The 288,358-nt window shown below is 36.8% G+C and overlaps 1 protein-coding gene across 7 annotated transcripts; it reads left to right on the plus strand.

Moving 5' to 3' along the window:
• Positions 1-22,535: 22,535 nt before the first annotated feature.
• KIF21A (kinesin family member 21A) lies at positions 22,536-172,834 on the plus strand. 7 transcript variants are annotated; one of them, XM_045873629.3, is made up of 38 exons: positions 22,536-22,978; positions 96,717-96,939; positions 97,075-97,257; positions 98,642-98,791; positions 99,504-99,638; positions 100,445-100,612; positions 102,639-102,754; positions 107,278-107,473; positions 107,874-108,063; positions 108,421-108,484; positions 113,339-113,542; positions 118,963-119,001; positions 123,056-123,146; positions 123,586-123,703; positions 124,094-124,282; positions 124,719-124,918; positions 125,995-126,102; positions 129,616-129,684; positions 129,780-129,991; positions 130,148-130,301; positions 130,811-131,005; positions 131,449-131,550; positions 132,611-132,776; positions 133,242-133,262; positions 137,775-137,835; positions 138,208-138,262; positions 140,913-141,127; positions 143,507-143,614; positions 145,061-145,189; positions 147,272-147,310; positions 147,989-148,003; positions 152,177-152,313; positions 154,476-154,656; positions 163,221-163,385; positions 165,317-165,434; positions 166,865-167,035; positions 167,867-168,066; positions 171,565-172,834. In XM_045873629.3, exons 1-38 carry the CDS (start codon positions 22,935-22,937, stop codon positions 171,656-171,658), a joined length of 5,025 nt encoding a protein of 1,674 aa, XP_045729585.1. In that variant the 5' UTR covers positions 22,536-22,934; the 3' UTR covers positions 171,659-172,834. The 7 variants fall into 7 exon arrangements, with proteins under 7 accessions (XP_045729585.1, XP_054363078.1, XP_064447466.1 ...); XM_054507103.2 differs by lacking the exon at positions 118,963-119,001 and having other exon boundaries at positions 147,992-148,003; XM_054507102.2 differs by lacking the exon at positions 118,963-119,001 and having other exon boundaries at positions 22,537-22,978.
• The last annotated feature ends 115,524 nt before the right edge of the window (positions 172,835-288,358 follow it).

A 288,358-nucleotide genomic window follows, 5' to 3' on the forward strand; every position in this document is an offset into this window, starting at 1 on the left:
GGCAGACACCCCTATTCTCAATAAATACATTTCTTGATGCATTTCTTATTTGGCTTGCTACAAGAGAGAAGTATACACAGTAATAATGCTCTTAAAAGAAATCCTCACTTTCCAATTTCTCTAGACTTCTCATATATAGGCTGGAGATAGGAGATGGCTATGGAATGACCTAAGCATTATCTACATAGCACATCTCTTTTGAACACATAATTCTCACCTGTGATATTCAGCTTTCAGGCCTTAGTAGGAACCAGGAAAAGACCTTTTTAAAGGTAAAATATATATGAAATTACATAGTAGTATGAGTATATATGCATAGCACATTTCTGAAAGGCTAAACACAAAACAATAATTGTGGCTATCTCTGGGAAATGGGAATAATGAGTTCGTAAAGAAGGGCTATTGTTTTCCATTATATCATTTTACAATGTTTAATTTTTTTCTTTTTTACCATAAGCATCTTTTAAGTTTATTATTTAAAATGTCTAGAAAAATACTTGATTTTTTGGGAGGCACCTGGGTGGCTCAGTCGGTTGTGTCCGATTCTTGTTTCGGCTCAGGTCATGATCTTACGGTCATGAGATTGAGCCCCGTGTTGGGCTCTGCACTCAGCACACAGTCTGCTTCAGATTCTCTCTCCCTTTCCCTCCAGCTCTCTCTCTCTTTCTCAAACGAATAAATAAAAATCTAAAAAAAAAAGAAAAAGAAAAATATTTCATTTATTAAAAAATAATATTTATAAAGAAATGAGTCAGTTTTATTGAGAACTGAGAAGTGAAAGGAGACTTTTTTACATATGTTTTGTTTATAAAGTTCATTTGCTAGATAGCGATTGTCCATTTACTTACATGTTAAACACGGGGAGATGTAAAGATAAATAAATCCCACAAAGACAAGCAATAATCTAGTGGGGGAAATAGACTCTACATACATAATTTAAGAGTGTCAACCAATGCATTGAAAATGGGAAAACTTGTGTGTGTCTGAGATTTCAAATTAGAAAATATGTCTATTCTGCACTGAAAATTCTATTCCACTGGTAAACCTCCTGTATCATAAAGATGTTGAAGGTCCTTTTCTACAACAAAAGGAAAATCTCCATTAATGGCATAGATTTTCTGTAACAAAATAAAATTGTCAAGCCCTTCTCCCTCACACATGTGCCACACAGATGTCAATATTTGGTTTGTATTCTGCACATAATTTCATTCAATGATCTCCACATCAATGATTTCATTCAGCCATGTATTACTTCTCCTTGTGATTCTCCTTGTGACCTCTACCTTTGTTCTTTTTTTTTTTTTTAAGATTTAATTTATTTATTTGAGAGAGAGAGCATGAGGTGGGGAGGGTTAGAGGGAGACCAGACTCTCCACTGAGCAGGGAGACTGATGCGGGACTCGATTCTGGAACTCTAGGATCATGACCTGAGCTGAAGGCCGTCGCTTAACCAACTGATCCACCCAGGTGCCCCTATCTTTGTTCTTTATAAAATGATTTCCCAAGAGTTCAGTGCTTCTTGTAGCTGATTTTATAGGTTTCTTAGCCAAGATGTGACTTATAAATATTTGCTTTAAAAAAGGCAACTTTTTGGGGGGTGCCTGGGTGGCACAGTTGGTTAAGCTTCTGACTCTTGGTTTTGGCTCAGGTTGTGTTCTCAGAGTCATGAGATTAAGCCCTGTGCCAGGTTCCACACTCAGTGCACACAGTCTGCTTGAGATTCTCTCTTCTTCTCCCTCTGCCCCTCCTGCTCATGCTCTCTCTCTTTCTCAAATAAATAAGTAAATCTTAAAAATAAAAGCAACTTTATGGAAAAGGCAAAACTATGGAGACAGTTTTAAAAGATCAGTAGTTGCCAGGGGTCAGGGGGAAGAAAAGAGGGATAAATAAGTAAAGAGGGGGATTTTTAAGCCAGTTAAACTATTCTGAATGATACTGTCATGTGGATTCATGTCATTATACATTTATCAGAACCAAGAATGTACAATACAAAGAGTAAGCCCTAACTCTGGACTTTAGTTAGTAATAATGTATCAATATTGGCTCATTGATTGTAACAAATGTACCACACTAATGCAAGATATTAACAATAAGGGAAACTGAGGAGGGTGGAGGAGGTATATGGGAACTCTATACTTTCCACTCAATTTTTCTGTAACATAAAACTGTTCAAAAAATAAAATCAATTAATTAAAAAAAGTAAAAGGCAACTTTGAATTTAAGTTGCCCTTGAGGTGTTGCTTACTGCTTCACCTTTAGATACAAATGCTTCAATTTAATAATAGAAAGCATCAATGTTGCCTTTTTCTGTGCAAAACCTGATTTTTTTTTAAAGAGAAAGCCTGCCAATCTCTTTTGAAAGTGTGACAACGTTTATAACAACTTTTGCATTGGTATCTAGATGTAAATGAAAAACTAGAGCAGTACAATTTAGTTTTCATACATTCAGCCTCAAAAGTCCTATTCTCACATTTAAATTTTGACTGCTAGTGCAATCACCACACTCAGATTCATTTGTTCCAGTATGTAGAAATTCCCATTCTAAAAGAGTATTTTGGAAGATGTCATTTCTACTTTTTCTCTCATAAAGCCTGTTTAAAACACATTTCTTCTAAAAAATCTTTTCTGACGCTACACTTTACTGAATCACTACCTGACTTTCTGAATAGAGCTCACTCTTCTCTTATTTCTGACTTCCCTTTGCAGCCAGAAATAATAGCTCAAAGCACTTATAGGAATACTTGCTCTATTGTGCTTCACAGATTTTTTACAAATTGAAGCTTTGTGGCAATCCTGCATCAACCAAGACTAATAGTGCCATTTTCCCAACAGCATTTGCTCACTTCATATCTCTGTGTCACATTTTGGTAATTCTAACCATATTTCAAAGTTTTATATTATTACACTTGTTATGGTGATCTATGATTAGTGATCTCTGATGTTACGATTGTAATTGTTTTTGGATGCCAAAAAACTGCACCCATATAAGACAGCAAACTTAATAAATGTGTGTGTTCTGACTGTTCCATATTGCCTGAGACACAACAATTGAAATTAGGACAATTAATAATCCTACAATGGCCTTTCCATGTTCAAGTGAAAGAAAGAGTCCCACATTTCTCACTTTAAATCAACAGCTAGAAATGATTAAGCTCAGTGAAGAAGGCATGTTGAAAACCAAGACAGGCTGAAAGCCAGGCCTCTTGTGCTGAAGAGTTATCCAAGTTGTGAACGCAACGGAAAAGTTCTTGAAGAAAATTAAAAGTGCTACTCCAGTGAACATGAGAATGATAAGAAGTGAAACAGCCTTATTGCTGATATGGAGAAAGTTTGAGTGGTCTGGACAAAAGATCAAGCCAGCCACAACATTTCCTTCAGCCAAAGCCTAATCCACAGCAAGACCCTGACTGTTCAATTCTATGAAGGCTGAGAGAGTTAAGAAGCTGCAGAAGAGGGGTGCCTGGGTGGCTCAGTTGCTTAAGTGACCTACTCTTGGTTTCGGCTCAGGTAACGATCTCAGGGTCATGGGATTGAGCCCCATGTTGGGCTCCACGCTCAGTACATAGTCTGCTTCTCCCTTTGCTCCTGCCCCTGCTGTCTCTCGTTCTCTCTAAAATGAATAAAGAAATAAAATCTTAAAAAAAAGCTGCAGAAGAAAAGTTGGAAGCTAGCAGAGGTTGATTCATGAAGCTTAAGGAAAGAAGCCATGTCTAACATAAAAATGCAAGGTAAAGCAGCAAATGCTGATGCAGACGTGGCAGCAACATTGAGACAAGACTCCACCAGCAAAAGGATTATGTGTGACTCAATGAAAGCTGAGATGGTGGTTGGCATTTTTTAGCAATAAAGTATTTTAAAATTAAGGTATGTACATTTTTTTAGGCATACTGCTATTGCATGGTTAACAAAGTACGGCATAGAGTAAACACAACTTTTATAAGTCCTGGGAAACAAAAAAATTCATTTCACTTGCTCTATTGCAATATTTGCTTTATTGCAGTGGTCTGGAATGCGTAATAACTCCAAGGTATGCCTCTGTACTTTGTGCCAGACACTCTCTGTGTAAAGCATTTTACTTATATTAATCTTTAAGATAACCCTTCCTGGTAGATAGAATGATTTCTATTTTACTAAAACTGAAGGAAGCCAGGATTATGAATTAGGTGTTGTCTGACACCATCAGCTTTATGCTTTTAAGGACTTTACCATAATTTTTTGTTTGGTTTGTACTGTTTCAATGTAAACCCTTTTATATGTTGCTGCACTACTTAATAAATTTAAATTCTTGCCTACATGCATGTTGTGAAGTCCAAGGAAATGGTAAACTCTGAAGGGAAAGCACTGTGAATCCTTTTTCTCTCGTAGCTGAAGGTTCCTTTCTCCAGTGAGTCCTTAGTCTTTTTTTTTTTTTTAAGATTTTATTTATTTATTTGAGAGAGAGAGAATGAGAGAGAGAGAACACCTGAGAGGGGATAGGGTCAGAGGACGAAGCAGACTCCCTGCCAAGCAGGAAGCCCGATGCGGGACTCGATCCAGGGACTCCAGGATCATGACCTGAGCCGAAGGCAGACGCTCAACCAACTGAGCCACCCAGGCGCCCGTGAGTCCTTAGTCTTGTATTTAGTCCTCAACAAATATTGATGACTAGCTCTAAAACCAGTTTTTTTTTAAACTGCAGGGCTCACCAAATTCAGAAAGAATACTAATTTTCCACTGAAACATTTTTATTCAGTAAATGCAAAAACTCAAGCACCAGGAAGAGGTGCTGCCTTAAAATACAAAAATTCAGTAAAATGATGAGAATATATTGTTTTCTGTTGGCAAAGTGTTTTTAATATATATTATCTCTTTTAATTTGCACAACACGACTACATAGGAAAAGTTATACAGACATTTTAAAGATGAAAATTCTAGGACTCAGAAAAATGAAGAGACTTGTTTATACTTAGATAGTAGTAATTAGTGGATTCAGACTCCAACCTAAGTGTTCTTACATTCCAGATCCCAGATTACCCAAGACTCGACAGTTTTGTTTGTCTGTGTGTTCATTTAAAAATTTTCATTACAGCCAAACTGCCATCCAGAAAGGTTGCTACCAATTTTTAGCTAGTCTAATGTAATTGTTAAAAGTGTTAACTTGGCTGGGGCGCTTGGGTGGCTTAGGTGGTTGAGTATCTGCCTTCAGCTCAGGTCATGATCCCAGGGTCCTGGGATCAAGCTCCACATTGGGCTCCCTGCTCAGAGGGGGAGCCTGCTTCTCCCTCTCCCCCTGCTTGTGCTCACTCTCTCTCTCTGTCAAATAAATAAATAAATAAAACCTTTAAAAAAAGTGTTAACTTGAGAGTTACTAACTGTGGGACCTTGGTATAAATCACTAGACTATCCCTCAGTTCAACTGTAAAATGTGAATGACAATATAGCAGCTGCCCACACAGTTATTGTGAGGATTAAGTGAGTTAATACACATAAAGGACTGAAAAGAGTACCTGGCACATTGCAAGACCTATATAAGAGCACCAAACTGTTGTTGGCACTTGAGATTCTATCAGAATGTCATTATTATTATTAACAACCTGATGGGTATAAAATGCTGTTGATTTACTGTTTTTGAAATTATTATTCAATTTATTTCAACAAAAAATCTAGTATTGTTTATTTTGCATTTTCCTAATTACCAGTAAGGTTGAGCATCTTTTTGTGTTTTTTTGTTTTTGTTTCTTTGTATTATCTGTTCAGTGAATGATCAGTTCATACCCTTTGCTCATTTTTAAAAATGTGTTTTATATTTTCATATTGATTTGTGTTTTATAATACATCCTGTATATTAATCCTTTGTAATACATATAGCAGTATTTTTTTTTAGTTGTTACTTATCTTTTAACTTTGTTCATGGTGTCTTTTTGGTTGCAGTTTTAAAATTTTATGTACTTAAGTTTATTAAGCTTTTCCTTCATGGTTTTCGATTCATATCATACATTTTACATTTTCTTCAATATTTATACAGTTTTGGTTTTTATATGTGGGTATTTAATGCCCTAGGAATTAATTTCTGTGATTGGGAGAGGGAGTGTTCCCGTCCCATCCCTCCAAATGGGTAGGCATCTCCACATGAATGAGCTGGAATTTGATCATTTATCTAGGCTTGAGCCCTTGCACTCCCCATCCCTCCAAATCTAAGCTCTTGCTTCTATAGTGACTTCTTTAAAAAATTAGGGTAGATAATCTGATCAACTCTCTTGGCTTTAGTTTTCCACCATATATATGGAAGCTGATCTTGAAGAGGGTTGTAGACATCCACTCAGTACCACTGAAAGGCAGTTGGAGATGAGAATTTGGTGATTAAGTAGGCAAGCAGGTCTTAAAAGTCATTGTCTTGGCTTTGTTGCCATAACAAAATACCATGGACTAGGAGGTTTAAACAACAGAAGTTCACAGTTCTAGAGGCTGCAAAGTCCAAGATCAAGGTGCTGGCCAGTTTGAGTGAGTGCCTGATGAGAATTCTCTTTCTGGCTTGTAGTTGGCTACCTTCTTGCTGTAAGCTCATATGACTTCTTTGTGCACAGACAGCAAGCTTGCTGGTGTCCTTTTCTTTTTTTTTTTTTCTTTCTTTTCTTTTCTCTTCTTTTCTTTTTTTAAGTAGGCTCCACGTGTGGAACTTAGAGTGGGGCTTGAACTCATGACCCTGAGATCAAGACCTGAGTTGAGATCAAGAGTCAGACGCTTAACTGACTGAGCCACCCAGGCGCCCCTGGTCTCTTTTCTTATAAGGACACTAATACCATCATGAGGGGCCCACCCTCATGACATCATCTAAGCCTAATTATCTTCCAAAGTCCCCATCTCTAAATGCTATCACACTGGGGGGCTAGGACTTCAACATATGAATTTGGTGGGGAGGGTGGAGGTTATAAACTTTCAGCCCATAACAGTCATTCTTACAGGGCAGTAGGTCACCTGTTGGTCATGGCTTTCTATCTCAGACAGCCTTCAGGGCTGGGTTGATTTCAAAGGGGGGGATTGAATGGCCTCTTGACACTTCAGAGCAACTTCATGCAGGCTGGAGATGCTGCTATCATCAGCACCCTGAGGTTAGCCCATAAGAAAGTAGAAGCTGGGGCGCCTGGGTGGCTCAGTTGGTTAAGCGACTGCCTTCGGCTCAGGTCATGATCCTGGAGTCCCGGGATCGAGTCTCGCATCGGGCTCCCTGCTCGGCAGGGAATCTGCTTCTCCCTCTGACCCTCCTCCCTCTCATGCTCTCTGTCTCTCATTCTCTCTCTCTCTCAAATAAATAAATAAAATCTTAAAAAAAAAAAAAAAAGAAAGTAGAAGCTGTGCTATTTCAGTGTGTCTAGAGTAGTTGGCCCAGTGTAGACAGCATCACCGTAGTGATTGCCTTAGTGATTTGGGACTGCCACTTGGCTCCACTTTCCAGCAGCAATGGCATAGAGCATAGTGCCCATTATGGCTGGGACATTAAGGAGCATCAAAGCCATGTCATTCCAAGTCACCAACTGGATTCCCTTCTCAGTGTCAATCTCCTCTAGCATCTGATTCATGCTGAATACTGCACTCTGGTGACACAGTAGGGTCCTCATGCACGTGGTCTGGGTACTGCCATCCTGGCCTTGCCTCCACCTCAGGCATGGAGGCCCACAGGGAGGTGAGGGGCCCTAGCCCGTAAAGATATTACATTTTAAAATTATTCCACCCACCAGTAAACACAAAACAAACTAATTTGGTATTTAGATTCATTAAGAAATTAAAATAATTAGAAAATACTATTACTGATGTATGATGTTGCCAAATGAATGCATTAATGAGGCATACAGGGAGCTGTAAGGAGCAACAAAAAATAGTAACACAATATGGTTCACATGTTAGCATTCTTTTTGCATAAACTCATAAAATTTTATTTATATTTAGCATTTGCCTCTAAATCTAAACTCTCAGGTCAGAATATGATAGGTATTTGATGTGGTGAAACTTTCCAACTCTTTTTTGTATGTTATGCTGAGTTGTTTCCCAAATTTAAACATAGCAGGATCAAAATAAAACCCATGGGCACATCTACATATCCTGCACATGCAGTAAAAGCTAGTGCAACTTAACTGATAAGGCTATGTTCCATGAAGAGCAGCTAGTGTTTCCTTAACTGAAGTTCATGTTCGTTAACATTTGAAAGTACCATTCATTGATCCTTTTGCTCATTGAATATTTACTGAGCATCTACTTTGTGCCATTGCACATAATAGGCATTGGGCACAAAGTAATGTACACAATACATGATCCATGACTTGCTGGAGGATACAGTCGAATATTGGAATTTTCAGCCAAATAAAAAAGAAAGAACAGAATACGTTAAGAAGACATGAATTTTTACTATATGATTTCACTCATATGTTGAATTTAAGAAACAAAACAAATGAACAAATTAAAAAAGAAGACAAACCAAAAAAGAGACTCCTAACTATAGAGAACAAACTGATGGCTACCAGAAGGGAGGTGGGTGGGAGGATGGGTGAAATAGGGAAATAGGGGATGGGGATTAAGAATTTGCTTATCATGATGAGCACTGAGTAATGTAAAGAATTGTTGAATCACTATATTGTACACCTGAAACTGATATCATGCTCAATTGATTATGCTGGAATTAAAATTAAAAATTTTTGTTTTAATAAAAAATGACATGGATTTGATAAAAAACTAGGATTATGAATGTGATCTAGGTGAAAGTAAATTTGTACAGAAGGTTTAAACTGTTATGAGGGTAAAGAAATTCTGAAAAGGACACAGAACTTTCAGGTATGGAGATGGCAAATAGGGTGTCTTAGAAACACAGATATCAAACTATTCTTTGATTTTAACTCAGAAACCATACTATCCTGTGGAATTCTTTTCAGGTTAATAAAGTAATAAAAAACAGATAGTTATGGAAGTATTTTTTTAGAAAAATGCATCTGTATAGAGCTCATGACACTATTAATATTTTGATTTTATACACTCACTAAATAGTTTTTTTAACTAAACATTCAGATAAATGTTTCCAAAATCTTAATGATATAAAAAGAATTTGTAGATAATTTGGTAGGTGTTCTGGTGCTTAGACACTGATGCTGGGATGAATTTAAGAAAGGCAGACTGGAGTCAGAGATACCATTTGGGAAGAAAATACAATTGTTTTGACAATTGTTTGATGTTTGAGTTAATAGTTTTCTTTGATGTATGTCTTATATAGTTTATATCATTATATTTTAATATTTAGTGACTAGAATATGTGGGCACTTCAAAAATTTTACTGAAGCTTTCTGTTCTTTCAAAAATCATAACTTATTTTTAGGGGTACCTGGCTGGCTGAGTCAGTAGAGCATACGACTCTTGATCTTGGAGTTGTGAATTTGAGCCCCAGGTTGGGTATAAAGCTTATTTAAAAACTTTTTAAAACCATAACTTATGGGCACCTGGGTGGCTCAGTTGGTTAAGCGACTGCCTTCGGCTCAGGTCATGATCCTGGAGTCCCGGGATCGAGTCCCACATCAGGCTACCTGCTCAGCAGGGAGTCTGCTTCTCCCTCTCCCGCTCCCCCCTCTTGTGCTCTCTCTCTCAAATAAATAAATAAAATCTTAAAAAAAATAAATAAAACCATAACTTATTATTTTATGTATTTTTTTAAAGCTTTTATTTATTTATTTGACAGAGAGAGAGACACAGCGAGAGAGGGAACACAAGCAGGGGGAGTGGGAGAGGGACAAACAGGGGGAGTAGGAGAGGGAGAAGCAGGCTTCCCACCGAGCAGGGAGGCCCACACAGGACTCGATCCCAGGACCCTAGGATTATGACCTGAGCTGAAGGCAGACGCTTAATACTGAGTCACCCAGGTGCTCCTATTTTATTTTATTTTTTTAGAGAGAGAGAGAGACCAGGGGGTGGGGAGGGGCAGAGGGAAGGGAAGAGAGACTCTTAAGCAGGCTCCACACCCAGCATGGAGCCTAACGTGGGGCTGGATCTCAGGACTCTGAGATCATGACCTGAGCCTAAATCAAGAGTGAGACGCCTAACCACGTGAGTCACCCTGGTGCCCCACAACTTATTTCGAACAGAATACTCCTAATATGTAATTTTCAATGGTTTACAATACATCAGATATTAGTAACACAGTAATTTTTGCCCTGTCAAGAATATACTGAGGAAAGAGAAGCATTGCCTTTCTTCCCTCCTTTTTCTTTTTTCTCTTCTAATGGTTTACAATCCATAGAATCCATGAATCCATGGATATTTATTATAAATAATGGAAGAAATAAATAAATAGGGGAAAGAGGACAGCTGTCCCTCCTAGTTGAATTCCAATTAATAAAAACAGAAGGAAAGATGGAAATAGAAAATCACTATTAGGCAAATTTCCTAGTACTAGGATAAGAATCATTGACAGATGCTAAAATTAGTGGATGGAAGTATAAGAAAAAAGATGATCATGTTGTCAACACAACTTCCCATGTTTATTAATTACAAAGACAAAATAATAATTTTACAGTGAAGAAATTCAGCAGACACCACCTCAACCACATGATCAAAGTTAACAGTCACTGGTGCTGTGGACTGAACTGTGTCCTCCACAAATTCATATCTTGAACTCTAAACCACAGTGTGACTATATTTGGAGGTAGAATCTTTCCTGAAGTAATTAAGATTAAATGAAGTTCTAAGATACGGCCTTGATCTGATAGAATTAGTGTCCTTATAAGAAGAGACACCAGAGAACTTACTCTCTACACAGCACAAAGGCAGCTGTTTATGAGCCAGAGAGTCCTAACCAGAAACTGAACCTGCCAGATCTTGATCTGGGTCTTCTAGCCTCCAGAACCATTAAAATAAATAAATAAATAAATAAAGTCTGCTGATTAAGCTACCAGGTCTATGATATTTTGTTAGGGCAACTGATGAATTCAACCTGGTGATAAGACATATTGGCATCATGTGACTCTTGATAAGATGCACTGCAAAGGCCACAACATTACTTCTCTTGGTATTATTAAAGAAAAATGCATAAAATCCAACAAATCTTAAGAAAACATCACACATACCCAAAATGAGGAACATTCTACAAAAGAAATGGCCAGTACTCCTCAATGGTGTCAAGGTCTTGAAAGACAAAGATATAATCACAGGTTGAAGAAGACTAAGAGGACATGACAGCTAAATGCAATGTGAATCCTGGATTGGACCCCCTGAAACAAAACAACGACTTTATGAGAACTAATGGTAATGTTATGGTTTGATAATTCTAGTATATTTATATAGGTTGTTATATTAGGAGAGTTGAGCACATGGGAGCTCTTTATCCTATTTTTGCTACTTTTTGGAAGTCTAAAATTATTTCAAAATAAAAAATAATTAGATATAAATTGTGTGTGTGTGTGCGTTTTCAGAACTTGACCACTTCTCACTACCTTTATTGCTGAGCCTGGTCCAAGTCAGATCATCTCCTGCCTAGATTATGGCAATAGCCATCTAACCATCTCTCTCATTCCATCTCTAGCTTCCCTAAGTTTATTTCCAACCCAGTGGTCAGAGTGATCCCATTAAAACATAGTTAGCTGTCACTACTTAGCTCAATAGGACCCAATGGCATCATATCCCACTCCCCAATTTTATAGTTTAGAAGGTCTACCCTGTATGATAATCTGATAATCTTCTGGCCTTTTCTTTGTACTACCCACCCCTCCCTTTGACCTCTCTAACATCATCTCTCACTGTTTTCTTCCTGGTTTATTTTGCTCCAGTCATATTACCCACTTTGTTGTTCCTTAAACAGGGTCAAGCATATTTGGATCTGAAGGTTTTTGCATTTGCTCTTCCCTCTGCTAGGGATGCTTTTCTTCCAGTTTCCCCATGGCTCATTCCTTCACTTCTTTCAGGTCCTTCTCAGGGATGCCTATTCACTAAGACTTTTTCTGATTGTTTTCTTTAAAATACGAAACATTCCTACCTTCCAAGCATTGTGTATATTCCTTTTTTTTTCTATAGCATTAATCATCATCAAGCATGCATTACATTTTACTTATATTGTTTATCTTTCTCTCTCCTAAAAAATGTAAGCTCTAGGAGGGCAAAAGTTTTTGCCTATTTTGTTTTCTGCTATATTCCAATGCCTAAAATAGTGTTTGCACATAGTTGTTGAATAAATGGTTGCATGAATGAGTAGTAAGTGCCATCTAGATTGAATTTAAGCCAGGGAGAAAGTATAAAAAGGCAAGGAAAGGGGACCTGGCACCATTACTTAGGAGTTTCAAGATTTAGAGATGAGGAAGTGAAGGCCTGTAAAGAAATCTAAAATACAGCCATCTGAATTAGTGGCCTAGAAATAGAGAGTATCTCAGGAAAAAAACAGCACAGTTAACTCTTAATTGCTATTTGGAATTCAAGGCCAATGTTGCCAGCAGAGAGATTTTTGGTTATCAGACTATCAAATGATATGCATTGTTTGGCGATGCAAAAATATTATAAGATACAGTAACTACTTTTTTAAAAAAAGATTTTATTTATTTGAGAGAGGGGGAGAGAGACGAGAGAGGGAGAGAACAGGAGCTGGGGGCAGGGGCAGAGGGAGAGGGAGAAGCAGACTCCCTGCTGAGCAGGGAGCCTGACATAGGGCTTGATCCCAGGACCCTGGGATCATGACCTGAGCCGATGGCAGATGCTTAAGTGACTGAGCCACCCAGGCGCCCCGGTATCTACTTTATAAAAGCTTACAATCTAGTGGGAAAGACATCTTTAAAAACATAAATTCAAAGTAAATTAATAACCTTAATAATGCCTATGTATAATGCGAATGTATCAAAGGGGCCGTGGTCTAATCTAAGTGTGAGGGCATAAAGAAGAGTGTAGGGGCACCTGGCTGGCTCAATCGGTAGAGCATGTGACTCTTGATCTCGGGATTGTGAGTTCGAGCCCCACATTGGGTGTAGAGATTATTTAGAAATAAAATGTTAAAAAAGAAAAAAAAGTCTAAGAACACTTTCAAGATTGGGTAGAATTTTTTTCAAATAAACAAGGGGTAGAATGGAGATAAGGTGATGAAAGTACCTTAAGAAATTCTACCCAAAATCTTTCACTTGCTGGATTTAGAGATATTTTTGAAAACCACTTTATAAATTCATAATTTCTGATTGGAGGGACCCTTCAGGACCTTTTATTTTATTTTTATTTTTTAAACACCTTATTCATTTATTTGTCAGAGAGAGAGAGAGGGCACAAGCAGGGGGAGCAGCAGGCAGAGGGAGAGGCAGGCTCCCCACTGATCAAGGAGCCTGATGCAGGACTTGACCCCAGGACCCTGGGATCATGACCTGAGCTGAAGGCAGACCTTAACTGACTGAGCCACCCAAGAGTCCCTTTTTAAAAATTTTTAAAAAAGGTTTTATTTATTTGTCAGAGAGAGAGAAAGAGAGAGAGCCTCCAAGACCTTTTAGATCATATTTCCCTGTGCTCTCTCCAGTTGATGCCTGCATCTTTTTGATGGTATCATCAAGTGGTTTTTTAGCTATGCCTGAATGTTTTCAATGACAGGAAGTTTAATATCTTAATCCCCTATCATTCTTATCCCATAATGCTAAATCCTGTTAATTCTCCTTAAGAATGTCTTTCATTTATAAGTCCTACTTCTTCATTTTCACCATGATCTATCAAGATGTGTTGTTTAGGCCCTTACCATGTTATAACTAAATTAGTATGACATGTGTGCCCCACTGAGTCTCTCAAGTTCATCTCAGAGATCTGAACCAGACTCAGTTCTTTTTTTTATATATATATTTTATTTATTTATTTTGACAGAGAGAGAGAGAGACAGTGAGAGAGGGAACAGGAGCAGGGGGAGTGGGAGAGGGAGAAGCAGGCTCCCCGCGGAGCAGGGAGCCGGATGCGGGGCTCAATCCCAGGACCCTGGGACCATGACCTGAGCCAAAGGCAGACGCTTAACGACTGAGCCACCCAGGTACCCTGGACTCAATTCTTTTTAAAATGTTATTTTACTTTACATATTTTTAAATATTGCCTTTGTCTTATCACTCTCTTACTCACAAAGTTTAAATGGTTTCCTATATTTTATTTTTTCAATCTAAAAACCTCTGCTTTCAAGATTCTAAAAAGTGAGTTTAAAAACTATTTTCCTATCAGAAATAGTTCCTAATAACTATTTTACTATTTCCCGTTGGACTTCTACAAAAACTGGAAGAGTAGCTTGGGGTCATAAAACAAATACAAATGTAACCAATTCCTTTTGTCTGGGGGGCCTTTCTTGGTGGTCTACTGTGAAATCACTGTTCTAGATCAGATCAAGGAAATGAGAGCCAAGTTATATACTGATCTAGGTAAAGCATCTTACAAAAACAACCTGTATGTTTTCATTTAAAAAGCACTGATTCTACCAAATGGATATCTGTATAAGGAAAATCGAGAGATCTAGAATATAAAGGCTTTGTATTCTCCTCTTTAATGTGGTTATTGTGCTGTTGTTTTGAGGGAAGATAAATCTAAGCACATGCTCATTGCAGAAGTTGGTGAAATATTTATCATATAGTTATAGACTATAATTAACTTCAACTTCATATTTTGCTATAGGTTTTCTAAAATAGAATAAGAATGAAAAATCTAGAGCTTCATTAATCTTTTGGTTTCAGGGTATACAGAGCCATGAGAATTTGAAAAATATCCATGTGGAAGTAAGAAGAAAAGAAAATGGTGAGAAGAGAGAATATGAAGGCAGGAAATTCAGTTAACAGGGCACTTGGGTGGCTCAGTTGGTTAAGCATCTGCCTTCAGCTCAGGTCATGATCCCAGGGTGCTGGGATCCAGGCCTGAGTCGGGCTCTCTGCTCCATGGGGAGTCTGCTTCTCCCTCTCCCTCTGCCACCTCCCCCAAACCCCTGCTCATGTTCTCTCTCTCAAATAAATAAATAAAATAAAATAAAATAAAATAAAATAAAATAAAATAAAATAAAAATGAAATTCAGTTAAGAGATATGAAAAAAAGAGTGGTATTATTGATGAATAAATAAGAGGAGGGGCAGTAAATGGTGAAATGTTCTCAATTAAAAATAACTAATAAAATTATCTTTCAGTGATTCAGTTCTATAATATTCCAAAATAAAAAAACACAAAGAATGAATGACTATCCCAAAAGGCTTATCAAGTTCAGTCCTGCACAGTTAAGAAAAAAAATGCACTCCTCTTAACAAACTTGGCTCAAAACTTTGGCTCAAGACCAGCATGACTTAATAGCTGTAATTTGCATTTGAATGCAATTAACTGGGCCAGTACTTTGGGGTAATCAAGCTGTGTGCAATATGCATAAGTTGCAAACTCAACAAAAGTCCAAAGCACTGGAGAGAAATTTTTAATCTGTGAATTCCCCTTAGATTTGGAATCCAAGTCCAAGCCCTTAAATTCAATTTTAGATTTCAAAAGTATAATTTTAAGTGTGACACTGAAATTTAACCTAAAAAAAAAAAAAAGATTTTATTTATTTATTTATCAGAGAGAGAGACAGACAGATACAGAGCACAAGCAGGGGGAGAGGCAGGCAGAGGAAGAGGGAGAAGCAGGCTCGTGGGACTCCAGGACCCTGAGACCACGACCCGAGCCGGAGGCAGATGCCCAACTAACATGAGCCACCCAGGCATCCCTGAAATTTAACTTTTATCTAATTGTTTATTTTTAATGAAGAAGTTTAGATACTTGCCATTATTTTTCCTTAGAAGAATAATTTCATTATTTTTATAAAAGCGATTGATGTCATTTAAGAATTTCAAGCAATATAAAAAGATACAAAAGAAGGAAATGAAAAAAATCCCTCAAACCCTACTTTCCACCCAGAAATGACTCACACCAATATTCAAAATAAACATAAATGAGAAAAATGTGAAGAAAATGGGTATTTAGTTAAAAGTTTGATTTTTCTAGTAATGTTACGAGTCATTAAAAAATAAATTTACAAAATGTTAACAAACTGCTTTTATCATAAGGTAAACTACTACTCTAAGTATTTAAGCTCACCTTGTGTTAGTTTACAGTATATATTCTTCATATGCAAATACTTTTAATGTAGGCTGAGATTTTCTAAGCCTAAAGAATAAAATGTATAGTGAAATTAACAGAAAAGAACAAAGAACCCAGAACAGGAGGTGGAAATACATAGATTTTAACTGAGCTCTGCCAACTGGGTAGTATGCCTGTGTATTGGGGCAGGGTGGGTGGGTGGAGGTGGGGAGAAAGAGAGTAGAGGCAGGGGGCAGGAGCTGGTGGTGGTGATCAATTCTCTCATGAACTATTTACCTGTCTGTAAAATGAAAGGGGTGGACTAGAATTGTAAAATATTCTCCATCTCCAAAATTATAGGAGCCTAGCTTACCTTTGTTGGTTTACAGAATCTCAGGTGCTCTGGTTTCCTTCCTGATAGTTTGAATGCCACCTTCAATAGATACTAAGGTGTGGAAATAGTCTCTTTGAGAAATATAACTGGTAGGCAGCAGACTATCTACAATGAAAACTTGTTCTGTGTTGAAATCAAAGCATAGCATGACCTTCTTCTGGGAATCACTTATTTGTTCAACAAATAAGTGCTGGCTGCACTCTTGAATTTTCCACAGAATCTACCCTTCAATAATTTACAGTCTAGTTGAGGAGTTAAAAAGTGATCACTATAATAATAACAAAGACATTAATGAAATGTGATGAAGATTTGAAAGAAGAAAAAAATTCATACATCTGGTCCAGAGGCAGAGCGAATCAGGAATAGGTTGAAGAAAGGGTGATTTCTGAGTGAGACCTGAAATAAAGATAAAATTTTGACAGACAGATATTGTTGGGAAGGCTTCTGTTTCCTCATATGTTATATGGAAGTAGTAATTGCACCCAGCTTCTAGAGATGAGAGAATTATGTGAAATAATGCATGATAGTCATTTCACACATTACACTGGCATGGTAGAAGAGTCCTATAAATGCTTTCCATTGTTATTAATGAGGAAAATGTATAAAACAAAAAGAATCACGGAAAGAAAATTGATATTTCTGATGGTGGTATTAAGGGTTAGTTTCCTAGAGACTTTTTTTTAAAAAAACAGGATTTCTGAGGAGGTGGCTGTCTAGGCACGCTTTTCCAAAGCTGGTTGTTTGCACATGAAGTTGTAATCAGAACTTTTTCTTTTAATCTCTTCTGCTAGCAGCAAAAAGGAAGAGGCAAATAACTTTTAATGACTGATTAGAATGTGGAAGCCAGAAAAACACTGGGTAGAGGGCCTCGAGGGGAAAAAAACTGGTGAGATAGTTGTCCTAATGCATGTTGTAGCTTCTTTTTGGCTGCCTGTTTAGGGTGTGCTAGAATCGATCTTTCTTCCAAGTATACCTTAGACAGGTGCAGCTGTAGCACCCGTATCTGCTTTTTATTTATTTATTTATTTTTAATTTTTTAATATATATATATTTTAATTTTTTTTAAATTATGTTATGTTAATCACCATACATTACATCATTAGTTTTTGATGTAGTGTTCCATGATTCATTGTTTGTGTATAACACCCAGTGCTCCATGCAGAACGTGCCCTCCTTAATACCCATCACCGGGCTAACCCATCCCCCCACCCCCTTCCCTCTAGAACCTTCAGTTTGTTTCTCAGAGTCCATAGTCTCTCATGGTTCGTCTCCCCCTCTGATTCCCCTCCTTCATTTTTCCCTTCCTGCTATCTTCTTCTTCTTCTTCTTTTTTTTTTTTTAACATATAACGTATTATTTGTTTCAGAGGTACAGTGTGTATCTGCTTTTTAAAACACTTTGTATTATGGAGATATTTACAAAAAAATTAGCTAGCTTTATGGGGTACTTATTGAATTAGTGCTGGCATTAACAAATGATAAGCAGAGTCTTTTCAGTTTCCAAAACAACTCTATAAGGTGAAAAATACTTATATATAAGAAGCTGAGACTTAGGGCGCCTGGGTGGCTCAGTTGGTTAAGCGACTGCCTTCGGCTCAGGTCATGATCCTGGAGTCCTGGGATCGAGTCCCGCATCGGACTCCCTGCTCAGCAGGGAGTCTGCTTCTCCCTCTGACCCTCCCCCCTCTCATGTGCTCTCTCTCATTCTCTCTCTCTCTCAAATAAATAAATAAAATATTAAAAAAAAAAAAAAGCTGAGACTTAGAAAGGTCCCATATCTTGCCCAAAGTCACTTAGTCTTTTGACTTATCTTTAATGATCTATATTATGTGTCAGACACTGTACTAGGAGCTACAAATACATTAATGAAAAAAAAAAAGATCTCTGCTCATATTTGAAGCTCACATTCAAATGGAGGGAGGCAGACAATAATAACAAAATATTAACAAGAAAATATCACTTAGTGAAAAGGGCTATGAAGAAATAAAATAGTGCTGTGATAGTGAATAAGTGGGGGTTCACGGTGCTGGCCATGGGTGAAAGGTTAGTGCAGTCACACAGGGTCCTGGACTTAGAGGGGCCCTGCTCTTAGTTAATGCTCTACACTCACTGTCTTGAAATGCTTAATAATTTTATCTTTGGATTTGTGTTTTGTGAGGGAGGTCTGATAAAACACTGGTACATGTGGGTAAGTAGAGGACATAGGGCAATCTCCATGTCCTCCATTCTTTGTCACACCATTGTCATATAGCTTTTGTGATGCCCTGTGAACATGGACTTCTCTGGTTGACCCACAATGTGTGGGAGGTCCGTGAGATTCAAAGCCAGTGGGAGTATGATGTAAATGTGTTGTGTGTGACCAAGCAGGGGTGCTGACACCGGAGAGGCTATGCTTCCCTCAAACCAGAACTTGCTTCAAATAAAAAAAGAAAGCAATGGCATTCTAAGAAAACACTACCAAAGAACTCTATCTTACCCTTTCTTAGTCATCACTTCCCTGTAGCTAACCACTAATGATGATGTAAAAGGAAAGGCAAAGACAGGCAAAGGTCGTTCCTCTTCCTTTCGGTTCTTCCTTACTCATCTGTAAGCCAAAGGTAGAAAGTGTTAGTAGTATGTAGATGAATCAAGAAGTGAAATAAAAAAAAAGTTGAGTTAGTTTTGTGCAGTTTTTTTACAGTTAAGAATGAAATCACATGCATATATGTACTACATAGTAGGAATTGTATCATTTTGATAATTCCACAAACGAGTTAATTGCTCTTCTATTCATACTTAAAACCGGCATTGCACAATTTAAAGATGAATGGTAAAATTAATGCTAATAATTAAAAATTTTAATTTTTCTTTATGGAAAATAACATTAAATAGCAAATTAAAAACACCATGACAGGTTGAGTGAGAGAGTTCAGAATCTGAAAAGCTTATATTTTAGCATCTTTAACAGGATTTTTATATAGCTTTTCTTTTTCTTTTTTATATTGCTTTCCTAACAAGACACCCTCCTTGCATTTTCATTTTGCACAGGACATGCAAATCATGTAGCTGGCCCCTGCGGGAGTCCTACCTCAGACTGAATGATAAGGAGAGGTCTCTCTGAGGAGAGGAGAGGAATTTAAGTTGACACCTTAAAGCCCACAAGGAGCCTACCATGGTAAAATCTGGGGAAAGAGCATTCCAGGTAGAGGGAACAGCTAGTACAAAGTCCCTAAGGTAGGAAAGAACTTTTATGTGTTGAAGAAATAGAATGAAGACCAGTATCACCAAAAAGTAGTGGTTAAGACTGTGAGTAGCAAAAGATAAGGTTAGGAGTGCCTGTCTAGCAGGCTCAGTCAGTAGAGCATGAAACTCTTGATCTCAGGGTTTGTGAGTTCAGAGCCCCATGTTGGGCATAGAGATTACTTAAAAAACAAAACAAACAAAAAACAACAACCACTGAATTAAAAAAAAAAGATAAGGTTAGAATCTGGAGAAGCAAGAATGTGAAGTGTCCTAATATCTAGGAGAATTTACTCTATATCTGTTAGGTAGTTATTGGAAGGTTTCAGTCAGGGTAATGATATAAATGACTTAGGTTTTAAAAGATCACTTTCTGCAGTGTGGAGGCAAGCATGGACTCAAGGAGATCATCTTGAGTGGTCTGGTCTATACCTGAAGAATTCCTCACTCTTCCAGATAGAATTCATCATACTCTTGTTACAATTTCTATTATTGCACTAATGGATTTCCAAATTTGTCATCTTGAACTATACTGTAAGCTCCTTGTAGACACTGACAGTCTTAATTCTCTCCGTATCACTAGTGTCCAGCATTGCTGGCATATAGCAGTCATTTATTAAATATTTGTTGAATGAATAATTGGAGTAGGATTTAAACTACTCTTGTGGTAAAAAGCTCTTCCCTTGGAGTTTTCCTCAACTTAATTAATTAGGTGAGCTACAAGGAAAGGGGTTATAGCAGCTAAAAAGAATCTGAAGTAAATGCAAAATAGATTAATTAATTTACAAATTTTGAAACTTGGCAGAAAATTACTTAGTCATCAAAGGAAATCTGAATTTTTTTTTTTTTAAAGATTTTATTTATTTATATGACAGAGAGAGACAGCGAGAACAGGAACACAAGCAGGGGGAGTGGGAGAGCGAGAAGCAGGCTTCCCGCGGAGTGGGGAGCCCGACGCGGGGCTTGATCCCAGGACCCTGGGATCATGACCTGAGCCGAAGGCGGACGCTTAACGACTGAGCCACCCAGGCACCCGGAAATCTGAATTTTTATACTACTTTCCCCTGAAACCATGTACAAAGCCACAGCTATTATTGGTGCTAATATTTTGGTCAGAACTTCCAACCTAAAGGCTTGGAACTGAAGCTGGGTGTATATACACTTTGATTGGTTTGCATGCTATGTAAATGTGGTGTTGAATTAGTTGTTGATGCTGTGAACTAAGGAGTTTTTCACATAAAGATCTGATTTTTCTCTATCTCTTGAGAAATAACAAACATACAAACAAAAAGCTTGGCAGCAATGGGTCTGCATTCCAGCGAGCCAAGGCTGAGGATGGCCACTGCCTTTGTAAGGGGCTCCGTGTTCTCTATTTTACCTTTCCGCACTCTGCCTGCTCAGACTCACTTAAGTTACCTGCCTGGCTGTTGCCCAGTAGCATCTGTGTTTGTGACATCTCTTACTGAGACATATATGTACTGGTGCTATTTTAAATAAGATTTTTGTTTAAAAATGGTCTTAAGTTATATATATTTCTCTTTAGTTTTCTTGATAAATTTGCTTGGCTTTACTTGCCTTCCTTGCAGCTTTTATCAATCCAAGAAGGAAGGAGGCCCATTCCAGAGCCACCCAGATAGGGACTGCCAAGGCTGGAGGAAATGGTGCTGATTTGTTACTAGATAAATACTGAGGGGAGGGCAGGCTCTCTAGAGGGCAGCCAGAGGACAGATTTTTCACTAATTTGGTCTACAGGAGGATACTCACCCTCTCAGCTCTCCTTATCTCCTAGCCACATGTCTGTTAAGACTCAGGGGTATGGGGTTCAGGGACAAAATATCTTTAAAACTAATGTAATTATATATCACACCAGGCCTTCATTTAAGATCATTGAACACTTCTTGTTCGTCCCAGAGTGTGCCACCTCCTCCGACCCACGCTGCTGGATCTCTGCTATTTAGAATGCTTAGGTGTGCAAATTCAGGATGTCAGTACTTGGGGCTGTGTCTTTATTTGCATGGTGCCATTTAATCTATTATACTGTTTTGTATGAACCCACATGTTTATTTAGAGGAATGTATGGGGCAATCCACAAAAGATACTCTGTGGCGAAGCTAATAAAGGCTGTTGCCACAGAGCTATCTAGAGGCATGTGGAAGCACAATAGTCACAAGCAAAACCCACAATGGTTCAATGTTGATAGAATCCCGGGATTGGGAGGTGTCTTTTGAAGGCCAGGCAGGAAAAAAAATCAGTTTGGGAGGATTTACTACAGAGCAGGTCTTGGTGGATACTCAGTTCTGGGAACACTTGGCAGTACCAGGGTGCTGTTCATTTACCAGTGTACAAATGACTTAACAGAAACGCATTCAGGAGTCTCGGAGTAAATCGTTTCCATATTCAACGTGGGCTGGTAAACGGGCGATGGACTGCAGAACAGCCCAGCTGCCCAGACAGTGGCCAAACCAGGGAGCCGGTTTAGCACGACTGACTGACTCCTGGGAGGGAGCGCGATCAGCAGGGGGCTGGGGAAGGGGGTCAAAGTCCAAGCAGGAGAGAGGACAATAAGCCCAAGGGCGGAAACAAAGCCGAACCAGAGCGGCAGCTGACTGAGTCCTGGCGCTGCGCTCGCGAACCAAGCTCCGATTTTAGAAAGGACGCAGGCAGCTGGGCGAGCACCCGCCGCTGCGTTCTCACAGAAGAACCTGGAAGGGCGCACGGGCTCGCCGCCCTCGGGCGTGGGCAGCCCGCGGCCGGCATCCCTCCCCCTCGCGCCTCTCTGCCCAGCAGCGCCAGGCAGTGCCCGCCGAGGGCAGGGCGGGGCGCAGGCCGGGGGAGGGCGAGCTGGGGCCGGGCTGTGCGGCCGCTGCTGACGCAGTGCGGGGCCGGCAGCCCTGAGCGCCCGGGCGGGCGTGCAGTTTTCAGCCCGGCCGCCGGCAGGCCGCGTCCCCAGCGGAGGGGGCAGGGCGCACTTACCGGCCGTCAGGAAGCCGCGGGCGGCCTGCTGGCTCCGCCGCCGCCGCGCTTGCCATTCAAGCGCGCCTCGTCCCCGCCCCCGATCCTGGGGGGTGAGCGGGGGAGAAGGGGCGGGCGTCCGCCAGTCGGGAATACCTCCTCCTCCTGCCTCAGCGCCGCCGCCACCTTTCCATTCAGTCGCCCAACATGGCTGGAGCGCGGCGGAGGTGAGCCGGCCGCCCCCTGCCGCTCCAGTCTGCTGCGCCCGAACGCCGCGCCTCCGGCGGTGCCTCAGCTCTGCAGTGCAGAGGCCCAGGGGCCCTGCTGTCGCCAGCCGCCAGCATGTTGGGTGCCCCGGACGAGAGCTCGGTGCGGGTGGCTGTCAGGTGAGGACAGACTCGGCGGCGGCGGCGGCGACGGCGACGGCGGCCGGGCTGCGGGCTGGCGGCGGGCTGAGGGCGCGGAGAGGACGCGCTCCGGGCGGGAGCAGCGGCTGCTGTAGTGCTGAGCTCTGAGGGGGCGGTCGGGCGGGAGGCTGGCGGCTGGGTAAACTGAGGCTGCGGATCCCCGCCGGCTGGCGCGCGCGGCCGGATGCTGCCGGGGAGACCCTGCCGCCCGCAGCCGGGTGGCGTTTGCAGGTAGCGGGCGGCTGCGCGACGCCGGGTCTCCGGGGCGCCCAGACTCCTCGGCGGGTGGAAGCCGTCGGCGCCCGCCCCCGCCTGGTCTCGCCAGCGAGGAGCAATCGCCTCAGGTGGGGCCGCCTTGGGCGATGGCCTGGCTGGCTTTGCCCGGAGGAGCTGACTCCGTGCTGGGCTGTGGTGGTCTTTTTATTATTGAGAGGGTGTCTGTCATATGTGTCCGTGCGACTCAGGCCTTCTGAGGCAGGAGACAAAGCATCAGACTGACAGCGCTTCCAAACGCAGGCTTCTAGATGCCTGTGCCCGTGCAAGTCTCGTGAAGCATCACAGAGACAAACGGAGCACAAGCGTCTGGGTGTAGGAGACACATCTGCCTCTTAGGCATTGGAATGGGAATTCTCCTTGAGAATTATATTCCCGGGTGATGAGTCTGCAGAAGGAAGAAACTCTGCAGCAAGTGGAAGGGTTGAATGGGTGACTGGGTGAAACATTCTGTGGTTAGGCAGGGTGGATACAATATAAAATTTTACATGCCTGGGTGTGAATTTTGAAATACCGGATACATCGAAATTGTATTTTGGTCAACGTCAGGTACACGAGTATTGAATGTAACTTAGACTGTTTTGATACATATCAAGAAGCAAAGCTCTGACAGTTGCTTATGGAAAATTGCAACATCATCACTGAAATATTAATGAAGCATTCATGATAGAATAAGTGCGTTGCTTTCACAGCTCTCTGATGGTCTACTGTGAATCCGCTTCTCTTTATACTTTAAGGATTATGAAAACAGTGTCTTTGGAGAAATGTGAAATTATTGGAAAAAAAATCCTCCACTCATGTAGCCTTTCTGGAAAGGCATTTTAAAAATCCTGTCGTGTCAGCATTATTATTTTAGTGGGGAATCTTGATTAGGCATAGAAATGGCAGTTTTATACACTTTGTATCTTTAATCAATTTAAAGAATAACATGAATTTTATTTTATTTTTTTTTAAAGTTTATTTATTTAAGTGATGTCTACAACCAACACTGGGCTCCAACTCGCGACCTCCCCGCCCCCCCCATGCTCTTCTGACTGAGCCAGCCAGGAGCCCCAGAATAACATGAATTTTAAATTTTTTTTTTTTTAACGGATCAGGAAATGATCACCTGTGGAGGTGACAGTTTTATGACTTTAGAATCACCTGTTATAAAGCTTTTGAAGTTTTAATTTGGTTAAATTTTTGGTTTTGGGGGGCTACTTGTCCAATTGTTGGGTTAGTTTGTTTCTCCTAAATACTGCTACTACCTCTCTTTTGACCTTTGAATACTCTTTAATGACTGTACCATGGCAGAAACCCAGTAAGAGGTAGTTTTGTTAGCAGATCCAGTCAAAGAAGGTGAAGAAGGAGCATAAAATAGTAATGAAAACTGAAAATTAGGCTGTGAGAGAAATCATTTTTAAAGATTTAAGGTTTTTATCTGTGAATTCTCTAGAATATCATAGGGCAGTTTATTTCCTGTTATTAAGTCTGATAACTGCTTGCACTGAAGGTGAGCAGAGTCATGGATGACCCTAAAGTGATATTGACAGATAAATAATTTCTATTTGATTTATTAATAAAATATATTTATAAATGATTTGTATTTGATTATGTTTACACTTTTTAAGTCATAAGTGTGGGTCTGTTTGTTTGGGAAAGGTTTATAAAAACATTAACAGAATTTGGTAAGCTGCACTGTAAAGGTCCCTTTTTCTTTTTTCCATTAAATACACTGAATAGATCCACTCTCTAAACTTATTTTACATAGGCTAATAATAGCTTCTGTTTTTGTGGCACTTTGGTATTTATAAAGTGCTTGGAGACATATATTTTCATTTACGATAAATATTTGTTGAACGTATATCCTCATCTCTGATTATTCTGATTCTGAGCAGTCATCGTTGGATACATGTCATGTTCTAGGGTCAGTGCTGTTAAGATGTTTTATATCATGTAAAATCTCATTTATCCCTCATAACACTCTTTGATTTAGGTTCTGTTATTATGACCATTTTACAGATGAGACACTGAAAGATTAAATAATCTGCTTAAAGTTAAACTAGTAGATAGTGATGGAACCAGTGTTCCAACCCAGACAAATTCTTAGCCATTAAACCTACACAGGTGAAAGGCAAGAACATACTTCACAAAGCTTTATTTAGCTTAAGGTCATTGCTTTTTCCTGGTTCCTACACTAGTTCAGTTACAAATGAGTGGCTTTGACAAGTTATGTATACCTTGATATCGCTAGAAAAGATAAAACTCAGAAAGAGGACCTGAACTTAGTTAAGTATTTCCTCAGATTCTCTTTAATCATTACAGTGTCCTCCAATCCTACTCTAGTTTGTGACAGGCTTCATCAGCAGGATAAGTAAATCAACACATTGAAACAAATCAACAGAGTCATTTGACCTGCTTTTCCTCTTCAGTGAATAATGTAATAATAGGCATAGGGGATTGACTTTACTGTGAAATGCAGAAAGTGTCCTAAAGGTTCTTGTGTTTTGTTAGATGCAGAGACTGTTAAGACTGATGAGTCTATTTTAAGATTTCTCAAAATAAGTGCATGGGTCATATACAACTTTGGGGAAAAGAAGTTCAAAAGAAAGTTTCTTATTTAGGAAGAATATTTTTTATTCAATTTCTGAAAATGCCTTTTGGCAGGGTATATTTTAGGTATTTTGCAGGGTATCTTTCCTTGGGTTGGATATGGATTCAGAAAACAGCCCTACTATTCAACCCATGTGGCTGTGGGGCATTTGAATTATAATTAATGCTACTGAGGAACTAAATTTATCATTTTATTTAATTTTTATTAAATTAATTTTCAACTTAAAAACTGGTCCTTGATTTAGTTTTTGGATAATTTTTTTTTTAAAAAAGATTTATTCATTTATTAGAGAGAGAGAGAAGTGGGGAGGCAGAGGGAGAGGAAGAGAGAGAATCTCCAGCAGACTTCCCGGCTGAGGGAGGAGCCTGATGAGGGGCTCGATCCCATGATGCTGAGATCATGACCCTAGCCAAAATCAAGAGTCTGATGCCTAACTGACTGAGCCATCCGGGCACCCCATTTTTGGATAACTTTTGAATATTTTTGAAACAACTTGGTTGTATGGATCTACTTTTCAACTGGAAAGTTTAATCTAAATACTGATAGGGTATTTCTGAAAAAAATTTGGTGTCATAATTGACATATGCTGTAAGTGTAATATATACATTGGATTTCAAAGATTTAGTAAGAAAAATGAATGCAAATATATCAATAATCTTTGTATTGATTACACATTAAAGTGATATTTTGATACATTGAATTAAATAAAATATTAAAATTAATTTCATCTATTTTTCCTTTTTAAAAATGTGGCTATTAGAAAATTTAAAATCAGATATAATATTGCTCACATTAAGTTTCTATTCGTTAAGACTGCTCTATAATTTAAATATAGAATAAAACTACAGTATTTATCAGCAGGATAAGTCAATACATAGAAACAAATCATCATAGATGAACCACACCCTTAGATCAAGAAAGTGCCAAAATACTAGGTGTCTTTTTTTTGACTGGTTATACACACACACACACACACACACACAGAGGCAAGACTGGATTTAAAAGCAACATTCCCCCCCGCCCCCTCAGGGTACATAGGTGTAGAAAGATAGTGATTTTGGATTCAATATGGTAGCTGAATTCTTAGAAAATGTGGTAAGTTAAATGGATGGCTTAGATAGATGTCATCAACAAAACTGAACAATGAAGTATATATATTCTATTCTTAATATCTAAGTATACTAGATTGAACTCTTCAGTTAACTCAAAATGATAAGATCAATTAAACATTTTGAATTCTAATTTAAGACATTGTGAGATGATGTGCCTTTTTCCCTTCCCTGTCTGTGAATGCTGACTTAGCAAATTTGAAACTTTTTTCCTTTTTAAAAAATTTATTTATTTATTTATTTTTAAAATATTTTATTTACTTGAGAGAGAGAGAGAACAAGCTGGGGAGAGGGGCAGAGGGAGAGGAACAAGCAGACTCCCTGTCGAGCGGGGCTCAATCCTGGGACCCTGGGATCATTACCTGGGCCAAAGGCAGACGCTTAATTGACTGAGCCACCCAGGGGCCCCAAAACTTTTTTCCTTTTCAAGAATTTTAGCTTGCAGAATATGTCAAGAGCTGGACAAAAACGCAGATACAGAGAGGATCACTGTGTTTTTGTGTCATTGTCTGTGGTTGTGAGCTAAAATGTCTTTGCTTGGCTTTGACAGAGAGTGGTACATATCCTTGACAATCAATCTGGATTAGTGTGTAATGTAGTCTAATTGGGTTTCAATTTGCTGTTTTTACCTTACTAAGGCAATTTTAAAAAGTGGCATGGCTCAGCAGGCTTATGACTGGTTGGACAGTCAAAAGCTCAGTTTTAGGTCTGTCACTGGCACTGATTTCCAATATGACCTTTCTGGACATTTCTTTCTCCTCATCTGATGTGGCAATGTAAAGGTACTACGAGTTGTAAGAATTTTGCATATGCAGTCTATTAAGCATGCGATTTCATTGTTAAACTATTGGCTCTATATTGACAGGAAGGAAGTATTTTAACATTTCAAGCTTGACTTTTCCAATAATGTGTTTACTTTGGGTACTGTTGTTACTGAATAGGAAACATTTAGTCTTTTGTGGTCACTTTTTCCCATTCTGATTATAATACACACGTACAATATTTTAGTTAATCTACGGTAAAACCCTATGAGGTAGGCTGGACAGATATTATTCTTATTTATATTTTCGAGATGAAAAAATGAGTGACAAAGGCACTAGGTGACCTGTTCAAGGTTTCTCAGCTACTAAGTACCAGAATTGGACCTCAAAATGAGGCTTATCATACCTATTTCTGTGTATTTTCTTTTTGTTTTTTGTTCATTTTAGTTGAGGTATAGTTGACATGTAACTTTATATTAGCTTCAGGTGTGCAGCATAATGAGTTGATATTTGTATACATTGGAAAATGATCAGCACTACAAGTTTAGTTAACATTTCTTATTTCTGTTCTTAAACATATTTCCAAATGTTTTCAAAACATTTCATGTGCTAATTTCAATGTAAAAAGGATCTTTCAAGCTGAAATGCTTATATACATGTGAGATGTATTATTTGAAACAATTTAATGTTTAGAAAATATAGAGAAGGTAAGTGAGGCTTTTAGAAATATTTATTTTATGGAAATAGAGGGTTTCCTGGTGTTTGGTCATTTGTTTATTGCTTTTTTCATGCAACAAATATCTATTAAGTGTCTACTATGTGCTGGACACTTTTTTTCCTTAAAGATTTTATTTATTTATTTAAGATTTTATTTATTTGAGAGAGAGGAGTGCACAAGTGGGGGAGGGGCAGAAGGAGTGGGAGACAGAGAAGCAGACTCCCTGCTGAGCGTGAACTGGAGCTTGATGTGGGGCTCTATCCCGGGACCCGGAGATCACACCGACTGAGCCACCCAGGTTCCCCTTAAAGATTTTATTTTTAAGTGATCTCTACACCCAAAATGGGCCTTGAACTTACAACCCCGAGGGAGATCAAGAGTCACATGCTCTACAGACTGAGCCAGCCAGGCGCCTCATGCATGTATGACATACATGGTCCCTACTTTTACATCCCTAGCAATACGAGTCTCTTATAATGAACAAAATATGTTGGGGAACTAACACAAAATATAATCAGTGGCATGAACTAGAAATGAAAGATAGTTGTTGCAGTTTAGTTTTTATTTCTCCTTTATTTTTTTAATAGCGTTTTTTAGTTACTACATTCATTAAGAACAGTGATTTAAAAAACAAAAAGTGTACCCTGACTCCAAAGGTATTTCATATAAAAAGTGAACTTCCAAGCTTATGCATTAGGGGGATATTATTTATATCATGTCCTACTTGATAAAATATACATGCCCCACTTTTATGTCTTTGTAGTTGGATTAGGAAGTAAGGGAAATGGAAGAAGAGCTAGTAGCTGATGTGAGTTGAAAGTCAGTGAAATTATTTTATTTACAAAATATGAGTTGATGAATTTTCCTCAGATATGGTTTATTATATGTGCTGCCGAAGCAAGCACTCCTCAGATATGGTTTATTGAATTTATGAAGTGTAGTAGACCTGTTTGTTGTTTGGAACTCCATGAAAGTTCAAGTTTCATGTTTAATTATTACTACCCTTTGGGCTCTTACCATCTTACCTGCTAATTGGTTAATATTTTGATGCATAATTATGGGGTAGAGAATGATGCACTAGAAATTCCAGTTTTGTGAAGCCATAAAAGCAGAAATTATTTTGGCAGTTAATACCATAATCTGCCCAATCTTCCAATTCTCTCAATTTATCTTCAAAGACATGAATTTGGAATATGCATTATTATGGATGTTTTCCCCCAAGATATGTTACAACCCACCTGAGTGTCTCTGACTTACAAATGGTTGTTTTCTGCCAATGTTAGACATGACCTTCATCTCAGCTTCAGATTAAGAAGTAAAACACAAGAATGAAAATGGATAATAGAAAGTATTTGTATACAGTGTATCATTAGAATAATTTTATTCAAAATAAAACAAATTTGTTTGTTATTTTCAATGCTTCTCTCTGGGAAGCGGATTTGTGAATTCTGTCTTTCAGCTTGGTTTCCCAGTGGATTAACTATTTAATCTTCTCAGAGTGTTAAAATAGTTTTCCTGTGGCTCAGGCTTTATTTGAAGCAAATGACAACCAAACCAAAGGGACTATTTTCATGACACCCTACAGTTATTATGAGATCTTCCTGAATTTCAGTTTAAGAATTATATATGAGGTTCCTTTGTCCTTTGTTTTTTGAAATTATCAGATATTTATATATTGAAGATGATTTTTAGTACCTCTGTAATTATTGAAAAAACAGATTTTAAAATTGGAAGAACCTGAAGGGACTAGCTGGTTAAGGCCCCTTTACGACAGTTTAGACAATAGAGGCCCAGAGAAGTTGAGGAAATTGCTTGAGGTCTCACAGCTAGCAGCTCAAGTTTTGTGTTGATTAGTATTGTGGGTTTTCTAGGTCTTCATGTTCTTCTGGCAGACATCCTAGAAATAGAATAAATTTACATTTTAAAAACTGTAGTTTTAATCCCTAAGTACTCCTTATAAAAGTTAACTTGATATTTAGATGAGTTCCCCCACTCTTAAGTGCCCATTATTTTTGCTTTATGATGGCCTCAGTCTAGAAACCAGGACAGTGATTTTAAAAAGGACCTCTCAGAGACACAGAGTGAAGGACACTGGAATAGAATATAGGTCTATATTTTAGAGTTCCTGGTATATTCAAATGTGAAGAAATGCCAGAACTGGGTGATAAAAATAATATGGACTGCTTTCAACATTCACAGGTAGCACAGTAATGCTTTAATGACAACCACTAAAGTATCATGTGTGTATAGTTTAATTTGGAAATAATGTTCAATATGGAAATGGGAGGATTTTCTGAATGCTAGGCATATAGCTTTTTCCCCCATCCCTTCCCTTGGTTCTTAAAACTTATTTTTTCTTTTTTTTTTTTTTAAAGATTTTATTTATTTATTTGAGAGAGAGAGAATGAGAGACAGAGAGCAGGAGAGGGAGGAGGGTCAGAGGGAGAAGCAGACTCCCCGCTGAGCAGGGAGCCCGATGCGGGACTCAGGATCATGACCTGAGCCAAAGGCAGTCGCTCAACCAACTGAGCCACCCAGGCACCCTTATTTTTTCTTTTTACTCCAACATACTTAGGGATTATAGCACATTTCAGTAATAATGGCAGACTTGCTATGAGCGAGATGGCTGAAGGGTGGGGTAGGGTAGAGGTAGGGTGCAGTCACGTGGGGGGTGAGATGTATTTATTGGGACCTGGAATTGGTGATAGAAGTAGAAATCTGAGTGGTTTAAAAAGACCCTCTTTTGAGTAATACTTCACTTGATAGGTGGTTCTTAAGCTTTTAAATATCTTAGCCCTTCCCCTCCTTATTTTAGAAGTAAATAAAGAGTACAACACATTTTGACCGTAATGGAGGCCTATCATCCAACAAATGTCCTAAATCTCACCTCTACATGAAACCTTTCTAAACTACTCCCATGCAGAGAAAGTTCTGCCTTTGGGGGCCATTGATCTTCCTTATATGAGTTTTCTCTCTCTCCCTCTAAAATTGCGATGAGAGAGATATATACACTGTGATTTTTTACTGTTCAGCTTGAAATGTTCCCCAAACTCAGAGAATATTTAATGCTTTTTAGAAGAAGATTCTGGGGTGCCTGGATGGCCTAGTCGGTTAAGCATCCCACTCTTGGTTTGGCTCCGGTCATGATTTCAGGGCTGGAGCTGAGTGCAGTCTGCTTGAGATTCTTTCACCCTCCCTCTTCCCCCTCCTTTCCTCCTCTTTTGCAGGTACACACACACACCCTCTCTCTCTCAAATAAATAATATCTTTAAAAAAGTAGAAGAAGGTGCTAATGTATTGATAGCATTATTATAATAGAACATTTGAAGGACATCGTGGTTTTGGTATTGAAACAAGCAGATATCTACCTGTCTAGACTGGAGTGAAGGTCTTTCAGGATTTAGCCCCACAGTCATTCTACTTGGGTGAATAGTCAGCATCTTCAGTAAGAGCAAGGAACTAAGAAAATTGTTCAGACTTGGTTGTGCCCCATCATGAGCCCAAGCAGGGGCTAAATCAAGGATGGCTCTTTGGGTCTCTTAGAGTGTAGTAAAATATTAGTTTTTGAAATTGGATTTGACATTCTCAACTTTGGAGAGCTGTGTCTTTCACTTAGGCATGATAATACTGTAGTTCTCTGAATATGATGAAGGACTTATTTTTTTCAGAGTAGATATTCATATTCTTTGACACAGTTACAGTCATTTTGGAGTTGTTCTAAATGAGAGCCTTTTTCTTTTTAAAGATTTTATTCATTTGAGAGAGAGAGACAGAGAGCATGAGAAGGGCAGAGGGAGAGGGACAAGCAGACTCCTGGTGGAGCAGGGAGCCTGACGCGGGGCTCGATCCCAGGATCCTGGGATCATGACCTGAGCTGAAGGCAGATGTGTAACTGACAGAGCCACCCAGGTACCCCGAGAGAGCCTTCTTCTATCAGCAAGAAAGAACATGAAACTTTGGAGAGGGTCAATCTGTAGTTAATTATTATGATGTGGTATGTTGATCACATGGTATAATGAGACATAGGCCATCTCTACCCTCATTTGTATTCTTTCTAATCTTATTTATTTTTTAGATCAAAATTCATTCATTTATTATATAAATATAAATATCCATCCACTGTGTACTAGAATCACATAAATTGGAGGCAATGTGATATAACAGAATGAACATGGGGTGGTTAGAAAATTGTTTTGGTTTGGATTCTTACCACTGATAAACTTGGCTTTCAATAAGTAGTTATCTACCTACCTCGGTGGACTTGAAAAAGGATCAACAGAGCCAGCCATGTGAAAGCATTTGAAAAATGGTTTTTACACAACACAGGCAGTAATATTATTAGACATGAGTTTGTTATAACCAACAATGGACATGTTGGTTATATTTCAAATGCTAGCAATTGGATTAGTCATTCTCTAATGTGTAACCCAAATTTGAGTTAGTAAAGTGCTTTATAGGGGTTTGTGTCTGTTCTTTTGCTTTTTGAGTGTGTCTATTACTTGCACCGCTATGAATGATACAAAAATGTATATAAATACTTCTAAAAACCTTACCTTACCTAATCTTCTAGTTTTTATTTTGTTTTCAATATGTTCCTTGCATACCATTCTGCTCTATCTTACCAAATTCCTTCTTTTATAGTTTAGTAAAATCTACCATTTTAATTTTTTCCTTTCTCTTCCCACACAGACTTTCAGTTGGTATGGTTTTTAGTGTTTTGTAAAGTTACTATCTTATACTTTGTGAGATTAACAATAGTAATGAGTTACATTTTCCACTAGTTGTTTAACCTAATATAAGAGGATGGTGACTAGGGCACCTGGGTGGCTCAGTTGGTTAGGCGACTGCCTTCGGCTCAGGTCATGATCCTGGAGTCCCGGGATCGAGTCCCACGTCGGGCTCCTTGCTCAGCAGGGAGTCTGCTTCTCCCTCTGACCCTCCCCCCTCTCATGCTCTCTATCTCATTCTCTCTCTCAAATAAATAAATAAAATCTTTAAAAAAAAAAAAGAGGATGGTGACTAAATTGGTTAATAAAAATGTGAATATTTGAATTGGCTTGTACTAGATTTTTGAAAATGTTATTAATGCTTTCCTTGCTTGCTTTTGCCAGTCTTGGCAACAACGCACTAAACCAGGCTATGGATTAAAGAGTGCTATACAGAGAAAACTGAGGAAAGAGATCAGAAGTACTATTAAGACAGAATTTTAAAAATTTACATTTTCTATAGAATTTTTTCTAGCACCTAGAGCTGATGGGACAATGTGCTTGCAGTATTCAAATGACAGAGCTATGTCAAGACTTAGCTGAAAGCACTTTTTTTTTTTTAAAGATTTTATTTATTTGACAGAGAGAGCACAAGCAGACGGAGAGAGAGGGAGAAGAAGCAGGTTCCCTGCTGAGCAAGGAGCCTGATGTGGGACTCGATCCCAGGACCCTGGGATCATGACCTGGGCCGAAGACAGCTGCTTAACCGACTGAGCCACCCAGGCGTCCCAGCTGAAAGCATTTTAAAGAAGACTGATAATTAGAAGCAGGAAATAGACCTTGAAAGCCTGGTCTAATAATCTCAAAATCAGCTTTTCATTTCATAAGTAACTTTTATTTGACTTATTATTATTATTATTTTCTTTCTTTTTAAAGTTTATTTATTTATTTATTTTTTGGTACTCTCTACACACAACGTGGGGCTCAAACTCACAACCGAGAGATCAAGAGTCTAATGTTCCTCTGACTGAGCCAGCCAGGCGCCTGATTTTTTTCTATTATTGAAATAATATAATCACATTAGAAAAAGTATCCAGGAGAAGATGAGAAAAACAATCAATCACAGTTCATCATCCTGATCTAGTTACTATTAGCATTTTGGTATATTTTTTTTAGTCTATTTCATAAATTTTAAAACATTTTTGTAATGTGGATATACTTTTATAGCCTGATGTTTACCATTTTAGAGTATAGCATAAGAATTTTTTCATGTCTTTATATCAAAGAAGGGCATTTTGAGTAACTTGCTACATATTATGCATCATCCGCTTTATTTCATTATTCTATACAATATATATTAAATTCCATGTATCAAACAGTAATTTAATTGACAGACTTTTATTGTCTAGTAAGGATCTTAATTTCATTTTTTCTGAGAGTTTGCTGTGCTTTATGATTCCTGTAATGTTTTCATTTCCACTGATAAGTAGACTCTACAAATGACCATTTCCTGGAATTGAAGGGCGAGGATAGTGCTGCCTACCCACAATATATGGTTAAATGTTATGACATTGAGGATGCTTTTTAGAAAAAGATATATTGATTTATAATTTTAAATTTTCAGCTATATCTACAACAAGATATAATGTATTAGGATAATACAGTTATTTGTTCAACACATTGGTCTAAGCCACTGATGGTTAACCAAACACAGGTCCATAACCATTCCATGTTTCTTGAAAATTAGTGCATTTCTAAAGTGCTTAATTTGCTTTTGTTCACCTCAGTTCAACACAAAACACTTGTTTGAGCAGCCTGTTGGCCAACTAGTCTGCATCTGTCCTGCCCTAAAATGGAAGTTGTCAACTGCTGATTAAGCATGAGGTTACAGATTTCATTCCTGGTTATTTGGCCTGCCATTTAAGGTTCCTTAATCCAAATGTGACATCTGTGACATTGTCCAGTCTCAATTTAGGCAATACAATATTATACTTTTGAATTTTAGTTTGCCAACTTGGCCTTAGATTGGCAACAAATTCCATCTGTTCTTGATTATATTCTTATCTATTTTGTTACATAAGTGTAATTGGACCTTCTGTTACCTTTGTAGCAGATGCAATTCTTGTCTCTGAGTATAGGGTTTCTTTAGTTATCCTTGGTTCTTAATTTTGTATTAACTTGGTATAGCCAGTGATAATTTTATTTATCTTGTGTACATGTTCTATGACTGCAGCTTTCAACATAGAGTAACTCAAAGACTTCTGATGATTTCAGACTTTAAAATTTGTGCATGTTTTGACATCAATTTTGTTGCCTTGTTTTATATGTTTCAATAGTAGGATTCTACCTCATTCTATTTAAAAATAGGAATAAAGAAATCCTGTGTTACTGAGTGCTGTGGGTATTGGTAGTCTGTAAGTTCAGTTGATTTCAGTGTGATGCTTATAAGGTGAAGATTATGAGTTTTTTTTTTTTTTTTTTTAAGATTATGAGTTTTATCCCTGGATGGGCTTATTAGCTTTGCTGCTTTTTAAAATTTTACAATTACAGGGACGCCTGGGTGGCTCAGTCAGTTAAGCATCTGACTTTGGCTCAAGTCATGATCCCAGAGTCCTGGGATTGAGTCCTGCATTGGGCTCCCTGCTCGGTGGGGAGTCTGCTTCTCTCTCTGCCTGCCACTCTCTCTCTCTCTGACAAATACATAAGTAAAATCTTTAAAAAAAAATAAATAAATTTTACAATTACAACAAATACAGAAGCAACAAGTAGATATTAGTGAGGATGAGTCAGTACATACCAGTTAACACTGATGAAAATGATCTCTAACCATGTTCCAGAATTTTCTTTTTTCTTTTTTTTAAAGATTTTATTTATTTGACAGAGAGAGAGAGATAGTGAGAGAGAGAGCACAAGCAGGGGGAGCGCAGGCAGAGGGAGAGGGAGAAGCAGGCTTCCCGCTGAGCAAGGAGCCCGACGCAGGGCCAACGCAGGCCTCTATCCCAGGACCCTGGGATCGTGACCTGAATTTAAGGCAGACGCTTAACCTACTGAGCCACCCAGGCGCCCCAGTTCCAGAATTTTCATCCCCTTTTTTAGACCATTGTGAATGAAAATATTTTTATATTCAATATCTGTAAGAGCTCAATAAATATTGTTACATTCAAAGTCTACAGGGGCTCAGTAAGAGAAAATAACATCTCGCTTATATGTTTGTTATAAAAATTAAATAAGAAAATGTATATAAAGCCCTTATACTATTGGCACTTAGTAAATGTTTTGTGAAGAGTAGACACTACTGTCATTTTTATTATCATTATTTTCTCTGCTTAGTACCTCTGAGTTTCTGGGTCAGTCCTAAATAAAGCCACAAGTAAATCAAAACTGTGTTCTTTGCCCCACCACCTGATTAGTCTGAACTTCGTTTTACTGCTCCAATCTTATGTGTCTGTGCTTTTGGCATCAAAGCTTTCCCTGTAATCTCCTATTTTGTTTGTCCAGACCTGATTTATGTCTCAGTTTCCTGATTTGTATCCCTTTCTCCATATCTTGAGTCCAAATTTACTTAAGTGAAATTACTGAAAGCTTTCTGTAGAGGAGGAGACTCGTCCCCTTTTTTATTCAAGTGAGGTTTCCTTCCACTCGTGTGGCCTACTTGAATCCACTTCTGTACACATGCTGGCACTGATCAAGCCTGTGTTCCTTCTGGACCTCACTTCATTTTCATGTCATCTAGTCCTTTGGCCAGGCTAGTTGTCCAATTTCCGCCCCACCCTATGCTGGCCTGGTGACCCCAGTGTATTTTAAGACAGATTTCACTTGAGATCAAGAAGTTGTGATTTTATTATGGAATTGACATGAAACACACACACACACACACACACACTCATTAAAACATAAAATCCGCTAAGGAGTTGATGAATCTGGCTAATATGGTATAAAACACATTAATGTTAATAGACAAATTGATACTTGTTTTTTTAATATCAGTTGATGAAAAGATTGTCAACTTGTCTCACATTTTGGTTAAAAAAGATATATGAGTTTGTCAAGAAACTTTGAAGTTTTGAGTCTTCATCTGTGGCTCTTTTGATTGTCATTTTGAAATGGAAAATTTGGTCATTCCTGAACTATGTCTACCTATGCATTAATATGAAAATGGTTTCCGGGCACTTGGGTGGCTCAGTTGGTTAAGCGTCTGCCTTTGGCTCGGGTCGTGGTCCCAGGGTCCTGGGATCAAGCCCCTCATCGGGCTCCCTGCTCAGTGGGAAGCCTGCTTCTCCCTCTCCCTCTACCTGCTACTCCCCCTGCTTGTGCTCTCTCTGTCAAATAAATAAATAAAAAATCTTAAAAAAAATATGAAAATGTTCTCTTCTGTTGGCTTCTGCTGTGGTCTTATAATGTATGCACAATGATAGCTTAGCATCTCAGTTTTGATGAAGCAGCCCGTAGACTGTGTGTTGGGCTAGGCCAAATCATTGGTGTAAGCTGTAATCACTCAGTATGGGACTGGCATGTCTAGGTGAGTTGGCAAGTGCTGTTTCTCACGGCAGCTTCACTGACAATGAGATGGGATGGGAAGAAGAAGAATGTGAGAGGGGAGCAATGTCAATCAAGTAGCCATTGTGGTTCCCAGCAGCCCTGCCCTCTCAGTTAAAAACATCATGGTTCTATGGCCATAGTGCCCAATCTTATCCCAGTATCCACCCAGGAACTTCTAAACACTAGTTGATCTCTCTTTTTCTAGGTTCACATTCCTTATTAATTTTGTCTTTTCCCGTCCCCCCAAACCTGCCTTAATTTTATTTTTCTTTGCAGCATGGCTTGTTGAAAAGAGCATGGACTTTAGCATCACAAAGTTTTGAGTTCAAAATTTTAGGACAGACACTTAAACTTTATGAACCTTGGTTTTGTCATCTGTAAAATGGAGTTAATACCCATCTTATAGGGTTGTTATATGAATGTTGTAAATGCTTTGCCTTTAGAATTGTTTGGGAGATGTTAGATTCTTTTTTTTTTTTTTTTACTTTTCCCTTTCTCCCTCCTCTTCCTCTTCCTACTACCTATTTTTTTCTCTCTCTTCATCTATATCTATTTCTGTTTTTCCTCTTCTAGGTAAAACTTACAGTGACTAACCACAATTTCTTTTATTTTTTTTTAAAGGTTTTATTTATTTACTTGACAGAGAGAGTGAGAGAGCACAAACAGGGTTAACGGCAGAGGGAGAGGGAGAGAAGCAGGCTCCCTGCTGAGGGATCATGACCTGAGCCATTAACTGACTAAGTCACTCAGGTGCTCCCACAATTTCTTTTCAAGACAGGAATACTTTCCTTCGTGAGCTCTTGTTTATAAAACTCTACCTTGGGGCACCTGGGTGGCCCAGTGGGTTAAGTGTGTGACTCTTGGTTTTGGCTCAGGTCATGATCTCAGGGTTGTGGGATTGAGCCCCGCATCAAGTTGCGCACCAGGCTCTGTGCTCAGTGGGGAGTCTGCTTGAGATTCTCTCTCTCCCTCTGCCCCATCCTCACCCCCCCACTCTTCTTGAGCGCGTGTGTTCTCTCTCATAAATAATTAAATAAATCTTTAAAAAACAAAAGCCAAAAAAACCCTCCACCATCATCTTGGTTTCTTTATGAAATAGAGATAATAAGAGTACTAATCTCATAGGATTGTTACGGGATTTAATTGGCATATTTATAAAGTACTCAAAATAATGCTTGGCATATAGCAGGCCTCAAGAAATGTTAGTTGTATTCATTAACTTGCAAAAATTTATTTCTTGAACAGAGAGATATAGGGAGAGGTTGGTAACTTTCAGTTATAAGATGAATAAGGTTTGGGGATCTAATTTATTACATGGTGACTATAGTTGATAACACTATATTGTGTAATTGAATTTGCTAAGAGAGTAAAACTTGAAAGTTCTTATCGCGGCAAAGAAGGGCAAACGTGTGGTGATGAATGTCTCAATTAACTTGGGGGAATCCTTTGAAAGTGTGCACATAGGGGGTGCTTGGGTGGCTCAGTCAGTTAAGTGTCTGCTTTCGGCTTAGGTCCTGATCTCAGGGTCCTGGGATCGAGCCCCACATCAGGCTCCCTGCTCAGGAAGCAGGGAGTCTGCTTCTCCCTCTCCCTCTGCCTGTCTCCCCAGCTTGTGCTCTCTTTTTCTGAAATAAATAAGTAAAAATCTGAAAAAAAAAAAAGTGTGCACATAGATCATCACAATGTACACTTTACATATCTTATGATTTTGTCAATTGTATCTCAGTAAAGATGAATAAAAAAATAATAGCACATTTATTTATTTTTAAAAATTTTATTTATTCATTTGACAGAGAGAGAGAGAACACAAGCAGGGGGAGCTGGAGAGGGAGAAGCAGGCTTCCCGCCGAGCAGGGAGCCCGATGAAGGGCTCAATCCCAGGACCCTGTGACCATGACCTGAGCCGAAGGCAGACGCTTAATGACTGAGCCACCCCGGCGCCCCTAGTAGTGCAATTATATTAGATGATATTGACCTTGATATTACCAGTTGAAGTTATCAGCATTGTATTTATGATAGAATGGATATCTTAATTTGTCTAAATGAATACAATGAGTTATGAAAGTCAAGGTTGAGATAATTGTGCTTTCTTGACTAGGTTGAATAAAATTTTTTTAAAAATCTTTGTCCTCTGTTGGTATGTATACTAATGGAATGACATTCCTTTCCTGTTTATCTTTAAGGACATGGGAATACTTATTGATTTCCAACTGCTTACCTGGCAAGGTGAGCTGACTGACTTGTTAATCCTTAAACCCCTTAAATATATTTCTTGGTACATCATTAACCCAAGCACAATTCTACTAGTACTAACAGAGTATTTACTAAGACCCCAAAAGTGATTGAACACACATACACACACATTTATATATATGAGCTCTAAGAAAACATCTCACTATTTCCATGTCTAACATGAAGGAATTAATAGATTTGATTGAGGTGACAGAGTTCTTTTGCTAACTTAAATTTTTTTTTTAAATTAATTTGTCCTTCCTTCTTAGAGTTCATATTATGAAACAAGTCATTTGGCATAGTTTTTACTTTAATTACCATAATTAAATATAAAAACTAATTTTTGACTCTTTTTTAAGACCTTACTTATTAGGTTTTTCTTATTTTTACAATATTAGCTGCTGAAACCTTTGTAGTTTTGTTAGCATTGAAAAACCAGTTTCTGAGTGTTAATGGTATCAACAGAGTCTGAAACTTAAACAATCCTGAAAACAAGCTTCACTTTTTAAAAAAATCCTGTTTAGAAAACAAACTTGATTGAACTGGTAAAATAAACACCTTTTTGTGTTTTTCACAAGTTGGTTTACTGTGAAATGGAGCAGTGTGGTGACAGATGAACTTAGAAAATATGTGGTAGAAAGTTAAATGGGGTATTGAAGATGACTAAGACAGCCCTAGTTACTGTCTTTGACAAGCAGAATCCTTCAAATATTAGCTATTAAAATAACAATCACAGAGGTAGAAATAGAGTAATATAACAGGATGAATATCCTTCAAAATCATCAGATTCCCTCATACTGCAAAAACAGAGACTTATATATTTGAGTTAATTTCTGTACATTCTGATGAGAACCATGCTATTTACCTGAAAAAAGAATGCAGTAAAAGGAATTTGTTTCCAAAAGCAGTCATCTTTGTCGTCTTTTTTTTTTTTTTGTACTACCAAGTAAGTTTATTTGCACATTACGTAATTTCCCTTTTATAATTGAATCTTTTAAAATGAACTTTGGTGATGAAAGTAATACTTTTGGACTTTGAGTTCAGCTCTCTTCTATTCCATTGACTCACTGTGAGGTGGCAGTGGTGTAAAGGAACCCTGTGGAAAACTAACACGGCACCTCTCCATGACTCAGTCCCTTTACTGTAAAGTGAATTATACTTCTGCTGAGTACATTACATCTTCTTTGTAAAGTGCCACTAAAGGTGTAAAATGAAAGCTGTTGCTCCAAGCTTGTTGTAAATACAGCAGAAGTTACGTAAGTATCTTTTGATATCTAAAGTGGAGGAATGAAAATGAATTTGTGAAGACAGTAAGTAGCTGCCATCGCTGATCATTCCAGTTCAGTTTGGCTCAGATCAGTTCAATATATTTCAATTTAGTTCAGTCCCAATTATTAGTTAGTGAATCCCACTAAAATCAAGTGCAATGCAAATACTTTGTTAGGCACTGGGAAATCCAAAATGAATCAGATACGGGTTTTGCCCTTGAGAAATTCAGTCCAGTTGAGAGTCTTGCAGATCTGATGGCTCTCTGAAACATGCCCAAAATGAAGGATGAACACATTATGTGCAAGTTATTGGAGTGATCTATCTCTATAGCCATTGTAATCACAATAGCTCACTTTCTAAGACAGAAAAATGACTCCTTATTTTCCAAAATAGTAATGTAAGCTCTTCCTAATAATTTAAGTCCCATGACATCTGATATTTTCCATTTCCTAATCTTTAACATAGCCCTATTGGTTTATTTGCTTTTTTTCCTTATCCTCTGTACTTATTCTCTCTAATCTTTTCTAATTTTCATACTCATTCCATTAAAAAAAATCCCTCCCATAGTTTTCATCCAATTTTCATCACATATTAATTGCAAAGATTTATTGACATCTGCTCCACACATCTAAGGACATGAGTATGCACACATGCCTGCATGTTCACACATAAACACATATCTTTTCCTATAGTTAGTTAATAACTTAAGTCATTCAGAGAGGCCAACTTGGATCTAAGTGAGGCAGGAGGCTTCTGTGGAAAGTGCCCTAGAATATTTCATTTCTGAGAATATAGTTTGGATACAATTTTAAATCCCTTAGTTAACTGTATCTTTTCCTTCTGTATCCACTGCATGGATCCTGATGTTCTGTGGGTAATAGGCTGTGTTTTTTCTTAGGAGACTGATGATATGTTTTATCTTTCAAGTCCAAAACCCAAGGCACTTTGAGCATTTAATATTAGTGTAAGTATAGACTTCTGTGTGTCCTTGACTTCTCCATTTGTTATTATCCAATCATACTTCTGTTAGATCTACTCATAGTAAGTAGCTCTTTTTATAAAGAAGTGGCAGACACAATGTCCTCAGAGAATGGGCTGTGACATTAAGAGACTTGATTAAACCTGACTCCTTTCCTAGTTTTTAACCTCGAGTGAATTGTTTAAGCTGGCTATGCCTCAATTTCCTCATCTGTAAAAGATATTGATAATATGTACCTCATAGAATTCTTCTCTCCTAAGGGTGCCTTTACTGACTAATGCTACCATATACACATATGTAAGTATAATTTATAGTGTATGATAGATTGCTTTGTAAATAGTGGTCTTTAGTGTCTTGGGTTTATGTTGGTTTTTCCTTCCTCCTCAAATGGATTTTGAATTATTTAAGAACACAGATAGACTATCTCTTTTTTGTACTCTGTGGAGTGCTTAGTATATCAGTAGGTATGTCAAATGTGGTTCTTAACACCAGAGGAGCAAACATAGTATACTCTTGATTATTGTTATAAAAACTTTAGTCTGTCAAAAAATATTTGATTGCCATTGATGTTGCTGGAAGGGTGTTCTGGGTGTGGAGGATATATATAGATCTTCCTTGAGTTACGATGGGGTTACCTCCTGATAAACCCATCATAAGTTGAAAATATCATTAAGTTGAAAATGCATTTAATATACCTAAATTACTGAACATCATGGCTTAGCCTAGACTGCCTTAAACATGGGCAGAAGACATATTAGCCTATAGTTTGGCAAAATCATCTAACGCAAAGACTATTTTGTAATAAAGTGTTGAATATCTCCTATTGAAAGTGAAAAACAGAATGGTTTTAAGTGTATCAGTTATTTACCTTTGTTGTGGTCACGTGGCTGACTGGGAATTGTGGGTTTTTACAGCTGCCCAGCATCGTAAGGGAGTATCATGCTGCGTAATACTAACCTGGGAAAAGATCCAAATTCAAAGTACAGTTTCTACTGAATGTGTATGGCTTTTGAAGTATCGAAAGGTTGAAAAATTGTGTCAAACCATGGTAAGTTGGGTACCCTTTGTAGATGTAAGCAAGATAAGGGTTTCTACTTTGAAGGAGCTAACGCTGGGTGAGGATAGAGACAATAAACATAAAAAAAGTAATTTCAGATATTGGTTAGTACTATGCAGAATATGCAACGGTATGCTTGATAATAATTGGCCTTGGCTGGGAGGAGACATTTGAGTTGAGAGCTGAATACTGAGAAGCGAGCTATGAGAAGATCTGAGAGAAGAGAATTCTAAGCAAAACAAGTGCAAAGGCCTCGAAAAATAAGCTGGCATGTTAGTGGAATGGTAGGAAGAACAGTATAGCCAGATACAGCAAATAAAAAAGAGGATGGAGATAATGCCTGGAGATAGGCAAGAGCCAGATCATTTAGGGCCTTGTAATCTAGAATGGAAATTTTGAGCTTTCATTTTAGTGGGAAGGCTTTAGAGAACTTTAAGTGGAGATATGATGTGATCTGACTTACATTGTAGAAAGATAAGTGGTTGCTATGTAGAGGGTGAACTGTTACAAGAGTTAATAGAAGTGGGACACCAATGAGAAAGCTGTTAATGTGTTCCAGAAAAGAGATGGAGATGGCTTGGACTAAACAGTAGCAGGACAGATGGTGAACAGTAGATTTAGGGTATGTTTTGGAGATAGATCTGTTAGGACTTGCGGATAAAGGGTGTGATGAAAAGAGAATTAAGTAGATTCTCAGGTTTGAAAGTTTGAGGAAAAATGGATTTTTTGGGACGGCAGATCAATAGTTCTACTTTGGCTCTGTTGCAATTGCTATACATTGGATATCCTAATAAAGATGACAAGTTGGTTGTTAAATATATGAGTTTGGATCACAGGCTAGATGTCTGTGTTGAAGATAAAATTTTGAGAGGCAACAGCGTTTAGATGGTTGAAGCATGGACTGGATGAGGTCACTGATGAAGAGAAAAAAATTAGAGACTTGTGGGGAAAAAGCTCTGGGACACTCTAAAATTTAGAGGTCAGTAAGAGAAAAAGATCTAGCCAAGGACATTGGAGAAGAGTAGTCAGTGAGGTTAGAAAAAGTAGGGAGGTTATGTTGTCCTAGAAGTTGGTCAGCTGTTTCAAATGTTGCTTGCTGGGAAGTCAAGTAAGTGGTGAGCAAAAATTGACTTGGCTTCGGTAAGAGATAAGTTATTGGTAACTCATAGGACGTGTTTCAGGAGTGCTTCATTGGAGCGGATTAAGGAAAGAATGCAAGATGAGGAAACAGACACAGTGGAATCAGTAATGCTTTTGGAAGATGTTGCTGTGAAGGGGAGCAGAGAAATGAGGTGGAGAGACAAGGTTAAGGGAGGATTGTTTTAAAGGGGGATAACGAGCAATGTTTATGCCTGATGGGAATCATCCAGGAGAGGGAGAAATTGGTGGTAAAAGAAAGAGAGGAGATATTTGTAGGAGTGAAGCCCTTGAGAAGGAGACTAGGAATGAGATTGAAACGAGAAAGTGGAAAGAGTGGCTTTAGATAGAAGCAGAGACACTTTTACCTTTGTCCTTTAGGAGGAGAAAAAAACAGAATTTGTGGGTATAGATACATGTAGTTTGGATCTGGGAATATGAAGATGCATTTTTTTTTTTCTTTTCACAAAAATGAGCATGGTTTTAAGGAGGTCAAAGAATTGTGAGCTAATGGTGTTAGGTGTATCACATAAGGGATTTGAAGTTGCCAAGAATGCTGGTAGAAGTAGTGGTAAAGGGGATCCTGTAGACTAAGTGAGATCAATGGATGGGACAGTGTGACGAGGACAGCAATAAAGGATGTTGAGGGGTGGTAGGGTCTGATGACATCTGCTTCAAAGAAGATGGGAATCTTTGGAAGAGGAATGAGGAGAGACAGGTTGGAAACTGCACTAGGGAGCAAGAAGAAAACTCACTTGCAGGCAATGACTTATTTGTGTGGATGGAAAAAATAGCCTTACTTGAGGGCATTTCAGTAAAAGCCATGTCCTCAGGGGATGGGCAGGTGAGGTTTTAGGTCGAGGGTGTAGGTGAGTTTTCAAGTCAAAATAAATTAACTAATAAGCACTCACTATGTGGCAGAAGCAAATGTTCTGACTTCAAAACACATATTAACTCACATGATACAATAATACTATAGTTTAGGCACTATTATTAGTTGTTCTTTATGAATAAGGGAATTGAAAAGTTAAGCAGTTTGCTTAGGGTCACACAGCTGTAAGTGACAGGGTTGGATTTGAATTCCGGCAAACTTGGTTCTAGCTGGTGTTCCAGATATAAACCCTTCGCTGTACTGCTGCTGGTGGACGGTGATTTCCAGCACACAGTTGAGGTGTTTAGGAAGGAAGTGAGAGACACTGTGGGGCCAAATTAGAGGCTCTACAGAGTACTGAATTAAAATTTTTATATTGAAGGATAATCTGGAAAATTTGGACTTCTGATGGTGACTTTAGAGTTTGGTGAGCTTTTTCTATATTTTAGAGCAAAGAGCAGCTTGAAGATTTTAGATGGCTGATTTTGCTGTGGTTTGATGTTTTGCTGAGAGACAGTGGGAAAGGAAAATTTTGTATCTGGTAACCCCACTGAGAGGAGATGTTGAGCTATATTCTGGTAGCGTTGGCCTGCCATGTTAATGTCTTGTGGAGAGCTTGTTTGAGGTTCTTGAGTGAACATTGTATCAACCAGTTTGTTTCCGGCCCTGAGATTCAAGCATTTTTGTAGTTCTCATCATTTGATATTGTTAAGGCAACTGCTTTTGGCTACAAAATTTGGAATAATACTAATGACACTAAAAAAATGATAGAAGTTGATTTTGTTTGTAATAGTAAAAAATTTCATATTTTTTTCATTAATGACACTAAAAAATGATAGAAGTTGATTTTGATTGTAATAGTAAAAATTTCATATTTTTTTCACAAGGGTACTTGCAAAATTTTGAGCAGTATATTTTTTCTGATGATAAAAGTATTATTTATTTTTGAAAATTTATAAGAATTTCACCACCCTGAGAAATAAAAACATTTTATATCTATTTCTTATTTCTATATTTTAATATCTCATTTTTATGTGATATAACAAAAATTGAATCCTATTGCATATACAGTTTTCCATCATGTTTTTTTTCACTTCACATTTTCCATTTCATAAATGTTTCCCTACGTCATTAAGTCTTCCTCTTAAAGCTGATGCCTAAGGTTTGTTTGTTAAGTGGACTGAATTTGGTAGTGCCCAGTGAGGAAACTTTTGCTTTATGCTTCAATCAAAATTTGTTAAATTTTTCTTTCCAACCTCTTGGGTAGGTCCCGTTACTTTCAGGTTATTTTCATCTGTAGGAATGGTCTCATTTTCAAAAATTAAAGTACTGCCCAGTCTAAACCAAAAACATCCAATTCCCTGTTCTCTTTCCATCTAGGTCAGTCCTGACCACAGACTTAATAACCTACAGTGGGAAAGGGGAACTCCCCTTTGCTCACCTTATTCTGCGTCAATTTGCTCTTCCATTTCTCCTTTCATGCTTACTCTGCATCTTCTGGGTCTTCCAAAGAGGGAGTGGGAGACATTTAAAGAAGAAAAGCAAAATTTATTTTTACTTAGTGTTCTGTGTACTTCCTTGCTTGATGTTTTTGTAGTGCTCTCTTGGCTTTCACTAGCTGGCTATTATGTCCTCAAGTTCATTGTAGAGCCTCCTGAGAGCACTCTTCTTGCCACATCTGTAATGGGAGCTGTATTCTATGCATAACCTTTTGGGAATGCTCTAACTGTTTTCCCTCCTTACTCTCATATCTCGTATCTATAGCCTGTGACAGTGAATGTCCATTTACCCTGGTGGTAGTCAACATCCTTGGCAAAATTCCTATGAAATGGCTGATAGTCTGGCTACTCTCTTTTTTGTCTACTTGGTCAATGAGAAATATCACGTATCTGTGACAACAAAAGTGCCACTTGCTCAGTAAATGTACTCTTTTTTTTTTCTTTTGACTTCCTCTCTTCAGACTTTATATATTTGGAATCCAGAGGACATGCATCAGATTTTCCCAGAGACTCTCATTTCTCCTCTCTGGGTGGACACTCTGAATGGGACTGTCCTCTGTAACATAGACATTTTCAGATGGGACAGTCTGCATTCTGCAGAAATGCAATGCCACAGTCCCCTTCTTATAACTCTTCAGTCTCAATAAGTAAAGAAAACCTTGGGCCACCCCCTCTTGATGGAGGAGAGACATTTACTTCCCTATACTTTGGAGATGAAATGAGAAAACGGTGTTCTCTATACTTATGAATTCTTTTTAGAAGTATTTTGATCATGAATCTCTAGCCTTATCACATATAGCCTAAAGATGAGGGGTAAGGACTGCTAGTTGAAGGACCAGTTTGGCCACCTCTTGGGATGTGTCTAGAAATTTTTTGAGTTTTATAGTTGAAATTATGAGATAACAAGAAAAGTCACCTTCCTTATCTTGTTATAATTGCTAGTATTTTATTATATCAATTAGTAGTTTGAGCAACTTCATAGTAAATATTGCTGGAGCTCCAATTAATCTCCAAGGGAGTGGCAAAAAGGAGGAACTGTTTATCCTATAGGAATGGAATTTGAAGACCTGGGGCTCAGCCCTGCTTCCATTAGTAACTAGATGAGTTATGTCAGGCAAATCACATATTTTCTCATGGCCTTATCTTTAAAATGAGAGAGTTAGACCAAAGGATCTCCAAAATTCCTTCTCGCTCTAAAATTGATGAATCAGTTTCCAAGGTGTTCTTTCTTTCTAAAGATTTTATTTATTTGAGAGAGACAGAGAGAGTGAGTGAGAGAGAGCACAAGCAGGGGGAGGGGCAGAGGAAGAGGGAGAAGTAGACTCCTTGCTGAACAGGGAGCCCGATGCGGGGCTTGATCCCAGGACCCTGGGATCATGACCTGGGCCGAAGGCAGACGCTTAACTGACTGAGCCATGCAGGTACCCCTAAGGTGTTCCTTCTGTTAGAACTACACCACTCTAGAACTACACCACTCTAGGACTTGTTAACAGATTACCCATGGAAGTGGAACTTTTGAATAGAGCCAGTACCATATCATCCCATCCCATCCCATCCCATCCCATCCCATCCCATCCCATCCCATTCATTTATTTTTTTCATCAGCTCATTATTTTAACAAATACTACTTTATATACATAAATCCGGTCATTGTACCAATTTCACATACAAGGTAGATAATGTACCTTTTTCATTAAAGAGGGGAAAACAATCACATTTTGAGAAACTAGTTAGCAAATAGCAAATAAAATTATAGATGTAGATTCTAAATATAGTTCCTGGTACATAGTAGTTGCTCAACAAATATTAAGGGCAATTAAACCAGTTGAACATGTCCTGGGGGCTCACTAATTGTGTCATATTATTGCTAAATTCCTGGTGATTTGTGGGTACTCTTAGTGCTTTATTAATATAACTTAATTATGTAATATCATCATCATCATCCATTTAGCTACTTGCTCTTGTTGCAAAACTAGATCTTTTACTTATTAATGGATAATTCTCACTGATTCTACTATAGATTCACTTAATCACTGAAGAACATTCTGAATTAAATGGCTTTCGTTAATAATTTCTGTTGCTTTTGTAGTTTTCTAGTATATCCCAAACACCCAATGTTTATATGTTCAGGTGAAGAATCATAGGAAAATATTAGGATCAATAGACAATGAATTCATAGAAAACTCCAGGAAACTCTATATTGTTTTCATATATCAAATATCCAGGTTAAAAGAAGAAGCATTTGCATTATTGGAGGAGACTGATCAACAATGTTTTTCATTACTCAACATGTCACTTCATGTATGTGGGTCATTCCTACTGAATTACTAACTAGGCAGGCCTCAAAAGTTATGAATCCTCTTTGTCCAGATATAGATTAGATAGATCTTACCAAATTCATGTTTTATGGTTGCTATTCTGTCTACAGCTAATCCTTTGTTCATTTAAATGATAGAATTAGATGTTGCTCAGAAGAGGGGTCAAATTGGATTCCCACTGGGAAGTGGGAAAGCCCTTACCATTTCATATTTATGTATAGATGTGTTGTTGTTACTGTCTTTTATATCTACCCAATCTTTTCCCATTTCCTTTGCCACCACCTTAGTTCAGGTTTTAAGTTATTTAGTGCCAGAATGATTATAATTGTTTTTTAATTAATGATCTAGACCAGTATCACCATTCCAGAGAAAAGACCTTCCTTCCAAGATGTTCTGACCATCAAATCTATAGTGATTAAAGATTGTTTTGTTGGCTGTGGCCTTTATGGAACTCAACAGGTGACAAGATGAAGGAAGCAATATCTTTTACTTGTCTACTACATTTGCAAGGTAATACAAAGGAGCTTCACAGCTTTTTCTCCCTTACAAGTTAAAAAAATAGCTAGCTGGTACATTTTTCATTCTTTGTTTCAAAATATAAATAGAGGAAAATTTATTAAAATCTGTAAAGCTGTGGTTGCTGATATTAACAAGTATAATCATGCCTGAACAAAATTGTATCCACTTGAGAATTTTATGCCATCTTTACCTGGTTTTGGTATTTTTTTTGAATTGCTTTTTTATTAGTTTCAGAGGTAGAATTCAGTAATTCATTAGTTGCATATAACAGCCAGTGCTCATTACATCAAGTGCCCTTCTTAATACTCATCACCCAATTATCCCTTTCCCTTACCTACCTCCCCTCCAGCAATCCTCAGTTTGTTTCCTAGAGTTCAGCATCTCTTATGGTTTGTCTCCCTCTCAATTTTCATCTTATTTTATTTTTCCTTCCCTTCTCCTATGTTCATCTGTTTTGTTTCTTAAATTCCACATATGAGTGGAGTCATATGGTATTTGTCTTTCTCCGACTGACTTATTTTGATTAGCAATCTAGTTCCTTCTTCTTCTTCTTCTTCTTTTTTTTTTTTTAAGTAGGCAGTGTGCAGCTTGAATTCACAACCTTGAGATCAAGACCTGAGGTCAGGGGTGCCTGGGTGGCTAGGTCAGTTAAGTGGCTGCCTTTGGCTTAGGTCATGATCCCAGGACATCGAGCCCCACGTTGGGCTCCCTGCTGCCGCTCCCCTGCTTGTGCTCTCTCACGCTCTCTTGTGCTCTGTCAAATAAATAAATAAAATCTTAAAAAAGAAAAGTTAAAAAAAAAAAAAAAGACCTGAGCTGAGATCAAGAGTTGGATGCTTAACCTACAGAGCCATCCCAGGTGTCCCTATATGGTTTTAATATTGTTAAATATTCATGCTTAATTTTTTTTCACAATTTAATTCTTTAATAATTTTTCATCACTCTCCCTCTTAACAGTGTATCTTCTGGTACTTAGGTTTTTAAAATTCTCTCCTTTTCATTTATCCTTACTTGTTGCCAAATCCTACTGTATCTTTCTCATTAATGCCTCATATTGCACTTTTCTCCTCACCCTGCCCCTAGCAATTCACATTGCCTTCACTCTAGTTTTTGTCTTTACTGCTTAATTTACTTTGCTGAAGTCTCTTCATTAATGATGGTAATAAGTAACATTTGTATGATTCCTTGCAGATTAGGGAGTGAGTGAATCCTCATGTTTTCTTACTTGAGCCTTCTAATCAGTTTGTTGTTATTTCTGTTTTAAAGATGACAAGACACACACTCTGAAAGTATCAGAGAATAATAAGTAAAAGAGCAGGGACTGGAACCAGGTCTTCTGGTTTCCAATCACACGCTCTTTTTATTTTATTTTATTTTAGATTTATTTTATTTATTTGACAGAGAGAGAGAGAGTGAGAGAGGGAACACAAGCCGGGGGAGTGGGGGAGGGAGAAGCAGGCTTCCGGCCGAGCAGGGAGCCCGACGCGGGGCTCGATCCTAGGACCCTGGGATCATGACCTGAACTGAAGGCAGCCGCTTAACCAACTGAGCCACCCAGGTGCCCCCACATGCTCTTTTTATTATGCTCTCTGCCTTATCTTATATCCCTCTCCAATCTATTTCATTGCTGTTAGATTGTTCTTTCCTAAACCATTGCTTTGAACACATCCGTACAGGTCTCTTTGTCTTCTTGCCCTTATGTATCTTTATCTTTTTTTTTTTTTAAGATTTTATTTATTTGACAGAGAGAGACACAGTGAGAGAGGGAACACAAGCCGGGGGGAGTGGGAGAGGAAGAAGCAGACTCCCCGCTGAGTAGGGAGCCCGATGTGGGGCTCAATCCCCAGACCCTGGGATCATGACCTGAGCTGAAGGCAGATGCTTAACGCCTGAGCCACCCAGGTGCCCTGTATCTTTATCTTAATTGTCTTCTTGCCCCCATGTATCTTTATCGTTAAGTTTGGCTACTTAACACTTGCAGATTTATCATTTTCCCAGATGCTAGGACAGATCCTATTCTTAAATTCTGGGTCATTCTGAAGCTCCAGAGGCTTAGAAGTTCAATTTGGCTTGTTTTTTTTTTTATGTTTTCATTTCTCATACGCAGTCCAGGTATAAACTTTTTTTTTTTTTGCTGAATGAATTAAACCCTTTATTACTAGAACTTCCATAGCTTGCTTCCAGGAATTAAACTTTTGGCCATGCCTTGTATCACTATTCCAATAATTTGTCTTGTTACTCCATGTGTCTTGGTTACCGCCTTTGTTTACTGCTGAGTTCATCATTGAACTTCCCCTTTAACTAACATCAGCAACAGAAACAACACTTGTATTCACAGATGTTTAGCACAGACCCTTGTATATAGTAAGTAGTCTTTTTTATTTTATTCATAACTGGATCACCAGTGTCTGAAACAGTGATTAATTCAGAAGAGACCTTCAACAAGTATTTGTTGATTGACTTTATTTTGTTTATAAAATAAATCTTTGTCATTGAGTCTCTGATACCTGCCAACATATTTTTCCTGATGCGGAGTGTATCTGTTTAGATTTCTGTTTGTGCTTGACCGCATACTCCTAATGTTGTTTTCTGCCTACTTCGAGGCCTACTTAAGCTCACCTGCCTTTTTCATGGATTTCTTCCTATTTCATGGTGCTGTTGACACTCCCTGATTGTCAAAACCCTGTGGATCTATTTGGTCTCTAGGTCCTATGTTGAACTGGATCAGATGTTTATCAAGCCTGTGTAAAATTCTTTAATAGATATTTAAAATTGATTTTTTAAAAATAATTTTCTGTTTGCAGTACCTAGTTGTCAAACAAATATCAGCTAGATCTTTTAACAATAAAGTACTAGAGATAGTGATGTAATAGCAGTTAATAGTCTCATAGTGATCATTTTCTGTCTGCTTTTTGCACAACTGTACTTTTGTAATCGAATAAACTGTGGGGGAAGAGAGAATAAAGAGGACAGTTTGGTGAAGCATAATTTTTATATTACTGTCCCTAGCAACTGGAAGAATAGTTATGTTTAAATCTTCAAAGTGAAACGTTTTAAGTGTATAGAACGATTTAGAATGTTTCTGTTAAGATGTAAAGAAAAAGAAAATGTCAAGTCATATATCCATGCTTTTTTTAAAAGAGGTTGAGCTATCCAAACCAGGCCCCAAAAGCAATGCCAAGTTTTTATTTAAGATGGTACAAAATGATAATCTTATACATTTTAGTCAATTTGTTATGTATGTTAGTTTTCTTTTAAGGTTCTTATAGAGTAGAGGTTTCATTAAACCCTTTGTGAAATCAAAACATATAGTATGTTTATGCCCATTTTGTGGGTGTTGGTGTAACACTTTTTTTTTTAAAGGTATTATGCTTTTTTTTTTTTTTAAGGTTTTATTTATTTATTTGAGACAGAGAGAATGAGAGAGAGAGAGCACATGAGAGGGGGGAGGGTCAGAGGGAGAAGCAGGCTCCCTGCCGAGCAGGGAGCCCAATGCGGGACTCGATCCAGGGACTCCAGGATCATGACCTGAGCCGAAGGCAGTCGCTTAACCAACTGAGGCATCGAGGCGCCCGGTGTAACACTTTTATTAGCTTCAACAAATAGGTTTATTATGTTTGTTTTATGGCATTTTGTTAATCTTATTCACCAGGACTGTCAAATATTACATCTTCCTATGGGAAAATACTTTTATGAGACATTTATATTTTAATATAGCTTTAATTGCATATATCACATTTAGTGGTCTTATTTATCATTATGGAAAAAAAGACATGGCTTAGATATATTTTTTATTTTTATTTTATTTATTTAAAGGTTTTATTTATTTTTTTTATTTGACAGAGAAAGAGACAGCTAGAGAGGGAACACAGCACAGGGAGTGGAAGCGGAAGAGAGAAGCAGGCTCCCCGCTGAGCAAGGAGCCTGCCATGGGGCTCGGTCCCAGGACACTGGGATCATGACCTGAGCCAAAGGCAGGTGCTAAGCGATTGAGCCATCCAGGCACCCTGGCTTGGATATATTTTTATATCCTATGTTATGTATGTGATTTTGTTAGTTTCTATTTCACAGTTAGTTTTGAAGTAATTTGAATTAGTGATTCTTTTTTGTAGGACTTCAAAATTATTATCTGTCAGAACTGATTTTATTCTCTTAGAACAAGAAGTGAGGTATGATAGTAGGCATCTGTCTGGACTGCACTTTCTTCTTGTCCCTGAAGAACCTCTTTTAGCATTCTGTGTGGTCAAAAGGACCCAAGGATTAGATGTTGATGTTTTGTTTATATGAAAATACTGAATAGGTAGGAGTAGGAGGGAAGAATTGACTAATTATTTCCAAAATGGGACTAAGAAACTGGGCTTGCAGTTTATCTGTTTAAACTAGAAACAAAAATTTTTAGATATTATGTGGTCAAGATAATAAAATTTTGCTTATTCTTTTTGGCACCTTCCCAGATGTCATATTAATTTTTTAAAAGAAGTTTAGGTAGGTCAAGATTGATGTTTGGCCTGAAAAATTGGAGAGGCATTCTTAAAAGATTTGCCATGTTAATGGTCTCAAAAGAAACAAAGGAATACATTTTATAAATACTTTCAAATTCAAATTTCAAAACCATTATATAGGTCTTCCAAAATGATAGAAGGATGAATTCATGTCTATTTTAAATGTATTGATTTTCCTCATTTTGTAAATTTATGGGCATTTTTCAGCACTCTGGTAAACTATGTAACACTTATTAAAATCCACAAGTAGTTTTAAGGTAGCATTTTATTTTATTAAAGATTTTATTTTTAAGTAATCTCTATGCCCAATGTGGGGCTTGAATCCACAACCCCATGATCAAGAGTTGCATGCTCCAGCAACTGATCCAGTCAGGTGCCCCAAAGTAGCATTTTATTTTTGAAGATTTATTTATTACCTGAGAGAGAGAGAGAGAACAGGAATACAGAGTGTAAGGAGGGACAGAGGGAGAGGGAGAATTCCAAGCAGACTCCCCGCTGAGCACAGAGCCTAACATGTGGCTCAGTCTCACTAGACTGAGATCATGACCTGAGCCAAAATCAAGAATTGGACACTTAACTGACTGAGCCACCCAGCAGCCCCCTAAAATAGCATTTATAGCAAAATTAAACCTCATGTCCTTGAGGGCTTTAAGTGGGACTGAGGCAGTTTAGAAGTATTTGTAAAGTGGTATCTGGGTTATTGCTCTAATTATGGCAGATGCAGTAGTTATAAAAATATATCTTCAATTAATTTTCAACAAATTTTTTTCATCCAATTGATGGTTGAATAAATTTTCTCTTTTCATCATGGGTTCTTTTTTTTTTTTTTAAGATTTTATTTATTGAGTGGGAGAGAGAGCACAAGTGGGGGCGAGGGGCAGAGGGAGAGGGAGAAGCAGGCTCCCTGCTGAACAAGGAGTCCGATGTGGGACTTGATCCCAGGACCCTGGGAACATGACCTGAGCCAAAGGCAGATGCTTAACTGACTGAGCCATCCAGGCATCCCATGGGTTATTATTCTTAGTGACTTGTCAAATATTTAAAAATCTTCTGCAGAATGTCTAGGAAATAGGAGAAACATTAACCTTGATTTTTATGGGCATTTTATGTTGCAGTATGCCTAGATTTTATATGTATCTGCCAACATACCATTAATCATTTTCCTCCCTGAAATATTTCCCCCCCGTCCTTAAATTTATTGTGTACTTTTTGGATATTAAAAACATAACAGCATGCATATATTTTTAGATCAGTTTGAATGGTATTTGTTGAATTGCTTTTATGTACAACTATTGTGGTAGATTAAAAAGAGCTGTAAGACTGTAAGAGCATTTCAAACTTTAGTATGCATTCTAGTCATTTGAAGATCATGTTAAAATATAGATTTTAATTTAATGGGTTTGAGGTGAGGCCTGAAACTCTGCATTTCTATGAGCTCCCCAGTTGATGGTCATGTTGCTGGTCTGTGAGCAGCAAGTCGTAAGGTATATAATATTTTTTTTTTTAAGATTTTTATTTATTTATTTGAGAGAGAGAATGAGATAGAGAGATCATGAGGGTCAGAGGGAGAAGCAGACTCCCTGCTGAGCAGGGAGCCCGATGTGGGACTCGATCCCGGGACTCCAGGATCATGACCTGAGCCGAAGGCAGTCGCTTAACCAACTGAGCCACCCAGGCGCCCCAAGTCGTAAGGTATAGATGAAATAGTTGACATTCTTATTGAAGAATTAGTATTTATACACTTAAAAATATTTAAACAATACTTCAAGATAAGATGTGATTGAGAGCTAAAATAGACATGGAAAATATATGGTCTAAAAGTGGAGGGGAAGTTGAGATCTTTAAGGATTCGTTCATGGCAAAGGCAAGGTTTAAGCTGCACCTTGAAAGGAGGCAGGAATTGGTGGAAAGACAAAAGGAAAGGCTTTACAGAGAAGGGGAGCAATGTCAAAAACAAAGATGAGTATGAATGAGGGCAGTAGCATTTCAAAGCAAGGAGAAACATTCTCTCTTTCACCCTCCTCCACCAAATGTCTAAGGTATGAGAATTTTGTGGGGAGGGTAGAGAGGGAGCTCTGTAATTTGCTTAATTTTACCATATTTAGTAGTTTTAAGTTATTTGTGTTATTCCTAGTTTAATTCCACTGTGGTCAGAGAATATAGTATGACTTCAGTTTTCTGAAATTTGTGGAGACTTGCTTTATGCACCAGCATATGGTCTGTTTCAGGAAATATTCATGTGCATGTAAAGAAAATGTATTCTGCAATGGTTGCATTTAGTGTTTTATAAGTATCAACTAGGTCCAGATAGCTAGTAGTATTGCATAAATCTTCCATCTCTCTACTGATTTTTAAAAAAATCTGGTAGTTACTGAGAGATATGAATTAACATCCTCTAACTCTGATAATTAATTTCTTGATTTTCCTTTTGTTGTATCAATTTTTGCTTTTTATAGGCATTAGAATTGTTATATTTCTTGTTTTATTGATCCTTGTGTCAGTTTTCTAATACAAGGTATTAGAAACAATACTGATTGCAGTTGCCATGAACTTAGTAGCTTAAAACAACACAAATTTATCAACTTACTCTTCTGGAGGCCAGAAGTCCAAAATGGGTCTCACTCGGCCCAAAACAAGGTGCTCTGGAGGTTCTAGAGGAGTATCCCTTTTCTTGCCTTTTCTAACTTCTACTGCTGTGGTCCTTGTATTCCTGGGTTCATGACCCTTCCTTCATCTTCAAAGCCAGCAGGGTAGCATCTTCAATCTCTGTTTTCATCTTCACATTATCTTTTCTCTTACAAGGATTCTTGTGATTAGATCATAATGCAGGATACCTGATACCAAGATTTGTAATTTAGTCACATCTGCAAAGTCCCTTTTGCTGTATAAGGTCACATTTTCACAGGTTCCAGGGATTCCAGGGGTTGGGACATGGACATTTTGGGGTTGGCATTATTCTGTCTATCATAATCCTGTAATCATTATTAAATATTCCTTTCTATCTTTAGTAATATTTCTTGCCATAAACACTACTCTATTTGCTTAGGATCCATTGAGTTTCTTTAATCTCTAAGCTTGTATCTTCCAAAAGTTTTGGAAATTTCTTGGCCATTATGTTTTCCAGTATTAACTTCTGTCTCATTTTCTTGCCCTACTCCTTCTGGGACTCCGATTACATGTATGTTATATGTTGAGAATGTCCCACATCTCCCTCGTGTTCTGTTCTCTTTTCATTCTTTTTTCTTTCTGTCCTGCAGATTGGATATTTTCAAATGCCAAACATGTCTTCTTTGTACAAGCTATTATGAAACATATTTAATTAGTTCTTGATTTCAGATACTATATTTTTCAGTGCCAGAATATCCATCCATTTTTCTTTTTTAAAAAAAATTTTTAAAGATTTTATGTACTTATTTGAGAGAGAGAGAGAACGATCAGAGGGAAGAGGCAGAGGGAGAGGGAGAAGCAGGCTCCTCACTAAGCAGGGAGCCTCATGTGGGGCTCAATCCCAGGGTCCCTGGGATCATGACCTGAGCCGAAGGCAGATGCTTAACTGACTGAACCACCCAGGCGCCCCCATCCATTTTTCTAGATTCAAATTCTCTCTTGAAATTCTTTGTTTTCATCCATTTTGCTCATCTTTTCTTTAATATAGTTGCAATAGTTATTTTAAAATAATTATTAGCTAACTGTAATCTCTTGATCATCTGTGGATTTGTCTCCATTATCTGTTTTATTCTCTTGATTATTGGTCACATTCATATGTTTTGACATTATTGATTTTATGCCATATGTAATATGTAAAAGACCAGTAAAAGAAGATGTTTGTTTTTTGGACTGGAACGTGGCTTAGGAAAGATTGAGAATCATGGTGAAAAGTATAGTAGGCACCTGAGAACACCACCTTGTTGCTTGTAAAGGAATTGGGTGGGAAATGTTTTTTGAAATAATTGGTAGAATAGAGCTAAATTGTGTAGTTTTCTCTAGAACTTGCTGAGAGATTAAGTTGTGTGACCTAGAGTAAGTTACTCAACTACTTGGTGTCTCAGTTTTCTCTTTAAAATGAGATAATTACAGTATCTATCCCACAGAGTTATTGTGAGGATTAAATGAGTATGTCTAACAGCATAGTAAGTGTTCAGTATGTGTTGACTATTATTTGAGGACTGAGAATACATTACTGGATTTGGTTACATGGTAGTCATTAGTGCATTTGTCAAGTGGGTTTTTAGGGATTGGTGATGACAAACACCTGAGTGGGGGAGGCTCAGGAGAGAATAAGGAATTAGAGACAGCAAGAATGGCCACTGTTTTGAGATTGCTGTTAAGGGGAATTAAAAAATATGATAGCCAGAGGGGGACAGGAGATTAAGTGATAGATTTATGACATGATAATAATAATTATAATTATAGTAATCTTCACAGCAATCCTATAAAGTAGATACTATTTTTACTCGCATTATAAAAATGAGGAATCTGAGGCATAAAGAGAGGAATGCAATTGTAAAATGTTTGTGCACTGAGAATAATCTAGGAGGGAGAGAAGAATTTAGGAGCTGAAGGGATAATTCCAGGAATAAAGTTGTTAAGTACAGTAGTCCCCCCCTTATCCATGGTGTTACTTTCTACGGTTTCAGTTACCTGTGGTCAACTGTCATCCAGAAGCAGAGATGATCCTTCTGTTGTGTTGTCAGAAGGTCAGTAGTAGCCTAACACTGTGTCACAATGCCTACACCATTCACCGCACTTCATCTTATCACGTTGGCATTTTATCATCTCACAACGCAAGAAGGGTGAGACAATAGGGTATTTTGAGAGAGACACTACATTCACATATCTTTTATTTAAAGTATATTGTTTTTGTTTTAAGATTTTATTTTAAGTAATCTCCACACCCAATGTGGCGCTTGAACCCACAACCCCAAGATTAAGAGTTGCATGCTCCACCAACCCAGCCACCCAGGCACCTCTAAAGTGTATTGTTATAAATGTTCTATTTCATTATCCTTATTAATCACTTACTGTGCCTAATTGATAAATTAAACTTTATTATAGGTAGGTATGTACAGGAAAAAATATAGTCCACATAGGGTTCGGTACTATCCATTGTTTCAGGTACACACTGGGCATCTTGGGACTCATCCCCATAGAGAAGGAAGTCTCCTGTAGGTGAGAAATGATGGAATGCAACCTTCAAGTGGAGAGATTGACCTTTGATACGAACAGGAATGTGTATTCACTTTAACAGTATTGAAAGCAAAGTATGAATAGATTTGGGAGTGGAAAGAGACTTTAGTTTTATTTCCATAGCTTGTATTTTCTCATTGAGGTAAGAAACAAAGGGATTTGCTGAGAGTGGGGCTGGAAATGAAGGAGAAGCAGTGAAATTGTTATTTTGGAGAGTGGATGAATGAACTAATAAGGGATATGGGTGAGCCTTTTGGTAGTGCTTAGGGCTCATTTGAAGATTGTGATCATAAATTTGAAGTGTGAATAGTGGAGGCAAGAGAGAAAAGGGAGGTGTAGGGAATTCAGTATGTTTGAGAAGGAATAAAAGGTGAATTAACATGGTTATGCCAGAAAGGAATAAAGCAGTCTTTTCCCTTGAAAAGTTCAAACTGTACCTGCTTAGTTAAGTGATAAACACCTAAAAACATATACAAATAAGCAAATGATAAATGTCGGATGGATCACTTAGACAACAGGCCTTGTTCTTCAAAGGAGGGAGCAAACACTTGGGGACAAGATGGGTGGCTTTAGTGGGAGGTGAGCATAACTGGACATTAAAGTGTGTAGATGCCAAAAAGATAATCATGTAGCATCTCTTTGGTTTCAGTACTGTGCTTTTTAAAAATCTAGAGTCTTTGAATTCCTTGCCTGTGGGTTCTACTTCCTGTATACTTGAGTGGAGATATGAGTTTGTCCACTTTCTTCTAATGATACTACAGCTTTACAGTCATCCTTAAATGAAGTATGGTCACATTGTAATGACCTTGAATTATCTTCATTTTCATTTTATGTACCAAATATATTGCTTGGAAATTGTTGAAACTTAGAAATATTAATTTGTAGGTTTTTTTGAGGGGGGAGTTGCTGTTATGGAGTGAACTAATAGTATTACTATTTTTTTATAGACTATTTTCTGTAACTCCAAATTTCTGTTAGAATTTACAGAAGGGGGGGCGCCTGGGTGGCTCAGTCAGTTTGGCATCTGCCTTCAACTCGGGTCATGAGCCTGGGGTCCTGGGATCAAGCCCTACATCCCGCTCTTTGCTCAGCTGGGGAGACTGCTTCTCCCCTTTCCCTCTGATCCCTGCCCCCACTCATGTTCTCTCTCTCTCTAATAAATAAATAAAATCTTTAACAAAATGAAAAAAAAAAGAATTTACAGAAGAGGTTTTGAGTATTAAGGTTTCTTTGACTTGAACATGAAGGGTGGCCAGGAAGGACCTAGGTAAAAACATGCTTTACATATGAACTAAAGGGGAGACTTTTTATATACAAAATGAAATGTTAATTAGTGACATATTTGGTATAATGATGGGTTTGCAACTGTCCTGTTACTATTTTGTCCACTATTGAGTGAATTTATTATTTTTCTGATTGCATATTTTTTTCATAGGGCCTAGTTAAGAATGACCAACTCCGTGTTTTCAGTCATTTCAGTGAACAGGCGGCCTTCTGTTTCAAACAGAGAAACGTCTGTTAGTAGGAAACATGTGACAATAATGTGGGGCTTTTCTTAGTAGTTTGTTTTGGAACTTTATATACACTTTTATTAAGCCACTGCAAGGAAAAGTGTGTGTAGGTTTTTGTTTCTTAAATGTTAATGTAAGGAATATTTAAAGAACTGTGTGAAGCTTTTCAACAGTGCTTTATCTGACTATTACTATTTAAATTTTTTCTGCATTTCAGTTTTATTATTTGGCAACAATTTTACATAAGATCCTCCATTTTTTTTACATAAGCAAATTTTTTTTTTTTTTACATAGACATTAAAAATGTTGCAGTTATTTTGGTAAAGATATTATTTTTTGGTAAAGATATTTTTTGGACAAATCTGTATACTTTTCTAATTAATCTTTTATTTTTTAGAATAGCATTTAATATTAAAGACAATTTAAAAAGTAAATTCTCAACTATAATTTTATCACAAATAGCTTTAAATTCTCCATTATATGTTTTAATGGCATCCACTAAATACCTCTTTAATTAAAAAAAAAAAGCCTCATGAAAATTTAATTTACATAGGCAGAATTTGTTTAACACTGCATTTGAAATTTGTGTCTTCTCAGTAGGGAATGTATAATATTTGGAATAGTAATAGGTATTGTTGAAATAGTATGTGGGTATTTCTAATTTTATATTTAATTTGCCAAGAAGAACTCTTAAAATTCCACTATTTTCTTTATATTAGATTTATATAAAATTCAGTGTAGGAACATGTAAGGCATCTCGTTTGTTATTGAAATTATAGAAAGAATACTTGTATACTGTTGACCCCATAATTTCATATTGTTACTTATATCATGAAACATGATGGTAGTATTACATCACAAGGGGTTGGGAGGATTCATGCTAAATTGTGTTATCTCAAGGGAAAGGAGAATTTTTATGTTAATGGCCCCAAGTGCTTATTGCATATTTCCCAACTGCTTTTGGACTATTTTTTAGTTATGAAAAAGAATATCAACTCAGATTATTTTTAGCATTATGCAGGGTAGTGAAACTAATACCTAGAGTATGTTATCCTTTCTTAATAAAAAAATATTTTTAAAGGAGCTGGAAGTGCAATATTCTGTGTGATGTTTTATTTTCTAATTAAGACACCATTTTTTTCTTATTTGCTAATAAGGTCAGAAGGATAAGGTGATCTTTCACTATAGTTAAATGGCCCTTACATTTTAATGTAGTAATCTCCTGGGTGCTTGATAAATTTGTGGGTTCCCAGACTCAGCCCCCTAGAAATTCAGATTTATAAATCAGCATGTTTAACAGGCCCCTAGAAGATTAGGGTGTATCTGATCCTTTCAGAAACTTTGGCCAGCTGTCTGTTCTTCAACATTAACTCAATTGCCATTAATGTTAATTCAACATTAACTTGTTTTTCATTAAATCTTCAACTCTGGTCTTAAAAGAGACTTTGCTATAAAGCTGAGATTGTTTTAAAAACTTACATGAAAGTATTTTAGCTACTTTAATAGCTTTGGAAATTAAAATAATAAGTTCTCATGTTTTAGGTTATAACATTGTACATTTGTAGAGAGTTCTATAATTTAATAAGCACTCTTACATCTTTTGCCATTTTATCTGTGTAACAAGCCTGTGAAGTAGGTAAAACAGGTATTATTATCTTCATTTTATGTATTGGGAAACAGGCTAATGGAAGTTAGGTGACCTGTCCTAGATCACGTAGCTAATAAGCAGCTGAGCTTGACTAGAATGTAAATCAACTCCTAGACCAGTCCTCTTTCCATATCACACCATATAAGCTATCTAAAATTGAAAATTTAAAAAAAGTGTGTGTGTACACTTATTATGTATACACATCATTAGACATTGTTAAAGTTCTCTAATTAAAAAAGTTAGCATACTGGGGCGCCTGTGTGGCTCAGTCGGTTAAGTGGCTGCCTTCGGCTCAGGTCATGATCCTGGGGTCCAGAGATCGAGCCCCACATCCGGCTCCCTGCTCAGTGGAGAGCCTGCTTCTCCCTCTCCCTCTGCCTACTTGTGCTGTCAAATAAATAAATAAAATCTTTAAAAAAAGAAAAGAAAAGTTAGCATACTGCTTCAATTTTAGCATATTCTTAGACAGTAAATGTGTTTTATCTTATAAACTCTACGCTGTGGGGTGGGTAGGGGCATGGATTGTGTGTTATGAATCTTTGTATGCTAATTGCCTAGCTTTAGTTGCACTGAGCACCTAGGTATCTAAGTGATGAATAAATGAATGACCTTGAGGCTTTTGTGTCAAGAGGGAATGTTTGAATGTTTTTGATGTGTATTCTTGTCTTAAAACGAGAAAGATTCATTATTGGGCTCTTGATTTTTAAATGGGGATGGCGCATATTCTTGAATCATGAACACCTATGCAGGGCCAGTTCTCACAAGCAGCTGTCAAATAGTGCTATGAAGAAGCACAACAATCATTAGGTGGTAGTATATGTATTTTTTGTGGTGTATTGTGGGATATTTTATAGTTTTTAAGTCGTGTATGCACTTTTTCCCAGTAACATATTATATGTTACCAGGGCAGAACTTAATTTTCAGTAGAGGTAAAAGGGGTTCCTTTTATTTTAGAAATATGTCTCAAAACCCCTTAGAGAATATCTAAAGAAAATGTTTCTAAATCAAATGAACCTTTAAACTACCATTATAACTTTTCCCTTGCCTTTCTTTCTAGAAAGAAAGTGACCCACTTCTTTTCTTCTCAAGTAGTTTTGATAGTTCAGGAAGCTTTCCAGCATTCTGGTATATGTCTAATAGAGATCCTTTTGTGTTACATAAAATGTCTTTAGTGTCTCTTCCTGAGTGTATAAAATCTCCTAAAAGATACAGTCACCTTTCTTTTTCTAGAACCAGGCAATTTCTTATGTGAGTTATTCAGAATGTCCAAATACAGTTTTTGTGGGCTGCTAGTTTTGTTTGATTTTGCTTTTGTTTTATCTATATATCTATAATTTTCTGTATCTAAGAATAATAGGAAGAATGAATGAGTCAAATATACTTAGTCTGTTTCTCTGCATATTTGCATAGTTGCTTATTTGCAACTCATAATTAGCTTGGGAAAGAAGCATATTGAATCAGTTCAACAGACATTTTGGATAAACTGTGGTTTTCATGTATTTGTACAGTTCTCCTTTTTTATATTATATATAATTGATATGGGCATTTATTACTAATCCTGAAATCCTATTTCCAAAAGGTAAGTGTTTGCCAAAATACCTTTTCTTGAAAAATATTTAAGAATTTAGGAATAGAAGACACTTTAAACACTCCTTAAGAAAACATACTTTTGATTGATATTCTGGGCACTGGTTTTGATTAAGCATTTGGCGCTTCGCCAAGTGTTCCTCCCATGCACTTTCAAGTTCTTTGAGTTGCTCCAGTATTTGTAGAATCATGGGAACATGGCTTTACTGTTGTTGATAACATTATATTGGGAACACCCTTTAATCCTTGGTGTACTAAACTTTCATCTAAAGGCTTTTTTCCCCCAGTATAAGAAATGTTCAGAAATTGTCTTTATAAATAGGGTAACTGAGGAAAGAATTTATTTTGAAAATTTTTTTGTTTGGCACTCTACTGTATTATTTTTGTTTCTTTTGACCCTGAAACAAGTTAATTTTCCCATATCATTCTCTAATCTTTTAGTTTGAAAATTATAGCTTTCTACTGTTGCAACTATTCCTTACAAATGTTGTTTTTTCCATTCATACTATACTTTCTGGCCTTTTCCTGATTTCCTTTGACAGTAGTTCCCTTTGGGTTCCTAGAGCATGCTTTTGATTCCCTTTTGCAGTACTTATCCTTTTATCTAGCATTTTATTTAATTAATTAATTATTTAATTATTTAAAAGATTTTACTTATTTGACAGAGAGAGAGAGAGCACAAGCAGGGGGAGCAGCAGAGGGAGAGGGAGAAGCAGGCTTCCCCCTGAGCAGGGAGCCCGACGTGGGGCTCTATCCCAGGACCCTGGGATCATGACCTGAGCCGAAGGCAGACGCTGGTATGTCTATACCACCCAGGCGCCCATTACCTAGCATTTTAAAATAACATCTGAATTCTTTGAAATGCAAGCTCAGTGAGGGTAAACTAACTTTCTTTCTTTCTTTCTTTTTGTCTTTTTCTTTCTTTCTCTGTCTCTCTCTCTATTTCTCTTTTTCTTCTTTTTACAAATCTTTATAGTTGACACATGATGGTACATTAGTTTCAGGTGTACAACGTAGTGTTTCAACTTCTCTATACATTATGCTGTGCTCACCACAAGTATAGCTGCCGTCTGTCACCATACAATGCTATTTCAGTACCATTGCCTATATTTCCTATGTTGTACCTTTTACTTCTGTGACTGATTCATTCTATAACTGGAAGCCTGTATCTTCCACTCCCCTCATCCATTTTGCCTATCCCTCCATCTCTTCCCCTTTCAACCATCAGTTTGTTCTCAGTATTTACAGTTCCGATTCTGCTTTTTGTTTGTTTATTCATTTGTTTTGTTTTTTAGATTCCACATACAAGTGAAATCATATGGTATTTGTCTTTCTCAGTCTGACTTATTTCACTTAACATAATAACCTCTAGGTCTGTCCATGTTGTTGCAAATTTTCGATCCTGATTTCTGAGGTACCATAAGGACTACATATTTTTGGTAGTAAATTTCTCTCTTGTTTTCTTTTAGGGACATGATAACATTCAGAGCTTCATTCCAAATCACGCTTTCCTCTCATAGTATTTGACACTGTTAGCAAACTGCTCTGCAAGAAAGTAGCAGCAGTTGAAGGCCCTCTCCTAACATTTAAAGGATGCTGGACTCTCCTTCTCCATCACCTCAAGTAGGGCCTGAACATCCAGCCATGGGGTAAAGAAAGTTGTGAACGGTGGAGAACAGCTTTAAAGTCTTGGGGCTGTAGGTTTTTACTATAACAGGAAGAACACTTTGTTGTATCACATTAAATCTGTTTTGTTTCTGTATTACTGTTGTCACTTATTAGCAAGAGAGCTTTATGTCATTACTGTACAGAGGAAGCACAAATGGTAAATGCAATAAATACAGAAGTGATAAATGATGCCATTCATCCCTGTTCTTTGCTTTTGATTCCAGTAAGATTTAGAAAAATTAATTGGGGTGGAGTCATATGAGAATATATTTAAATTCCTTTAACTTCCATTAAATGCTTTTTACCTTTAGTTGTCAGAAATGTGAAATCTACCTTTCAGAAGGGCCAATTAATTATTTATAGGTAATTTTAAGAAAAACAGTATGATTCTCCTTGCCTTTTATATACTAGTCATCTTAACCTAATTCTGTCCTACTAGAAAATTTGACTTTTTATTGCTGAAGTTACTGCAATTTTTAAAAAGATTTTGTTTATTTATTTGAGGTAGAGAGAGAGAGAACACAAGCGGCAGAGGGAGAGGGAGAAGCAAGCCCCTCACTGAGCAGGGAGCCCCACCTGGGACTCCATCCCAGGACCCTGGGATCATGCCCTGAGCCAAAGGCAGGTGCCCAACCGACTGAGCCACCCAGGTGCCCCGAAGTTATTGCAATTTTTATGAGGGATATTTCCACATCACAGATGAAATCCTTGCTGGTCATGTGACTTGAGATATTACTTAATCTTAACGAGTTTCTGTATCCTTAGTAGTAAATTGGAGGCACCCAGCTCAGGCTCTTTATAGGACCTGTCTTCTTTTCCTAGCCTGGATTAATTTTCCTATTTGTTGGCTCCAGTAATGCCTCCAGCTTTTTTATTTCTATAGCTTGTCTCATTCCCCTCTTGTCCAGAGCAGGTGACAATTAAATCATCCTATGATTTCTTTTTCTTTCTTTCTTTGTTTCTTTTTTTTTTTATGATTTCTAAGTTCCCCTGGAACCCTCCTATGGATCTTTTGCTCTTTATCAGACCTAGAATTAGGACATAGTCTTTGCGTTTGAAGGACTCAGCATTCCTTATTTCCCTCTCTTGCTTTGTACGTTGCCTTAGGCTGTTCCTGATCCAGGACCCTGAATCCAAGCCTATTTAATGGTGAATATGCATATGTAATTAATCCTCTTGACAACCACTGAAGGTGTAGGTACCTTTATCCTTATTTTAGAGACAAGGAAACTGAGGTACAGGGAGATTCAAGTACTTGCCCAGTGCACTGAACTATGGAGTGGCAGAACCAAGATTCAGTTTTGATTATTTAATCTGACACTACCTCACTATGCTGACGCTGTCTGTGTATGAAGCTCATGTCTTCATATATTTCGTGCACACATATTGACTCTTGTCTGGATTTTCTGTGGCTTTTCCTTACCTCCTGAATAGATAATTTAGTGCAGGTTAACATCTGATTTTGATAGGATATTTCTTAAGAGAGTCTCCTAAGGGGGCACCTGGGTGGCTCAGTCGTTAAGCATCTGCCTTCGACTCAGGTCATGATCCCAGGGTCCTGGGATCGAGCCCCGCATCAGGCTCCCTGCTCTGCGGGAAGCCTGCTTCTCCCTCTCCCACTCCTCCTGCTTGTGTTCCCTCTCTTGTTGTGTCTCTGACAAATAAATAAATTAAAATCTTAAAAAAAAAAAAAGAGAGAGTCTCCTAAGGTAATTAAAGACCTAATTACCTTTTTAGAGAGCCATCTCCATGATTGTAGGGTTTCCTTCTGCCCTGACTTTCAAGTGCTTATCTTTGTTGGCCGCATGTAATTGAGGTGCCTCATCTGGAGCTTATGAAGCCAAGATTCCCACCAATTTTTTGTTCTAAGGAACATAGATTATATACAGAAAATGTATAATTCTGTTAATTTCTTATAACTTTTGTTATTATACATATGTATTATAGAATCTTATGAAAATACAAGAAATTAAAAAAGATTAGAAAGTGTCCAGAGAATACTACTTTTTGTTAAGTATTTTAGATAAACACACATACATATGTGCCATATACATAATTTCCATTTTCATATTTTTTTACTCAGGGTAATTAAGTAGATATATAAACATAGCAGATATGTTTTATCCTGTTCTTTTTAAAAGAAGGTTATTTCCATTTATGTAGACAGTGTGTTCAGTGGATATGATAGTTTCTTATTTGGTAGTGTCATGACTAGATCAAATTTTCCTATTTTAATTTTTATGACATGTGTCTTTCTATTCCATACATTCCCTACTTCCTCAGGACAATAATCTTGGATTTTCCTTTGTCACATTTCACCTCTAATTCATCAGCTAATTCTGTTGGCTTTACCTTCTAAAATATACTGTATTCAAATAATTTTTCATCACCTCCACTGTTGCTACTCTGGTCCATGACACTGCCATTTCTTGCTTAAATTATCATAGTACCTTTTTAATTTATCTCCCTGCTTCCTACCCTTTACAGTTCTCCATACAGTGAAACTTTTAAAATAGAGTTGGATCATCACTCTTCTGCTCAAAACCCTACTAAAGCTTCCTGTCTTACTGAGGGTAAAGGCCAAAATCTCTGTGATAGCTTACAAGGTTCTACATGATGTAGTCTCTACAGATTTACTGAACTCCTACTCTCTCCTTTCTCTCTCTTACTCTGTCCCTGCCCCATTGGCTTCCAGACTGTCCTTCTAAGCTGCCAGGAGCACTCAGCTTGAGGGCCTGTTGTTTGGGAAAATGGTAGTCTTCAAGTGTAACACCAGGCCACCTATCACAGAAGTAATGGAACAGGGCCAGTTAAGATGCTCACATACATGGTTTATTAAATCAATTATATTTATGTTTTTTAGAGAGGGAGAAAGAGAGAGAGAGAGAGAAGGATGGGGAAGGGGCAGAGGGAGATGGAGAGAGAGAATCTTAAGCAGGCTCCACACCTAGCACAGAACCTGACATGGGGCTTGATCTCACAACCCTGAGATCATGACCTGAGCCTAAATCAAGAGCCAGACGCTTAACCGACTGAGCCATGCAGGCACCATCCATTTATTAAATCAATTTAAAACACACTATGAGAAGGGAGGGGGAAAAGTGGGCTAAAGTTAATACTTATGATAGGGCACAAGTGAGTGAAGGACTCCAATTCCTGAATCTTGGGATACACGGTTTTCATGTTTTTTCTGACTGTCTGCCTTAACAGGAAAGAGGACCAGAATTGAGGTGAGTGAGATAATCAGATAGAAGATGCTCTGGTAATACAAGTGACACATACTTGCTCTATCAAAGAGACACTGGGGCAAGCATGCCTGGACTTAGCTGTAGCTGGCCACTTATCTTGCTGAGCAACTATGGGTTTTATTTGTGTTTCTTGGGGGAGAGAACATGTAGGATAACTGAATTAAGACCTCATATATATAGAGTGCCTCATATGTCTCATGTTTATTTACTGTTCATGAATATTTAATGCATCAGGTATCATTATATTTCGAGCCTCTTGAATATTAGGGCCTGTTGCATATTTAGTGCCTCATAAATTTAGGTGTCTTGGTCCTTCCATTCCTGTCTCTGTTTAGGGACACGTGCTCTACTTACTAACTACTTCTGTCTATATGTTTAACATGTCTTACAAGCTCCTTACTACTATTCTATGCTTAATACATTTTAACACATTTATTCAACTTCTTTTTTTAAAAAAAGATTTATTTATTAGAGAGAGAGTGCAAGCAAGTGGGAGGAGGGGGAGAGAGAGAGAGGGAGAGAGAATCTCAAGCAGACTCCACTCTGAGCGTGGATTGTCTCCAGGATAATGACTTTCCAAGAGTCTAATTTATAATGTTTGTTTTATTTTAAGATTATTTTATATTTTTATGATATCAACCCTTGCTTGTTGTGTTTATTAGTTGGAAATGAAAATGTACTTATTATCTTACTCATACTTAACTAGGAGGCCCTCAATGACATTCTAAATGTAATGAGCACAAATCCCCCAAACAAGGAACAAATTACAGAAGTAACCTGTTCCTGAACTAGGATAAGTTTCCAGTTTTGAGATCTTAGGCAAGTCTGTTAGCCTCTCCTGGCTTGAATTTTCTTCTCTGTAAAATGAAGGAGTTAGAATAAACAATCGTTTAGGTCCTCTCAAATTTTGTGATAGGATAATTTAGTGCACATGTATATGTATGTGTGTATATCCATACAATTGCTCTGTTCTTTTACCATTTTAATTCATGATTTGAGGGAAAGTATTGTCTTCCCCTTAGGGATATAAAAATATAAAGTTTTGTTTAGTAGGATGAGTTATTGAATTATTTATTTAATTGTTTTTATTGAGTTTCGACTATTGCTTTGTACTGAAGTTAAAAGATGAAGCTCTTGAGGATCTCATGGTATCATGGAGAAAAGTTACACCTGGACAGTTAGCTCTGCTAAAAGTGCTATGGAAAAAAAAAAAAAAAAAAGAGAGAGAAGGGGGCCTTAACCCTTAGGAGGTCTGGACTGACCTCCTAGAGGAAATGATGCTGGTCAAGAATGGAGTGGGTAGGATGGGTGCCTGTGGATGGGCATTTTAAGCAGAAGACAGAACATCTCTAAAGCAATGGAAAAAGAACAAGCCTGAAGCATGGGATGCTACTTTTTTTACTTGAAGTATAGTTGACATACAATACTATAGTAGTTTCAGGTGTACCACGTGGTGATTCAACAACTCTATACATTATGCAGTGCTCACCATAAGTGTAGTTACGGTCTGTCACTATACAAAGTTATTACAATATTATTGACTATATTGCCTATGCTGTACTTTTTATCCCCATGAGTTATTTATTTTATAACTGGAAGTTTGTACTTCTTAATCCCCTTCACCTATTTTGCCTGCCCCCACACCCCTCCCTCAGTGGTGCTATTAAGATATCTTAAATAGGAAAATTTAACATTTTGCACTGAGGATTTTTAGGTATATCAATACTTTTAGGGTATATCAATAGTGTTTGATTGTAAAATGCATACAGAAAAAGCACAATTAGCCAATATGCAAGCCAGTATCTTATTTATGTCTGTTTGTAAACAGGTTTACCAAACAGGAGGACTGCTTGTATAGAATTCTTGCAATTTCTTTACAGATCTGGTTAAAGAAAATGAAGTTTGAATTTAGCTGAAATTCAACAGGTTTTTTGCTTAAAAAAAAGGCAAGTAGACTGTGACATTTGACATGGAGATGTCATCCGTAATTGCAGGATGTGCCACATTTACAGAAAAACCGGCTTAGGAAAAGTGCTCTTTGACTGCCTCTGCGCTTTTTTTTTTATTAATATATATATTTTTTATTCTTATGTTAATCCCCATACATTACATCATTAGTTCTAGATGAAGTGTTCCATGATTCATTGTTTGTGCATAACACCCAGTGCTCCATGCAGAATGTGCCCTCCTCAATACCCACCACCAGGCTAACCCATCCTCCCACCCCCCTTGCCTCTGCGCTTTGATTAGCCTCTGAATGGTGAAATGAAAAAAGATGAAACCAAGCATTCAGAATGAGGAGGCAAGGAGGACTAACGGATTTCCTGCAGATTTGTTACATACTGTAACTACTCCCATGCTGGAATACGCCGGAACGGATCTGGCTGACTACAATACTGAATCCAAGCGGTGATGCTTGTACTGCTGTGCTGGGCTCCGTGTTAACACATTGAAAGCTCAGCCACTTCTGTATTTCCTTGTTTTTCATTGATAAAGTTGAATGGTATACTGGGAGGATTAAATGAGATTATATGAAATAGCATGAAAACTCCGTGCAGTGCTGGGCACATTGGAAATGCTCAACCTGTATCAGTTCCCTTTCTCTTTATTCCACCGTAAGCACAGTGATAGTTAAAATGCTGTGTGTCTTCTCTCATTCCTTTGGGGAAAGTATCAAAAAGATGCCTCCATTAGTTTAATGCTGCCTATCTTAGCCTGTGTTTCCTAGACAACAGAGCCTGAGGCAAAGTCTAGGAGTTCATGCTTTACCAGGAGTACAGTCCCAGGACAGCAAATGTGAGGAGAAAAAAAAAAAAAAAAAAAATGAAGCAAGGAGGAGAATACAGGATGGCAAATAAAAAGTGCACATTATTCAGTTGTAAATACAGTCATGTCACCAGGTTGGTTTGTCTCTGGATTAGCCATATGGAAACACTCATTTCAGAACAGTCTTTTGGAGAGAGGAACAGAGAATAATTTATCTGTTTCTTCTTCCTGTTTTTTGTCTTTCTTTCTTTCTTTTTTTTTTTTTTTAAGATTTTATTTATTTATTTGAGCCAGAGAGAATGAGAGAGAGAGAGAACACATGAGAGGGGGGAGGGTCAGAGGGAGAAGCAGGCTCCCTGCCGAGCAGGGAGCCCGATGCGGGACTCGATCCAGGGACTCGATCCAGGGACTCCAGGATCATGACCTGAGCTAAAGGCAGTCGCTTAACCAACTGAGCCACCCAGGCGCCCCTGTTTTTTGTCTTTCATTGGTCAGCATTTGCCCCCTGCCCTACTGGGTTTCTGTTCTTCAGCCCTCTGGGCAGCTGCTAGGAAGCCAGATACGTGAAAAGCATTATGTGAACTATGAAACATTAAACGCGTATACATTACTCTTTTAACTGTTTTTCTTCTTGGACATTCAAGAGACAAATCAGTATGAATATCATACATATACATATATTTACTGGATAAATATTAACTAAATATTGAGTAAATTAATATTAACCTGTATGATAGATTTTTTTCATGTGAAGTTATTTTTTTTTTAGTTTGAAGAAAACAAATGCATGAAGTCTCAATTCTAACCAACTCTAAAACACATATGCAGTAATGTAAAATTTACATATTAAGAAATGCCATCTTAATGAATTAGTTTAAAAATTCCCAAATGTTATAATTTAATGCATTCTTACTGTGTTTACAAATTTCCATTAGAGAATGCATTTCATTTCAGTGAGGTTTCAGTATATTTAGAGTTTTCCTAATTTAAAAATATAAGTGGTAATTTAGCAATGTATTTTAACTACTATGATTATTTTGTAGCAAATGGTTTTACAAAACACACAGTTACCATAGTCCCAATCTAAATTAGTCAGCAGTTTAGTTGGAATAGGATAAGGTATCTCTACACCTAGCTATACATTAAATTGAAAAGTTCCTTGTCTGGGCGCCTGGGTGGCTCAGTTGGTTAAGCGACTGCCTTCGGCTCAGGTCATGATCCTGGAGTCCCTGGATCAAGTCCCGCATCGGGCTCCCTGCTCAGCAGGGAGCCTGCTTCTCCCTCTGACCCTCCCCCCTCTCATGTGCTCTCTGTCTCTCTCATTCTCTCTGTCTCAAATAAATAAATAAAATCTTTAAAAAAAAAAAGAAAAGTTCCTTGTCATAGTTTTATAAGCATGTGTAAGTTAGGGTACAGGCTTGACTGCTATAACAGAGATCCAAAACATTAGTTGTTTAAATAAGATAGGAATTATTATGCTAGTTCAGGGTTAACAAGGACTCTGCACAGTGTTGAGGATCCAGGCTTCTTCTATCTTTTCACTTTGTTGTCTCGAGCATATTGATCTCATGCCTATGGATGGAAACCACAATGTTTATATCCCAGGAAGAAGCAGAAGAGAGAGGACATACTCCTTTCATTAAGGGACTGACCTGGCAGTAGCACTTATCAGTTTTTTTTTTTTTGTTTTTTTGTTTTTTGCATTTTTTAGTTAGAACTCAGTCATATCACCATATGTAGTAACAAAGGGGACTAGGAAATGTAGGATGCCATATACTCCAGCTAAAATTCCTATTGCTATGGAAAAAGGAAAACATGGATTTTTGGGAGATTAGCTAATAGTTTCTGCCACATGCACTCTCTCTCCCAACCATGAAAAATGTCCACTTCCTCTCCAAGTGTCATCCATCTCAGAGTTTATTGTACCTGGGTGATGTGAAGTCAGTCTTTTCTCTCAAGCTCTCCTATTATTTCTTGGGGTTGGCGCGTGTGATCTGAAAGCTAGTTTATCTATCATCTGCTCACTGCCCAAATGCACATCTAACATACAATGGTAAAGTCAAGGCAGGGTAATGCATCCACAAGATAGTGGTGGAGAAGCAGGATAAGACACTCCATTTGGAAAAGAGGAAGATTGGAAACCCAATAGTCACTCAGCAACAGTCAAATCCTGTGTGTAGGAATCATGAAGATTTTTATCCTGGTAGTAGAAAAAGTTCTTTGTTAGTTGTCCTGGCAAGCTTGTCCCCCTGCCCTTGGGGAGGAAGTCACTTATTCTCCAAGGTTTCTGGCTTTGTCCTTTGAGAGATTCTTTATTGTTTGTTATTCTTCATGGCCAGAGCTAAAGCGGGCATTGAAAAGTATATCCTTTGCTTGGGGATGGATAGCTTTCCAAGCTGGCTTCCTGCTGGTGCAGGTAAAGGATCCCAAAAGGTTGTCTTTGGGTTGAGCAATTATAGGCTTTTACAGTCCAAGTGTTTATGTGTGTGTAATAGATACCCTCAAAAACGTATTGGATTTTCTGTCTATTTGCACTGATTAGTTCCAAGTGGAAGTAACCATATCCAAACATTAATCAAGACATAATTGTGTACATTTGATCTGTTTGTTAGTTTGTTTCCTAGCTAAGAATACTGGATTTTAATTGTTGGCTTTTGTGTTCTGTAAATCCTGCAGTTTCTAAATCAAAGACAGCTACCTTAAGGCTTAGTAAGAAAGTAGTATCCTTAGTATCTTCTTGATTGCTATGCTGCCTCTCATTGTCTGGCTGCAAACTCTTGAGTCCTAGGCTTATATCAGCTTAGGCTGTATCTTCTAAAACTCATGTTTTACCTGATTTTATTTGGAATATAAAAGAATTTGGCTCTTAAGCCTAGGAAGCCCCACTTTACTAGACACTCAGTCAATTTAGATTTCAAGCTACAGGTGGTATGAACTTTGTTCTGGAGAGCTGAATTGCCTTCCACCTGTGCTTCATACTGTGACACTCTGTTGTTTAGGCTGAGCTTATATCTCTTAAATGATTTTTTTGAAAGCAGTAAGAAATAGTGCTTATTAGCATTCTTACTTTTTCCAGTCACTTCATTCAAGCTAGAGACTTGGTTAGTATTTTTTTTTTTTTTACAGATTTATTTATTTATTATTTTAAAGAGAGAGAGTGGGAGGAGGGGCAAAGGAAGAAGGAGAGAGAGAATCTCAAGCAGACACCCTGCTGAGTACAGAGCCTGATGCGGAACTTGATCCCAAGACCCCGTGATCATGACCTGAGCCAAAACCAAGAATCACACACTCAACCGACTGAGCCACCCAGGCACCCCTTGGTTAGTACTTTTAAGGTACTAACCTTGAAGGTGGCAGTTCGATTAAATGTTTTGCTGTGGCATAGCAAGAGTTAGCTCCTTTTCTTCTTGCTATCTGTTTCCTTACCATCTGCTGTTCAGCCTCTAAGTTGGTACTGTATACCACAGGTTCTGCTAGAGTGGACATCAAGTTCTACATTAGTTAGGACATGGGTTCAGGTGCTCTAACAAAGACCCTGAATCAAGCGGTTAATCAAAAGAGAGGTTACTTTTTGTCCACATTACAGCCTAGGCATAAGCAGACCAAAGCTAAGTTCTATTGTGTTGGGAATCCAGGATTCTTCTATTTTGTCCTCCACCATCCTTTGAGTGCCCTTGTCCACATGATGCAAGATGGTGCACCACCACCACTTATGCATTCTAGCCAGTGAGAAGGGAAGGAAAAAAGGGAAGGCCCATCTCTTCCATTTAAGACCCTATTGTTCACATTAACCAGAACTTACAGCCACATCTAGCTGCAAGGATGCTTAAAATGTGCAGAGTATCCAGATAAAAATTTCATTAACAATAAAACAGTTCACTAATAAGGAAAAAAGGGGGAGAATAGATATTGGATTGCTGTTAGCAGTTTATGCCACAAAACATAGACTGCACATTTGGATCTTAAAGAACAAGTTAGAAGAACAAAACCCAAACCAAACAAAAACCAAAAGCCTTTATCACTGTATCAAAAATTAATAGTTGGATAGGGTAATTACAAAGTATAGTACCCTATGCATCAGTACCTGACTGCGTGATATATAAATTTAACTGCCTTTATAACAAGTTAGTCTGCAGTTTGCCTTCCAGAGGCTACAATGGATATGCCCATGTGCATTACATTTGAGACTGTGTGCTTAAAAATTTATTTCTTCACCTGGGAGTTTTTTCCCCCCTCATTAATACTTGATGAGGTGTATGAAGCACAGAGTAGACCTAAAGTAGCATTGAGCGTCAAGCAGTTCCATCAAGGTTCCCCTAACTGCAGAGAGAGAAAATGTGTCATATATTTTCAAATGGAAGATTTCTTTGAGGGAGGCCTCAAGTTTTATGTACAAAATTAGTATAAATATTATATTTTATTCCATTTCATATGCAAATTCTAGAAGTATGCTTGTTTTTCATATAAAAATGTTTTTAAGTTACTTACTAAGTTTACCAAAGATAAAGTTGACGCTTCAGGAAGATTGCACAGTATTTTTTCTGTCTTTTATATTGATGCATACCTCTGGGGTGTGCATGAACTAGTTGAAGACTTGGGTAGTTGTGTCATAAAACTCACACTTAATACTTTATTTACATTCATTGGCAATCAGTGATGAAATTTAAAAAAAAAAAATAGGGCTACTGGTACCAGTCATTTTCATGGCTACCTCCTTCCTTGTGCCGTCTTCCCTTCCCTAAATTCCCAGTGGTTGTCTCCTCAGCCTTCTGCTTTCACATAACTGATTCCTCATTCTTCAGATCTCTAACCAAATGTCTCATTTTCTGAGCAGGAACTTTCTTGACCATGGCAGACAGACTCTAAGGTGACACCGAGTGATCCTTGCCTCCTGATGTTCATGTCTTTCTGTAATCCCTTCTGCTTTAGTTCAGGCAGCTCCTGTGATTTGCTTCTAAGCAGTGGAATTTGGCAAGAGTGATGGGATGTCACTCTCATGACTGCATTATGTTATGTGAGATTTGGTTTTCGCAGACTGGAGTGAGAAAATCTCTTGGTGGTTTTGAAGCAATAAGCTGTCATGTTGTGAGAAGACCACTTGGGTAGGAACTAAGGGTGGAATGTAGGAGCTGAGAGCTGGTCATCTGCTAACAAGAAAACAAGAACCTCAGTCCTACAATTGTAAGCAACTGAATTCTGCCAAAAAACATCAATGAGCTTGGAAGAGGATCCTGAATTCCAGCTGAGAACATTGACCAGCTGATGGCTTGATTTCAGCTTGGTGAGACTGAGCAGAGGCAGCAGCTTGGACTTCTGAATGACAGAAACTGTGAGATAATAAATGTGTATCATCTTAAGTCCTTAAATTTATAGTAATTTGTTACATAGCAATAGAAAATGAAATCTAGATGTTCAGAGTCCTGTGTTGCTTGAGGAAAGAAAAATTCACATTCCACATCCTACCTCCCGTCCTGATGGGCATGACTATCAGTGTTTGGGGCAGATTTGTCAAAGATAGTGGAGGGGGGAATGCAGTCCAGAATCAAATTTATAATCTTGGACTTCTGTGAGCTGAAAGCTGTCTGAGATCATCCCATTAACCACTGATTGCAGTACTGTAGTGTGAAGCTATTTGACTTTGCGATGTCTAGAGACCTAAGTTACTAGGAATGGCACTTTAATAGAATTGTGTTGTATCTCTACAGTAATACGAGATGGCTCTTTGGAAATAATAGATCTAATAATCATTATTAGGATTTATTTTAAGGGAGAAACACTCTATTAGTAGAAAAGCATATGTTTCTTTGGTTCATTCATTTTACATTTCTTTTTCAGCAAAACCCTACCTACTCAAGAGACCCCTTAAATATTGTATTCTCCCTCCCTGTCATGATTACTCTTTCTTCCCTTTTCTAACTTGGGGTGATGTCTTCTACCTATTTTACTATAAGGCTTTGAAAATAGTCCTGCATCAGCATCACTTATAGCTTATTAGAAGTAGTTTCATCTCTCACCCACACTTTAAACATCAAAATCTGTATTTTTATAAGTTCTCCATGTAATTCATGTATAAAAGTTTGAGAAGTTATGCTGTAAGTCTCTTATGGTATTTAATAGTATATCATGTTGAATTAGTTATTTTTGTATTTGCCTCATTTCTTTTTTTTTTTTTTTAAGATTTTATTTATTTATTTGACAGGGAGAGACACAGCAAGAGAGGAAACACAAGCAGGGGGAGTGGGAGACGGAGAAGCAGGCTTCCCGCTGAGCAGGGAGCCCAATGTGGGGCTGGATCCCAGGACCCTGGGATCATGACCTGAGCCGAAGGCAGACACTTAATGACTGAGCCACCCAGGCGCCCCTGTATTTGCCTCATTTCTTGCATTAGGTGATAAAATCCCAGGTGTCAGAAACCAAGTTTATTCATCTTTATTTCTCCTGCAGTGCCTAGCATGTATCTTACATATAGAGGTATAGAAAATAATTTATACAATAAATTATGTTGAATCAACTCTAGGAGGCTTTCTGTTTTATGGAAACGTTTAATTCTTATTGTTAGCTTCACATTATCTGTTATTCAGGACATCATTTTGTTGATAAAATTGGAGTCTCCTAATCTACTTACAGATATTAGACCTTTGCAGAGAGGGGAAATCTAATGGTTTAGAGAGCTCCATTGTGGTTCAAAAATCTCTAATGACATTTTTATTCAATTTCTAACATTCAGATTGTTTCCTCAGGATGCAAAACATGGTTCCCAGCTCTTTTAGTATCCATGCTAATGGATGAGATTTAACTATTTTCTCTGATCTTCAATTCAGGAAGAGGATTAAGTGCATTCTGTGCATTCATCAAAGATACTTTGTTCTCTAATGTATCTCTAGTATATTCATGGCCTAAAATGTCTAGAGAAAGCCAGCGTTCCTAGATACCTGCTCTTGCCCACTTGCCAGAGATCTTTTCACTTCCCTCTAATCTCTTCTATGCCCTCTCAATTTTTTCCCATAAAAAAAAAAAATAAAGGTAATAGATAAACTGGTGAAAACTGTATGGGGAATGGTATTTGCATGCTTCATTGCTGATACTTCATGAAAAAATATAAAGTTCTATGAATGATATTCAGCTGGCTTTCTAAAAGAATCTGTAAAAAGCGAAGCGAATGTATGGAATTTAACTATTAGAAAGATAATTTCATTGATAGGTAATTTCATTCCACATACTAATGTATGGTGTGTGTGTGTGTGTGTGTGTGTGTGTGTTTAGAAAACTATGGTTTGTTAACTGTTTATTTTTGGGAGCTGCTAAAATTACTTTATTTTTTTTTATTTTAATTAAAAAATTTTAGAAATTTAAAAAAATCTTTAAATTTTTATTTTTAAAATTTTATTTTTTAAAAGTAATTAATTTTACTTAAAAAAACCCAAAAACATCTATTTACATCCTGAGTCCCAGTGAAACTCCTTCATGGTCAGTCCTGCCTCATAGCACTTAGTGAACATGATAGTTGAAGCCTTTAGAGTTATTTTGTAGAGTGAATCCGGTATTTTATTCTGTTTAGGCTGCTATAACTAGATACTGCAGACTGGGTGCCTTAAACAACAGATGCTTATTGCCCATAGTTCTGGAGGCTGGAAAGCCCAAGAACAAGGTGCTGGTGAAAGTCCCACTTCCTGGCTTTCAGATCACCATCTTTTCTGTGCCTTCACATGGTCAGGAAAGAGAAAGAGAGAGAGTTTTGTTCTGTCTTCCTCTTCTTATGAAGGACACTAATCCCATTGTGGGAGCTCCACCTTCAGACCTCATTAAACTTAATTACTTCCCAAGGGCCCCACTTCCAAATGCCATCATATTAGGGGGTAGGGCTTTGACATATGAATTTTGGGGAGGACACCATTCAGTCTATAGGTACAGTATGAAAACAGTTTTAAAAATCTAAGGCTGCTGAATCTGGTAAAAATTTCTCTTTGGAGTGTAATCTTTTTCTTAATTACAAGGTAAATGGAAGTTTAGAGACATTGGTAGACTTGCCCTCTCGAGCATGACTCCTGTTTTTATTTTATTGGCAATCAGATTGCCTGTGATAGCTCTTAGAATCATCACAATATGAAGTTTTTAGAATTTTAGAGCTGGTGCTTAAGGGAACTTTAGGATTATATAGTTTATCTCTCACTATATGCAGGAATTTCCTCTATAACAATGGTTTTCAAACATTTTTGAACTCACAATTACCTCTTTCTTTATAAAATAAAATCTTATAAATAAGGAGCTAAATCTGCCATCTTTTAAAGAGAATGATGAAAGAAAAAGTTCTTCACCCTATACCCATACACCAACTTGAAGTACCCTCAGGCAGAGGAACTGAAAACCAAGAAAGGCAATTTATTAGGAAGTTGGATGACAAAGCTGAACTTAATATATTAGAGACAAACTCCGAATACATAATTTTAAAAGGCAGTTGCTTCTGAGTAGTTACAACAAACAATGGACACCTTGAAACTGCTTACTTCCAGTGATGTGGGGGCTTTGTTTTCATAGGCCTATTCTCAGAGGAACCCTGGAGTTCATGGAGGAGCCTTAGGGGCTGCTGTGGGTGGGGAGCCTGGTGGTGAGGAATCCCTGGGGTACCTCTAGTAGGAGTGACTTCATTTTTATATGTTTTGCATATTGGGCTTTAAGACTGAAATTGTGTTTGGGAAAAAAGTAGGTGGTAGGAGGAATGGCATTATTATGTGTGTGTATGAGAACCCTAGGGTGAGAGGGTCTACTTCCAAATAAAATATAAATATCACTGCTCATCATTGCTCCCAAAGTTGGGTGCTAGGTTAGCATTATGTTAGAATCATTTGGAAATTTAATTAAAAATATAGATTCTGGGTTCCCCACGTTTGGAAATTCTGATTCAATAGCTCTTGGGTGGGACTTACAATATGAATTAAAAACATAACAAAATAAATAAACACACTGAAACATACCAGGTGATTCTCCCATGAACCAGGCTTGAGAACCTGTACAACCTTGTCTGTTGTCAGTAGGCATTGTGGGTACCTCCCTACCTCCTAAGGCAGTCCATCTGTTTTTTGATGAATTAATGGTTAAAAAGACCTTTCCTCGGGCGCCTGGGTGGCTCAGTTGGTTGAGTGACTGCCTTCGGCTCAGGTCATGATCCTGGAGTCCCTGGATCGAGTCCCGCATTGGGGTCCCTGCTTGGCAAGGAGCCTGCTTCTCCCTCTAACCCTCCCCCCTCTCATGTACTCTCTCTCTCTCTCTCTCATTCTCTCATTCTCGCTCTCTCAAATAAATAAATCTTAAAAAAAAAAAAAAAAGACCTTTCCCCATGTTAAGGCCAAGTGTACATCTCTGTAATTTGGCTGAATTCCCTGCTATGAGTGTACTGTGACTAGGCTGATCATAAATCTCAGTTTTCCTAGTACAGTCCTAATATATGACTATTGTCCTACTATAATTATTAATAGTACTCCTTTCACTTTCAAAAGTATCCTGGTTTGGACAATAAAATTTTATGGTTACCTTAACTATGACTTATGTTTTTAGGACTAGACTGTTTATATCAAGTTAAAGGCCATATACTAGTTTTGCTGTAACAAACTACCACAAATTTAGTGGCTGAAAAAAACACCAGCATGGGGCGCTTGGCTCGCTCATTTGGTGAAGCATGCAACTCTTGATCTCAGGGTTGTGAGTTTAAGCCCCATGTTGGGTGTAGCGATTACTTAAAAATAAAATCTTAAAAAACCCCACAAATATATTACCTTATAGTTCTGGAGGTCAAAAGTCCTCAAATGATTTAGTAGGACTACATTCCTCCTAAAGGCTCAAGGGGAGAATATGCTTTTCCTAGTGTCTACAAGTTGCTTACATTCTTTGGCTTTTTGCCCCTTGCTTCTTGTTCAACACCAGCAATGACTGGTCAAGTATTTCCCACATGGCATCATTTTGACATTCCCCTGCTGTAGCAAATCACCCTTTTTATGCCTCTTATAAGGGCACTTGTGATTATATCGGGCCACCTCGATAATCCAGGATTATCTCAAAATCCTTAATTTAATTGCATCTCTAGTCTCTTTTACCATGTAAGTTTCTGGGAATTTGGACCATTATTCATCCTGCCATAGGGCATAACCTATTCTCTTTCCCTGTTATAGTTGGTGCTTATAAGTAGCAAAGGGCACTACCAGAAGAAAAGTGTCCCAATTTCATAGTAGAAAATATAAACAGAAAGAGAATTGTGGGAACTCAGGTTAACTATCATCTAAGAAGCATAGAGAGGGGAGGTGGGTGGGGGGACGGGGTAACTGGGTGATGGGCATTAAGGGGGGAACTTGAAGAAATGAGTGCTAGGTGTTATATGCAACTGATGAATCACTAAATTCTACCTGTGAAGCTAATAATATACTATATGATAATTAAATAGAATTTAAATAAAAAAGAAAAAAAGAAGCATAGAGAATATAAAGTCCTTATTGTAACTATTGTCTTGTAATTGCTTCTGAATTGAAGGTCAGAGAATATTATACTTGGAAGGAAACCATGTTTCTATTCGGAGTTATTTTTCCTTATACTTATCAGCATTTATTTTTATTTTAAGACAGGAAATACGGGATATTGTCAAGCATTTGATTCAGGGATTCTGAAGTAAAAAAATTAAGCTTAAAGAAACATAGTTGGAGATTTGTAACTTAGAAATGGGATGAGTTCGTTTTTTTCCCAAAAGGGCAGATAGATTAATGGTATCATGAATGAGATTTCTTTGACTTATTTATTACTATCATTGTAATATGCCAGATGTCACCCATCTGACTATTCTGAGTTTAAAATTAGCATAAGCAGTAGTTTTAATGATTATGATCCTAAAGCAATATAATTTAGTGTAGGAAAGAGTATAAGGTATCCTTCTATATTAGTGTTCTGTTGCTATATAACAAATTATTACAGATTTGGCAACTTAAAATAACATATGTTTATTATATCTCAGTTTCCATGGATCAAGATTCTAATCACAGCTTAGCTGGATTCTCTGCTCAGGTCTCATAAGGCTGTAATGAAGGTGTCAGTCAGGGCTGCATTCCTCATTGGGGGCTCATGTCTTCTAAGTTTATTCAGGCTGGGGCAGAATTCAGTTCTTTGTGGTTGTACAACTGAGTCCCATTTTCTTGCTAATTGTTGTCTGGTTGCTCACCTCCCAAAAGCATCATCTCCTAAAAGCATCCTTCTCTGTAGGCAGTTGATGACATGATTATTTGCCTTCTTCTTGTGTTCCAGCAGGAGCCTGTCTCTTTGATGTTTCACCTTTTTTTAAAGGCTCACCTGCCTGATTAGATCAGGCCCACCCAGGATGATTTCTCTTTGATTAACTCCATATCAGTTAGTTAGTAAATAAATTGGAAGTGATAAATCTTCATATTCATAATTTCCATCACACTTAAGGGGCAGGAATTATATATGGATGTGGATCATTGGGGATCATATTAAAATTCTAACTACCACACTTTCTTTACAAAAATATATGTGTTCCTTGTCTTGGCTTTGCCCTGTCACTTTGGATTTATTGGGAGATGACAGAATTATGGCTTATTTTAGGGTTTGTGATAGGACTTTTTATTGATAATAAAAACTGGTATCAACCACTTATGTTCATTAGTTTGGAACCAGAATCTTTTTTTTTTTTTCAAGTAAACTATGCCCCCTTCTCTCGCTCTGTCTCTCTCTGTCAAATAAATAAATAAAATCTTAAAAAAATAAAATAAAAAAAATAAACTATGCCCAACATGGAGCTCGAACTCATGATCCTAAGATCAAGAGTTGCATGCTCTACCAACTATAAGACCGTCAGGCACCCGTAGAACCAGAATCTTAATTTGTACATCATTCAGTTACACTTAATAAAATATTATTTCTATTTCTAAGAAGCAGAGCTGAAGTGACAAGTCTTTTTCCCTTCCACAGAATGATTGTAAACACAAATAATATACACCTTGTATTGAGGATGTATTGCTGTCATTATAGTCATAATACAGTTTTTCTCATGATGAAATAGTTTCGTACACATACAGTATTATCAAGCATAGAAGGAGATCCTCTCTTTTCCCCAGAAACATGTATGGTTTCATTTAGAAAGAACTTTCTAGTAAAATTCTTGAAAATTCTATATATAATTGGGGTGGACTATAATGAGAGAAATAGAAACTTGATGATCTCAGAATGAGAGTTGAAATATTTTCTGGTTATCACAACTCTAAGATTGCTTTTTCTCTTCAGTCTTACCCTCTTGAGTCATCTTCCACCTTTTCAAGTTTCAAAAACAAAACTCAACTGTTAATTAAATCTTTTAAATTGTGAGATTAAATTTAAAAAACTAAGTCTGGGGATGCCTGGGTGGCTTAGTTGGTTGAGTGCCTGCCTTCGGCTCAGGTCATTATCCTGGGATCGGGGCCCTGGGATCGAGTCCTGCATCAGGCTCCTTGCTCAGCGGGGAGCCTGCTTCTCCCTCTGCCTGCTTCTCCGTCTGTCTGCTGCTCCTCCTGCTTGTGCTCTTTTTCTCTCTCTCTGACAAGTAAGTAAATAAATAAATCTTTAAAAAATAAAATAAAAAAACTAATTCTGTAAGATAGCGCTCAAAGATAATTCATAGATAATGCTTTTTAAACTTTGTGTTTATTTACATATTTATTATATATTTAAAATCTATTACATATATCTCAAACCCCAGTTCTTCCTAGGAAAGAGATTGGGTCAGTGACTTACTTGTGAAGGGATGGAGAATTGTAGGGATCTTGACGGCTCTATATTCTAGGTCAATATTGGTGTCAGGACTGGGAGTGAAGGGGATGGTTTCACAGTAGTAGTACTAAAAAAAGGGTTGTTGCCATTTTCAGAGACTAATCCTGATTGGTCAGGATCTTGGCAGGAAACAGATAATACATTCAGACAAAATGATTGAGGAAAGTATGGTAGAGGATGGACTACATTAAGGAGACTCTAAGGGATAAGGCAGTACTCTGATATGAGCAATGGTAGGGGGGGAAACCTACCGATGTAGATGTCCTGATAGGAGTTGTGGCCTTTGGTAAAGGGACATGGCCCACCAACAGGACCTGTCAGGGAAGGAGCCAGGAGAATGAATACCTAGAACTCATTCCCACTGTGCAATGTCTTACTGGCACCTCCCTCTGCTAAGCCCCACTGGAAGCCTAAGGGAAGGGAGCCCATTGTTGTAGCTCATGAATTTCAGTCTCCTAGGGCATAGGGTGTGGTGAAAATGGGTGAAGAATCGAACTACAGGAGAAAAATGAAAAGAATTTTGGCAGAGATCCAATATGGCTTTTGTGTGGCATCTTTCATCTTGCAGAGACTACGGTGTTAATTTTAGAGGATAATATTTTGGTTGGGATGCCTACTTATACGGTGTCATAACATTCATAAAACATAGCTAAATTCTAGGAACTTTTATTATCCTGGTGCTTTCCTCAAAGAATTATGTTACAACCAGGAACAAAGACACTTCATGTATCTTTGCCTATGCTTTGCCTGAACTGACTTTTACTCTCTTCTCTGCCTGGAAAATTCTAATCACCTTTTGAAATCTAGGTCAAATATAATTTCCTGTTGAAGCTTTTCCTGTAACTATCCCATTCTCCTCTGACTACTCTTTATTTCATGTCTCCTTTGTACCTAATATTCCATTGAGCACATACTTAATTTTCTTCTGGCTCTTTGTTTTTTTTTTTTCTCTCTCCCATGGCTACCTTTCTCAAGGTCTTTGTTTTTGTTTTTAAAGTCCTTGCTTTACACACTGTTTGACATTTAGTAGGGACTTGTTGACTCAATGAGGTTTTCTGATGGTCTTGGGTTATAGACATCCACCATGTACAGCCACCAGCAACAACAGGAATTTGATGACCACTTTGGACAATAGGTGGATGTGTCATGTCATGACTTAACGTACCCCTTTTCCTTACTCTCTCAGTTTTTTGGAGTAGAAGTTTTCCTATTTTGGAGAGAGAATCTAAACAAGAAAGCCCAGAGTTTCTAAAAGTATTAATTACAGTGATGTAGAGGATTGGACTTTTCTTTAGATCCAGAATTTGGCTACTTTCTTTTTTTTGGTCTGCCTGTGCGTACTATTTCAATGCAGTTCTCTGAACATCTGGCTGGTACTTAACAGAGAAAGTGGCATATGATGCTTCTCCCTATGAACAGAGAGTATTTTTTTCAGTGTGCTGTATCCTTAGTTGAATCATGGGGATGAAAAAGTATGAGACATGGGTGCCTGGGTGGCTCAGTTGGTTAAGCAACTGCCTTCGGCTCAGGTCATGATCCTGGAGTCCTGGGATTGAGTCCTGCATCGGGCTCCCTGCTCAGCGAGGAGCCTGCTTCTCCCTCTGACCCTCCCCCCTCTCATGTACTCTCTCATTCTCGCTCTCTCAAATAAATAAATAAATCTTAAAAAAAAAAAAAAAGAAAAAAAAAGTATGAGACATGGAAGTTGAAGTCAGAGGAAGTCAGTGTCCCATCATTCTTCGCGCCCCCCCCCTTCTTTCCCTAATTAGCCAGTGTTGAACTGTACTTGAGGGAAATAAACCTTTGTTTTCCTAAGTGGCTTTGCAAGCCAGAGATTGCGTAGGTTAGTCTAGGAATCATAGCACCAAACATTAATACATATCTTATGGTGTTCCCGAGTGAGAATAAACTTGAGTCAGGTGGACCACACAGAGGTGAAGGCCATAGGATACATAGCTAATTATACAGATTAAGATAGGATTTCTGAGTAATTTTTAAAAGTGATTCATCATTAACGGATTAAAATTCATTTTAATCCATTAAATGCAGGGAGCCTGCATTTCCCTCTCCCTCTGCTGATCCCCCTGCTTGTACTCTCTCTTTCTATCAATTAAATAAATAAACTCTTAAAAAAAAAAAAAAAAGATGAACATAGGGGAAGGGAAGGAAAAAGGTACCAGGTACACACTGCCGTCCTTTATTGTTCTTAAGCTTTTTACAGAATTAATCTCTTTAATGGAATTACCGAGGTGTGTTTCTTTCATGAATGTCTTGGAGAAATACATTTCTTCCCATAAATTATAACTGTAATTAAAGATCCATTTCAGGAAGGGGAATTTCTTTTTGTGGACTTATGTTACTTATTATTTATGCCATGCCTGATTTCTTAGGAAAACAATTCAGCAAGGCCACAAATGGTCTACAAGTTCCTATGATGTGTCAGAAACTCTCTTTTAGAACAAAGGATAGAGGGTTAAAGTGGGGTAGATCCTTCCTTAATGTCTGTCTACTAACTGGAATGAACTAGGGGAGGACCAAAAAAGGGCCAGAAACCCTGGTGGCTCATTTGTGGTGGCAATGTGATAGCTGTCCTAATTTTTAAGAAATGGAAGGGAAGAAATTAGTAAGATATAACTAACAGTAAGATGTCAAATTGAACACTAGTAAGTAGCATCCAATATAATGATCATCCAAAACACTGACAAATGAGAAAAAAAAAAAGAGTAAGGGATCTGAACAGGGGACAGATTTATTGGTGTCGTATAAGAAGAACAAAGGTGTTAACAAGGTGCCAAGTAGGCTAATTACAGATAGCTGTAAGTAAAAGAGCTACACAAAGTGGGAATCAGGTCAGATTATTAAGTAAACTGGAGAACTACCACAGTCTTGTGGGGATGAGATCAGAGTAACTCAAGCAAAAAAAGAAGAGACCATTTACAAAGACATTTAGGTAATGGAAAAATTTGTAACATTTTTGAAACTGTGGGTTAGGGACAACAGTGTATTCTAACAGAATGAGGTTAACAATGGCCAAATGCAAAAAGGAAGACATTTGTGTGTTATTTCCTTTCTGTTTATGGGGAAAAATAAAAATATCTTGACCAATTAGGAAAGAAAGGTTTATTTCTTGTGTTGCCTTTAATAAAACAGGGACAGAGGGATAGGAGAAGTGAGGGTATAAGAGAAAGAGTCTGGAAGATACTAAAAACTACATGTGTTTAAAAATTCAGGTTTGGATGGAACTAGAGAGTATTATGCTAAGTGAAATAAGTCAGAGAAGGACAAATACCATATGATTTCACTCATATGTGGAATTTAAGAAACAAAACAGATGAACATAGAGGAGGTGCACCTGGGTGGCTCAGTCAGTTAAGTGTCTGCCTTTGGCTCAGGTCATGATCCCAGGGTCCTAGCACTGAGCCCCACATCGGGCTCTCTGCTCAGCGTGGAGCCTGCATTTCCCTCTCCCTCTGCTGCTCCCACTGCTTGTACTCTCTCTCTGTCAATTAAATAAATAAAATCTTAAAAAAAAAAAAAAAGATGAACATAGGGGAAGGGAAGGAAAAATAAAATAAGATAAAAACAGAGGAAGGCAAACCATAAGAGACTCTTAACTATAGGGAACAAACTGAGGGTTGTTGGAGGGGCAGTGGGTGGGGGGATGAATTAAATGGGTAATGAGCATTGGCGGGGGCACTTGTGATGAGTACTGGGTGTTATATGTGAGTGATGATTCACGAAATTCTACCCCTGAAACTAATACTGCACTGTATGTTAACTAACTTGAATATTTTTTAAAACTAACTTGAATTTAAATAAAGTATTGAAAGAAAAAAATAGAAATATAGGTTTGATTGCCAGCATGTTTGGACTTAGGTTAATGAGTGATGTTAGTGCTACTCTTACAATTTAGGAAAAAAACAAAAACCCTGGTGACTGCACAAGTCCTAGGAGGGTATAAATTATAAAGGCATGTGTTATTTACTTAAATCAGCATCCCTTCAGTAACTACAAATCATTTGTTAGTTATTTGTGAACATTCTTGTCACTAGCATTTAATCAAATTTAATTCAGAATAAGGACAATGTCTGTCATAATGATTTATTTCCCCTTTTTAAAAGAACCTGTTACTCTGGAACTTTGTTCTCTTCCTTTCTGAATGAAATTTCTTTATTGGCTATATGGAGATAGTAAAAATGATGGTAATACTGAAAGGGATAAAAATTCCCATTTTGGTTGCTGTTGTACTCTGTTTTAGTATGAATAGAGGGATAATGAGGCTTGGTTATTGCTATGAAAAGGTTAACTTTAGGATTATGACTTTTCATTGCAAATGGACGTGTAACATTTTTCAGCTTGATGGTCTTTGCATGGCAATATATGTTTGTATATTTATATGTATATGTATACTTACATATCTAGGTAGTGTTCACTGTTCTACTTCTATTCCTCACAAAATAGTTCTACCTTTAGTTGTTCTAAAGACTCAGGTCATCCAAAGGGCGTTTTGAAAAATGTGGCAATAAGAATAAATCATGCATACCATGTTGGAAGGCTCCAGTGGAGTTAAGATGATAAAGGTGCCTTATGAAGGAACTGACTTGGAGAATTTTCAAATGGTGCTGTAGGAACAATAACAATATTGTTATACCTACATAGACTTTCATTGCCACATATTATCTCATTTGTTTAACATTCTGTGATGTGGATATTACAGTCATAATATTACCATTTTATAGGTAAGGAAACTGAGGCTAAGAGGGTGACTTGCCAAACTCCGTAGTTAGTATGTGTTAAGACCTGGGAAAAGTCTGAGATTTTATCCTCTTTACAAATTAACAAGCTCAATTGTTACTGTTTCATGTAGTGGCAGAAGCCACAAGTTTCTTGAGTTAGAGACAAAGCACTGTAAGCTTCATGATGATTTGAACTGCTTCCCAGTTCCCTTCTTCTCCCAACCCATGGAGGCAAAGCAGGTAGGCCTATTAATTATATGGGTGCTGTGCAAGCAGTGGGGCATTGAGAAACACAAAACTTGGGGATTCACTGATTTTATAGTAAACAGAAGCAAGCTAGCTCTTTGTCAGGTAGAAGACATTATCCCTAAAGTTTGCTTGCAGGAAATGCAACTTTGAGAAATGATCCTTAAAAAGAGCAGTCAGGGTCTTGCATTCTTGGCATATCCAGCAGGAATGTGCAGGGATGCTCAAGTCTCAAGGTAGATTGCCTCCTCCAACAGTATGTGGCAGAATTAAACTTTAAAAACTCAATTTTTTTGAGTTTGATGACTAAAACTCTAGCTGAACAAGTAGCAGCTATAAGTCCCCCACTCTCACCCCCATATATTTATCTTTTTATTTTTTGGTCCTATCCAGGACATCTTGAAACTAATGCTCTTGGCTTATTTGATATACTCATTTACTAAAACCAGTTATTGTTACTATGAAGGCAGGTAACAGAAAACAGGGCCCAATTTAGGAAAGTTACTGGTCTCAGTCTCTGAATCTCCCCTAATCTTCACTAGCTACTGCCACTGCAAGGAGCTGTGGTTATGTTTTTATAAATGAAATTCCTTGTTCCTATAGCAGTTACATTTGCTATAAAACTGAACGGAATGATACAAACCATAAAAAAATAAGGGGAAAAAATAAGGAACAAGTGGCGTAACTAATGGTGGGTATAGGAAAAAAATGTTGTTTATTTATAATTCTTTTAAGTCAGGATTTTACTTTCTTAAAGGAATAATTAAAATATAATTTGAAATTAGAAAGGACCTTAGGAATATTAAATTCAGGCTCCCCATCTTATAGATTAGAAAATATAATTAGAAAAATTAGAGACAAAGGATGGTTGAATAATTGTTCAAAATCAGGTTTCTAGTAACAGAATAAAGTGATGGAGCAAAGTTAGATTATTGTGATAATCACATGCCCAGTATTGGAATGCCCCCCCCCCCCTTAACTAGAGCAGTTTATAGGATTCAGTCAGTAAATGTTGAATTACTTTGTTTTATGATTGAATAGGATCTATTCTCTGTTCTCAAAGAATTCATTTGTAGTAGAGCAATAAGAATTCATTTGATGGCTACCATTCTAAAACCATGTACAAATTGGATAAATTAATTCAAGCTTGGGGTGGTCAGGGAAAGCTTTATAAAGGTAGGTCTTGAAAAATTACAAAGAGGTTTCCATGCAGAGAGATGGAGGCTTGGCATTCCAAGCAGAGGGAGAACTGTGTGCATTGGCATGGTGAATGAAAGTATATAAGGTGATCAAGAAATGATCAGTGGTTTGGTGTAGCTGGATGTTACTAGATTTGAAGACAGGGCAAGATGATGCCTAAGGAAAGAATTTCAAGACGAGTCCCTCCCTACCCCCACACACTCATACAAAACTCATGTCACAATAATAACTATGTTTACTGAGTACTTATTTTGTGCTCCATCACTTACTCACATGCAGATGATTTCATCCAGAGACCTCTACCCCCCAGCGGCCCTATGATGTCAGGTAGAATACAGATTAGGAAAATGTTAGATACCATGTTAAATAATTAGGACATTTTGCCGGGGGAAACACTGACATTTTAAGGCTAGTTGGCATATGAAGCATAAAAGAAAAAGATTGGTTCAGAAATCAGAATCAGTTAAAAAAAGTGATGTCACAAAAGCCAACTGCAGATAAAGAATTGAGAAATATGGTATATGAAGGCTAGCAGAATATGACTCCCCCAAATATGCCATTTTGACATAAGGATTATTTTGAGTGGAAGGGAATTTTTTAAAAAGCAGATACAAGGAAAGATCTCTGCCTCTTCCTATTTGTCTAAAAGCAGGACATAAATTTGTAAAGGTGTTTCCCCTCCCCTCTGGACCAAGAAGGACAGAAGTTAGTCACTAGAATGGAAATGGAGGAACCTATATAACAAACTTTACTAACTAGCACTTATCTTCCATTAATTTCTCCTTATGTTTACCTCCCCACTGTTCGCTGTTCTAGAAACTCAGTTCTTTTTCCTTTTGTTAATATGCTATATAAGTCCAAGTACTAATCACCCTTTGAGTTATTCATCACTGAGTATTCCCATATGTATGCATGATATACATGGGAATAAACTTCTGTTTGTTTTTCCTTTGTTAGTCTGTCTTGTCAGTCTAATTTACAGGGCCACAGCCAGTACAACCTAAGAGGATATAGGGAAAAAGTTTTTCCTCCCCTACTAAGTTGTAAATAGGGTCAAATGCTGAAGAGAGGTCAGGTAGGATGAAGACTAAAAAGGGTCCACTTTATTTGGAAATGAAAAGTGCTTCTTTGGTGCCTCTTTCTGAGTGGTTTCAGTGGAGTGTGAGAACAGAAGCTAAGTAACTATATGTCAAGGGAAAGATTTAGATGTAAGAAAATGGAGACAACATTTGTTCATGTATTTTTATCTTAAAACTGAATAATGAACAGCTTGAATCATATTCTGTTTCAAGCCTTTAATCTATACAAGCTAGATACAACAAATTACTTTTCTTTTTTTTTTTTTTTTGGTATGGCTCTTCGTGGGTTCAGACCCACCCATTGGTCAATGGTCCACGAAGGATAAAAAGTCTGTATCTCATGCTAAGAAAAAAAGCACACTCTCTAGCAAAACTGTCACTCTTTTCCATAACAGACTCACCCAGCCTACATTCATTTTCAATGTAACATTTTTTAAAAAAAAAACCTAAATAGAGATCATCTTTGTTAGCAAATTAATATTTTAGGTAGAACTCACATGATTCTTGGCCTTTATCATATAAATATCATTTCTATGAAATATTGGAATATCTTATCCTAAATATTTATGACATAAGTTTTATGCATAAATGTTTTTCTTTAAGAAGCAGTTTCAAGTATATCTATTTACATGATTACACATTTTGAAAAACCTACAAGGCCTTGTTATTATTTCTTAGTATTAATGGTAACCAAAATGTTAACACTGATTCTTTCTTAGTGTTGGGATTAGATGAATATGTTTAATGTTCTTATTTTTACATAAAAATACTAAGAAAGAAGATATTTAAAAATATTTAGAGTCATAAATGTCAGATTCTATTTTTTATTTTTATTTTTTTTTTAGATTCTATTTTTAGTTATTTCCCAGAAGGGCTGATATATTTTGTCTATATATAATTTCAAATTATAGTTTTGAAATTGAGGTTTGTACTGGGTAAATTTCAGATTCTTCACATTATTAAAGCAGTTGAATTGGCTTGGGTTAGAATTTCATGCGTGAATTCTTGGGTATAAATTTAGGGAATTATAGAGTTTAAAATACTAATTTTTGAAGGGGAATTATAAAGGTGAATGAATATATCTCTAGCCTTTGAAATATAGTCAATCTCCAATTATCTGCATGTACAGGAGACCATCTTCTTCTAGGTGGGAGTTTCTCAAACCTGTTGGGAAACTACCATTGCCTGGATCCAGTTGAAAAGAGTTCCGCCCACCTTGCTGGTTTTTAAAGCCACACTCTCTCCCTGCCCGTGCAAATGGGTGGAATTGCACATCATTCATGCTTCAAACACAACCCTCCTTGCCATTAGCAAGGATAATAATCAGATGAATAGAGGTTGGGAGATTAAGTTCTGAATGACATCGGCATTCTAAAATTGGCTGTCATATCTGCAATTCAAATAGCATCTACTTTTTCTTTGTTATGTTAAAATGAAATTAGAAATATCTTAATAGCCAAAGAAGTTAGCCTATGGTTATAATAATTTCCTTAGAATTAATGAGACACTGATTTCAAACAGTAGTCCAGTGCTCATTTTCATTTAGACAGTTTTGAGTTTATTTTTATCCGTTTTATTACATGGGATTTGTTAAGCTTCACAGTGCAGCTCTAAAGAACGGAGAGAGCAGAATCCTGGGGGCATGAGGTAGAGAGAGAAAAGCCTGGGTTCAGATATGACTTTATGTTGGAATGCAAAGAGTTAGCTAGAGCTTTCTGAAGAAGTGAAATCTAAACAGAGACTGAAAACATGAGATGTTCAGGCTGGAAAAGGAATTAGGAATTGAGAGGTTGGGGAAGAGTGTCCAGGGTAAGAGGGCAGTATATTTGAAGGTATAGAGGCTGGAGAGAGCATGGCTTGTTAGTGAAACTGGTTAAAAATAAGCCATCACTACCGCCACCATCAACAACCAAAATTCTTTATTTCAGAGATGAAGCATGGCCAGAGGAGAGCCTGCAGAGGGGTTTAGGGATGTACTGAAGGATTTTAAGCAAGGTAGTTACCTGATCAGTTTCATAGTTTACAAATATCACTGATATTGCAGTGTATGGAACAGATTGGTGGGGGCAAGAATTGACACAGGCAGGCTAGTGAGGAGACTTGGAATAATCCAAGTAACATAATGGTGGTGTTGATGGGGAAGGAAAGAAATTGGTGGGCTCTTGAGCTATTTCAGAGATAATAATAGCTCTTGGAGGTCGATTAAGTAGATGGAATAGGGAAGAGGGAATAATTGAGGTTTACTCTCCTGTTTCTAGCTTGGCAGCAGTCAGGATGGTGATTCTCCCAAGGAGGATGGTGATTTTGTTATGGTTTCCACCCATGATTGGATGAAGTGAGATAGGAAAAAAGGAGTTTGGAAGGAAGAGAATATTAATTTTGAGAAAGACCACTCACTCATCAAGAAAACGTGGAACCAGACAGCCAAAGCTACTACTACCATTAGCTCTTTCTATGGTCCATGGGTGGCTTCTTGTAAGAAACCCTTTGTTTTATTTGTTAGGATATTGTTTTATTTTTATAACAGTATATAAATATTATTTTCCTTTCCCCCTTTTTAAAATATAGTATCCTGCAGTCAAATAGTGTTAGATCTAAAAGGACCTTGGAAATTGTGGTTTCTATCCACAGGTGAGGAAATTGGAGCTCTGAGAGAAGATGCATGATAACTGTGGAGTGACGGAAGTAGTTAAACCCAGGTCTCCTGATGGCCACTCTGTTGCTCTTTCCACAGTACCTAGCCAGCTCCACATTGATTATTGTTTTCCATTAAAACAAATAAGTGAAATTGAAGACTTGATAAAAGAAAGATATTATTATCACAGAGGAAAGAAAAAATTGCATAAATATATTGTTAACACAGTTTTTTGGTAGTATAGAATTCCATTTTAGATAACCAGGGTTGCAGAAATTGAGTCCCTTCTCAGTATTATCTTTCCTATCCTTCCATTGGCCTTCTATCCTGGTGAACCTGAAAGGGTTAAAATCAGGCAATCTGGTCTTAGGTTTGGCTTTATCTCTAATAAATTGATGAACTCATTCCACTTCTATTGACCCCATTAAAAAAATTCAGATCTCAAAAAATAATAATTTGGGACTAGATTCTTTTAAAATCTTTTTTTTGGTCTGTCTTTATCATTTTATGTTTTCTGTCACTGGTTGTCTTTACTTTCTTCCTTAAACTGCTTCTCCTTCTTCATGGCAAATAGGAACCTCTTATTTATTTGTTTGTTTGTTTATTATTATTTTTAAAGATTTTATTTATTTGAGAGAGAGAGAGACAGAGAGAGCACAAGCAGGGGGAGAAGCAGAGGGAGAGGGAGAAGCAGACGCTCCACTGAGCAGGGAGCCCGACATGGAGCTCCATCCCAGGACCTGGAGATCATGACCTGAGCCGAAGGCAGACGCTTAACCAAATGAGCCACCCAGTTGCCCCAAAATAGGAACCTTTTAAAATAGCTAGGTACAGTAAGTCAGTGAGGTGTATGTCCAGGATAGTCCTTTTCTTTTCCTTGAAGATTTTATTTATTTATTTGAGAGAGAGGGAGTGCACATGTGCATGCACAAGTGCAAGCCGGGGAGGGAGGAGGGGCAGAGGGAAAGAATCTCAAGCAGACTCCCCGCCAAATGTGGAGCCCTACAGGGCCACAGGACTTGGCTCAAAGTGGGACTAGATGCAGGGCTTGATCTAAAGACACCAAGATCATGACCTGAGCCGAAATCAAGAGTCAGATGCTTAACCAACTGAGCCACCCAGGCACCCCAGGATACTCTTTTTATAGATTAAATAGAATAGGACCAGATTTTGGTTTGTTCTGTTAGCAACATATCACCATATTTACTGAATGTTGATTCACTGGGTTTTGGAGAGAAAATATTGGAACTTCTATTTGTTTTTATTTTTAATTTCTTTCTTTACAAAATTCTGCTTTTGTGTATGTCATAATACATGACACATCAATAGAGTGCATATCATTTATAATGAATATAATGAATATATATATATACATATATATATATTCCCAAATATATATATATAGTGAGAGTGTGTTTCAAGATGTTAAGCTGACAGGACGCCTGGGTGGCTCAGTTGGTTAAGCGTCTACCTTCAGCTCAGGTCATGATCCCAGGGTCCTGGGATCGAGTCCCACATCGGGCTCCCTGCTCCACAGAAAGCCTGCTTCTCTCTCTCCCACTCCCCCTGCTTGTGTTCTTGCTCTTGCTATCTCTCTGTCAAATAAATAAAATCTTTAAAAATAAAATAAAATCAGGGGCGCCTGGGTGGCTCATTCGTTAAGCGTCTGCCTTCGGCTCAGGTCATGATCCCAGGGTCCTGGGATCGAGCCCTGCATCAGGCTCCCTGCTCCGCGTGAAGCCTGCTTCTCTCTCTCCCACTCCCCCTGCTTGTGTTCCCTCTCTCGCTGTGTCTCTCTCTGTCAAATAAATAAACAAAAAATCTTAAAAAAAAAAAAAAAAGATGTTAAGCTGACAGAAGGATATGGTTAAATAAGTTTGGAAACCACTGGTGAAGAATTTGCAAAAAAGGCAAATCAGGGGCATCAAGATAAATATTATGTTCTTAATTTCTCACTTTTGGCTATTGTCATCCCTGGAAATAAAGAGAAGACTTAAGACAAAAATAACAACAACAAACAGAATTTTGGTGGCAGAATTTATTTTAACTGAGTCTTTAACTTGTTACAGTTGTGGAAAAGCATTCACCCACAAAATTATTTAATTTTAAGGTTAATTTTATTCTTGTTCATGATTTTTTGAGATTGTCAAGTAACTCATACTGAAATTGACCCAGTATAATTTAATTTATTTGAACTTTTCAACTGAAGAGGCAGTAGTAGATTACATTAGTGTTTTTAAAAGATTTGGCTAGGAATTTTTAAGTTGTGTGTCTTTCAGTTTTTTTCCATTCGTTTTATTTTATTTTTTCCAATTATTTCTCACAGAATAAGACCACAGCTTGCCAAAGAGAAGATTGAAGGATGCCATATTTGTACATCTGTCACACCAGGAGAACCTCAGGTCTTCCTAGGGAAAGATAAAGCTTTCACTTTTGATTATGTGTTTGACATTGAATCTCAGCAAGAGCAGATCTACACTCAATGTATAGAAAAACTAATTGAAGGTTGTTTTGAAGGATACAATGCTACTGTTTTTGCCTATGGACAAGTAAGTACCAGATTATTTTCATAGAAGCTGTAACTTTTCAGAAGTGTCAATTCACTTGCACTTTTATTTTTGTTTCTTGAACTTACATTATTAGTATCAAGCATGTATTTTTCTTTGTTCTCTTCTTTTATTCAGACTGGAGCTGGCAAAACATATACAATGGGAACAGGATTTGATGTTAACATCATCGAGGAAGAACAGGGTATTATTTCTCGTGCTGTTAAACACCTTTTCAAGAGTATTGAAGAAAAAAAACACACTGCAATTAAAAATGGGCTTCCTGCTCCAGATTTTAAAGTGAATGCCCAATTCTTAGAGGTAATAGTCTAATTGTGTCATTAGTTTCCTTTATATCTTATCCTTAAGACCATAACTCTTCTGATTTTATACTCCCAGTTTCTAGTATAGTATTTGGCACTTAGTGCTTAATAAATAACATTTGAGTAAATTAATTTTAGGTAATAGGTCATAGTAACAATAGATAATAAGTAATAAATATTCTTATTGGTATTAAAAATTATGAAGACTTGACCGGAGTCCATAGGGTAAAACAATTAATATTGTTTATTTCAGACTCCATCTTATAATTACTGTTGTAGTGTAGACAGGCTCACAAAGATCTGGGAACTCAGCAGCTAAGAAGGAGGGAAGATGTGTGGAATAATAGGATTGAGGCTATAGCACTAATTGGGCTGCAAAAACTGGTATTGCTACAAGGATAGGCCTATGTTTTATGCAATGTCCAAAGGTTGGGGCAGGTTTGGATTAATTTAGGGCAGTTACCAGTCTGGTGGGAGGAACATGACAGTAAGAGGACATCTGGGATTTGAGCAATATTGCAGTTAGGTGGATGGCAACATTATAATTCTGGGTGCTTGGTTCAAAGAGTGTTCTAGTCTAGTTCTAGTCTAGAGTGCCTGAGCTAATCATTTTGATCATTGATGAAATAGTTTGTTCAGCATTATATAGCACAAAATAGAAAACTTAATTCAAATTAACATCAGTTATCTTACTCCTGGTTTTAATGGAAATCCCAATTTAGTAAAAACTAAGAATAATGTAACTATGTACTTCTTACCAAAAGAAAGGTAATTAGTAGTGGAAAAAAAAAGAAACAGTGTTCTTCTGCCTTCCCTTTCACCGTCCAAATGTTGTTAGGCATTGTGACTATAAGCATATTGATAGAAAAATAGGTGTATGCATCCTCTTCTAAGGTATAATCTTCTTAGCCACTATTGATACAGAAACACTAAAATTATTACTGACCTTGGAAAAATACTAAGTATTAATTTTTAGATACATTAAGAAAGGTTGTAGGACAATAGGAAATATTTTTAGCTGAAGTAGTAAAAATTCTTAAAATCTTCCCTAAGCTTCAGATTTGTGTGCATTTGGTATTTCTGCATTTACTTAATATTTATAAATGTTTGTTTATCTCTTGCAAATGATTAATAGATCATTTTAGCTAGTTTTCAACTCATTAGTCATGATTAAGTCATTTACTGTTCTTACTCTTATAAAGAAATCTGGCATTTATTTGTATTTTAGTAATAATTGTATCATTCATTTTTATGTGTTATTTTAAAGAAATATGTTATTTGAAAATGTTTTAAGATATGTTAGAAAGATAATATGCAATATATGTTAATAGCCATGAGGCAATTTCTACTAAAATTAAACTTATAATATTTCTTTTTGATAGTTATATAATGAAGAGGTCCTTGACTTATTTGATACCACTCGTGATATTGATGCAAAAAATAAAAAATCAAATATAAGAATTCATGAAGATTCAACTGGAGGAATTTATACTGTGGGCGTCACAACACGTACTGTGAATACAGAATCAGAGGTGACATTTATGTTAAAGTTAAAATAGAGCATATTTGGCTTTATTTAATAATCAGCCTTACTGATAGTTTGCTTAAGATCAAGAATGAAATTTGTATCCATATATGTAATAGGGAGTTAAAAATCTTGTCTTCTTTCCCCATATTTTTTTTATATCAGGATTTTATTATCTATAATGTCAAGGTTATGATAATGTCAGTACATTTATCATAGCATGAAAAGAATCTAAGGCAATACATGTATAGTTTTCTTTCACAGCTAGAGAGAGTTAGATCATTGAAGGTGAAGGATGAGATGCCAATCCTTGTGTTCCTTTTGCTGTCACGTATGTAGGACTATATCATGGTTCCTAAAGGGAAACTATTAAGAAAAGTTACAGAAAAGTATTTCAAGAGAAGATACAGAGGGCCCCAGTAATTCAAGTTGTTGCTTAGTTTGTTCCCAAGTGTTCTACTGTAACAGTTTTGGAATGGAAGCTGCAAATGTCAGCAAATGACAAACAATGGAATCTCAGTGTTTTCTCCTATTAAAAAAATAATACACTATTATACTGAGAAGTTCAGCTCAGAAAGTGCCTGTAACTAAAATAATATGAAAATCCACATCTTTTATATCCCCTAATATGGTAGGTTTTGACCGTTAGCTTAGATTTCTGATTGTATGGTGTCTTGTTTAAATATTGTTCAAGTAAAATCTTTCTTTGTCTTTTCCAGATGATGCAGTGTTTGAAGCTGGGTGCTTTATCCCGGACAACTGCTAGTACCCAGATGAATGTTCAGAGCTCTCGTTCACATGCCATTTTTACCATTCATTTGTGTCAAACCAGAATGTGTCCCCAAATAGATGCTGTGAGTTTTTAGTTCTAATTTCTTTTTCTTTCTTCTCTTCTCTTCTCTTTTCCCCTCTCTTCCTCCCCTCTTTTTCCTTTCCTTTCCTTTTTCCTTTCCTTGCCTTTGTCCTTTCCTTTCCTTTGTCCTTTCTTTCCTTTGTCCTTTCCTTTCCTTTGTCCTTTCCTTTCATCTTATTTATTTATTTAGCTGAGCAGGGAGCCCGATGCAGGACTCTGGGATCATGACCTGAGCTGAAGGCAGACACTTAGTCGACTGAGCCACCCAGGCACCCCTTTAGTTCTAATTTCTTACACTTTCAGGCTTCATTTTCCTAAAAATCCACATAAATCCCAGGAGAGTACATTTAAGCCAAATTTAGTTTGGCTAATGATTCCTTTTCTTAATGAGATGCTTCTGATTGTATTTAAACTGAAGCTGGCCAACTATGTAAGATTTTGAAATAAAAAAAATGGATAGTATCTGCAGCAACCAGAAAGCAAGCTCTGGCTTAATGGTGATGGATGTAGTCACCCGAGACCCTTTGCTTTTGAGGACTGTGCATTACAGGTTTCTCTTCATCAACATAAGCAAAGCCTCAGTTGATAACAGTTGGTTTCTGACTAGCAAGTTTCTTTCTACCTTTGCCTAAACTTCTTATTGCCAGTAGATTTTTTTGCATTTACATTTATTTGGCTACTTGCCTATTTTTGAATACTATGTTTATATTTAATTATTTAATATATGCATAATGGGGGCAAGGTGGGGTTGGAGGATATTTAGTGTCACATTAATAAAATATTTTTTATTATTTTCCTCAATTGCAGGAAAATGCAACTGATAATAAGGTGATTTCTGAATCATCACAGCTGAATGAATTTGAAACCTTGACTGCAAAGTTCCATTTTGTTGATCTGGCAGGATCAGAAAGACTGAAGCGTACTGGAGCTACTGGCGAGAGGGCGAAAGAAGGCATTTCCATCAACTGTGGACTTGTATGTCCTTTTCCCTTTTGTAACACATAATACCCAAGTGGAAATCCTTCATGTGCTGAGCTGAGAAATGAAAGTTACAATAAACTTATAAACTTAGGAGTAATGCACATTATAGGCTTTCTTTCTTTAAAACATTGCAAATTTTTACATGTGTATAAATTTAGTTGGATTAAATTTTATGACATATGCAGAAAATAATATATATAGTAGAAATGATTTTAAAAATTCTTCCCACCTTTAAAAATAAATTGTCAAAATCAGCATTTAATATTAAATATTTCATGGGATGACTTTCAAAGTAGATTTTTTTGCTAACATTTTATGACAGTCATTTTATTTTGGGAATTATCAATTTTTTTAAAGTAATGATTGTTTTAAAATGAGAATTTTGAAAATTTTCCTATGTTAGGAGTTAATTTTAATACCATGCCACCTAGTGGTGGTTTTGATTGCAAACCACCTTGTGTTTGTTAGTATAAGGCTTCTGTTATATAGATAAAAAAGTTTTAGGGCAAGTTTTTGTATAATAAATCTTCTCCTATTGACTTTCATTATAAAATTGGACATGTGTTCCTGCATAAAAGGAGTGGCATCCCTAAATTTCTGTGATGCAGGTAGCATCGGGGTCTGTGTTTTCTGCTTTGCTGCTCTCCCTCCCTGCCTAGAGCTGGGGACTCCAATCAGATGGTCCTATTTTACTATGGTCCAGTATTTGCTCCTAGATGATTGTAATTCATTTGGTGTGGAAATTAACAACCAAGACTGAGTAGAGAGAGCCAGACTTCCCAACTCCAACCCCCATCTTGATGCTGACACTATGGTTCAGTGTTAGTGTTAAAGGGAGTGACCTGGATCCTAGACTTTGTGTAGGAGATAAAATCACGGTGGAATTTCCATTTGTGCTCTCAAGAAAAAACAAAAGCCATTGGTCTGTTTTTTTGTTTAGGCCACTAAAACGTGTTCAGATACATCTGGTAAAGTTTCAGTGTGGCCAGTGGTTAAAACTGAAGCTTCTCTGGAGAAGGGCAACTAAGACACAAGGTGATGATGTCAGTCTCTGCAGGATCCATTGGTCCTGACAAAAGCATCGTGATTGTCTGTGTGCATTACTAAAGGCGAGTGTGACCAAGGTCTAGGGCAGTGCTTATGCTTTAGGTACCAGTTCGCTGTGGTAGGAAAAACAGCAGTAGTGTCAGGAGGAGTGACTAGAGAGTTCTGTAATTTGACCTACTTTTTTTTTTTTTAAAGATTTTATTTATTTATTTGAGACAGAGAGAATGATAGACAGAGAGCATGAGAGGGAGGAGGGTCAGAGGGAGAGGCAGACTCCCCGCCAAGCAGGGAGCCCGATGCGGGACTCGATCCAGGGACTCCAGGATCATGACCTGAGCCGAAGGCAGTCGCTTAACCAACTGAGCCACCCAGGCGCCCCGATTTGACCTACTTTTTAAATATTGGATGAATAGCTCATAGACTCATTGTATTTCTAAAGATAGCTATACCTCTGTTAGGAACACCTTGTTCAGAGAAATCATACTGATATTTTTATTATGGTTCAAGAAGATTTTGTTTTTCCACAAGGAAGCTATATTGCAGTAAGAAAACTCCATGAATCTGCTAAGCTACCTAAACATTTTATTTCTTCATAGAGTTGAGAAGAATTTGAAACATGAATTGACAATTTTCTGAGGATACAACCTGATGTTCTGATGATTCTAGAGATGGTTAGGTGGTGCCAATTTTATCACATTTCTATTTTTAAAGAAAATCTCTGAATAGAAATTTTAGGTACTTGTGAGTTATGGGTATATTATAGCACTACATTTTGAGTGGCGTTAGTTTTTAGTAGTTGATATAGAAAAATTTGAAGTATACTTCATACTTCAAAATACAAATATGAAACAAAACCAAACATCTTCTCAATTCTGTCATGTCTCCATATTATTCTTTATAAGCTTTTTTATTTAAAAGTGTTATAATTACTAAAATTTTATTAGTTTCTTCTCTCTCTCTCTCTTTCTTTTAGTTGGCACTTGGCAATGTAATAAGTGCATTGGGAGATAAGAGCAAGAGGGCCACCCATGTCCCCTATAGAGATTCTAAGCTGACAAGACTGCTACAGGATTCCCTCGGGGGTAATAGGTATGCATAAGTGATTATCCTCCATATTCCTGAATTTCACGTACTCATTAATTTTAAAGTAAATTTGTAAAGTGATTTCTAAGAACTGTTTTTATTATAAAGCAAATTAAATGAATGAGGAACTAATACTTTTCAAGTGCCTAAAATGTGTCTGTCCTTTTGTATGTGATTATTTCATAAAATCCTTAATAATATCCCTTGATGTAGGTGTTATTGTTGCTATTTTACAGATAAGGAAATTGAAATCCAGAGAGGTTAAGTAATTTATTCAAAGTCACTTAGCTTGTAAGTGAATGTACTTTTTCTACTATATCATAATTTCTGCTTTTAGTGCTTGGCACATAGCAGATACCTAATAAAATTTTGTTGAAAAATAAATGCTGTCTTCTAGGTAATTACAAGGTAATTAAATATTGATACTTTTTACAAAGTCTCCTAAATTTTTTTTTAAAAGATTTTATTTATTTATTTGAGACAGAGAGAGAGAGAGAGCACATGCACGAGGTTGGGGGGGTGGGCAGAGGGAGAGGGAGAAGGAGGCTCTCTGCTAAGCAAGGAGCCCGACCTCAGGCTCGATCCCAGAACCCTGGCATCATGATCTGAGCTGAAGGCAGACACTTAGCCAGCTGAGCCACCCAGGTGCCCCAAAGTCTCCTAACATTTAACATTTTTTTTATATGCAGAAAAACTTTTTTTAATGTCAGTTGAATGAATACAGGATATTTGCTGTTTATTAACTTTGTCAATATCACTGATATTCCTCTTTTTCCATACTTTGCATCATTCTGATATATTTCCTCAGCTAAACTGATTCTTTTGGTAATAAATACATTCCTTTTTGTAAACATCAACATGTAGGCTTTCCAAGTGGAAACATTTTTGGCATTTAAATTCAATCATAGTGTAATGCAACAAGTTACAGACAACCACAGTGAATCTATTTTACAGTGTTTTCAATGGTCTGACACATTTACTGGAAAGATTATTAGATGCTATAAAATTATCTGGTAATTACATTTACAGATTTCCTTTTTGAACAACAATTATCCAAAGAATTTTGATAATTTTGATAATAATATCAATCTGGGTCTTACTATAATGAGACCAATTTTGGTTTTTAAGCCAGATAGAAATTTTTCAGGTTTGCTAAATTATAGTCCTTTCCTATATTTATTTCTTAACTATAAAACAAAGCAGAGATGATAAATGTCCTCCCCTTATAGTACTTTTGAGTACTTTAATGCTTCTGAAGGTTTGCTTGCCCTATAAGCAGTCTAAGATATTTGCACTGTGGGTCTTGAATTCCTCTGGAGTTTCAGATTGGCTACAGCTAGATAGCGATTGGCTACAGTCTCAGATGTTCCGCACCCATTTCCTTACTGAGTGGTAACTCTTCAGCAGAAAAAAACCTCTTCTAATCCCATCCTTAATGAGCCTCAATTCCTGCTTAAAATTTTAAAATTGAACTTCTAGTTCAAAAGCATTATACTTCGTATACATCTTGGAGAACAGAATACCTTTGTTTTGTAAAGTTTGTACAAATTATTCTTAAAAGAAAAATTAGGGGGCCCCTGGGTGGCTCATTCTGTTGGGCTTCGGCTCAGGTCGTGATCTCAGGGTCCTGGGATCGAGCCCCATGTCGGGCTCCCTGCTCCGCGGGGAGTCGGCTTCTCCCTCTGCTGCTCCCCCTGCTTGTGCTCTCTCGCTCTGTCAAATAAATATAATCTTAAAAAAAAAAGAAAATTAGATCAAAGATATTATTGGAAATAAACTGTGTCTATTTATGTGCATAACTTAATGACTTTTATTTTCTTAATGAAACTGGCTTTCATAAATTTATAATGTTTAATATAACATTACAACAAATTTATAGCAAAAATTCTGAAAAAGACAGAAACATGTAAAGTACAGATAAAAATCAATTATATTTCTATTGCCTACAAGTAACTACTGTTAACATTGTGATGTATTTCTTCCGTAATGTATGACATAATATGGCATATAATATAATGTGATAAATAATATATAAGATATATAACATAATAACCTGTTTAAGTAATATGGTTTCCTTTAAAACAGAATTGTGGTTTTATATAAATTTTAAAAATAAACAGCTTTAATGTTTTCTTTGAATTTTTTGTAAATACAACCATTATTGAAATTTGTATCTTTGGGATTTTATTTAGTATGTGATCTTTTCCCTATACAATAGATCTTAGCTCCTCTCATTCCTGACTTTCACCATTCTCCTTAAGCACTTGATCCCAGTGCTTCTCAAAATATTTGTGAAGGGCAGGTTCTTCTACTCTACTCCCCAATTTGTGGTGGGTTTATACTGTGTATGACTATACTCAGCTTGTGTATTTGTGACTTACCATGTAAGTTTGAAAACAGTTGAACTGCTCTATACTGCATTCAATGAGATGAGGTCATTGATTATAGCAAGTTCAAATGTTGTAAAAGTCTAAAATGCTTACTCTCAATTTCTGTATTTATTGTGAACATGTAACAAATAATTAGACTTGCACTGAACTGGGGACTATACTTTGAGTAGTCCTGTTCTCTAATCAGTGTCCATAACCATCACTCTCACTTGATTACCTTATTTTCTTCATTCAAAGAGAGAGCTAGAGATGCTTGAATTATTTTTTTTAAAGATTTTATTTATTTGAGAGAGAGAGACAGCACAAGCAGGGGGCAGGGGCAGAGGCAGAAGGAGAGGGACAAGCAGATTCCCTGCTGAGCAGAGGCTGATGCGGGGCTTGATTCCAGCACCGAGATTATAACCTGAGCCAGAGTACTGACTGAGACACTCAGGCTCCTCTGCATGAATTATTTTAACTTTCTGGATCTCTAATAAGTAAATATTATATATACGTGACACACATCACAATTACTAATGGCCTATTAGATTCCAGTATTTGGTTACACAAAGTATATTGATGAATAAAACTTGATGATCCTTATCCTCTAGGAGTTTAGGGTCTAAAAGTTGGGGTCTATAAACTTTCACAATAATAATAATAAAACCAACAAAAAAGAGATACACAGAGGATATGGAGAAAAGAAAGAGAGTAGGCAAACCAATGGTTGAATTCTTGGACTAGATGATACCGGTGTTGAATCTTGAATAATAGTAAGAGTAAATACAGATTAACAAGCATTGTTAAGGGGCACCTGGGTGGCTCAGTCATTAAGCATCTGCCTTCGGCTCAGGTCATGATCCTGGAGTCCTGGGATTGAGTCCCACATCGGGCTCCCTGCTCCGCAGGAAGCCTGTTTCTTCCTCTCCCACTCCCCCTGCTTGTGTTCCCTCTCTTCCTGTGTCTCTCTCTGTCAAATAAATAAATAAAAATCTTTAAAAAAATAAAAAAATATATATTTAAAAAAAAACAAGCATTGTTAAGGGAAAAAAGATGGGTGGAATGGGACCCCTTTTGAAAGGGTTACTATGAGTGCTGTGTTGAGATTATTAGTGGAAGCCAACTAGGAGGCTACAGATTAGAATTGATAGGCATAAATTTCCTCTAAGAGTGGGTAAATTAGCTCCTTAATTGCAGTTCATATACATTTTCCAGTTAGTGTTTAAGTTCTGATTACAATCTCCATGTCTGTTTCATTGACAAAATAGTGGGGAATACTAAGCATTTCACTATCCTGTTCTTTGGTTGGCAAAGCAATTCATCTTGACCAAAAATAACTGTTTTCCATTTTTTTTTATGTGTAATCTGGCCAAAAACTCAGGAACTTTGACCACTCAGTCACAAATGAGGTTTTATATTGTAAAACATGTGGATTTACTAAATATTCTTCTTGTTCAGATGATAGGATTTTGTGTAAATTTCTTTCCTGACATAAAAAATCAGGATACAAGTGGGGTGCCTGGGTGGCTCAGTTGGTTAAGCATCTGCCTTCGGCTCAGGTCATGATCTCAGGGTCCTGGGATTGAGCCCCAAGTCGGGCTGTCTGCTCTGTGGGGAGCCTGCTTCTCCCTCTTCCTCTGCCTGCCGCTCCCCCTGCTTGTCTCTCTCTCTCACTCTCTGTCTCTCTGTCAAATAAATAAATAAAATCTAAAAAAAATTCAGGATACAAATAATTAAATAAAAAGAAGATAAGTGTAAAATACTGAAATATTAAGTAGGTAATGAAAGAAATGATTTTTGAATACAGTTTGTTACTACTATGGATAGGTTAAATTTTAGAATTATTTGTATTGCTTCAGAAATATTTTGTAGAGGGGTGAGAAATAAATATATGCACTTGCACTTTCTCAAAGTATTATGGGTAAAAGAAAAATAATATAATTTCATTTTCCCCAGTTTCACCTAAGTAAAAATCTTTTTCCTTAAGATAGTCTTAAAGCATGGGGACTTATAAATTTGCTTTTATTTTTAAGTTAGTAGTATCAATCTTTTAGTAGCTTGAAGATAAGATACTATTCAAAAGGCAGGATATTAAAAATGCTTATTTCAGTGTTTTACATGCTTTTTTCTGTAAACCTAATTATTCTTTTTAACTTTCAGCCAAACAATCATGATAGCATGTGTTAGCCCTTCAGACAGAGATTTTATGGAAACCTTAAATACTCTGAAATATGCCAATCGAGCTAGAAATATCAAGAACAAGTTGATGGTCAATCAGGACAGAGCTAGTCAGCAGATCAATGCACTTCGTGGTGAGATCACACGGCTTCAGATGGAGCTCATGGAGTACAAAACAGTGAGTGAATGGGTTTGACTTTGCATTTTGTGCTGCATCTTGTGAAGAAAGTGATGCCTTTTTGTGATGGCTTATACATACATATATCCAGAGTCTCTTGTCTGTCAAAATAGTAGCTTCCTTTCTTTTGGAGATAGAATTCTTTAGTTTTTCTTGTGGGTAACTTTTAATATTGTCCAGTCTATCGACCTGACCAACCTCTTGTTTCAAAAGGCTTCCTTAGTCACTTTCTTTAGTGACAAATGCACCACAAAGGGATGTAGTAGAGGGAAAAAGATTTCTTTTGCCTCAAGGCTACTAAAACAAAAGGACCCTTTGTTGTAGATGTGTTGTATGCTTAAACAAAACTCTTGTATATTTAAGACCCCTTAACAAACAGGGAAATATTTTCCTTTCCTAGGGTAAAAGAATAATCGACGAAGAGGGTGTGGAAAGCATCAATGACATGTTTCATGAGAATGCTATGCTACAGACTGAAAATAATAACCTGCGTGTAAGAATTAAAGCCATGCAAGAGACAGTTGATGCACTGAGGACCAGAATCACACAGCTTGTTAGCGATCAGGCTAACCAGGTTCTTGCCAGAACAGGTATATGTATAAGGTGGGATAAGTGAGGGATTAACTCATGGAGGGCAGGAAACATTCTTTGTGTTCATTAATTACCTGGAATATTTCAAGTAGAAATATCAATCTGTGTATATACAGTCTGTGATTTTAAGTTAAATACTTAATTTATAAAAAATACATTCTTGAAGAAACAAAATTTGGCTTTTTGCTCTGTAATATTATTTTATTGTCTGCTTATATAACTAAGGGTAGGAAATCTGCTGTATGAATTGTGTTTTAAAGCATTATTATTTTGTTTCCATAACTTTTTTTCTCTGATTCTGTTTTGTTGAAGTTTTAATTTAAAGAAAATTCTCAATTTCATGTTCTGTCTTGCAGGTGAAGGGAATGAGGAGATCAGTAATATGATTCACAGTTACATCAAAGAAATTGAAGATCTCAGGTGCAGTTCACATTCTTTAATATGTAATGCATGTGTTTTGGTTTTGTAGTATAGTAATACTGTTATTTGTTGAGCTATTGTTTAGTGATATTTCAGTCCTTTGGTGAGGTTAATTTTAGTAGGTACTTGCCTTTCCCATAATGTCATATTCCAAACTACTTTTCTCCCTTCTCTTCCCATATTATCCTCCTACTCTAGTTACTATACTTCTCACTGGGAGCTTACCCAACCTGACGTATAGGACCGGCATAACTGATATCTATAAGGTTACTTTTGGTGCCTTCCCTCCCTGTGCCTCTTTCTCCACCATTTAGGAATGGTCAACATTAATGTCATTTCTAATTTTTTTTAAAGATTTGTTTATTTTGGAGTGGGGATGGCAGAGGGGAGGGAGAGAGAGAATCTCAAGCAGACCTTCCCACTGAGCATATAGCCTGATGAGGGGCTTGATCTCACGACTCTGATACCATGATCTGAGCCAAACTCAAGAGTTGGACACTTAACCGACAGAGCCATCTAGCCCCTCAGGGTCATTTCTAATTTTTTAAATGTCCCAATACTCCTGTTCTTTTCTGTTTCTCCAGCTGCTTTTTTATGTGTGACTCATTGCATCCCTACCAGTTTTCCTGCCTCACTGGTACATACAGAGGCACCTTCAACACTCATTTCATACAACATACTACAAATGCTCACCGTATGCCAAACACCATGTGTGGACTCTGCAAGTGTGACATAAACAAGGAGTTCCCAGTCTAGGTGGGGCGACTTTCATATATAGTCACATGTAGTAAATGGAATGACAGAAATTAGTTACAAAAACACCCACGCCTGGTATGGGAAGGTGGAGGAGACCACTGAGCCCAGACTGGGGTAATACAGATTAGAAAGCAGGTCAGGGACAAAATTAATTTCTCTATTTTCAGGTTCCATGGCCTGCCCTGATGGCTGAGCTACTTTCTCTTGAAGTAAAACTACAGTCAGCTCCATGGGGAGCATATAAGTAGCTCAGATCTCATTTTTGCTACCTATTTGCAAAAAATAACCAAGTGGGAGATCATCTTTCATAGCCACCCTGACACTTCTCCATCTTGTATTTGTGTGCTCTTCCTCTCCAACACTGAGCTGTGTTAGAGACAGAGATGAGTATTGTTTCCATTGTTTCTGCCTCCATAAGGCACACTGGATCCCTTAAATGTTTCAAGAAGTGAAAACAAATAAGACATTTGATGTGGTTGCAGATTAAGTTACTCAAATAACTGTTACCCTTATTTGGTGTGTATATATATCTATATATATTTCTAAGCTTTACCTTTTTGGTGGAGGCTTTTGGGACATTGTGTCCTGGTTCTGGTCAGCAGCCAATCTGGACTTACAGTTTCTATCCTGTGTTGGCAGTGCTGTTTCCTGCCTACTGCCAAAAGCTTATTCTCTGCCCTCATTCTGTAGACCCTTTTTACCATTCCTCGAGACATAACTGATATTTCTATCTTTGAATTCTTAAAGATCCTCTTCCTCTTCCTAGGCTGCTTCTCTTTATCTCTTTTATTTCTTTGGCCCTGGTCAATTTTTGAGGCTCATTCTAAGCTCTGGTTTTTGTGCTTTGTTTCTTTTCTTCTAAGGCCATATCGAAGCCTGATCTCACTATAGGACAAATGGCTTGACTAGTGTCATTATTTCCTACAAAAGAGAATCATTTCTACTCCTTATAGTGGCTAACCACAACATCTAATATCTTTCTTTTTCAAGTTCTTGATATAAGACCATTCTTTAAGCCATTTAGAAAACAGAGATGACTCTTAGGCCCTGAGTTCAATCAGTGATCAAATCTTCCTTGGTGTGAGTTAATGGCTTGTTCTACTTGTCCAAAACTTCTTTGATGTTTCTTTAATTAGGTGTGTCCCACTCCTGACCGTAGTCTTCTAGAATCCCAAGGCTGTAATTTACAATATAAAAATAATGTACATATAAAGTAGGCATAAATGAGCTTTGAATTTAAATTGGATTACCTCGATTGAAATTAAATTTTCTGTTAATAAGTGTGTGACCTTGGGCAAGTTCCCTAATATCTCTGCGCTTTAAGTTTGTTCATGTCTAAGAATGAGGTAATACCTGCTAGTCTCAAGGAGTTATTATGGGGCTCAAATGAAAGAACAAGATGTCACAGCCTAACGTGATATTATTTAGGTCCAAGTTCACATATCATTTTTTTCTCTACTAAATCCTACTCCAATCCATATTTCTAGCAAAACTTCACCTTTGGAAGGCATTTATTCATAGCTCCTTTAACATAATGCACATTTATGTTGATATATTGCCACTTGGGAATGTTTATATTTTAAGTTTTATTCTAATTGCAAAATAGTACTAGTTTCTTTTTAATAAATTTACATGTCCCATTAGTTGTTGTGAAATAATAATGGACACTAATTAATTAATTAATTTCTTGTTTTCTTGGGCGGGGGCTTAAAATTTTTGTAGAAATTTTTGAGTAGATAGGAAAGTATAAAAAAATTAAAGTCAACCGTATTGCTACCGTTACTAGAACTGATGTTAACATTTTGGTATATCTCTTTAATGTTTTTTCAATGCACACTTTAGCAAAATTGACATAAGGGTATATATATTGCTTTGCTATCTTTTCTTTGAAATATAAAAAGATATGAGCATTTTTAAATGTTATTAAATATTTTTCTAACATAATTTTTGCATGATTCCATGTGGTACTATCTCGTGGTTGTAATTGATTTGTTTAATTGCCCACTGCTTGATAATTATATCCATTTCCAACTTTTTGATAAGAATAGTTATTATTCATTAAATATATTAGCAGTTTGGTGAGTTTTAAATTCATTTTATCATTGATCCTCATAACAATCATAGGAAAATGTGTATTTTCATCTCATTTTACTGAGGAAAGAGTAGAGGCTTTTAAAGACTAATAGCCCAAGATCAAGTGAGTGACAGAGCTAAGATGCAAGCCCTCAGTCTGCTCCATCCTAAGGAAGTTTGTATCCTTCCCCTCATGATTCACTGCTTGGTCTCTTGTTAAATGAAATGCAGGCAACAGGGTTGATTGGTGAGTGGAAAAGAAAGAGTGTTGTTATCAAAAAAGCCCAAAAAGCAACTTCTGCTAATGTGTCTTGGGCTTTGTGGAGTTGATCCCTAAAGGTTTCAGCTTTTATCAGCACCAGCATTGAAGAAACATTGAATATACCCCTATGAAATGCAAACTTAAGTCAAGTAATAAAAAAAAGAACTTGTCTGGTTATTATATAAATGAACCAATACAAAACAGGTCATTGTTGATAGCTAATTTATTATATTTTTGTTGATTCTTAACATTCATTATTATGTACCCAGGCTATATTGAAAATATAGAAAAATGTAAATATTGACTTTGGGTTTTTATAGTTAAGCTGAGTTTTTATACTTAGGTTATGCTGTTGATTAACAAAATGACAGCATTATACTCAGAAGTTTCTTCAAAATAATTTTGAAATCATTTAACTTGGAAGTTTATACACAGCTACTTAACCATTTCAAAATACTGTAATTGTTATTCTGCTCACATATGATACCAGACATATAATAAAGGAATTTCATTAAAGAATGTATAAGATACTGACTTGAAGCATATTCACTGACTTATGTACACTCTGTTTCTAGCTGATTCCAACAGTATCATGAATAATTTTGGTAGTGAAAAAACACAGAGCTGACTGCATCTTCTAGAGCTTATAAATTGCAAATTATTCTAACATCTTTTTCTGAAATACTTGGACATATGGCAGAAGTGCTATGCAATATAGTTTTGAGACAGATCTAGTAAGATAGTACTTTCTCCTTATGGCCCTGTCTCAATCACCCTTCTGCCAAATTGACCTTGGAAATGTATTATATTGAAGTAGATAATTGTGTTCTTGATGGTTTAAACCAAGTAGCAATAAAAGACTAGCCTAGTGGACTCTGAATCCCTTTTTGTTTCAAGAGTCCCCTCTTTTAGAACCTCATCATTCTATGTTATGTTTTTTTTCCATATTACTGACAGTACATACATTATTCTCCTGTCATTATTAGGACTGCTTGAGCAAACAAAAGAATGTTTTCAATTATCAAACTCAGGTTTCCTTGGAGATACCATCTTTTCCCACGCTATGCTTAGGAGCCAGATGTCTTTCAGCCAGTTAGGGGCAAGTTTGGCTAACTGTTCCTTACAAAGATTTGGAAATGCTATTATAGCATGATGAATGAGGAACTGGAAGAAAGGGGACCATGCTGCTTGTGGATTTTAAGTTTAAATGATGGGTTTACAAAGCAACATCACTAGTGCCTACTGGCCAGAATGCAACTAATCTAATTACCATAGGCACGTTTGAACACTAAAAATGTGATTTCAAATTTACAATTATTTAATCAGGGAATTAAAAAAAAATCCTAAACATAAATGTTTGTGAGCACCTTTATTTAGAAAAAAAAAAAAAAAAAAAACCCTACCCTGTAGCAACACTGAAATACATTTTGAATAACATTTTAGCATACAAAACAATATATTTAAAGTGTTCCCTATTTATTGCTAGAGTAGTCAGATTTGTAGAGACAGAAAGTATCATGGTGGTTGCTAGGGGCTGGGAGGAGAGGGAAATGAGGAGTTAATGTTTAATGGGTGCAGAGTTTTAGTTGGGGAAAATGAAAAAGTTCTGGAGGTGGGTGGTGGCCGTGGTTGCACAATAGTCTGGATGCACTTTGTGCTGCAAAGCTATATGCTTAAAAATGGTTAGGGTGGTAAATTGTATGCTATGAATCGTTTACTACAATACAAAATGTTTCCTGTTTAAATATATTTTTATTCACTAGGGCGAAATTATTAGAAAGTGAAGCAGTGAATGAGAACCTTCGTAAAAACTTGACAAGAGCCACAGCAAGATCACCGTATTTCAGTGGATCATCAGCTTTCTCTCCTACTATACTGTCTTCAGACAAAGAGACCATTGAAATTATAGATCTAGCTAAGAAAGATTTAGAGAAGCTGAAAAGGAAAGAAAAGAAGAAGAAAAAAAGGTAGTGTATAAAGTCACTGCTGTATGAATCCCTGTTTTTCTTTCTTTTCAGGATATCTTAATTTGCAATTACAGTGAGTATATATATAGTCTCACAGTATATTAAATAAGGGAAATGTCATTTAAATTAGCTGAAAATTATAATGATATACTTTTAACGGTTTATCTCTATTTGTATGTAAGAAAAATAAGTTAATTATAATAATATGGTAGTAGATTTTATTTAGACTATGACAAGGTAAAATTACTATTAGAAATTATTTTATTATTTTTCAAATAGCTGCTTTTGCATTCCATTCATCTTTTCTGCAAAGCTTGCTCTACCATTACAACTCACTGTTTTCATTTCTTTCCCATTTTCTAATGCAATTAAGTAGTCTCATGGATATAATCTGATTCCTGTCTAGATTAGTTTAAAGGCTAAACTAATCCATCAGGCTGTCATTTAATGTCATTTGGTCTCTTCAGTATTTTCTGCAGGGCTTCTAATTTGATTATGTCAAAGTTATTTATGTTATTTTAGGCCTTTTGAATCAACAAGGAGTTACTCAGCTTTTCACCACTGTTCTAGGCTTTCTTTTCCTTGCATCCTGATAATAGCTTCCTCTGAAATCAACTGGGTGCAAAGAAGAGGAAAATAAGAATTTGACCACTTGTAATGTGTGAGTGGTTAAATATTCACAAATTCTTTATGTGTCTACATATTGATTATGTGGTGCAGTCACATTACTTACTAAATATATTTTGAACCTGCCAGTCAAATTAATTTTAAGCATTTTTGGCTAGATATTCAAAAGGGGGCACAGCTATCAAATGGTTTGTTACAAGAGTCTTGCTTTGTAGAATTATTATTGACATTTAGTCTACCTGCTGCTTTGCTCAGTTTATTTAGAAATTTATTTAGGCAACCAGGCATTTCTTCCTTGAACAGTCCAGTTGACTAAAGTAATTGGAGATTTACATTTTTCAAGTTAATTCTGCTGTGTGTCCTTTAGTTAAAAAGGAATGATTAGAATAATTAAAACAAGGAGTTACACATTTATGGTTAGGAGGCATTGCAACTGAAATTGCATTCTTAAGATACTAATGTCTTAATAGGTGTTTTTCTTGGATGACTGATTATGGCAGCAGTAAGATATATAATGATTAGCTTTTATGCAGGGTAGTTAAAACTGAAACAATGATCACAGAGTTATATGTGATCCAACATACTGCTTGAATGAAAATGAGATTTTTGCACACGACTTACTATTTTCTTGTAAAATTCAGTTTTGTAGTTGGTCAAAATATCAAATATTATGACTTGTTTTTAAAGGTCTTGGTTTTGTTCATGAATAATAAGTATAAGAAAGGGTATCTTTCTCAAGGTCATGAACTGATTCTGTTGTTTCATTTTGAGGTAAATTTAGAGATACTACCATAATCACCTGTTTGGTATGAATAATGAAAAGTAGGGATCCCAATAGAAACCTAAGCTGTCTTGACATTTGTATAGTGAGCATAGGTACCCTAAAATAATACCTCTGATGGAGGTTATTTTTGTGACAATGCAGGGAGATAAGCATTTTGATTGGTAAATAGTACTAAAGGAAAAATATATTATTATTAACATTTGTCCCTGGTGCTTTTAAGGTAAAAAAATTAAATAGCTGTTATTTCATGGTGAAAAATCGGCTATTTCAGTGATTAAGGTGGATGTAATAATTGTTATGGTAAAAATAATAGCAGATGTTAATGCTAAAAAGACCTTACCAAACAACTGTATTTAAACTTAAGAACCCAAGTGAAAAACGTAAGTTATTTTTTAACAAAAAGTGATATGAAATAAAAAAAAAATTGGTGAGGAAAAAACCAAACTAGATAAGATGAATTTAGAGATATTACCTTAATCATCTTGAAAAAAGTGAATAATGGCTTAAAATGAGAAAAATTAATGCTTCCTAAAAATTAGTAATCATATATGATACTTTAAAAAATGCTTTATAAAGCATTTTCACATACATGCTACAGCATGTCTTTGTAGAACTGAAACCTACATAATGTAGTGTGAACCTAGAAAAAAGTTTTCTTGTGTACCATAAACTGCATGATAGCCTTTAGAACCGGTTTATGAATCTATATTACATATAAATTTGTAGAATTTAATACAGTTTTTCCTACCACACTCTATTCAAACCTTGTTGTGGATTTAAACATGAAAATCAATACTGTTTTACTCAGCTTGATTATCACTGTTAACTTTTTGCTGTAGATCCTAATAACTTTTAGACTGTATGTAATGTAAATTCCTATTTTAAGAATAGGAAGCTGCCATTTTAGCTAAAGGGTTTGCTACAGGTTGAAAAAAAGAGTGACAGCAGTTTGTCTAGTCTTCCACTGGAACTCTTTGGATGCAGCAGCTCCTGTTTAGGTATATTGATTCTGGTTGAGTTGTTTTATATCCCTCATATTTATTTATTTTATTCATCAGAGAAGGCATTGTAAAATTTGGATTCTGCCTCAACCTTACATACACAGTAAGTTTATTTAAAAATACTTTGGGAAAAAAAAAAAAGGAAAAAATTCTTTGGAATTTGGGACTAATTTTTCTCTAGAAAATGTTATAAATACATATTGTCCAGGTTTCCCAACTGACTCACATCAAGTGATTTTTTTTTTACCCAATTTGTAGTGTGGTAAGAGCAATTCACAATGGAAGGGGAAAAAGAAAAAAGGGAAAAGAAACTTTCTTTCCTTTCATGGATCTAGCCAACCTTCAGGGAGAAAGTGTGAATTTCTGCCTTAGCCATCCTTTTTATTCCATCTTCTGACCCCCTGTGTCCTTATGCAGCCAGTCGTGGTCCATTCCTCCCTTATGTGGTCAGTTCTCATGTAATTCACCCTACTCCAAAGTATTCCTGATTCCAAAATCATCTACTTCCTTTTGTCCTCTCCTTAAATTCAAATTTGGGAGCAAAACCATCTACGGCTAAAGGAATCCACACTATATATATATATATCTAAATACATTCCTTATAAAGGAATCCACACTATATATATATATATCTCCCCATTATAACCAATAAGCCTCCTTTCTAAGGATGTTTGTAGTTTTGAAAGAGGAAGCATTAATTCAAATACTGAGTGACAGTGACCTCATGAAGAAAAAAAAAAATCAAGGTTTTGTAGGGAAGATTTTTACCTTCTGTTAGCTGAGGGTTTCCAAGATCTATCTGGGGCTTCACTTTTGGGTTCAGATATCCTAAGCTGCCCTCATTCTCATAGCTGCGTCCTTTCCTGTCCACTAAAGCCACAAATTATGTAGAAGCTCCATTTCTTTTAATTTACTTGGTTTTGTGTTGTTAGTTTTTGGTTGTAGTGGCTGCGGGACCTCTGACAAAGTAAGTGTTGGTAGGAAGAGTGGCAAGTGGGTCCTTTTATGTTACAAACTGCTTTTATGTTCAAGGAGGGCATCATAAGTCCTGTTTTACATGAAAGTTGAAATTTTTTCTGCATCAAAGTCTTTATCAAAGCTACAAAAATTAACTAATATGTGGGGGCTTAAGGTTTATTCTTCTACCTGTCTGTGCTTATTTCCTATTGAGCTGTAAAATCATCCATAGTTGTAGATAGGAAAATAAGGGAGTGTAACAAAATAAGATGAAATAATTGAAGAGACTGTATTACCTCTTTTTCAGTAACAGAAACGTTGAAATTGTTGGCAAGATTTGTTGTTCTCTCTCCTCTTAATTCTTTCTCCATGAACGGAACTAAATAGAATAAACTGAACTCCTTTAAATTATGAAGAAGTGTCAGATTATTAGTTTATTTTTCTGCCCCCCCACTGTCTTTTTGAACTACTTGTTGCAATGTTGTTTAAAGAAACAATTGAAAAGGCATCTAACATTTACCTACTTCTTAGCTCATATCATCCATACATTTTAATAGAGCTCTTTTGTGTTAGATAAACAAAAATTCTGCATATCGGATATAGAAAATTTGGGCTCTTTGGCGGGGAACCATATCCTTTGAACTACTGTAATTCATTTTCATTAGTATAAGCCTACTTTAGGCATTAATCCCCATTTTTTGGATATCTAGCTTTAAATGACTTGAATTATAAAAAATTTTACTAATTCATCAGACTGCATTATACTTGTGTTTAGTGGTGTCAGGTTGAAACTCTTGAAACACATAGATTTCTTAAGTGATGGCTTTATTTTCCTTTTTCTAGCCATTATACTGGACCTTTTGATCCCTGGTGAATATCACTCTAGAATTTTTTTCCCAGAAAGATTGCTAGTCTCTTCTTGTAATAGCAATATGTAAGTTGATTATGAAAAACAATTGCAGGCCAACAAATAAAAATCACATGCAAACACATGAAAATAACTGGCTTGAAATAATTTATACTTAAGGCCCAGTCTTTTCATTTCATTTCAATATTGATGATTCTGAAAAATATTTTTGGAATTCTGGTTGCAAGTGTGCTATATCAAGATTGCTATATGCTTAATCAGAGCCTAGGACATCTGTCTTTTTGTTTATATGACAAATATTGGTATCCAGTACATTCCATTGAGTAAAGATCCCCAATTCTGTGTATTGAATGTTGTTTAAATTATATTTCAGAGTCTTTAAGTACATAGTTTTAGTTTTTCTTATATTTTTCTAATTGAAGAACACTCTTACTAATGGAAAGTACTACATTTCCCATTTTATTGCCACCTTTGCCTTAGTACTTTTAATAGTTTCTAATTATTAGAACAGTGATGTTATGAGATTTTATTTTCAATTAATAAAATTATAGTTTTTCACTGATATAATAATCATACTCATTTGACTGTAATACCATTTCATGTATAATTTTGAAATAGAATTTTTTTTAGATTTAGTGACGTTCACATGTAGTATATTAAAAATAGAAAACAAGTTTTAAAAGTAGCATTCTAGTATGTAGTATTAATGGTGTTTTCATATTATGGTATAAAGGCATTACTTTTTGAAGTTCTTTTAATGATGCCATAAAAAGGTCTTTTGGGAAGGCTTAAAAGGAAGAGGGTATCATTGAAAGTGGGCTTTTTTGGGGAAACTGAGAAAATCGAATCATTTCAGATTAAAAAAAGCAATGGCATCCAAACACTCTTACTACTGATCAAGTTATATAAACTGAGACTCTACATTTTACTGTTAAATAATTTCAACTGATAGTCTATATACTCTTCTTAGGTATAATGCTGCTTGTTTTTCTACTTACTTTTTATTCATACAAAATGTATTGCCTTTTTACTGTGTATTGTCCTTTGATGATATCTTTTAAAATTTATTTTAAAGTCTTCAAGCTCATGTATCATTTTTACCTTCTTATCACTTTCGCTTTTTACTGTCTGGTTTGTCCTTCATTGGCTTGGCCTTCCAATACTGTGCCTCGTGATTTTGAAGGCTACAGAAACTTGAGGAAAGCAATCGAGAAGAAAGAAGGTTGGAATATTTCCCAGGTTTTTTATTAAAATGTCATTTAAATACTTAGTTGCCATTCACAAGGAAATGTGTTATAGAATTATAGATTGGTTCAGACTAGATTAGCCTGGTGCTCCTAAAATTAATGATGATTGTATAAAATTGACAAATACATCAAATACATTTCTAGAAACTACTTTTTCAGAAGAAAACCCTCACAAGTTATATGGATTAAAATTCAGGCAATTTCACGTGACTTCTGAATAAACTAGCATAATTATGATGGTGACTTACCTTTTTTAGGCTAAAAATGACCCCTCAAAAACCCACCATTGACTTTCAGAATGTATCTTTCAAAAACTTGTGAGCAGACTGAGAATTTTTAACTGGGTGGGAATTGAGATTTTGTCGCAGCCCATGCTAAGTCACAGGTGGGCTTTTCTCCTCTCTTCCTTATTTGGTGTAGTATTTGGAATATTATATTTGCAATACAAATGTGTTTGTATATACAAATATTTTAGTAGTTGTTGGAAAGCAACATTAAATGGCAACAAAGCAACAGGAAAATGTGGCCTTATTACAGATAAGATTTATAAGGCATTTTTAAGGTTGAATTAGAAAAATAAGTGTTGCTTTTAAAATGTATTTGAGGTGAGAATCAGAAACAGGTATTTTCTTTTTTTTTGCTTAAAGTTTGAGCAAAATTTAGAGGCATGTTTCTGCACTCTCCATATAATAAAAATTAACATTTTAGTCATTCAGAATTATAGTTATTTAAATGAGGATTAAGTAGGATTTTACTTATCAGAACTTCTCTTCATAGATTTTTCTAAACCTCCAGATTATATCATCAAAATGATTAAGAAAATAATATTTAAATATTTTAGAAGCACCGCTTTAGAAATTTCATCTCTTACTTAAAATAAGCCTTTTGAGAACTTTTACTATGCAATAATTAGTTACAGTAATATCTTATTTTAAATATGAAAGCTTGAAAATTTTATTTTCTTAAAATTATTTAATAATTTACATTCCATAATTACATTCCACATATTATATAGTATTCTGCAGTATCTATAATTTTATTCTATAATTCTATAACTTATTTAAAGTATTCTATAATGAGAATATAATTCTAATTGTTTGCACTAGAACTCACCTAATTAGTATATATTTAGGACATTATATTTATTATACGAATTAAATTATGGCACTAAAAATGTGAGATTTCTTCTCCTTCAGGTCAAAATAAAATGCATAGTTAAAGTAATGTATGGAAGCCACCCTTCCACCTTAAAATTTTCAAGTCCTTTGTCTTTAGTGAGTAAAGTTTGCTTCCAGTTTTTATAGCATCCCCTAAGGGATAGCAAAAGCATAGCAGTTTTATGTTCTAGGACAGGGCTTTCCGAACATGAATATGTATACAAATCACCTGAGTGGTTTGATAAAATGAAGATTCTGATTCAGTAAAACTGAGGTGGAGTCTGAGATTTTGACTAACTAGCTTCTGGGCGATGCTCATGCTCCCATGTCTGTGAACTGGATTTAAGTGTAAGATTCTAGAATACCGGCCGAGGAGTCAAGATACTTCCCTGGGCTGCAGTTTCTTTTTAGGTTGTCAACAAAAATGTTGACATTGGTTGTCAGATGTCAAAGGGGTTAAACTGCATGATCACTAGTGTTCCTTCCACCTTCAAAATTCTGATTCTATGTAACATGCAAACTTAAATATCTTTCATGCTTCTTAGTTATTTTAGATATCAATTTGTCTCAGTTTATTGAGGAAAACTTGAATATTTGAGGTACAATAACTATAAAGTATCAATTTGTATTTTAAAAACTTAAGTTTTAAGTGATAAAGGTAAATTAATAATGTAAAGTTACAACTGCTGGTCTTTCTGCATCAAAATTGGCATGAATAGCATATAATATATGAATTAACTTTATATATAAGTGAAAAGTAACATTTGCTGGATACTGGTGACTTGAAGAAAGTAGGAGGGTTACAATAAAGTGGTTATCTAGCTATAAACCAGAGTAAAAGAGAATTTGGGTTGGAGCTTAAATAATGAAACAGCCAACAATAACAAAAACTGTGCTGCAACAATTTACAGGTGAGGAAGGAAGACTTCATAGGGGAGAGACTGGGGAATGCTGATGGGAAATTTCTTTCCAAACATATTCACCTGTCCTAGCCTTAACCTTAGTCTTAAACCTCAAGTATAGTCTGTTTGAGTGCCCCGTACTATCCTTTGAGTGGGATGATGGATGAAGGGGAGTTTCTTTCTAGAGTTTCAGCTGGAACTGCGTGATGGAAAATCAATAGCTCTAGTATAAAACAAGTGATGTAAGAGAGGCATTCAGTATAATCATTTTTTTTTCCTAACAAAATGATTTAACAACACTCATGGAACCCTGTTATAATTTACTTGATCTCTCTCCAGTTAAGATTGTTTTATTGATATTACTACTGGTTTCTCCTTCTCACTCCAGAGATATGTTGTCTTCTATGCATCTTTATGCATCTTTCAGCCTGTGCCGTTGGACTCAACATAGTTAGTGCACGAGACACATAGAGGTGACAAACAGGTGCTCATGCACAGTAATAGAGATTAATATATTTAGTAAACACTGCGCATTTATTATGTACATCCCCTGGGCATGGGGGACATAATGTTGAGTCAAACAGGCATGATCCCTGCCCTCACAAGGCTTGCAGTTGAGTAGGGAAGACAGAAATTAAAGAAATGATAACATAAATAAACATGAATTAAGAACTCTGAAGTGCTTACAAGGGAAAAGTTATTTATCTTGCTCTGAGTACAAAGGTATCTGTGAGAATTGGGACCTAAGGTTAAACATTACAGCTTAATAATAACTGAGCTTAAATAAGATTAAATTTTTAGCCTAGAAACGAAAAACAAGTCCAGGTTATTGGGGCAGTTTTTAATGTAGCAGAATGCCTGAAAGATATGATAGCTGTTATAAAGTTATTTTGATAAAGTTGTTAAGCTCTTTCTAGGGGAATTTTATTTGGAGAATATTGCCTTTTTGAGCATTTTTTTTAATTCTTGATGATTTCAAGATGTTGCAGTAGCACAAGAAGTTTTTCACATACAGATTTATTTGAAGTTCACTTTCTTAATAGTATTTAGTTTGATTAAATGCATGAGTCTAGTGAACAGATGTGTAACTTCTGCGCATAACTGATCATGGTTGCTGAACCCTAAAAGAGTCATAGTGAATTAAGTGTGAAAAACTTTGCTCACTGTAGTGTGCACTGTCTTCTTCTCAAGGCCACTGGGGCTGAGTTAGCTTAGCTGTAAGCATTACTTAAGCATCATCAGTATGTGGTTACAGCTGTTAGTACCAGATGACCATACAGGAGGCTTCTATTTGGTATGGCCCATCTTGCGGCAGATCCTGGAATTTCCTACTCAGTCAAAGGTCAGGCTGAACCTCAGACAGTTTTGATATGCAAAGACCCATTTCTTTGAGAACATTTTAAGAGTCCTGTGCCATACGTATGGCCTAGGAAAAAAGCCTGTGCTATTACTAGAGGAGACCTAACCACACTAATGGATACTGCTAGTGTAGACAAACTTACTGTGAGCAGATTTAGTCTGGATCTTTAAATTTACTCTTAAGCATATTAGGACATCAATAAAAATCCAGCTTCTGTATCTTTGTGTTTAGATGGGAAAAGTCATATATTTAGATGAGAAAAGAAAAATATTTGTTTGATTTCCTTTGAATTTAAATCACCTACGTTCTAGTTAACTGACTATCACTATGACTACTTCATAGCTATCTCATCAGATCTCATGCTTTAGGGTATAATCTCTTCCTCAGTGTTTCTAGGAAGTAAGCTTTTCTCCAATGATATAAATCACTATTGTTTGAATGGCAATTTCTGTTTTCCTCTGAAGCATCAGACATAACTTTGCTCAGTCAAATGATAAACTCTTCTAGTTTGTTTTCACAAATAATTGATGATTTTTAAGATCTGGGAGACAAAAGTGAACAATTTTCCTCTCTATTTTAATACTGTACCCTTTTGTTCCTTTTTTTAAAGTGTGGCTGGTAAAGAGGATAATACAGATACTGACCAAGAGAAGAAAGAAGAAAAGGGTATTACAGAAAGAGAAAACAATGAATTAGAAGTGGTAAGTATGGAAGAATGAACTTGTACATTTCAGTGCCTGAATTTAGCTTGTTTATGGTTGCTGATAACTATACTAACTTATATGTAGACTTATATGTAAAAAAGAGAAATGGTTATCATGTATCCATTTTAAACTATTTGCTTGAGGACTTCTTTTCTTCAGAAATATGAGCTATAAAATACTGGCAACTGTCAATCTTGTGCAACGTGAAAGCATTGTGTGCATGTGTGGAAGGGGGTAGAATACCAGGAGAAGTGAAGTACTATTTTATTTAAGACAAAATTATGTAATAACCCTGACATTGTAGAATGAGTTTTGCACCGATGAAAGGTGAAATTTGTGTACTTCTGTATTTTGTACTCCAGCAATCTCTCTTAATGAGGTAATCAGTTTGTTTTGTTGATATTTGTGCTATTAATAGTCATAAATCACATTTTAGGAAGAAAGTCAAGAAGTGAGTGATCACGAGGAAGAAGAGGAGGAGGAGGAGGAGGAAGAAGATGACATTGAAGGGGGTGAAAGCTCCGATGAATCAGATTCTGAATCAGATGAGAAAGGTACTTGCTGTTCAGTACAAGGACAAAAATTAATTTGGGGAATTTGTTTAAAATACGGGCAGAAAACATTCTCCATTCATTCTTGATGAGGGCAGCTTTTATAACTGCTGACTTGTGTATTCCCTCCCAGCCTCATGTTTCTGCCCCTCCTGGATTTAGTCATTGTGTGATTTCCATTCTTAGCACAAATAGTATCTGTTGTCACTGATCAATGTGAAGAGTCTATCTTGTTCACCTCTTTTTTAGTTTTTGGTTTATCCAGGACATTTTCCTTATAGCTGTTAAGTGAATACCTGGATGTAGATGGTGGTTTTCATGCTCTTGCTTGAAAGTTAGAATTATGATATTGTGGCCTATTACAGTGTGTTTATTTTCTTCTTTTATAAATAGCTAATTATCAAGCAGACTTAGCAAACATTACTTGTGAAATTGCAATCAAGCAAAAGCTGATTGATGAACTAGAAAACAGCCAGAAAAGATTGCAGACACTGAAAAAGCAGTATGAAGAGAAGCTAATGATGCTACAACATAAAATTCGGGACACTCAGCTTGAGAGAGACCAGGTGCTCCAGAATTTAGGTAAGAATTACATTTAATTCTGATTAAGGTTCCAACTAAATTGCCAAAGTACGTTTTTATCATTTCTGCCTTTAGAAGAAAGAAATTACATTAGAAGTCACATTATGTGCGAGTTTATCTCATTATGTTAAATATTGCTTATTTTTTCATTCTGGTTCCTATCTAGGCTATTTAATTTTTTGTCCAAAGTTGTGGCTAATTGTTTTACTGTCTTGATTTATGCTGGGAATATTTTTTAAATTAAAAAAAAAAACCTTAAATAATTGTTAAACTAAGCTGAGAGTAGATAATAAAAGAGAGAGTGATTCACAGGTGCCCTGGCCTCTTGAGGTTTGTGTTTGGAAGATAGTTTTTCTCTGAGCTCATGAGTTGTAAATCAGCAAAATGAAAATCTGTATCTCATAGAAATAAATATAAATACCCTTTGATCATTTAGGTTCAGTGGAATCTTACTCAGAAGAAAAGGCAAAAAAAGTTAGGTCTGAATATGAAAAGAAACTCCAAGCCATGAATAAAGAACTACAAAGACTTCAGACAGCCCAAAAAGAGCATGCAAGGCTGCTTAAAAACCAGTCTCAGTATGAAAAGCAATTGAAGAAATTGCAGCAGGATGTGATGGAAATGAAAAAAACAAAGGTATTGATTATATTTTGCATTAAAGTCTGATGTTGAGGATATTTGTGTCATTTGGGACAAAAAATTATTGTGGTTCTTTCCATATTCAATAAAAGGTAACCCAGTCTTAAAAACGATGCACTTCCTTTTGGCAGTTAGAAGTTGTTTCCTACAGTCATCCATTATCAAAGCCTTTCTTCAGAGTAGCTGAAAATCATGTGGTCAAAAACAGGGCTTCTTTGACTGATGGATATAACTCTTCTCCTGAAACACATAATATATTATGAACATACAAAAAATTGATAATTACATAACAAACACTATATTCACTATTTAAGATATTAAACATTTACAGTATACACAAAACCTATGTATTCCTTTCTGATCATATTCCCTTTTCCCCCAGAGGTAACAACTACCTTGAATTTAGTGTTTATCCTTCCCATGCATAGAAAAATATAAATTGTCTTCTCTTGACAAAAGAGAGTATGTGAATCCTTATCTGTCCTGTGTTTTTGTTGTGGAATTAATTATTCTTATTAACATTTGGCATGACAATCAATGTCAAATAGTAATTGTGAAATAGCAAATGTGAAAATGATTTAGGAATTTTAGATTATAGTGTTGTGTCTTTGCTGATGACAGCAATAGCTAAAATTATTAGGTGCTTACTATATGCCAGGCATTGTTATAAGCACTATACAGATATTACTCAATAAATTATCATAATAGTCCAGTGCCATAGAGCTGTTACCTCTATTTTATATATGAGGAATGAAAACCTAGAGAGGTTAAGTAATTTGTTCAAGGTCACACAGTTACTGGTAATAAGTACCAAAAATAAGTACCAACTGAACACTGAATATAAAATGCATAGAGCACTAAGCAATTTGATAGAAACATATTGGAAAATTATTAGAAATAGAAATCTATTAATCCCACAAAATAAGAATTGACCATTTAAAATGTGCAGCAAAGCTCCATTGTTTCCATTTTAAGTACTCAGAATTCTAACTGCTTTCTTCCATACATGTGATTAATTTAATGAATGTTGTGATAGGAAAACTCCAATAGATGTGTTTACCTAATTTTTTTAGGTTCGACTAATGAAACAAATGAAAGAAGAACAAGAAAAAGCCAGATTGACAGAGTCTAGGAGAAACAGAGAGATTGCTCAGTTGAAAAAAGATCAACGTAAAAGAGATGTGAGTGGACTTTAACTTTTAGTTATATACAAATATTGTACATTGAACAAGCTTGTTTAGTAAATGGAAGAAAATTTTCTGATAACTATAACTATTATGTGCTGGTTAAGGACCATAATTAAGCATTAATTTTATAATATATGGATTATAGTAACTCCATATACAAGGTTATAAAAAACACTATAATACTATTACAAGTTTTATTAGAGGCTTATTTCCTAGATGATGAGATGCGAGAAAATGGCAAAGGATAATTATCTCTAGGGAGATCAGGGAACTACTTGCAGTATTATGTAAGATAGTGATTTTAGGCTGGTTCCAGAGAGTTTCACCACTAGAGATTCTTAGCAATGTTCCTGGAATAATAACCCACTTTCACCAGAGGAGGCTTTACTAAGAGCTATAAAAGTTTTCATATTCTTTCACTTAAGAATCCTACTTCTCCCATGAACTTAGACTAAGAAAATAATCTAAAATAAACAAAATTGTTATGAGTTAAAATCTTTATTTTAGGGTTATTTGTAATAGGGAAAGATGTAAAAACAACAAAAATGCTTGACAGTAAGGGGAATGGTTAATTATTGTCCATCTCATTTAATAGGTTATTATTCATCCATTGAAGATTAGGATTTGGAAACTGCATAGTAAAATGAAAAATGACTGCGATTTAACATTAAGTGTAAAGTAGCATTTTTTTAAAAGAATTTATTTATTTGAGACAGAGAGAGAGCATGAGCTGTGGGGGGGAGGCAGAAGGAGAGGGAGAAGCAGACATCCCGCCGAGCAGGGATCCCCATGTGGGACTCCATCCCAGGACAATGAGATCATGACCTGAGCCAAAGGCAGAGGTTTAACTGACTGAGCCATTCAGGTGCCTCATAAAGTAACATTTCATATATGCATGCTTGATTAAAATGAGGGAAAAAAATTTAAGGATATATACCAACATGCTAACTGTAATTGTGTTAAGGTTTTAGGTTATAGTCAGTTTGTTTTTTCTTCTTTCCAAATTTCTGGCAAAATGGTTATTTCATTTATGATTTTTTTTTCCTCAGAAGAAGAGGCCATCATGGTCTTTTTCCCATTGTTGGTTAGGTTTCAGCCTCTGTTCTTTTTTCTTGCTCAACTTGTTCTAAATCCTCCCTGAAGAAAATGTGAGCAAACAGCATGTTTTAGAAAGTAGACATGTACTTTGGGAGGTAAAAAGACAATTTAAGGAGATAGAAGGGAGTAATGAGAAAAGTAGATATTTTCATGAGATGACTGCTGTATTAAGACTATATTTCTTTCTTTTTTCCTATTTACAAAAATTGGCATATATTCACGAGCCATAAAATTCACTCCTTTGAACTGTACAATTTAAGGATTTAGTATATTCACAGAATTGTGCAACAATCATTACTGTTTTATTCCAGAATATTTTTTATCACTCCAAAAAGAAACTCCATACCCATTAGCAGTCACTCCCATTCTTCCCCCTCCCTGGCCCCTGACAGCCACTCTAGTATACTATCTGTCTCCGTGGATTTGCCCACTGTGGATGTTTCATATGAATGGAATATACAGTATATAGCCTTTTTTATCTGGCTTTTTAAATTTAGCATGATGTTTTCAAGGTTCATCTATGTTATTGCATGTATTGGTAGTTCATTCCTTTTTATGACTGTATGGATAGAGCACATTTTGTTTATCCATTCCTTAATTGGTAGATGTTTGGGTCGTTTCCACTTTCTGGCTATTTATTTATGTATTTATTTAGAAGTTTTTATTCAAATTCCAGTCAGTTAACATACAGTGTAATATTAGCTTCAGTGTACAGTATAGTGTATACAATAGTGATTCAACACTTCTGTACAACACCCAGTGCTCATCACAACAAATGCCCTCCTTAATCCCATCACCTATTTCACTCATCCCCTCCTCTCTGGTAACCATCAGTTTGTTCTCTGTAGTTAAGAGTCTATTTCTTGGTTTGCACCTCTCTCTCTTTTTTTCCCTTTGCTCATTTGTTTTGTTTCTTAAATTCTACATATTATTCAGCCATAAAAAAGAATGAAATCTTGCCATGTGCAATGATATGGATGGAGCTAGAGAGTATTATGCTAAGTGAAATAAGTCAGAGAAAGACAAAAACCATATTTACTTTGTTTTTAATCCAAGCTTTGGGATGACAGGAATAATTTTCTTACAATATTCACTACTTACTTCTTTGTAACTAATTCCTATGAGACATAGAGGTCAATATTGAACAACTAACTCCTGGGATGGAAATTTTGAATCTTATTTCACAACATAGGATCATATATGATAGAATATTCTGTTACAGAGATGTGATGCTGGCTAATCACATACAAAGCTAGCATTCAGACTCCCTCACCCCTTTTACTTATAGCTGTGAACCCCTTTCTAAATTGTTTCACGTCATATTCATCTTTTAACCCTTTGTATATTTGTACACCATACAAATAATATGAATGAATTTGAGATTTAACTTAGAATAGAAAAAGCTTAATGTAGTAGTAACAAGCTTCAAACAATATGTTAATTTTAATTTTTGGTAGTTCATTCATTTAAAAATACTTGTTAACTTTGCCTCTATGTCAATCATTGTTGTAAGTAATGAAGATATGGCAGTGATAAGATAGAGTCTGTTTCTCCAAGAATTCTCATCTAATGACACAGGAATATGCATAAACATGAGATGAATGATCTGTTTGAATTAGCGATAGAAAACATAAAGGGTTATTTGGTAGATCACAGAATTTAAGTCCCAGAAGGGATATTTGCCCAATTCCTAAGCTTTGCCCAAGATCACAGAGTTGAATAAATGACAGAACTAGAACTAGGATTTCTGTTCTTTTTTAGCCCCAAAATTCTTTCCTAAATTATAGCCCTATAAAAAGGCTTAGAGTAATTTATAATGAATTGTCTTTATCATATAAAGTACCTAGAAACAAATTGGCAGCCAATACTGACATGTTTTATTGTTCATTTACTTTACCGAACATAATATTTTCAAAGTTATTATAAAGTGTTAATATAATTATTATGTTTTCCCTATATTTAAAACAGTTAATAATTACTGTATATATTGTAAAGTGACTTTATTGAAAATATTCTAAGCTGTGTTTCTTCCTGTTCATGCCTCAGCTAGCAAAACAAAATGTCTAGCAAAAATGAAATGATATACTTATAAAGCATTTAGAAAAGTACTTGTGTATAGTAAGTAGTATATACTGTATCTTAAATAAAAGTATGTCTGCTAATATAGATTACATCAATGACAGTATCTCTGATTCATTTTTTAGAAAAAGGTGGCTGCATCAGTGTGCATTTTTATTTATTGGAATAAAATATCCTAATTTTTAGTAATGGTTGCAAGGTTGTTGTTAGCTCAGATTCTGCTAAGAACTATTATAGCTCCCGATGGGATGGGGGACTATATTAATGTAGGAGTAGGAAGCATCGTATCTTTCAGTTTACCATTTTAACTTATTTGTTATTATCTTATAGCATCAACTTAGACTTCTGGAAGCCCAAAAAAGAAACCAAGAAGTGGTTCTTCGACGCAAAACTGAAGAGGCAAGTCAGTCATTTGGCGGAAACATTCTGGCTTTGAGGTAAATGATATATTTCTGTAGATGAAGAGAATGAGCCAATCTCTCTTGCTCTTTCAGGTTACAGCTCTTCGTAGGCAAGTGAGGCCCATGTCAGATAGAGTGGCTGGGAAAGTCACTCGGAAGCTGAGCTCATCTGATATCCCCCAGGACGCGGGTTCCAGTGCAGCTGCTGTAGAAGCAGATGTATCAAGGGCAGGAGCCCAGCAGAAAATGAGAATTCCTGTGGCAAGAGTCCAGGCCTTACCAACGCCCACAGCAAATGGAACCAGGTCAGTACAGTTCTTCTATTCCTTCTGACATAATCTTTGTGGCATTATTATTAAATGTTGGACTTCAATGGAAAACAGCTCATTATTTGGCAGTGTACAATCAAGTAATTAATTGCACATAAGTAATTATGTTTGTCTGTTTTTATGTGATTATAGAAAAAAATATCAGAGGAAAGGACTGACTGGCCGAGTGTTTACTTCCAAGACAGCTCGCATGAAGTGGCAGCTTCTTGAGCGCAGGGTCACAGACATCATCATGCAGAAAATGACTATTTCCAATATGGAGGCAGATATGAATAGACTCCTCAAGGTGTGGAAAATAGAACATAGATATGTTCTTCCTTAGCTGGCTGTTAATTTTAGTTTTCCAAATTTGATCTCCGGGTAAATTAATACTCACCAATTTTTTTTCCTTTTTTTGGTGAGTTTTGATTGCATTGTGTTTGAATAGATGAATATCATTTCTTTTTTTGTTTTGCTTTGTTTTAATTGTGGGAAGAACAGACAGCATGAGATCAGCCTTCCTAACACATTTTTAAGTGTACAGCACAGTGTTGTTAACTATAGGCACAGTATTGTACAGCGGATCTCTAGAACTTACTCATCGTACGTAACTGACACTTCATACCCATTGAACAGCACCTCCCCCAGCCCCTGGGGACTGCCATTTTATTTAGTGCATCTATGAGTTTGACTATTTTAGATACCTCATATAAATGGAGTCTTACAGTATTTGTCCGTCTGTGACTCACTTATTTCACTTAGCATAATGTCCTGGATCAATATTATTTCTTGAAATCCAATCTGTTTTCTCAATAGCAACGGGAAGAACTCACAAAAAGACGAGAGAAACTTTCAAAAAGACGGGAAAAGATAGTCAAGGAGAGTGGAGAGGGAGATAAAAATGTGGTAAACATCAATGAGGAGATGGAGTCATTAACTGCTAATATAGATTACATCAATGACAGTATCTCTGATTGCCAAGCCAACATCATGCAGATGGAAGAAGCAAAGGTTTGTAATTGTAAAAAAAATGGCTAATGGCTTAAGGAAGATATTTTCATATTTATCATTAAAAGCACTTTGAATTTTTATATCAAGGAGTTTTTTATTTATTGGTTTAATATGATTCTTAGATTTTGCATTGATATAACTCCCTGCCTGCTCTCCAGATTTCTTTGTTGATTTTGTGATATTATTTATTGTTTGTAAAATCAAAAATGTTTAAAAATGTATATCATTTATTAATCCATTTGAATTCTTAACTGCTCAAGTGTGTTTTTTCTTTTCAACTAGCACATATGTTTCTTGGGGTAGAGATCATATTTTACATTTTTCTTAGGCGTCTTATTAACTAACCTGATACTACCAAATAAATAAATGAAATAATAGGCTTTTGCCTCTGTTTGAATACATTCAGCTCAAAGTAATGTTCATCAAATGCTTGTTTGATGTAGGAAGAAGGAGAAACATTGGATGTCACTGCAGTCATTAATGCTTGCACGCTTACAGAAGCCCGATACCTGCTAGATCACTTCCTGTCAATGGGTATCAATAAGGTATGATCTAACTACACCATTATGGAAAACCTAAGTTTTGATTAATTCATTTTGTTTATCTTTCTCCAGTGACCCTTTCCTCTGTAATAAGTAAGATTTTTTTTAATTGAAAAGCATTCTTTTATCTTTCTTTAGAGTTAAGAAAAGTCAGCACTATTTCGATTAATTCCATTAGCCTGTCATCCATTGTACTTGTGTATTAGAAGAGATAAACAACTTAAACAAGAAATAATTCATCTTTTGCTTTAGCAAAGGAAAAATGAAAAGGAAAATCTCTTGGGGTGCAAACAAATTTGGTATCATAACTTTGGTTTAATATTGATTTTTTTTTAAAAAAGCTTCTTTTTTTTTTTTTTAAACATTTTATTTATTTATTTGACAGAGAGAGGCACCGCAAGAGAGGGAACACAAGCAAGGGGAGTGGGAGAGGGAGAAGCAGGCTTCCCGAGGAGCAGGGAGCCCGATGCGGGGCTCGATCCCAGGACCCTGGGATCGTCCTGAGCTGAAGGCAGACGCTTAACGACTGAGCCATCCAGGCGCCCCTATATTGATTCTTTACATCTCAAAAGAAAATCGGAAAGGAAAAAAAAATACAGTGGCGCTTCCCTCCTCTTTGAATGTAAATGCATTATTAACCTGTCACCTGTAAGAAACTTATAACTAATTGTTGAAGGTGATAATGATTTCGGAGTCACTTTTTTTTTTTTTTTTTACCACTTTGGGACTGTGCTACGCCCTTTATTTTATGTTCTCCCACTTAATCTTTATTTTATGTTCTCCTACTTAATCTTTATTTTATGTTCTCCCACTTAATCTTTACAGTGTGCTAGGAAGTGCTAGGAAGTAATCTTTACAGTGAGGCAACTGAATCAGGAAGATAAGGTAAGGTCACTAGGCTAGTAAGTGGAGGAGCTTTGATGAATCAAGGTCTATCTGATGTCAAAGTCCATGAATTATATACATTTGCTATTTGATACAGATCTTTGTGTAGTAGATTCTGTCTTGTATTACCTAAGATAATTGTTGTTGTTGTTGTTGTTATGTTTCTGTGTAATTACAGGGTCTTCAGGCTGCCCAGAAAGAGGCTCAAATTAAAGTACTTGAAGGTCGGCTTAAACAAACTGAAATAACCAGTGCTACACAAAACCAGCTGCTATTCCATATGTTGAAAGAGAAAGCAGAATTAAATCCTGAGCTAGATGCTTTACTAGGGCATGCTTTACAAGGTAATTTGGACTAAATTTCAGTTAAATGAATTGCATGGTAGCTTTGCTCTTAGAGAATGCTATACTATACCTCTTTCCCCTATTGCTTGACTGAATAGATGCTATATTTACTTATGCTTTTAATAATTATTCCTTCTTTAATTTGCATGTATAAATTTGGGGGATGTAATTATTGTCATTCCAAGAAATGATTACCAACTTAAAAAGGCTTGTTTAACCTTATTAAGCAGTTAGTTTTTGTGGATCAACCAAGTTTCTGAATTGGTTATTTAAAATATTAACCAAGTTTCACTACTTTACTCTGCATATCTAACTGCCTTGAAAAATAATAATTGTTTTCTATGGCATCTATTCTACATATCTTATAAATGGTACATCATCTTGTTTTATTTGGGAGTTCTTAACATTGGATCTGTTTTGATTGGAGTATTGCTTTTTGTTTCCTTTTTGCTGTTATTTACACAGATCTAGATAGCGTACCTTTAGGTAAGTATGTTTAGCTTTCTGTGTACCCTACAGCTGCATGAATTACTAATTGTTCATGTACACTAATTGTGGTACATCTTATGTTTAAAATTTTTATTGGCAGCCAACTGGTTTTTGCATGATCTTTTTTGAAATGTATCCATGATCACAAACATACTAAGTCTTTTGTCTTTCCTCTACATTCTTGATTTAAAAACTATTAGATATTTAAAGAAGTAGGCTTTAGTTAATTTTCTCTTTTATTTTTTGACATCCAGCTGTGGCTCCAGTTTCATAAGCCCTTCTTTTTCTTTCTTGTAGGGAAAAAATGGAGTACACATTTCTTTTTAATTTTTAAATATATCTGTTAACTTGCATCTGTTGTTTTAACCTCATAATTAACTTCCCTTAGCATATATCTTTGGTATATATTTGATAGATTCTCAGCTATTCTTAATTTTTTTAAAATTCAACATATATTTTAACATTATAAATTGAATAAAACTTCAAAGCATTTTATATGAACAGATTAAAACAATATTTATAATTATAATATTTTCAGATTAGAATGGGCTTTAGAGATCACCAAGTATAGAAATTTTCAACCTCGGGACGCCTGGGTGGCTCAGTCATTGAGCGTCTGCCTTTGGCTCAGGTCATGATCCCAGGGTCCTGGGATCGAGCCCCGCATCGGGCTCCCTGCTCAGCGGGAAGCCTGCTTCTCCCTCTGCCTCTCTCTCTATCTCTCATGAATAAATAAATAAAATCTTTAAAAAAAAAAAAAAGAAATTTTCAACCTCTTTCTTTGCCACTACAACATTCACATCAACTACCCAGTCCTCTTAGTGATTATATACATGAAGGACCAGGAGTATCAGGGCAATTTTATTACTTGCCATTTTTCTGAAGGATTGTTTTGGAGCAGTTTTTATTTAATTAAAATTATTTCAAAATCTGATCTGAACTTTTCTTTTTCTAAGTACACAGCTGACAAAAGTTTTATACTTAAAGGAAAGGACTGTAACTGAAAGAGTAATGTACTTACTTGTCTGTGTCATTAGAATAAACACAATCTATACATCTAAATTTGTTTTAAGTAAGATGTTACACAAATAAAATACATGAGCTATTTGATTTTTTAGATGTTTATATCACATGTTAATCTCAACGTAGTATTTCCTTGAGATCCACTGCATAATTTAGGTTATGGAAAAGCTACTGCTTTTAATCTGCTCAAGCTATAACAAGTACAGGTAGAAAAAGTAGGATTGGTTATTTCCTAATCAAGACTGCCCAAATTCCTGGATTATAACTAGAATTTTTGATATTCCGTGTGTTATGAGGCACGTTTCTTTTCTTCCTATTCTTTCCCCCTCCCTCTCCTGTTCCTTGTCTTTGTTCTTTGTGGCCCAACCTCTAGTAATAAGTAAATTCTTACTTAAGTTCATTGTCTCTTTTAACTTGGAAGAAAATGCAAATGTCCTTCTTAATGTCCTTTTGTGCAGAAGATATTAAACTGCTAATTTGATGGGCAGTGCTACTTTTTCATAACTTTCAAACAACTTTCATTTATCTTTGGCTGAAAAAAGGTCAGAAGCAGAGAGTGGAAACCCATTCAGCTGATGTGACCTGTCTCTGTGACTGAAATCTGCGCTCTAGACGGGGGCCATAATCTAGCCTAGAGGTGCTTGGAGGGAAAAAAAAAGGAAGTTAAGTCCTCAGAAGCCAGAGAACTGTACTTAACTCCCAATTTTACCTCAAGCCTTGGGCTGAGTGCTGGGATTTAAATAAGACACAAAATCTTGCCCTCATTGACTTGATGCCTTACAGAGGGTGACAGACCATGAACAGAGTATGATACATTCAGTGAGGGCAGTGATTGAGATATATATAGGGAGTTATAGGAACACAGAGTGGGGCCACCCAATAAGAAGGGAGGAGTTGATAAAATATTTTGGAGAACGTGACATTTGAGTTGAAACACAAAAGAAGAAAAAGAGTTAGCTAGGCAAAAGACAAGGTGAGAGGGGGACAGAGAAGAGTCACTCCAGGCAATGACAAAACTAAAATGCAGAGACTCATTCACAGTATTGTGTGCATGGGGCCTTCAGGCAGGTTGGTGCCCTGAGCAACAAGTACATGGCCTAGAATGATGGAACATAAGGCTAGAGGGTGGGCCTTGTTAATGTGTGTGTACTTTTATAGCCTTTGAAGAACATTTTTATTATCCTCTTCTTTTTTTCCCTATGTTAGGCTCACTAAGATCATCCCTATCTTTGGAGATTTGCTATGAAGACTCATGGGGCTCAGCATATGGTTGTATTCATGGCAAAGATTCATGAGAACAGTGTAGAAAGATTACACAGCTGGATCGTAAGGGTAAAAGAATACACAGATGTAGCCTAGAGGAATCCAAGTCTGGTTTTCCTTATGCTCTCTCCCTCCTGGGGAGATAACACAGAATGTTCCTTTCCCTCTGGAATGAAAATGCAGCAGCATGTGTACAACGTTTATGCCCAGGGAAGTCCATACACTTAGAACCTGAAGTTTTTCCTGGGGATTGGTCACATACATACCGTCTATGTAGTATGTACCAGGATTCAAAACTCCCAGGAGTTTAGCATAGACCATATCATTTGCACAAACATTCTAAGTACCTTCAAGTACCTTCAGTGGTTAACTAGTGACTGGGGACACTCTGTGAGTCAAGTTTCCAGATGCCAGACAAAGTCCAACTTTGCAAGCAAGGCCTTTCTTAGGATAGTGGTCTTTAGGCTGCTATGTTAGCCCTTTTAAGTATATACTATTTTTGCGACTTTTTTTTAAAAATAACTTAACGACTTAAAAATACTTGGTTAACTTCCAGTGAAGTGAGACTGTGCAAATTAACTGATAAAGATGAACTTTAAGGCATTCGGGAGTTGCAAATCTCTGCCTTTAGCTTTAATTCTGTGGTGATGAGAAACAAAGCTGGTAGTGGCCTGGATGTGTGTTCCCAAAGTTAGGAGTACAACAGTGGGCTGATGGTGTGGCTGGTTGCCCAGAAGACTATAGTGCTCAGACTAAGCTCAGTCCTGAAGAGGAGTTTGATCTGGTGACTTTCTGGGTGGGGGCCTCTATCCTTTTGCCAGTTTGGTTATGTCAAACCATAATTATCTCTAATTACACATACATGCTTCAGCAAGAGTTAAGTTTTTACTAAGCACTCACATGATGTTTAACATACTAACTGGTTTCATACTAACTGGTTTCTACAAGAAAAATACTAGCCAATCTTAGCCTGCTTTTATACATGGGAAAATAAAGACTAGTTTGTCATTTCTTTATAACCGCATGTTCTACATTATTAATAATGCATTCACCTTGGCACTCAGTTATCCTGTCCGTGAAGTAAGTTCTTGAGCCTCCCTCTAGTGGTGGGCTTTCAGATACACATTGCCTTCAAGACCACCGTTTTCTTCACTTCAGAAAATAAATTCCCTTTGTATGGGTCCCAGATGGGCTCCATTTTAGATAATACTATCACATATCAAGCATTACTGAATTTCTAACAAAGTATCAGCTAACCAGTGAAGAAGAAGGGAGAATCAGAGAAAGGAATTAGTTGTCTACAATCCACATGTATAAAATTAAAAGTTAAAAGGGGATGAATCATGCATAATTTTCATTAATATATGTAATTTATAATGTTGTTATTTTTGTGGATTGGTTTTATAATAAAATGTGTATGTTTTAAAAACCTGCACCCATGTTAGGGGCTCATTGACATTTTACATAGTTTACTTTCAGTGGCTCTTTGATTTATTGACTTCCTACTAGTTTCCTTGTTTGCTTTTTCTCCTCTCTTTTACTAGTCTGTTACAGTTGTTCTGAAATAGTGGTGATTACTTGTATTCAGTTACAAAACCGTTGCATGCAAACCTATTGTTTTTGTCTTTTATGTACGTGTGAATGAACTGCATGCTGATGTGTAACTTCTGAATACTTTCACACATGCACACACTCTTACTCTCTAGTTGAAAACAAAAATAACAGTAAAGGAAACTATTTAAGTAAGTTGGCATACTGATTAAAATATAGCAAGTATGTTTACACTTACGTAGTTTTTGAAATTGGCTTAATACATTAAAGGGAGCTCATGCAACATTTATTTTAATCTTATATTTTACTCAGTGGTTTTTCATATGTTTGGATGGCATGGAATAAATACATACTCTGAAAAATGTATACAATTACACATACTCTGATAAATACATGATCTCATTTCCGTCCTATGAATGTCGTTCTTCTATGTTTTATGATTCGAACTTGTGATTTTTCTTATTTTGAACACTTTTTCTCATTTTAGGACACATAATCAGAGGGGTTTCTTAGAAATATTTTTCTACATTTCTATTCGGATTCAGTAACTAAAACCAGACTGCCCATATTGAGACATTGGGCTGATGTTTATTATGGCATGGGGATTTCAATCATTCAAATTATGACATGTGGATAATACTTAGGTTTTGGACATTTCTTTTTTTTTTTTAGAAAATGTAGAGGATAGTACTGATGAAGATGCACCTTTAAACAGCCCAGGATCAGAAGGAAGGTAAGAGAGCCTTTAGAAACTTAATAGATTTTACTTGTTTCTGTAATATTTTAAATACTTTTATCTTGTTGCTTCAAACAATTACCATAAAACAACTAATTTGAATTTTATGGCTAAGTGAATAGCACTAGAAACAGTATCATGGAAACCAAACTAAGCCATATTTAACCACCACAAATTTTAAAATAAAATGTACTGGGATATTTAAAGAAAGAAAATGAATTATTTTTAAATTAGTTCATTTTGATTTTAAATATTGTCTTTTCTTACCCATAGACATGTAAGATGTTTTCTATAGTTATAAACATAGAAGACATACAGTTTTCTGTAAGTTCCCCTTTAATCTGTGGTTAATTATTTATTTGTGTATAGCACGCTATCTTCAGACCTTATGAAACTTTGTGGTGAAGTGAAACCTAAAAGCAAGGTAAGGAGAATTGAAAATAGCAGGTAAGCATCCTTTCCCACTGTTTTTTGTTATCACTATTAAACACATAGGTTTCAGGGGTGCCTGGGTGGCTCAGTTGGGTAAGTGTTCAACTGTTGATTTTGGCTCAGGTCATGATCTCAGGGTCGTGAGATTGAGCCCTGTGTCTGGCTCTGTGCTGGGCGTGGAGCCTGCTTAACATTCTCTCTCTCCTTCTGCCTCTCCACCTCCCCTCCCCACTCCCCCACACTTGCACGCTCTCTCTCTCAAAAATAAACAAACAAATAAACACACACATAGGTTTCAGACCCTTCGTAGGTTAGCAAATTGGCATACTTTTACCAGAGCTCCCATGTGTAAGAAATTTAGTTCTGTATTACCATATTCTCCTTTGGGAAAAGTTATACTGAAACATTTCTGCTTCGTGGAACTTGTGCTTTACTGCATTATTGCACTTTTTCTACTAGAGAAGATATGATGGTGGAGACCAATTCTTTTTTTCTTCCAGGTTTTTCCTAAAAGTTTTATTACCCATTAAGGAAGTAATGTGCTAGTTTATTAAAGTCACCTAAATTTCCTAATAATATAGGAGATTGTAGACCCTGTAGTGGCATACAGCATGAATTTGCAAAATTTGTAAATTAACAGGAAATTGTTGAAATTTTAACATTCTAGTATGTCATAGTGTTTCATATTTATTTTGTTAAACTAGTATCCTGAGGTGGTTTGAATGATAAGCCAACTCTTAATCATCATGTTGTATTAAAAAGTGATGAGGCTATAATGCATATAAGGTTTAAAAAAATATCAGTGACACATGCTGTTAAATGTGTAAGATACACATAGTATGTTTCAGATTGAGAGTTGTTAGCATTTGATAGTGGATGAATTAACTAACCATTATTTTAAGATGTTTAAAAACAAAGAATTCTTGTAGTGTTTAGTAAATATTTGATAAATGAATGGAGAGAATCAGAACCTGAAAGAATAACACTGTGCAAATGAATTAGGACAGATTGAAGGCCCATAGTGAACAGTCACGTAATCTAAATGAGCAATTTGGCTAGCTGTAAAATAATGAGTAGGAGTCATTATGATTACCTGAAGAGGACATGCCTCTTCTAAGCAAATAACCACTACTTAACTCTCGCTCATTTCTGTCATGAGGAATATAGGCCTGAGACTTCTAGAAATTCTGTTATTTCCAAAGAAGCCTTAAATATAGATTTTTATGTAGGATTTCCTGATCTTTAAAACACTGGTTAAACCCATCAAAAAAAAAAAAAAGTGTCGCCAGGCTCTATGTATGATCCTTGGCAACATGTGGTTTGTGTTTTATTTTTCTAAGTGACTAAACAGAAGTTACCCAAACTCAAAGAAAACATCCTAGTATGGTTTGGATCCCATCTTAAGTGGAAGAAAGAATCTGTTAAGGTCCTGAATGTCTTTCAGGACCCATGAAAGCCTAGTTATTCATGCCCTGCTGGGCTGCCAGAGAGGTGTGAAGTTGGGCCCTAAAAGTCATCTCCTGAAGGAACCACTGTGCTTAGGGATTCATAAGAACATGATTCCTCTCTGCCTTGGACTATTGGCAGTGAGGAGAACTGACCAGGTAAAAAACTGGTTGGAGGGCTTTCCTTTTCCCAGAAATTTTCTGAGGTGCTACCTACTACTCCTTTTAAACTACAGAGACACCTGAAAGGATCTCATATCATCTATTTTTCATCACTGAAAAAATAAAGTTGACTGTATATGTTAAATAGGTATGTACCAGCACTATGCTGAGTATAGGGGATATAAAGTTGAATAAAACAGAGTGTTTGCTCTTTAGAGGCTTATAATCTGATAAACACCTTGCTTATCCTTTAATACCTTAGTGATAATAACAACTGAGCAACAACAGGGTAGTCAGTCAGTTTTCAAGAGTAAGGTAAGGAATGTGTATAGTGATTTTAGATTCTAGGAAAATAACCTTCCCCTGCCTCACTGTGCTGCTGAGACCTGGTGCAGGCTGGTGTTGAATTACCTAGCAGGCAGGTTAAAAACACAGCCAAGGCATCAGGAGGACAAGGTCCCAAAAACTGAGAAGCAGATTTTAAAAGAGATATTAAAATAAAATTTAAAAGTGATATTAAAAAAAGCATTTAAACATAAGAAAAATCAGAATTTAGTTGAGCTTCCCTGCAGTTAACTTTTGGTTTAATTTCTTTCTTCTTTCATTTTTTAAAAAAATTCTGTGTTGAGGGAGCTGGCCATGAGTTGGCAGGGTGGCAAATTGCTTGTTTTTGAATCTGGCTTTGCCACTTACCAGTTGTGTGATTTTGGGTCAACTACTTAGCTTCTCTGTGCCTTAGCTTCCTCATTTGTGAATTGGGATAATGATAGCACATGCTAATATAATAAGGTGTTTGAACAATGCCTGGCTTACAGTAAGTGCAATATAAAATGTTGGCTATTATTATGGCCCCTAAAGGTCTTATCTGGCTATAGCTCTGGCTTGTCACTATCTTACGTGCTATGTTTGACACACTTGCTAGGAAATGACATGCTCAATGTTGTTACCTATTTCAAACTAATATTAAATCTCTATTCCCTAATCATCTCTGCAGAAGTTTGCTCCTGATTGCTTTTCCTTCCATTCTCTGACTAGGCCCGAAGGAGAACCACCACTCAAATGGAATTGCTGTATGCAGATAGCAGTGAACTAGCCTCAGATACTAGTACAGGAGATGCCTCCTTGCCGGGCCCTCTTACACCTGTTGCAGAAGGGCAAGAGATTGGAATGAATACAGAGACAAGTGGTACTTCTGCTAGGGAAAAAGAGCTCCCTCCCCCATCTGGCTTCCCTTCTAAGATAGGCAGCATGTAAGTCTGGCCCAGCTACACTAACGTCCTTTCTTTTGGCTTTTCTTTTTCGTTTTCTTTCTTTTTTAATTTTTTATGTGCATGTTGCTAATTTCTTATTTCTATTTTTAAAAATTATGTAAATAAGATATCTGGTTTTCAAAGGAATTTCTGTTAGGTATTATCTCCTCTAATTTTTTTGACATTTGAAATCATTTAAGATGAGATATTCTCTGTTCAACTGCGTTGCTTGTTTCTGAGTTTGAAGGTCATTCTTAAGGGTTATGATTTTCACAAAGGCTGAGTTATGAATTACAGACAAAATTTATTTAGGAACACCTAAATCAGGTAGTTATATCTATAAAACCATTATATAAAACAGAAGCTTTAAAGTCTCAGATTTGCTCTGAATTAATGTATGTCCTCGTTCTAAGAGGCTGGTCAGGATAGCAAACCTTTGCTAACCCTATAAAGAAAAAGAAATATCAATTACAAACTTAATCATTTTAAGCTTTCCTAATTTTTTGCCTCGAAGCACATTGCATTGCATATCTGGGATACGTGCACAAGATATTTTTATTGGTATTATTAAAGATTTGAAGGAGGGAATATTCTCTCTCCCATTCATGATAATGTGAACAAAAGACATTCTGTTCAAAACAAAACTTACTTAGAATTTTCACTACTGTCTTGAGGACAAAGATTTCTCTACCCAAGCTGGTATGTTTGTGTACGCTATGTGTCTTTGTGTGTTTTGATAATTACATTATATCAGATTATATATCAGATCAGTTTTTCACTGGTAAAGATTTTTACTGACTTTTTTTTCAAAGTAACCCTCATGTATGACCTAGCGAATGATTTATGGAATGAATACCTTACTGTGTTGAGGAATATTGAGGACTTTGCCAAAAAATTGCATATACTACATGACTCTGTAAATAATAAAATATAATAAACTTTCCCCCTTTGAGTATCTGTTCCCCATAACTCCCCTTTTTTTAAGCTTTTTAAAAACTTCCTTCATTTTATGAAAACGTTTCTGTCATCTTCCATTCAGTAAGCCCATCTGTTACCTTTCGATCCAAATTTAATTTTAATGATGGCAACTTTCTTGCATGTGCTTGATGTGGCCTATGTAATTAACTAAATTAACTATTGGATTTGCTAATAGAGATTGCTAACCAGTATAGCTAATGGCTTCAGTGCTTTTTTGATAAGATGACTGTTGAAAAAATGCTTTTGGCGAAGGTAGTGATATCAACAGAATAGATTTTAGGAACAGATTTGAGTTGAGACTTTTGGGACTTCAAGACTAAATCTATGGCCTGGAAACCAGATTCAGGTAATACCTCCTTTTTGCCCTCCCCACTTCTTTTCATTTTTAAAGTGTATCCTTTTTGACAGATTATAAAATACATGTTTTGGACTCTATCACTTCACATGATCTGTCTTCAGGTTTTCATAAATCCAGGTGCTTGTGTCATCCTGTAAAAACTTAAGAGATAGACAAGGTTGGTGTGGTGACTCTTAATAAGTCATTACTGCATGATGTAAAATAATTTACTCAGGTGGCCCCCAGGATTTAACTTGTTGAAGGATTTTTGAAATGTGATTTCTTTTGATTAGAAAGTCAGGTACATGAAGTTTAAATATTTAGCTTTCACTTTCAGATAGGCACCATGTAAGCCCATTCTGGTAATATTGCTTTCTAATTCCTTAGTGTGTTTGCTTATTAATATACCTAGCCAAGAGTAGCAAAAACATAGCAAAAAAAATTTTTTTTCTAATCAAAATTCATTACCACCATATGCAACAATAATCGTTTTAAATTGTTGATAGCATAGCCACTATTCAACATTTAAAGTTTATAATAAGAATGTTTTTATTACTAAAATTTATATAGCTACTAATATCTAAATACTAGTTAGGCAAAATTAGTGTGTTATTTGTGTGTCTGTTTTTGACTGTGTCTTCATATTAATTCATCAAATCTCATTGTTTTTCATGTTCGGATATTCTAATATTTTTGTTCTTGTAAGACTCTAAAGACACCTTTTTTTCAACTGAAACAGTTCTAATCAACGTAATCATTTATGTTTCAAATAAATGATTTGAACTATTTGGCAGTATAGGATTGGTATTTATATTCAAAGATAATAGGCTTCAGATATTTAATAAGATTGCCAATTTACAAGTTAGATATATAGGTGTCAGGCTTCCATCAATTAATTACTCATATAATATATTCCTATCCTAGTTTTGTTTTTTGTTCCCAAGTAATACTTTCTCAAGTTCTGGTTATTAATCTATTAAAAATTTTAGGTTGAATATCTGCCAAACAAAGTTGTATGTATATATTTAAAATTTGATGATTAAAGAGTCTTCTTTCTATTTTAGTTCCAGACAGTCATCTCTATCAGAAAAAAAGCTACCAGAGCCTTCCCCTATAACCAGGAGAAAAGCATATGAAAAAGCAGAAAAATCAAAGTCCAAGGAACAAAAACAGTAAGTGACTCATACTTTTTATCGACTAGATTGCATAAAATGTCTGTTGCACTTAAATGCTAAAGGACAATGGTGAAGTTATTTTCCAAATGTAGGCTGGCTCTATGGTTATGACTGATTTGACTAATCAAGACAACCAAGTCAGCTGTTGGCTTGGCTAAATGTTTCTTGGTCACACACAAGCCTGTAAAAATATTTGAACGCTTGCTCCGGTTCCTGTACTCTTATTTATTTTTCAATTACTTGTGCATATCATTGTAAAAGTTCATATACAGTTGAGATGAAGGTTAGTGAATCTGTATTTCAGATAGTCTTCTAGAAAAAATTTGAAATTGATTTTGACTGATGAAACTTCCACTGACTTTACCTCTTTAAAGTGGCTGACAGAACTAGTGTTAGTCATAGGGTGTGTTAGTTGTACCATTCTCTTGCTGTTCTTTTCTGTTTAAATTGTTTCTTGCTGAAATCTTTTAGGAACTTTGTTTTGTGAGGGTTATTTACTTAACAGTATGTAGTATAATCTGATGATCCACTTAAATGGGCATTTGTAAATTGCAATATCGCAACGTGCGGAAAGTTGAATGAAGGGGGTGAGAGCCCCTGTCACCTCTCTACCCCGTGGCTCACCCACTCCTCCCTCAGGTCACCTGAGGTGCTGCATGTGACGGGTAGAACTGTGACATGGTCTTGAGGGAGAGTATCAGTGCCAGGCTACATTTAAATATTAGTAGAGCAAATTTTTTAGCATAAAAGTAAACAGAAAAAGGAGTTTTCATATATTTTCTGTACCCAAGTGGACAGTCTTATACCAACACACTCTACTTTGAACACTGGTTTGGCTGACTTGAATGTCATGGAAATTATCCTTTTAATTATCCTTGCTTCCTGTATCTAAAGATGTAATTTGCCTGTTTCTACTGGATTGAATGTCTCAAGGATAATTGGGAGGTAGGGGATGGAGCAAATAAGTAATATAAAAATAAAAGTAAGTGAATCGTTGAAAAAGCAAATCACTCTTAAACACTCTGGCTCTCTTTCCCCATCTGTCAAGTGAGTAGCTTGGTTTTAACTCTAAAATAAATTTGGCTTCCTTTATTTGTAATGACTTTAGATTTCAGCAGATTGAACATTTTCTTTAGTGCCATCTTGTGGGCAATGTAACAAAATCCAGTGAAAAAGGTTTTTTTTTTTTTTTAGTTAAATTGTTCAGAGTGTATTTTTTCTTTTAATTTTATTTATTTAACAGAGATAGAGAGAGAGCACAAGTAGGCAGAGCGGCAGACAGAGGGAGAGGGAGAAGCAGGCTCTCTGCCGAGCAGGAAGAGAGGAACGATGGAAGGAATTCTCTAATGAAAAGCTTTTTTAAAAAAGCATGTTTCTTATAACATTCCTAACAAATCATAACCAATTAAAGCCACCTATTTTAATGTTCTTTTTTTCTTGTAGCTCAGATTCTGGAACCTCAGAGGCTAGTCTTTCACCTCCTTCTTCCCCACCAAGCCGGCCCCGTAATGAACTGAATGTTTTTAACCGTCTTACTGTTTCTCAGGGAAACACATCCGTTCAGCAGGATAAGTAAGTCTTTATGGAAAAGAGTCCCTCTGTTTATTATAGTGTTCTGAGCCTTTCAATATGGTCTGTAGAAAACATTTAGCCATCTCTTTGTGTGGGAGATGAAGTCTGACTTGTGAACTCTTGTCATATTTGATATGTTTTTCCAATGGGAAATGAACCATATAGAAAAGATGAGAGAAAATTATTTTCCTGCTGAACATTATTCCCTGTTGTAGGTTTGCATTGCTATACTTTCAGCATTTGTCTTGCCTTTTCTAAGTAAACTAGAATTGAAATATCTTTGAGGCCACTTGAAGTTTACGTTTCTTGGGATTCTTCAGCTTCTCTGAGCCCACAAAAGCCTCTAATCCATGTCGCCTGAGTTGAAAAGAGGCAAATATTTTACCTTCCATGCATATAACAGTTTACAAAGACCATGTCATATGTGTAACATGTTACCATTTGGTTGTTTGACACAAATCTATCACAAAACTTTAGTAATAAAATAAAATAATAAAAGACAGTTCCTTTATAGGTGGAGGGGGTTAGGACTGAAGGTGGGTTGTGGAGGAAGAGAAGTTAGAGGGGTGTGAGAAATGCAATTTGCATTAAATTTGAAGTGAAAAAGTATTCCCACATTGAGCCAGAATCTCTCTTGCAAGAATTCAGTACTAACAATGCTGCTGTAAGATATTTATTAACTCTGACTTATCTGCTTTGATTTTGAATGTAACATTGTGGATGTATGTACTTCATATCCAGTCTCCCATCCCTGTTATTTGTTTTCTATGCTATAATCTCCCTGTGTAGATCAACAACTTCTGAGATTTATAGGATGCTGTTTAAGATCTGTCTGGCATGTTGAGATCATGCTAGATGGCTCTGTAGACTTAGAGAAGCACACATTTTGAAAGAATTTTTAATCTGCCTAATTTATGGATAAATTTCTTGATTAGATTTTAATATAGTTTAATCAGTAGATGACATGTCCTTTAAAATGATCTAGATAGATAAATATCATGTGTTATTGAAAAACAACTCTTTTAACATTATTAAGTCATAGCTCCCATTTAATTGAGAAAAGAGTAGAAGAACATTAGGAATGTCTTTGAGAAGTCTGTTTTCACTAATGATATGAAGAATTATTAAATTTTGTCTGCCTTACATTCACAGGCATAAGATTGTCTGTCAGTCTTGATAATCTTGACAATCCTAGTCATAGTTTTATATTTTCTACAGACATATTTTATAAGCTACCAATAATTTGACTCTGTCATCATCTCTATTAAGCTAAAACTCAGAATAACTGACTACACTTTCAAAGACTCACCTACCTTTTGAATCATTTTTCTTTCGGACTCTTTTTTGATACTAGAACATCTCAGCTAGAAGCAGATCCCACACATTGTTTCTGCTTATTTTCCACATCAGCATTCACTCTGTCCTCCTTCTTCCCAAACAACAAATTGATAGATTTTCACAATAACCCAGACTTATTGCTAGTCTTGCAGGTTTCAGGGTAGGACTGATAGGAGTGGCTCACCTATTTTTAAAATCCTACTGAAGTCCTCTATTACTGAGGGATTCCCTCATCAGGAGACCTCCATGTTTTTGAGATAAATTAAAATCAAAGGTTATTGCTTTTTGGGTAATTTGCTTTGCATGCAAACATTAGAATCTAAATCCAAAGTAATTATCAAGATGGATAAAATTCATTAATAGCTGTTTAAATGAGAAAAAATTTCTAGTACTAATCAAATTAAATAGGAAGAATCTTGAAGTGATGTATTTTACTTACTCGATATATTTCCTCTTTAGGGCCCAAACTTTAGAAGTGAGGATTGATAGGTTTTCTGTAGATCAGTAATAGAAAGTTTTGCCTCAAAGTCTTAGGAGAAAACATAAGAATAAAATATGTTACTAGATGTAGCTGTACATTGAATTTGCAGATATTCAGTGCAAATAGAAAAGCAGGGCATTCACTATAAAGGAAATGTTTGCTAAATTTCTGTTATTCATACTGTTGGTTTTCAGTTCAATCTCAGTGTCTACCTATTGACCTCTGTGTACTTTCTCCTCATAATTCTAACTCTTTCACTGTAGGTCTGATGAAAGTGATTCCTCTCTGTCGGAGGTACACAGGTACTTTCTATCTTTCCTACATTCTGGCATTTCGTTGATGTTCTAAGATGCCTTCCTAGAAACTATAGGCATATCTCACTTTTGTATGCATAACTTGTTATAAACCATATAAACACACTAATATTTTTAAACATATTAATTTTAATATGTTTTTGTCATACCTTTTAGACAAAGCAGTGGCAAACTTTTTTTTTGTATAATAACACAGGAAGTTGGGATGTTTGTTTTCTGTCTATAAATCTTTTATTTGAAAGAAATTAAGTTCTATGAATATTGATTTCATTGTTCCTCAGTGATTAAATGTTTTCAGTCCTTCAAAGTGTGGGAGGTAAATAAGTTTTTTTTTTGGTTGGTTTAGTGATGATAAGTAAAAAGTTTATGGAAGGTTTTGTGAAAACCTGAAAAAAAGATATGCTAGGAGGGGAAAAGATACTATGATACCTAAAATATAAGAAGAAATAGAAAGCAAAGGAGTTTTTCTAAAATAATAAATATTTTCTTCTGATAGATGCTGTTTTAAAAATAACAATGTTGAATTTTTTCATGTTATGGGTTTTTTTTTTTTTTTTTTGGACCCTTAATTTCTCTCTTTCTATCATTTCCTCTTTCCACTTATCATTTTGTCTCCTCTCTTTTTGCACTTGTTTCCCCTGTTATGGCCATTTTGCTGATCATCAGTAGATCCTCCAGAAGGTAGGCAGAGGAAATTAATCTCATTTATAGTATTACAAGATTTTACTGCTTTGCATGGAACAAAAATAAGCATTTTTTTTTTTTTCCTTCAGGCCGGTTTGTTGTACAACTTTGCAATATTTGACCTTAACTTAAACTATTTTTAGGTTGATTTCTATATTTCAGAATGTGAATAGATTAATTTTAATAGTGAAAGAAATACCATGGATGTATGTTTTCAATTTCTGATTTTAAAAATTATCTTTGGTGTAAGGTAATCTCTATAAAATATTAGTCCTAATGTTGTGACTGGAGAGTATTTTTCAGTATCTTAGTAAAATGCTGTATTTAATGTTGAGATTATTTTTCTTCAGAAGTCTGAATAATCAATGATATTAAAACATAAAAATGAAAAAGAGGCTTCTCACAGTGGCAGTGCCATACATAAGTCACTGGAGGCAAATATTCACTTTGGTAATATTTCAACCTTTACCATGACAGACTGTTTTGTCTTAGGCTATTAACGTGATTTTTTTTCTTTATGATCAGCTTGTTGGAATATACATGCCTATTTTCTGTTTGAGAGGTACCAGTAGCAGTTGACCCTCTTGAACATTTGAAGCTATAGTTCTAATTCTATGGCTTCAGTTCATAGATGTAACCTCACATCAAAAGGATTTCAAAATGGAGATTCAGACTTTTGGGGAGGTTTGGCTTCCATTTCAGTTTTAATTTGGTTAACTTCTTAGATTACAAACAAGTTACTGAGCATGAATTTCATGAATCTCACATTGACACATGTATGCAAATACGCTTTGGACTTTATAATTATAATTATATATCCAGTGATAATAATTCCTGGTGTCATTTCTAGTGATGAGGAACAACTTTCACTTTTTGAAATCATTATAACTACACCCTAAAAATAAAGTTTGTTTGTTTTTTTAGTCCTGAGCTTAAATTTACATTTCTATTCATCAGCCCTCTTGAGCTCTGCCAGAATTAATCTTCTGGGATTAATTAATTGAATTAATCCACAGACCTCTTTCTGTGTGTATATGACAGCTCTTTAAATATTCAGCCCTTAACCTGCTCTTGTATCCTCTCTCCAATGAATATTTTCTTTTCAGCTCAGTAGGTCTAGTTTCATCATCTCCTCCTTATATGATATAGCCTATAGATCCATCGTTCTGCTTCCTCTGCTTTGGAAAGTCTCCAATTTTTCAGTGTTCCTAAAATCTAACATCTAGAACTCAACCTCCTTCCAGATGTGGCCTTGGCAGAATATAGTAGCTCTATTACATTCTTTCTCCTGAAATATTTACTATTTACTATTTATTTATATTTATTTATATACTTATATATATAATATATAACAATATATATAACAATAATATAATAATATATATCATTATATTATAATATATAATATATAAAATATTATATATTATTATATATAATATAATACATAATAAATATATAATATATAATAAATATATATTATATATTTATATATTTATATATAATAATATATAATTATATTATAATATAATAATATATAATAATATATAATAAATATATATAATATATAATAAATATAAAATATATATATATATTTACTATTGAACAAGTTATTTGAAAGTGTTGGTAGAGGAACCATAAGTTGTTGATTCATTGATCTTCTATTCAATTAAAAATATCTCTTTAACTATTTATGTATTTATTTATTTCAATTTATTTAAACTAAAATAAACCCAGGGAACAATTCAGTCATTTCTCCTATCCCCTGCCCCCCCACCTCTGGCAATTACCAGTCTGTTCTCTGTATCTGTGAGCTTTTTTTATTTTTTAATACATATTTTTTAGATTGCACGTATAAGGAGATCATATAGCATTTATCTTTCTCTGTCTTATTTTACTTAGCATAATGACATCTTTAGCTTTTTAAATCTAGGCTACTATTTTTTTTTAAGATTTTATTTATTTATTTGAGAGAGAGAGAGATTGAGCGCACACAAGTAGGGAGGAGGGGCTGAGGGAGAGGGAGAAGCAGACTCTGGGCTGAGCACAGAGCCCGATGTGGGGCTCGATCCCAGAACCCTGGGATCATGACCTGAGCCAAAGGTAAATGCTTAACCAGCTGAGCCACCCAAGCACCTCTAAATCTAAGCTACTATTAAGTCTTTTCCTACTTGGAACATTCTGCTCTATCTTCTACTTAAATTTTATCTTTAATTGTATCCAGTGATTATTTTAGTGTTAAGTAGGTACTTAAAGTAAATAAATTTTGTTTGTCGTTTTCCTAGGCAATACAATACAGTATCTAACTCTTCAATCTATCAGTTTAATAAATATGCCATCTCTGTCTTCAGTGCTAAGGAAACATTGACTAGATATTGAAGATGTCCTTCCAAATTGACAGGAACATTGGATGGAACTACCTTACTATAACAGTTCTGTACTTACCTACCATATCCACAAGGATATCATTTGAAAATCTTATTGTATAGATCTTTTTGGAATCAACATGTATTGTGAATACGACATTCCCCTAATTTGCTATTAAGCCTACAAAGAACTTCCCCTGTGAGATTAGTGTTATCTCTTACTGATGAGCATTTATTTTTAAGTGTTTATAATGATTTGTTTAATATTTTCCTTTGTGAGACTCAACAAGAAGTTTTATCCACCTGTAATTTCTGAAATCCACTATTTCCCCCCTGCTTTTTGGAAATTTGGGTCTCCATGTTTTGTCCCCTTTATCAATCTTAGTGTACCAACAGTGATTTTTACCTCCACAGTGGTGTATTCTTTTAAAACCCTGTGATATAATGACTTAAAAACAGAAATACTTGGGGCGCCTGGGTGGCTCAGTTGGTTAAGCGACTGCCTTCGGCTCAGGTCATGATCCTGGAGTCCCAGGATCGAGTCCCGTATCAGGCTCCTTGCTCAGCAGGGGGTCTGCTTCTCCCTCTGACCCTCCCCCCTCTCATGTGCTCTCTCTCTCTCATTCTCTCTCTCAAATAAATATATAAAATCTTTAAAAAAAAAAAAAACAGAAATACTTGAATCCATTGGATAACTCTCTATTGTCAGTTCTAACTTATCTGGGATTTACATTTCTTCTTAATCATTTTCTGCCCATTGCATCTTGAAGATTGTTCTTTTTCATTAAGAAGATAGAAGGGCCCTGGGTGGCTCAGTCGGTTAAGCGTCCAACTCTTGATTTTGGCTCAGGTCATGATCTCAGCATTGTGAGATTGAGTCCCACATTGGGCTCTGCACAGGGCATGGAGCCTGCTTAAGATTCTCCCTCTCCCTCTGCCCCCCCCCCCAAGATGTAAACAGTTTTATTTTATCCCTATTATTTGTTTTGATATTATTGCCATCTATCTTATATTATGAACATATTCCAACATGGTAACTTTTCTTTCTTCTGTGAGCAAAGATACATTGACTTAGTCTTCTCAACACAACTATTTCAATTCAAATCCTAACTTAAACTCCTTTATATTTCCATAGTACGTAGTCTACTGGCATAAAGCGGAATGTCTAGAAATATTAAACTTGAGAAAACTCCCTAAGGAGCCTCATTGTACTTTTAAAGTCTCATTCCTTTTTAAAATCTTTGAGACTGTTAGAGTTTTTTTCTTTAATTTTTTGATAGTTTGGGGCTATTCTCCCTTTAGAATTTCTGTGTATGTGATCATTCCTATCTTTTTTCAAATTCATTTGAAATTTGTTTTTTCAGTATTTTGGGTGATATGTGTTATACTTTCCCCAGAATGTTCTTTTTGACCTAGAGTCACATTCCAGCCTGACAGAGAGTCACACCTTCCAGTTGTCCATCATTTATCCTTTCTTATTTGTCAGGATTTAGTATAATCAAACACCTCCCAATATTGCTTAAACTTTGAAGAGAAGATCTTGTTAGTAAGAAGATCCAATGTACTATACGCTTTGTTCTTTGTAGAATGCACCTGCTGGCTGATGCCTAATTAGTTGATGTACCCCATCACTACTATTACTAATTCACATTTTGTCTCTGTGTCCTTTTCCTTTAAAAAGAGACAAGGGAGCAGTCTGAATTTTATTATTAATTACTTAGAAAGACTTCTTAAAGTCAGGGGGGAAATAAAATTAGTCCCATGATATAGCTACTGAAATAAATCTTATTTTTTCCCCCCATCTCAGGGGCATAATCAACCCATTTCCTGCTTCAAAAGGAATCAGAACTTCTCCACTGCAGTGTATTCACATAGCTGAAGGGCACACAAAAGCTGTGCTCTGTGTGGATTCTACTGATGATCTCCTCTTCACTGGATCAAAAGGTGCCAGTAGTTGTTTCATGTGGATAGTTAACAGATTTTTTAAAAAATGATAACATTTTTAACAGGCTTTAAAAAACAGTCAAACTGCTTAAGACCCATAAGAACCTGAGAGATAATCTGGTTCAACTCCTGAATTATATAAAATCATTGCATAGTTGGAAAGAAAGTAAGACCTCTGTTGATGTTATATGAATAGAATGTTGAGAGGATACATTTCCCTTCAGTAACTGAGCACTTAATGCATGCAAAAGGCCCTGAGCTTAGCAATGCAGGTTATATAAAAATTGACGAAAGGTTATTATGATGTACACTGTGGTAAAGAGAATAAGATGTAGTAACCACCATTTCTTGAGCACTTAACTATATGTCAGAGACTATGCTAAATACTATCCAAATTACATCTCATTTAATTCTTATGGTAACCCCAGTGAGATACATGTTACATCCTAATTTTACAGATGAAGAAACTGAGGATTCAAGAAATGAATAATTTTCGCAGATAAATTTAGTAGTAAGTGGAAGAGCCACGATTGGAAGCCCATGTCTACTCATCTCTAAACCTGCACTCTTAACCCCTTTGGTACAATTGCAGGCACCTAGAAATCAACTATAAATGCTCTGAAGAGTTAAGGACTAAGTGTTTTGGGTTTTCAGAAAAGGGAGAGGTTATGCCAACCTGTGAGAAATAAGGAAGGCTTTGACACGGAGGCATTTAGGATGAACCTTACAGGATGGTTTGGATATTGACAGGTAACAATTGACAACCAAGATTATAGAACAACATAAGCAGAGACATAGAGCTAAAAGTGGGGTATGTTTGGAAACTAAATCTAATTGGGTTGAAAAGTAGAATACAGTTGACCTTGAACAAATTGGGGGTTAGGGGTGCTGACACAGTCAAATCTGCATATAGGGGCGCCTGGATGGCTCAGTTAGTTAAACGTCTGCCTTTGGCTCAGGTCATGATCCCAGGGTCCTGGGATCAAGCCCCGTGTTGGGCTCTCTGCTCAGCAGGAGCCTGCTTCTCCCTCTCCCTGCTGTGCCCCCTGCTTTGTACTCTCTCTCTGTCAAATAAATAAATAAAATCTTTAAAAAAAAGAAAATCTTCATATAATTTTTGACTCCTCCAAAACTGAACTACTAATAGATTTCCCCCCGAATTGAACTACTAATAGCCTTACCAGTAACATAAATAGTCGATTAACACATATTTTGTATGTTATATGTATTATATACTGTGTTCTTATAATAAAGTAAGCTGGAGAAAAAAATGTTACTAAGAAAATCATAAGGAAGAAGAATACATTTTTAGTACTGTACTACTGTACTGTATCAAAAAATTTGCATATAAATGGACCCATTCAAACCCTTATTGTTCAAGTGTCAACTGTAATTGTAAGGGAAGTGATGGGCAGTAGGGCTAGAAAGGTAAGAAGGAGGCATGTACAGGAATTTGGGAAGCTAGTAAAAGTTTTTTAGCATTTAGGGACATTATAGGACTCAGTTTAATCAACAAGCATTTATTGCTCACTGTATCTAAGGAAGTATACCAGTCTAGCTAGAACTTATAAATTGTGAATGACAAACCATTATCCAATTAATCTACTCTGTGAAAATGTACTTTTCTAATTCAAATTAAATTTATCTCCAGAATAATTACATATTTGACATGTCAGAAAAACAAAATAATTAGTTTATAATTATGTTTTGTGGTCAAAAATAAAGTCCATCAATCAGTGACACTTAGAAAAGAAAGGTGTATGTGTTTATGAGTGTGGAGTGCTTTGAGGAGGTAGGAGTGAACAAAGCAGAATATTTTGAAGAGGCTGATTTGGGAATGCCATTTTAAATTCAGGGGCAATATGAGGCAAGATTCTTGTGATAGGACTATTACAAAATTTTATATAATTATTTTTTTAATACCTCATAATACATACACCAGACATACCTGGCTTTCATCCAATCCTTTATATGTACTTTGCCCTTGAACCTGAAGCAGAAGGTCAAGGATGGAGGTAGGATGTCTGTTTCAGGTTAGTGGAATAATTTTTTCTTATTTCATTTCATTCTCATAGGAGAAAAACGGTTTAGATAATTTTTATTGTTAAGAGAACCTAATGTAGCTCATATTGACACTATTTTCCTTTTCTTATTTGTTGTAGATCGTACTTGTAAAGTATGGAATCTGGTGACTGGGCAGGAGATTATGTCATTGGGGGGTCATCCCAACAATGTCGTATCTGTAAAATACTGTAATTATACAAGTTTGGTCTTCACTGTGTCTACATCTTATATTAAGGTGTGGGATATCAGAGATTCGGCAAAGTGCATTCGAACGCTGACGTAAGTAATTTAAAGACAAATAGCATAAGGGGCAAATAGTTCTTATGTACAACATATATGAAAAGATAGGACTGTGAATGTATTTTTATTTATTTATACCTGTCTGTTTCTGAAAGGATGTTAAAGTAAGAATGTAGATAATATAAGGGGGAAAACCTACTGAGAAAATGTAATATAAGAGCCTGGTAGAAATGCAAGAAGGAGGGAAGATGGCAAAAGAGTAAGGGACCTTGTTTCATCTGGTCCCTTGAATTCAGCTAGTTATCTATCAAATCATTCTGAACACCTGTGAATTCAACCTGAGATCTAAGAAAAGAATTGCTGCAATTCTACAAATAGAAAAGCAACCACTTTTTGCAAGGTAGGAGGTGTGGAGAAATGAATCTGAGGGGATATATCCTAAGATAAACCACCGTGGGAGAGAGCCTCCATAAGCCAGCTACAGAGCGCACAAAGTCGGAACTTTTAGAAGTCTGCTCCCGTGATGGACATCTCGGCTTGAAAGGTGCTCAGGTGGTGAAGAGTGTGGTCTCAGGATCCCTGGGGTCACAGAAAGAGCAGGTGTGCCTGAACTGGCAGAGTTCCCAAGCACTGGAGCAGGGAAGCCAGCAACAGTGGGCAAGCCCGGGAGTGGGCTCTCTGCTCAGTTTGCCATAAACTATGAACCACAGCACAATCGGGCAACTGCTCTCCTAGCAGGGGACCTGCAAATGGAAGAACCTGGGTGACCCTACTTCTTCCCCTGGGAGGATCTGGGAGGGTGCGCACCGCAGAAGTCTGCAGAGTTTGATACACAAAAAAGTGATTGGCTGCTTTTCCCTGAGGGTTCACTGAAGAGTGGGGGCCGTGAACTTTCAGCTCCAGGGCTGGAGATCGGGATGCTGCCATTTTTATTTTCATCCTCTAAAGTGGTGCGGAAAGCTGTCAGGGAACAAAAGCCACATAGAGCAGCCTGAAGCAACTTACACTGAGCCTGGAACCCTGGCCAGCGTGGTGCAACTCTGCCCAGGCAAAGACACCTGAGAATCAGTGCAGCAGGCCCCTCCCTCAGAAGACCAGCAGGAACATCACGCTAAAAACAAGTTTATGGATCACACAGAACTGAAAAACTCCAGTGCTAGGGGAAAATAGTATATAGAATTCGAGGTCTTTTCTCATGATTCTTTAGTCTTACAGTCTAAAGTTTTCTTTCTCTTTTTCTTTTTTCCCTTTTCAACTAGTTTCTTATTTTACCAACTCTTTTTTAAAGTCTTTTTTTAATTTTCATTTTTACATTTATATTTTATTGATATAGTCTTCATTTTTGGCTTTCTTTCACTGTATTCAATTTTATTTTTGTGTGCATATATATACATAGATAGATAGATAGATAGATAGATATAGATATATATATGTTTTTCTTCACAATATTGGGATCAAGTGTCTTCTAACAAACAGACCAAAATACCCCCAGGCCAAGTGTATGACTCTGTTCTGTCTACCTGATTATATTCTTTTTTCCCTTTATTTTTCTTTTTTGGTTTCTGATCTCTTCTGATTTGTCTAGTGTATATTTTGCTGGGGTTGTTGTTGATATTTTTAATTTTTCTTTTTTGTTCTCTCGTTCATCTCTTCTCTGGACAAAATGACCAGAAGGAAAAATTCCCAGAAAAAAGAACAAGAGGCAGTACTCAATGCTAGAGACTTAATAAATATGGATATTAGTGAAATCTTGGAGCTAGAATTCAGAATAATGATTATAAAGATACTAGCTGGGCTTGGAAAAAGTATAGAAAACACTAGAGAATCCCTTTCTGGAGAAATAAAAGAACTAAGATCTAACCAGGTTGAAATCAAAAAGGGTATTGCAGAGATGCAATCAACAATGGAGGCTCTTACTGCTAGGATAAATGAGGCAGAAGAGAGAATAAGTGATATAGAAGATAAAATTATGGAGAATAAGGAAACTGAGCAAAAGAGAGATAAACAATTACTGGACTATGAGGGAAGGATTCCAGAGATCAGTGAAACCATAAAGTGAAACAATATTAGAATTATTGGGGTCCCAGAAGAAGAGGAAAGGGGGGGCAGAAGGTATATTTGAGCTACAGCTGAGAACTTCCCTAATCTGGGGAAGGAAACAGGCATTCAAGTCCAGGAGGCACAGAGAACTCCCCTCAAAATCAATAAAATGAGGTCAACAGCCCGACATATAATAGTGAAGCTTGCAAATTTCAGAGACAAAGAGAAAATCCTGAAAGCAGCTTGAGACAAGAAGTCCTTGACCTACAAAGGTAGGAACATTAGACCTACAAGGGTAGAAGACCTATTCACAGAGACCTGGCAGGCCAGAAAAGGCTGGCATGATATACTGAGGGTACTAAATGAGAAAAACATGCAGCCAAGAATACTTTATCCAGCAAGACTGCCATTCAGAATGGAAGGAGAGATAAAGAGCTTCTAGGACAAACAGAAACTAAAAGAATTTGTGGTCACTAAACCAGCCCTGCAGGAAATATTAAAGGGGATCCTATAAACAAAGAGAGAGCCCAAAAGTAACATAGATCTGAAAGGAACAGAAACAATACACAGAAACAGTGATTTTACAGGTAATACAATGGCACTAAATTCATATCTTTCAATAGTTACTCTGAATGTAAATGGACTAAAGGCTCTAATCAAAAGACACAGGGTATCAGATTGGATAAAAAAGCAAGACCCATCAATATGCAGTCTACAAGAGACACATTTTAGACCCAAAGACACCTCCAGACTGAAAATGAGGGGGTGGAGAACCATCTATCATGTTAATGGACATCAAAAGAAAGCTGGGGTAGCAATCCTTATATCAGACAAATTAGATTTTAAACCAAAGACTGTAGTAAGGGATGAAGAGGACAATATATCATACTTAAAGGGTCTATCCAACAAGAAAATCTAGCAATTATAAGTATTCATGCTCCTAACTTGGGAGCAGCCAATTATATAAACCAATAAAAAAATTAAAGAAACCCATGGATAATTAATAATAGAATAATAATAGGGGACTTTAAACAGCCCAATCACAGCAATAGACAGATCACCTAAGCAGAAGATCAACAAGGAAACAAGGGCTTTGAATGACACACAGGACCAGATGGACTTCACAGATATGTTTAGAGCATTCCATCCTAAAGCAACAGAATGCACATTCTTCTCTAGTGCCCATGGAACATTCTCCAGAATAGATCACATACTGGGTTACAAATCAGGTCTCAACCAGTACCAAAAGATTGGGATCATTCACTGCATATTTTCAGACCACAGTGCTTTGAAACTTGAACTCAATCACAAGAGGAAACTTGGAAGGAACTAAAATACTTGGAGGTTAAAGAGCATCCTACTAAAGAATGAATGGGTCAACCAGAAAATTAAAGAAGAATTAAAAAATTCATGGAAACAAATGAAAATGAAAACACAACTGTTCAAAACCTTTGGGATGCAGCAAAGGCAGTCCTAAGAGGGAAGTACATAGCAATACAAGCCTTTCTCAAGAAACAAGAAAGGTCTCAAATACACAACATAACCCTACACCTAAAGGAGCTGGAGAGAGAACAGCAAACAGAGCCCAAACCAAGCAGGAGAAAAGAAATAATAAAGATTAGAGCAGAAACCAATGAAATGGAAAACAAAAGAACAGTAGAACAGATCAATGAAACTAGAAGCTGGTTCTTTGAAAGGATTAATAAGATGAATAAACCCCTAGCCAGACTTATCAAAAAGAAAAGAGAAAGGACTCAAATTAATAAAATCATGAATGAAAGAGGAGAGATAATGACCAACACCAAGGAAATACAAAGAACATATTATGAGCAACTATATGCCAACAAATTAGGGAATCTGGAAGAAATGGATGCATTCCTAGAAACTTATAAACTACCAAAATTGTAGCAGGAAGAAATAAAAAACCTGAACAGACCCATAACCAGCAAAGAATTGAAGTAGTAATCAAAAATCTCCCAACAAACAAGAGTCCAGGGCTGGATGACTTCCCAGAGGAATTCTACCAAACATTTAAAGAAGAATTAATACCTGTTCTTCTGAAGCTGTTTCAAAAAATAGAAATGGAAGGAAAACTTCCAAACTTGTTCTATGAGGCCAGCATTATCTTAATCTCAAAACCGTACAAAGACCCCACCAAAAAGGAGAGTTACAGACCAATATCCCTGATGAATATAGATGCCAAAATACAAAGATACTAGCCAATAGGATCCAACAGTACATTAAGAGGATTCTTCACCATGACCAATTGGGGTTTATTTCTGGGATGCAAGGGTGGTTCAACATTCACAAATCAATCAACACGATAGATCACATTAGTAAAAGAAAAGACAAGAACCATGTGATCCTCTCAATTGATGCAGAAAAAGCATTCTTTCTTGAATAAAACTCTTCAAAGTATAGGGATAGAAGGAACATACCTCAATATCATAAAAGCCATCTATGAAAAGCCTATAGCGAATATCATTCTCAAAGGGGAAAAACTGAGAGCTTTTCCCTTAACGTCAGGAACACGATAGGGATGTCCACTCTCACCACTGTTGTTCAACATAGTACTAGAAGTCCTAGTCTCAGCAATCAGACAACAAAAAGAAATAAAAGGCATCCAAATCGGCAAAGAAGAGGTCAAACTCCCACTCTTCACAGATGGCATGATACTTTATGTGGAAAACCCAACATACTCCACCCCAAAATTGCTAGAACACATACAGGAATTCAGCAACGTGGCAGTATATAAAATCAATGCACAGAAATTAGTTGCATTTCTATACACTAACAATGCAAAAGAAGAAAGAAAAATTAAGGAATCAATCCCATTTATAATTTCACCAAAAATCGTAAGATACCTGGGAATAAACCTAACCAAAGAGGTAAGGGATCTGTACTGTAAAAACTACAGGCACTTGAGAAAGAAATTGAGGAAGACACAAAGAAATGGAAAAACATTCAATGCTCGTGCATTGGATGAATAAATATTGTTAAAATTTCTATGCTTCTCAGAAAATCTACACATTTAATGCAATCCCTATCAAAATACCATTGACATTTTTCACAGAGCTGGAACAAATAATCCTAAAATTTGTATGGAACCAGAAAAGACCCTGAATAGCCAGAGGAATGTTGAAAAAGAAAACCAAAGCTTGTGGCATCACAATCCTGGACGTCAAGCTATATTACAAAGCTGTGATCATCAAGACAGTATGGTACTGGCACAAAAACAGACACATAGATTAATGGAACAGAACAGTGAACCCAGAAATGGACCCTTAACTCAATGTCAACTAATGTTTGACAAAGCAGGAAAGAATATCCAATAGAAAAAGGACAGTATCTTCAACAAATGGTGTTGGGAAAATTGGACAGCCACATACAGAAGAATGAAACTGACCATTCTCTTACATCATACACAAACTCAAAATGGATGAAAGATCTAAATGTGAGACAGGAATCCATCAAAATCCTAGAGTAGAACATAGACAGCAACCTGTGACCTCAGCTGCAGCAACTTCTTGCTAGATTCGTCTCCAAAGGCAAGGGAAACAAAAACAAAAATGAACTATTCAGACTTCATCAAGATAAAAAGCTTCTGCACAGCAAAGGAAGGAGTCAACAAAATTAAAAAGCAATGTACAGAAAGAGAAGATATTTGCAAATGACATATCAGATAAAGGCTAGTATCCAAGATCTATAAAGAACTTATCAAACTCAACACCTCCAAAACCAATAATCCTGTCAAGAAATGGGCAGAAGATATGAACAAATATTTCTGCAAAGAAGACATGCAAATGGCCAACAAACAGGAAAAAATGCTCAATATCCCTTGGCATCAGGGAAATACAAATCAAAACCACAATAAGATACCACCTCACACCAGTCAGAATGGCTAAAATTAACAAATCAGGAAACAACAAATGTTGGCGGGGGTTTGGAGAAAGGGGTACCCTCTTACACTGTTGGTGGGAATGCAAGCTGGTGCAGCCACTCTAGGAAACAGTATGGAGATTCCTCAGGAAGTTAAAAATAGAGCTACCCTATGACCCAGCAATTGCACTACTAGGTATTTAGCCCAAAATGTAATGATCTGAAGGGGTACATGCACTCCAATGTTTATACCAGCAATGTCCACAATAGCCAAACTATGGAAAGATCTGAGATGTCCATTGACAGATGAGTGGATAAAGAAGATGTGGTCCATATATACAATGGAATATTGCTCAGCCATCAGAAAGGTTGAATACTTACCATTTACATTGACATGGATGGAACTGGACAGTATTATGCTGAGCAAAATAAGTCAATCAGAGAAAGACAATTATATGGTTTCACTCATATGTAGAATATAAGAAAGCGCAGAGGATCGTAGGGGAAGGGAGGAAAAACTGAATGCAAAGTAATGGAGAGGGAGACAAACCATGAGAGACTCTTAACTCTAGGAAACAAACTGAGGGTTGCTGGAGGGGAGGTGGGTGGGGGAATTGGGTAATAGGGTGATGGGCATTAAAGAGGGCACGTGATGTGATGAGCACTGGTGTTAAAAGCAACTGATGAATAACTGACTCTACCTCTGAAACTAATGATGTACCATATGTTGGCTAATCGAATTTAAATTTAAAAAAGGGCCTGGTATTAAATAGGAAGGAATGAATCATATTTGGTCTGTGACTAAGTATACATTTAATATTTCCTCCCTCTTAAATACTAAGGTATTGCATGTTCATAGTATTTTTTACTTGATGTAGCTAAATGATTTACATTACTTGCTTCAAATGAATACCACTCCTTGGAAAAATGGCTAAAATCATCATAGTAGACAGTTAAGAAGTACTTGTAACCTTTAATTAGCAGGTATTGGATAATTGAGAGTTTTTTTGTTTGTTTGTTTTAGGACCTAGACTGCTTTTGTGTGAGCACAAATTTCGTAACTGTGGGTTAGGTTGGACAATTGGAGGATGAGTTTGTTTTCTGTGTCATCATATATGTCTTTAAAATATAGAGCAAATAATGATTCTTTTTGCTATAAGATGGATGAACTGTTTTACGTAATTAAAATAGGGGTGAACTCTTGTTTTAAATAAGCAAAAGGAACATGGGAAAGGTTATTTTTTATAATTTGTAGAGTAGGGATTTTATTTTTTTAAGATTTTATTTATTTGACAGAGAGAGACGCAGCGAGAGAGGGAACACAAGCAGGGGGAGTGGGAGAGGGAGAAGCAGGCTTCCTGCCGAGCAGGGAGCCCGATGTGGGGCTCGATTCCAGGACCCTGGGACTATGACCTGAGCCCAAGGCAGATGCTTAACCGACTAAGCCACCCAGGCGCCCCTAGAGTAGGGATTATTAACATAAGTCCTAATTTGTATTTTGATAACTACTCATTATTTACTGTACTGAATACAAGTCTGTGAGGAAAATTTTATAGAAAAAGGAACACTGTATCTTAGAAATCTGCCAGTCCAGCTGACTAAGTCAAATTTAAAAGGATTAATTATAACTTGATATTTTGGTTGTTAACTGAGAAAATGTTTCAAAATTTAAGAATATATCACTTAGAATTTATCTGAGGAAATAGAAATGTTATGTTTAAGTCTTTAGCACGTGGTAAATACTCCATGTATGATTGAGTTAGAGTAAACTAAAACTGAAAATGGTTTGAGGGCGCCTGGGTGGCTCAGTCATTAAGCGTCTGCCTTCGGCTCAGGTCATGATCTCAGGGTCCTGGGATCGAGCCCCGCGTCGGGCTCCCTGCCCAGCTGGGAGTCTGCTTTTCCCTCTCCCTCTGTGGTCTCTCTCTCTCTCTCTCGAAATAAAATTAAAAAAAATCTTAAAAAAAAATTAAACTTAGGGGGGCTCCTGGGTGGCTCAGTCATTAGGTGTCTGCCTTCGGCTCAGGTCATGATCCCAGGGTCCTGGGATCGAGCCCCACATTGGGCTCCCTGCTCGGCGGGAAGTCGGCTTCTCCCTCTCCCACTCCCCCTGCTTGTGTTCCCTCTCTCGCTGTGTCTCTCTCTGTCAAATAAATAAATAAAATCTTTAAAAAAAAAGAAAATGGTTTGAAAAATCCTCAGTGTCTTTAATTCAAAAAGCAATTCTTATGGACAAAAGGAGTATTGGAAGGCCTGGCCCCCAGGGGTGGGGGGGACCTTTCTGGAAGCTGCAGGAAAATGAATTACCTGTGGCACTGTGTCATTTGTTGTCATTTGTTGTCTTTTTTTTTTTTTTAATCTTTGACATCTAATCTTTTTTGAATGATGTTCTGGTCATCCCTAACTCAGGGCCTGGAATTCCTAGCATTATACGAGACTTACAAATTAAGAATTGTAAGCCATATCATCTTGTTTTAGTCATTCATTTATTCACTTCCTCATCAAAAGTGTTTCTAAGTGCCAGGTATGTGTGTGTGAGGTTCTGTGCGCCGTGCGGTTGACACGGTGACCAAAGGACCCAGAGCTTGTTGTGCCTACAGCCAGTTTCCTAGGAATTCAAGGAACCCAAAGCTGAACTCTTGCCCAGAAATGTGACTTTTTCTTTTTGTTTTGTCTCTCTTAAGATCTTCAGGTCAGGTTACTCTTGGAGATGCCTGTTCTGCAAGTACCAGCCGGACAGTAGCTATTCCTTCTGGAGAAAACCAGATAAATCAAATTGCTCTAAACCCAACTGGCACTTTCCTCTATGCAGCTTCTGGAAATGCTGTCAGAATGTGGGATCTTAAAAGGTAGAATTTTTAAGAAAATGTATTTCTTATATATGGCAAATACAGTTTTCAGATATTAATAACATATTGGTGCATATGAAATCTAATTTTTATAAGCCAGAAGTTAATATAAAATCGTAGGCTTTTCTGTTTGGCCCAGTATCCCTAGATGTATGTCTCTTCTGTCCTCATCAGCAAACTCACAATTTTCCTTTCTTTTAGTCTCCATTGATAGAAAAAAAGTATATGAAGAAAAATAGCCTCTTTAATATTTGTCTACAATTCATGTTGTTTACTAGGAAGAGATCAAGATGCTCATTCTAGTTCCACCAGGACCTTTGAAAGAGTTATTTTGGGGGCAGCATCACTTAAACGTCTTGTATTTCAAAATTTTTAATTTATAAACTTAACAAATTTGGGCATAAATCCTTACAGAGTTTTTGTGAATATAAAATATATAGAAAAGATAAAGTATTAAGATCGAAATGGGTAAAAAAAATGATAAGTTGAAATCTAAAGCATTACATCTCTGATTTGGTGTTTATTTGCCTGGAAATATGAGCTTTTATCCTTTAGTCGAGTGTTTATTTTAGCTTCTTTTCTAGTTCTTGAAAATTTTGGCAGCAAGGGAATATTCATTTCTTAGTTAAGTATTTTTTCAGCATTGATTCTGGGAGGCACTGCACCAAGACTGTGGTAGGTGCTGGAAATAAAGACTGAGCAAGACAAATGTGGTATCTGCCTTCTTAGGGCTCTGTTGTAATGGAGGGTAATGGCCACTAAACAGGCAATTAAAGGATACTGAGTGACGGATATTTTGGAAACTGAAAATGACTAGTTATAACTTGTAACATTTTAACACATGACTGAGAAAGTATAATAAACATAATTTACAGGTAAATAGATGAAAGAGAGAAGAAACACAGTCCTGAGTACTATTTTAGAAATAGAATGTAGAAAATTGAACACAGTGCTTAAGAGAATGAGAAAAGAGGTGAGTACTTGGTTTATTCTTGAAGATATTAAAACTTGCCTCGTAGTCAGAGCACCATGGAGGAAGACACTCAAAGTCATGCCATGAGACAGAAAAGATAGCAGCTTTTGAAAATCTTTACACTTTCTATTTTTGCTGAAAAGTTAAGTCCTTTGAAACCTGCTTGATTTCAGCAACATGATTAAATGTGGATGTATTGTAACAAAGTAACTAAGAGAATAGTTTTCAAGAAACTAATATTCTACAAGTTAAATATATCTCTGTATTTCAGCAGTTTGTTTGAGGTAGGACTATGGACAAAGGTTTGTTGTTACCCCCTGACAACTGATGTCATACATTTTTCTACCAGTTAGTTATATATCCTGGTCATTTCCAATCTTTATAATAACTGATGAAATGGACCGCCTACTTTCTGACACACATATACACATGTTTGTGTGTATAGGTGTATACATGTGTGTACATGTCTATATGATGGGTGTACATACATGTGTATGTGTATATGTGAGAATTCATGTGTTTGTTATAAAGTAGTCTTTTCCCATATTGTTGCTGATTGTGTAGTTATATAAGTGATAGTTGTTTTAATCAAATTCCAAATTGGACCTTGGTCATATATTTATAACATATTTGGACATTCAACAGATTAAGGTTTACCTGGACTTAGGTTGGATTAAAATCAATCTTTAGCAAGTTTTGTTGCCTTTTTAAGTTTACTGTCTGAATGACATTAGTCACTTTGGAATAACTTAGGAATCCTCACACATCAATCATAGAATAGGTTAGTTTGGCCATTTTTGGACTCTGAACTTGAAGAAAGTTGCAAAGAGGTGGAGCTAAAATAAAAAAGAACATTAGTGAACAGTTTCATCAAAGAATATAGATTATTTATGTTGAGGCTTAGCCTCAGTACATTAAGAAATATTTTCAAACAAAATTATTTTCTTTCTTTTTAAAGGTTTCAGTCTACTGGAAAGTTAACAGGACACCTAGGCCCTGTTATGTGCCTTACTGTAGATCAGATTTCTAATGGACAAGATCTAATCGTCACTGGCTCCAAGGATCATTACATCAAAGTGTGTATGATAGAGTGAAATTATATTCTCCTATTAAATGATAGATTTGGAGTATTCATATGCACCTAGAGCTCTTTTCTCTTAATCAGTTTTCTTTTTTTTCCATTTCTATCCTTTACTTTTTCTTCGTGATCTTTTCCTCACTCATAGTTTTTGATTTTATTGTCTTATTATTCAATCATGTATTCTCATTTTTCATAGAAGATAGTTTGGGAGGGATTTTAAAGATCTTTGGCTCAGTCATCCAACTAATGCATAATTCTCACTGTCACCATCTTCTATACTGAATTTATTATGATCTTCAGATCTTAATGAAATTAACAGATAAGGGAAGATGCACAGTTTGGTTCTGGAAATATTAAATTGGAGATACTAAGTAATAGAAGTCATCCTCATGTAGGCGAGTAGGCCATTTGAAAGGCAAGTCTAGAGTTCAATGTAAGTTATGACTAGGCATGCAGGTTTGGGAGCCATTCGAGTAGAAGCAGATGTTCGAGGGGTTAGAGTAGCTGACATGGCCAAAGGAGAGAGAGGTTGCCAGGACTCAGCCTTGGGAATTCCTGTAAGAACCAATTAGGAATAAAAAGAGGATACAGTAACAGAGATATAGGAAAAGAATAAGTACTCTTTTTAGAATCTGAGATTAAGAGATGAGAAATGGGTTAGTGACATGAAAATAGAATTGTTAAAGGAAGAGGATTTTGTATTTGGTAGACTTGGGTATGCCTGTCTGCTTAGGAAGCAGGCTCTGGTGGAGAGGGAAAGTGTGAAGAGGGAAGTGGTGGTAATTGATGAAGTTGGTAGGAACAGTTAGAACCACAACAGTGATGTGAACCTTGGGAAGCGGTAAGCACACTTTAGCATCTGAAAAGAAGGGAAGGGTAAGAGAATGTTTGAAGATAAAAGGAAACTTTTGGAATGGAGGGAAGAATCCAAAAAGTTCATTTTTGATCATGCTAGCCTTTTCAGGAAATTACAAGGTCAACAGAGATGAGGGCAACTGAGGGGGTTGGGAGGTTTTGAAGAGCAACTTTGGGAAATTTGAGATGACCACCGGGATTGCAGAACTATCTAATAGTGTTTAAATAACAGCCATATCATTTTTCTGACTTTCAAGTGGATTGATATGTAGTATTTGTATTATTAAACATATCATTTGTACACTCAGACATGAAAAAATTGGTTGCCTTTCTTAAAAGCCTACAGACACATAAGCATGTGACATGTAAGCAAAAGTAATGTGAAAATAGGGTCCGGGTTCATCCTGAGTCATTCATACCAGGTTAATTTAGTTAATTTAGTAAAATATTAGAACAAAACATGTCACATCTGGTTAATATACACGTATATGTGTTTCTAGGTATGAACACATATAGGTGTTTATTTGTAAGTTAAATAGGATGTCTGCTTTCTCTCTGTTTCTTTTTTAGATGTTTGATGTAACTGAAGGGGCTCTGGGAACTGTGAGTCCCACCCACAATTTTGAGCCCCCTCATTATGATGGCATTGAAGCGCTAACCATACAAGGGGATAACCTATTTAGTGGGTCCAGAGATAATGGAATCAAGAAATGGGACTTAGCTCAAAAAGACCTTCTACAGGTAATGCAAAACCTTTCATGGGATGGAGTGGGTACTGGTTCTTCAGAGCCACCACTGGTCCATGTAAGAACTTGAAGAGCCTCTTAAAGAGTGTTTCATCTTCAGCCACCGGAGTTACTAATTATGAGAAGGGCAACATTCAATATTTAATAATACCTTCTAGGTAAGGACAGATGAAAACAAAATGAACAAGTAGCAGGTCAATGGAACAAACTGGCAACAGATGCATTTATCGCATTCAAAATCCTTTATAGATATACATTCATGGTTGTGACTTTTATATTATTCATATAAATATATTTACACTCAAATATAGTCATATAGTTTGAGCTTAGAATTATTGTTTACTCATTATGAAATGTATGTTAGCTCTGGTCTTCTCCAAAAAGCCTTAAGCCTCCATGTTTTTTACCAAAGGTTGAAGGCAGTAACTTTATGAGGCATTCTTTATAGTCTACGTACCAGGTTGTAGTTTTCAAACTTGTTGAATTCATTTTGGAGAGAGGTGAGATATTAACTCCCATGAAGAGAATGCGATGTGAATAATTCTGTATACTTTCTGGGTCTTTTAGATTCTGTAAGATTTTTAACATTATAGGTCTTTAATATTGATAACACTAATAATAATTGAGGCAAATTGGAAGCAAATTGCAGATTTATTTCTGTAAGTCACTAAGAACGATTGCATAGAAAATGATTTTTATAGTTTCCAGGCCATTCAGTATTCCAAATATTGTATTGTCAACAAAAATATTTGTAACTTACTTTGCTGTGAAAATGTCATTTTGGAGGGCTTCTCTTAAGCTGCTGATTTCTCTTTCTTTCTCTCAGCAAGTTCCAAATGCACATAAGGATTGGGTCTGTGCCCTAGGAGTGGTGCCAGGGCACCCGGTTCTGCTCAGTGGCTGCAGAGGGGGCATTCTGAAGCTGTGGAACATGGATACTTTTGTGCCAGTCGGAGAGATGAAGGGTCATGATAGTCCTATCAATGCCATATGTGTTAATTCCACCCACATTTTTACTGCAGCCGAGTAAGTTTTCCTGTGTGATTTTTCTCTGTGTTGGTTGCTTGTGTTCAGATTTAATAAATATTATAAGTTGTAAATGTCTGGGAAATGTAGAACATATAAAAACCCTTCTTTTATTACAATCATTCTATTTAAGATCTCTTATTTATATTTTCTGATGTGCACTTTGGACACTGGTTTAATCCCCAGAATACATGAGAATAATGTTACTTCTGTATCCAGACTCTGCTTATATGGGAAGTCTGCTGCCAGATCTTCCCCTGGTGATTTTAATTTAAAAAATCATTTATAGGTGACTAATTTCTAAAGATTTTTTTTCCCAGAAAGACAACAAACTTATCATTCTTCACATTTAGAATAAATAATTTTAAAAAATCTCTTTGTTCCTGTTCTTCCTCTCTGTAGAGTACAGTTGACCCTTGGACCATGCAGGCTTAGGGCCACTGACCCCTGCATAGTTGAAAATCCAGGTATAACTTTGACTCCCCCCAAAACTAAACTGCTAATAGCTTACGGTTGGCCAGAAGCCTTACTGATAATATAATTAGTCAATTAACACATATTTTGTATGTTATATGTATTATATACATATCCTTACAATAAAGGAAGCTAGAGGAAAGAAAATGTTATTAAGGAAATCATAAGGAAGAGAAAATACATTTACAGTGCTGTGCTGTTTATCGAAAAATCCATGTGAAAGTGGACCCTCGTGGTTCAAACCTGTGTTGTTCAAGGGTCAGCTGAATAAGTACTTAATAATAATATCTGCTTCCTCCCTCTTAGGGAAGCTGGATTGATGGATTTATTTGCTTATTTTTCATTCATGATGAATCCCCAATATGTCAGGCACTGTTCCAGACTCTTGGGAAGAGCTGCGAACAAAACAGATCAGACCCCCAGTTTCATTCTAAGGAGAAGAAAAGAAAATAAATAACTAAAATACGTTACATAGTGGTAGGTGCTATGGAGAAAAATAAAGCAGGGAGCAGGGAAGAGAGTATCATGGGGAGGAGGTCACACAATAGGATGGTTGGTGAAGGTCTCACTGAGGAAGTGACGTTTACGATGCTTGAAGGAAGTGGAGAGATGTTGTGACCATAAAAATGACATGTATAGGGCGCCTGGGTGGCTCAGTCGGTTGAGCGACTGCCTTCGGCTCAGGTCATGATCCCAGGGTCCTGGGATCGAGTCCCACATCGGGCTCCCTGCTCTGCGGGGAGCCTGCTTCTCCCTCTCCCACTCCCCCTGCTTGTGTTTCCTCTCTCACTGTGTCTCTCTCTGTCAAATAAATAAATAAAATCTAAAAAAAAAAAATTAAAAAAAAACCAAACAAACAAAAAAAATGACATGTATATAAGTACTTTGGCAAGGAAAGCATATATGCCCTAATGTGAGGTCTTGGTCTCATTCAAATAAAATAAAATGTCTCATGAATATCTACCTTGGAAATCTCCTTTTGTCATTTTTACATTTAACTTAATCGGAGCACATTCTTGATTCATCTATCCTAAATGCACGATTACCCTGACTTTATTTTGCAACCTCTGCTGTATTTCTATGGTATCTCTTATTATTTGTGCTATTTTCATTGAATCCCTCTTTTCGCTTAGATTTATTTTCTCATGTCTCTGAAGTACTTCAAAGCTGATTTATTTTGTGTTTTTCTAAGGTGCTTACCTTTGGTGCTTCATTGATGTTATTTCCAAGATGTATTACTTTCTTAAGACTCACTACTTTTGTTTATTCTCTTGGAAACTTGCTGTGTCCTTGATAATTTACTGGAAATAATACCCCTCAAAGATGTGGGACACTCAATGTAAGACTCAGAAAGTATTATATGTCACTGAGATCTGGTGGGTGAAGTATGATGTTACTGTAACACCTCTCTTCCACAGTATAGTCTTATTTTTGAAGAACTGAACTTTTTCTCAGTTTACCCATGGTGCACCAGATGCAAATGTATTTCCTATGTAACTTAAAAATCAGGAAAATGGTCAATAAAATCAGAAGGCCTATTTTCAAATTCTAGTTTATTTGTCAATTAACACACCCTTGTATAGTGCTTAGTATTTGCCACACATTGTTCTAAGTGCTTCCCAGGCACTGTCTCCTCTTGTTAGAATGTATAATCTACATTGGGAGAGGGTTTTGTTATTTATTTGTTTGTTTGCTTGTTTGTCTTTAAATTGTCCCAAGCACCTGAATAGTACCTGGAACACAGCAGGTTCTCAATAAACATTTGTTAAATGGACGGTTGAATAAATGAATGGGTGTATGAGTAGGTGCATGAATGAACATATCCCCTTGCTGTTTCAGCGTACATATGCTGTGTGAGTTTGTGGAGATATAATTGACATATGGCATTGTATAAGTGTAAGGCATACAGCATAATGATTTGACATATATATTGTGAAATGATTACCACAATAAGTTAGTTAACATCTGTCATCTCAAATAGATACAAAAAGAAGAAAAAAACGTTTCTTGTTTGCTTGTGATAAGAACTCTTAGGAAGAACAGAGATTGCTGATTAGAAACTAGAAAGCCTAGACCCTAGGTTCACCTCTGCCCTTTACTATGTTACATTGGGCACGTAACTAAACTTTCTTTATCCTTGAAATGGATTGCATAATCTCTGAAGTGCCTTTTAACTCTGAAATTCTATGGAAACTTTCTTTTGGCTTTGAGTTTACTAGATAATTAGAGAAAAGTAACACTCCCTTCAAGCTATGAGAGACACAGTAAGAAACATGATGGTTTAATGACCACTCCCCAGTACCCACATGCCTGGTGAACAAAAACAAGTTTTCTCAGAAACACTTTGAATCTTCTATGTTCTATGATATTGGAGTATCAGTCCACTTCTCAGTAGCTTCCTGCTTTTCCTGTGGGCTTATTGTTTCACCTGAGGGTAACTCTTCTGACTGTTGACAGATTCACCAACTCCCTGGAATCCCTGCCCTGATCTCCTCCGTTCCCAGAAGCCTTACTGTAACCTTACTGTGAGCTGTTGTCCCTGAAGATCTCTGACCAATGTTGTATCATGAGTCGTTTTTTGAAACAATGAGTGCAGATCCAGTGTAGTGATTAGGAGGTGGGGCCCTGGAACCAGACTGCCTAGGTTGAAATCTCGGTTCTATCACGCATGTACTTTGTGATATTGAGCAAATTACTTAACCTCTCTGGATCTCAATTTACTCATCAATACAAAGGGGATAATAGCATTATCTATCTCTATGGTAGTTAAAGAAAATTGAATGTATTTATATTTAAAGGGCACATAGTAACAATGCCTGCCATATAGTAAGCCCTCGACAATATGAACTATTTTTAATATCATTATTATGGGTATCTGTTTGATATACGTGTGGGACAATGTATATTTTTACTTACATCTATTGAGGTCCTCTTCAGAAAATGTCTTCACAATACACGATTCTAAGAGCTATTTCTTTGTCTTTCTGCCTCTTTTCACATGTTCATTTTTAATTTGTTTTGTAGTGATCGAACTGTGAGAATTTGGAAGGCTCGCAATTTGCAAGATGGCCAGATCTCTGACATAGGAGATCTGGGGGAAGATATTGCCAGTAATTAAACATGAATGAAGATAGTCATAAACTGAATACTGTGATAATACTCTGTACGTTCATAATGAAATGTTGCCCTGTATTTATTAGGCAAAAGCTTATAATGGGATTAACTGGAAAATATATCTGAATCCAACTGCTGAATATAAATGGTATTCTAATAAAACTGTACTAGCCTGTGTGCTTAATTATAATATCTGCCAATACATATATATCCTTTAATTGGTATACTGCTTGATTCACACTTTTATTGTGGCTGGATTTTTGTGCCTAGCTATAAAAAACACTTTAAAATTATTTGAATTATAAGATGTCTGCTTTTGTGATAGTCAGAAAACACCTGGAATACAATGCAACCCATTGGTAACTCATCGTATAGTCTGTTTAGATGGTTTATATATTTAAACATATTGGGAATGTTAGTCAAATTGTGGTCCATTTGTCTGGTATTTATATCAGTCTATAGAAGGTTCCCAAATTTCAAAGCTCTTTTAATATAACGGGAAAAAAATAAGATTAGGAGAATATTGATGATTTTTCCTAAGGTGGAATTGGTGACCTTTATCTACTAACAAAGAATGTTAAACAGTTTGTGTTAAATGTTGATGTTTACTTGTATTGACCAAAGTTTTACAGCTGTGCTATATTCTGTGCTCAGGACTAAAATGCTGTTAAATTGTTTTATTAGTGCTGTGCGTACATTCTCTGATGGGAAACATTTTTGATGTCCTAACAGAAATATATTTTGATCTACTTTTCCTATGGAGTCGTTTCTATTATCACCTTTTAATTTCATTTTTATTTAATAGTAGTATTTCCTTACCCTTTTATCTAATTTTTTTTATATGCTGCTAAATATATTTTAAATACACTATGTTTGCAAACCTTGGTAGTTATGGTGAGAACTATATCATCTGCAGTGGGAAAAGCTATGTAAATAAGTAGATTGTAAAGAGAGAATGTCTTACATTGTAACTCTGAATTTTTAAATGCTGTAGATTGGATTTTGCAAAAGGATGTATAATTTATCTGTCTGCTCAGAATATTAATTTGTAAATTCTGCAAGTTTAATTTTTATGTAGATGGTATAACATTTTAAAATATTGTCTTGTGATTTTTTTCCCGAGTATATTTGCTTGTAAATGAAAGCTTAGCGAGAGCTTCAATAAATGTGTTGCTCTGAATTGTTTTCATTCTCTTGTTATTTTTCTAATTGTATGAAAATGGTTAGTGTTTGTAAAACTTTTTATTTGTGTGTGATATAATGAAAGACATTTTTTTTTGTTATCCAGCACTTCATGTGCATTCCTGTTTTTGCTCACTAGACATGAAATATTCTTGAGAAGTTTGAATCATAACCTAATCTTGATGAACCAAGGAAACTCACTATTTAGGGAATTAAAGCAAACCTTATAATTTAGGCATTTGAACATAGGTGGTAAAACAAAAATTATTCCCACAAATGTTAGGACAATAGTGACTTTGGTTATTGAAGAAGAAATAGAGGGGTGGTGACTGGCAGGGGTTTGCAGAAGGTGAATTGAGAGTGTAGATGGGGTGTGGCCGTGCTTCTGGGGTCCTAGAAATGTTCTAGTTCTCCACCTGGGTCCTAAGTTAAACTGTTCATATATTTCTCTTACTTTATGTATGTGTGCTATATTTCACAATGAAATATGTATTTCTTTAATTTTTAAAAAGGGATTTTCCTGTAAAGAGGAATTCAGCTGTTTTGTAATTTTGCCTCCTTTCCTGGAGGAAAATACTATGACGAGACCTGAGAGACATTTTTAGGACCATTTTGAATTTCAATACTCCTGGAGTGGTTTTTTTCGCAGGACTATTTCTCAACCACTCATTTGATAATTTATTTATTTAATAAATGTTCATTGAGCATGCCCGAGGCCAGGTACTAGGGACAGAAAAAGCAACAAGACTAGGTTTACGCTTGCCCTACTGAGTGGAGAGAGAGAGAATAAATCCAGCACTTTCATTACGGATTGGTCAGTGCTCTGACAGGGAAGATCTGGGAAGTCTTCACCCCTATTGGAGGCATTTTACCCTGACTGCGAGTCCAATCAGAGGTTTGTTGTACAGTCCTGAGCTCTGTGTTTGCTTGCACAGAACACAAAGCCCAGTGTCTGTTTTCTTTTTAAACGGCTGGAGGCTCAGCTAGAGTTGATCTGATTCAAATAATTCAAATGAATATGTAAAAGAGGTAGTCCCCTTTAAAGATTTACATCTTGAAAGATGTTGGGGAAAGTCACTGAGAGGACGTGACCTCCAGTTGACCCAGGAGCTAGATCCGGGCAATCAGAGGCTGCTCACCAGCTCCCCAGCCCTTGGAATGTATGTTCTGCCCACATTCCCACAGCCAGAGCTGTTTCTCTGTTTCAAGGACCTAGCCTTGAGGGAGAAATGTGTTGTTGAGACTATCTACATGGTATTGGAGACTGAACCCAGATAAGGCCTTTGTGTAAACTTTTAACGCTCTGGCAGGCAGGTGTGGAGATCTACTTGTCTTGCGGCCGTGGGAGACAAGCCTCGTAAATAAATCCCCTTGCTTATTAAACCTGCCACCTACCAATCTGGAGTGGCCTGCCTCTTCTGTCTGTCTCTCCTTGCCCTCCTTGTATGGGGGCTAGTTTGCCAACCAGCAAAAAATAACTGTTCATCTTTAAAGATCTCATCCAGAAAGGTTTACAGTGACTTTTTTTTTTTTTTTTTTTTAAAGTAGGCTCCACACCCAGTGGGGCCCAGTGCAGGGCTTGAACTCACAATCCTGAGATCAAGACCTGAGCTGAGATCAAGAGTGGGAGGCTTAACTGAGTGAGCATCCCAGGCACCCCAATCATAACTCTTAAAATAGTTAAAACAGTGCTTCTAAAATTCAAAAATGGATTACTCCTCACTATGTATTAAATATATGCCATGTCCCCTGAGAATGAGGTCTTCTTTTTTGGGAAGATAATATTTCTTTCTTTCACATCCAAATCTTCGCACTTTAGCTAAAGAGTAATGACAATGTTTTGCATATTAATTATGTCCACATTTGTTTATTTCCCAGCTAATGTGGAATCTTTTATACAAACTTAAACTGAGGTTGTCAATGTGTAACACATCGTTCTGTGCTGTTGTTTGTAATTTTTCCTAAACAATGCCTATGCCTTACTTCAGAATCAGCTCAAATTCTCTTTTTAGCCTCAGAATGGGTTGTATTATTGCTGTGTTATTGGGGATTTGATTTGCCAGTTACTGTGCAGATACTGATGATTGGGAGTTGGTATTTGTAAATCATAGATATAAAATGTACAGATTGCTCTGTATGAGTACCATGGTACAAAAATGAGAGTTATCTATCCTATTTTCTAATCATAATGAGATGCTGAACAATGGTAAAATGTCACAGCTGCCATTAATCTCCCCTCTTTTTAATGAGGTTAATGATTGTAATAGCCAACATTTGCTGAGCATTTACTTTCCCCTTTGGGTGTCTCTGAAATGGGGGGCATCTAAGAAGCCAGGGAGCATCAGAAGCATCTGATTTCAGAGATATTTAATTGTGAAAAAACAGTGCGCATCCTAGAAATTGTGAAATACAGTATTGTGGGGGATTTCTGCCAGCAGACAAAAATAGTGACAAATGTGCACTACATCATCTATAATATGACTCCAAACCCCTTTTAATATGTTTGTGTGTGTGTTGGATTTGGGAAAAGCAGTCTCTACATTTCTCAGGCTTTCAGCTTGGGTTCCACATTTAACGTGGCTCCCACTAAGCATGTGAACCCAGGCATGAGGTGGAGTGAGGGGGAATCGGTGCTTCTGCAGTAAAGTCGTAGAAACCCTTGTTTTCCTGTGGCAGCTGTGACGGGGGCCCAGCATCTGGCACTAGCTGTGGGTGTTGAGAGGCAGGGCACAGGGAACTGGTCCTTGTTGGCTCCAGCTGAGGCGGTTCCTGGCGTCTGCAGCGGGGGCAATGGATGATTCCTTATCTTCCTGATTGTGGCGGAGGCCAAACTGCGTGGGCTAGTTCTGGGGGTGGGGATCTAGCACCTACTCATGATTTTGTAAGCAGCCATGCCCCTCTGAAATCCCTTTCTGCTTAAACCAGTTACAATGGTCTCTGTCGGGGTTTTAAGATATTTCTTCCATATATTTTTTTTCTGGACACTCATTCAATTCTCAAAAATGACCATACCCTTTTCTCATTAAGATGTGTAATTGTTTTTTACTTTGAAAACAATACTTTTTGGTTGCCTAGAGGCTTTATGTTTTAATGGAATCTCCTCAGGTGCTATTGTCTGAGCTGTCCCAGATCGGCGAGGCTTGGAAGATTTAGGGTGCCTCTCACCTCCCAGGGCTGCAGGCATTCACAGGGGTTGCTCGTCCTCGGTGGGGGGATCCACAGTTTTCCTAAGGTCTCCAAAAACGCAATTAGGCTCTTCAGGCTTTCAGACCTGCCTGGTGTTTTACTTGAGGACAGAAGCAGAGGGTACCTGAAAGACCGTTTTGTGGGTCCTCACCTGTTGTAAACATGTAACCCCATCACTGAAAAATATCCAACAAATAAACACAGGATGATGGGACGCCCGATGTCAGTAAGACCTGGATTCACCTGCGCCAATCAGGGACCTGACTAGTGTTTATTATCCTCAGATTAGACTGAGACTGTTTTTATATTTAGTAGTCTCTGCCTGAGCAGCCAACTAGGACTGTCTTCACCAGCCTCAGGGAAGACAGTAAGTGGCTGAGGACAATATAATTTTCAGCTACTTTGGCCGTTAACTGGAAGATCCTGAAATACCTACCTTCTTATCTGATGAGTGCCTTATCCCATCCTGTTCCTGTCTCCTTTTCCCTAGGCCTTCCTCTCCTACTTCTTCCCTCACCTTTGCTTATTTGTGTGTGTGTGTGTGTCTGTGTGTGTGTGTGAGAGAGAGAGAAAGAGAGAGAGAGAGGGAAAGCTGTGTTGATTGTTGACAGGAATCCCCACCGTGGAAATTCGCTCCATGGGAATTATCCTGATATGTGGTGTGGGCATGATGGGAGATCTTAACCTTTTGAAATAGCTCAGCATCAACCGAGGAAATCAGGAGGATTCTGTGTAGTATATGTGACACAGATTTCTAATTTCTCCTAGTACCAGTCACTCCCCTCTGACTCTTAGCAATAAAAACCTGAGGATTTCAGCTGAGCACGTGGCTGCCCAGCCAGAGATTACATTTCCCCCCTGATCTTGCAGTTAGCCATGACAATATGCTATGGTTCTGTCATGTGATCTAAGGGAAGTGATATACTGGTCTTAGATTTTTAAAAAACAGAAGTGTTTGGCCTTCACTTTGGTTTTCCCCTTTCCACCAACTAGGATGTGGAAGTGGTGATGATGAGCAAACCTTGACCGTGCAGATGAAGACAACATCCTGGGTGAGTGATGGTAGAACAACATGATAGAATGAACCTATGTCCTTGATGGCCCTTGTGGCACAGAGCTTCGCTCTTTGACCACAGATCAGCCTTTATGCCAGGGGTTGGCAAATTTTTTTTTTAGTAAAGAAATAATGATATTGCAGGCTTTTCAGGCCACATATTGAAACTGTCACACATCCTTCCTTTGTTTAAACAACCATTTACATTTGTAAGAACCTTTCCTAACTTGAGGACCAATTCAGAACAGGCTGGGCACTGAATTTGGCCCAAAGACTGTAATTTGCCAAACCCTGCTTGAGATTGTTACAAAGTGAAAGATAACATTTTTTTTTTTGAGCCACTGCATTTTAAGATCTTTTGTTAAAGCAGTCTCTCTATATGGCATATATATATCCATGTACTTAATGATTTAACAAAGTATGCTCTAGAACGGATTTTCTGCAGAGAGGGGTTGCTACCAGGGCTATCATGCATGGTTGTGCACGTTGTGTACTGCACAACCCAAAAGATAACATTCACTTTTAGACATTATAAATTTATATATTTGTTATGACAAATTTAGGGTAGAGGGTAGTAAATCATTTTGTTCCTAAGGATATAAGAATACAATGATAATTTTCAGCATATGGAAGTAAAAAAATGTATTTAGGAAGACAGTTTTTCTAATTTCAGCAAGGGTGTCTGTGGCCTCCTAATAGCCAGCCCTGGTGGTTAACTATTTGATCTCCATTGCCCTAGGTTAATACATTTCTTATTAAGTAAGGTCAATTTAAAGAGGGCACGTTCTGCACGGAGCACTGGGTGTTATACACAAACAATGAATCATAGAACACTACGTCAAAAACTAATGATGTAAGGTTTGGTGATTAACATAACAATAAAAAATTAAAAAAAATAAAAATAATGAATTTCTGGGACACCTGTGTTACTTAGTTGGATAAGTGCCTCTTGATTTTGGCTCAGGTCATGACCTCACGATCATGAAACTGAGCCCCGCTTCAGGCTCCATCCTGAGTGTGGAGCCTCCTTAAGATTCTCTCTCTCCCTCTTCCTCTGTCCCTCCCCCTCCACTCTCTTTCTCTCTCTCTCTAAAAAAGAAAAAAAAAGTGAATTTCTTCCCTTAAAAATATTGATTGCTCAGGAAACTCTGGCTTCATGTAATTTTTCATTAAAAATTCCAAATTTTAAGTGCCACAATGTTTTCTGTCACATATGCCTTTTTAAAAATAAATGTGATAAAAAAAATAGTCAACTTATTTAAATGGAAGGATTTGGACAAGATGATGTATTAACATTTTCTCTAGGACTAATAACCCATTATTTTATGAATAATTGAGATCTCTGTTAAGAACTTTGCTATCATAGAGATTTTCTTATGTTGTCCTGGGTCCAGTGGGGCAGCCTGGCAGCATTGGGCATAGCACGGTGCTTGCTTTCTGTCATTTCCAACCACTGAGATAAGAAGTCTACAAGTGTGGACAGAGTGTGACTGCTGTACTTATTTGCCTGCTTCACCCGTAACCGATGGCAAAAAGTAGAAGGAAAGCAGAGTGTAAACATAGAAAGCATCCTAAGTCTGGATCTGGATATTTGCCATTCTTTTGGATTTCTTGGCACCTTTGAACAATTTTCTGTGTTAGGATATTCCCACCTTATGAATTTCTTCTCACTTTAGACACCAGTGACTCATTCCCCTTACCTCCCTTTGTGGCCAGGGTGGCATGTGACTTAGATTTGGCCCCTTAGAGCCACCGGCAACAGACTTTGAATTGGAAACTACTGACCCAAAAGAGTTGGCAGCTCACCGAATCCCTGTGATGGAGGTAGCGAATGCCATTTTCCATGGAAGCAGTGGAAGAAGTTTGAGTGTTAGTGTCAATGATACAAGCCAGGGGGTTTGTGCCAACTAGAGAAAGAAGCACCAGTTGTGAGGTATGATTCTGGACATTGTTCCTGGTTGCATAGCCTCCAAACCTTCTCTGAGTCCCCTGGGAATTGTACACATTACCTAATAACCTCTAGTATATTCCTTTTCTGTTTGAACTATTAGCAGAGTTCGTTGCCATGATTTGCAACTAAGAACCTCTACTTGTAAATGAGATCATAGCCCAAAACAAATGATGATCTCTTGGAAACTGAGTTTCTACTCTCTGGAATTGGCACAGATGTCAGAAACAGAGAACAAATAACTGTAGACCATTTTCCTTTTCCTGACAAATTCACTTTAAGCAACTCTCTGATTAAAGTAGCTTTATCTATTTCATATTCCAATGAGAGACTCACAGAAAAATCTCCGGAAGAGGTCTGAGATTCCAGGTCCTTCACTAATAAATGTTTTTATACCTCGTGGATTATTAATATGTTTTGACTATTTTCTTTAAGCAAAGCACGTCAAGATCACTGTGTCCTTTCCTAGATGGCTAGCTGTGGAATTTGAGAATAAATGCATTTACGATCTCTTGCCTAAGTGCCTTTATTTATTTGTTGCTTGTTTACAATAGTTGATAGTCAGTTTTCCATAAATAGGTCAGGAAAATCTTGTCCTTTTGTATCCCAAAAGTTGTAACTGGATTTCTCCTTGAACACATCATTTCTGCCTTATGGAAAGTGTTTCATAGACTGAGACACTCTCTCTGTTTACTGGAATAAGTTCTGGTCCATGTAGGGGCTGGCTATGGAGTGGGGTGAGAAATAGCAACTGCCCCCAGCACTGTGTGAGCAACAATATCATGACAGCTCATTTGAATAATTCAAGATTCCTACCTTCAGATAGGAAAAAAAGTGTAATATCTAGAAATTGTTGTGCATTGCATTTGATAAGGAATCATGGGCACTTGAAAACTACTTGGCTAGTCTCTCTCAGTGTCCTGAAAAGTTTGTTTTATTAAGTTAAAAAAAAATTTAAGTACCACCTAACTTAGAGAGTTCGTCTCAAACTGGGCAGACTCTAAGACACACACATGTTTTTCTCAAACTCTAATCAGGAGTTCATTTTACTCTGCAGAGTCCATGTGATTCAGGGAAACCTCATGACTTGTTCCGATCAGTCTGAGCTGATGCTGCTTCTTTAGAGAGCACGCATCAGAATCACCTGGAGGGCTTGTTAAGGCACATATTGCCTGGTCCCATCCCCAGAGTTTCTGATGCAAAAGAATTTGCATTTCTAACAAGTTCACAGAAGATACTGATGCTGCTCGTGAGGGGCTCACACTTTGAGAAGCACTAGTCTGAGTTGATGCTATTTTTTGTAGTGGTTCAGGAACCTGGGTTAGACGGAGCAAAACCTGGCATTCCCCTGGCAGTGGTTATGGGTGTAGGTAAGGACTGCCGACCTTGTTCCTGGGTCTGTTGAGGGGAAAGATTAATATGCCATGACTGCAGAGGTTCGCCGCACTCCTGCTGGTGTGATTTAGCAAGCCTGTAACTTCACCTGTGCTGGAAGCCATCTCTGAGCCTGAGGGAGTCCAGCTTTGGAATGACTACAGTGTTATGAATGTCAGAGCGGGCTGACCACAGGCCCGCCAAAACTTGGGACACCCCATTGTGTGAGATGATAAATACTCTTACTGATAAACATGTCTGAGCAGGGGTTTCTTTCCCAGCCCTTGAAAACCCCCTAACGGAAAGAGTGTTATCCAGGAGAGATGTCTGCATACATGCAGTTAATTAAGAGGCAGTTTGAAGGAATTTGTGGAGTGGGTCAAGTAGAAACTTCTCCCTTTTGTGTCACATCTGCTCTTGCACGCCGTCCCTCATACCTCAATGTTCCTCCTTCTCTGCTGCCACTACCCACCGTCATCTCTCTGACCTAGGTTTCTGCCAGACCCTGCTCTTTGGTTTCTTCTCCTCCACTCTGACTATCCCTCCAAATTGCTCTCCAGAGTGACGTTTTCCAAATCAGATTTTGCTTCGGTCAAATTCTGCTTAGAATAGTTAAGAGGATTTCCATGATTCTCTGGACAAAGACCAAGGGATTTGGGGCTATGACAAGGTCTCCGTACACGTTGGCCTTTGTTTGACCATGTACCAAACTTTTGCACATGGTGTGTCCTCCGTTTGCTCAATTAATTCCAGTCCATCCATCAAATTTTATTTAATGCTTGAATTTATTGGGTGTCGTGATTCCTGAATGCAGAACAAATTCCTTTACAACAAAAAGCTGTACCCCTTTCTTCACGTAACTTATGTGAGTTTGTAATTACCTATTGTGTTTATTTGATTTGTGTGCCTTCCCTTCTTGACTTCCAACTTTTTTGAGTGAAAGATCTATCTGATTTTGTTCACCCTGATTCTTCCAGATTTAACCCAGTGCCTGCCACATAACTGGAGCTCAATAAATATTTGTTGGATGAAAGAACGAACTCATTTTGGGAGCAAGAGTATGAGTTTTCTTTTGGATACTAGAGACTGAGATACTTGCAGGAAACCCAAAGTCATGTCTAGCAGATAGTTTTACAAGAGGGCAGATTTAAAATGTCAAAAAATGAGGAAAAAAGTTGATAATGTTCAATTGAATATTTGAAACTGGGCTTCATAGCTTTGCTCACAAGTGACCAGTTAGCTGTTAGCCTAATTGGCCAATGAGATTTTTTTTTTATTGAAGTAATGAAAACATCAAGAATAATTGAATATTTTACAAAGAAACATGTTGATAAAGTTGTCAGGGGAGGTTTCTTAAATGTAAAGGGGAGGTTTAAACACTGTACTTCTGTCATTGAAATGTTTAAAAATATGATAAGGAAAAAGTCATATTTCCAAAGAATTGCATAAATGATTTCAAAATATGATAAGCCAAACAGTAAAGAAGAAAAAAATAATCTTATCCTCTATACTAGAAGTTATTAGGGCAATGATGGGGAGAACTTCAAATGAATTAATTTCTTCTATTCCATTAAGTTTAGTTTGGTTTTGAGAACCATCAAGGAGATGATGAGGATGTCAAGTATCAAGAGAATGATTACCACAGGATAAAAGGATCATGAAAAGGATGTTTCCCTGTTTGCTCATGTAATATTCATAAGAAATTAAAAAGCCAGAGAGGAAATGTTATTGTAACATTACAGACAATGGATATAAAAGAGTTGTCAACATTTGAAATCTTTAAAAGTCATTTTAGGAAAAAATGTTTTCTTTGTCAAACTCATGGCTTGGACAACACAAGGAGCACTAGGTAAGATTGGCAATGGGATTGTCAACAGTTAATCATCAAGGATTTTAGTGAAATTTCCACAAATCAGTGAATATCATTTTAGCAGTGCTATTAATAGACTTTACATTGACAGTGAAGAAGAAAAAATATTCTCACAGATGTGTGCTATTGATTAGTGCCAAAATAATTTCCTATGTTATAAAGTGGAATGGCTAATGATGAAACAGTATCTAAAACATAACCAGTATAAGGAAGTTCCACCACATGATGAAATATATATTCATTCTGAAATTCTTTAAATATTTTGGAGATCAGGGGTGTGTGGGTGGCTCAGTCAGTTAAGTGTCTGCTGTTGGCTCAGGTCCTGATCTCAGGGTTCTGGAATCGAGTCCCACATCGGGATCCTTGCTCAGTGGGGAGTCTGCTTCTCTCTCTGTCCCTCCCCATGCTTCTCATGCTCTCTCTCTCTCTCAAATAAATATGCAAACAATGAATCATGGAACACTACATCAAAAACTAATGATGTAATGTATGGTGATTAACATAACATAATAAAATAATAAAATTTAAAAAAATGTTGGAGATCATATCCTTTGCTAAACAATGGGGGATAGAAAATGGATTGGGAAAAAAAAAAGGTGGTATGGAGAAGTTATATGGTAGATCTGTAAGGACTGAAAGATTAAAAATAAACAAGTAACTAAGATTTTTTAAAAAATCAATATGTAATTTTAACAACAAATTCATGCAATTCTGCATAAAAATATACATACAAGATGTCAATTCTATAAAATATTTTTATTGGGATATAGTTGACATACAATATTATATTAGTTTCAGATGTACAACATAGTGATTTGACATATACATTACAAAATGTTCAAGTCTTACCATCTGTCACCATATGTAGTTATTACAATATTATTGACTATATTCCCTGTGCTGTAGGTTACGTCCTCATGACTTATTTATTTTATAACTGGAAATTTGTACCTCTCGATCCCTTCACCTATTTCACCCATCCCTCTACCTCCCACCCCTGTGGCGGCCACCAATTTGTTCTCTGTATTTAGGAGTCTATTTCCGTTTATTTATTTTGTCTTTCAGATTCCACATATAAGTGAAATCATGTGGTATTTGTCTTCCTTACCTGACTTATTTCACTTAGCATAGTGCCCTCTAGGTCCGTCCATGTTGTCACAAATGGCAAGATTTCATACTTTTTAATGGCTGAGTAACATTTCACTGTGTGTGTGTGGATCCCACATCTTCTCTCCCCATTCGTCTATCAGTGGACAGTTAGGTTGCTTCCATATTTTGGCTATTGTAAATAATACTGCAGTGAACGGAGGGGTGCATCTCTCTTTTCAGATTAGTGCTTTTGTTCCATTTGCTTCAACCATTCCACCCAGAACTGGAATTGTTCGATTGTATGTTAGTACCATTTTGAATATTTTGAGGAACCTCCTTACTATTTTCCATAGTGGCTACACCATTTTACAGCCTTACCAACAGTGCATCCTTGCCAATACTTGTAATTTTTGTTTCTGTTTTTGTTTTTCAGTGGCCACCATCTGTGCATTTTTTGACATTCTACAAAATTACACAGTGAAAACAATAGGACTTAAGGGTGAGATAGACTACTTTAAACCCATGGAGCTTTGTAACCAAAGCAATAACTAAAACAATTATAATCCTATTAACCAACAGAAGCCCAAAGACCTTTTTTTTTTTTTTTTTTTTTTAGCATTGCCCCCAGCATTCCCCTTAATCAAACATTTGCAACATTATACTCTGGTGCTCTTGACTCCTCTTTTGAGAAGTGTGAACTTTAGGGCTTTTGCTTTTAACAGAGAGCAACTTCATCAAAACTACAAAAAACTGATTCACAATGTAGCTTTCTCATAAAGTTTTGAAAATAGCATGGAGAATGTCCTGGTAACATATTTTATGCCTCCAGCTTCATCAGGTAGCCAGTGAAAAGGGTTCTGATTCTTGAAGCCAGAAAATCAGCCACTATTTACACCAAAGGAAGGCCCTGCTGAAGAGTGTGCAGTTTTTATCTGAAGTCTTCATATATTGCTAAAGTCTCTTTCATTGTGGGAAATTAATTGTCAAATATATGTGTGGACCAACACCACTTCCTTGTTACACTGTCCCCATTCTCCATGGCCCACCAGATAGGAGATAATGTACATTTAAGGAATACAAGCTGTAGCAGAACAGGTTGCAATTGGTGTTTTCAATTGATTTTATTACTTTTCTCATAACTGTACTACTTTACTGAAACCCTTTGTAACTACAGTATGTAGTTGTTAATTCTGTAAAAAGTAATTGGACTTCCTTCCAAACAAGTGGTTACAAAGTCTAAATTGGATGCAAAATCTTATATAATGATAATCATATTGTGCTTTGGCTTCAAGATTATTAAATCTTCCTGCAAATATTGGCCAGTATTTTGAGTATTGGTTTCAAATGAGTTTATTATGCTATTGGGTTTTTAAAAATTTTACTAAGTTTTTAATTTTAATTCCAGTATAGTTAACATACAGTGCTACATTAGATTCAGACGTAAAATATAGTGATTCAATAATTCTATATGTTACTCAGTGCTCATCAGGGAAGTGTACTCTTAATCCCCTTCACCTGTTTCAACCTCCCCCACTTCCCCTCTGGTAACCATGAGTTCTTTATAGTTAAGAGTGTGTTTCTTAGTTTCTCTCTCTCTCTCTCTCTTTCCCTTCGTTCATTTGTTTTGTTTTTTAAATTCCATATATGAGTGAAATCATATGGTATTTGTCTTTCTCTGACTGACTTATTTCATTTATATGCTATTGGGTTTTTAAAGTTCATATAGATCTCAGGGCACCCGGGTGGTTCAGATTAAGCAGCTGTCTTCAGCTCAGCTCATGAGCCCCAGGTCCTGGGATGGAGTCCCCTGTGGGACTCCCTGCTCAGTGGGGAGTCTGCTTTTCCCTCTGCCCCTCCCCTGCTTGTGCGCTTTCTCTTTCTTGAATAAATAAATGAAATCTTTAAAAAAATTCATATATATCTTCAAATCTAATCATCTTAGTTAATATGATACAAATGAGAGTGATAGATTTCTAAAGCAGTGTCTTTAAACTAATGTTTAGCTAAATACTATAGAGTAACACTAAAAATCCTTTAGTGAACACTTTTAATAAAAATTATATAGGTTTGTGGTCTTTCCTTCCTAAACTTTAATATGATTAATTTCATTTTTTTGCAGTTTAAGCAAGAACTCATTTAAATTTTCAAATATATCTGAAAAATACACATCCTATCATGAGATTATAATAAAGATTTTCATATTTAATTGAAAAGATTAATAATAGTATCGAATAGTGAACAAGGTATTTTTAAACAGTATTCTTTGGAGAGCCATCTTACTCCTATGTTCAAAAGTTCTCTTGGCTATTGGGATAGTCCAGCAGAATCTAGAGCTGGGGTTTTCAAACAGTGGATTCCAACACTTAGTCGGTTCTGAAGTCATTTCAGTGGCTTGAAACAGTTTATTTATTTTTTTTAGAAAGATAACATATGCTAGTAGAGAAAACATCAGAGAGTATCTTTCTTAGTAAAGGTAATTTTTTTTTTATAAAGTATTACATATGTGTATGTGTGTGTGTATCTGGGTAGAGGTGATATGTGAAAGGTATTTCTTACAGTGGGTCATGATCAGAAATTTTGTTGAACTCTGGGCTAGAGGATACTGTGGATAGAACCAAAGTTAGAAATCAGATTACCTGGGAGAAGTGGGACACCAAATCAGAGAACTTATTGTTGATGGATCTGGGGAAATGAGGATTTTCGGCTATCTGGCTTAGAGACTTAGCCACCCGAGGCCCAGATCATGACCTTCCAATCTGTGGGAGATGAGTTGAGACCACATGCTCTTACAAGATTTCCCACTATAATTTGCACCAATGAGGATTTTAGTGCAAAGTCATATGATATCTATGCCACTGGGCAATAATGAAAATACTCTCACTAAACCACACTTTAAAAATGGTTTGTTAATTTATAGTCTCATCTTATTTAACAAGGAGTCTATTTAGTATCTAAAGCGACGAACCCTTCATTTATGAAGTCATCAAAATATTAAAATGTCAATATGCAAGGAAATTACGAGTGACATAATTTAACATTATCCAGAAAATGTACTTGACATTCACCTGTGAAATTTGATACCCTTGAGAGCCATGTAGCACAGAAATATATATTCCTATCAATTTTCTTTTTAGCAAAAGCAAATAGTCCCTTGGGAAAATCTACCAATTATATATATTTTGCAGTTTTTCTGTTTTTAAAGACAGTAAAGAGGGGGTGTGCTCACTACACAATTTTGTTTTGTTTTTTAATTAAATAGATGGCTTTGTACTTCAAAGTCAATTAGTTGGGCATATAAATGTTCTTCCTTCTTCCCTATTTCCATTTTTTCTTCTTCTTTTTTTTTTTTTAAAGATTTTATTTATTTGACAGAGAGATAGAGAGCACAAATAGACAGAGAGGCAGGCAGAGAGAGAGGGAGAAGCAGGCTTCCCGCCTAGCAGGGAGCCCGATGCAGAACTTGATCCCAGTACCCTGGGATCATGACCTGAGCCAGAGGCAGCTGCTTAACTGACTGAGCCACCCAGGCGCACTCCATTTTTTCTTCTTTGTAACTGAAATCTAGATCTAGTTGTATCATAGAAAGTGGAAATTATATGATTTACTGCAGAAGTTATTTTAGGAATACAGAGAGCAGAGAAATATTCCAGTTGTGGATGAAGAAAAACAACTGCATTTTCTGCCTGCCTGTATTGATCCTTTTTTTTTTTCCCCAAGGGAGAGAGGGCTATTAAACTTTTCTTGATCCACTTTTCAATTATTGCAATTTCCTCACTGCCAAAGACTGATTACCTACAGGATGAAAAACTGAATTTATCTATTTAATAATGAGCACACGTATGCAATTGTATGTCAATATAAATGCATTATGTTCCCATGTATTTAGGAAACTGAGAGGGCAAAGTTCATCATCATCATCATCATCATTATTATTATTAGTAGTAGTAGTAATTGTATAATTATTTGATGTTGAATGCTCAAAATATTTATTTTGATTCTTAGTTCCTTTTTAGAGTAGTATAGGTTTATAAATAAAATTAGTTTACCCATCAGAGGGTCATGTGACAGTTATAACTAAACAGCAAAATATAATTGTGATACAATTAAGTGATATGTTGATGATTTATTAATTAATGATTAAATTTACTCAGAGCTTGAACTGAATCAAACTCTTACAGAACCTGAGGGCTTTTGCATGTCATGCCGGGAAGCAAGACTTTTATCATGTCTAGTGAAAGAGCCAGCCAAAGGTTGTATGCCGGAGAGTAAGAGGATCTAACTGGTGTCTAGAAATATCACTCTGAAAGTAGAGGAGAAGAAGGATGGGAAATGTATCTGTTCCCGTAATGTACCGTGCCCAGTGTCACAGCCCAGGCTCAAGGGGACGGAGGTGCGGGAGTGACAGTGATGGCAATTAGGGAAGAGAAAAGGGAGTTAGTTTTTAACATCAGTTATGTAAGAAATACAAAAGAAATCTGTTCTCAAAAATTTAAAGTTTACTTAGCAACTTCACTCACTCATGAAAAGTTTGATTCTCCATTCTCTGAAATCCCAATTCAGGAAGTATGGATGGTGCCTGGCAATCTGTATGAGGCAATAACAACAGCAGACTCTCCACATGATTGTGATGAGCAGCCAGGATTGGCATCCACAGGCCGAGAAAAAAAAAATTCTTGACGTTCAAGGAAGTCACATCAGAATTGTTGGAGGAGGCTTCTTCTGTGCAAGTGGTTCTTCTACTCTTTTCACTACAGCCACATCGCAGAGTGGAATAAAGGCCCTAAGCCTCTCAGGAAGGAACAAAGAGGTGATGTACAAGTTGGCTGAATTTGTGCAGAAGCCAGCTTTGTGTAGATTCGTGAATTAGAGCTCCCATAAAATTCTAATAGTGTGCTAATTTTACTTTATGAATATAGACTTTTGCTTTGTCCTAAAGGAATTGCTGGTATTTTGTCTAAGCCCATATTTTTTATTTTATTTTATTTTTTTAAAAGATTTTATTTATTTATTTGACAGAGAGACCCAGCGAGAGAGGGAACACAAGCAGGGGGAGTGGGAGAGGGAGAAGCAGGCCCCCTGCCGAGCAGGGAGCCTGATGCAGGCTCGATCCCAGGGCCCTGGGATCGTGACCTGAGCTGAAGGCAGACGCTTAACGACTGAGCCACCCAGGTGCCCCTGTCTAAGCCCATATTAACTGAGAAATTTCAGTCTTTCAGGGTTCTGTCCTGAAGACCATCTGATGAGGAATTCTAGGTGCCTGAGGCTGTTTGAGCCAGGGGTTGAGAGATTAGGGACGGGGAAATGAAGTAGGATAATAACACAGTCACCAGATCCCATGACCTTTTAACTTGCAAGTTTCTAGGGAGTTAAGCTTTTTGCTTGATAAGCTTGCAGAACGTTCTTGTCCTGTGAAGATTTTGATCTTTACAGCATCATCCTCAGTAATCGTTTTTAGTATTTCCACCAGGGGGCAATGATGTCCTCTATAATGTTGGTGATTGTGGATAAGAAAATTTATCATTCTTTTTTTGGACTTGAAGTGGGTGTGAGTAGGAAGAGCTGATTAATTCTGACTGCCCATGGTCATTAGGGTGGATTTGAAGCCAAAATTCCAGCAGAAGACAGAGCAGGGAGGTTAAACAGCATCTGCAGAACTACAGAGTCTTTTAAACCAGAGTGGCTACTTGATTAAATCAGTTGCCACCCTTGGTTAAATTGAGTAGCTATTTTAAGACTCTGAAAATTCATTATTCTTGAAGCTCCTGTCTAGTAGCCTAAGGACTCAGCTCTGGCAAGAATTATGGGTCCCATGAAACCCCAAGGAACGAATGTTTAACAACCGAGGAGAGGAGAAAATTGCTTCTGAAGAACTCATACTCTCAATGAATTCAGGCTCTGTCTGTCACTAAGTCCACCTGAGCTTGTAGGAGAGATTCAGCTGCTGGAAGAATGAACCTGTGTTTCCACTGGGGTAAGGTTCATGGGCATGGCCTTTAGCAAGACTGAGGAGTAATCATAGTGTTATGGTAGAAAGAACACTGGACTCAGAATCAGGGAGAGATATTTGAATCCTGGTGAGGCCCTTTTAATGTTAGAGGACCATCACTTACTATAACAGGTGTGGATTCGGATCATACAGTCTGTGTGTGTATGTGTGTTTCCGGGCTCTGCCACTAAGTGTGTAACCTTGACTAAGTCACTTGGCCCCTCTGGTCTTCACAGTCCCTATCTATAAAATGAACCCGTTGGTCCAGGTAAGCTTTTAGAATCATCACAGCTATAAAATTTTAAATTCTATGAAAGACAAATACATTCCCCCCGTAGGATTTAGCTACCATCTGGACTGAAAGAGATTTTTCACTATGGACGTGAGGGGGGACCCTCTACCAACTGTATGGGACAGCACAGACATTGAATTTCAGTCGTAAAACATAGAGGCTCCTTTCTGTATTCAGTGGGCAAAGAGCTGGGAGAAATGGATGGTATAAAGGTTCATCTAGAAGGCATTAGTACATTTATTTCCACCCCATTACTTTACAAATGAAGAAGAGGAGTCGTGCCAAGAGTCTTCAAGATTTATTCATGCAGACACTATTCTGGGTGGGGATACAGAAGCAAACAAAGCAGACAGAGTTCCTGCTCTCTGAAACTTAAATTTGAGCTGGAGAAGAGCTAAGTGTACAGTGTTGTGGATAGTGAGAAATCGGAGGGCCAAGTAGAAGGGCAAGGGGAGTGCAAGGGTTCCATTTCATCTAGTTTTTCTGGAAAGGCCCCTCAATACGAAGACATTTGAACAGAACCCTCAGGAAGACACCTGGGGGAAGATTGTTTTACATACAGAGAACAGTGAGTGCAAAGACCTGGAGGCAACCCAAGAATAATGGGCAGAGCCTGGATTTGCTTTCACGGACGCATTCATTCTCTCATTCAACAAATACTCAGTGCCGGCTCTGTGCCATGCACCGTTTCCACTCCAGGAGTAGGCTCTTGAATTGGCATTCTAAAGCCCTTGTGTTCAACCACTCCCAGCGCTGCCTCCCTGGTATAGTGTACTTTTGTTCAGCACCCACTCTTTGCCAGGCACCTTGTAGGTATCTTATTGAAATTAATCTTCAAAAACAATTCCTTGAGACCGTTTTATAAAGAATAAAAATAGATATGCTGAGAAATGAAGGAAAATGAAGCCTAATGTCATTTATTTCAGTACTACTAAATGAGGTGGAAAGATTCAGTCCTTTGTCTTGTGAATAACTGCTAGAAGTTATCAGAACGACTCCACTGATATTGCTCAGCTAATTCATGTGAACGTTTATTCAGCTTCTACCTTTGCCCGGTGTGGTGTTAGAGAGATGAATAAAGTATGAAGTCACACCAAGAACTGCAGCAGAGTTGATAAATCTTCTAAACGTCAGGGTGAACTAAGAATGAGCACGATGGCAGGGGGACCTGAACAAGGATCTGAGTCTTCCGGAGGAGGGCAGTTAAAGTTTTATAAATCAAGGAAGCTTTGGGCAGGAAATTGAAGGTATTGTGCCGAGGGCTCATGGATACACACCTGTAGCACTGCATGAAGCAGGTATCTAAAAGGCTTTATTGCAGGAAAGCTCTACAAGCAGAAAATTTGTAAAGCACACGCAATTTCCTGCTTTCTCACTGACCCCCCATTTAGTCCAATGCTAGGCTGCATATGTGATGGCCAGTGTTCCAGTTGAAAGGGGTTCTTGTAACGGTACATATTTGTAGGGTTGGAGGAACAGGGGACATGCCTGTGACTATGTAACAGTGGGTAAGAAAAGGATATGGTGAGAAAGGACGGAGTCTCCAAAGCCTAGCATCTGGTATCATCCAGACTTTTTGTACGTTCACTCAACCCTGCTGAGCCAGCTTTCTGTTAATCTATCCGAAGGGGAGGAAGTGAGCCTGCAGGCCCATCAAGATCTGTCTGTTTTTGGATGGATGAGTAGGAGTGTAAAGGGGCTCAAGGGCATTCCTGATAGAGGGAACAGTGTACATAACTCGGGGGAAACCAGAGATCATGGTGTGTTTAGAGAACTGCAGCTATATTGTCATGATTATATGTGAGGCCAGTGGGAGACGGGCCTCTGAAGGTGAGAAGCATCTGGAAGGGGAGATTCCAGAAAGATCGCCCATAGGAGCATATCCAGATGGCTTTATATGTCACATTAAGGAATTTGATGTTTACCCTTTAGGCCAGCAGAACCAGTCATATAGCCAATGTGAGTGATGTGAGCGGTGGTGGACTGTGGTGGTCCCCAGTCCAGGACATCCCTACTCCACAGGAAGTAGGTGGCATTCAGCTCCGTGTGGTTGCCGAATGTGGAAATTTGTATGCAGTGTTACCAGAGCTTTGGATTTTTCAAGCTGAGCCATAAAGTTAAATTTGTATACAAAATATTCCCATTTTAATCTTGGAAACAAATTCAAATTTACTTAACAAATAAGTGGGCCAATCATCTGGATTGGTCTCTGGTTTCTGATTCCTGTGGGGAATCAAAGGGGCCACAGGGAATCTTAATAGAGTCGCTGATCGGTTTTGCTTTTTAAAAAGATTATCCTGGAAACAATAAGCAGAATAAATTGAAGATAGGATAGAGTCAAGAAGAGTAATTATGAGGCTTTTGAAATAAAAATTGAAGAGCTGAAGTAAAGCAAAGGTAGCAGGGATGAAGTAGAGGGACATTTAGAGGAATTGGCAAGATTTGGTGGGACCAATAGGTATAGGTACATAAGAAAAAGGAGTTTAGGATGACTTCCAGATCGCTGATTTGGATGGCTAAGTAAATGATTTTTCCATTCACTGAAATGAGGGGCTAACACTGGTTTACAAAGCAATTATCAGGAATACTTCCTGCATATATTGAGTTTGAGGTGTCTGTGGGACATCTAAATGAAAACCTCATGGCCAGTTTGGTGAATTCTGAAGCTTAAGAAAGAAATCAGATTGGGATTACATATCAGGGGGTCATCAGCAAATGGCTCATATGCATTCTTTCAACAGATATAAATATTTTCCTTCAATATGTCCAGCCTTGTGCTAGGTGCTGGGGTTAACAACACACTGGTCTCTGTGCTCATGATAGGTTCAGTACAGTGAAGCAAGCAGATTGTATGTATGCTTTTAAACAAAAAAAGGCATACAAATATAACAAATACAAATTATGTAAGTGCTATAGAGGAAATGTGGTTCATGTGAAGATCAAAGATGGTATGGGAAAGAAATAGAAGTCACATTGGTCACCCAAGCCTGTGGCTGGGAGGAAGTCAAGCTGAAAGGATAAATAGATGGTCCTTTGTTCAAAGGAACTCAATCCTTAGTGCTGGAGGAGAAGAGAGTGAGAACAATTTGGGCATCACCCTTGCATACTAGATTGGTAAAAGGAGAAGAACTTTAAACATTAGAGTGACCCAGAGCTCAGTCTTGGGGTGTTCTCTTCTCTATCTTTACTTACTTTGTGATCAGTTTCATAGCTTGAAAAACCATGTATGTCTTATGAACCCTAAATTTGTATCTCTAGTTCAGACTTCCTCCTTGAATTTCAAACTCATGACAGTGCCCTACTGCCTCTCACCCAACTGTCATGCACACATGGATGCCTGATAGGCATCTCCTGTTGAACTTGACCAAAAGCAAGCTTCTGACATTCTATGATCCTCTCTCACTTAACCCTACCTCACCTGAGTCTTCCCCACTCCCGCAAATGACAGCTCCATTCTTCCAGTTGCTATGGCCAAAAATCAATCAGGTCTTGCCAACTCCACCTAAAAAACACATCCAGAATCTAATTACTTATCACCTCACTGCTACCACCTTGATCAAGACCACTAACATTCTTCATCTGGAATATTACAATGGCCTCCTAACTGGCCTTCTTACTTTAATCCATGAACTCCATTCTATTTCAGTAGAGAAGCCAGAGATATGCTGTTAAAATACAAGTCTTCTGTGTTATTCCTTATGTTCCACATATGAGTGAAACCATATGATAATTGTCTTTCTCTGCTTGACTTATTTCACTTAGCATAAGGAATAGCATGGAGTACATTAGGGGAAGGAAGGGAAAACTGAAGCCGGCGGGGCGGGGGGGGGGGGCCGGGAATCAGAGAGGGAGACAAACAATAAGAGACTATGGACTCCGGGAAGCAATCTGAGGGTTTCAGAGGGGAGGGGAGTGGGGGGATGGTGTTGCCCAGTGATGGGAATTAAGGAGGGCACATGTTGCAATGAGCACTGGGTGTTATACGTGAATAATGAATCATAGAATACTACATCAAAAACTAATGATGTGCTGTATGGTGACTAACATAACAATAAAAAAAAATACAAGTCTTGTCATGTCACTTCTTTGCTAAAACACCTCAGTGGGTTCTCACCTCAGTTGGGGTAAAAGCCAAGCTCCTTCCAATGGCATACAAGGTCCTTTGTGATCCATTACTTCTCTAGTCAGTTCCTACTTCTCTCACCCATGATCATTTGGCACCAATCACCCTGGTCTTCTTGAAGTTCTTCTAATATACCCTGCAGATTCCTGCTTGGGGGTCTTTGAAATTTTGAAATTACTATTCCCTTTTCCTGGATTGATACTCCTTCAGAAATCCACATGGTTAAAAAAAGAAAAAAAGAAAAAAAAGAAAAAAGAAATCCACATGGTTTACTCCCTTACTTCCTTTCAGTTTTTAATCAATATCCAGTATCAACTTTTCTGGCTACTTTCTCTAAAATTATAACCCAAACTGCTTAACTCTGTATCTTATCTTCCCTGCTTTATTTTTCTTTTTCTTAGCAATTGTTTTCCAGTATTCTAAATATTTTACTTATTTTTCTTTGTCCCCCTTTATTATGTAAATTCCATGAGATTAAGGATCGACTGTTTCATTTACTGTTGTATCCACAGAGCCTGTAAAAGTGCCTGGCACATAATAGAACTTCAGTAACGATCTTCCAAAGGAATGAACATAGAGGTAGGGAGCCAGCATGAGAAACCATTTCAAGCAAAATTCATTTTCAAGGAAAGAGTGGCTGAGAATCTCAAGTGAACAGAAATATCAACTAAGGACTGAAATGTAGATTTTAGGGTTTGTCCAGCAAAAGGCCACTAGAAACCTTAATGAGAGTGGAGAAGGTGAAGGTTATTCAAGCCTGTGATTCAGGCTGGGCAATTAGGGCAAGAGATGGAAGTTGTTGACTAGAACAAGACAAGAGAGACTTGAGGTCTTAATGTTTTCTGAATGTGTGAGATGTGGTTTTTCAGTCCTGAGTGTGCTGATTTTTTTTTTTAAGATTTTATTTATTTATTTGAGAGAATGAGAGAGCGCCTGAGCATGGGTCGGCGGAGGGGCAGAGGGACAAGCAAACTCCCTGCTGAGCAGGGAGTCCTATGAGGGCTCGATCCTAGGACCCTGAGATCAGGACCCGAGCCTAAGTCAGATGCTTAAACTTAACTGAGCCACCCAGGTGCTCTGAGTGTGCTGGTTTTTCTCATTGCCCAAATTCTCCAACATTTTATCTGTGGTAAGATGAGGTGGGGTGGAACCCCTGAGTGCTTTCAGGGCCCATCTCACTCCTATTTCATGTTGAGTCAGAAATACATTCATGTGTCCCATGCATTTTGAAGCTTGTGTTCATTTTAGTATTTTAGTCTTTGAGTGTCCTTCAATTTTGTCAGCATGTAAGTATCATCTTCTCAATAACATTTTAGCTCCTCAAGTTCCTTCTCATGTTCCTTTGGTGTTTCTCTTGGTCAGGGCTCAAGTGAATTGCCTCTAGACATCTTTGTTAAACTGAAGAACTTGACTTGGACTGATTAAAAACCTAAATTTTTAAAAATATAAAATCCATTACCTTTTGACAGTTACTTTTCAATATCCTGTGGCAAAATATACTGTCCCGCCTCCATATTGCTCATTAAAAGTCATTTTCTAAACCTTGATGTATCAAGATGCATACTAACATATGATCAGACTGATTTCGAGGTCTATAATATTTTCACTGCAGAGCTTAGTTGACTTTTATCTTTTTTGTTTATTCTTTTATTTTTTCATATGTTTCTAATACCCCATCTGTGTGTGCTGTGCTGTAGCCTCATAATATGCTCTAGATACTAGGAATCCATTACATCCCTCAAAGGAAATTAAAAAAGCTGTTCTCCAAGGAGTAGAGGGAAACCCAAGTAGGAAGTCAATCTCTGACTAAAAATCAGCATGTATTTTTTTTTTTTCCAAAGAAAGAAAGAAGAAAGTAGATAAAGGTAGAAAACTAGACCTCAGAATTACAGTTTCATGATGCTGCATGTAATGAAAGCCACATGGGAGAAGAAAGGCTGTCAATAATCCCACGGAGCACATGGACTTCGTTCTTTCAAGTGAAAAAAAGAACCTGCATCTTTATTCCCAAAATATCTTGAAGTTGAAGTAAGCAAGGTTTATTTTCATCATCATCATTTTTCATTTCAGACTGATAGAAATTGTTGGAAATAACAATCACTAGAAATCACCAGGAAACTCTTAAAGAAATTAGCACTAAACATAAAAACTGTGTCATCTACTCCATAGAAAACACAGATATATATATATTTTTTTAATTTTTAATTTTTTATTCTTATGTTAATCCCCATACATTACATCATTAGTTTTAGATGAAGTGTTCCATGATTCATTGTTTGTGCACAACACCCAGTGCTCCATGCAGAATGTGCCCTCCTCAATACCCACCACCAGGCTAACCCATCCTCCCACCCCCCTCCCCTCTAGAACCCTGTTTGTTTTTCAGAGTCCATCGTCTCTCATGGTTCGTCTACCCCTCCGATTTCCCCCACTTCATTCTTCCCCTCCCACTACCTTCTTCTTCTTCTTTTTTTTTTTTTCTTAACATATATTGCATTATTTGTTTCAGAAGTACAGATCTGAGATTCAACAGTCTTGCACAATTCACAGCGCTTACCAGAGCACATACCCTCCCCAGTGTCTATCACCCAGTCACCCCATCCCTCCCACCCCACCCCCCACTCCAACAACCCTCAGTTTGATTCCTGCGATTAAGAATTCCTCATATCAGTGAGATCATATGATACATGTCTTTCTCTTTTTGACTTATTTCACTCAACATAATACCCTCCAGTTCCATCCACGTCGTTGCAAATGGCAAGATCTCATTCCTTTTGATGGCTGCATAATATTCCATTGTATATATATACCACATCTTCTTTATCCATTCATCTGTCGATGGACATCTTGGCTCTTTCCACAGTTTGGCTATTGTGGACATTGCTGCTATAAACATCGGGGTGCACGTACCCCTTCGGATCCCTACTTTTGTATCTTTGGGGTAAATACCCAGTAGTGCAATTGCTGGGTCGTAGGGTAGCTCTATTTTCAACTTTTTGAGGAACCTCCATACTGTTTTCCAGAGTGGCTGCACCAGCTTGCATTCCCACCAACAGTGTAGGAGGGTTCCCCTTTCTCCGCATCCCCGCCAACATCTGTCATTTCCTGACTTGTTAATTTTAGCCATTCTGACTGGTGTGAGGTGGTATCTCATTGAGGGAAAACACAGATATATTTAAGAAGTACATTTACCTTTGGTTTGCTCATTTATTTCCTCAATTTATTTCCATTTTCTTTTCTCCTTTTGACTGACTTAAGAATTCTTAAATAATGAAAAGCAATAAACTCTTGTTCACCCCTGCCTATTCTCTAAACATACACCTTAGAGGCAAACTCTTGGATAATTTCTGTTTTTATATTTTGGTGACTATCTCAACAAACCAGAAAATATGATTACATCTCTATTTTTCCTTTATCAATAGATATTTATCAATTTAGATAAAAGTGTAAATTGATAACAGTGATTGGGTCTCCACTGTGAAAGTTGAGGCTTTGGCTCATTTGTTCTGGTTTATCTTTTCCTCCTGCCTGTGTCTGATGGTTGTATTTCTCTCAGTTCCTTAATTCCTTAACCTTGTAACTTTATTTTTTTTTTAAGATTTTATTTATTTGAGAGAGAGAGTGAGCGTGTGAGAGAGTGCACAAGCAGGGGGAGTGGCAGAGGAAGAGGGAGAAGTGGACTCCCTGCTCAGTCCCAGGCCCTAGGATCATGACCTGAGCCGAAGGCAGCCTCTTAACCAACTGAGCCACCCAGGCACCCAACTTTGTAACTTTATTTATTTATTTATGTGTTTATTTATTTATTATTTATTTGACAGAGAGAGAGACACAGCGAGAGGGGGAACACAAGCAGGGGGAGTGGGGAGAAAGAGAAGCAGGCTCCCCACAGAACAGGGAGCCCGATGTGGGGCTTGATCCCAGGACCCTGGGATCATGACCCTAGCCAAAGGCAGATGCTCAACGACTGAGCCACCCAGGTGCCCCCAACTTTGTAACTTTAAATAGTAACTTGAATTCACTGTTTCCTGTTCTATTTGCCTTTCATGGGTATCTTGATGTCCCACTACGTAAGATGAAAACATCAGCATCCTCCTCCTTTTGTCTGATCTTCCTTCCTCCTCGATGGTCTACTTTGTATCAAGTAGGATTTTGCTTTTATATTGTCAAGGTTATTAAAATTTACTTTCTGTTCAGAAACCACACCCAAGTCTTCTATGTTTTGTCCTTATGTTAAATCTAATGCTGAACAATGATGCAGAAAATATTTATAACAACATAAATAAAATTCAATTAGTGACTCGAGGTTGCTAAGAATTACATTTCTTCTCATCTATTACAAAGATGTGGTCCCAAATATTTAAAAAAATGCATTTTAACTTTGTTTTGTATTTAGACCTTGACATTTTTGTAGTGTGTCCCCCCCCCATTTTTTGTGGTACTTCTAAATGTTCTTTTTTCCTTGCATTTCCCTTTGTCATATGCTTAATAGTATCCAGCCTCTCAGTTATAGTTTATGGCAACTCTGTTTCTCCCTAGAGTCCTGCCTCTGACAGCCCTCTCACTTCTTCCCCCAAATAGACTGGCAGCTTTTTAGGTGTCTTGTCATCTTGGGACTTTCTCCCTATAGCCTTCCTATTTGTTTCTAGTTTTCTTGCATCCTGGATCTTTTCATTTATTGCTTTCCTATATTTGTTGGCTAGAGTAAATCCTCAAGTAACTTTTTAAGAAAAGGTGGATAGAAAGTAAATTTTCTGAGTCTGTTCTAACCATGGCTATCAAGAGTCATGACACTTGATTATTGAATGAATGTGGTATAGCAGTTTTAGTCGAAAATATTTTTTTCTCAGAATTTTGAAAGTATCGTCTTACTTTTTATTTTATTGCTGACAAGAAATATAATGTCTGTTTAGTTTCTGTCACTGGAGACAACCTGTATTTTCTTTGAATGTTCACTTTATTCTTGATACCCTGAAATATCTTTAAAATGTGTTTATACTCTTCCATTTCTAATCAGAGTCTATTTTAGAGTAAAAGTGTCTTGTCTTTAGCTCTGGAATATTCCTGTTCTTTCTTTTTTTTTTTTAAAGACCTATTTATTTATTTGAGAGAGAGAAAGAGAGCGCATGAGCAGGGGTAGGGAGAGGATCTCAAGCAGACTCCCCACTGAACACAGAGCCTGTTGCAGGGCTCACTCCCACAACCTTGAGATCATGACGTGAGTCGAAATCCAGAGCCCGGCACTTAACCAATTGAGTCACCCAGGTGCCCCTATTCCTGTTATTTCTTTGAAAAATCTCTCCCCTTCTTTTTGCTGTTTTTTTTTTCTGGGACTTCCCTTAATCAGTGTTTGGAACTTCTTGCCAAATCCTATATCTGCTTTCTTCATATTACCTGTCACTTTGTCTTGTTGCTACGTGTCTTGGAAAATTTCTTGGACTCTATTAGCCAGTCTTTGTTTTTAATTTTTTACTTGTTACTTTGTGCAGCTATAGTGTCAGGAGTCATAATCAGATGGATGTCAAGGAGGATATTAAAATTAGAGACCGGGGCACTTGGGTGGCTCAGTCAATAAGCGTCTGCCTTCCGCTCAGGTCATGATCCCAGGGTCCTGGGATCGAGCCCCACATCGGGCTCTCTGCTCAGCGGGAGGCCTGCTTCTCCCTCTCCCACTCCTCCTGCTTGTGTTCCCTCTCTTGCTGTCTCTCTCTGTCAAATAAATAAATAAAATCTTTAAAAAAAATAAAATAGGGGCACCTGGGTGGCTCAGTCATTAAGTGTCTGCCTTCGGCTCAGGTCACGATCCCAGGGTCCTGGGATCGAGCCCCGCATCGGGCTCCCTGCTCAGCGGGAAGCCTGCTTCTCCCTCTCCCACTCCCCCTGCTTCTGTTCCCTCTCTCGCTGTGTCTCTCTCTGTCAAATAAATCAATAAAATCTTAAAAAAAATAAAATAAAATTAGAAACCACATTTTCATCACTCTCCCTTCACAAACTGTACTGTTTAGGGACATTCCTTCTTGTACTCAGACTATGAAATACTAGGTTTCTTGGTTCTATGGGAGGGAGAACTCTTGTAGGTAATGGGGGTGGAATCTAAATTTATCTATTAATAAATGTAACATCTCTCTAGAAGCATTCTTACTGTATACCATGTCTTCTCCCCATTGAAAAAGTGACTTTCCTAAAGCCCAACAAGCAAAATGAGCATCATTTATCCATTTGTTTTTTAAAGCATGTTTTTCTGTTTATGGCTTGTATTTGGTAGGTATTAAACTTTCTTTTAAAGACATTAAAATAAATATAAAAAGGCTTTTATATTTACCCATGTGGTTATCGTTTCCAATTCCCTTCATTCATTTATGTAGATCCAGATTTCCATCTGTTACCATTTTCCTTCTGTCTGAAGAACTTCCTTTAATGTGCTGTAGTGCATGTCTGTTGACAACCATACCCTTAGCTTTTGTTTTCTGAAAAACAGTTCATTTCACCTTTATTTTTGAAATTCATTTTTGCTGAGTAAAGAATTTTAGGCCAAGGTGTTCTCCCTCCCCCACTCCCTTCATTACTTTAAAGATGTTTTCTCCAGTGTACTCTGGGTTGTATGGTTTCTGGCCAGATGTGTGCTATCATTCTTATCTTTATTCTTATTCCTTTTTGTTCTCTAGCAGTTACTGAGGTTTCTCTTTATCACTACTTTCAACAACTTATTATGATGTGATATTATGTTTTTTTCAATATGTTTTGCTTGGATTTCCTTGAGTTTTTGCACTGCGGGCTTATAATTTTCATCAAATTTGGAAAAAATCCAGCGTATTTTCTTCAAATATTTTCCTGCCCCTCCATTCTTGGGACTCCAATTACACGTATGTTAGACCGCTGTACTGCCTGATAGTTCATTGAGCCTCTCCGCCCCCGCCCCCCCCAAGGGTTTTCTCTCTTTGCTTTATTTTGTATAGTTTCCATTGACATGGCTTAAAGTTCACTGATCTTTTTACCTGCACTACCTAATATGCTGTTAATTCCATCCAGTGCATTTTTCACTTCAGATACTTCCCCCCAAAATCTAGAAATGACCTTTGGGTCTATTTTATAGCTTTCCTTTCTCTTCTTATCATGCTTATGTTTTCCTTTACCTTTTTGAAAATAGGGATCATATAATAGCTCTTTTAATATCCTTCTCTGCTAATTTCATAATTACTATAATTTCTGGATATATTTGTATTGATTGATCCCCCATTTATGGGCCATATTTTCTTACCTTATAATCATTTTCAAATCGAATGGTAGACATTGTAGGTTTTAAAGTATTGATTGCTATATTTTCTTGTATTCTATTAAATATAGTGTTGGTTTTTTTTATGTTTGTGTCCCCCCCCCCCCCCAGGGAGCAATTTAAGTTAATTAGAATCAGTTATATCCTCTCAAGCCTTTAAAGCTTTGTTAAGGTAAGTCCAGGGAAGTCTTTAGTCTAGGGCCAATTTAGCACCATTACTAAAGCTATATAGTTTTTAGGATTATACCAGTGTCTGGTCCTGTACAGGCTCCTAGAAAGGTTCTGCCTACTCCTTTTTAGCAATTCTTTCTTTGGCTTCAGGTAGTTTCTTCTTATGCATACACAGGTCAGAAGAAGAGGGAGGCCCTCTGCAGGTCTCTAGGTCTTCTTCCCTGAGGTTCCCTCCTCTCTCTTTCCTTGTCCATAAATTCTAGCTGCCCTGAGCTCTCTGAGCTCTGATCTCTATTTCTACAATTCAGCAAGATTTATTGGGCTCTGCTTGAATTTCTTCCTTTTGTTCTGTGGCTTGTAAACTGACTCCAGGAGTCAGTTGATGTAGTTGTAGGGCTCACCTTGCAGCTTTCCCTTCTCATATATTCTCTGTGTTTCCTGACTGTTTTAGGTGGGAGCATTTGTTTGATCTCTGTCCTTTCAGCTTGGCCAGAGCAGAGGATTTTTATTCCCCCTTCTTAAAGTTAATGTGGACAATAGAGATTGTGTTTTGCCCCCAATTTTTATTTCAAGCCATACCTGCTAACCACCCAGTTAGAAATTGATGCTGCTCTTTACCTAAACTTCCATAAAGTCCTTGCTACTTTGACACAATTGATGGATAGAGCAGTTGTCTACAAGCAAACTGTTACCCTGAACCAGAAACAGGCAAATCTGCCTGGAAAAACTGCTGTGTGACAATCACACATTCCATTTGTGTTTTTCTGTCAGTTCAAAGATGAGGTGGTGGATACCAGTAGATTTTCTTCACAGAAGTGTACTGATTAGCATCCTTATGTAGGAGTCTATCAAGAAACATGCACAGTTAGAGACTGGGTTGTAAATGCTGGCCAGTGGGTCTCAGGGCTTCTTCCCAGCAGATGGCCGGAATGACTGCCTTGAAGGGCCAGCCCTGCAATTTTGTAAGTGAATTGTTTTCAGAATTTGTATAAAGGATTTTTTCCTTGTAACATTTGTGGTGTTAGCCTGTGTTGTATTCATATAATTTTGTTTTACTTTGTATTTTTATTTCTGTTGTGGTCACTCAAAACAAAAAGGAAAAAAAGTGGTTTTTTTTTCCCTCCACTCTTTCATTTTTATATCTTAATCACTTGATTAAAATTCAACAGTTGACCAGAAGGTTACAACTATTTTTTTCTCCATCAGTTGTAAGGTCCCCTGCCTGATATACAGATATACTTACCATTTTGTACAGGGAGGTGTTTCTTTTTTTTTTTTTTTTAAGATTTATTTATTCATTTGAGACACAGATACAGAGAGAGAGAGAGAGAGCATAAGCAGGGAGAGAGGCTGAGGGAGAGGGAGAATCAGGCTCTCCGCTGAGCAGGGAGCCCCATGAGGGGCTCGATCCCAGGACCCTGGGATCATGACCTGAGCCGAAGGCAGTCGCTTAACCGACTGAGCCACCCAGGTGCCCCAATGAGGTGGTTCATTGCAAACCAGAAATAAATACAAATCCTACTGGAAAAAAGTCTAGATCCCAAAAATATACGGATATATAAAATTAGTTTAAAACAATAAGGGCTATCTGATTTATGACTCTGGTGTTCATTTAAGGAATCTTAGTTCATTTAAGGAATCTTACGGAAGAACAAATATTTTTCCTATGTGATATATAGACATATGATTGACATTCAATTCATTCCGGGGGCTCTGATTCACATCCAGGGGCCTGGCAAAGGCTCCAAACAGTATCCCTACCTGCCACAGGCTCTTCAAGCACCATTGCCTCTGCTGGATCATGTGGCCCAAGTGGCAGGGCATCTTGCATGCTAGCCTGGACCTGTCGCAGAACCTCTTCTTGTTCAGGCCCATTCAAAACTAACATCTTTTCAGGTCGCTTGGTAACCATATCTTGTTTGGAAATAACCAATCTCTAATTGCAATGCAAAAAAATAGTTCAAGGACAGATTCTGATCTAAAAGTGTGTATAATCAATGGTCTTGGTATTTTCATAAATACAGTGCTTATTAATGGCAAGCTTTAATTATCATAGTACTCATTGACTAAACACCTCTTAATTTCTTGTTCTAAAGTTAAATACAATTCTCATTTCACTGAACAGCAGGTTGAGAGTCTTGTCATATCAATGAACTCATAATATACTTTTCTGATTTGTTTTAGATTTGTATTCTAATGATCAATGATTTAAAATTCCATTTAAAATTTCCTTCAATTGCAGCCACTGACCCCAAATAAGAGGTGTTTTTTTCTTATTCTTTTTGTTAATTGAAAAATAATTGGCACACAATATTGTATTAGTTCCAGGTGTACAACATAGTGATTTAATATTTATATACATTATAAAATGGTCACTGCAATAAATCTAGTTACCATCTGTCAGGGTGCAAAGTTGTTACAATATTATTGATGATATTCTGTATGCTATACATTACATCCTTGTGTCTTATTTATTTTATAATTGGAAGATTGCACCTCTTAATTCTCTTCACCTATTTCATACATCCTGCCATCCCTCCCCTCTGGAAGCCACCAATTTCTTCTCTGTGAGTCTGTTTCTGTTTTGTTTTGTTTGTTTTGTTTTTTATGTTTCACACGTAAGTGAAGTCACACAGTATTTATCTTTCTCTGTCTGACTTATTTTATTTATTATAATACCCTCTAAGTTTATCCATGTTGTCACAAATGGCAAGATTTCATTCTTTTTTATGGCTGAGTAATATTCCCTGTGTGTGTGTGTGTTTCAGGTCTTATATTTAAGTCTAAAATCCATTTTGAGTTTATTTTGGTACATGGTGTAAGAAAGTGGTTCAGTTACTTTCTTTTGCATGTAGTTGTCCAATTTTCCTAATACCATTTGTTGAAGAGACTTTTCCTCATCATATATTCTTGCCTCCTTTGTCATAGATTAATTGACCATATAAATATGGGTTTATTTCTGGTCTCTATTCTGTTCCATTGATCTATGTGTTTTTGTGCCAGACAATGAGTTTTTAAATGGCTTATTTCATCAACTGACAAGTGGAAGTAATAATTGAAGAATAATGTTGTGCATTTAAATTATTCTTTCTTTCTTTAAAATATTTACATTATTATGTTCTTGATTTGGCCATTGGCTGTATCGTATGTCTGGAGAAACATATTGTCAGAATAACAGAGCCATTAAAATATGCATTTTATTTTTCAATTAGGTTAAATTAGTAGAACATTTTAAATTAGCTCTATATATGCAGATGGTTTGGGTAGTGGCAATTTTTCTTTCTGAAATCTTAGTTAAAATGAGTGTGTTAATATTTTTCATTGATATTTGAGAAACTTAAGTGGATATTTTACCCCATATTACTATCCTAACACCCAAAACTTATCAGAATAATAATATCATTAATATAAAAATGGCTAGATTAAGATTGTTCATTCTATAGTGCCTTTTATAATGTATTATCCATTCATTTGTTCATTCTTTTTTATTCATCTATGCCTCATTTATTGCCTGCTTACTTTGTTATTAACCCTGGGTTAACGAAAATCTGTTATTTAAGAGAACTGACATTATGTCCCAAATTCCAGTTGCTCCTAGGCTGGTCAAATAAGATACAAGATATCTAATTAAATTTGAATTTCAGACAAACAACAAATAATTTTTTAGTATAAATATTTCCCAAATATTACATAGGACCATAGTTATTCTAAAAAATTATTTGTTATCTGAAATTCAAATTTAACTCAATATTCTGTATTTTTATTTGTTGATTTTGGCAACCCTAGTTGGTATTTATTTGGGTCATCAACCACTTTTAGGGATAGCATCTGGGAGGCAGGACAGCTCAGTGATTTGGAGTTTGGATCATGCTGATTCAGATTCCAGTAATGTCTTGGAGTTTTGAGTTATGGTAACTTGAGGGAAATTATTTTTTTCACATATATCAAAAATGAAAATAAAGATGATTTTATAGGTTGTTGTAATGGTAAAATGATGTAATTTATATAAGAAGCTCATCACAGTGAATTCAATAACTGATGATTCTGTTATGGTTGTTTGAGGCTCATGATTTAATCTACTGAAACACATACACACATACGTATATAAAAAAAGCAAATCTAAGCATACTTTAATAATTGCATCTTTGTTTTCCTTCTGTTTCATTCTCTGGTTTTTCTCTTGGCAATCTCCTTGCTTCCATTCTCATTCCTCTATAGCTTACCCCCAAACTGTATCTTAAGCTCCAGCTTAACAATCTCAGTCCAATATTTTCAGCTTCTTATTAGATATCTTTCAGGATTTTTTAAACAAGGATTTTAGACACATCATATCTGAACTCTAGTTACCCTAATTTCCCCCAAAGAACCTATCCCTTATTAAATTTATAGCCTGTTTCTTCCACTTACATATCTTATACTCCAATAAAACTAATCAATCTACAGTACATGTCCTATCCCCTATCCTTCCAGAATTGTTTCATCTTTATAAACCACTTAAACTCCAACTTTTCCATTAAGTGTTTCCCCATCTACTCAGTTGGAAGTTATCTCTCCCCACACTGAACTCCCATGTACTTTGCATATGTCTTCATTATGGCTCATCATTTTGTATTACATTTATTGAACTGTTTGTGCCCCTGCTCAGTCTATAAGCTCTCTACGGGACAGAATCTATGTTTATTTAATCTTTTTACCCACAAAGAAGCTACCAGAATGTCTTGTATATGAGATATTTAATAAACATGTAGCTATATCAGATATTCGTTTAAGAGGTGCTGAAGAACAACAGACATATAATTGAGATGCAAGAGTTGGGAACTCCACTTTAAGGTTAAAAAGCAACAATTATAGGACATGAGTACTGGCACACCTTCTCTTCCCTCATTCCCCTTGGATTGAGATGGGAAGGTTGGCAACTTCTTTAATTCAGACCATTTGCTCTATTGAGATATCTGAGGGGAGAGAAAATTTGGAACTTTATTCTTCCTTGGGCTTAACAGAAACTGAGGAACAAATAATGGGGGTGGTGGTGGGGGGGGAATGTCAGGAGAAAACCAGAATTGCATGGCATCTACAACATAGTGAGTACCACCACACTGTTTTTTCAATTGAATTTCCACCTCCTTAATTCTTTCAAATTCCTCAGGACCAATTATTCCTGTAGATGAGGTCACTACAGAAGCAAAAAACACCCACCTGCTGTCCCAGTGATGCAGGCTTCCTTCTGTAATAGCCACCTGCTTACCTTGCTTGGCTGTTATAGATAGCTGGAGGAAAGACTTATAAAACATACTCTGAAACTCACAGAGGGACATGTTTGCATCATCAGCTTTATGAACCTTGCTTTCCCCACTGCTGAACTTAGAAAATGACTCTTTATAGAGAAAAGAGAAATATCATTCCCAACAGGAATTACCAATTGTTGACTTAGATTTTACTTGATATTTGTGTCCTTTGGTCTCCATGGCAGCCAGCACTTTCATGTAGAACCTATAGTTAACAACAACAACAACAAAAAACCCTTCATTTATAGCAGAAACATTTCTTATTGGGAAAACTAGAATTTTTCAAGAGTAATTCAATATTTCAACAGAAGTGTGAGTTTATAATAGAGCTATAAAACTATTCTGCCACAATACAGCTATAAATTATAAGCTATATATTGTTATCTTATTTTTATATTTTGCATTTATTTTAATTTTTTAATTAACAGATAATGTATTATTTGTTTCAGGGCTACAGGTCTGTGATTCATCAGCGCTCACCATAGTACATACCCTCCCCAATGTCCATCACCCAGCCACCTCATCCCTCCCACCCACCTCCACTCAAGCAACACTCAGTTTGTTTCCTGAGATTAAGAATCTCTTATGGTTTGTCTCCCTCTCTGGTTTCATCTTGTTTCATTTTTCCCTCCCTTCACCTATGATCCTCTGTCTTGTTTCTCAAAATCCTCATATCAGTGAGATCATATACTTGCCTTTCTTTGATTGACTTGTTTTGCTTAGCATAATACCCTCTAGTTCCATCCACGTCGTTGCAAATGGCAAGATTTTTTTTGATGGCTGCATAATATTCCATTATATACAGATACCACATCTTCTTTATCCATTCATCTGTTGATGGACATCTAGGCTCTTTCCATTGTTTAGCTGTTGTGGACATTGCTGCTATAAACATTGGGGTGCAGGTACCCCTTCAGATCACTACATTTGTATCTTTGGGGTAAATACCCAGTTGTGCAATTGCTGGGTCATATGGTAGCTCTATTTTCAACTTTTTGAGGAACCTCCATACTGTTTTCCAGAGTGGCTGCACCAGCTTGCATTCCCACCAACAGTGTAGGAGAGTTCCCGTTTCTCCACATCCCCGCCAACATCTGTCGTTTCCTGACTTGTTAATTGTAGCTATGCTGACTGGTGTGAGGAGGTATCTCATTGAGGTTTTGATTTGGATTTCCCTGATGCTGAGCGATGTTGAGCATTTTTTCATGTGTCTGTTGGCCATTTGGATGTCTTCTTTGGAAAAATATCTGTTCATGTCTTCTGCCCATTTCTTGATTGGATTATTTGTTCTTTGAGTGTTGAGTTTAAGAAGTTCTTTTTTTTTTTTTTTTAAAGATTTTATTTATTTATTTGACAGAGATAGCAAGAGCAGGAACACAAGCAGGGGGAATGGGAGAGGGAGAAGCAGGCTTCTTGCCGAGGAGGGAGCCCGATGTGGGGCTCGATCCCAGGACCCTGGGATCACGACCTGAGCCGAAGGCAGATGCCCAATGACTGAGCCACCCAGGCGCCCGAGTTTAAGAAGTTCTTTATAGATTTTGGATACTAGCCCTTTATCTGATATGTCATTTGCAAATATCTTCTCCCATTCTGTCGGTTGTCTTTTGGTTTTGTTGACTGTTTCCTTTGCTGTGCAAAAGCTTTTTGTCTTGATGAAGTCCCAGTTGTTCATTTTTGCCCTTGCTTCCCTTGCCTTTGGCGATGTTTCTAGGAAGAATTTGTTGCGACTGAGGTCGAAGAGGTTGCTACCTGTGTTCTCCTCAAGGATTTTGATGGATTCCTGTCTCACATTTAGGTCTTTCAACCATTTTGAGTCTATTTGTGTGTGTGGTGTAAGGAAATGGTCCAGTTTCATTCTTCTGCATGTGGCTGTCCAATTTTCCCAACACCATTTGTTGAAGAGACTGTCTTTTTTCCATTGGACATTCATTCCTGGCTTGTTGAAGATGAGTTGACCAGAGAGTTGAGAGTCCATTTCTGGGCTCTCTATTCTGTTCCATTGATCTATGTGTCTGTTTTTGTGTCAGGACCATACTCTCTTGATGATTACAGCTTTGTAATAGACCTTGAAGTCCAGAATTGTGATGCCAGCGGCTTTGCGTTTCTTTCTCAACATTCCTCTGGCTAGTCAGGGTCTTTTCTCGTTCTGTACAAATTTTAGGATTATTTGTTCCATTTCTTTGAAAAAAGTGGGTGGTATTTTGATGGGGATTGCATTGAATGTGTAGATTGCTCTAGTTAGCATTGACATCTTCAAAATATTTATTCTTCCAATCCATGAGCATGGAACATTTTTCCATTTCTTTGTGTCTTCCTCAATTTCTTATATGAGTATTCTATAGTTTTCTGAGTACAGTTCCTTTGCATCTTTGGTTAGATTTTTTCCTAGGTATCTTATGGTTTTGGGTGCAATTATAAATGGGATCGACTCCTTAATTTCTCTTTCTTCTGTCTTGTTGTTGGTGTATAGAAATGCAACTGATTTCTGTGCATTGATTTTATATCCTGCCACTTTACTGAATTCCTGTATGAGTTCTAGCAGTTTTGGGGTGGAGTCTTTTGGGTTTTCCACATAAAGTATTATATCATCTGCAAAGAGTGAGAGTTTGAATTCCTCTTTGCCAACTCAGATGCCTTTTATTTCTTTTTGTTGTCTGATTGCTGTGGCTAGGACTTCTAGTACTATGTTGAATAGCAGTGGTGATAGTGAACATCCCTGCCGCGATCCTGACCTTAGGGGGAAAGTTTTCAGTTTTTCCCCATTGAGAATGATATTCACTGTGGGTTTTTCATAGATGGCTTTTATGATATTGAGGTATGTACCCTCTATGCCTACACTCTGAAGAGTTTTAATCAAGAAAGGATGCTGTACTTTGTCAAATGCTTTTTCTGCATCTATTGAGAGGATCATATGGTTCTTTTTCTTTCTCCTATTAATGTATTGTATCACATTGATTGATTTGCAGATATTGTTCCAACCCGCAGCCTAGGAATTAATCCCACTTGGTCGTGGTGAATAATCCTTTTAATGTAATGTTGGATCCTATTGGCTAGTATTTTGGTGAGAATTTTTGCATCCATGTTCATCAGGGATATTGGTCTGTAATTCTCCTTCTTGATGGGGTATTTGTCTGGTTTTGGGATCAAGGTAATGCTGGCCTCATAAAATGAGTTTGGAAGTTTTCCTTCCATTTCTATTCTTTGAAACAGCGTCAGAAGAATAAGTATTAATTCTTCTTGAAATGTTTGGTAGAATTCCCCTGGGAAGCCATCTGGCCCTGGCTCTTGTTTGTTGGGAGATTTTTGATGATTGCTTCAATTTCCTTAGTGGTTATAGGTCTGTTCAGGTTTTCTATTTCTTCAGTTTTGGTAGCTGATACATCTCTAAGAATGCATCCATTTCTTCCAGATTATCTAATTTGCTGGCATAGAGTTGCTCATAATATGTTCTTATAATTGTTTGTATTTCTTAGGTGTTGGTTGTGATATCTCCTTTTTCATTCATGATTTTATTTATTTGGGTCCTTTCTCTTTTCTTTTTGATAAGTCTGGCCAGGGGTTTATCAATCTTATTAATTCTTTCAAAGAACAAGCTCCTAGTTTTGTTGATCTGTTCAACTCTTCTTTTGGTTTCTATTTCATTGATTTCTGCTCTGATCTTTATTATTTCTCTTCTCCTGCTGGGTTTAGGCTTTATTCGCTGTTCTTTATCCAGCTCCTTTAGGTGTAGGGTTAGGTTGTGTATTTGAGACCTTTCTTGTTTCTTGAGAAAGGCTTGTATTGCTATATACTTTCCTCTTATGACTGCTCTTGCTGCATCCTAAAGATTTTGAAGAGTTGTGTTTTCATTTTCATTTGTTTCCATGAATTTTTTAAATTCTTCTTTAATTTCCTGGTTGACCCATTCATTCTTTAGTAGGATGCTCTTCAGCCTCCATGTATTTGAGTTCTTTCCAACTTTCCTCTTGTGATTGAGTTCTAGTTTCAAAGCATTGTGGTCCAAAAATATGCAGAGAATGTTCCCAATCTTTTGGTACAGGTTGAGACCTGATTTGTGACCCAGTATATGATCTATTCTGGAGAATGTTCCATGGGCACTAGAGAAGAATGTGTATTCTGTTGCTTTGGGATGCAATGTTCTGAATATATCTGTGTAGTCCATCTGGTCCAGTGTGTCAGTTAAATTCTTTATTTCCTTGTTGATTTTTTGCTTAGATGATCTGTCCATTTCAGTGAGGGGGGTGTTAAAGTCCCCTACTATTATTGTATTATTGTCAATGTGTTTCTTTGATTTTGTTATTAATTGGCTTATATAATTGGCTGCTCCCATGTTAGGGGCATAGATATTTACAATTGTTAGATCTTCTTGTTGGATAGACCCTTTAAGTAGGGTATAGTGTCCTTCCTCATCTCTTATTATAGCCTTTGGTTTAAAATCTAATTTGTCTGATATAAGGATTGCCACCGCAGCTTTCTTTTGGTGTCCATTAGCATGGCAAATGATTTTCCACCCCCTCACTTTCAGTCTGGAGGTGTCTTTGGGTCTAAACTGAGTCTCTGGGAGACAGCATATTGATGGTGTTTTTTATCCAATCTGATAGCCTGTGTCTTTTGATTGGCATTTAGCCCATTTACATTCAGGGTAACTATTGAAAGATATGAATTTAGTGCCATTGTACTGCCTGTAAGGTGACTGTTACTGTATATTGTCTCTGTTCCTTCCTGGTCTAAGTTACTTTTAGGCTCTCTCTTTGCTTAGAGGACCCCTTTCAATATTTCTTGTAGGGCTGGTTTGGTGTTTGCAAATTCCTTTAGTTTTTGTTTGTCCTGGAAGCTTTTTATCTCTCCTTCTATTTTCAATGACAGCCTAGCTGGTTATAGTATTCTTGGCTGCATATTTTTCTTGTTTAGTGCTCTGAATATATCATGCCAGCCCTTTCTGGCCTGCCAGGTCTCTGTGGATAGGTCTGCTGCCAATCTAATGTTTCTACCGTTGTAAGAGTTACAGACCTCTTGTCCTGAGGTGCTTTCAGGATTTTCTCTTTGTCTCTGAGACTCGTAAGTTTTACTATTAGGTGTTGGGGTGTTGACCTAGTTTTACTGATTGTGAGAGGGGTTCTCTGTGCCTCCTGGGTTTTGATGCCTGTTTCCTTCCCTAAATTAGGGAAGTTCTCTGCTATAATTTGCTCCAATATACCTTCTGCCCCTCTCTCTCTCTCCTTCTTCTGGGATTCCAATTATTCTAATGTTTCATCTTATGGTATCACTTATCTTTCGAATTCTGCCCTCGTGGTCCAGTAGTTGTTTATCTCTCTTTTTCTCAGCTTCTTTATTTTCCATCATTTGGTCTTCTATATTGGTAATTCTCTCTTCTGCCTCATTTATCCTAGCAGTTAGAGCCCCCATTTTTTATTGCCCCTCATTAATAGCCTTTTTGATTTTGACTTGGTTAGATTTTAGTTCTTTTATTTCTCCAGAAATGGTTTCTCTAATAACTTCCACGTTTTTTTCAAGCCCAGCTAGTATCTTTAAAATCATCATTCTGAACTCTAGTTCAGACATCATACTAATGTCCGTATTGAGTAGGTCCCTGGCAGTCAGTACCGCCTCTTGTTCTTTTTGTTGAGGTGTTTTTTTCCGTCTTGTCATTTTGTCCAGAGGAGAATAGATGAATGAGAGAACAAAATGCTAACAGGGCACCAACGTCCCCAGAAAATATACTCTAAACAAATCAGAAAAGACCTGAAACTGGGGGGAAAGAAAGGGAAAGAAAGAAAAAAGAGAAAGAAAAAAGAACGAAAAAGAAAAAGATAAAAACAAACAAAACAGAACAAAGCAAATAAAAAACAGAATATGATCAAATATGATCAGGCTGGTGCATAGATTGGTACTACACACTAGGTTTTGGGTGTATTTTGGTCTGTTAGAAGAAAGTGCCTCCCAAAGTTTTAAAGAAAGAAAAACTTATATATGTACAAAAATAAGGGTTAATACGATGAGGGATGGAATATGACTATAAAGATGAAAATTGTAAAAGATTTTATAAAAGGAATTGATAAGATAAGAAGTTGTTTGAAAAAAGAAAGAAGAGGATTTAAAAAAAGGGGGGAGAGAATGTGATCAGGCAGGAGAGTAGAACAAAGCCATACACTAGAGATTGAGGGTATATTTTGATCTGTTAGAAGAAACTGTATCTCAAAATTTTAAAGAGAGAACAACTTATATATATATGCCAAAAATAAGGGTAACTACTATGAAGGGATAGAATATGACTCTAAAAATGAAAAATAAAAATGTTTTTTAAAAAAGGGATTGATGGGGTGCCTGGGTGGCTCAGTCATTAAGCATCTGCCTTCGGCTCAGGTCATGGTCCCAGGGTCCTGGGATCGAGCCCCGCATCGGGCTCCCTGCTCTGCGGAAGACTGCTTCTCCCTCTCCCGCTCCCCCTACTTGTGTTCCCTCTCTCGCTGTGTCTCTCTCTGTCAAATAAATAAAATCTTTAAAAAATAAATAAATAAAAATAAAAAAGGGATTGATAAGATGTTGGTTGAAAAAGGGAAAAAGAAAAATTCAAAAAAAAAAGTTAAAAAAAAATTAACTTTGAAAGACTAAAGAATCATGGGAAAATAGCCATGAATTCTATGTGCAGTATTCCCCTAGCGCTGGAGTTCTGCCATTCTTGTTGATCGGTAAACCTGGTCTTGGCTGGCAGTTCTTGCTGATCTTCTGGGGGAGGGGCCTGTTGCCGTGGTTCCCAATTGTCTTTGCCGGAGGTGGAATTGCCCCGCCCTTGCCCTTCCCGGCTAAGTAATCTGCTCGGTTTGCAATCGGGAGCTTTTGTTCCCTGCAAGCTTTCCATTCGGCTTTGGAGGACAAGAGTGAAAATGGTAGCCTCCCACTCTCTGCCCGGAGGAGCCGAAAACTCAGGGGCCCCACTCCTCAGTGAGCCCCCAGAGAAAAGCAGTCAGTCACTCCCATCTCCCTGGTCTCCGGCCGCACTCAGTGCTCACCTGGCCTGTGACTAAGCATTTATATCTCCGAACACGACCCAGTGTGGAGTCTCCAAACCCAGCAGATCCCTGGGGTGCGCTCCCACGCCACTCCTCCCATGGGAGGAAGGGGAGTCTCCCTGGATCTGACCCTTGTTGGGTCCCTGCTGGAAGTTCAGGGGCCCAACTGTGCCATGGATCATGGTTTATGGCAACCTGGAGCTGAGAACCCGCGCCTCGGTTCCATCTCTGCAGCTGGCTTCCCTGCTCCGATACCTGGGAGCTCTACCGCACTCAGGCACCCCTGGTCTTTCTGTGACCCCGAGGGTCCTGAGACCACATTGTCCCATGAGGGTTCCAAACCCTGCTTAGTCACTGGAGCGACATCCCTCAGTGGAGCCGACTTCTAAAAGTTCCAATTTTGTGCTCTGTGGCTCTATCACTTGCCAGAAGCAGCCGACAGAGGCCCCCTCCCCCGCCATCTATCCTCCTGAATATTGCCTCGGATTCACTTCTCTGCACATCCAACCTTCCAGAAAGTGGTCGCTTTTCTGTTCAGCGAGTTGTTGCTATTCTTTTCTTCGATCTCCTGTTGAGTTTGTAGCTGTTCAGAATGGTTTGATCCCTATCCAGCTGAATTCCTGGGACCAGGTCTACTCCTCCGCCATCTTGCTCCACCTCATCAATTCCTTTTTAAAAATCTTTTTTAATTTTCATCTTTACAGTCATATTCCATCCCTTCATCATATTTATATGTTTTTCTTTCTTTAAAATTTTGGGAGTCAATTTCTTCTAACAGGCCAAAATACACCCAAAATCTAGTGTGTGGCTCTGTTCCATTCACCAGCCTGATCATATTCTTTTTTTCCTCCTTTCTTTTTCCCCCAGTTTCAGGTCTCTTCTGATTTGTTTAGTGTATATTTTTCTGGAGTCGTTGTTATGCATTTAGGATTTTTTTAGCATTTTGTTCTTTCATTCATCTATTCTCCTCTGGACAAAATGACAAGATGGAAAAACTCACCTCAAAAAAAAAGAACAGGAGGCAGTACCTACTGCCAGGGACCTAATCAATACAGACATTAGTAAGATATCAGAACTAGAGTTCAGAATGACAATTATAAAGATACTAGCTGGGCTTGAAAAAAGCATAGAAGATACTAGAGAATCCCCTTCTGGAAAAAGAAAAGAACTAAAATCTAACCAAGTTGAAATCAAAAAGGCTAAAATGAGGTGCAATAAAAAATGGAGGCTCTAACTGCTAGGATAAATGAGGCAGAAGAGAGAATTAGCAATATAGAAGACCAAATGATGGAGAATAAATAAGCTAAGAAAAAGAGAGCTTAAACAACTACTGGATCACGAGGGCAGAATTTGAGAGATAAGTGATACCATAAAGAGAAACAACATTAGAATAATTGGCTGTCTGTTCTTGCTGGTCTTCTGGGGGAGGGGCCTGTTACCGTGGTTCCCAAATGTCTCTGCCGGAGGTGGAATTGCCCCACCCTTGCCGGTCCAGGCTAGGTAATCTGCTAGGGTTTGCAATCAGGAGCTTTTGTTCCCTGCAAGCTTTCTGTACAGCTTTGGAGGATGAGAGTGAAAATGGCAGCCTCCCAATCTACCCCCCCCAGGAGCCGAGAGCTAGGGTCCCCACTCCTCAGTGGGCCCCCAGACAAAAGCAGTCAATCACTCCCGCCTCCCTGGTCTCCGGCCCCATTCCGTGCTCACCCAGCCTGTGACCGAGTGTTTCTATCTCTGGCACCTGACCCCGTGTGGAGTCTCCAAACCCAGCAGATCCCTGGGGTGCGCTCCAGTGCCACTCCTTCTGGGGGAGGAAGGGGAGTCTCCCCGGATCTGACCCTTCTTGGGTCCCTGCTGGAAGAGCAGTGGCCCAACTGTGCCACGAATCACAGTTTATGGTGACCCTGAGCTGAGAGCCCACTCCTCAGCTCCATCTTTGCAGCCAGCTTCCCTGCTCTGATACCTGAGAGCTATGCTGCACTCAGGCACCTCTGGTCTCTCTGTGACCCCAAGGGTCCTGAGACCACACTGTCCCAGCAAGGGTTTCACCCCCCGCTTAGCCAGTGGAGCGACGTCCCTCTGCGGAGCAGACTTCTAAAAGTTCCGATTTTGTGCTCTGCTGCTCTATCACTTGCCAGTAGTGGCTGACGGAGGCCTCCTCCCGCGCCATCTATCTTCCCAAATATCGCCTTGGATTTACTTCTCCTCACGTCCTACCTTCCAGAAAGTGGTCGCTTTTCTGTTCATGGAGTTGCTGCTATTTTTTTCTTTGATCTCCTGTTGAGTTTGTAGGTGTTCTGAATGATCTGATAACTATCTAGCTGAAATCCTGGGACCAGATGAAATGTAGGTCTCCTACTCCTCCGTCGTCTTGGTACTCCCCAGCTATATATTATTACTGATTAAATTTCTTTCTACATCATTCTAAAGTTCAAGATGATTCCCTTTATAGAAAAATCTAGAATTAGAGAATGAGATAAAAACACCCTTGCCTACCATTTGATAACTTGATGTTTGAATTGGGTTTCTAGTACACACTAGAGATAGAAGCCTCTGTGTTGCTCGACTGTACGTGTTAGAGCCTTAGAATCATAGAGAATTATGGTTAGCGAGCTCCCTTTAGAGGCCATCTCATTCAGCCATCTCGGGTTACAGACATAAACACCAGGCCCCAGAACACTAAGAGACCTGGTCCAATTAGTGAACTGTTGAAACAAGTCTAAGATTGCAGCCGCCTAACTTCCAGTATTGAAAAAACTTCCATATGGTCTCAGCTGCCATATGACCTTTGAAGAATGTCCTCGTTGAGCACATGTGTGTTATTTTAGCAGCCAGGTGCTGCCAACTTCTTTGGTAAATGGGGCTTGAGCCATGTTTGTATTGGGGTTGAGTGTTCATGTGCTGTCATGGTGTTCAAGAGCAAATGCCAGAGATATTGTCGTTGATACCATCCCCTTCCAAATTGTAAGATTTGGAGGCTTTCTCCCACATATTTGCGATTACCCACTCACCACAATCATAGATGGAAGAATGGGCTTCTGATACACTACAGATAGGTCTGTCCTCATGGAAGTAACCTCATCAATACTGGTTGCATCTTTATGTTTCCATCAAATGTGTAAAGAAAGATTAGATTCAGGAACACATACTGAGTGCTTGCTGTGAAGAATAAGGTCAAAGCCTACATACGGTTCCTACTCTCAAAAAGCTAATTCTAACATGGGATAGAATTAAGAAATCTTCAGGTAGAGGATGTAAAATGTGCTTTGATAGCATGGAGGAAGGAAAAAAGGATTCACTGTGAAGAGAGGATGAAGAAAACCTTCAGAGTGGTGGGGGTACTGGAGCTGGGAGGCCCTCGAGTTTGAAAATGGCTACAAAGAGTTAATGGAGCTCATTTCAGTTTGGGGAAATATTCCATTAAGCAGAAAGTGGCATTTTTTTTTTTTTTTTTTGAGAAAAGGGCAATAAGGCCAGTGTGGCAAGTTGGGGGAGGAATTATAAAGATAGTTTTATCACACACACACACACACACACACACACACACACTACATACATTCCCTAGATCAGCTCACATATATGAGAGAGGCAGTGGTGTGGTTGAGCTTCTATTCTGGCTCATAAGAAGTGATTGTTCAGTTTTTGGGAGTTTTCTTAGCCAGTTGTGAAATACAGGCATTATGAAAAAGTATGTAAACTTATAATTAAGTGATTTATATTAGGAACAAAGGTAGTATATATTCAAGATGTATCAATTTTTAATGATTTTACTACATTTTGCAAGTATCCATACTTCTGAAGCTATTTGCATCTTGCAAGTATCCATACTTCTGAAGTTATGTCTATCTGGAGGAAACACTGTGTGATGGTAAGTTACAGTGCACCTCTTCCCGATTCCATTTTCCGTGATAGCATGTTGGTAGCTTAAAATCCACCATGGAAACTGGCAAAGCTAAAATCGGGGCTTGATTTATTGTTTTATCCATCTAGACTTAAGAATGTGTTAGATAAAATGTTACTCATGCAGATTAGATGTAAAAGTGCGTTGTGTCTGTATCTACTATTGTGTTGTGAATAGCACAAAAATTGAGGAAATATTCTCCCAGTTTTTGAAAACTATAGTTCAATTCAGCAAAGAAACAAATGTAGGCTAGCCATGGAATCTATATTTTAGCAAAGTCAACAAAACATTCTCTGAGAGTCAAATGGCCATATAGAATTTATAAACAAATTGTATAACTTATTATTTGCAAATTGTGTATTATATCCCTTTGTATCAGTAGAATTTAAAATAAACTAGGTATGTAGATTTATATATGCATTTTTTTAAAAGATTTTATTTATTTATTTGAGAGAGAGAGAGTGAGAGAGAGCATGAGAAGGGAGAGGGTCAGAGGGAGAAGCAGTCTCCCCACTGAGCAGGGAGCCCGATGTGGGACTCAATCCTGGGACTCCAGGATCACGACCTGAGCTGAAGGCAGTTGCTTAACCAACTGAGCCACCCAGGCGCCCTATATATGCATTTTTGCTTTGGAGAGCTAGTTAAACGTTTATCAGTACAATACTGGCAAAAAGAGTGATTTAGAAGAGTTATGCAATGTAAAATGTAATCTTTCAGCCTTTATATGGGTCAAACATATCAAATACTTGCAGAAATTTCTCTCAAGATATAGTTTTAAGTCATTCACTAATTAGTACACAATATTTGGCCTGGCTTATTAGAGACTGAGAAAATTTCAATTATTTTATGAAAGAAAATATGAAATCAGATTGTTTTAATAAGATTCTTGCTAATATTTAGAAATGGATTTTTCTTTGTGAGGTGTAGATAACTCTTCAGTAAAAGAAATGGAGTCTTACAAATGACAATATACTATCTCAACATTTTGTCACACATGCACATTTTGGGAAGAGATTTTTGGGGGCATCTGCTGATTTTGGTAAAAAAGTAAAATTTCTTAAACATTGTCTTATCTTTCATGAAATTACTGGTAGAACTGATTAGGCAGGTAAGACCATCAAACACTGATTTTTAGAGAAAAAATATTTTTAAGGAAAAATTTAAATATATACAAAGCGAGGCAGAATAGCACAATGATTCCACTACCTTCTCGTCATCCAGCCTCAACAATTACAAAACTCATAGATAATATTGTCTCTTCTCTACCCTACCCTCTATATTAGAATGGAAGTATAGAAAACCATGGATCTCTTTTAGCATCTTATCAGAGCATAATGGAGCATTGTTCAAAGCCAGTGATGTTTGATAAACATAAAAGGGATCTTAAAATTCTTTCTGATATATCTCCAATTTTTTAAGCAAGCCGATGTAAAATTATATAGCTTAGCAAATTGTTTTAGACAGATCTTTGGATTTCAGAATCAAGCCTAGCATTTAAGAGAAATAAGGAATAAAACACTCTAATTTTGTAGGTGCTCCATTCACACTTAAGAGTCAAAATAGTGCCCATTTACCCCTTCATAAATATTTTCTCATCACGTTTTAGGCAAAAGTTTAATACTGGCCTGTCTCATTTTATTGAGCTTGCTTTATTTGTGATTCACAGATATTGTGGATTTTACAAATTGAAGTTTTGTGGCATCCCTGGTTAAGCAAGTTTATCAGCATCATTTTTTAAATCAAAAGCTAGAAATGATTAAGCTTAGTCAGGAAGGCATGTTGAAAGCCGGGACAGGCCAAAAGCCAGACCTCTTGCACCAGTTAGCCAAGACGTGAATGCAAAAGGAAAGTTCTTGAAGGAAATTAAAAGTGCTACTACAGTGAACATATGAATGATAAGAAAGCCAAACAGCCTTATTGCTGATATGGAGAAAGTGTCAGTGGTCTGGATAGATGATCAAACCAGCCACAACATTCCCTTAAGCCAAAGCCTAATCCAGATCAAGGCCCTGACTCTCTTCAATTACATGAAGGCTGAGAGAGGTGAGGAAACTGAGAAAAGTTTGAAGCTAACAGATGTTGGTTCATGAAGTTTAAGGAAAGAAACCGTCTCCATAACATAAAAGTGCAATGTGAAGCTGTACGTTACCCAGTAGATCTAGTTAAGATAATTAATGGAGGTGGCTACACTGAACAACACATTTTTAATGTAGATAAATCAGCCTTCTATTGGAAGAAGATGCCATATAGGACTTTCATAGGTTGAGAGATGAAGTCCATGCCTGGCATTGAAGCTTCAAAGGACAGGCTGACTCTCTTATTAGGAGTTTAATGCATCTGCTGACTTGAAGTTAAAGCCAATGCTCATGGACTGTTGCAAAAATTCTAGGACCTCTTGGGGCGCCTGGGTGGCTCAGTTGGTTAAGCATCCAACTCTTGACTTCAGCTCAGGTCATGATCTAAGGGTCGTGAGATTGAGCCCCACATCAGGCTCCACACTGGGCTTGAAGCCTCCTTAAGATTCTTTCTCTTCCCCTCCCTCTGCCTCTCCCACTCCCACCACTTGCATGGTCTATAAATAAATAAATAAATATATAAATAAATAATAAATATCTTTTAAAAAAATCCTAGGACCCCTAAAACTTATGTTAAATCTGCTCTGCCTGTGTCCTATCCATGGAACAAGGCCTAGATAACAGAGTATCTGTTTACCACATGGTTTACTGAGTATATTAAACCCATCATTGAGACCTGCTCAGAAAAAATATTTCTTCCAAAATATTACTGCTCATTGATACTGCACGCGTTTCCCCAAGAGGTCTGATGAAGGTGTACAATGAGATTAATGTGGTTTTCATGCCCGCTAACACGATACCCATTCTTTACCTCATGATCAGAGAGAGTAATTTTGACTTTCAAGAATTATTACTTAAAAATCTCTTTCATAAGGCAATAGCTGCCATAGATAGTGCTTCCTCTGCTGGATCTGGGCAAAGAACTTTGAAAACTTTCCAGAAAGGATTCTCCATTGTCAATGACAGTAAGAACATTCATAATTCATGGAAAGAGGTCAAAATATCAGCATGAACAGGAGTTTGGAAGAAGTGGATTCCAAGCCTCATGGATGAGGAAGGAAGCAGGTGTGAAAGCTGGAGAACCAGACTAGAAGTGGAGCCTGAAGTTGTGACCTACTTGCTGCAATCTCATGATAAAACTTTAATAGACAAGGAGTTGCTTCTTCTGGATGAGCAAAGAAAGTGGTTTCTTGAGACGGAATTTATTCTTGGTGAAGATGCTCTGAAGACTGTGGAAATGACAACAAAGGATTTAGAACATTACACCAACTCAGTTGATAAAGCAGTGGCAGGGTTTGAGAGGATTGACTCCAATTTTGAAAGAAGTTCTATTGTGGGTAAAATGCTACCAAAGAGCATCACAGGCTACGGAGAAATTGTTAGTGAAAGGAAGAGTTGATTGATCCAGAAAACTTCCTTGTTGTCTTATTTTAAGAAATTGCCCCAGTCACCTCAACCTTCAGCCTCCACCACCCTGACTGGTCAGCAGCCATGAACACTGAGGGAGGCTCCTGCACAAGCAAGAGATTATGACTCACTGAAGGCTCAGATGATGTTAGTAGTTTTCAGAAAAAAAAGTATTTTTTTAAAGATTTTTTATTTATTTATCTGAGAGAGAGAATGGGAGACAGAGAGAGCATGAGAGGGGGAGGATCAGAGGGAGAAGCAGACTCCCTGCTGAGCAGGGAGCCCGATGTGGGACTCGATCCCGGGACTCCAGGATCATGACCTGAGCCGAAGGCAGTCGCTTAACCAACTGAGCCACCCAGGCGCCCAAAATCTTTATTTTTTTAAGTGTTTTATTTTTTAAGATTTTATTTATTTATTTGAGAGAGAGAGAGAGAAAGCATGAGAGGGAACACAAACGGGGAGTGGGAGAGGGAGAAGCAGACTCCCTGCCGAGCAGGGAGCCCGATGCGGGACTCGATCCCGGGACTCCAGGATCATGACCTGAGCTGAAGGCAGTTGCTTAACCAACTGAGCCACCCAGGTGCCCCAAAAAAGTATTTTTAAATTAAGGGATACACATTGTTTTTTTAGACATAATTCTATTGCACACTTAATAGACCATGGCTAGTGTAAACATAAGTTTTATATGTACTGGGAAACAGAAAAATTAATTTGAACCACTTTATTGTTATATTCACTTTCTGGTGGTGATGTGGAACCAAAGCCACAATACCTCTGAGATTTTCCTGTGTTGACATTGAGCTAAATTAGTAATGGAATACTATAAGCATTTATGCTCTGTCTTTGTGTTATAATTCATAGTAATGGCCGGTGGCTATATGGCGTGTTTTAAATAACTATCGAAGGGCGATAAGGGCAGGTTTTGAAAATCTGAGAGAGAAATCATAAGAAACCCTTTCAATAATCAGAGGAAAAAAATTAAACTTAAGTCTTAACATCTATTTACATTTTTAAAAAGTTGTTAAAAATCCAAGGGGGAAATATTAATACATTTTTTGATTGGGTTGAGGGAAAATGTCAATACAGGAAGCAAGTAGAATGATATATACTCAGACACAATGAGAACTTACCTGTTTGAAGAAGGTTTCTCTGACCCCACATCCTTGGTGCTAGGCTGGAATTCATCCTTTTTCTGTGTATTTCCAAGACACATCTCTCTGCTTGCTTTTAAATAAGGCTGTGATCTCTGAAAGTGAAGGCACCTTTTCTTACTCAGCTAGGTATGTGCCAAAAATGTTAGAGGATGGAAAGATGAGGGAGTAGTGTTGGAGGACTTGTTCACTGTGCTAAGAAATGATTATCATCATTTCCCCCACATAGGCTGACTCTCTCATTCTAGTTCTATTCTATTTTCCTGGGTGCAGTACTTCTTAGCAGCAAATACCTCCTTGAAATGGGTGATATTCTCCAGCATACACCCTAGAACCATGGCTTGTCCTGAGTGAGAGGACTGGATCTGGGAAAGCAATAAATTCAGTACTTGCCTCCAGCAGGCACACATCCTCATTCCCATCACTTTGGATTTCCCTTTTCTCTTAAGCGATCCTGTAGATTACAGGGTCTCAAAGTGTGGTCCCTGGACCAGTAGCATTATTATCACCTGAGAGTTTGTTGGAAATGCAAATTCTCAAGCCCGTTCCCAGACCCACCAAATCAGAAGCTCTGGGCATGGGACCTAGCAGTCAGTCTTTTAATAAGCCAAGTGATTCTGATGCATGCTACAGTTGAGACACTACTTCTAAGTATTCTAAAATGGTTACCATGTCCAAACACATTTGAGTCATGCTACAAATTTATATCACATTGAAAAACTGCAGAGTTCATTAGCAAATTAAGGGCAAAGCATTCTGTAGTAGAGAGACTGATAAACCTAGCATTTCTGTTTCCTAACATTATTTGGACACAGAAACCACAAAGGAGTAGATGTTACCTAGCCATCCTGGACTGAATTATGACTAATTGACTGGGTTCATGCAGTGAAACAATGGTGGAAGTGGTATGTACCACTCACAGGCCTGGTGCCCCAGTACCTTTTACAGAAGGTCTCCCCTGCTTTTTTCCCCTTTGGCCAGTGCCCTGAGCAGTTTTTGAAGCCATATGTTGAAGATCGTATTATCTCTGTAAGTCCGGGTCTTCAGATGACTCTGGAGATCCCGTTCCATCACCCCAATGGAATTGCCTTGAATTGTTTGAGTGAGAAATGCACTTCTATTATGTTTGAGCTGTAAGTGGGAAAATTTTCATCTATAATAGTACTTGCCTAGGAGATGTAAGACTAACTGCTGTGTTTCATTACCACTAGTTCCAACTTGATAAAAGACGGTGAACTCTTAGAGGGAGGGAAGACTCTTACTGGGCCTGAGGACTCTTTCTTGATCCATAAGTAATGGATCCTATTTTAACCAACTACATACAGACTTAAAGATTTATTCTCTCCTATCTAGAGTGCTAGCTTTCATGCTTAATTACTCTAGCTATCCTGAATGCCCCTTTCTAGAACTCAAAACTTCTTGACTTTTCTCCTTGAATGAACCATTCAGCAAATTTCTTCACTGACATGGAATTACTTGCTTGGTAAGTTAGCAGATTCAAATTTGGGTGTATTTATTTTAACTCAGCTTGTTTATTTATAGTTCTGGTGATATTTGTTTTATTCTTTGATGAGGCTACCATACAATTTTGGGTTGATTTGTTACAAACTCTAATACAGAGACCTGTTATCATCTCATCAAGACTTAACAAAAGAAACACTGCTCTAGCTATTGCAACCTTTACATATGTGTTGGGGTAGGGTGGCAGATAGAAAACTAGCTTTGAGTTCTTGCTTCATATTTATTAATGACCTTGAATAAATTATTTAATGTTTCTGAACCTTAGCTTTCTTTTTTATAAAAAGAGATACTACTAGTTCATTGAATTATGATGAGGATTAAAAGAGTACCACATGTTAAGAGCCAAACACAGGGGCGCCTGAGTGGCTCAGTTGACTAAGCGTCTGCCTTTGGCTCAGGTCATGATCTCAGGGTCCTGGGGTCAAGCCCCATGTCGGGCTTCCTGCTCAGTGGGGAGTCTGCTTCTCCTTCTCCCTCTGCTTGTGCTCTCTCACTTGCTCACTCTCTCAAATAAATAAATAAATAAATAAATAAATAAATAAATAAAATTTGAAAAAAAAAAAAAAAGCCAAATACAATAACTAGTGCTGAAAGGTGCTCAAAATACTAGTTCTCTCTCTACTCATCTCTTTGATTGTCTGTTCAAAAGGATTTTTTGAACCAAGGCTGGTGTTCTCAAACTTGACTAATCTAGGTGTTTACTTTAGGACTGGTGTGTCTCGAGATTCATTTTTGAGATTCACATGATCAGTTATTGTTTTTGCACTTGGTACATTTATTGGATGATTTTTTATATGAATTTGGGGAACATAAATGTTTATTATTTAAGCAAGCTATGGATTTTATTAGATGTAGAATTTTTCAGCAATTAATCACCAATTGTTATGTGTTTAGTAGAGAGCTTTGTAGTGGAATTCTGCTTTTCAAATTTCACTTTTAACAAGATCAAATATGGCATACATCATTGTTTATTCATCCTTGTTTCCTTCCTTGTGAAGAGAACTCCATTTTGTTTGAGTGTTAATATGCCAATCTCATGCCTCTTTGCCAGTGACTGAGAGGGGTGGGCACATGACCATGTTTTAGCCCGTAATCTGTCAAAGGAAGTAAGTACTAAGTACTTCTGAGAAAGACTTTTTTTTTTTTCTCACTAAAGTATAAGCTGTGTAAGGAGAAACCCCTTTGCCCTTGCCTTGTCCTTCCTGCCTGGGATGCTGTGATTTGAGGACATTTTATCTTCATCTTCAGCGAACATTTTGCCATTATAGCACAACAGCCAACAAGATTAAAAGTGGCAGAATAGAAAAATAGAAAGAACCAATGTTTCCTTAAGCCATGGAATCACCTTCAGAATGAATAACCTCCAGATTTCTTGAACAGTAAAGGTGCTTGTAGTTCTAGACATCTTTGATCAATTTTCTCTCTCAATGCAAAAGCAAAACAAGCTAACTACATACAGCATGAATGATAAAAATGTGTTCATAAAAGGTGCCAGGAATTTAATGCCAGGAGGCATTTTGCTTAAGTGTATTTGAATTTAATCAGCCATGGTAAAAATTTCAGAAATTCCACTGATGTTTTCCACCAGTCTGTCCTTTACGCAGATCATACAATTATGCTCTTCATGTACTACTAAGAGCTGGTACACAAATAGATGCTTTCAGTTTTTGGAATTGATACTGGATTTTATTTGGATGGTTATTTAAATGATAATAAACCCTCAAGTATTATCTTATATAGGTTTTGCAGATATTTGATAGCTCTTCCATTTTATATGCACACAAGTGAGATTTTAATATGCATGTGTTCTCTTGAACAGCAATACTGAGTGATATAATTGCCTTGTAAAAATATAAAAAAGAAAGCAAATTTATATGTTAATTTTAACTTTTCCCCATCTATAGTTTTATTAATTAGAACACAGAAATTTAAAATTATTTATAGGTTGGATTTCATTTTGAAAAGGAGGCTTTTTCAGTAAAACACCTAAATGAAGGTAGCTACATATTTAAAGTGTTATAATTTTCTTCCCTTTAAAAATAACCTATAAGACTTCTAGCTAAAATAGCCAAGGGAAAAATAGAGGAGACATAGATTATAATATAATAAATGAAAGAGACCCATTATTACTGATCCCATTGCCATTAAAGGATAATAAAGGATTGTTATGAACAACTCTAGGTCCACAGGCTTGATAACTTAGATGAAATGGACCAACTCCTTAAAAATAACCAAAGACTAGGGAAAATAGCATCCACTGGAATATATCTATCTCTTTGGAAGCACACAGTAATTCAGTATTTGTCCCTACTTTAATATTTGGTGCCTAGTCAGCAAGATTGCCATGGTCACACATTTGTGTTAACATAACATTTGCATCTGTGAAGTGAATAGGACAGGCCTTCATGTAATTTATTTCCTTTGTAGGTTTTCTTACCTGTGCTTGACAGAGCTTTGCATGCTTATGCATGTGGCATTGTGTAAACATAAGATGAATGTAATTTCTTATGCCATTTATAAGTGACTCAGTGAAACCCTTTGTTAGGAAAGCTTTAACATTACTGTATGGTCAAGTGTCAGTAGATTCCTGGACACCAGAGATGTTGGGATTGGTATTCAGTGTTAGTAAATCAATCACTTAGTTAACATGTGAATAATAGAGAAAATATGTGAGTTAGTGTTGCTGATTATTTGTACTTGTATTTAGATTATTTTTTACTGTCACCACTGTCCATGCCTTCCTTTGACCTTTTTGACTATTGAAGATGTCCTTTTCTTTTACATGTTTTGTGGTGTCACAACTGAAAGTATTGTCCAGCAATGCACACATGTAAATATATCTATGTAATTTGAGTTTAAATTGTCTTCATGCTGCTAAAATGTCTCATTATATTAAAATATAGAGTAAGGAGGAACACTTTGCAAATTCATGAATTGTGTTCTAGCCCTTGAGTCTCAAGTTAATCTTTCCCCCAGTTTGTTGAGCTATAATTGACATACAGCATTGTGTAAGTTTGAGGTGTATAATGTGATGTATGGTACATGTATATATTGCAAAATTATTACCACAATAAGATCAGTTAACACATTCATCACCTCACATAGTTACCAGTGTGTGTGTGTGTATGGTGAGAACTTTTAAGATCTACTCTCTTAGCAACTTTCAAGTATACAACATATACAACACAGTATGGTTAACTATAATCATCATGGCATACATCAGATCCCTATAACTTATTCACCTTGTAATTGGAAGTTCATACCACCTTTACCCATTTGCCCAATCCCTTGCCCCTGGCAACCATCAATTTACTATCTCTTTCTATGAGTTCGATGTTTTAGACTCCACATACAAGTGAGAGTATATAGTATTTGTTTGTCTCTGTGACTTATTTCATTTAGTATAATGCCCTCAAGATTCAGTGATGGTATCACAAGTGGTAGGATTTCCTCCTTTTTTATGGCCAAATAATATTCCATTGTATAAATATATACCACATTTTCTTTTCTATTCATCCACTGATGGACACAAAGGTTGTTTCCATGTCTTGGCTATCATAAATAAGGCTGCAATGAACATGGAGGTGCAGATATCTCTTTGAGATCCTGATTTCATTTCCTTTCCTCCCTCTCTCTCTCTCTCAAATACATAAATAAATCTTTCAAAAAAGGAAGAATTTGGGGGAAGAAAATGAATTTAATTTTGAATATGCTTTGTTAGAACAATGATTCTTAAAGTGTGGTCTCTAGACAAGCAGCATCAGCATCACCTAGGAACTTTTTAGAAACAGATTCTTGGTCCCATAATAGACCTACTGAATCATAAACTCTGGGGATGAGCTCAGCAATCTCAGTTTTACAAGCTCTGTGGGAGATTCTGAGACACTCTCAGATTGAGAACCACCATATTGGAATAATCTATGGCTCATCCGTATATACATTTTTGGTATTGGTTGAAAATAAATGTTTAGAGCACTGGAGCAAGCCTTATGTGGGAGATTTTGGAGTGACCAGCACATGGGTGGTAGCTGACCATGGAGGTCAGTGAGATTGTCTGGAGATAGTATCTAGGATGAGAAGAGCAGAGTACCAACAACAGGTATTAAGAAGTATCCTAATACAGGCTAACCTGGTGATGGGTATTAAAGAAGGCATATTCTGCATGGAGCACTGGGTGTTATGCACAAACAATGAATCATGGAACACTACATCAAAAACTAATGATGTTTTTGATTATGGTTATGGTGTTTTTGATTATTATTATGATGATTAACATAACAATAAAAAATTAAAAAAAAAAAGTATCCTAGTACAAAAGCAGTTAAGGGAGGATGAAGGTGAAGTTATTTCTACACCAGGGCTGGACAGTGATGCCAGCATTTCTATCCAGTTTCTTTGGGGTCTAGCATCCCTGGTCTTTTATTTATTTATTTTTGAAATTTTGCTTAGTTAACATACAGTGCAATATTGGTTTCTGGAGTAGAATTCAGTGATTCATCACTTATATACAACACCCAGTGCTCATCACAACAAGTGCCCTTTTTAATACCCATCACCCATCCAGCTCATCCCTCAACCACCTCCCTCCAACAACCCTCAGTTTGTTTTCTATCATTAAGAGTCTCCTATGGGTTGTTTCCCCTTCTCCCCTTTTCCTCCCTTCCCATATGTTCATCTGTTTTCCTTCTTTCCTTCTTAAATTCCACATACGAATGAAATCATATAGTATTTGTCTTCCTTTGACTGACTTATTTCACTTAGTATAATACACTCTAGCTCCATCCATGTCATTGCAAATGGCTGAGTAATATTCCATTACACACACGCACACACACACACACACACACACACTACATCTTCTTTATCCATTCATCAGTAAAAGGACATTTGGATTCTTTCCATAGTTTGGCTATTGTTAAGAATGCTGCTGTAAACATTGTGGTGCATGCACCCCTTTAAATCTGTATTTTGGGATCCTTTAGGTAAATACTTAGTAGTGCAATTGCTGGTCATAAGGTAGTTCTATTTTTAATTTTTGAGGAACCTCCATACTGTTCTCCAGTGTGGCTGCACCAGCTTGCATTCCCACCAACAGTGCAAGGGGGTTCCCCTTTCTCTGCATCCTCGCCAACACCTATTGTTTCTTGTGTTGTTAATTTTAGCCATGCTGAAAAGTGTGAGGTGCTATCTCATTGAGGTTTTGATTTGTATTTCCCTGATTATGAGTAATGTTGAGCATCTTTTCATGTGTCTGTTGGTCATCTGGATGTCTTCTTTTAGCCTCCCTAGTCTTATTGCAGCCTTAGCTCTTAGACCCTAGAATCTAGGACACTACAAATAAAGTAGTAATGAAATGAACATATTTATATGGAAAGTTTTTTCCATCCTGGAAAATTAGATATGAGAAATATATTATGGTTGGTACAGGGATAAAGAAAACTAGACTTCTATTTCCTTGGTTTTACCCACATGATGAAGCTTTTATTATTTTGGATATACTTTTCAAGCCTAGTTTTATTGGTTTGTTTTGTTTCTATGGTAATGTTTTGAAGCCTCCTGAAGCTGAATTATTCTTCATTACTTTTCTAAAACTGTCAATCCAATAAATAGACTAAGTAGAAGACAACTGTGAAGAAATGTAAGTAATTATGCCTTAATCATTCTCCACTCACTTTTCTTGTGTTCACTCTCTATCCATTTAATACACTCATTATACTTGAGATTGTTATATACTGAGACCATATTTTAGTCATGTTATAGTGAAGAACATTTACTTTAAAAATAAATTTACGTTTTTATAAATATGTATACAATATGAATAGTCTGGATTATTTCAAGTGAGTTCACTGAGCATGTTCTATTGCTATTTATGCCAGTCTTTTTCAAAATTTAATTTTCATAGGAATCAAATAGAGATCATGTTAAAATGCAGACTCTTCATTTCTAACAAACTCCTAGGTGATCTGGATGTTGAGTCCATGGACCACACTTTGAATAACAAGGCTTCAGATAAAATAGATTAAATTAAGAAACATCAATTCAATTGAATATTTTGCATCCATTAAAAGGATGAGGTCAGAAATGGGGAAATCTGCAAGATACGCTGTTTAAATAAAAAAAAAAAACAAAGTGAAGAACTGTATATAATATGGCTCCATTTGCATGTTTTCAAGGAAATGTATTTATACAAAGAAAATTTCTGAAAGAGTGTATAAGGAACTTACATCTGAGGAGGGGCAGTGAGGCTCTGAGGTAGGAGGGATGTTTTCTTTTATGGTATATAACAACATTTGTTTTTGTTATAATCAAGAAATATTTAAAATATACAGAATTGAGTAGAGCATATAATAAAGAAAATGAACCTCTCATATATAAGAAGGGTGTTTTGGGGGGCATATTTGCTTCAGATTTTTTCCCTGAACATACATACATCATGTTGATGAAACAATTGAACCTTCTTTTAAACCCCTTTTTAATCCCAGTCCTGAGGTACCAGTCTCCCGAGACTGGTATGAATTTTTCCCATCCATATTTTTATAGGTTCATTGCACAGGGAACCTTAAAATATATGTTGGTTTTGTTTTACAATTTTACATGAATGGGGTCACATATTTACTTTTCAATTGTTTCTCAAGAGAACCATAACTCTTTTAATAAAAACTATAATAAAACTAAAATCAAAATCAACAAAATAGGACTATCAGAATCACACGATATAGCTATACTGTAGGACATGCACTGGATCAGAAATCAGACAGTTACGACCTTAAGATAAATCACCACTGAGCACCTTGTGACACTGGGTGAATTACTAGAACTTTCTGGACCACAGGTTTCTAATAATGTAATCTAGATGCTTCCAGGTCCCTCTAACATTGAACAGCCCAGTTACGAATATTCTAATACATACCTTCTCTGCTCTCATGTTACAATTGACTAAGATCTCTAACTCATTCAGATTCCAGGAAGCCATTTGAGTGCTGGTTGGGCTTCAAGGATTGTAGATATTGGCTGAAGATCTGACCTCTACGTTGATCCTAGTCAGGTGACAATCAGAGGCTAGCAAGCAGAGGATACAAATGTTGAGTGACAAATCCAGCTGACAAAAGTGTTGGGAGATGTTGTCTTGTAGTCCATACTCTTTTGTTTAATACTCACAGATGGAGTGTTTTTTTGTTTTTTTGGTTTTTTTTTTCCAGATTGAGCTGTGACAGATTTCTGCAGTGGCAGTGAGTACTTTGGTTATCGCTGGTTTTATTGCTATCACTGTCACCTTTGTAAATGTTTTCTTGGCTTAAATATGTTGAGGGTGTGAGACATAGGGAGGCAATCACCCACTCAGGGGGGCCTCCTGCCTGTCTTGGCTGGAGAGGTGAGAAGAACGATTAGAGGGTCTGCAGTGGCTTTTCCCCTGTTGTCAGCATTCATTTGAAAGCTGTGAAAACCAAGAAATGTTCAAATCCAAGATTGTGAGTTCAATAAAAGAGTTAAGTGAATGTTCTGGAGGGCAGTTTGAGATTCTGAAAAGGATTGATGGCATTTATTACTTTCTGAAATGCAGATCTTAAAGTTTGTTTAAAATATTAGCTATGGAAGAGAGTATTTTATAATATCCTTGCCAGAAAGAACCAGAAAGACATAACCTCCCATTCAAAATGGAAAAGTGAGACTGACAAGATGGAGACTATATTTTCTTTAGTAAAAGATTTAGTAGTAACACTCATTTTATGGATACAGTATATCTATAAAATGCGACTGACTTCTTTGAAACATAATTGTCAGTTTAATGATGTCAGATACTTTCCCTTGTTGTTTTGATTTAAAGGGAATAAAAGCAATTTTTAATTTATTACTATGAAATAAATTGTCTCCAAACCTAGCTTCTTAAAAAGGAAAAACAACAACAACAACAACAAACATTCATTATCTCATGCAGTTTCTAAGAATCAGGAATCTGGGAGAAGCTTATCTGGGTGGTCTGATTCTGCATTTCTCATGAGGTTGCACTCAAGACATTGGCCAGGACTGCAGTCATCTGAGGCTTGATGGAGACTGGCAGATTTACTTTCAAGATGGCTCATTCACATGCCTATTGGGCAGAAGATAGGAGTTACTTGATGGTTATGGTAAGAACTCTAGTTCCTTACCACATGGATCTCTCTATCATACTGTTAGAAAATTTTCATGGTATGGCAGCAGTCTTCCAAGAGCAAGTGCTCCAGAGGAGAGAGAGAGAGCAAGGAGGGCATTTCAAAGCTTTTTACAGTTTAGTCTTGCAAGTCGTAGACTGTCACTCTGCTGTACTCTATTCATAGAAGCCAGTCACTAGGTAAAGCCAACACTCAAGGGGGGGTAAATTTAGCTCCACCTTTTGAAGGGAGGAATTTCAAGGAAATTGTGGACATATTTTTAAAGTACCACAATGGCATATTACTCAACCATAAGAAAGAATGAAATCTTGTCATTTGTAACAACATGAATGGAGCTAGAAATTATTGTGCTAAATGAAATAAGTTGGTCAGAGGAAGGCAAATACCATATGATTTAACTCATATTTTGGAAATTAAGAAACAAAACAAATGAGCAAAGTGGAAGAAAAGAGAGAGAGGCAAACTAAGAAAGAGACTGTTAATTAAAGAGAACAAACTGCTGGCTACCAGAGGGGAGGTGGGTGGGAGGATGGGGGAAATAGGTGATGGGGATTAAGGAGGCACTTGTTGTGATGAGCACTGGGTGTTGTATAGAAGTGTTGAATCACTATTTGTACACCTGAAACTAATATTACACTGTATGTTAACTAACTGGAATTCAAACAAAAACTTAAATAAAAAACTTAAAAAAATAAAGTACCATAATAGTCAAATTAAAGAGGTCTCAGTTTTATAAAATCAATTATAAGACCATAAGGAAGCATAACTTTGTTAAACTGTCCTTTAATTTATATTACTTTCCATAGAAAATCACTGATAATAACTAATACTGGTTTAGGACTCTGTGTACTAGGTACTGTGCTTGGCCTTTCACATCATCTCTTTTATCCTTAGCATAATCCTGGGAGGTAGAGCCTCCATTAACATTTAATTTTAACACAGTTAAAATGCCATACATTGTAACCTGCATCCTTATTTTATGTATCATTAAGAAAGAAACAAAAATGCCAATTAAACCACATCACAGTGCCTCGTTGTTTTGAATTTGTACCTTGTACTTATGGGAAGTACAGATCTAGGCTTATTTAGACTCCCCCCGCCCCTTTGGTCGTATATCACTCTTGTGCACATATAAAAATTGGAGAACATAAGTGAAATAAATTGGTGTTCCTAAAATGTTTTCATAGAGTCCAGTTCTTCTGAAACATTGACATTGTTGCTTCCTAGCAGAGGACTCAGCCTTGCATTGATTCTGGGTCCCATGCATGCAGGTGGCTGGTATAATTCAGCCTTCAAGTTATAGCTATCATATCAACCAACCACTTTATTTCAAGTAAGTGTAGGATCTTAAATTATATTTCCCATGTCCTGTTCCGATACATATTTAGTGTTCTCAGGCTCTGAACCGCAATTTTTTTTTCTTCTGGGCCTTAGAACCTATGTAATTAGTCTATACATTGTGCCTTATTGGATAAAAACAAGTTTTCATTTAATCTATTCTTATTTATTCTATAAGTTATCATCAAATTGTTCCCTGAAATTATATTAATAAATGTATAGGAAATTTTCATTTTCCTACTGTATGTTTGTTATTTTTCTAACCTGGGGCTTTTTCCTCCTTATCAAATACATTTTCTTTGCTCCCAACACCTATAATAGGTAGCTTTACCTTCTACTTTTGCTAATTTTGCTTTAAGGAAGAAAAGTTCCAGATGATTTATTTGTATTTAATTTGATCTCTTTATGGTGGGCATTCCCCAAGCCATCTCTTTCAGCTAAGGAATTATTCTATTTTTAAAGACTAGGATAGAGCAGGGAATTAACACTTCCCAACATTACATTAAGGATGATTCTTGGATGACTAACTTTGTCTGATCAACCAGTAGGCCTGCTCAGCTTCTTATTCCTCCAAATTTTGTTATTTTTACAACTAATCAAATTCAAAGAATTACTGCAAGATGTAAAAAGTCATGGTCATCAAATAGAGAAATAAAAATTTTCATACAAATAAAGAGAGGTTTCTCCTTGTAAAATTGTTTTCACCATTTAGTTTGAGTAATTATAGCTCTTTACATTTCCCAAGCAATTATAGCCATTTGCATGTGCAGTGATTCAGTTCCCACGGAATCATGATGAAATGGAAACTAAAAATGAAAAGAACAAAAGTAAAATTCTAAAAATGGTAATCCACCATGTTTCTCTCAGGCTTTTGGAGGCCCAAGGATGCTCATGTCTTCTCATCAGATGATACCGGGCAACAGGAAATAGAATATGAAAGTTACACTGTGCCTTCCCAAAGCAAATCATGACGGAGAGTACAGAGCACTGCAAATGAGGGCCAGTAGAGATGGAAAGTCGGCCTTGCTCTCTAAAGCAACGTGCTTATAGTGCCCTGGGGGTGGATGAGATTTACCAGGTACCTACAGCACCCTTCTAAGAAGAGGCTTCCAGTAGGAGGGTGGAGAGCGACATAAAGGAAAAACACAGGCTTTGGAGACAGACATACATGGGTTACGTTTTTGCCTCAGTCATTTCCAAGGATGTTTGAGGTAGAACAGGCTTCTCAAAAGTTAAGAGTGTATACACATCACCTGGGGACTTGGTTAAAATGCACATTCTGACTCAGTAAGTCTGTTGGTGGGGCTCAATGTTTCACATTTCTAATAAGCTCCTAAAAAGCCCAATGCTGCTGATCGGTCAACCACTTCTTGAGAAACAAGGGGCTAAGGCAAGCTGCTTTCTTTCCGAGTGTCAGGTACCTGATTACACGCTTGTGGCTTTGATTATAAATAGTATGTGTAAAGGATATAGTACAGTGCTTGGCACACAGAGAGCACACATAGGGGTTCAATAAATGGTACTGATATACCCTATTTAATCAGCTTCAAATGTTTTGCCAACTTAAGCCAATGAGCATTATACCAGGGATGTTTCTATTAGGTGTGATAATAACAAGACTTAGCTAAGGAAGTTTGCATTTTCATATACATCATTGGATCCACCTAAAGTTCTGACTCCCACTCTCCAGTACTGATTAAATAGCAAAAATGAGTGATTGTTTAGCTACCTGAAGATTTTTGGCTGGCTGGCTTACTTTCTTTCTTTCTTTTTTTTTTTTTTTTTTATGAGTACAACATAGAGTCAGAGAAAAAAAGTACGAATCAAACAAGAGAATTTTAACCATTAATATCACCTTGGTTACTTTTTAAGAGAACAAATTAAAGTGGCTAGGATTTTAGATATGTTCTTCAAATGACTCAATGTACAATGCATTAGAGAAATTTACTTGCAGTCAGACAGTGGTGCTGACATCCCGAGAAATAGACACAATGAATTAACAGAGGAGTTTCCAGATTCTCAATGACTATTTTTCCCTGTTAACAAAAATTCTTTGTATCTCTTTTGCATTTCAATAGTTTAAGGTTTTATCACTTTGTGGAATTTCTTTGGAAACTGTTTCTGATTTTATAAAGTTAGGCTTTTGACATAATTAGGAGTTCTATTCTGGTTAAAGTACAGGAGTCCTGCAATTACCCACTGCATTCCATGGTAATTACCTACACTTGTGCATTTTTCCCCTGTACAGAGAGCCGGCCGGCCTTATTATGATATAGTAAGTGCTTAAAATGTTTTCTCAGGAGGAAGTGGCTATGATGAGACATGCTCCTGTTCTCTGCACGGGGTAGAAGATTAATACAGAATGTCCAGATTACTCTGTCATTGTTTGCCCTTTTTGTGCATATCCTGCAAGTGGCTTTAACTGGAGTTGAAGATTTTGTGAGCAGGTGAAAATTTTAGTAAAAAAAAAGGACACATGGTAAAGTGCTAAGGCAATGTTTCACACATAAAAAATGTGAGGTGTTATATTTCCTTGAGTGGGTAGTTTTGAAAACTAAATAGGTTAATCTTTGATTTTTCAGAAACAACTTCTCTTGAAAATCTAACTAGTTAGAGCACCCCATTTTCTTTGCAGATAATCTTAAAGTAGTTTCAGTAAAGTCTGCAATTAATATGACAGCACTCCTTTCCTAAGTAGTTCAAAGCAATTTTGTATAAATGGGATAATCAACATCAAAGCTTGTTTGGGACACAACTAGAGAAATTCCATTATTATCTCAAACTTGAATGTGTAGAAGAAGGAGAAAAAATTTACTCTGGCACCAGATTCAGACTCAATTTAGATGCATTTGTGCCCTGGATCCTTCTTGTTATCTCACTTTTTTTGTCACTGAAGGATGTTGGTACAACTAAAGGTGAGGTTTTGTTTTGTTTTGTTTTGTTTTTTAGAAGTCATTAACTCTCTTGATTCTATAAGATTGTCAAGAAGTTGTGGTCACCTGGGTGGCTCAGATGATTAAGCATCTGCCTTTTGCTCAGGTCATGATCCCAGCATCCTGGGATCAAGCCCTGCATCAGGCTCCCTGCTTCTCCCTCTCCCTCTGCTTCTTTCCCCTGCTCATTCTCTCTCTCGGTCTCAAATGAATAAATAAAAAAGTCTTTAAAAAAAGATTGTCAAGAAGTTGAATAAATTAACCAAAAATATTAAATAAACATCTGTTTCAAGCATTGCATTGGTGTTGGAGTAAAGGGGGCAAGCAGGAAAACAGCCCGGTTCTCATCCGCATGGACCTTGTGATCTGGCAGGGCAAGAGAAGCCAAATTATCATGGATTGGAAGCTTTTTCAGTTCTGGAGTTAATACAAATAGTAAACGAAGCTCTGGATATAAATGAGATTGGCTGGAGCAGAAATCCTCAACCCTTAGTTACACATTAGAATGATTTAGGGAGCTTTAAAAAATTCTGAAGCTTAGGCCCAATTCTCAGGCCATCTCCTGGGGGTGGACATTGATGTTAGTATTTTAAAAAGATCCCCCAATGATGCTAATGTGCAGCCAGAATTTAGAACCCTTAGTCTAGAGAGAAGTTAAAAAAAGCACATAAAAAAGAAGTATGGGAAAGCATAAATCCCAATTATTAATGAGATTTTCAAAACCCATTTTGAAGAAGTTGACATATCAAGTCTTAAGTGTTGAGAAAAATGATTTGATTTGTAGGATAAAGGAAGGGTTCCATGCTGTCTTGTCTTCCACTTTACCTTTATGTGTAATTTAGAATTTTTTTAAAGGTTTATTTATTTATTTGAGACTGAGAGCATGTGCATGCATGGGGCAGGGGAAGGAGCAGAGGGAGAGGGAGAGAGAGAATCTCAAGCAGACTTCCCACTGTGTGCAGAGCTGGACCCATGAGATCATGACCTGAACCAAAATCAAGAGTTGGATGCTTAACCGACTGAGCCAGCCGCCTCTGTAACTTAGAATTTTGACACTCTTCCTCAAGCATCAGAATGACAAATCAGTCTCATAGTTCCCAGAATCAGCACTGTATAGATGGCTGTGGAGTTGGTGCCAGGTACTGTTGAATTTTGATCAGTGTAAGGGTCAAAATAGCCATGGAAGCATCACAAGAATAAAATTGTGTAACCATGTATGGTGACAGATGTTAACTTGACTTATCATGGGGGTCATCTTGTAATATATACAAATATCAAATCATTATGTTGCATACCTGAACTAATATAATGTTATGTGTCAATTACGCCTGAGTAAAAAGTATAGCCCTGGAAAGATATGTCCGTGCTTGACTCTTCCTGCTCTTCTACTGCAAGAAGATATTTAGATTCGTACTTGTCTGATTATAACACAGTCTTTCCCCTGGTTTGTTCCCTCATACTACACATTTCAGATTTTACACCCATCCACAAAGGACATTGCTAGTATTTTATTTCTGGATTAATAGGTGTTATTACCCATGAACAAAATCCACAACAGGACATAATTCGTGCCTGAATTTAAAGAACTCCATGTTCAACTTAATAAGTATCTTTTTATTCTGAGTGTTTACTATGGTAATAAGTTGGAGAAGTGGAGAGGGAAGGGGGAGGGGAGGGAAAGTTCTGACTCCCACTCTCCAGTACTGATTAAATAGCAAATATGTACTGCATGTTAGAGCAAATAGTGTTCAAGAGTTATAATGTCTGTGAAGAAGGCATTTTCCCCTGTGCTGTTGGAGTGACTCAATTCAGAAGGGCAGAGATGAGGGTCTGCCTTTCACTTTGAGCATAACTAAGGGCTTAACACTCCATTTCATCTCCCCAAGTCATCTGCTGCTTTTCCTCCTCTGTTTGCCCATTTTGCTTTATCCAATAATGATGGACTCTGCTTATTGCCATCTAGGGTCCCATCATTTTGATAAAGCATCTTTTCAGTCTATTCGTTCCAAGGCAGAATGAGTCTCTTACTTGGGATTCTACCTCACAGAAGTCCCAGAACATCATGGAAACCGAGTTGAGTGTTTATTTGTTCTTCTAAGTCACTTTTCTCTCCACAACAGGTCTTGACCCTTTCCTGGCTAAATGTGATTAGCAGCTTTGCTTGGAGGGGTGAGTAGCCAGGCTCCAGGTGGTCAGGCAAACTGGAGGACAGAGCCAGAGCCCTGAAGGTGGCCAGGCCTGACATTCATCGTTCAAGTTGGACAGAGGAGTCCAGGAAAAGATGTTCACCTCCATCTTTTTGTCCACCTTACCAAGCATCATGTTAAATACTTTATATACATTGTACCATCAAACCCTCTCCTCATTTATGAGAAAGGTTCTCTTATAAACTCCATCTTGATCATGAGCAACATAAAGATCATGAAGCATAAGGTCCCATAGCTTCTCCAGGGCAGAGCCAAGATTCAAATCTAAGTCTGACTCCAGACTACATCATACATCCTACAGTCAGAGGATGTGTCAGGTCAGTATCTAGAAACCTAGGCTGGGTGAAGGAAACAGGGTGTAAGGCTAGGGCATGTGTTGCAAAATCCAGTGGACTTTGTACAATTAAAGCATATTCGTCTTCTATCTAACACAAACATTTATTTTCCCCTTACAAATTGAGAGCTTCTTTTAAATATTACACTTTCACTCAAATATTTCAGGAAAAAGCAGGACAGACACTGTGCATCCTAATCACATAGCACTTGGTGCATTTGGGTTAGCACTAAGAATAACTTGAGGCACAGGAAGAATACAATTTTCAAAAGCTAATGACATTTAAATTAAAATTAGTTTAAGTAATGATAAAAAGAGTTCCCCTAAATAATTGTTTTGTGATTACTTTGAGGAGCCAATTTATAGGAAGATTGCCCTTGTGATAATCAGTCAGCATTATACTACTCTTCAAATCTTGAGCATTTCTGTGACTATTTTAGCTTATGAAGTTTACTTCAAACACTAAGCCAAATATGGGTATCTTCTCTTGTGATGACTAGAATATACTGTCATCACTAAATACAGCCTAGTTAAGTTGCAAAATGTTAGGACCTACTCAGTAGGTCGAATGTAGACAGAAATGATTTGGTCACATTAGCCTTCACAGTCATGTCCTTGTTAGTGGGAGGTGCATTGAGTCCCATGACAATGTCCTTTATAATATACTGCATCCTTCTATGACAGTCTCTCCTGTGAAGGCTCATTACAGGGAAATGAATGAAATAAAAGTCATTGATTATGGAGGAGGAGCAAGATGGCAGTGGAGTAGGAGACCTAAATTTCTTCTTGTCCCAGGAACTCAGCTACATAGGTATCAAACCATTTTGAACACCTACGAACTAAACAGGAGATTGAAGAAAAGAATAGCAGCAACTCTCTGAACAGAAAAGTGACCACTTTCTGGAAGGTCTCTTCTGATTTGTTTAGTGTATATTTTTCTGGGGTCGTTGTTACCCTGTTAGCATTTTCTTCTCTCATTCATCTGTTCTCCTCTGGACAAAATGACAAAATGGAAAAACACACCTCAAAAAAAAGAACAGGAAGCAGTACCGACTCCCAGGGACCTAATCAATATGGACATTAGTAAGATGTCGGAACTAGAGTTCAGAATGAAAACTATAAAGATACTAGCTGGGCTTGAAAAAAGCATGGAAGATACTAGAGAATCGCTTTCTGGAGAAATAAAAGAACTAAAATCTAACCAAGTCAAAATCAAAAAAGGTTATTAATGAGGTTCAATAAAAAATGGAGGCTCTAACTGCTAGGATAAATAAGCAGAAGAGAGAATTAGTGATATAGAAGACCAAATGATGGAGAATAAAGAAGGTGAGAAAAAGAGAGATAAACAACTACTGGACCACGAGGGCAGAATTCGAAAGATAAGTGATACCATAAGATGAAACAATATTAGAATAACTGGGATCCCAGAAGAAGAAGAAAGAGAGGGACAGAAGGTATATTAGAGCAAATTATAGCAGAGAACTTCCCTAATTTGGGGAAGGAAACAGGCATCAAAATCCAGGAGGCACAGAGAACCCCCCTCCAAAACAATAAAACTAGGTCAACACTCCAACAGCTAATAGTAAAACTCACAAGTCTCAGAGACAAAGAGAAAATCCTGAAAGCAGCTCAGGAGAAGAGATCTGTAACCTACAATGGTGTGTTGTATGCCAAGCTACAATAGATTGGCAACAGACCTATCCACAGAGACCTGGCAGGCCAGAAAGGACTGGCATGATATATTCAGAGCACTAAATGAGAAAAATATGCAGCCAAGAATACTATAACCAGCTAGGCTGTCATTGAAAATAGAAGGAGAGATAAAAAGCTTCCAGGACAAACAAAAACTAAAGGAATTTGCAAACACCAAACCAGCCCTACAAGAAATATTGAAAGGGGTCCTCTAAGCAAAGAGAGAGCCTAAAAGTAACATAGACCAGAAAGGAACAGAGACAATATACAGTAACAGTCACCTTACAAGCAATACAGTGGCACCAAATTCATATCTTTCAATGGTTACCCTGAATGTAAATGGGCTAAATGCCCCAGTCAAAAGACACAGGCTATCAGATTGGATAAAAAACAAGACCTATCGATATGCTGTCTTCAAGAGACACATTTTAGACCCAAAGACACCTCCAGATTGAGAGTGAGGGGGTGGAAAACCATTTACCATGCTAATGGACACCAAAAGAAAGCTGGGGTGGCAATCCTTATATCAGACAAATTAGATTTTAAGCCAAAGACTATAATAAGAGATGAGGAAGGACATTATATCCTACTTAAAGGGTCTATCCAACAAGAAGATCTAACAATTGTAAATATCTATGCCCCTAACATGGGAGCAGCCAATTATATAAGCCAATTAATAACAAAATCAAAGAAACACATCGACTACAATACAATAATAGTAGGGGACTTTAACACCCCCCTCACTGAAATGGACAGATCATCTAAGCAAAAAATCAACAAGGAAATAAAGACTTTAAATGACACACTGGACCAGATGGACTTCACAGATATATTCAGAACATTCCATCCCAAAGCAACGGAATACACATTCTTCTCTAGTGCCCATGGAACATTCTCCAGAATAGATCATATACTGGGTCACAAATCAGGTCTCAACCAGTACCAAAAGATTGGGAACATTCTCTGCATATTTTTGGACCACAATGCTTTGAAACTAGAACTCAATCACAAGAGGAAAGTTGGAAAGAACTCAAATACATGGAGGCTGAAGAGCATCCTACTAAAGAATGAATGGGTCAACCAGGAAATTAAAGAAGAATTTAAAAAATTCATGGAAACAAATGAAAATGAAAACACAACTCTTCAAAATCTTTAGGATGCAACAAAGGCAGTACTAACAGGAAAGTACATAGCAATACAAGCCTTTCTCAAGAAACAAGAAAGGTCTCAAATACACAATCTAACCCACCACCTAAAGGAGCTGGAAAAGAACAGCAAATAAAGCCTAAACCCAGCAGAAGAGATATAATAAAGATCAGAGCAGAAATCAATGAAATAGAAACCAAAAGAAGAGTTGAAAAGATCAACGAAGCTAGGAGCTGGTTCTTTGAAAGATTAAGATTGATAAACCCCTGGCCAGACTTATCAAAAAGAAAAGAGAAAGGACCCAAATAAATAAAATCATGAATGAAAAAGGAGATATCACAACCAACACCTAAGAAATACAAACAATTATAAGAACGTATTATGAGCAACTATATACCAGCAAATTAGATAATCTGGAAGAAATGGATGCATTCCTAGAGATGTATCAACTACCAAAACTGAACCAGGAAGAAATAGAAAACCTGAACAGACCTATAACCACTAAGGAAATTGAAGCAATCATCAAAAATCTCCCAACAAACAAGAGCCAGGGCCAGATGGCTTCCCAGGGGAATTCTACCAAACATTTCAAGAAGAATTAATACCTATTCTTCTGAAATTGTTCCAAAAAATAGAAATGGAAGGAAAACTTCCAAACTCATTTTATGAGGCCAGCATTACCTTGATCCCAAAACCAGACAAAGACCCCATCAAAAAGGAGAATTACAGACCAATATCCCTGGTAAATAGGGATGCAAAAATTCTCACCAAAATACTAGTCAACAGGATCCAACATTACATTAAAAGGATTATTCACCACTACCAAGTGGGATTTATTCCTGGGCGGCAAGGTTGAATCAACATCCGCAAATCAATCAATGTGATACAGTACATTAATAGAAGAAAGAAAAAGAACCATATGATCCTCTCAATAGATGCAGAAAAAGCATTTGACAAAGTACAGCATCCTTTCTTGATTAAAACTCTTCAGAGTGTAGACCTAGAGGGTACATAGCTCAATATCATAAAAGCCATCTATGAAAAACACACAGCAAATATCATTCTCAATGGGGAAAAACTGAAAACTTTCCTCCTAAGGTCAGGAACACGGCAGGGATGTTCACTATCACCACTGCTGTTCAGCATAGTACTAGAAGTCCTTGCCAAGCAATCAGACAACAAAAAAATAAAAGGCATCTGAATTGGCAAAGAGGAAGTCAAACTCTCACTCTTTGCAGATGATATTTTATGTGGAAAACCCAAAAGACTCCACCCCAAAACTGCTAGAACTCATACAGGAATTCAGTAAAGCGGCAGGATATAAAATCAGTTGCATTTCTATACACCAACAACAACACAGAAGCAAGAGAAATTAAGGAGTCGATCCCATTTATAATTGCACCCAAAACCATAAGATACCTAGGAATAAATCTAACCAAAGAAGCAAAGGATCTGTACTCAGAAAACTACAGAATACTCATGAAAGAAATTGAGGAAGACACAAAGAAATGGAAAAACGTTCCATGCTCATGGATTGGAAGAACAAATATTATGAAGATGTCAATGCTACCTAGAGCAATCTACACATTCAGTGCAATCCCCATCAAAATACCATTAACTTTTTTCAAAGAAATGGAACAAATAATCCTAAAATTTGTATGGAACCAGAAAAGACCCTGACTAGCCAGAGGAATGTTGAGAAAGAAAAGCAAAGCCGGCGGCATCACAATTCCGGACTTCAAGCTCTATTACAAAGCTGTAATCATCAAGAGAGTATGGTCCTGGCACAAAAACAGACACATAGATCAATGGAACAGAATAGAGAGCCCAGAAATGGACCCTCAACTCTGTGGTCAGCTAATCTTTGACAGAGCAGGAAAGAATGTCCAATGGAAAAAAGACAGTCTCTTCAACAAATGGTGTGTTGGGAAAATTGGAAGCCACATGCAGAAGAATGAAACTGGACCATTTCCTTACACCACACACAAAAATAGACTCCAAATGGTTGAAAGACCTAAATGTGAGACAGGAATCCATCAAAATCCTAAAGGAGAACACAGGCAGCAACCTCTTCGACCTCAGCTGCAGCAACTTCTTCCTAGAAACATCACCAAAGGCAAGGGAAGCAAGGGCAAAAATGAACTATTGGGACTTCATCAAGATAAAAAGCCTTTGCACAGCAAAGGAAACAGTCAACAAAACCAAAAGATGACCGACAGAATGGGAGAAGATATTTGCAAATGACATATCAGATAAAGGGCTAGTATCCAAAATCTATAAAGAACTTATTAAACTCAACACCCAAAGAACAAATAATGCAATCAAGAAATGGGCAGAAGACATGAACAGACATTTTTCCAAAGAAGACATCCAAATGGCCAACAGACACATGAAAAAGTGCTCAACATCGCTCAGCATCAGGGAAATCCAAATCAAAACCTCAATGAGATAGCACCTCACACCAGTCAGAATGGCTAAATAAATTAACAAGTCAGGAAATGAGAGATGTTGGTGAAGATGCAGAGAAAGGGGAATCCTCCTACACTGTTGGCGGGAATGCAAACTGGTGCAACCACTCTGGAAAACAGTATGGAGGTTCCTCAAAAAGTTGAAAATAGAGCTACCTACGACCTAGCAATTGTACTACTGGGTATTTACCCCAAAGATACAAATATAGTGATCCAAAGGGATATGTGCACCCCAATGTTTATAGAAGCAATGTCCACAATAGCCAAACTATGGAAAGAGGCAAGATATCCATCAACAGATGAATGGATAAAGAAGATGTGGTATATACATATATATATATATATACATATATATATATATACACACACACAATGGAATATTATGTAGCCATCAAAAAACCCCACGAAATCTTGCCATTTGCAATGATGTGGATGGAACTAGAGGATATTATGCTAAGTGAAATAAGTCAATCAGAGAAAGACATGTTTCATATGATCTCACTGATATGAGGAATTCTTAATCTCAGGAAACAAACTGAGGGTTCCTGGAGTGGTGGGGGGTGGGAAGGATGGGGTGGCTGCGTGATAGACACTGGGGAGGGTATGTGCCACGGTGAGCACTGTGAATTGTGTAAGACTGATGAATTACAGACCTGTACCTCTGAAACAAATAATACATTATATGTTAAAAAAAAAGAGAGAGAGAAGATAGTAAGAAGGGAAAAACGAATGAAGGGAAATCGGAGGGGGAGACGAACCATGAGAGACTATGGACTCTGAGAAACAAACTGAGGGTTCTAGAGGGGAGGGGGGTGGGGGGATGGGTTAGCCTGGTGATGGGTATTAAAGAGGACATGTACTGAATGGAACACTGGGTGTTATACGCAAACAATGAATCATGGAACATTACATCAAAAACTAATGATGTAATGTATGGTGATTAACATAACATAATAAAATAAAATTTAAAAAAGTCATTGATTATTTTACTCTGGTTATGATCCAGTTGTATATGCCCATAATAACAGCAATTCTAGACCATTGCAAACTATGTTATCTAGCACTCGAGTAGTCCCTGGAGGTTTTTTCCCCTGCCAAGCCATGGTGGAACCTGTATATTGCTCTTATCTGTTTTGTAAACTGGAATTTCATAGTAAGATTTTACTTAAGATAAAAGAAATCTATAGTAGGAAAACTGAAACCCACTAATATAGATCATACTTCCCCAGATCATTATAGTATTTCATATGAAACACATTTTTAAAAGTATTTGCCATAGACAGATGACAGTAGTCCTTTCCCATTTACCTAGCAGTTTCATTTTGTCATAAAAAAGAGATTGTTATTGTTCCAATAATTAATACTATGGATTCATATGAAAGAAGTAAAATGAGGACTTTCTTTATGAGTATACATACCAAGAGGGACAAACTAAATAATAATTTTTGCTGTATATATGGTTTTAAAACAGAAGTCAGCATTTTTTAAAAAGATTTATTTATTTAAGAGAGAGAGAGAGAGAGAGAGCAGGGGAAGGAGCAGAGGGAGTGAAACAAGGTGACTCTGTTGAGTCCAAAGCTGAATGCGAGGCTTGATCCCATGACCCTGAGATCATGACCCGAGCCAAAATCAAGAGTTGGAGGCCAACTGAGCCATCCAGGTGCCCCAGGAGTCAGCATTTTTTAATGTAAAGGACCAGATAGTAAATATTTTAGTCTTTGTGGCTCATATGGTCTTTGTCACAACTACTCACTTCTGCTGCGGTTGTACGAGAAGAAAGTATTTTTTAGACAATCGTAAGCAAATGGGAATGACCAGAATTGGTCTGCAGGCTGTAGGTTGCCAACCTCTGTTCTAAAAAGTCAATGTGAATGGAATATACATGGGGTAGAATAGAAACAGGTGGCCATATTTAGTGATATCTTTTTTTAAAAAAAAATGCTAGAATCCCGATTTTAATGATTACACTTAGAATTTTAGAGACTAGTTCACAGTTAATGTTCGGTTATCTTGTGTTTTTGGGTTATATACTTTTAAGATTTCAGAGATATTTTTCATGTCTATATAATACTTTGCATACTAATTCACACACTTGAAAATTTTTGAAATGGGTATCCACTTTCATTTCATCCTTAGCTATCACTGATAAATATTTGTCTGCACTGACATTATCTCCAGGGTTTGCTTGGAAGGTTAAGAAACTTTTTATATTTTTCTAGTCACAGACAAAACTTTTTTAGAGTGTAGTCTTTATAATTTGGCTTCAATATATTTTGATTATTTTTGTTTCTTTATTTACGATGGTGGACAGAGAAGTGGTAGTGTTTTTTTATTATGTTAATCACCATACAGTACATCACTAGTTTTTGGTGTAATGTTCCATGATTCATTGGGTATAACACCCAGTGCTCCATTCAGTACGTGCCCTCCTTAATACCCATCACCAGGCCAATCCATCCCCCCACCCCCCTCCCCTCTAGAACCCTCAGTTTGTTTCTCAGAGTCCATAGTCTCTCATGGTTCGTCTCCCCCTCTGATTTCCCCCCCTTCATTTTTCCCTTCCTCCTACCTTCTTTTTTTTTTTTTTTAACATATAATGTATTATTTGTTTCAGAGGTACAGCTCTGTGATTCATCAGTCTTACACAATTCACAGCGCTCACTGTAGCATATACCATGTGGTAATTTATTGCTTTTAGATAGATATCAAATTTTCTTATTTTTTCTATGTTAAATTTACAAGGTCAAAGGAAAATGATTTTCCTCTCCAATATTTACTTTATTTACTACATTATACATATTGCCTGTGACTCAGTATTTTCAACAACTAGCTACAATGTTTGAAAAACATATTAAAATGACCTTACTAGAGGATTTAAAAGCTTATCTATGATTATAGAAGCTAAAATCTTGCTTTTTAGTAAATGTCAGAATTACTGGGAAAAAGTATAACAAGGAGCAAAATTATCAGTGACCTCTTCAGCTATTAAAAGCCATTCAGTAGTGCTTGAAATATTAAAAAATATTTGTGCTTTAAAAATTTAAAAATTACTCTATGTCTCCCTCTGTAACACCATCAGCTTCAACTAGAGCTATTTTTATGCACCAATAAGTAAGAGGATATGTTATAGCCCTTCCCACGGACAGTGACAAGCAATAACCTGGGCACAGTGTTTTCCTAAGTGCCATACAGAGCAAGACTATGGATACGATCTCTGCACGAGGTCACATACCCTCAGCTACTGCTAACTGGGGAGCTGGGGACTACACACAGCTGAAGACGGACTTTGTTTGGCTTCGATAATGTTTTGTTAATTTGTTATGACTTCAAGTCAGATGATGTGAAAATCAGGTGATCTAAAAAATAGGTTAATCTGGTACAGATGGCTTATATTTCTGCATTGTTGCAATACAATGTAGCTGAGAAATTTCTGTTCCTTTCAGATGGCGTCTGTTTTCACAAGCCCTGTCATTTACACAGAGCTTGCCTACATCATTAGTTTTTGAACATCCCTCCCTCTTAATCCAGCAAGCCTACATGATGCTGTAGGCATATACATTGTCAGCCTCTCATCTGGGTCCAAAGTAGATGACCTGGCTAGATCAGCATCGGGGGCTGTCTTCCCCGGCCCCAGCAAGATGCAGGGATCTATGTGTTGTGTCACTGTCTTTGGATGGTTACTGCATGCCAGCACCGTGTAAGAATCCTTATACCAACCCCATCAGATGAGTATTGTCATTGTCCCCATTTTACGGAGGCAAACTAAGGTACCTGGAGGTAAAACAACTGGACCAAGATCACTGGGAAGTATGTGGGGTGGCCAGTCTAGGTCTGAGGCCACAGTCATAATCGTCTTAGCAGTGGTGGTTTCTGTTTTTCAATCATTTCTTTCCAGAGACCTACCTTCTCAAGTTCTAACTACCTCAAATGATGCAATTGTAATTTCTGTTGGCACTGATGCCATATGAAATGTTGTTTATAGAATTGATTTTTATACTAATAAACTTAATATATACATATAGTTTAAAAATAAAATTTCCAGTCCATACTAGTGAACGGAAGTTGTCTAGGATATTTACATTTCTGAATCATTGGCTTCCTTTCTGGTAATTGAGGATTTAACCTCTTACTGGATCTCACCCTCATTTCCTTCTTTCCAGTTTCCCAAAATAATTATATCATATTTTTAATTATGATGTTTACCTTTTTATGACAGTAAACACTGCTCATTGATAACTTAGCACTGTACTGTGATCACACTTTTGCGCTCTTACAATATTCTTTCCTCTCCCCCTGAGGTAATTGTGCCTATTATTCATTCGATTAGTTTTCTATATGCCTGGGTTTTTTTTTTTTTTAAAGATTTTATTTATTTATTTATTTGAGAGAGAGAATGAGAGAGAGAGCACATGAGAGGGGGGAGGGTCAGAGGGCGAAGCAGGCTCCCCGCCCAGCAGGGAGTCCGATGCGGGACTGGATCCCGGGACTCCAGGATCATGACCTGAGCCGAAGGCAGTCGTTTAACCAACTGAGCCATATATGCCTGTTTTTTTTTTAATGTTCCACCAAACCTTTTACACATTTATGAACTTTTTTTTCAAATGCTCAAGCACACCAAATAACCTATCATCCCCCAGCCCTGCAACCAGGAGCCTCTTTCCTGGAGCCTTGTATCTATGCTCTGATCTACATGCGTTGCTCTGCCATTTGGTGCAGAATTCTCAAATTCAGTCCTGCTCTGCACAATCTTCTGTTTGTCATCTTTAACCTGGATTCCATGTCCTCCCCTTTCTTCGTTCATTTCCTCATGTTGCCAAAGCACATCTCTTTGTAGCTTCCTAGAAAAGTATGCAAGGGAATACATTTTTTTGAGTTCTTGGTTGTTTGAAACTACCATTATTGTGTCCTCACACTTTTTAGTCTGGATAGAGTTGTAAATTGGAAAATGTTCTCTTAGAATTTTGCAATTATTGTCTTTACTATCTTCTGTTGTTCAATGTTGGTGCTCAGCATCTGCTGCCATTTTAATTCCTATTTCTTTGTATATGAATCTCCTCTCCCCGTCTGCTTTTGTGGACCCTTTCTTTAACCTTGTTCTGAAATTTCAGAGTGTGTTTGTATGGGTCTTTTTTTGTCAAAGAGGTGGGCATTCAGTGGGCTTTTCGATATGAAAATATATCTTTTGGCCCTGGAAAATTATTCTTGTTTCTTATTTTTGATAACTTTTCCCCTTTTATTCCTATTCTGGAATTCTTATTTAGATGTTGCCCCTCTTGTATAATTTTCCAATTTTCCTTACTTTTCTCTGTTGGTGATTTTCTTGATCTTACATCTTTAACTTTCTTTTGAAATATTTGTTTATCATATTTTACAAAACCATTGCTCTTTCCTGACTGTTTCTTTTTCATTCATCCCTGTTCTGGTTTTATGGGAATGATACCTTCTCTTATTTCTCCAAAGCTATGATTATAGGCTTTTCTCTTGTTGAAATGTCCTCTCCTGTATTCATTGTTATCATTTCCTTTAGGTCCCCCACTTTTTTTTTCCTCTTCGTTTTGGCCCTTTTCCCTTAAGTTGAAGTCTTTCTCCAAGTGTCTGTTTGGTGGTTCCTTGGCTATCCATTCATATTTAATGTAAAACTGTTAAAAAATTTAGTGATAAATTTTTTTGAAGAGTGAAGTCTTAAAAAGCACTGCAGAAGATCTGTGAATGGAGGTGGGTTTGTTAACTGGCAGCCCTTCATTGGTGGTCATTGGTCATTCATTGGTCATTGGTAGTCAAGAGGTTTGTCAACCTTGGGACACTAGCTTCTCTCTGAGGTTCAGTTTCTCCAAAAAATAAAACAAGACAAAATCAGAGAGGGAGACAAACCATAAGAGACTCTTAAAGATAGGAAACAAACTGAGGGTTGCTGGAGAGGAGGGGGGTGAGGGGATGGGGTAACTGGGTGATGGGCATTAAGGAGGGCACGTGATGTAATGAGCACTGGGTATTATATAAGATTGATGAATCACTGAACTCTACCTCTGAAACTCATAATACACTATATGTTAATTAATTGAATTTAAATAAAAACAAAACAAAACAAAACAGAACTATCCAGTCTCCTGCACTCAGTTACAGTTATTCTGGGAACAGGTCTGAGGAAGGAGGCTGAGATACTCACTGTTCATTATGGAAATATTCTCTCAATTCCCTTGTTTTTAGCTTGCCACTTCATTTCTGTTCTAAATGTTGCCTGGAGTCCCTGGGCATAGAGATAAACTTCTGATCTCATGGGAGGGCTATGGGGATCAGAAGCATATGGGAGGAGGCTTTCCCTGGCCAGGTACATTAACATAGCTGAATAATATGTGGTGGATAGAGTTACACATTTTCATTGTCATATGCAGGGAACCACACATATTGGTTGTGGTGCCATATTAATGAGTTATAGTAATTAAGATGGAACTGATTTGGGGCATACCAATTAGAATTCATTGTTATATAATCATGAATTTTGTGTAGAACCATTTATCTAGAGTTATATGTTTGGAGAACTTCAAAAACTCATTTTTTAAAAATCAGCACAAAAGAGAAATAGAGCATGAAACATGATCATGGAAACTGACTGCCATCCCTATCACTAAATTTTTTAACAGTTTTACATTTTACTTTGTTTCATTTACTTGGCTTTGATTTGTCTGGAGACAGAATGATTAAAACTTACTAAATAATATTCTGAATAGTCAAAAAATCTATGCCTCTAGAAATATATCTGTCAACTGTAGTTTTTGGTGTGAAAATGATTTTATTTATTTGAAAGATTTTCCACTTGAAAATAAATTAAAACTTTTATGCTATTCACATAAAACACAAAAAAGCTTTAGCTTCCCAAATTATTTCAATATTACTCTATTAATATGCTGTCTCCCATTTTGCAATAAAAGTACAAGAATTCTATTTTTAGTTCCAACTCAGCATTGAAAAGCCTGCCTTTAGACACCACCACCCACATCTATGCTCTCCAAGAACTTGCTAATTGCATCTGAATTATGTTGTCAGTTGGAGTACTTAAATAAGAATAAAAAGTTTCTTTAGATACAGACTTTTTTTCAATACGAAGACATATAATTCCAATTTTTTTCATAACTTAGGGATAAGAATAACACTACTTTCAAAATCTGAATTTAATGAAATTAAAATTATGAAAATTGCTTATTGGAAGACATAAAAATTGGATACATCTTCAAAAAGCAAAAAAGTCTTTACCAAGTATATTCACTTGCTAGAGCTGCCCTAACAAAGTACCACAGACTGGGTGGCTTAAGAACAAAAATTTATTTTCTCACTGTTCTTCAGGCTGCAAGTCTGAGATCACTGTGACTGCAGAGGTGGTTTCTTCTGAGGCCTTTCTCCTTGGCTTGCAGATGGTCATCTCCCTGATCGTCACATTGTCTTCTTTCTATATGTGCCAGTGTCTTCCTCTAATGAGGACACCAGCATATTGGATTAGGACTCACCCTAAGACTTCATTTTAATTTAATTACCTTAGTAATTCAATTTACCAAATAAAGGCTGCTTCCTTTATTTGGCTATTGTAAAAAATGCTGCTATAAACATACAAATGCATGTATCCCTTTGAATTAGTGTTCTTGTATTTTTGGGGTAAATATCCGGTACTGTGATTACTGGATAGTAGAGTCATTCCATTTTTAACTTTTTGAGGAACCTCCATATTGTTTTCCCCAGTGGCTACACAGGTTTCTACTCCCACCAACATTGCACAGTTGTTTCTGTTTCTCCACATCCTCTCTAACACTTTTTGATTTTAGCTGTTCTGACAGGTGTGAGGTGATACCTCATTGTAGTTTTGATTGGCATTTCCCTGATGATGAGTGATGTTTTCATGTGTCTGTTGGCCATCTGGATGTCTTCTTTGGAGAAAATCTGTTCATGAGTCTTCTGTCCAATTTTTAATTGGATTATTTGTTTTTTGGGTGTTGAGTTGTACAAGTTCTTTATGTATTTTGTATACTAATCCTTTATCGAATATGTCATTTGCAAATATCTTCCCCTGTTCAGTAGGTTGCCTTTTGTTTTGTTGAATATTTCCTTTGCTGTACAGAAGCTTTTTATTTTGATATAATCCCAGTAGTTTCCCTTGCCTGTATAGTTATTTTTGTACTTCTCTCTCTCATGACATCATTGTTGTGTAGTAGCAATGTTTCTGATTTGTTATGTATTTTGAAACACATGATCAAGAGGAAGAATTGTTTATCCTGAGAATATTAAGTTTTCCATAAAATTTTATGGAAAAATATGGCATCTTTACTACAAAAGTACTGAAGGATTCATTCTTCCCCATTCCCTGGTGCTTCTGTGAATGCTATATAAGAGACCTAGCATTTATCTTTTTATTATTATTATTATTATGTTATGTTAATCACCATACATTACATCATTAGTTTTTGATGTAGTGTTCCATGATTCATTGTTTGCATATAACACCCAGTGCTCCATGCAGAACCTGCCCTCCCTAATACCCATCACCAGGCTAACCCATCCTCCTGCCCCCCTCCCCTCTAGAACCCTCAGTTTGTTTTTCAGGGTCCATCATCTCTCATGGTTCATCTCCCCCTCCGATTTGCCCCCTTCATTCTTCCCCTCCTGCCATCTTTTTCTTTTTTCTTTTTTTTGAGACCTAGCATTTATTTTGAGTAGTATTACATCAATTAGGCAAAAGAAATACCTACCTAATAGCTTTGTGCTAGCTTCACTGTCGAGGAAATGCAACACTGGACTTCCATATGGACCTTTCTTACACATTTCATAACCATCTGTATAAGTTTTAGACATTATTTTTTTTTTATTTCTGGGAAGATAAATTGCACTATGTATTTTTTTTTAAAGTACACTAGAAAAATCTTCTGGCATTCTCCATTATATGTGTGGAAATAAATTTATGAAATTCTAGCAATTTCATTATGAAACAACAATTTTCTTCTGATTTCTTTAGAAATGTCCCTTGCCTGTGGAGGTCACAGGAGTACTGTGATTATCTTGAGATGCATTGATTTTTTAAAAAGTGAAGTGAAACAATTGGTCATGATAAATTAGGACATGGGAAGGGGAAAGATGGAACAGATTATTTCCTCTGTCAACAACTAGTCACAATCATAAAACCTTCTCAGAATTTAGGGTGATGAAAAGAAAAGAATTTTGGATGAGAGGGTAAAATCCACAATACTTAGTTATCTGTTTTGAAGTATGAGGGTAAAATTTAAATTGCCAAAAGTGAAAGAGCCCTGTGCTCTTTTTGCTGAAGTCCTGTGATTAAAGGCAAAAAATAAGCAAACAAACAATAAAACCCCATAACATTTATTTGCAAAACATATGGTGGTAGGTTAATAACATAGGAAGTATTGCTGATATATTGCATCTTGGTATTTTACCAAAGATATAATGCTAAAACTCATTGTGTTAGCACCTACAACCATGACATGCTACTAGCATTAAAGTTATATGGATGTAAGAATTATAAAAATAAATATGAATATGTTCCTCATATGAACTTACAGCATAATTGTGGCAATTAGGTTGTTTCAGTAATAATGAAGTTTTCATTATATACTACATTAGAGGAAGGCAGCTATATTTACACAAATAAAAGTGAAATTGTTATGTGATACAGCTTGATATTTACATAAACAAATATGAAGATTTGAACTGATATTTAGGGGTTATATGCAAAGCTTACTTAGGGATATTGCAGTGGATTCATACCATGGCATTTTATCCCTTTTTCAGGGTCAAAATGTGAAATAGGTTGCAAGTCAAGTAAAAAAATCCCTTTGAAATTATAAAAGATTATCACCATATTTTCTCAATGAGAGAATAATTACACACACACACACACACACAGAGACCCTGTACTTACATAGAAATATAAAGAGTTGAAATTTAATGTATTTTTAAATTAAACTGGAAAAAAAAAGTTTCATTTTCTGTTATTACCAGAAGCTGCAGAAAATGACAAAAATAATAAACAAAATTATTAAACAAGGATGTTTCCTAAGTTTGTGTGTGGTTACAAATTTTGTGTAACTTCTAATAGGTAAATTAACCTGTAAACCAATTTTTAGCAAAACATATGGCAGCAGCAGACAAACCATATTATATTTAATCATTCTAAATAGGCATTTACCCATGCTACCAAATGTTGAATTTGTATACTGGTAGTTTATAGTATGGACCAGTAAGAAGTTATCTTTCTTCTTGGCTGAAGCAGAGCTAGTTGTGATGTCACTGACCAGCTTGCCCAGACTTTGTGGTCTAATGCTATCAGGGAAGGAAAAAACAGGCTATGGAAATTACCAGTCTTCTTGAAATAATCTGAAGTATTTCTGGGATTCCGTGGCATATGGATTGTCCACTGTGATTCAACAACTTTATGGACCTTATTAAATGAGAGTAATTTCTAGTCTTGTAGTGATGTAAAAGAATTGTTAGTAATACATTTTACCATATAATATTTTTTTGCAATGATCCACTATTGTGTCAATAATTAAAATATATAGAGAAAAATATTCAACAATTGTATGCTTTAGAAAAAAATTGAGGAAAAAAATGACTTGATAAATTTCACTTCAGCCAATGAAGTCTCCCATTTAAATATTTCAAAAAGTCTTCCCTTTTAAAAGGAAAAGAAAGGTTGCTATTATTTCTCATTCAATACTAGATATTAGATACTCTTTGATACTTTATTCTGTCACTTTTACGGCACAAGAAATACAAGAGTTTATTCATGTCTGAGTAAGTGTCCTATTGATTTCATTCTAGCCCATTTGGCTTTCTATAAAATAGATCTGGATGGCCTCCATTAATCTATACAGTCATTTGAAGATGGTACACAGGCCAATTAGAAGACATTTATTTGTGAAAGTGACTAAATATACTTCACAATGAATGAGTACTTATTGAGTAATTATACTATGAAAAACAATATGGTAAGTAGTGTATAGGATAAAATAGAAGTATTAGATAGTCTAAAATCAACAAAATGGAGAAATTAAAATAACATGAAGAATTGGAAACCAATAAAGAACAGTATAGCTAAATTATAGATCACTAATATAGACAGCAAATAGTGTAGAAATTCACAGAAGGGAGAGATCACTGGGGGCTGAGAGGGGAATGTTTAGAAGGAAAGCAGACTAGAACTGGATCTGAAGTTTGTTTAGAATTTAGTTTGGTAGAGAAAAAAAATAGTCAATTTAATTATCCAACACTGCTCTGGCCAGATGTAAAAATACAAATTTATATATTGTCAGGGAATCCACATCTGAAACAATTTTTGTCATATAGTAAATTACTTATTTATATGTTCAGATACAAATTTTTTGCAACATCATCATTTATAAAATGCTTGTATTATATTCAAGTCTTTGTAAAGTTTCTCAGTATAGGCATTGCTTAAATTATTTCATTTGAAAAAATGAACTGTTTTTCATTTTTAATGCCAGTTTATTTAATTAATGATTACCCATTATTACCAAAACATTTATTGCATCTAATGTAATTTCACCTTTTGTCCACTTGGCTTCAATTCCTGTTGAGCAGCATGAATAAGCTTAAGAAGAGCTAGTTAAGGTTATGTCCACAAAGTTTTTTATTAAAACCAGTGATTTCTCACATTCAAAACTAGATTTGCTTAAGATCCTCAGAGTTATGGACAGATAGAACATGCCTCTGGGGAGGAGCAATAAGCATCAAAGAAGAGGCACATTCTATATTTTAATTCTGCAATGATATGGCTTTATCTTTTAGAACAGTTTATTTTATTTTATTTTTTTAAAGATTTTATTTATTTGGCAGAGACACAGCAAGTGAGGGAACACAAGCAGGGGGAGTGGGAGGGGGAGAAGCAGGCTTCCCGCTGAGCAGGGAGCCTGATGCGGGGCTCTATCCCAGGACCGTGGGATCATGACCTGAGCCAAAGGCAGACCCTTAATGACTGAGTCACCCAGGTGCCTAGGGCAGTTTAAATTTATTTTCATTTTATACTTAAAATGAATCCAGAAATATCATGGCTAAATTTACTTTTTATACTTGATATTCACTTTTGAAGAGGTCATATTTCTATAATTATAATTTACTTCCTATGATCAACATATCCAAATAAACGAAAAATATATTTAGGTTCTGAAATAACCACAAAATAATTTTAAAGAAGTAACATTTTGTATCAAGGAATAAATATCTACAGGCCATTTGGATTATTTTATATCTTTAAGCAACAAGAAAGCCACCTCTACAAATGTTTCAACTGCTTCATCTGGTCTTTTCTGAGCAAACTTGAACAACCATGGCTCAAATCTACTTGGTTCTCTTGCTCCTTATAACCATCTTACAGGCCGCTAAACAGAATTTAGGGGACAGTGCAAATGCAATCTGGATACAAAGGATGTGTGCAAATGGAGACACACCTTTTGTACTATTAATGTCCCCCCAACCCACTGTTGACCCCAAAATAGAGAGGAAAGTTTTACAAGTCGGAACTGCTGACAGATCTATAAAGATTTTGGTGAGTAAGTGTTAGAATTCCCTGAAGCTCTAAAAAAATATTTTCATGGCTGAATTGCCACAGAATCTTATTGCAATCCACTTTGTTTTGAAAAAGCTTATCAGTACTGACATCCTGGACCAGGCATCAGGCCTTTGGTGGGGGCGGGGCACAACCAATTTCATGTGTCTGAGGTTAATACCGACTCTTGTCTTCATGAGCTAAGGTGATTTGAACTGTTGGTTGTTTAAATTAATCATGCTATGAAAGACAGGACCTGTGCCCCAAAGAGTAAACTGTTTTTAAAGGAACCGATTGGTAAATGCTTAACTATGGACAATGCTGATTTAATACTGTCATCAAAACTTTTAGTAAAAATAATCAAACATATTTTCATGGTGTTCTTGCATTTACAGAGCTCTTACCACGTACATTATGCTGTCAAATCTGTACATTTTCCCTGAGAAAAGTAGTGGTACTTCTAGGGATTATATTCAAAATATTTCACCAGCAGTGCCGCAGGAGTAGAGGGCCACATGCCGGGTGGATAAAAAGATGAGGAGGAATGAGATGGTGGGTATGTGTCCAAATGTGAAGCAGTGGGAGATAAACTCCTGTGGAAGGGCCAGAGGTGGAGGGGCTGTCCCACCGTGCCATGTGACTTGGCAGCAATGACGCCTTTTGAGAATCCAAGTACATGATCAGGCTTGTCCTAGAAAAATTATTCAGCCATCAGTAATTTTTTTAATTTTTTAATTTTTTTAAAAGACTTTATTTATTTATTTGACAGAGAGATAATGAGAGAGGGAACACAAGCAGGGGGAGTGGGAGAAGGAGAAGCAGGTTTCCCGCTGAGCAGGGAGCCCAATGTGGGGCTCGATCCCAGGACCCTGGGATCATGACCTGAGCTGAAGGCAGACGCTTAACGACTGAGCCACCCAGGCGCCCCGTCTAGCAATCAGTATTAAGAATGATTTTAAAAGTCCAATAATGGAAGTGATTTTTGTTATGCAGGTCAGAAATGAAGACCTTAGGCTAATTATCAAGGAGAAGAGAATGCTCTGTATTTACACAAGACTGACTTGAGAGATATTCAGGAGATAGAATTAACACATTTTGGTAATGGGTTTTGGATAAGTAGGGTAAAGGAAAAGGAAGAGTCAAAGCTAGCTTCCAGGTTTCTGGACAACTGGATGGATGGTGGTGTAACTCATGAAGCTATGGAATAAGGATGAGACACCAGGTTAGATGGGGAAACATGTTCAGTGGTATACATATTGAATTTATAGGCATATAAATATGGGACAAAATAATAATGTCTACCAAACAATTCTTTTTTTTTTTAAAGATTTTATTTATTTATTTGACAGAGAGAGACAAAGTGAGAGCAGGAACACAAGCAGGGGGTGGGGGAGAGGGAGAAGCAGGCCTCCCGCAGAGCAGGGAGCCTGATGTGGGGCTCCATCCCAGGACCCTGAGATCATGATCTGAGCTGAAGGCAGACGCTTAACGACTGAGCCACCCAGGCGCCCCAGTCTACCAAACAATTCTTAATGAAGATCTGTTTCATAGGAGAGAGACAGATTGGAGGTATAGCTTTGATAGTTTCAGAGGAGAATAGGTAGCTGAAACCACAAGACTGAATTGGATAATGAAAGAAGATATGGAATAAGAAACAAGTCCAGTGAAGAAGGCCTAGTGAGTACTACTACTTCATAGTCTCTTAATATACTTACAATATGTTAATTATTACTGGTTAGAAATGTCTGTTTTGATTTTTTAATCCCTTGAATGTTAATTATTTTTCTCACAAGCTCATTGACATCCTAAGAGTAATTTCTTGATTTGCCCTGTGTGGAAAAGCTTGATGAACTTTCTGAAAATGAATTACTAATTATTTCATTTCATAATGACAAGTTGTTATTAAAAATATAATTGAAATACATTTAGTAAGTGTAAGTTATCAATTAATTACTCCATCCAAGCAGTTTAGAAAACCTGCTCTGTCCTTTTTCCAACACTCTCTCTGATCTGCTGTCCGCCTCCCACAATCTCTTGAAGTGCCTCTTGTCAGGGTCACCGGGGCCTTTCATGTCTCCAAAGTGAATGAGCGCTTTGCCATCATCAATTTACTCTCTTTCAGCAGTGGCACTTTTACTTTTCTCTTCCTGAAACCCTTTCATGTACATGTCTGTAAATTCAGGGACTACCTCTGGAGAAGGATGCTCAAAAACTGGTAACACTGGTTGATTCTGGAGAGGGACATGGGAGGCAGGGGGAGTTACTTTTTACTGTGAAGTCTTGTATACCTTCTGCATTTTGACAATCTGTGTGGATCATCTATTTAAGAAAACAATACAAATTTATGAAAACAACAAAGTCTAAGAAGACATAATTGCCTGAAGTTCTATATAAATTTAATTTCCATATAATATGTACTTTAGCCACTCTATGGCAGAAATAAAATATAAATACAATTCTAAGATTTATTTGGTGTTGCTCTCACTGTGTTTTAAATGACTCTGCTGTTGTTATGGGTATAATAATTTAGGTCTTTTGATTCTAAGTGACATTTTCTGTTTAGAGTGTCTTATCCTTCTCTAAGGATTAGATCTCGTCTCACAAAGCAGGAGGTCCTAAGATGGGTGGTCCAGGGTTGATCTGGTGGCTAAACAATAGTGTCAGAGACCCCCAACTCTTTCCATGTTTTTATGCCAATAATCTTAATGCAAAGTGTTCTGTTATTGTGTTTATTGCCTTATAAACACAGAATGTCTGGCCTTGTCTGTAGGAAGAGAGAAGAGCAAATGGTAAAACATACTGATGAGTGGATGTCTTTTAAAAAGTTTTCCTGCAAGCACCACTGAGTAACTTCCATTTATAACTCTTTGCTATGACACTGTTATGGCTTTGTTAATTAACATTTGTTAAGTGGAGCACAGGGTGCCAGATGGTGAGCCATGGTTCAACAACACATCATAAGAGAAATTGAAATAGAGAAGTTTGTTACTCACAGGGCCTGGAAGAAGTACCTGACATACCTCAAGGGGCCACATAGCAGGTCACAACAGAGTACAGACAAGAGAGAGGGGGACAAGACCTGGGTCACTGCCTGTATTAGAGTCCGGGGTTGGAGGGCTTTTGGGTTTCCAGGCCAAGGCCAGATTGGCCAGTTCAGACCAGAAGAGCGTGATTTTGATGAGACTCATAGGAGGTCTTATCCAAGGGGAGCACAAGGCAGACAGACACTGGAAGGTGGGGGAGCCTGTGATCACAAGCCGTTGGGAAGTCATATCAGGAATGCGCATTTGCCTACGAGTCTGCATGCTATCTAGGGCGTGCACTTGCAGCAGGGGCTAGTATTAGTTTAAGGTCTCTGCAGTCTGCTTAGCCAAACAAAATGGATGCCAAGGCACTGATACCATAGAGTAGCTTAGCTAAACTCTCAGCAGGCTTTCACTTGATACAAAAATGACTGGGGAGCGGAGTGCTTTTACTAGGCACATTTCTGTCCCCAGATTCTCCCTTCCAAATGAGGACCCAGACATTGAGGAAGAAGGACGTGAGGTAGGCAATAGCCACTAAGTGGAGTTGGCTCATTATTAATTAATTCATTATTCATCAAATATATATTAAGAGTCTATCATGTAACAAGAATTTTCTGGTCCTAGAAATAGGACAGAAAATGAAACAAGACAAATCTTTGTTCTCAAGGAGATATAATTGACATAACATTATATTAGTTTCAGGTGTACAGTGTAATGAATTGATATTTGTATATATTGCAAAATGATCACCACATATCTCATTATTGAAATAATGATATGTTGTTATTAGGAATAACTGTATCATCAGTTTTATACATTAGAGTTCCATGTATCATTTTTGTGTAATGAGTATTCAAGAAGGTGAAAACCTAGAAAAGTGAATATAGTTGTAAAGCTGACTTTTACCTTGGAGCATTTTCTGAAACTGAGTGAAATGGAATTTAACTTTACTTAGCCTGGTGGTCATGAAGGAAATGAAACAAAGATGTAAGTCCACCCACTATGGAGGATCAGTGTTCAAGACTCCCTTGCACAAATATAGGACTTCAAGTGGCTACATGCCTAGTATAAAAGTGAACTAGAAATAAGTCTGCTAAACCCAAAACCAGGTAACTGAAAGCAAAAGGACCTGTCTTGAAACTTGACTCTAAGATAAATGGGGGAAAACTATCTCTGAGAATGCATAATTATAACTCCTTCTCAGTTGGGCTTGCTGCCCCAAATTCACACTATTTGGGTGGTTAAAAAACATTAAGAATACCTTAAAACTTGGGGTGCCTGGGTGGCTCAGTCAGCTGAGTGTGTCCGACTCTTGATTTCAGCTCAGGTCATGATCTCAGGGTTGTGAGATCAAGCCCTGTGATGGGTTCACGCTCAGGGTTGTGAGATCAAGCCCTGTGATGGGTTCACGCTCGGCGCTGGAGTCTAGGATTCTCTCCCTCTGCCCTTCTCCCCACTTGGGCGTACTCCCTCTCTCAAATAAATAAATAAATAAAATATAAAAAAAATATAAAAAGAGTACCTTAAAATTAGAGTTTGTGGCTGGTAGAGCCTGCAGTCACCTGGCAGAAAAAAATATATATCTTCTCGGAAGAAATTCCAACTTTTTTTTTGAAAGGGGGGTGTGCAGGGGCAGATGGAGAGGGAAACAGAGAATCTTAAGCAGGCTCCGTGCTGGGCATGGAGCTTGATCTCACAAACTCTGGGAGCCGAAATCAAGAGTCAGACACCCCTTTAATTCTGATGACTCCCTCTCCATATATATGCTATTTTGTTAAGTACTTTGGTTTTAACTTGTTTGTTTTAATTTATAAAACATAATTGCTATTATCTTATATAATGATTATTTAGAATTACTGTTATTTTCTTTTATTATCATTCCTTCTGGCTGTATGGAGAGGGAGTCATCAGAATTAAAGATCTTTGTTCAGGGGTCAGTGAAAACTCTTCATAAATTTGAATATTGATAAGTTATATTTGCGTGTTCAAATTTTTAGAGTAAGCATGCAAAGAAATGGAGTTATAACATGCCTAGTTTCTAAGTAGATTGCCTATTCCATTAGCCTCAGCTATAGCATTCTATTTTAAGACTCATTATGTTAAAATTTACATAGCCTAGCACAGAATCCAATGGACAAGAAACAATTTCCATGGTCAGATTTTAACTGCCCATTTATCAGAGAAAATTGGAGTGAGTGAACATCTCATCTGTCACTACCTCTCTGATAGCCTGATTGTCACAGGATTTCATTCCTGCCCACTAGGCAGGAGAGGACAGGAATAACATAGCCTTTAGGAATACGCACTGGTTTTCCATTGTCTTTTTGTATGACGGAAAGTTGATGCTTTAATATTATAATGAAGATCACCTAGGATTTACAAGTGCTGAACTTTTCATAATAGATTTCTCAAATACCTGTTTTAATCAATGCTTGGCAAAGACCCCTGGGTAATTATTTCTTCCTACTTTATATTCTCTTTTAAATGGCCTGTTCTTCACCTGATGGGAAAAAAGCATATATAAGCTAAGCAAGCTCTTAGAAATCATAACAATACTTACACTGTTTACATGGCATTTTATTATTTTCAAAGTACTTAGGCAAACATTGTTTCATCCTGAGAAGAATTTTGGGAGGTAGAGAAAAACAGATGTTAAGCTTCTTTTCAGAAGCTGGAACTGCAGGTTAGAAAGGTTAAGTGATGGAGGTAAATTCACCGGACTGGTGATGGACAGGAGTGAAGAGCCCTTCTGATTTTTAGCCTGGTGCTTCTCTTACTACTTAAGACTCTTAAACAAAGTGTTGGTCATGTTAAGGACACAGAAACTGGTCTTTGAAAAATGTGCACTGAGAAGTTTGCATTTGTATGTATAGCTGATTCTGAATAAGAAAAAAAGAGAGATTTTGATGTACCACTAAGGGAAAACAAAATCTTTTTAGTTAAAACATTAAAAAACTACATTTAATGGGAAAATTTCAATCTTCCAGTCCTTAATATTACACTTCCAGTGTTAGATTATATGCATCATGTATCACATACCGATAAAGTTTTTCTACTTAATAGTATTTTATGGCAGCACAATAGGTTAAATGTAATGGTTTTGTTTGGGATCAAACTTTATGCAAAGCCATATTCTTACATGTGGATTTACTTTCTCTTTTTCCTTTCTAATCTGTCACAGAAATATTTTGGATCTGTGCACCCATTTCTCAGAAGCTGAACATTTCTCGTGAAGAAATTGTTTAAAAAAAAAAAAAAAACCCAGTAAGGAAACAACTTCACCGTTGTGGGCTAGAATTTCTATACATTTAAGTATTCATCTCAATTTTGTTCATCTTTTAGGTATTGCTCAAATTCTCTGACATTGTTACTTTTTAAGGCTTTAGTGGGAGGAGATTAGCCCAAAGCCTCACTCTTTGAAGGGGCTAATGCCTTTGAAAGGACTGTGAAAATGAGTATTATTATGCCTTCTTTCTTTGTAAAGCCAGTCTAGAAAGTGTATTTCCTCTAGCACTTAAGAGTAAATTAAATTCTAGCCAATGAGAAGCCTTTTGAAACCAATCAATGAAGAGTTAATCTCTGATAAAAATGTAGCTTCAAAACTTACTTTTACCTCAGAAGATTTTCTTTTTAGGTTGGAAATACATCTGTGACTTTAATTCCATATTCTCCAAATTTTTAAAAATAAAGACATACATATTATGAAAATCAAGTAATTCAGAATCCTTATGGTAATAAATTAGTTTCCTGGCCATTCCTTGTCTCCATTCCCATCCTTATGGTCAACATTAAAAAACAAAACAAAACAAAAAAACAAACAAACCCAAAACCCTCTACTCTTTTAAGTTTCTAGTGATTTCTTCCTTAACTAAAAATACTTCTATTTTTTTGAACTTGTCTATTGATTCTTCCACAGTAGATCTACAGTACAAAATAAAACTGTAGATCACTTATATTACATCTTCACTCTTCCTCTCTTCTGCTCAGTGTTTCAGGGTTAGCTTATTTTTAGCTCTTATATTGGTTAGTTTTGTTAACTTTAAATCACATACTTCTTCTTATTGTTCCATCCTTCACGGTCTGTATCTTGACTCTCTTGCTCTGTGGGAGAATATAAATGCAATGTACCTGCCCTTGCTTCCGTTCCCGCCCCCCTTCTCCCTTCCACGTGCCTCTTTCTAACAGCTATAATTTCAGTATTTCATCTTAAAAATTGTTAACATTTACATTGTGTTCTCCTACTCTAGGAGAGACCTTCATGCTTTGTCCATTTGGTGAACTTGAAAAGTTGACAGTTTGTAAATGGCATTTTATTTATTAATGACTATGTAAGTATTGTTATCTAGCCTAAGCAGTGCATTAGTGTTATATTCCTTTCACTACTGGCCCAGTCCTGGCAAGGTCAAATAGATTCTCTTTTCTTATATTTTACCACATGCTTAAAAGTCCTATTTTTGTTTGCCTTGTGTTTGAACCACAACTCTCATGATGGTTCAGCACACTCTCAATGGAGGAATTTCTAATTTCTTTTTCTTTCTTTCTTTCTTTCTTTCTTTCTTTCTTTCTTTCTTTCTTTCTTTCTTTCTTTCCTTTCAACAAATATTACCTATATTTTATTTTTATTTATTTAAAAATTTTATTTATTTATTTTTATTTTTCTTCCAAGATTTTATTTAAATTCAAGTTAGTTAACATATAGTGTATTATTGGTTTCAGGAGTAGAATTTAGTGATTCACCACTTCCACAATAACACCCAGTGCTCATCACAACCCATGCCCTCCTTAATGCCCATCACCCATTTAGCCCATCCCCCACCCCCTCCAGGAAGCCCAAGTTTGTTCTCTCTATAGTTAAAAGTCTCTCATGGTTTGCTTCCCTCTCTGTTTTTATCTTATTTTATTTTTCTTAATTCCTTCCTTCTACCTAAAAAATGTTTCATGTCTTCAATTATTTCTATGCTGTAAATTATGCTATTTGCTTCACTTTATTTTTTCCTGGATAACACCCTTGCTGAATAATTTGCCATCCCGCGCCAATCGGAATCAGTAGTTTAGCTATGCCTGCTGCCTACCTGTCTTCTGAACACTTAGGACTGTTTTCCTGAATTAGGTCCTAGCTTCCTTTAAAAGGATCACTGTTAAAGACAGCTCTTTTTTTTTTTTTTTTTTTTTTTTTTGGTTAAGAATTGAGTTTTGATTTTTTTTAAATTGACAGTTTATCTTGATTTGAGTTTTAGGATAGATACTTTAAAATAAGAAAACAGGGTATTGAACACTGGCTGAGGTATGATTTATTTGCCGATTTTAGAGAAATGTCTATGGCAGTCTTTGCCAGTCAATATTGTTTGGGAGTGAGACATGTTCATTTACTTTTTTCATTAGAAAATTTGTTACCTACTTCACTTAATTATATAGTTACAAAATGGAACATCAATAAATAATTAATGACTTTTTAATAGCTATCATGAAGTGCGCTTTTCCTGTTTGCTTGGGTTCATTATTTGACTTAAGAAAATTTAAATTTATTTTCTCCTTTCCATAATCCTGTAAGGTAAGTATCATTTCTATCATATATATGGGGAAATAGGCTAGAAGGTTGTTATATAACATATCCAAAAACAACTGTCTCACTAGTGGCAAAGCTATGATTAAATTCATGTCTGGCATATTCTTTTTTATAAGCAAAACTTCTTCTCTTGGAGTAGTTTTTCCTGGGGATAAGTAATAAAGATGGAAGACTATTCCTTGGCCTCTTACAATGTACAGAAATATTGAAGCATGTTGAGAAATTTACAACTGTTTTAATTATTCCCCTAGACTTATCTAAATTTTTCATAGAAGTATAGATAACTGCAAATAATTAGAGACAAATAGATGTTAAACTTTGAAAGAACACAGGTCTGAGTTGAGAGACTTTAACCTGGTTAAGAATCACAATAGGATCTTTAGATAAATTTCCAAATGCAATTCTCGTGTCTCAAATTTTAAACTAAGAATGATATTCACATTCAGATCTCCACATTAAGAAAAAAATAAAGTATATTCAATTTCTTAGGTAATAAAGAGACACATTGGAAAGTTACTCTGTGCTCAGTGCCGATGTGCTACATGTAAGATAATTGTTTCAGTGGAGTTTTTTTTTTTTTTTTGCTATAAATGAAAAATATGGGTTTTCTCTAGGCCAGTAACTATAAATATGAAACATACACATATGGCTCCAAATTTGAAAGAAAACAAAACAAAACAACCAAAAAGATCATTGAGAGTGTAGAAAGGTAGTTTATATTATTCACATTCCAGCCTTGGAAATATTGTTCTTTAAGACAATGTTATAGGTAATAATGGAGTGAAGGAAATGAGTCTGTGCTCAGATATATTCTGTTTTAACTTGAAAAGATTAATCCCTAAGAAACTTACCATATGGAGTTTCTGGAAAATTAGCACAGTCCCCAGATTTTGACGTTATCTTCCCAGCAGGCATCACTACAGTTATTATTAAATTATCTCTATAGGTCATCACCAATTCAGTTTCCTATTCATTATGACCTTCTCCAAAGTTGCAATGATAACAGCATGGTAGTTGTAACAAAGTGGCTGGTTGAGACTAAGCCTATAAGCAATATGGAGCACTTGTAGAAATATCATTATCTATGAAATTTCAAGAGCTTCAAGCTGTTTACATAATTGTAATAAACTTATTGAAATCCAGATTGCTTCCAGGATTGAATTATTTGAGCCAAGGATGTCCATATCCTATAAATACAGCAGAGAGAATGCTTAGTATTCAAATAATTTATTGTAACTTAGAACCTAGTACTTTTACCATGCAGGTAATGGCATATTTTCATTGTGGCAAGTAAAAGAGAAAAGAGAAAAATACTTAAACTTCTCAAAGAGGGTGATTAGGATTTCCAAAGAGAAGTCAACCAAATCTAAAGCTTTCTGTACACAACTCATAATATAAATTATGAGTCTCTCTCCTTCCATCTCTATATGTCCATCTTTTAGTTTGAGTAGCATGGAGGATAGTTCCTAGAGTCACTATTACTGAATTACTGCCATGTTTGTTTACTTGGATAGTAGTTGAAGTATTCCTAATATATAAAAATACGATGGTAATCAGGTTGTCATTCTATCCTCTGGGGTCTTTTTGGTTCAGTTCTTTATTTTCCCCAGCTTGTGAAATAAAACAGAAAAATAGGGGAGAAATAAGGGTTTGTAGCAAAGACCAAGAATCTTATTTTAATTTCTCAGACCAAGATCCTGATTCTGAGGGAAGTTTTCAAGTTCTTCCTTGGTTAAACCATTCATTTCTAGGATAAGGCCATACAATTATTCCTGCAACTGTACAGAACCACTTTGTACTGGAGAAGGTTTAGAAGGAAAATGTACATGTGAAATGTGTTCTAAGTTCCTGGGAAATAGGAGGAAAAAGCCCCATACCTTCATGTAGGTGATCTTATAAATAGCCCAAACTTGTTCTAACAACAGTGTGTAACTAAATCCTTTTTAATATAATGACCATTTAAATTTGTGTCCATAAGAAATGCAGCATTTGACAAAATTTCCAAGATAAAATCCCTCATAAATTACTCCTTATTTAAGGATTGTAAATGGTATCTTCAACATGTTTGTTTTTCAACTTTAAAGTACCTAAGGACAATCACTTCATTTTCCTCTCTTCAAAAATCAGTGGTACTTAGGAGTTACATCGACATCATGGCAGCATGAATCTTTCCCTTCATCTTGCCCCTTCAGTTCATAGCCAGTGGGCATCCATAACCCATCCATAACCCATATAGCCAGTGGGGCATCCATAACCCTTGCCAGGGCAGACTAGGACAACAGAGGACAACTAGGACAACACATCTGTGCATCTGAGGGTGGGTGGGTTGGACCTCGTGGAGGTGGTGAACTGAGAGAGCAGTGGTGGAACTGGGGCAACAATGGCAGCGCTGGTGACCCCTGTGGTAGAGCAGGTGGAAATTGGAAAATATGCACTCCCAAATATAGATAACAGACAGTTCCAGTAAGAGAAATAAAACATTTGTGCTATGCCACCACCTGCTGGAAAATAAAAGAAAAGGGTATTAATTCCCAACCTGTTGAACTGTTAAAATCAAGCAAAGCTTTACCCAAATAAGGAAGGTATTTATTACTTCAAATGCACTATTAGAGGCACATTTCATCAAACACCATGAAAAATCATGATAATATGGTATCACAAAAAGAAAATGACAATTCTCCAGCAACCAGATTCAAAGTCACAGAAGATGGGAATCTAACTGAGAGAGAATTCAAAATATGTGTTATGAAGAAATTCAACAAACTACAAAAAAAAAAAAAAAAGCAGCTCAGAAAGGCAATTCAGTGGACTCAGGAGTAAAATTAATGAACAGAAGGAATACTTTACCAAAGAGATTAAAATTCTAAAAAAGAACCAAATAGAAATTCTGAAGCTGAACTCAATAAATAAGATAAAGAATGCATTGGAAACAGAGTACATCAGATGGAAGACTGATCTGAAAGACATAATCTAGGAATGATCCAGGTGGAATGGGAGAGATTTAAGATTCTTTAAAAGTGAAGAATCCTTTGACAGCTATTAGATTCCATTAGGAGAGCCAACATAAGAATAAAGGGTATACCAGAAAGAGAAGGGGGCCAGAGAGGGTATTTAGAGAAATGACAGCTGAGAACTTCCCAAACCCAGGGAAAGAACTAGATATACAAATCCATGAAGCTAATAGATCAACTTATTTTCTCAATGCAAAAAGACCCTCTCCAAGACACATTATAATGAAGTTGTCATAAGTCAATGATGAAGAATCTTAAGGGCATCCAGGGAAAAAAAGAAAGTAATTTACAAAGAGACCCCCTTTAGACTCTCAGCAGATTTCCCAACAAAAACTCTACAAGGCAGAAGAGATTGGAATGGCATATTCAAAGTATTGAAAGATAAAAATTACTGGCCAAGAATATTCTATCCAGCAAAGTTACCCTTCAGATATGAAGGAGAAATAAAGGCTGTCCCACACAAACAAGAGCTGAGGGAGTTTACCACAACTAGAAATGCCTTACAAGAAATGTTGAAAGGAGCTCTTCTACCTGAAACGAAAAGATGGATATTAAAGAGGGCACGTTCTGCACGGAGCACCAGGTGTTATACACAACAATGAATCATGGAACACTATATAAAAAACTAATGATGTAATGTATGGTGATTAACATAACAATAAAAAATTTAAAAAAAAAAGAAAAGACAAAAGTACCCAAAGCCTTTAGTAAAGTAATAAATAGATATACAGAATTGGAAAATTTAAGCTGTATTTTAAAATAGGGTGTTAAACACTGAATTATGGCATTAAAGTTAAAGGAAAAAAACATTAAAAATAACTACTGCTATTACAATTTGATAACAAACTCCCAGTATAAAGAGGGATAATTTGTGACAATAGAAGTACAAAGGGGAAGGAGGAAAATGCTGGAACCTATTTAGACAAATGAGGATAAGTCGCTATCAGCAGTAAAAAGGACTCTTTCATCTATAAGACATTTTATACAAATCTCATGGTGACCACAAAACAAAAATCTAGAGCAAAGACACAAAACATTAAAAAAAAAAAAGACAGAGAGAAACTGAATAAATCATCATAGAAAACTACTAATCTAAAAAGGTATACAGAAACACACATACAAAAGAAACAATGGAGATGAAAACAGCCAGAAAACAAAGGACAAAATGGCAGTAGTAAGTACTCATATATCAATAATCACTTGAATGTAAATGAATTGAACTCACCAATCAAAAGGCACTGGGTGGCTGGCTGGATGGATGAAGAAACAAGATCCAACTATATGCTGCCTTCAGGAAACTCATCTCAGCAACAAAGACAAACATAGACTCAAAGTGAAGGGGCAGAAGATGATAGAGCAAGCAAATGGTAACCAAAAGAATGTAGGTGTAGCCATAGTTATATCAGATAAAATAGACTTCAAGCCAAAAATGATAAGAAGAGACAAAGATCATTATATAATGATAAAGGGGTTCATACATCAAGAAGATATAACAATCATAAATATATATTCTCCCAACATCTGAGCACCAAAATCTATTAAACAAATACTAACAGATCTTAAGGGAGAAATAGACAATAATACTATAGTATTAGGAAACTTCCACATCTCACTATCAGCAATGGCTATATTATCTAGATGGAAAATTAACAGAGAAATGTCAGAATTGAACCACACTTTAGAACAAATAAACTTAATAGGCATATATAGAACATTCTGTCCAACAGCAGCAGAACACACATTCTTCTCAAGTGCACATTAAGAATTTTCCAGTATACATCATACGATAGGCCACAAAACTAATCTTAGTAAACTTAAGAAGATTGAAATTGTACCAATATCATCTCTGACCACAGGGAATGAAACTAGAAATCAACAGTGAAAGGAAAGTGAATAGATCTTCACATATGTGGAAACTAAACAACACATGTCCAAATAACTAATAGGTCAAAAAAGAAATCAAAAGGGAAAAAAAAACTATCTTGAAAGAAAGATGAAAATACAACATATCAAATTTCATGGGATGCAGCAAAAGCAGTTCTGTGAGGAAAGTTTATAGCAATAAACACATATATTAAGAAAATAGAAAGATCTCAAACCTAAATTTATACCTCAAGGAATTAGAAAGAGAGGAACAAGTTAAACCTGAAGTTAACAGAAAAAAAAAGTGATACAAATCAGAGACCAAAAAACCCCCCACAAAACAGTAGAAAGGATCAATGAAACTAAAGCTGGTTCTTTGAAAAGATAAAGAAAATGGACAAACATTTATCTAGCCAAACAAAGAAAAAAAGAGAGATGACTCAAATAAATGAAATTAGAAATGAAAGAGGAGGTATTACAATGATAGTACAGAAATATAGGGAATTGTGAGAAGACTAGGAATAATTATATGCCAACAAATTTCATAACCTAGAAGAAATGGATACATTGCTAGAAACACAAAACCTACAAAGACTGAATCAGGAAGAAATAGAAAATCTGAGCAGATCAATAACAAGTCTAGAGATTGAGTCAATAATAAACAAAGCAAAACAACAACAAAGATACAAACAAACAAAAAACCCCCAACCTCCCAGCCAAGAAAACTCCAGGACGAGGCAGCTTCACTGGCAAATTCTACCAAACATTTAAAGATTTAACACCAATCTTCCTCAAACTATTCCAAATTATCGAGGAAGAGAGAAAACTTCCAAACTTATTCTACAAAGCTATCTTTACCTTGATACCAAAACCAGATAAAGATATCACCAAAAAAGAAAACTATGGTACTCCCCTTATCCATGGGGGATATGTTCCAGGACCCCCAGTGGATGCCTGAAGCTGTGGAATAGTACTGAGCCCTATATATACTATGGTTTTTTTCTGTCCATCCATGCCTTTTATAAAAAATTTTTAAATGAGGCACAGTAAGAGATTAACAACTAATAAAACAGAACAATTATAACAATATACTGTAATAAAATTTATGTGAATGTGGTCTCTATCTCTCAAAATATCTTCTTGTACTGTACTCACCCTTCCTCTTGTGGTGATGTGAGATGATAAAATGCCTACATGATTAGATGGAGTGAGGTGAATAATGTAAGCATTGTGACTTAGGTTACTATTGACCTTCTGACGGTATGTCAGAAGGAGGATTATGTGTTTCTGGACTGCAGTTGACCATACATAACTGAAGCCACAGAAAGCAAAATTGTGGATAAAGCAGGACTACTGCATAGGTCAATATCCCTGATGAATATAGATGCAAAAATTGTCAACAAAATATTAACAAATTGAATTCAAGGGCACATTAAAAGGATTATACCTCATGACCAAGTGGAATTTATCCCTGGGATGCAAAGATGGTTTAACATATACAAATCAATAAATTTAATTTGTCACATCAATAAAATGAAAGATAAAAACCACATGATAATGTCAATAGATGCAGAAAAAGAATTTGACTAGCATCTTCCTTAATAGATTTGGTAAAAAGAAACATACCACAGTATAATAAAGGCTATATACAACAGATTCACAGCTAACATTATATCCAATAGAGAAAAATTGAAAGCATTTTCCTTGCAGTCAGGAAAAAGACAAATTTGCCCGCTCTTTCCACTCCTATTCAATATAGTACTGGAAGTCCTAGCGAGAGCAACTGAGCAAGACAAGAAATAAAAAACATCCAAATTGGGAAGGGAGAAGTAAAATTGTTGGTATTGGCTGACGATGTGATCTTATATATAGAAAACCCAAAGAGTCAATCAAAGAACTGTTGAAATTAATCAATAATTATAGTAATGTGGTAGGTTACAAAATCAACTTACAGAAATCAGTGGCATTCCTTTACACTAATGATGAGGCATTGGAAAAAGAAATAAAGAAAACTATTCTGATCACAATGACATCAAAAACAGTAAAATACTTAGGAATAAATTTAATCAAGGAAGTGAATGACCTATACAATGAGAACTACGAGACTTTGCTGAAAGAAATTGGAGACGGCACAAATGGAAAGACATTGTATATTCATGGATTGGAAGAATAACTACTGTTAAATTTGCTATACTACCCAAAGCCATCTACAAATACAACATAAGCCCCATCAAAATACAAGACATTTTTTCACTGAAATAGAATAAACAATCTTAAAATTTGTGTGGAACCACAAAAGACCCCGAACAGCCAAAGAAATCCTGAGAAAAAAGGACAAAGCTGGAGGTATCACACTTCCTGATTTCAAACTATACCATAAAGCCATAGTAATAAAACAGTGTGGTAATGGAACAAAAATAAACACATAGACCAATAGAACAGAATAGAGACCCCAGAATAAAATCTGACATAAATGGTCAACTAATATTCAGTAACAGAGTTAAGAACACTCAATGGGGGAAAGATAGTCTCTTCAACAAATGGTGCTGGGAAAACTGGAGAAACACATGCAGAATAGTGAAACTGGACCCCTATCTCACACTACTCACAACTATTAAAATGGATCAAAGACCTAATGTAAGACCTGATGCCATAAAAGTCCTAGAAGAAAACATAGGAAAGAAGCTCATAGTTACGGGCTTCAGCAATGATTTTCTGGACATGACGCCAACAGTGGAAACAACAAAAGCAAAAATCAACAAATGGGATATGTTAAACTCAGAAAGTTCTTCATAGCAAGAGAAACAATTTTAAAAAATAAAACAGTAACCTAGAGAATGGGAAAAAATTTTGCAAATCATGTATTGGATAAGGGTTAATATCCAAAAAAATATAAAGAACTAACACAACTTAATAACAAAACCCCCGAACAATCTGATTTAAAAAGGAGCAGAACTAAGTAGACATTTTCCAAAGAGGATATCATAATGACCACATGAAAAGATGCTCAACATCACTAATCATCAGGGAGATGCAAATAAAAACTATATGAGATATCACTTTATACCTGTTAGAATGGCTGTCATGAAAGAGATAAGAGACAAGCCCTGGTGAGTATGTGGTTAAAATAGAATCTTCATACATTGTTGGTAGGAATGTAAATTAGTCCAACCATGGTGGAAAACAATGTGGAGGTTCCACAAAAAATTAAAAATAGATCTACCATATGATCAAGTATTCCATTTCTGGGTGTAAGTGAAAAATGTATTTCAAAGAGATACATGCACACCCATGCTTATTGCAGTATTCTTCATAATAGCGAAGATATGGAAACAATCCAAATACCCATCAGTGGATAAATGGATAAAAAATGATGTGGTATATACATAAAATTGAATATTATTCAGCCATGAGAAACGAGGATATCCTGTCATTTGAGACAACATGGATGGTCCTTGAGCACATTTGGCTAAGCAAGATAAGTCAGAGAAAGACAAGTACTGTATGATATCACTTATATGTGGAATCCAAAAAAGTCAAACCTAGGCATCTCTGTGGTGCAGTTAGCATGTTTGGTTGTTAAAGAAGTCAAGCCTGTAAAAAACAAGGGACTAAAATGTTGGTTACCAGGAGATGGGGGTAGGGTGGAGGGGATAAGATTGATGGTGTTTAAGATATAAACTTGTGGGGCACCTGGTTGGCTCAGTTGGTTAAGTGTCTGCCTTCCATTCAGGTCATGATCCCAGGGTCCTGGGATCCAACCCAAAATCAGGCTCCCTGCTCAGCAGGGTGTCTGCTTCTCCCTCTGCCTCGCCCGCTGGCTCATGTTTGCATGCACTCTCTCTCCCTCTGAAATAAACAAATACAATCTTAAAAAAAAAAAAGATACAAGCTTGTAAGGAGTAGTAAACAAGCCATAGAGATCTAATGCACAGTATAATGAATATAGACAATAATATTGTACTATAATGATATAATGTAATAAATATTGTTTCAATTGCAATCATATCACAATATCTAAATGTATCAGTAATACACTGTATACCTTCAATTTATAAAATGTAACATGTCAAATTTATTAAATAAAAATGTATGCAGAACACGAGATAATAATCCCATTACTAAAAAATAATTTAAAAAATAAAATCTTGAAAAAAATTAACAGTACTTAATGCAAACAGTTCCAAAATTCTGAGATTAAAATGGAAGTGTCCAATTTCTAATGATCAGACTTATGCAGTTGATAATACATTATGAATAACTATTATTATTTATAACTGAAAAGAGATGTGACCATGTCCTCATGGGAAATCTCTTGGGGGGATATTTTGCCCTGTGACCACACTGAATCAAGAAATGACTTGATTTCTGTCATAGCCTGCAAAAGCAAATCCAAATCCACAAAACATTAGCAAGGAATATGGGTTATTGAGCCTATTATTGATAGAGGAGAAAAGTACAATATTATAGCCCACTTAACAATATGTGGTTAAAATCCCCATTAAACATTTCCATACTCCTTCTTTAGGAATTCTTCTGCAGCCAAAATCCACTTCAACCACGTCTGTACCTATTGTCTCCCAGCCATTTCTTAATTCCAGTAGATATGCTTTTGTGCTATCTCTCCTTGGCTTCTTCTCTCTTGTGTACTCCCATGTATCAGCCAGTTCAGCAAGCGAGGCATCCTATCCAGGGTCAACTCACTTCAGAAACCAGCAGGGGATTGTATATTAAAATAAAAATATACCACTCTTTTTGTTGTATTTTGAAAGATTTCAATCATTCTCTTTTCTTGACATATTATATAGAGAAATGTGAACAGAAATGAAAATTACATGAGGATGACATCAACTGGAGTTATTTCTAGTCTCATTTCCTGTAATGCATGATAAATTTCAAATGATCTCCTCTATGGGAAAAATATTTCAAACCAATTTTCTTCATTTGCCTGGCAAAACAAAGCATGGTGTGCTTTCCTTCTGTGTGCTAAAACAGAAAGTAACCACACTTTAGTTTTCAAACCAATAAATACAAAATAACTCATTCATTTGAGGGCAACTGGTACCAAAAACCAGTGCACAGGTGTAGAGTTTTTACATACTCTTCCATTAGTAAGAACTGAAATTCAACTCAAGTTTGTTTTAGCAAAAATGGAGTATTTATTAGAGTAATACTGGGATAACTCATGCAGTTGAGGGAAGAGCTCCTGGAACCTGACAACACTGGAGAAACTTAGGACTTGAACATCGGAGTTGACTGCCAGGATTCTCCACATTTTATCTTCCATTTGTGCCATATCATGGATGGGAATATGACATCCAGGAGCTTTGAGGCTACACCTATGTCCCAACAAGGAAAGGAGACTTGGCTAATTCCATTTAGGAAAGGGCCAAGAAATAGCCTCTGATTTGCTGAACATTGAGCCAATGAACTAAAAAATAAAGATGCAATGCTTAGCTCAGGCACACTTTCACCTGTGCAGGGAGGAAAGGAGGGTCCCTTTACTATCTAAGTATGAGAGGCGGTATTACTGCATAGACAAAACTGTAATTGGCAGAGCAGTGATACTTAGGATAATTATCATTATGTTTATTAATAGCTTGAACAAAATGGTTGTTCTTTTTATTTTAAAATATGATGCAAAACTAATTTTTGGTGTGGAAAGTGTGGAGGATTAACTTTTCAATGTGGTATACATGACTCTTACATTTCAAACTGGGACAGATTTGTGTAAATTTTTTATAATCCATGTTGAAATGATCATTGCCAAAATCACACTATTCTTATTTGCCTTCTTGGCTCCATCTGTCTTTCCTTGCAAAGAGAATCTTGTTCATGTTAAAATAGATTATTTCTTGAGGCTCTAATTATGTACAAGAGGAAACACAGCTGTGAATTCATCATTGTCATTGAAGCTTCCATGTATTACTTTGTAAGTACACACTTACATAGTGTTAGCTGCCATACTGACAAAATAATTGTCAGTAATCCTGAATTCTGTTATGGTTTCCACTGGCAAGGATAAATTTATAGGTGACTTAGACATATGCATATATAGGTAAATTTAGATTCATTTGAGAATGAAGATAACTCTGGAATCCTATGCTTAAACTGTTGGCCAGAAGAAGCCATTGGGTATCTTGGATTTGTCCTAAGAATGATTTACTACTAAGAAGGTTTCTATAAGGGATTCAAAGGATTAAAAAATAATGCTAAAGAATTAAACAGCAAGAAAAGAATCTCTACCTGGAAAAGTATAATTGATTTTTCTTTAAAAATAAGTAAATTAATTATTAAAATTTCCCACAACTGATACTCATTTTTTCTTTTTTTTATTATTATGTTATGTTAATCACCATACATTACATCATTTGTTTTTGATGTAGTGTTCCATGATTCATTGTTTGCGCATAACACCCAGTGCTCCACGCAGAACGTGCCCTCCCTAATACCCATCACCAGGCTAACCCATCTCCCCACCCCCCTCCTCTCTAGAACCCTCAGTTTGTTTCTCAGATTTTTTAGGACAGAATTTGAAGAATTTTTTACTGCTTTAAGCAGAATACCATTAAAAAGAATGGCTTTTGGGGGCACCTGGGTGGCTCAGTTAGTTAAGCGGTTGCCTTCGTCTCAGGTCATGATCCCAGGGTCCTGGGATCGAGTCCCACATTAGGCTCTTTGCTCAGCAGGCAGCCTGCTACTCCCCTGCCTGCTGTTCCCCCTGCTTGTGCTTGCTCTCTGTCTGTCTGTATGTCTCTCTCTCTCTGGTTCTCTCTGTGTCAAATAAATAAATAAAATCTTTAAAAAAAATAAAAAAAATGGCTTTTATATTTTCAAAACCCCATAATAGTGCTTTAAATAATAGTGGCCATAATTAAAACAATAAATTTAGGGGAAAAAGGCAAATAAATCAATTCTATTCAACAATTCTTATGTACCATGCATTCTGCTAGGTGTGTAAATTTCTTATCTCAACCTCACATGTATCTGAGAGCTATAATTCCCCTTTCAAGGATATGGAACTGAAGGCTTCAGAGGTTAAGCAATTAATTGAAGGAACACACCTATTAAGAGCCAGTGTTTTTACATCATACACAGAAATTAACTGAAAATGGATTAAAGACTTGAATGTAAGACCTAAAACCATAAAACTGCTAGAAGAAAACATAGGAAATAAGCTTCTTGACCTAGGTCTTGGCAGTGATTTTTTGATTCTGACATCAAAAGCAAAAACAACAAAAGGAAAGATAAACAAATGGGACTACATCAAACTAAAAAGCTTCTTCACAGCAAAGGAAATCATCAACAAAAAGAAAAGGCAACTTATTGGATGAGAGAAAATATTTGCAAATTGTATATCTGATAAGGGGCTAATATACAAAATATATAAAGAACTTGCATAACTCAATAGGAACAACAAAAATCCAAAAAATAGGCAGAGGATCTGAACAGATATTTTTTTCCAAAGAAGACATGGAGATGACCAATAGGTACATGAAAAGATACTCAATATCATTAATCATCAGGGACTGCAAATCAAAACCACAATGGGATATCACCGCACATCTGTCAAAATGGCTATTATCAAAAAAAGACAAGAAATAACAAGTATTGGCAAGGATATGAAGAAAAAGGACCTCTTGTGCACTGTTGGTGGAAGTCTATATTGGTTCAGCCACTATGGAAGACAGTACAGAGGTTCCTCAAGAAATTAAAAGTAGAACTACCATATGATTCAGCAATTCTACTTCTGGGTATTTATACAAAGAAAACAAAAACACTAACTCAAAAGATATATGCACCTCCATGTTTATTGTAGCATTATTTACAATAGCCAAGATATGTAAACTGAATCAAAGTGTCCATCAACGGATGAGTGAATAAAGAAATTGTGGTATACCTATATATTAATATATACAATGGAATATTATTCAGCCATAAAAAATAACAACATCTTGCCATTGGCAGTAACACGGATGGACCTTGAAGGCATTACGCTAAGTGAAGTAAGTCAGACAGAGAAAGACAAATGCTGTATGATTTCTCTTATATGTGGAATGTAAAAAACAAAAAAACCCAAACCTAAACCAAGTTTATAGATACAGAAAACAGATTAGTGGTTGCCAGAGGCAAGAGGTAGGGGATAGGAGACATGGGTGAAAGGAGTCAAAACATAAAAAGAAAAAAAAAAAAAAGAAATGTTAGCAGGAAGATTGCTAACATGTATTGAACACTTACTGTGTGGCAGGCACCGGGCTTGAGGTGCTGGTGTTTGGTTTAATCTTCCCAACACCCCTGTGAAGTATCATTCTCTTGATTTCACAGAAGTGGAAACAGATTCAGAAAGGTCAAGTCACACACCTCAAGTCACACAGCTGGAAAAGGATGGACTGGGATGGAATCCCATGACCAGCTGATTGTTCTTGCTACAAGATCATTCTGGCAGTCAGGTAAGGTAATCATGTCCATAAGCCAGAAAAATCACTACTGCCAGTGCATTCTACAACCAGAGAGCACATGCAGGGGCCCTTGAAATCCCAGCTAGTTGGATTGGTTTGAGATGTCTGTGGGACACATACTGTCCAATGAATGCAAGGAAAGAGCACAGAGGATGTATTGGACCATCCATACTCCTGCAAGAATTTGGACTATGGCAAATGTGAAGGAATCCTGTAACTCACATGAAGAGTGTTCATCTCAAGGTTGATGCTATTGAACAGAGGGGGAAAGTTTGTTTGCTTCCAGAACACTCCATGTTAGCCCTTGGGAAAAAAAATGGAGCCCCCTGACATTAGGAGAACTGAAACAGAGGAAGCCAGCTGGCCCAGCTCCAATGACAAAAAGGGGTCCTGCAAATCCAGATTTGTATGGGAAGTCCTATAGTGTTTAATTAAGGTACAATTTTATTATAAAATGTTCTAGTCAAAGACAACAGGTCTATAGGTTGGATGCATCCCAGGGACACCAGTGACAGCCTCTGACACAGTGTTAAGTTTAATCTTGGAGATCTTGGTTCTGGCTGTCCAGAGAACAGGCGGCCCTCTCCTGTCTCTTGTGATTATGTCAGCATCGGTCCATCACAAAAAAAAAAGTGCCAATGTTCAAACCTTATTTGCAAGTTATCTATTAATTTATTGAACCAATATTTATTGAGCATCAATAAGGGAACTGGTCATATAAGAGATGGGACTACATCAGGAAAAGCAACAAAAGATTGGAAACTCTTCACATGTGGAGCTTAAATGAGAATGTCATAAATAGAACGCAACACATCTGGTGATGTTTGTCTCGTGTGAACACACATCAACCAGTATATCTGGTCCTTCAATGAATCAGTCCCTTGGTTTTCACTGGATTAGTCTCAGACTGAGAAAGCCCAGGCCCATGTCTTGTCCTGTACTATGGATTAATGGAGATCTTCCATTTCACTTTGATCTCTGCCCTGATCCTCAATAAGAAATGAGAGCGAAAATCATCAACCACCTCTTTGGTCAATCTAAAGCATATTCCTACTTAATGTCTGATTCTTGATTCTGTTTTGTTTTGTTTTGTTTTTGTTTTTAATCCTGTTAAAAATTTCAGTATGGGGAATTCTGTGATCATAATTTTAGCTGTGACTTGAACACATAAGTCATGTTTGATTCCATGGGTTAAATGTAAAAGGCATTTAGCCTATTTTCAGAAGAGGCTGACCTTTCCTAAGGCAAACTGTGAGAATTCTAGTTTATATTTTCCCTTCAAGTTTAATGAAATCGTACAGATGTGGCCAAGCACCTTGGAAGGAATTATGGATGTGGATGAAATCTGAGATTCTTAACCAATTCTACCTTGGGGAGGCACTGAGAAATCTTTTTTTTTTTTTTTTAAGATTTTATTTATTTATTTGAGAGAGAGAGAATGAGAGAGAGCCCATGAGAGGGGGGAGGGCCAGAGGGAGAAGCAGGCTCCCTGCTGAGCAGGGAGCCCGATGCGGGACTCGATCCAGGGACTCCAGGATCATGACCTGAGCCGAAGGCAGTCGCTTAACCAACTGAGCCACCCAGGCACCCGGCACTGAGAAATCTTAATGACTGGGTAGGATACTTATCATGGAGTGAAGTTAAGGCATCCCAGGTAGAGAGGTCAACTGAACAAAGCCAGAGACTCTTAACATTGAGGCTGGGGGACAAGTGGGCTGATTCAAGCCACTAAATATAGAGAGACTAAATTTCTTGACAAGAGTCACTTGATAAAACTCAGCTTTTGACTCAAAGTTAAGAGTTTTTGTACTGCACAGTGTCTGTAGTTAATAATGCTATATTGCATGTTAAAAAGTTGCTAAGAGAACAAATCTTATAAGTCCTCATCACAAGAAAATATCTTTTTAGAACTATGTATAGTGACACGTGTTACTAGACTTAATTGTGATAATCATTTCACAATATATGCAAGTATCAAATCATCATGTTGTACACTTGAAACTAATATATATCAAGTATAAAAACAAAACAAAACCAAAAAACCCTAAATTTCATTTTTTTCTAATAAGCTTTTCCTTTTCAAATTAAAAAAAAAATGTTTTAAAATGTACATTTTAATGGGTACACGGTGCTTTTACTTGGCATCAATTGAGTTGGTTTTGAAAGAATTCAGCATTACACCAGCTAGGACGATTACTGGTCCCTCCACTCCTTTGGATGATTTTGCCAACAGGGGCCAGGGTCTATTCTATTCCAATTTGTGTTGCTATATATGTCCATACAGCAAACAGAAAGTGGCTCCATCAGCTAAGAAAGCATTATTTGTAAAGCTGTACCTTTCTGATGCCACTGCTCTGCCATCGTTTGCTGAATGCTTCTAACTTGGAGGCAAACAGGTGGTTTTGGCCAAGGCAACTACGAAGAAGCTGAAGATAGAGTTGCAGTAAGTGCAGTGACTGCTTTTGTGCAACTTTTTCCAGAGACCCTTGCCTGTATGTTTTATTGTAGCAAAAAATACATAATGAGATCTACCCTCCTGATGGATTTTTAAGTTTACAGAACAGTATTGTTAACTACAAGCACCATATTGTATAGCACATCTCTAGGACTTTGTCATTTTGCACGACTGAAGCTCTATACCCATTGGGTAGCCAATTCCCACCCCTGCCCCTGGAAACCACCATTCTATTTTCTGCTTCTATGAGTTTCACTACTTTAGATACCTTATCTAAGTGGAATCATGCAGTGTTTGTCCTTCTGTGACTGGCTTATTTCACTTAGCATAATGTCTTCCAAGTTTACCCATGTCTTAGCTTATGACACATTTTTTTCTTTTTTTAGGCTGAATAATCTTCCATTGTATTTGTACTGTACACTGCATTTTGTTTATCTGTTCATCCATCAACAGACATTTAGGTTGTTACCACCTTTTGGCTATAAGGAATAATGCTGCAATGAACATGATAGTATAAATATCTCTTTGAGATCCTGATTTTAATTATTTTGGATAAATACCCAGAAGGGGGAGTGCTGGATCACAAGGTAGTTCTGTTTCTAATTTTTTGAGTAACCTCCATCCTATTTTCCATATAGCAGCTCTACCAGTTTACATTCCCACCAACAGTGAACATGGGTCCCATTTCTCCACATCCTTGCCAACACTTATTTTCTTTGTTTTTAAATTAAATTTAATTTTTAAAAATTTTTTTCTGGCTTTTTTGGAGGGAGGGATAATGGCCATCCTAACAGGTATAAAGTAAGAGGTATAAAGTATAAAGTGGTTTTGACTTGCATTTTCCTGATGATTAATGAACTTGTGCATCTTTTCATCTACTTGTTGGCCATTTGTCTTATTTGGGAAAATATCTATTCAAGTATGCTGCCTAATTTTTAAAAAATTATTATGTTATGTTAATCACCAAACCTTACATCATTAGTTTTTGACGTAGTGTTCCATGATTCATTGTTTGCGTATAACACCCAGTGCTCCATGCAGAACGTGCCCTCTTTAATACCCATCACCAGGCTAACCCATCCCCCAACCCCCCTCCCCTCTAGAACCCTCAGTTTGTTTCTCAGAGTCCATAGTCTCTCATGGTTCGTCTCCCCCTCCAATTTCCCCCCTTCATTCTTCCCCTCCTGCCTCCTCCTCCTCCTCCTTCTTCTTTTTTATTTTTTAATTTAATTTTATTTTTTTCTTCTTCTTCTTTTTTAAACATAATAATGTATTATTTGTTTCAGAGGTACAGGTCTGTGATTCAACAGTCTTACACAATTCACTGCGCTCACCATAACACATACTCTCCCCAATGACTATCACCCAGCCACCCCATCCCTCCCACCTCCCACCACTCCAGCAACTCTCAGTTTGTTTCCTGAGATTAAGAATTCCTCATATCAGTGAGGTCATATGATACATGTCTTTCTCTGATTGACTTATTTCACTCAGCATAATACCCTCCAGTTCCATCCACATCGTTGCAAATGGCAAGATTTCATTCCTTTTGATGGCTGCATAATATTCCATTGTATATATATACCACATCTTCCTTATGCATTCGTCTGTCAATGGACATCTTGGCTCTTTCCACAGTTAGGCTATTGTGGACATTGCTGCTATAAACATTGGGGTACATGTACTCCTTTGGATCCCTACATTTGTATCTTTGGGGTAAATACCCAGTAGTGCAATTGCTGAATCGTATGGTAGCTCTATTCTCAACTTTTTGAGGAACCTCCATATTTTTAAGTAGGTTATTTGTCTGTTTGCTTGTTTGTTTGTTTTGCTGTTGAGTTGTATGAGTTTTGGATATTGACCCCTTATCAGATAGGTGGTATGGGATTTTTTTTTCATTCCATAGGTTGCCTTTTACTCTGTTGATCATTTCCTTTAATCAGAAACTTTTTAGTTTGATACAGTCCCACTTGTCTACTTTTGCTTTTATTGCCTGTGCTTTTGTTCATATCCAAGAAATCATTGCCAAGACCAATGTTATGGAGCTGCTCCCCTATGTTTTCTTCTAGGAGTTTGACAGTTTCAAGTCTCATGTTTAAGGCTTGAATCCATTTTGAGTATATTTTTGTGTAGAGTGTGAGATAAGGGTTCAGTTTCATTCTTTAGCCTGTGGCTGTCCAGTTTTGCCAACACCATCTATTGAAGAGACTATTCTTTCCACCTTTGTGTAGCTGTACTGGTCTCAGCAGGCTGCCCCCAACTTGTATGCTCTCAGCGACCCTGGCATCCAAACTATGCTGGTTCTACCAGTGCTCTGAATGAGGCTAGACAGAAACAAGTCCTTTGAGCAGCCCTTTACAAAGCCAAATTATCAGATGCAAGCTCCTTTTCCTCTCTGAGGGAGAAGTGAGTAGGCACCCTTTCCTCTGACCTGTTCCTCCTTTTGGAAAGGCTGACATTAGTTAAGTGAAATTGCTTTTCTTACCCATTTCAGTGCAGGTGTGCTTGGCTTTGTGCTTGTGTGGAGGTACTGCAACTTCTTAAATGGATTCTAGAAATTCCATAATGGTATTTTGGCCTGTATATCCTCAGACATTTCTTTTTATGATTGACAATGGCAGGCTCTGAGCATTATGTCTTTATTCAACTCCGTTGAAAGCCAGAGAAGAGAATAACTCTTCTTTGTGCCTCTTTTTAAGATGAGGAAACCTTTCCTAGAAGAACCCTAGGAATGCTTCTTCTCAATATCTCAATGGTCAGAATTGTATGGCATGCCTGTAATGCAAGCAATTGCTACAAGGGGGATTGGGATTTCTATGATTGCTTTAGATTAAGCAAGGCTAACCCCTTCAAATGAAAAGGGGGCCAATTTCCTCTGAAGTACAGGGTTGCCTGACATCTGAAAAGTAATGGAGTTCCACTAAGAAGAAAGATGGTTGAGTATAGAGGTGGTAGCTGCATAGAACGTCAACAGTCTCAGTTACATTTCTCAACTCCAGCAGGGCCACTCACACAAGTCAGCATCAGGAATATTTATGAGAGACTGAAATGGAGCAAAAGTTAAAACATTTTAATTATTTCAATGTGCCATAAATCTTCCATTTTAAATGTAGAATAGGATAAAGTCTGTGGATTCCTAAATGTCAAATATCAAACATTTTTATGACAAATGAATAATCTTTTTTTTTTAACCTCTGTACAGTCTCAGGTGCAGAGACTTACAAATCTTTACTCATGCTTCTAACTCAGTGATTACTTTGTTTTCTATTTATAGTCTTCATTGCTGATTTATTAAACAGATGGAATTTTGTCAGATGTCAATTACAATGGTAATTTCCTACCTTCAAATGGTTAAGGTTTTCATCTTTTTAAATTCCTTCTTTATCTTGAGTATTATTTATTATGCTTCACTTGTTCACTAAATATTTTTCACAAGTTATAACAGTTTGTATAATAAAAGAATGTGTGACTCTGAACTGACTTGTCTCAAAACAAAAGCTAAAGGTATTTCTAAAAAAGAATTAAAATTCCTTTAATGAAATTCTGATAATAATTATAATTCACTTGTAGCATTTGCTATTTTAATGTTATGCACTATTTTAGTTTTAAAATATATAAATTCATTTAATATTCCCCTAAATTTTAAAAGGTAAGGAGTTTTACTGTCAATATTTTATAAGTGACAAAACTAAGAAACAGACATGTTAAGTAACATGTCCAAAGTCAAAAAGCTAACAAGGGTCAGAGCTGGGATTCAGTTTCAGAAAGTCTGTTTCCAGAGTCCTGTCCTTAATAAGTACACTGGATAAGAAAGACTTCCCCATTTTATATTTATACTGGGGGTTTTATATATACCTTAAAACTTTTCTTCCATCTAAAAAGTTTCCTTCCATTTTATCCCTTCATTTAACAGCTCTATGATTAAGTTGGAGAAGCTCTATTGGACATAAGAGAATTGCTCTGTTTGCTGTTGTAATAGAAATTCCTAGGTAATTTTAACATAAAAACAAACAGACATCAGCAAGATGGCAGAATAAAAAGTCTCAGCCCTTCTTTACTCACAGAAACACCAATTTAACAAAAGACAATGGGATGGTATCTTTTCATTTGCAGCCACTTAGAAGAGTACTTCACCAATTTTCAGCTGTTACCATGGAAACACATGTTCCCATAGGGACATTAAAAAAAAAACTTAAACATTAAGCTTAGTTCAATCCACCTGTCTTTCTGAATTCTCATTGGGTAAAAGCAAGAGGTCCTCAGAGGTTCTGTGGCCTGTCATGGAAGGTAGTCGTAAGATGTGTACATTTCCAATTCACATTCTCTGTGGAAGTTTCCCTAAGCCAAATGTTTATGATTTTCAAAACAGAGAGAAGTACTTTCATTAGAAAGAATGTTATTAATCATCATTTGACAGCAATTATATAAGACACAATGAACAATGACATCCTCTGTCACCATTTTGTACTAAGAAGTATTGGAACAATTCCGATTTTCTTTCTTTGTTTTTCTTTTCCTTCCTTCCTTCCTTCCTTCCTTCCTTCCTTCCTTCCTTCCTTCCTCATTCTCCCTCTCTTCCTCCTTCCCCTCTTTCTTTCTCCTTTTTCTTTCTTTCTTTCTTTCTTTCTTTCTTTCTTTCTTTCTTTCTTTCTTTCTTTCTTTCTTTCTTTCTTTCTTTCTTTCTTCTTTCTCTTTCCTTCCTTCTTTCTTTCTTTTTCTTTCTCTTTCTTTTTCTTTCTTTCTTTCTCTTTCTTTCTTTCTTTCTTTCTTTCTTTCTTCTTTCTTTCTTTCTCTTTCCTTCCTTCTTCTTTCTTTCTTTCTCTTTCCTTCCTTCTTTCTTTCTTTCCTTTTTTCTTTCTTTCTCTTTTCTTTCTTTCTTTCTTTCTTTCTCTTTCTTTTTCTTTCTTTTTTCTTTCTTTCTTTCTCTTTCTTTCTCTTTCTTTCTTTCTTTCTTTCTCTTTCCTTCCTTCTTTCTTTCTCTTTCCTTCCTTCTTTCTTTCCTTCTTTCTTTCTTTCTTTTTCTTTCTCTTTTCTTTCTTTCTCTTTCTTTCTTCTTTCTCTTTCTTTTTTCTTTCTTTTTTCTTTCTTTCTTTTTTCTTTCTTTCTTTCTTTCTTTCTCTTTCTTTCTTTCTTTCTTTCTCTCTTTCTTTCTTTCTCTCTTTCTTTCTTTCTTTCTTTCTTTCTTTCTTTCTTTCTCTTTCTTTCTTTCTTTCTCTCTTTCTTTCTTTCTTTCTTTCTTTCTTTTCTTTCTTTCTTTCTTTCTTCTTTCTTTCTTTCTCTTTCCTTCTTTCTTTCTTTCTTTCTTTCTTTCTTTCTTTCTTTCTTTCTTTCTCTTTCTTTTTTCTTTCTCTTTCCCTTTCTTTCTTTCTTTCTTTCTTTCTTTCTTTCTTTCTCTTTCTTTTTTCTTTCTCTTTCCCTTTCTTTCTTTCTTTCTTTCTTTCTTTCTTTCTTTCTTTCTTTCTTTCTTTCTTTCTTTCCTTTCTTTCTTCTTTCTCTATCTTAATTCCAGTATTGCTAGCATACAGTGTTATATTACTTTCAGGTGTACAATATAGTGGTTCAACACTTCGATACATCACCTGGTGCTTAATCTGCATCACTTATTTCAAACCCATTCCCTCATCCACCTCCCTCTGGTAACCATCAATTTGTTCTCTATAGTTAACAGTCTGTTTCTTGGTTTTCCTCTCCTTTTTTTTCCCCTTTGCTCATTTGTTTTATTTCTTAAATTACACAGATGAGTGAAATCATATGGCATTTGCCTTTCTATGACTGACTCACTTCACTTAGCATTATAGTGTCTAGCTCCATCCATGTTGTTGCGAATGGCAAAAATTCAATTCCTTTTTATGGCTGAATAATATTCCACATACATACCACACCTTCTTCATCCATTCATCTATGGATGGGCACTTGGGCTGCTTCCATAATTTGACTATTGTAAATAATGCTGCTATAAACATGGAGAAGGGTGCATGTATCCCTTTGAATTAGTGTTTTTGTATTTTGGGGGTGGATACCCAGTAGTGCAATTACTGAATCACAGGGTAGTTTTATTTCTAACTTTTTGAGGAACCTCCATAAAATTTTCCACAGTGGCTGCACCAGTTTGCATTCCCACCAATAGTGCAAGTACGTTCTTTTTTCTCCACATCCTGGCCAACACCTGTTGTTTCTTGTATTGTTGATTTTAGCCATTCCAACAGGTGTGAGATGACATCTCATTGTAGTTTTGTAATGTAGATTTGCATTTCCCTGATGATGAGTGATGTCGAGCACCTTTTCATGTGTCTGTTGGCCATCTGGATGTCTTCTTTGGAGAAATGTCTGTTTATTTCTCTTGCCCATTTTTAATTGGATTATTTGTTTTTAGAGTGTTGAGTTGTATGAGTTCTTTATATATTTTGGATACTAACCCTTTTTTGGATATGTCATTGAAAATATCTTCTCCCATTTACAGGTTGCCTTTTGGTTTTGTTTATTGTTTCCTTTGCTGTGCAGAAGCTTTTTATTTTGATGTAGTCCCAATAGTTCGTTTTTGCTTTTATTTTCCTTATCTCAGGAGACAGATTTAGATAAATGTTGCTACAGCTGATGTCAGAGACATTATTGCCTGTGCTCTCTTCTAGGATTTTTATGGTTTCAGGTCTCACATTTAGGTCTTTAATCCATTTTGTATTTATTTTTGTGTATAGTGTGAGAGGTGGTCCAGTTTCATTCTTTTGCATGTAGCTGTCCAGTTTTCCCAACACTATTTGTTGAAGAGACTGTCTTTTTAGATGGGATCCTTTCTTATAAGCCAGACACTCATGTGACTTCCCCCTGGAATCAAAAGCTTGGTAAGATGTTAGTTAGGTATTTAGACTCAGCATTACTGATCACTAGTTTAGGACTCTGCAGATCCCTTTCTTCCTGGTCTCTAGTCACCTGTCAGGGTCTATTTATCTAACTCTCTAACTTTTGAGCAGAAAGTGACTTAGGAACTGGGGAAGAGTCTATTTAAAGTGTAGATTTCTCTAATGCCAATCAGTCTGATTTTTTTCCCAAGACATGGTTCTATTAATATGTTTATTCGTCCAACAAAGAACCAGTGAGCATTGATTCTATGCCAGATACAGCAACAGATGCCAAGGGTGGGAACGGAACATAGTCCAGTGGGAGTTAATGTAGGATTAATCTCTTAATGTGTAAAAGGTGCTCTCACTCAGAAGAAAAAAAATGTCTTCTGATTGTTGTTTATTTGTTGTGCTAATTCTGTAAGCAGGGTTAAAGAAAGTGAAGTTTTCCTTCAATGAGTAGGGCAGGAGTTGCTGTGAAAATACATGATTTCATTTAGGTTTCAAATGGCAAACCAAAAGCGGCCACCTCACGCTTTCCATAGCCACAGCATTGCAAACTGCAGCACCAAGAACTTGATTATCGATTATCCTTCTTCGTTTAAGAGACTACTCAAGACCAGTTCCTTCATGCTTCACCCTAGACTGGCTTGATCATCTGGCGAAATCCAAAGCTTCCAGACCATTCACTGTCCTCTGGACTCTCACTTCTATAAATTTCTATGTATCCTCTATTCTCACTAAATCTCCTAACCCTCCT

Source organism: Mirounga angustirostris, unplaced genomic scaffold (genome assembly GCF_029215605.1).
Source record: "Mirounga angustirostris isolate CCGP_5_RB_7025 unplaced genomic scaffold, mMirAng1.0.hap1 SCAF_5, whole genome shotgun sequence".
In the NCBI taxonomy this organism is placed as follows: domain Eukaryota; kingdom Metazoa; phylum Chordata; class Mammalia; order Carnivora; family Phocidae; genus Mirounga; species Mirounga angustirostris.

Bases quoted from the DNA above. Each gene is read 5' to 3' on its own strand.
- KIF21A (XM_045873629.3), top strand. From the start codon at position 22,935: ATGTTGGGTGCCCCGGACGAGAGCTCGGTGCGGGTGGCTGTCAG. The intron at 97,258-98,641 runs GTAATAGTCTAA...TCTTTTTGATAG, and splicing joins TGAATGCCCAATTCTTAGAG to TTATATAATGAAGAGGTCCT. The intron at 137,836-138,207 runs GTAAGAGAGCCT...ATTTGTGTATAG, and splicing joins AGCCCAGGATCAGAAGGAAG to CACGCTATCTTCAGACCTTA.